Source organism: Microtus oregoni, unplaced genomic scaffold, assembly GCF_018167655.1.
Source record: "Microtus oregoni isolate MIOR12 unplaced genomic scaffold, Mior012 000018F_ref0000195, whole genome shotgun sequence".
Lineage (NCBI taxonomy): Eukaryota > Metazoa > Chordata > Mammalia > Rodentia > Cricetidae > Microtus > Microtus oregoni.
Window position 1 is genome coordinate 13789684 of NW_024543077.1, and position 237875 is coordinate 14027558.

Genomic DNA, 237875 nt, shown 5'->3' on the forward strand with positions numbered 1-237875 from the left:
ATGACACACACAAGCACACAAAGGATGTGAATCTACAAACAACAAGCTTGTTTTGAAAGTACCTTGAGCTGATCTATATGGTCTGAGTCTATATTTTTATTGAGCTCTACATTTTTCTCTGCTCCCCTCCCTGCATCTCCCCTCCACCCTTCAGCCCTTTCCCAAGGTCCCCAAGCTTCCAATTTACTCAGGAGATCTTGTCTTTTTCTACTACCCATGTAGATTACATCTATGTATGTCTCTCTTAGGTCCTCACTGTTGTCTAGATTCTCTGGTATTATGATTGGTAGGCTGGTTTTCTTGGCATTATGTTTAAAAACCACTTATGAGTGAATACATGTGATTATTGTCTTTCTGGGTCTGGGTTACCTCACTCAAATTAATGTTTTCTAGCTCCATCCATTTGCCTGCAAAATTCAAGATGTCATTATTTTTTCTGCTGTGTAGTACTCCATTGTGTAAATGTACCACATTTTCCTTATCCACACGTCAGTCAAGGGGCATTTAGGTTGTTTTTAGGTTCTGGCTATGACAAACAATGATGTTATGAGCATGTTTGATTGAGCATCCTTTGGATATATAACCAAAAATGGTATTACTGGGTCTTGAGGAAGACTGTTTCCTAATTTTCTGAGAAATTGCCACACTGACATCCAAGGGGCTGTTCCAGCTTGCATTCCCACCAGCAATGGAAGAGTATTCCCTTTACCCCACAACCTCTCCAGCATTAAGTTGTCATTAGTGTTTTTGATCTTGGCCATTATTACAGGTGTAAGTTGGAATCTCAGAGTTGTTTTGATTTTTATTTCGCTGATGACTAAGAATGTTGAACATTTTCTTAAGTGCCTTTCAGCCATTTTAGATTCCTCTGTTGAGAGTTCTCTGTCTAGGTCTGTACTCCATTTTTTATTGGATTATGTGTTCTTTTGATGACCAATTTCTTGAGTTCTTTGTATATTTTGGAGATCAGACCTCTGTCTGATGTGGAGTTAGTGAAGATCTTTTCCCATTCTGTAGGCTGTCATTTTGTCTTGTTGACCGTGTCCTTTGCTTCATAGAAGCTTTTCACTTTCAGGAGGTCCAATTTATTATTTTTTTCTCTCAGTGTCTGTGCTACTGCGGTTATATTTAGGAAGTGGTCTCTTATGCCAACGCGTTCAAGTGTACTTCCCACTTTCTCTTCTAAAAGGTTCAGTGTGGCTGGCTTTATGTTGAGGTCTTTGATCCATTTGGTTTGAGCCTTTTTAAGTTGGGAAGCAGTGTGGTTTGAATGAGAATGCCTCCCATAGACTCACAGATTTGAATGTTTGGTCACCAGGGAATGTTACTATTTGAAAGGATTCAGGCTGTGGCTTTGTTAGAAAAAGAGTGTCTCTAGGGGTGGGCTTTGTGTTTCAGAAGCTCAGTCCAGACCCAGCAGTTCTCTCCCTGCTGCCTATGGATCCAGACATAGAACTCTCAACTACCCCGCCAGTACCAAGTTTGCTTGCATTTGGCATGGTCCCTGCCATGATGAGATAATACTCTAAAACTCTAAGCCACCCTAATTAAATACTTTAATTTATAAGAGTCACCAAGGTCATGGTGTCTGTCCACAGCAATAGAACACTGTCTAAGAAAGAATAAGTATTTTTTTTCTTAAAACTATGGGTACTTCACAGTAACTCCTCTTTCTGTATATACTGATATAAATATGAAAGATAATAAGGAAGGATAATTAAATCACCAAGGATCTGAAAACTCTACTGGCTGTTTTTCATATGGAAGTCCAGTTTACAGAATTTGTATTTTCACATGCTTCTGAATAGCTTCCAAGTGATTGCTTTTGGATTTTCCTCTTGAGTTGTATCCTTCCTTAGCTCTACAACAAAGTCAGTTCCCTCCACTGAAGGGTTTTCATGTGACCCCTATTGCCATTACTGACCTCGCTCTACTTCACTAAAGGTCTCCGGTGCCATACTGGGAGTTGCACCCTTTCTGAGGCTCCACTCAACAGCAAATAGAAGAGTAGTCTTTCTTCAACAGATTCGCAATCTTTACCATCCTTTTCAACGGTACCTACCGTGAGTTGTTCTGGAATACACACTTCCTCCTGTGTCTTGAGTCAGCCTCACTTTCTTCCTCATAAAGAGTAGAGTTCATTTTTAACTTGACAAATATCTAAGAAACATAACATATATCCAGTACTGTGCTCCGATGACCCCATGTATTTTAAAGCAAACATTATTTTTGCAGCTGAAGAGATGGCTTAGAGGTAAAGAGAGTTTGCTCCTCTCAGGTAGAATCTGGGTTAGGTCCCCATAAACATCATGGTGACTCACAGCCATTGGTAACTCCAACTCAAGGGTATCATCAGACACTCCCTCCTGAATCCAAGAGTGTGGGGTTAGGTTCCCATAGCCCACGTGGTGGCTCATAGCCATTGGTAACTCCAGCTCAAGGGTATCAGACACTCTCATTTGAATCCATGGGCAGGATGTATGCACACAGTGCACATACACTCATACATAATATTTTTAAAGGATTTTTTTTTTACTTCTGCTTGTTCTTCTGTTTTGTCATTAGTTGAAAGTACAAACTGATCCCCTTATGAAGGGATCAATTCTACTTTCTCCAAGAAGCATGAGGTAATGACCTTACAATTCTCCACTTGGTGAGTCTGGCATTTCTACCTCTTCAAAATCTACACACATTTTCTAAACCTCATTTACTAATAACAAAAATTTCTGTCTTAAGAAGCATGTGCAGGATTTATTGACTCCTGTGTTCCTAACACTTGCCAGAAGCAGAGCGTTCTCTTATCATTTTAGACTAAAATAATACCTCAATTAAGTATTTAATTTATGAGTTAAGTGCTTATGCATTTACATTTGAGTGTAGAATCAAAAGTACTTAATAACAAACATATTTACTTATTCAATACGCATCTAATATTCACTACATGTCAATTACTGTTCTGTATACTTGCATATGGCAGTGTACAGTGAACTATCTGCTCTCCTGGGGCACATTTTCTGTGGGAAGTAAAAGCAGTCAACAAGAGAGGCAAATAAATTCTATGTGTATTGCACATCTAGAAACACCATGAGAACAAAATGTAGAAAAAAAGAGGTGGTATATACAACATGTACATTGTAGAGCGTATTTCCCGCAACATTATGGTAAAGATATGATTCCAGCCATACAAGAAACTTAAGAAAAACACCCAAGGTAAATGTAATAACCAATGTAAACCTGCTGAGACAGAGGCTGCCTGAGTGGCTGAGACAGATGAGGTGAATTGTGAGATGACAGAGGAGTAGCTACCAAGGGAAAAACAACTGCAGGCACCCAACAATCATGTTGGCCATAGTTAAGATTCTGGGCTTGACTACAACAAAAGAGGAAATATTCAAAGTTCTAAGCAGTAAAATGACATGATGTGATTGATCTAAGGGACAATTTGATTGACATAACCTTAATGTTTGTGGAAGCAGAAGCAGGGAAACCACTGGCGGTGATCAAAGCGGCTAACTTCTGATTTGACACTGGAAGGTAGAAGTGCCCAACTAAAGCATTTTTTGTAGATGAAAGTATTCAGCAAAGCAGGTGGGCGTGAATAAAAATGTCCCCATCTTTTCTTTCTTCTACATGGAAACATGACCAGCTTTCTGAAACTCCAATGGTACTGTTTAGAGTTTTTCCTAAACCTATATCTGGTTTATTCTTTTCTCACCCCCCCCCCAAAAAAAAGAAATGTGCTACAGAATCTACCTGTAACACAGTAATTACACGTGCAAAGAGCAGCTCGTTTATTTTTGGTCCTGGGAAAATGCCATTCATCAAATTTATGAATGCAATGAAATCACTTCTTCCATGTTTATTAAAGTCATTATGAAAATGTTATCTCTGGGTTCAGCTGACAGTTTTAAACTTAATGTGACTTTTAATCAATGGCAACAAAATCAATTATGTCACCACCAAGCACTCTAAGGAAGGTAAATTACTACCAGCCCAAAGAACTTTCATTTCAATCTGAGACTTCACATACATCAAAAAATTAGAAAGAAAACTCAAACTGTGGCTCACAAAATGAGAACCATCGTTTCTTATAGTTCTGTGTGGTTAAAGTTTCCCTACTTAAGAGAGAAAAGTTGTCGGTCACCCATAGTGTTCCACATACCTTGCAAATATCACCTGATTTTACTGAGCATTAGACTCTCACAAAGTAAATGTGAAAGGGAGTGATTAATCTTACATATTGTACTTACATATTTTTATAAATACACAGGATGACTGACATTTTATCACAGAGCTCATTTGTTTGCTTAATCATTCAAATACTTATTACTGGCACCCTGTCAATCGGAACCTGAAGTAAGGTTTTAATTTGTTTGAAAGGTGTAGGGCAGATGAGGGGTACATAGTTCAATGAATGGGCAAACAGATGTATCAATCACATGACGGCATGACTAAAGCTTCTATATTAAGCTTAAGTTACAATCCCAACATTGATTTTCACCATATATTGAAAAAGTCCACCAACTCTCACTATTATTTTTCTGTACAATAATGGAAAATAATACATTTTAGACTTCAAATGTATCTTGATAATATATTTCAGAAGAAAATACACTTTTCAAAATGATATCCAGTCACCATGTTCATTAGTCCTCATCAGAATGTCCATATTGTGATTAAATAACAAGACTATAACATAAACTAGAAATATAAATATGTTCTAATCCAAATATAATCCCTGTTGAAACTTCAAAGGAATAAATTATATTAAAAAATAGAAATGTTCTCATAACATATAAATAAGAGAAATAAAATTTGCTCTATTCCTTTATGTAGTTAAAATTTCATCCCCCTCAACATCTTGTTCAATTCAGTACCAAAAGGATAGATTCTCCATGCTAGGGAGAAACTGCCTTCAGCTGCTTGTCTTGGCAATTCTTCTGGTAACTCAATCTAAAAATACTTTATTAGAGAGACTCTCATAAGCTATCTTTTTTAGACTATGAAGAGTTAATGTGACATGAAGCTTTATCACATGCAAAATTATAATTCCAAACTGAGTGCTTAATAATACCACATATCACAGCAGAATCTGAAAAGTACCCAAGAGAAGGAAAATAGGTATAGATAATTCTGATGACATCCTTACAAAATGCAAGTTAATCTTCAAGAGATGCCCAGAATCTACAATATACATTAAGCTCAATTCTGCTACCGATATAATGAGATAATAACAAATAGCTTAATCAGGAAGAAAAGTCATACAATTAAAACATCCCATCCTTGGGTTCATTTTGTGACACACGTGTTTCTATAGTGTTTATAAAATTATAGGAGTGATAGGCTCAATCAACTTTGATGCCTTACTTCTCTATTCAACATATTGAAACCCTGTTGAATTTTGTTCCTTCATTGTATTGGGTGTTTGGTCGGTCTTGAACTCTCAGCACCTTTTGCCTACACAATACACATAATGCCTTGAAGTAACTATTTTCAGTCCCATGAAACAGTAACCATTTCTGTTGAATACATGTAGAATGCTTTAAAAATCTGTCCCTTAAGAAAGGGTTCGCTTTCTTCCTCAGTCACTTCAGATAAATAATCTTGGTTGATAGACTTTCATTACAGCAATGACCATCAATTTTTGGACCCTGTCTTTTATTGCCAATGGTGCCTTCTCTGAGGAGTCGCCCCTAACTTCCCTTTGACAAATCCTCTAAATCTTTTATTCCATGTGAACTTCAGACATAAACTTAAATTGTAAATTGAACACTCTTTTTCCATATGCACATACCGAATTTCTCTTGTTGTCTGCAACATACATCACTGATATAGTTTTCACAGCCAATTAACAAAAAATAATAAATGGTCTATAATTAACACTTGTGGTTTCCTCAGCTGTATGTAGCTTTTTGTTTGAGTTCTTTTTTTGTTTTTTTGTCTAATTGAAGATAGTACTTTCACTTGTAATAGCTATGAATCGTAACGCTACTCTTGGATATGAGAACTGCTCAGCTTTATCTTGGTTTGGGCAACCTTGATTGTTTTATGGAATGCTAGCAACCTTTTCATTTTTATTTTATTTACCTTGTCTTCTTTCTACCTGATGACAGGCTCATACTGTTTACTGAGCTTCAGTGATTTATGCTTGTTTTCTCTGTGTTTTTCTAACCGTGAAGCTTGTTATAGTAATACATTCCAGATTTTATCTTTCGGAGCCTTCCACTGTAAAAAAAGAGATGATCACTGAGTCCGGGTCTATCCAAAAATATCTATTTTCATCTTTATTTGTTGTATAATCCCAATCTGTAGGAGGCCTCTCCTCAAACTAATGTACACTCTGCTTTGTTTTATTGTGTCTTCATTAGGAATACAAATGCTATTAAATTCTCAAGCACATTCTTGTAGTATCATCTTTATTGTGTCTTCATTAGGAGTACAAATATTATTAATTTCTCAAGCACATTCTTGTAGTATCATCTTGCATGAGGACCACCCACAAATAATGACAGGGAGACTTATTAAAAGTTAGGAAAGGTTGGCCTTAGCATATTTTCCCACTAGTTCTTATGACTTAAAATAACCCATTTAAATTAATCTATGTTCTATCAAGTGGCATTACCTTTCTTCCATCTTGCACCTCCTGCTTCCTCTCCATTTCTAGCTGATGACTTCACCTTTCTTCTTCCCCAAATTTATTCTCTTCCCAGAAGTTCCCCCTAATTTCTTTTTAGCTATCAATATTCAGCTTTTTATTATATCAATCATAGCAATACATTTTCACACAAGAAATATCCCACAGCATTCCCCCCTTATGTCTAAATAAAAAGAAAAATTTTTAACTCTAACGTAGTAGTACTATATGCATTAAGAACAATTAGCATGTAAGAATTATATTTATAATATTAAATCCATATGTATTTGGAAAATTGAAAGTACTGTATGTACTATCCATTTTAGTGAGTCCAAAGTTTTATACTTAAGCCATTGCTTATCATAACTTTTATTTCCATTCTAAAACATCTTCTTAGATAAACAACTTAAGCTTTCATGTCTCTCAACATTACAAATTTTATGTTATTTGTGTAAGTTTATTTTCTGAATTTGGTAACAAGAAAAACTTTTACTATAACTATCTGATCCAACCCCATAAAATAGTCAAGAAGAGCCTGAATAAACAGAAAGTGTAGAACCAGAAACTTCCAAAACTATAGAAATGACAGAAACACCTGACTGCCTTGACAGTCACCCAAGGTTCTCCTGCAAAGTTGGGGCATCCATCTTCAACCTGCAGGCCTAAAATATTTGACAGACTTTTTTTCTGAAGCAGGAATTTTGAAGGACTGTCTTACCTTGTCTTAGCAAAGTTTGGCAGTTACTTTCTTTTATGTTCTGCTTGTCCAACATACTTTCACCAGTCAAGGTAAGGACAGCTTCTTGTCTAGTCACTAATTTTATCACAATAAAAGCAAACTCCATATAAAGTTCTTGTTGCCCATCATCTTTTTTTTTAAGTAAATTGGTGCTGCCAGGAGCAAACATGTCTTACAGTTATGAAAAATGCTAGGTTATTAAAACATCTTAAGTGCAATATTCTGTAGGTCTCTGAAGTTTCTGAAAACCTTGAAAACATACATAACATGGTCACAAATTTGATTATTAGATGACTATTAACCTATATTTCTTAATTTTTTAAAATAGTTTGTAATGACAACTTTCAAGGACTCAAAATATACATTACATTTTTAAATTAGCTGTGTAGGTACAATACTGTACAATAGAAATATATATGTATGTTTATATAAATATATATGTATTTATAAATATGTGTCTGTGTCTATATATATGTGTGTGTGTGTGTGTGTGTGTGTGTGTTATGTTTCACCTGACTTATTTATCTGTGCTTGGGGTGAAGAGTGTTGATTGAGGAAAAAATAGACAAAAGGCAACAGATAGAACCAGGAGGCCATCCGGTAAATCCTGAGATTCACCTCCAGTTTATTCCTCATAGCCTTTAAATACTCCAATCCAAAAAGGAGTGGGAAGGCAAAATTCTTCTTTAGTGTGATACAAGGTACAAACAAAGTAATTACCTTCTTAATACTCCAAACAAGTAACCACACTAGGTAAAAATCATCCTGTTAGTAGCCACACCGTAGTCCAAACCTCCTGTCATACAACTTTGAAGAAGTAAGAAGAGGTCTGAACTCTCTGACCTTTTGTCGCGGTGGAGCAGATCCTCTTCTGTGGGATCCCACAATACAGTATTAAAAAAAATAACCTTAAATTTGTAGCAATATACAAAAATCTATACCAACATAGGATATTTGAGATTAATAGATGCTTTAATAGTTTAAAGTAGATTGAATAATCTACCCTTTCATCCTATCATTCCTATATCTCCCTTTTTTCTTCTCAGAAAGAGATCTATAAATCTAAATTACCTTGCTTAGTTTCTTCTCTTACCATGACCAGTAGCAATTTACAGCCAATGCGCTAAATAAGACAAGCATCCATAGCTCACCAAATGACCCCCTAAATAATGACAAACATCCATAACCCACCAAATGACCAGAAACCACCTACCTTATCCCTTGGGAATGTGAAAATCATGTTGTTTAGACTGTTTTCTATTGTTTAAGGATAGTGGCATCTTTAAGGGACCCTGAAAAAAAAACTGGATAATGGTTAAGTCCTGGGGGCATTGGTTGTTTTTGTTTAGTCTCTGTGTGATGGGAAAGTATAGGACTTACATGAAATCCTCATGGGAGTAATCTGTGAGTCTGGACCATCGCAGCTAGCAGTTTTTAAATTGTTCTGGATGCAGAATTTTGAGAAAACTGCAACAGAGACATTTTTAGCTGCATAACCTGGGCTATTTTTTTCACTGGTGCTTGATTCTTTTTTCCTGAAAACATACAAACATCTAAAGATAACATATATATCTGTATTAATACAAGTATGGACTGCACAGTGTGCACAAGTCAGTTAAAGATGATTCTATGTTTTAAGTTTGAACAGGCAAAAGGTAACTCTTAACTTTTTAAGTTTGTTTGGGCTGTATAACCAAACTGTAATATAAATCTCTACCCTTGTCCTATGAAAGGATGGAATGTAAAATTAAGTCATGAGGAGTCTGTAGTCCAACACGATTTATCACGTCTCATCCAGTCTCAGAGCTGTTCCCATTTCGAGGGATTACCATATATGTCACCTGTCTTGTAGTCTTTTTTGGCTTTTTTTCTCTTGTCTACAGTCAACATGCTCATGAGGTCTCCCTCAATCAAGTATGATATTTATTAATTTTGAATAGAACTATAACATTTTGTTTTCTGTGGAAACAAAGGCATAACCTCTCCCACAATGCAACATATTTTCTGAATTCCACTTTGAAGCTCAGACATTTAATATTTATATTAAATAATATATAAATGTATATATATTTATATGTTGGCTTAATTTGACAGTTTCCACAATCCAATATCTCTCATCAGTTATTGCTTTTTTACATTAGCTTTGAAAATATTCAAAGTCAATAAAGCATCATACAGGACCCAGATGCCCTCTGTATTTTCCATCTTCACATGGCCTGTTTTTATGGCTCATTTTTTAAATTTACTTTAGCCTTTCTTTAAAGACTTTATTGTTTTTAAACTATTTTTTCTATGGCTGTCTATACGCATTTTCTTTCTCTTTATTTGGCATCCAAGTACATGTTTCAACATACAATAACCTGTTGAAAGGTTTGTCAGCCTGGACCTGTTGTGTGTGTGTGTGTGTGTGTGTGTGTGTGTGTGTGTGTGTGAATCTGTAGCCTCCTCTGACAATGTGAGCCGAATCTTAAACTGCTAAGCTACTGCCATGTGACTCCACTTAGCAAGGGGTGCATTGGTGGATGGCTCCACCCACCTCAGCTCTTATGTCAGCAGGTTCCAACACCAGGGCTGCATCGACCCACTCCAGCTCAGGGAAGCTGTTGTGTCTGCCTGAAGCCGGAGTTTGTACCCACTGTCAGCTGCTCAGGTGCTCATCTACAAGCAGGGCCTCTTCAAAGAGCTGCTTCTCTGTATACAAACCTACCCGAGAGACCACAGTGGCTGGGAAGAACTTTTTTAGCTCTGCCAGGCCTGATATGGATATATGTGGCCCCACATTGGGTCCATATGTAATATGTTTTCTTGTTGATAATGCTAACCTATAAATAACAGCACAGAGACTTATTATTATGAAAGAAGGGCCTTAGATTAGACTTATCCCATTATCTCATATAACTTAAATTAATCTATTTTTATTAATCTCTGTGTTACCATGTGGTGTTACCTCTCTTTCATCTTTCACCTCCTGTTTCCTCTTCACATCTGGCTTGCAGACCCACATTTCTTCTTCCCAGAGTCCTCTCTCTTCCCAGAAATTCTGTCTAACCTCTGGGAATTCCTCCCTAACTTCTTCCTAGCTATTGGCATTTAGCTTTTTATTACACCAATCACAACAATACATTTTCACACAGGGTTCAAAAATCCCACAAATTTCCCTTAGGACAAAGAAAATATTAGCATAAAACCCTTTAGTGATTGCCATTAGAACCTCACCTACTCCTAATTTATTTTTTTTTGCATTCTTCTTCCTAGTTTTCTCCTGTTAATTGTATTCACATTTTTTTTATAGTCAAATGGAACCCAATGACAAACAGCCTAGTCTTTCCTCTTGGAATGAGGTAGAGAGAAACAGATCGAAATTAAATTGTTGCAAACAACGTAGAAAGAAAATAGAACAGGGTTTACTTTTAAATTCTAGAAATCAAGTTAGCTCATGTAACTTGAAATACATTAGCATGATCAGTTAAAGCAAAAATAAAGATTGCTAAGTGAGACAAATAGAGTTGCTTATTTGGGAAAAATATTTTAAATAGCATCATCTCAGTCTTTCAGGTCTATTTAGTCAACTTTTCTTGCCAGGGATTGTCTTTCTGCAACATTGAAAAGATGTTCTCCATAGTTACATAGATCCTGGATCTTCTCTGCCGTTTCTCCATCTGGCTCATATTCCACTGTTGTGTCTGCTGGAATTTTGGGGTCGAAAACATCCATTCTGATATTCTAGCAGCTGAGCCAGCCCTTCTACTTTGCTGTTAGCAGCAATGTGACTGTGATCTGCATCTCTCTAGCTTGTTCAAAAATGATAACTCAGCCTGTTCATCTGAAGGGCGTCCCCCCATTCTCATTTCTCATCCAGAAAATCCTGTCATACAACTCAAGGACACTCATAATCTGGTTGCCTGGAATAAGAATTAGCAGGCAAAGTGCAGTCACAACAAATTTCAAACCAACTTGGACCCTCAGAGCACTTTGCTTTCATAAATCACTTCCTTGATCTTAAAGTCAGGTGCTAAAGCATAAAAACTAACAGAATGTGGGGCAGCTGGTCTAGCACTGCCCACGCAGGCCGGTATAGTGAGAATGAAGAGCCCTACCAGTGTTCTGTAGAACATGTGACATCCCATTGCCTTGCCACTTGAAAGCAGCAAATAGTGCTATTTGCTCTATTGCCAAAAGGATGGATCCAAGCAAATTCCCATGAAATAGCAGGCCAGCCTGTGCCAAAGAATTATCAAGGTCTGTCTCTCATTGTCTCATCCAATGGTGACTACAGGAATGAGGATAAGGGGACCTCAGCCGCTAGAGTCTGTCGAAGGCACAGGTGCTTTCAGCCTTGCCTGAATAGACTGTCACTTTCTCAGGACATTGTTAATATGCTCCAGTGCCCCATCAAAGTCAACGTCCCACCTGGCCAATTTACAAAAGCCTGAGGCCCACTGCCACCCACCTAGAATGTGTGAGCCAAAAACCAACATTAAAATTGAGGGAAAAAAAAGTACCCATATGGCATGCTATAAAAAGTTACCACCTACCAAAGGCACAAAAAGAAACACGACTCCCACCCCTGCTCTCGTGTGGGAAAACAAAATCCAAAGGCACCCAGTTGGATGATGTAGGGTCTTTCTTTAACAATAGGTCTTCAGATTCATAGACCCCTTTCTTCCAAATTTCGGCTCCATACTTGCTGTCAAAGAGGTGATCTTCAGATTTAGGAGATTGTCTTTGCCTGTTGCAGTTCCAAACTAACTGAGACTCAGCAATGAGTCAGACAAGGGATGCGGTCATTATTAATGAGGAATCTGGCTGACTTTATAGATTATACTCGTAGGCAGAACGCACCTCTGATCACATAGCCCAAAAGTCAGGCCAACAGTATGTTGTTGGTAGGTGCTTAACAACTCTGTATGTTACGCAAAGAACAGAGTACCATGCTTCAGCTAATAAAAAGGACACGTTTGAAAGGGGCACTGAGTTATTATTTCTTGTACCACTGGGAAACAAGTGAGGTTCACTCGTCATGTAAGTTAGGGCAATAAATATTTATTTACTCGGAGATATTAATATGCTTACTGTGGACAAATATGAAGAAAAGAGTAAAGGAAGCGGCACACAGCCTGTTCATTCTCCTATGTTAAGTTAGTTGTGTGAAGTTTGACTCCACATACTATGTGATAAACTAGGGAAGCCAGGCAGCAGCCTACTCAGTCTTGAGATTTTAGATGCAAAACAAGAAAAGAAATGATTCTCCCAGTCAATCAAAAATCATTGTTGGATTTCAGGGTTTTTTTTTTTTTTTACAAACACAATGTTATCTAAAATTATCTTTAAAATCTTTAATGTGGAAGAAAACACCTATACTTCATAGAAGAAAGTTTCCAATGGAAAAAAAATTAAAGTTTGAAGCAATGCTTAATTACAAATTTGAAGCTCTTTTACTAAATGTAAATTTCAATTTTAAGAGAATAAGTAAACCTGGTATCACTTTGAAATTACTAGCAATTTATTTTGAAACACTGGGAAAGTATTTTTATATAATCAGTAGAAACAGAATCTAGAACATGATCTTCTTATACAGACATATTTATGTAGTTTTATAAGTTTAATCAACTTTGACTATTTGCTGGAATGATCTAACAGCAATTTTGCTTTGGTTTGATCATTTTCATTGAGACTTTATAGCAAAACCAGTTTTTTTTTTCTCTTTCCACTTTGTATTTAAAGCCATACATTCTTAGCATCATAGAGCAAAGGGCATTCAGGGGTGAAGAGAAAACGACCTACAGAGGGAATGATGGATCCTGAAGGACACAGTGTTATGATGTAAATGCAATGTCACTCTTAAGGACATCACCTCCAGAGTCAGACAGACTGAAGCGCTGATCTTAGCCCCATCATTTACTATGTGGGCAAGCCACTTAACCTCACTTATTCAGTCCCATACAAAATTAACAATGCCTCACTCCCAGGGTCTTATCTTATGGGTTAATAAGACAATGTACATAAATCACTAACACAGTGGTCACAAACAGAAACCCTTTTTTTTTGTTTAATCACAGGAGAAAGCACAATACAGAAACATCTCCCACACAAGACGAGTAGTCGGCTGCCGCTGTGGTTGTCAATGGTGCTGTTGAAGTTATTTCTGGATCTCTCTGCCTTCTAGGCATAGGATGGAATTGCATCTCTAGCCCCCTTGTGGGTGCTGGGATTCATTCCACCAGCAAGCTGTTAATAGAGTCTATGCATGGCTCTTGCACACAGCAGTAAGTGGTGACATGAGGCTTCGTTGTTCCCTTTGCAAAATGAGAGACATTCCGGATAGTAGCTGCTCCATTAGCTGGGATCACAGAATAACACAGCTGTTTATGACTGATCTTCAGTCAACGTGTAATGTGGTTGTGATTTCTAGCAAGGGAATTTGGAAATTGTTTATCTACCCAGAAGAATTTGATCAACTCTGGCAGATGTATATAGTAAATCTCATCTCTGTCAAATACATAAATTGTCACATTGCTGAAACATAACACTTTGAATGTCATATGTCCTACTTCACCCTACTGTGATTATAATCAAGCAGCTGGTGGCCACTCTCTTTCCATTCACTCATTCAGTGGAAGTTTTCTAACATTGTTTTAGGACTCATTACTCCAATGTTGATTGAAGCATGGGACAAACAGAAAATGGTGAATATTAACCAAATATTTAATGCTTTGTAATAGAGAAATGCAATGTGATTATGCCTCCCAGTCACTATTTTCATGGATTAATAATTCTATTGCTTTGCAAAACTGCTGGAGGACATGCTAAACTTGGCCTTGGAAAAGCATCTCATGGATGGAATTATTTGTTAACTCATTTACAAGCCAAAGCTACTAAATATGAAGGTTTGTAGACAAGATAGACTCAACAGTGTGAGGGGAATGAGGGAATAACTAAGGAATTGAATATAAAGCATACGTTATAGCAGAGTAATCTGTAATGAGGTTGAACACACCCCAAAATCACCATCCAGTGACCACGCAACAATGAATGGCAGGCTAGGATACTGGGATGCATGCTGGGTAAAAATCAGGTCACATGAGTGAAGTTCTGATTTCACTATTCATTCCTATGTAATCTGTAAAAAGCCACTTTTATTTGTAATTTCAAATTTGGAATTTTTTAAAATTCAATGTATTGATGTAAAATCTAGAGGAGAAATCGTTTCTAAATCTAAAGAGTGCCAATCAGAGGAATATATTTCTAATGTACACAAAGGGGACACTGAGAAAGACTACATATTTGTGACAGCTATTTCTGCAGCTGAAGAAATGATGGAAGAAATAACCAGTTATCCCAGCTATCTAATAAGGTCATGAGAAAACGGTAAAGCTATTGAGTGTTTCCCCTTGTCTCATGTTTTACTGTCTGAGCAAGCCACAATGATAGCTGGGTGTTCCTAGAATGAAGTCCCTCTTAGCTTTATCCCAGGATCCACTTTTGGAGTGACAACCGATGGCAGGTTTGCCAAGGATCACCGCTGGAATACAGTGTGTTCCAGGATGTGAGAAGAAAATACTGTGAGGAGCACTGGGCTTGCAGGCTCCTCTGTGAGCCGCTGAGCGACCTTACTCAGCATTCTCAGATCTCCCTGTGGTCATTGAACATCAGTGGAGGGAATTCGGGGGCCAATTAAGTTGCTGCCTCTGCTCTTCTCGCTGCTCTGGCAAACAAAAGGAAGAAAGTCACTGGCGCATGGCCTTCTAGTGATTCTAACCAAACACAGCACATGCAGCGACAACTTTTACAGTAAGAACGATTATGATTTAGGACGACTAATGCATCAACAAAGGAGAGATCTGTGTCCACTACACAATTTTAATAAACATTTTCCCAGAGCTTTCGTGCAAGTCTGCTTTTACAGAGTGAGACGATTGGGTTTGAGCAGCAAGGATGTTAATTCTGGGGAGGTAACAGAGTTGTCACAGGGCGCCGCGAATTTGGCCGTGCGTCTAACTGTAGTGGCATTGCCCTGGGTCACCGACTCCACCACCAAGCTGAACCAGAGAAGAGAAGCAATTACCTAATTAATGTGATTTTTTCCCCAATTGCTAACATAATTCAAACCAAATATGTTTTGCCTGAGAAAAACTCTTCTCTGAAATGTTGAACTCATTTTATTAAATTCTGTCTCAGAAATGATAGCTTAATGCCCTTCATTTGCAATAATGTGCCACCTTCACCCACAGTCCTGACTCAAAAGCTCTTGCACTGGACCAGGAATAAATACTCTTTATTATTAAGGATTTTGGATTTTTTTTCCTGGTAGTAAAATAAAGATGAGTATGCAGCCTCACATGATAAAAAAGCATACATTAATTAACAAGAAGAAATAATCAAATAACTATTTTTTAAAATAGACAAGTTCAGCAAGGTTAGGAGGTGGGAAATGGAGAATTTTGTTTATTAATAAAAAGTATATCTCCAAGATGCCAAAAATAAAAAAATCATAATATTATGAATAATATAGTAAGATAACCTGGAATGCAATTAATACTTTTATCTGGAGCTGTCTCCCATAGCTTAAGGACTACGGTTAAATAATTCCTAAAAGTTAGGTCTTATATTGATAGAGCATTCTCTAACTGCACACTGCACAATGCCAAGGGCTATTGTAGCCTAATCAGTCCTGTTTACCCAGGATAGAGCACATTGACAGCCACAGACTCAGCGCTCAGTTCATATTGCTAAGTAAATCCCCAAGCACGAGACTTCTAGGGGTGGCTCATGCTTCAGATATCAAAACTTGAATTATAGCCCAGGAAACTCTGTCCAATATATTGAAGATATAAGAAGAAGGAAGTGTTGGGATTATTTCCCCAGTCAGGCATTACTGGCTAGCCAGCCCCAAACCAATCTCATTTACCTTCTATTTTAAGGCTTTCCACTAAGGAAGCTAGAAAGCTAATTATACTCTTTCCAACCTAATTTGCATTTGGAAACAATGGGCCAGTGAGACAAACATCCTTGCCACATTGTGTGGTTGTAAGAAAAATTACGTGTTCTTAATAGAAGGGCAAATATAACACATCCTATTAGTTGCTGCTTCCTGATGTGAAAGCTGGGGCCGGAGTAGCAGTATTGCAACGTGAAGGAAAAGACAGGGATGCTGACCATGACAACCCAAGCCACTGAAGCAACCCCAAATTCTGCCTATTTCTATAATCGTCACATTTGAAAACAAACTGGAAGAGGAGCAGTATTTGATTCAGTTGTCATCAGTGAGGTTATGTGTGACTAGCAACCAGAAAGCATGCCTAGCTGGCAGGATTCCCTTCTTGCACATGTGTTTTTAAGACATGGTCTTGATCTTGTGTGTCACGGAGCAGTAGTCTCTTCATTAAGGTCACTTGTGCCCATGTATTTCATCTTGAGCAAAGCATTGTGGCCACTACATAACAATGCCTCTTAGAAAACTTCATGCATTTTCCATCATGTTATAGTTTAACACATTGTTTACACTTCTGCTTATTCTTATCATAAGAAATCCCTTCAGAGTTTAAATCTCCCAGCCTATTTTATTGGGATTACAGATAGTGAACACTGTATCAATTGGTCCACCATCATTTCCAAGGAGTGGGGCTTGATTAATGGATGAGAACATACCTATAAAATGTTGTTTTGAAATGAAAAACCAATTAGGAATGACAAACAGGATACCATCACTTTCAGGTGTGAAAAACAGATCTGGATTATCAAGAAAGAAAAGATCAGTATACCTGATATAATATAACATCAACATTTTGGATCTAAAATACACAGTGAAAACCCATGCCAAAAGTCTGAGAATAAATTTTAGGTGGGTAAACAAACCTAGCTGGCATTATTTTCTACCATATATTTTTCTGAAGTGCTTGTAGTATTCTTTTATTTAGACTGAAGTCATAGGCTTTTATTAATACCAGTGATCCTATGTACACTATCTGTAGGGATATGGGGAAAAGCAAGGACTGACCCTCATAGTTGCTGTTGGACACACACACACACACACACACACACACACACACACACACCACATCCAAACTGCTGATCAGCTGTGCCTGACAAGGGAGTCTCATAAAGCACTACAAAACTGCCTTTTTTTCCCCGTCATTGATTTTCTATATCTTGCCAATGAAGCCTGTTCATACCTCCTTGAATATACAGTGAGCACAGCACTTTGACCTTCATGAGGTCCAGATAAAATTTCCTTCCTTCATTTTATTATGCGTGAGATGGACTGGGACTTAGATGGGATAACATCTAAGGCAAAGCAAGATCCATCACTAACACCTGTGGGAGCCAAAGGCTTTCTGCTCAATCAGTTCCAGAGGACAGCACAAGGAAGCCTGCAGCAGGGCCCACCAGGCCCTTCTTGATGTCCAGCCAGGTTTAGGATGCTCTCTCTTCCTCAGTCATTAGTTCACAGCTTTTGATGCCTATGAGATGAAGAAGTCAAAGGTACAAAGTGTGCAATGCCAAGTAAAGTCGGCTTTGTCCAGAACTGATCTAGCATTGCTGCTAGATTGGAGGTGGTCGGAGCTGAGTTTCCTGACGCCAATTGATCAGTCCTTTGAAGACTGTCCAGCTCTGGAAATCCCTCACTACTGGATTGGACCTGATTCTGGTGAACCATTCACTCTGGGCACTTATACCCTACCCACTTCACTGGCAGGCGTCTCCTGAAGTCCCTTAAACGAATGTTTAAAGGAGACCCCCCCCCTCCAGATTAGTAGAGAACAAACAGGAGGCCTCCCAACAGTCTGAAGTAGGCTAACAAAAGAAGGTGAGCCTTAGAAAACAACTTTCTCAGTCCTCAGTCTGGCACCTTTGTGCACAGCACAGCCTAGAAGGTTCTATACGACCTGGAAGGCTCTATACAGACTGAGATAATCTGTACAGCCTAGAACACTCTGTACAGTCCGGGACACACTGTACAGCCCGGGACAGTCTATACAGCCTGGGACACTCTGTACAGCCTGGGACACTCTGTACAGCTGGGATACTCTGTATAGCCTGGGACACTCTGTACAGCCTGGGGCACTCTGTACAGCTGGGATACTCTGTATAGCCTGGGACACTCTGTACACCCTGGGACACTCTGTACAGCCTGGGACACTCTGTATAGCCTGGGACACTCTGTATAGCCTGGGACACTCTGTACAGCCTGGGACACTCTGTACAGCTGGGACACTCTGTACACCCTGGGACACTCTGTACAGCTGGGATACTCTGTATAGCCTGGGACACTCTGTACAGCCTGGGACACTCTGTACACCCTGGGACACTCTGTACAGCCTGGAACACTCTGTATAGCCTGGGACACTCTGTACAGCCTGGGACACTCTGTACAGCCTGGGACACTCTGTACAGCCTGGGATACTCTGTATAGCCTGGGACACTCTGTACAGCTGGGATACTCTGTATAGCCTGGGACACTCTGTACAGCCTGGGACACTCTGTACAGCCTGGGACACTCTGTACAGCCTGGGATACTCTGTATAGCCTGGGACACTCTGTATAGCCTGGGACACTCTGTACAGCCTGGGATACTCTGTACAGCCTGGGACACTCTGTACAGCTGGGACACTCTGTATAGCCTGGGACACTCTGTACAGCTGGGACACTCTGTACAGCCTGGGACACTCTGTACAGCTGGGACACTCTGTACAGCCTGGGACACTCTGTACAGCTGGGACACTCTGTACAGCTGGGATACTCTGTATTGCCTGGGATACTCTGTACAGCCTGGGAGGCTCGACACCTACAGCCCTGTACCCTGCACAGACTATGGGATCCAGACTTCCCAACATGCTCTTCTGGAAGGAATAGGAGAATGCATCGCCAACATACAGAGCTCTGGAAATCCATCTCATAGCCTCCACATTTTCCTCCCTCAGCCTGCTGAGAGCATTTTACATTCCTCTGTAATGAAACACAAAGCAGTCTACTGAACCCCTAAATCTAGGAATATATACCCAATGATTTCCTATAGAGTAGAACCCTATTATTGGCATTTTCAAACTCTGTTTAGAATACCCCTAAATCTATCAACTACCATTCCCTACCTCTTTCCATTTCCTAGATTTTTATTCTTTCCCAGAGCATTCAGGTTGCTCCATTCTAATCCAGCACAGGACACCTGACAACTCTCACTTAGGAATACAGGAATCTTGGCATTCCTTTACCTCTTAATCATAGTCAAAACAAGGACTAGAGTATTTTCACCTTCATATTATGTAATAATAATCAGAATTAAAATTCAGGGATGAGGTAAGGAGTTGGAACATTTTGGAAAAGGGTGGGAAAAAAATGAGGAATGCCTATAAGTAAATCCAGAAGCCTATAAGTAAATTTATTATATATACGTGTGCACATATGTATATGTATGTGTGCATGTATATATATATATGTAGACATATATGTAAACATATATATACACACATAGGCATATGGTGTGTGAGAGAATTATTTTTTTCACTGAATTGATTAGCCAATATTATAATAGGTTTAAAAAGTTCTGCAGAGAAAGGTAATATTCACTGTGCAGATGGAGTAAATGAATGAGGGCTGAGATAATCAATATGGCAAGTGGTCATAAAGATCAGGCAGCCATTTGACAAACCCAAACCTGATCTTTTTGGGAAATGATGTGAGAAGGATAAATACAACCAGATGGCAGTCATAAGCTCGCATTGCGCTGTATGAGCTGAATAACTTCTCACCACACACGCTCAAACAAGCTACGCATTCCTGACTGACATAGAAATCACAACGAAATGGTTGAGTCCCTAGAGATTTGGCATGTCGGAATGCTAGTAATGGTAGATAAGAGATAAGAGGGCACAGGAAAGTTTTTCATTAAAAATGGTAAGCTGACCACTTGGGTATTACTTGAAAAGATGGTATACTTTATGTACCATATTTAAATCAACACTATACAAGAAAACAGCATGATAACTGTGAAGATATCAGGGAGAAATATCATGATTAAACATGGATAATCATCCAAACAAATGAGCATAAATTAGTAAAGTTTAAACAAATTAGTATATATATATATATATATATATATATATATATATATATATCCTGGAAAGAGCGAATGGAATGCTAAACTTATGTGTTTGACTTGGAAAAGACTTGATAAATATAAAAAATGTCAAACCAGAGATATTTAAGGATGGATGATAATTGATTAAAACTGGAGCCCAGTAGAACACATGAGAATGGGAGAAGATAAGGATTCTTTATTTTTTATCACTATGTCATCTAATCAGGAGTTGCTGGTTAGCTCTATCCTTTGAGGGTTTTAATTCTTAAAATTCATACATCAATACATAAACCTTGAAAGCTAAGTCATATTCAAGTAAATCATCTTTTGAAGTCATGAAGGAAGCATTAAAGTTCAAGACTAATTTGTTTTCAATTAAGTATTCTATATGCTCACCAATGCAAATGTCATCAGTTAACTATAAACCAAAGACTAATAGTCATAATTAATATTTATAGGCTACTTGAAAGGAATAAATTTTGACATAATTTAAGATATGAGCAATTTCTCCTACCTTAAAGATTGCAAAGCTGAGATATTCTTTGTTTAAGTCCAATGTTAGAAGCTTGTCAGTTAGGAAAGGTGAAAAATAAGAAATCAAATTCAAATAATGTGTATCAAATAATTTCAGCATCCTCTTCCTTCATCATTTCTTTGTAGGTTACCAGGATGGGGAAGGAAATGACTGTCCCATAAAACCAAATTGATACCAGATTGGTAGTGTGCTTCACTGTGTCAACCACAGCTCATAGTAGACCTTAGTGTGGTGTGCAGCCTCCACACAGGCTACAGAGATGCCATCAGTCCAGACACCAGCTCTTCCCTTTTGCAGGCACAACTTTTCCTTTTTAATGAGATAAAAACATTGGATCTCTGTTACTCTTAGTATCAACTGATTATGATAAGGGTCTTACAAATGTGCCATGATACATTCTGGAACGTTCCGAAAGGGACCAAAATCTGACATGATAGCTTCCTCACAGTGTGCAGATTTTACTTTCACCACTGTCCACGTGTTTGTTCCTTGATGTTTATGAGTCTGTTAAGCAGAAATCATTCAAAGTTGTCTCACCCAGTTCTGATAGGTTTGTGCTGAATGTCACATGTTAAGTAGCTGTAATGAAACGCAAAGGAAAAGCCATTTTCTTTTCTTTTGGCCTGCATTTCAGAGATAAAAGGCCACTTAGAACAGGCATTTCAAACATTTCACTGTATAATAGCATTTTATATATATTTTAATATCTCTAAGTTTTTAGACTTTGTGACATGCACAATGAATTATAATAAGCTTGTGTGTCTTTTAAATATCAGCATTCTTCTCAGAGAACCAGTGCTGAAGTATTTCTGTAGTTTAAATGTTCTTGCTGGATTTTAAAAGAAAGCAGTTGCTTAACAACTTCGCATTAAATATCAAAGGATAATGTAGCATTTAAAGCATTTTGTTTAATTGTGTCTGGCTTCATATAACTCAGTCCTTGGTTAATACAAAGTTAGTACATCGGGATGGAAAAAATTAATGAAATTGCAGTTTTGATATTAAAGGTAATACATTTCTAATCAAAGAATGGAAACCTGGGGTTTTTTCCTTTACGATACTATCTGTAGTTTGCAGCCTATTAAAGCTTTTTCCGTGTGCTTTTTTCTCCTTTGTGCCTACGTCACCGATTTAAGGTGCTTATTTATTCAATTTTAAAAGAAAAGAAAAGGTTATGTGAAGATCCTGCTAAGCACGAAGTAGGGTTAGAGAAATATTCATAGGGGAGTGACGAGGGGTGGCTCCAGAGAAGGCAGTGTGGTGGCACCGGAGGATCAGAAAGAAGAGATTATCTCAGCACTTCCCTAGAATCTTTTTCTGCCTAAGAAATTTGGGAGAATGCGAAAAAGCAGCAGCCCAGCATTCTTGAAGGGGCGTGGCTTCTCTCAAGGGGCTGTCCAATCGAATTCCTTCAGAGGGAGCCATCCCGAGAAGATTGATGAGCGTTGCTAGGAAACAGGAGCGTCTCCCTCCCTGCTGACCCAGAGACTGTGCTGCACAAGCCTCCCCAGGGGCTCGCAATGTGCTGTTGAACCGCGTGTGGGGCAGAGCTGCGTACCGGCCTCCCCGGTTGACTCGCTCACACTGCTCCCTCTTTCGCGGTCTCCTCCAAGTGTGGTCAGCGCCTCACACAGGGACCACAGGAGAGTTCTTACTAGGAATGACTGTGGGTCCCTGCCCACCCGCGTGCCATCAGCCTTAGCAGAGCTTCAAACTTGGAGCCACCTCCCTCTCTACCTCCCCACGCCCCTTCACGCCACTGCTCCGAAATTCGCCGACCTTTGCATGCATTGCCTAAGGGCTGCAAACCTTGAGGCAGGAGAAGCCAGAAACCCAGCCAGGCTTTCCGTATTGTAACCCTCAGGTCTAGGTACAGTAGCTCACGGAAGACTCTGCAGATACACCCCTATAAACGGAGGGAAGAAGGGGGGAGGAAAAGGAGAAAGAGAATGAGGAGAGGATGTCAGAAGGTCCGTGCCTCTCTGCCTGAGTCCCAGTTAGACTGTTTCAGCCTGGCCAAGGTGAAGGAAAGTTGCTTCTCAGCCTAGGAAGTGGGTTTGGCTGCAAAGGGGAGGAAGGCGACTGGGCTCTGAAGCTCCCCTCCCTTCTGCAGAAGACCACTGGGTACCCTTCTTGCCAACCTCCTCCCGCTCTTCTCCTCCAGCCCTCCCTTTTCCCACTCCTCCTTGACTCGGAGGCCTGGATGCTGGGCCACCGGGCAGTGGTCCAGCGCGCAGCCGGGCGGGGGCGGGGGCAGGGGGCACTGTGACAGGAAGCTTCGCGTACAAGTTGGCCATTTCAGGGGCAAAATAAGTTCTCCCATGGATTTAGAAAGGACAAAGGCAGCAAGCTCCCTCTTTTGTGTCGGATGAAGAGGACCAACCATGAGCCGGAGCTTGGGTGCAGGCTCACCGCCTCTACCACCGCGGTCAGCTCCAGTTCCTGCCAGGAGTTGACGGTGAGAGGTAAGAAGCCCAGAGGGGGATGTGTCCCTCTGGAGGGCGCCCAGCGAGGGCGCAGGAGCTCGGGTACGGCGTGGGGCAGGCAAAGCGGGGAAAGTTGAGGCAGAGCATGGACCGGTCTCTACATACCTGCCAGGGGTGGGAAAACGTGGGTCACCGGCGCAATGTGGGTGTGCGTGAGAGTTTGTGTGTGCGCGCGCGCTACTGTCCCTCCAGGAAGAGGCCAATTTCGGATCATAGATCTGCTACTAAGGAGCGAGAGGTACAGGGTATAGGTCTCATTCGCCAACCGCCTCCATCCAGCTCTGCGCTGGGCTCAAGATTCCTTCGCTTGGGGGTTTAAAAGGCTTTGTGCACAGGAACTGTGTGTTAAGCGGCTGACACCCTGCTAGCTCCATGTGGGTGTGGAGGTTGCCAGGCGAGGTGGGTAGCGGTCAGCAGGACCCCAATGCTGCCAGGATGAGCTCCGCAGACAGGGGCAGACAGGGGTTCACCCCCAGGCAAGAATGCTTGGAAATCACCCCTAACTCGCTACCCTTTGCTCCTTTTGACTTGAAGGGGGGGGGGGGGGGGACCAGACTCAAAGCCTATCTTCCCATTGATCCCGTTCTATTTTCTTATCTGACAGTGAGATAACTCGGAGAGGGCGGGAGATCCGCGGTCCAAAAATAGACTAGGTGATATATCCAATAAGCTGGTTTCTTAGGAATTTCCCTTAGATCTCCTTCTAGTTCCTCCAAGAGGTAACGAACACGCAAGTGTCTCTTTAAGATGAGATGGACTGAAGGGGTGAACACCTTCTTTCAAAATATCTTAGAGTACTGTAAATTTTGAAGATAAATAAAACCCCACCTTTTTCAAGATGTGTGGTCACCGATTCAACTAATGAACTTGTATACTATCTCTACTCTTGTTCAAACAGTAATAGATGTATGTTTATAGATACCCTGAATGTATACATACCCAATGTATTCATTCATTGGTACATTGCACGTTAAGATTTTTGTGAGTTGAGATTAGCTCGTTACTTAGAGTTTCTTTGCTTGAATTTCTTTGTGTTCCTGGTCTCCAGAAGTGCTCATTTGACTACTTTGTTTAGGAGTGGGTGTGGGTTATACCATTCTTTTGGACATATTCATTTACCTGTCTTAGTTTCTAGATTGACTTTGGTTTATCCTATCACAGTCTGAGGTTGTTGCTTGATGCTATTGTGTATATAAGTGTAGTAGATGTCAGCATTACCCGAAACACCCAGATTTCCAGTACACTAGATGCCTGTGGATAGCAATCCCTACCAAAGGGAGTGAGGAAACTGATGAGGGTTCTGTACTGTTATTTGCCTTGTCTTCTTCTAAAACCAGCTGAATATAATTTGACAATCTTGAAGGTAACGTACAGCAGACCTTAGTAAGGTGGCATTTTCCTCTTTGTTATAGCAATGTCTTACGTTTATGAAGGTTCCCCACACCTGTAGGTTTGAGGTGTCCACACCTTTAGATTCTGATTCCCCAAACAGGAGTACAAGGATATTTTGAATAGGCATGCCCTGGGCTCTCTTGATTTATTTATATGCTAAGTGATACGTGAAGTGCTCATGATGCCAAAGGACTCAAGAAGAAATTTTGAGACGTATTCCCGCACACATACAACAAAGAAAACTGTATCTACACTCATAGGGGCCTAAAACAATATGACAAGACAACTTTGTCTTAAGTCCAACCTACTCACACACACCCCAAAAAAAAAAAAATGGTGCGAACATCTACCTCTGTAAGTTGTATCCTTACCAATAAATTGTGAAACTTAATGCATAAAAAAATAACATTTGTCAGTCAGTGCACAAAGGAAAGACCTGCTCCTCTATTCAGTATTTTTCAGTTATATGCCATCAGTACATTAAGAAAATGTGTGAATAGGCTGCAGATTTTATAAATAATAAAAATATATACTATGGCATACTATGTGACTCACTCATTGTGTACAATGGCTACCTTTAAAAAGTTACAGTGTACATATGGGGGAAAGTATAAACCTTGTTACTTATTTCAACATTGCCTAACATCAACAACACACTTCTGATTTAATGTCATTGCCATTAAAATTGGTAAGCTAAACAAATGCAAAGATAACAAAAAAACAAGTAATTTTTTTTAATGTTAGAATTAATACCTATGTTGAAGGAAAGAGCCAGGGCATTAAAAGGTCACCTGTCTCTCATCTCTACTGCAAGGCAGGTGATCAATCAGAAACACACATTTAGTCGAGGATTCTCTAGTTCTGCAAGATTCACAGCAATAATAACTTACAGCTTCAGTGGAAATAGTCTCCTCTTCTTTCAGCTCTAACTTTATTTCAAGTTAAATGATCCCTTCTTTGTGTTCATTCTTGTAATCGTAGGTTCTGAAATGAGCCATGATCTTTTGAGGGCTCTAGCTAGTAGCTATCAAGATATATCCTAGTGGCTTATGCATGAAATGTTTCAGTTCGTTTTCTGCTCTCAATATCATCCCAAGAAGACATTCAAAAAAAGAAAAAAATCTCTAATTTCTGTGGCTAAAAGAGGAGGACAGGTTACATTTCCCTGGGGTGGAATAGGGCCAGAGCTATAGAGTCAAAACGTGTCTTCTCTGGAGTCAGTTCCTAAAAGGGGGTTCATGTTTACACACAGTTGTCTCCCTTTTCTGTTTCCCACTTCTTTTGAGAGTCTGCTGAATGTATCCAATTCTACATTAGATGAATTTGGTGAAATTGCTCTCAAGAAGCAGTGTAAAATGATAGAAGATTATTTACTGAGGAGCACACAAAATGAATACAGTCATAGTAACTGAGACCACACAAACCATCAGATCATCTTCCTCCTGCCACCTCTAATGTAGGCTAGGAGCCTACAGCATTGCTATATTTTGGAGGGCTTTAGTCCAGTGTGATTTTTAAATAGCTCATGTAATGATTTCTTCCAGATTTTTATGGAAACACCATTTCATATTGTAATGGTTCTCTCTGTTAAGAATTTTGTGGCATTCGGCCTAATTCTTCCATGAATTTGATTTACCTTATTACTAGGTCCTTATCATTTACTTCTCTGGGCTACTCGACCCTCTTGTGTAATTTAAGGCCATAATGCAACATTTATACAGGACTTGTAAAATGCATGCTTATAAAAGAGAGCACATGGTACCAATTCTATATCCAAATATTTGCTCAATTATATATATGTGTATGTATATATACATATATATGTGACCATTTACAGGTATTTGTGTGGCTATATGTCCTCACAATCTATCTGATTGCCCTAAGAGAGGAACTTGTCTTTGCTGACACTAGTGACCTATGTGACTATGCAGATGATCTTGTATAAGTAAGCTCTGAGTGGTTGCACGTTTGTGAGATATTTTCATTGCAGATTTGTTGTCAACAGAGCCCTGTCACCACCCACACTGCAAGAGCGTTTTGTGACATGCTGGTCAGATGCTCCAATGAGCCCAAGAAGCTGTTGTCATGCAAACTCAACTACTGAGATGAAAGTGATTTCCATAATTAATAGAATGTGCTAAGAATGTAATGGTGTATGGGAGTTAGTTGAGTGTGAACACAGCATAGTAATTCTGTTAGAATTTTCAGTGATCCCTTCATATTGATACAAACTAAAAAGGCCAGAATTAGGAATACATTATTCAGAGCTCTGTATCTTGAAAAGTAAGCTCACATCATGCATATACTAACATAAAATATATGTAGGCTTAAATGGAGGAACCATATGTGAAGGTTACTTTAAAAATAAAAAGCCTGAAATAACCACAAGGCGGGGGGGGGGGGGGCAAGATTTTACTTTGTTCACTTAAAATCTGGTTCCCAGACATCCTTGTGTAGGCTTCTTTAAGATTCTCCAGCAAATATCTCTGTAGCCTCGCCCTCCCACTCAATTGTTTCTCCCAGTCCCAGGCAGTGAAACACAAGCTTTGCTAGACAGCAGAGGAGCAAATGGCTAGGAAGTCCCTTCCAGGGTACACTTGGTGAATCCAGCAGTGGCTGACTCTAAATGAGGTGAATCAGCAGCCAAAAGCACAAAGTGCTGCTGTATTTCTACCTTGTGGGGCATCAGACTACACAGAGACATCCGTGCAGACAAAGGGAGCCATGGGGACAAGGACCTCTAGAAAGCTAACTATAATATTAAGGAAATTGAGTTGGATTACATGGAGCAAACTATTTTAAGTCAGTGTTGTCCCTTCTGAAGTTGTAAAATGTGTTTATAGTGCCATTTATCACATTGTGGCAAGTATCCTCAAAATGATTTTCCCTAGGCACAAAAGGAAAATCAATTTTCTTGGTATAGGAAATGTAGACTGGAACCAGAGAGGGACTCTAAGAGGTGATGTTCCACATAGACTTTGTTTTCTTATCAAATCAGTAGCCCTATTACAAAACCGGAAAATCCCCCACTGTACTTTACACAAACACACCTAGAAACTGTTCATATGTAATCCATACAAAGTCTACACCAAGACAGCATGTTTCCAAACAAAGCCACCTGTGAAGATGGTAACTCTTCAGAATGGATAAGCAGTTTTCATGCTTAGTTCCTTGTCAGAATATATTTTTATTATCATTGCTTTGTTTTAGCAGAGAAAGCCATTTGGACAAGCATAGATATTCACTGAATTTCGGAAATCTTGAAACACAGTTTTTAAGAACTTACAAGTTCTTACATCACAGGATTACTAAGATAACTATTTCTAGACCAGGGATGAGTTTTACAGTTTGTGGAATATTTTTGAAGAAATTCACTTAATACAAAGACTACAACCAGAAAAGTCAGCTATTAGGGAACAAAGAAAAAAGCAAAACCAAAAACTGATAAAAAGTATTTATTAGCATCTGTTAAGAACAAAATAAGATTTAGAGTATGTAGTGAGGGCACAAAAGTGTTCAAATAAATACAAAAACGTACAAGCATATATAAAGTTGAAACAACTCAAAAATTAAATGTTAAATCCTTGGTTAGAATACCATAAGGGGCAAAGAAGATGTTTGGTCTATAAAAGCACTTGCCACTCAAGGGGAGGTCCTGACTCCCCAGTACTCACATATCCCAGAGCAGGGAACGCAGAGATGGGGATCCTGTGCCCCTGCTGCCCAGTCAGTTCAGTCAAATGGGTAAGTTCTGTGTTGAACGATAGACCGTTGCAAAAAGTGAGGCTGAAAATTTTTAAGGAAGACATCAGACATAGATCTCTCACCCTCCACACATGTATGCATGCGTGTACACATATACACACATACAAATAAATTCATACCAGCACATACATGGGCACACATACTCACAAAGACACATGCACACAAACACACAGGAAAAAGTAAAATGGTCAAAATTTTTAATCAAATGAAAAATAGTTATATGCTAAAGCTAAACACATAATGCTCAAGTAAGTATTTAAATATGTGTAGAGCCACAACACCAATCTGTCCCTTTGTTAGTAGTTCATTCCCTCTCTCTCTCTCTCTCTCTCACACACACACACACACACACACACACACACACACACACCTGTGTTTTCTAGAAATAGTGTGCTAGATTCTGCAGGTAGACAAAACCAGTGACCTGTCCTAATAATAGATCATTATTGGCCAATGGTCCTGTGGTAAGGACCTTCTATAGCATAATAAGGACTGTCTGGTTTATTATTACAGCAGTTTGTTGATTCAAGAAAATATTGTGGGCGTCTTTTGCCGAAAGAAATCACGGTCCAATAGATACAGTCTCTTGCCCAAGTGCAGTTACTAAACAAGAACCCAAACTTATTTCTAACTCCAAGATAGACTTCGTGGACTATATTGTTAAATATACTGCCACCAAGTTTGCTTCCTTGCCAAGTTTTCTTTCATTCAACAAGTCGTTTTTGAGATTCAAATGAAGGGGCATGATTCCACAGGAAGGGAAACAATGAGCAGTGAATGGGACCCCGGAAATGTCCTACAGGCCAAAGACATCATCTACCCCTAAACAGAACACTTCCCCAAGACAAGGAAGTACAGTGGAAGAAATAAACTGAAACATTATTTATAATTAAATATGCCTAAGGAAAAATCAGAGAACTGCAACTATCGAGGAAGATGATAGATTTGTTAACAAGCTGAGAAATAAACACCAGCTCTGAAAACGTGAAAGAAATAAATTTCCCGGGGCCTGATTTCAATGAACATCACAGTCTGCAAAAATAAACACAGTGACGAGAATGCACTCCTTGAAAGAGCTAGGGGGTAAACAGTCTTTCTGCCCTCCAAGACGAAAATCTTCCTGTCTCTCTCCTCTTACAACCTAATCATTTCCCCCCAGAAAGAGCTGGAAAAGGTTCTGTAGATTAGTACAACTTGGATCAGGTTAATCTTTCCAGCTGGAATAATAACAGTTCATCTTTATGTAAGTCTCGGTATTTTTATGCACTGGGATGTTAATCTGTAATATATCCAGCAGCCTACATTTGGAAGGGCAAAGAGATTCTCACTTTATAATGCACCAGGAATAAGAGAAGTAAAGTGGCCTGCTCAATCGATAGGGCTGCCTTGTAAAAGATCCCATCTCAGATTCTTTGACCTGGGCATAGATTTACACATATTGCCGTAACACTGAAGACCTGAGACCTGAGTCTTCACTCAAAGATCCTTCTCAGATTGTGATTTACACTAAGATTTTTTTTTTCTGAAATTAGGGAAAGAAAGGAAGGAAGGAAGGAAGGAGGGAGGGAGGAGGAGGAGGAGGGGGAGGGAGGGAGGGAAGAAGGAAGGAGGGAGGGAGGGAGGGAGGGAGGGGGGGGAGGGAGGGAAGGAAGGAAGGAAGGAAGGAAGGAAGGAAGGAAGGAAGGAAGGAAGGAAGATACTCCAGCTATCTTGGATATCCCAGATCTGTCCCTCCATCTGGTGGAAGTTGCTTCCCCCGATTATTAATAATACATAGCAGATAGATCACTGGTAATATTTTGTATTTTACTTAGCAGTTCCAATACACCATATGTTAGTGAATACAGCATAATGGAAAATATCTTTCAAAAATATGTCAAAAGACATGCCAATTTGAGAGATGGCAATACAAGGTCAGAAACAGTTGGAATTTGTATCTGCCTCAAGGAGAAAACAAGATCTGAAGGAAATAATTAACTGTTTCTATTTTGAAACATCTCATTTTTTTCCTGAACAAGCAGAGACCCCCTATTTGCTGATTCCTTAATCCCAGTAATTTCTGTCAAGCTTGGGGATAGTGATGGCCAGCCCACTGATGATAAGCCACAGTGTGAGGCTTAGACCCAGTTGTCCAGTGACCAGTGCCTGCATTTTGAAAAAATATTTGAGTAATTTTTAATGCTCTGCTTTCTAAAACTAAGTCTTCTAACACCTGCCTTGGTTTATGCAACTCTCAAAATCTTAAACTGAAGTATCTCATTCAAGAAGCACAAAAAAACACACATCTCTACATCCTCCTGTGTGCACAGTCTCAGAAACAAAACTGAGGCATCAGGGTTAATTTTCAGAAAACTAACTTCACCCAGCCTGGTAGGGATGTTTAAAGAATATGGAGTTTTGTCTTCATCACTGTTCTGTAGAAGATAAGTCACCCTGTGGATCTGGCTTCATCAATGCTCAGAATTCAATAATTTGGAATGAGGTAGACCATCACTTGAACAAATGAAGATTTTTCCAAGAAAAAGATTAAGTGATATTCTGCACTCATCCTTCCCATGGTTCTTCTAAGATCTTAAGCTATGACCGCACTGTGTGTTATGGAACAGAAACTGGTGCCACCTCACATGGAAGAAGTTGGAATGTTTCAGGAAAAGGAGAGAGGATATCAGTTCCACTCTCTGTCCTGTTCCACAGGCAGCCACTTGCTACCTCTTCCATAAACAGGACTTAGCAAACAATCGCCCAGAAAAGCTGACCTCAGAATCACTTTAAAATGAAGACTATTGGGTAGACACAGCCCAGACTAGCAGAAACAACTAATACAGTTAAACCTTGGGTTAAAAATCTATAGACTGCCTGGGCTTCAGGTTATTTGTGAGAAAAGTTCAAGTTCAAGAAGCATTTCTCAGTTAGTATTGTCAGGACACTATAAGAAAATACCATAAGCGGCAAACATTTCTGGACACTAAGGACTCCAAGGTCAAGCAACAAGAAGATTTGGGGTGCAACTTCTCCCTAGTATGATGCTATTAGGGTGTCCACACATGAGAAGGAGGAAGAGAAAACTGTTGCCTGTGCTTACCAGTCCTGTCATGAGAACCCTGGCATAATACAGACATTCAAATCTGTCTCTTCAAGGATCTCACCTGCAGATACTATCTTATTGAAAGTTAAAGATTTAGCGTGGGAGTTTTGGAGTACTTGGATTTCAAATATTCAGTACATATTGATTTAGCATGGAATAATGGTCCTACATTCTGCAAGTTGCTTGTACCAAATGATTTGACACATCATTCTAGAATAATTAGATAAACCAGTTGTCTAAATTCCACAAGTCAATTATTTATTAATTAAGTTCAACTAATAGAGCAGCTTCTGTGAGTTATATGAGCAGGATGACTATCTAGAAATCTCCTATTTTCATCGCAAAGGCAATTCTGTTACCCGCAGCAAATTCTTATAAAATACATAAATACTGGCAAGCCATCATCTTTTCTGTAGGCTTCACATTAGAAAATCTCTTGCTTTCTTTCTTTATTCTTCATTTTTTGCTATGATACTGAGAAGCAAAACTACTGACATTTTAAATAATGCATTAGTGAAAACATTTCTTTTTCGAAGATCAGAAACCTGATTTGTCTCTGTCCTCTTCAAACTGATGTGATCTTTATGGCTATATTTTTGCAATCTAAAGGACATAGGAAAGCATTGCTTTGTCCTAATTCTCCACCCCCTCCAAATTTGCAGGGCAGCAGGGGTGAGGAGAACCTCATTTGGCAACTTACTTTCTCCACTCAGCTCCTACTGATTTCAAGTGAATGGTTGCTTAGTTGAGGTTGGCAGACCTCACAAAAATAGTTTCCCAAGCAGCGCTCAGAACCACATGGGAAAAATGCTGAAGAGAGAATGTTGGATGGGCAGCAGAGGGTGCAGGGGCCTCAGACTGGGGTACCAGGTTTTGCTCCCAGGGAGTCCTCACAACTTCACTCAATTTCATAAAGAAAGCAGCAGTAACACCTAGCCCTGCACGCTTTCAAACATTCTTAGAGCCTGAGAATCTCTGACATCACAGTGTTTGAAAGTCACATTGCCTGGCTTTCTTGACCTTTTGTTGATTACAGGGCCACCAGTTGAAGGTACTACTACAGGAGGTTCCCTACACATCAGGCTTATAAAGGCAAAAACCATCATCATCCAAACCATTTCTTTTTATCATAGTTACAGATTCCAGGTCTCAAGGATGTAGTTTACAATCTTGGAATTGCCAATATAGTTCACTTCTGGTTGCTCTCCGTTGGTTACTTTTTCATGACAATGTGTGTCTTCATTTGTACCACCGTCCAAACAAAGCACAACAAGCATCCTTCTTCTCTCAGTCTTCATCAGCATTTTTAGCATCTCCAAAGCTTTACTTACTTACTTGTCAGACTTTTAGTTACCACCCAGAGATAACTGTATACAGGAGATACTGAAATGCAGATACTAAACATGATGTGACATTAAAATAAAACAACAACCAAAAAAGATTTGTGCCCAGTGATACCAGCCTGTAATCCTGACTACTCAAGAAGCTGAGAAGGAAGAAATGAAAGTTCAGCATCAGTGGAACTATTAAGCAAGTTCAAGGCCAGCTAAACAACTAAGCAAAACTTTGTCTCAAAATATAAAGGGAAAAATGTGCTAGAGGAGGAACTTAGTCTCTTAGATTTCTATTGCTGTGAAGACACACCATGACCATGGCAACTCTTATAAAGAAAAAAAATTAATTGGGATTTACAGTTTCAGAGGTTTAGTCTATTGTCATGACACCACGAAGCATGGTGACATGCAGGCAGACGTGGTGCTGGAGAGGTAGCTGAGAGTTCTACCTCTGGATCTGCAGGCAATGGGAAGAGAAAGTGACACTAGGCCTGGCTTGAGCTTCTGAAACCTCAAAGCCAAGTGATGCACTTCCTCCAAAAAGGCCACACCTACACCAACAAGGCCACAGCTCCTAAAAGGGAGCCTATGGGGGACATTTTCATTCAACCCAGCACACATAATAATACAGAACTTTTCTTAGCATGTGTGAGCCCCCAGGATGGATCCACAGAGGCATCCTCTCAAAAGAGAATCCTAATAAATACCTGACTTATCTCTTCCATTCCTAGGTTTTCAGAGAATTAAATGAAAACTCATTTAAAAATAACTTCCTGCTGTCTTCCTCAATGCCAACATCTGCTTTCTGTTTTCTCCCAACATAGGCCTTGTACATCAGCACAGTCAGAACTTCACTTTGAATGCATTTTCTTCCTCCGTTCTACAAGCCTATATTTAAATCTAATTTCACAATCATCAAAGTCTGTGCTGTTTTAATCTGTCTTATCAAAGTTTTATCCAAAACATCTACACAGTCTTACACAGGCCTGAATGGTCACATTTTGACAGACATAGAATATAGGTAGAATAATAAACTAAGTTTATTTTCATTTCTTCTTATTTAAAATTCATTCAGTAATAAATGATCATGTCATAAAATAGTGAGAAACCTTAACTCCTAAACATTCTTCATTAAAAAATGTGTATGCCTAAATCTACATAATGACTGAAACTTTGAGCACTATAGGTAAATATTTGTCCATGATAGCACGCGCATATTTTGGGTTAACACCTGGAAAAGCAAGCAGCACCCTCCCAGGGGTTATCACCCTTGCTTCTTTGTTTCTCTTGCTGATGCTTGTTCTGACATCTGCAAAGTTAGGGGTAGAAGGCAGGGTGGGTAGGAGAGTGTGAGGACAAAGTTCATACCTGGCCATCATAAAACATTCTGTGAGCCTAGATTTTTAGGGTTAAGTCTCTGAGGTACCGGGGATGAGCACTCATGCTGGTGGGAATTCCTTTCCATTTCTGAGGCTTCAGCTCCTACGTTGCCCAGCACAGTTTTCTTTTGTCGAACCATACCTCCTCAGCCCTTGCTCCTTCATCCCACTTTACACGGTTCTCATTCTTGGTGTTCTAGTGTCCGTCCAGGCCTTAACTTGTGTGCTGAGTTCTTTTCACTTATGACTGATCCACAGGATCTGTCCAATCAATCCACAGGAAATACTCACATACTGTTTCAGGAAAACTCTTAAGCTTGGGGACCTAGGCGATATATCAGTATCTCTCCATTCCCAGTCTTCTGCTATAGCAGCTGTATGGCTGGTGCTTCTTGTCCCTCTGCATTTCCCAGATTGGAGCAACACTAACAACTCGGACAGCTCCTAAGTTCTTTGATTCCCATAAACATTGCGCAACGTTGCCTTCCTTAGGGCACAGTTAGATACATTACATTTACTTCCTTGGATATTTTATTTGAAATTTCCTACTTGGTCTGTGTGAACCAGGACAAGCACTAATTTTGCAACAAATGCTTGCTAACCATATATGCTTAGTACCACGTATTAGAGTGAAAAGATTGCAAGCTTTTTATAAAAATGTATCATTATAATTTTTATTATTATCATGTTTATTATACAAATTAGAGGGTTCCGTGTGATATTTTCACACAGCCATACTTTACACATTAATGGAATCCATCCATACTTCCTCCTTTCAAGGCTCACAACCCCCTACCCTACACTCAAAGTTCTTTTTAATTTCTATAAGAAAATAATAAATAGGGGCTAGATATAAGACTTGGTGGCTGAGCACTTACTCCTTTTATAGAGGACTAGAGTTTGATTTCTGATACACACATGGTGACTTACAACCATCCATAATGTCAGTTCCAGGGGATCTAATGCCCTCTTCTGAACTCTAAGGCAGTAGCCACACGTGTACATAAAACCAAGAAAAACACTTACCCACATAAAACAAATAAACATTAAATATGTTAACATAAAATTATAACTTTATAAATGTTAAAGAGGTTTTATATAGAGATTTCTCTATCAAAGCTTATACAATGTAGAGAGGAGAAACTTAAGATGGGTTTATCTTAATGATCAGAAGACATCTCGTAGCCTCTTTATAAGTAAATTTATAATAATAAATGGAACATATAGCAATATTTAATAACTATTTCATGAATGGATAAATTCTATTTTAATTTTTAAATTTAATCAGGAGGCACATTCCATGCTAAAATATTGATGCAATTTCTGCCCTCCATATGTTACACTTTAAAAATAAGAATTGTTACATTTTTAATTTCAATCCACAAATTATGCTATTTTCCTAAAGGCATTTTGCATCTCTAACAAAATAACCTCATATGAATATTTTAAAATGTCATGAAAAAGTGACATCAATCCAATGATGATCTTTAAGTGTCTGCTACTTTCAAGGCATTAGATGATATACTGAAGTCAGAGAGAATAGTACGTATGCATGTACAAGGACCATAAAATCTCACAGGAGACCAGCAACATATCCCAATGTAACGAGGTAATAGGAAAGTTTCGGGTCTAGGCTCTGAGGCCAAGAGAGTCATGATACTTCTTCTTAACGTGACTGTGGAAGTCGTCGTGCAAATTTTGCTTGCATATCCTGGACCCTGAAAACTTGTTCAGATCTCGAGAAGGGGAAATCACACTGTGAGCTTGTGTAAAGGTGTGGAAAGCCTGGGATTTCCTTGCATGAGCTGGCTTAGTTAAAGGATAGGACACGTGATGGGACCGTGTAGAAGGTAAAACTCTCACCGAAGATGGAGCAATGGGTAAGACTTCTTTTGTACGCAGAGAGGAACTTATAACGGCACTCATACAATGATATCTGAAAGCACACTATGAAGATAGATATGAGGAAATAAAGGTTTGGGAGGCAGGGAGATGAGCTGGCAGGTTCTGGCCACACTCCAAGTGAGAGGTAATGATGGCCCAAACTAGGGCAGTGGCAATGGGAATAGGAAACAAGAAATGAATCTAATAGACATAAAGATGAATCGTGCCTCATAGGTAGGAATTAGCTGTTGGGTAAGAAACAACAGCCAAAACAATTAAGCTAATCATTTCCCTTTGCAACCACAGAAAAGAGCATGCTAGATCAAGTCCCTTGTTTAATAAAAAGAAAGGGAGAAAAATTTCTAAAAGATCCTTTTCCAGGAACCGTGTCAAAGAAGACCAAAGGTAGCAGCACAGAGGTGCACGGCCGGCACTTGAACTCAGATGTGGGATTGTGAATGAGAAGCCAACCCGAGCTGCACAGGAGACCCTGTCTTACAAGGCAAAACGAACACGACAATTTAAAGCCTCCAAAGATGAGACTGGGGTATAAATCCAGCATGCCTGTAAAACCATGACTGGATAACACTTATGTTGAGAGAGTCGCCATTGTCTTTCCTGAGGGCTCTGAAAAGAGCCACTTACAGGTTTATGAGGCTCTTGTCATCAAGTGCCTGGCTGTAGCAAAACAACAAAGAGTAAATCAAATAAATCACAGCTTCTCTAAAAATACAAGTCTGGATGTCATTTCCTGCTTAGAAGCCTCCAAAGATTTTTTTTTTGCAAGGTTCTTGCATATTCACAACATTACTGACGTGTCTGTCTTGATGTCTAACGCTTTCGCCTCACCCATCTTGTTGGATCCCTGTCGTGCATCTCCCTTGGCAGCCCAGCAGCCTTGTAAACAGCCCCTGTACTGACTGACTCTCTCTCTCTCCTCTCCCTCCTTTAGGTTCTGTTAGACTTCTTACCACTCTGACCTCCTATAGCAGCTAGTTCACTTGCACACTTCAGCTTGCCTTCCCTTCACACTCATGTGTGATTGTTGATCTCACCACAGGAGTGGAACAGCTTTTTCACAGCTGCTTCTCTGTTACCCAGAAGGGCAAATACTACATAGCAGAAGATCAATACGTATTCATTGAATAAACAGAGTTATCGTTAATTAAATCATTCTGGGGCTCATTTTACTCATCTTTAAAATTGTGCTATTGAACTTTGATATTTCTTTTAGCCATGCAACTCCTATAAGTAAATTTTGTCAATAAAAAAGATAGAATTCAGCATCACAAATCTGAATCAGGAGTTGTTATACAGAAAAGTGATTGCTATATATAAATTTAAATTTTAATTGCTGTCCACTTATTCAGGTTACTAATAATAGTCAGAGATGTTTTATTAGTTTTCAGTTGCCACTCTGAAAACATCCTATCTGCTCAGTTCCCCTCAAACACTGAGATGTGACTAATGAGACACAGAGAAAAATGACCATAAAAACCGAGAAGTTGAGTAAATTTTCCAAAATTTGTCTGCTTCTTGTCGCATTGGTCTTCCTAAGTCCAATTAAGAAGTCCTATTAGACTTCTTAAGGACAAAAGTACGAGAGAATCTAAGCAATTTTTAAAAATTTATTTCCATATTAAGTAAGGGGGAAAGTTTCTGATTCCTTTTTGTAAAAGAAAAAAACAATCGATGTATGGCTAGGAAATGTATCTGCCCTGCTTCAGTCACTCATCTGTCCGTCTATCCCAACAGGTGCACTTACCTGTCACTAAGCCTTGAACCAATCTGTTAAACTGAGTTTACAAGTCAAAACGGAAGAGGTTCTGAAGAGGTCATTACAAGAATATAAATCAGGGGAGGCAACTTTGAAAGAATAGTAATTTCCCTTCTTGAAACTGACCTTAAGTCCCTAAGAAGAGAACAGAACAACTTAAAGAAAGCTTTGCGCTCTGTTCAGAAGTGATCATGCATTAATTGTACAGTTTAATTGAACTTTGCTTTTCTGTATATCCTAGGAGAAGATTTCTCACAGGCTGAGGAACTTTGCATGTGTGTAATACACAGTCAGTATCTAGAGATAGTGCTTGGCACCACATGTGCTCACAGAAAAGCCTCAGTTCCCAAAACTAACAGAGAGGGAACGTGAACTCAATCACGGTCCAGCAAAAGGAAGAGAGAGGAAAATAGAGAGAGAATGTTATAGAAACTTTGTGGCCATCATTTGGTTTTAAACAGTCTCAAAGATTCTTACTGGTGTGAGAATTCTGACAATAAGCTCAAACTTGCTCATCGATGAAAACATTCAAAACTGTGGCATGTATACTTCCATTGACATGACTATAAAAGCATTTAATATAAATTTTATCTATCTCTGAGCATTAACTATGCTCTATGCAGCTATAGTGAAGAGCAAATATGAGCACTTTCTGATATATTTCAACACTGCTATCTATTAATTTTTGTGTAAAAGTAAAAGCCTACAATTCTATTCAAATAGGGCATTGCCATGAGTGGCCATATCACGACAGTTAATATTGCATACATTTTAATTAATTTTGTTAATAATAGTCAGTGCTGGCCTTACCTTGCTAATTCCCTAATTTTGGGATTCCCTGAAATCATGAATGGAGGGAGGCCTAAGAGTTTCCCACTATGGACAGATGACGGACACAAAGGAACCCCAGAGAATGGTGTCATTAAGGGCTTATCACATACAAAGTCCTTCTGATTAATTTAGTATACTTTGCCACATCTACCTGTTCTTCTATAAAGTATAATAGCCATTAGAGATGAGCCAGTAAAGAACTATATCCAATATAATCAATAAATGTGGGTATAATTGCTAATTATCAATAACCTTTAACTGGCAATTTTAAATTTAATGGTAGACCATTCATTTTCTAGTAGCAGACCATTTTATGAACAAGGTAGTTTGGGGTATAAAAATATAAATAAGGAAATATAGAGGACCTGTGACCAAGGCTTCATATAATTTTTAAAAGACAGTATAGATAATTAAAGTTTTAATCTTAATAAACCATGCTTCACATGATCTGAGTATGTATATATATATATATATATTAATGTACTCATTAAACATTAATAAGTAGTAGTCAGTGAGGTAATTGACAAGCCTAAATAACATGGTATCATGAAAACCAAGAAAAGGACATTTCCAGCAAAAGATAATAAACTATACAGGGGTTGATGAAAGAACATTAGGTGAGAAATTTGATAGGGTCAAAGCAATGTCTTTAATATCTTCATGCCAAAATTTGATGGGATCAATGTGTTCATTATCATAAAAGTCAGCGGAAGCTACATAGAGTAGTGAACACGGATGCTAAAATGAAATACCACACAAGCTCAGAATTGAGTATAATAAGGGGTTGTTTATTTAGGGGTACACTCATAGATCACAGTCCTTTCACAAACAGGGAACAGAAAGCAAGTCCAGCAGCTAGAAGGAGAGCGAGCGTGTGCATTACATCGACATTTATAGTATAAGAGGCCATGCCCAACTGGGCAGGTAACTTAAAGGCTACTGGCTGAAGGATTTCCTACAGCAGAGCAGGGTGATCGAAAACTGAAAGACTGAGAAGAAAGTCAGATTTGAAGAAGTAGGCACAACTCTTTCTCCTTAAGTTGGTTTTCAACAGTTGCAAATAAATGGGACATCTACAGAAAAATATAAGTCAAAGGAAAGTCAATAAATACTTCTTAAATTTGACTGAATTATATGTGGTATGTTTTCCTGAAGATGAGATTGAACCACATGAAAAGTCAAGGTAAGAGCAAAAGAGTTTTCTAAGACGTTGTTTACAGTGTTTTGGCTTTAGAATAATGGTAAGTATATAACACTCAAAGCATGTAAAACTTTTTGCCTCGAGGAAAGGATAGTGAATCATCAAATATCTCAAAGAATATACAGTTATAACTGTAACACAAGTCAGGAAAAAAAGATATGCAATACTGGGAGAGTTTAATGGCAAAGAAATTGGGCTTCCATGAAAAAATAAGAACTGGAGACTTGGGAGGTGTCTTAGTCAGTAAACTGCTTGCTTGTCAACTATGAACACCTGTGTTCAAATTCATAGCACCTCCATAAAAAACTAGACACGGAAGCATACATTTGAAATCCCAAAACTGAAAAGGAAAATCAAAGGCTTTTCCCTGATGCTCTTGGGGGGTTCATCTAGTTGAATCCATGGGCTCCTGCTTCCGTGAGAGACCCTGCCTCACGACAAAGTGGAGAGCAAGTGAAAGAGGTATGAGATGTTGACTTCTAGCCTCTACATACACACATGAACATGCATGTGTATTACACAGATACACACCAGACACACCCATCTACTAATTACAACTCCATATGTAAGAGTTGACTCCATAAAAGGGGGAAGAAATCAAGTTGTATGCAAAAGAGCACATAGGCAGAATTATACATCTTGTGTAAGAAGAAAAATTTAAAAGCTGGAACACAGAATAGTGGGCAGCAATGCATGTGTTTTATTCTAAAAGCAATCAGAAATCATTTAAGTGCTTAGGAAAGGAAGATGACCATTTATTCATTTATTTAAAATAATATAACATTCATAGGTATGTGAAAAATAAAGTGAGTTTAAGAATCAGAATAAATACAAATGGATTAAGTGATAGCACAGAGTCTAGAAAATCTTATATTAGGAAAAGTTGGCCATGTTTGAAATGATGATGAGTGGATGATTTAAAGAAAAAAATTAGTAAACAAAAGTAGAAAGGATTTGATGTGTAGAATATAGGCAATACACATCACCTTGACTTTTGTACAGTTCCTTGTGACTTATACAATGAATCAGTCAAGCAATCTAACACGGATGCCTCTTTTAAAAAGAGAGCTCAGAATCACTTATGTGTTTGAAGTGCAGATCAGATTCTAAGCATTGCTTATCTCAATTGTTTTTGACACTCCAAAAAGAAACAAGTCATTGTTGATGAATCTCCATTGTGTCCTCGGGATTTGGGAACAAAGAGTGCATTCAAAAGCTCTGTTAGGCTCATCCAAAAGAAATGAGAAAATCGTCTCTGCCCAGTACAGTCTGCACAGCTCTGGTGCAAACAGAAGAAGGTTGCATTTGGCAGAGAAGCCCATGGGTGGTGATTCACCAATACAACTCCAAGATGCAAATGCACACTCACCTTCTCTTAACATGGCTGGTACAGCCTGCACAGCTCTGGTGCAAACAGAAGAAGGTTGCATTTGGCAGAGAAGCCCATGGGTGGTGATTCACCAATACAACTCCAAGATGCAAATGCACACTCACCTTCTCTTAACATGTTGTACCAGCCAAACCACAGCTGTGCAGAAGCATCAACTTCACTCTGACTTGAGTTTGTGAGAGTTGAGAGGGCAGTAACAGCATGGGCTTGGGAAAGACTAGGTATCTTCATTTATAAAACAGGCAGCAATTTCTCTACAAATGTGAGGAGCTCTCTTACTTCTTTTCTTCAGCTTTCTGGGAAGAATGGCTAAAGCTAATTTAAGTCTTAGAACATGGAAGTTCTATTTCAGGCAGCACTATTGATCGTGGTAACTGTGACACTCGGCTTAGAAATATTTATTTTTCATTAGTCAAACTTTAATATATGAGGAAATATATTGCACTAGGGTTCTGTTTTCTCCTACTCTTGCCAAACAATGCATTCGAGAAAGAAACTTGATGAAGTAGGGAGCACCACCCTTGGTGCCAGGAGAACAGGATAAGAATCCTCTGACTATCTCTTGTAAGGTATGTACATAGTCTAAGATGTATCAGATTTCTGCAGGCTCTCTCACAGTTGTGCTCACAACAAAGACAATAACAACTATGAAACTGTCCAGTAGGGCTGGGCACTTGGTAGTTCTTCACTAAATTTTAACTGAACCCGAATAAGGTTGAAGAGAATCTCCAACAGCATCAGTCTCTACCGCTATACATTACCTTTCCTCTGATCATAACAATATCTTCCAATCAGTCATATTAATTCAACCCTTTCTGTATAATCCATATGGATGTTAATTAAAATACCCCACTAGTCAATGCTTTCAACTTATCCTTATAGGATTTTAGATTTTACTGCGAATTACGTTCTTCTCTATCAATCATTTCATGTATTTCTTTTTGCTTCTGAAGCCTACATGTGTGATCTAAAAGTTATGGAAATGAAACTTTCATATTAATTATTTCTTGTTATAGGAAAGCCAAACAATGCCGAGATTTTCCTGGCTGTCTGCAGGCTGGAGCTTTAATAACTTCTGCACTGCGGGGATTACAAAACTGAGGCGAATTTTTAAATGTTAACTCAACGTGTCAGACGTTTGCTTATATTCGGGAAAATCTTGGGAACAAGTTGGAGGACTGCACAGCAACGGGGGCTGTGAGACACAGTCTTCTGTCATTCACACTTTATGAATACTCTTACCCTCTAATTGTTTTTATCTATATCATATTGTAATCTTAGCTTTCTCGGAGCCTTGAAGTTAGAAATAAGAACTTGATGTTAGTGTTAATTACAGGAACGAGTTGAAATGTGTTTTAACAAAAGCATGAGATATTGAAAGGCAAATAATCCCTGAGAGGTTCTTCAGCTTCACTTAAGATGTAGAAGAATCGCTGGGCGGTGGTGGTGCACGCCTTTAATCCCAGCACTCGGGAGGCAGAGGCAGTGGATCTCTGTGAGTTCGAGGCCAGCCTGGTCTACAAGAGCTAGTTCCAGGACAGGAACAAAAAAGCTACAGAGAAACCCTGTCTCGAAAAAAAAAAAAAAAAAGATGTAGAAGAATCTAGGATGAAATGTGGAACATTAGTAACCAACTTGATAGAGAAAGAATCTTGTGTCTCAAACCAAACCAAAAAAGACTGATTAGGTTCCCTTTTCTCTAGAAGATGCCTTGGTCCTTGAGGTCCAAGGAAAGCATTTTAAGAGATCATGTTGCCTTTTATAACCCAAAATATGACTCTGCAAAACATATCTCTGTCAGACTTACTTTGCTTCACCCTACAAATACTAAAAGTCTTTATAGAACTATTAGGTTCCACTATTAAAGTTCTGTGGATTATCTTCAACATCATCTAAAACCTTACGTAGGTTAAATGAGAGGTTTATATTTAGAAATGAACACTCCTGTCTAGAAGTCACTTTAACCAGACCTGGATCTTTTGCAGTTTCTTTTTTCTTTCTGATTCACATGCTGTGATTAGCTCTTCAAGCTTCTGAATCTTTTTTCTCTCCAAATCAATTGTAGTATTCAAACCAGCTGTTGGCCTTTTTGTGAATAAGAAAAAAATGACTTGTTTAGAAAGTCTGGCTTACTGAAAAGGTAGATTGAGAAACTGATGAGCTTAATATTGATTTTTGTCAGGTAAATTAGGGGATTCAGAGACACAGGTCCTGCTGGGCACCCTTACCTGCTCTCAACTCCTCCATTTATTCCACACGAGTACCTGCTCCTGGCAAGTTCTCCAGTTGGTGAATTTTTTGCCAAACTCCACATCAGATATTTTGTTGTATAACTAAACTACCCAGAATAAATCTTTGACGCTGAGGTTGTCATAGGAGACTACGAAATAATATGAGTGGGAACATTTATATAAAGCAGATTTCTTTCCGGAAGTTTGATCTTATTTTCAAGCTCAGTACCTCTGACAGGAGGAAGGCAGCAGGAAGCAAGTTATCAAATCAAAGACTTGTAGATCATCTCTATTGCAAATGTCAAAATCCCTCAAAATTATTTTGTAAAATGAGCGACGTTCCACCTATGCCGTGGGACTAACGAGCCATGCTTGCATGTCTGACCTAAATAGTGGAACAGCCTGACTGTGCCAGATTGTTATAGAATCAATAGCAAAAAAAAAATAAAAATAAAAAAATAGTGGATGATTCAACTAGATCCCTACAGCACAGTCAGGGGAAATACCTGTGGCTTTCCCAAGCAACATTTTGCATGTTGATTGTTTTACCTTTGTAGTACCAGTGTATGTTACAATAGCTCCCGTTTATCCTCTAGAATTTTCATTAGGCTGCTATCTGCCTTAGGTTTATTTTGTCAAATTCGAGACAGACTATTTCAATAAACACTAAGCAAACCTTCAGCTTTAAGTTATTTCTCTATGTGACCAAGCTCTGCTAGAGCATACAGCATTTCAGGAACTCTTGATGAGAGCCAACATTCCCTTCTTTCTGCTCTGCCTAGCTCTTTCATGAGGTAGAGATGCACACTGGAGGTAAGGGCAGCCGCTTGCTCAAGCCAGGGGCCACCAATGGCTCACGTACTCTGAACACAGCTTTCACGGTACTCACTCCTGTCAAACTTCCCAACAACATTTGAGGATTTTTACTGGTTTATCAAATGCTCTCCTCTTCAGAGTACCAGTTGGAGCACAAGACCTGCAGTCTGTAAATACCAAGCAGTGTTTCTTTCAGGTTGTGACCTCTTTACAAAGGCTCCACTCTCAAAACCCACCCTACTTGGCCCAACTCCTCTAGTTACTTTTATCCAATCAATGAACAACAGGCTCTTTAAGCAGACACTGGAGGGAACCACACTGTTGACTTGAAGGGAAATTTGGGTAGCTAATAGGTGTCCCCCCCTCCCCATCCTCTACTACTTTGTCCTTGTTTTTTTTAATCCTTATTTTTGTGATTATGTTTGATTCATATATCCTCTCCCACCCCAAACCAACCTCATATTCAACAGATTTGACCCTGTTTTATGGGAAACTTTTAAAAAGTTTATGAACATAATTTAAAAGCTAGAGATTTCTTTAGGCTCCCAGCTCAGATCTTCCCATCGCATTACTCATCTTGTGTGTTTGGGTTTTCAACTCTCAGCATCCAGCAGTAACCTGTTAAAATCGTTCTGCGTTAGCCATTCTCCTGAGTTTTTCTGCTTTCTCAGGATTCTGTTAATCACCACCAAGGAAAACAGGATAATTGAAATATCAAAATATTTTGTATTTTGCTTTTAGTATATAGGCGACCATGTCTGAGCAAATTTAGGCCATCAGGTTTGTATTGACATGAAAATGTGCACTCCACTCACAGGCAGGCTAAATAAGTGTTAGGGGGATAATTCTTTCATTCATGTTGGCTTTAAAGTGATTTAAATTAATTCTAAGCACCACCTCCATGGCCCATTGGATTGGTTTAACACCCTTTGATGGTGTTGTTCAGGCTTTTCTCTCACATGCTAATGAGGCATTCACTTTGGTTGCCACAACTTCATATAATCCTTGAGCGATTCTCACACTTTCTAATGGCCCTTTCTTTAAAAAGAACAGGAAAGCTTAGAGAAGAGGCGGAGGAAGAAGAAAAGAAGAAAGAGGAGAGTCTATGGGTAAGAGAAATACTACTAGATGAGTATAGATTTCCCCTAAAAGTATGGTCAGAAAACAGAAATGTGTGGTTGACTGCCCTTACCCTGGAAGAGCAATTGTTACTGAGAAAGAAACTCATTAATGCCCAGTCTGTCTGTCCACTCAACCAAGAGCAAACCACCTGGCTTCCTGCAGCATGGCTAATCATCAGGAAGAGATGTGAGAGGAAGTCTGTTTCTTGTCCTTAGATATCCCTTCAACATGCATTTTACAAATGACTAAAAATTAATGAAGTAGACTTTATCCCCTCAAATTCCTCATGCTTCCTCATAAGTACCTTCTTATGACTGACTTCCTTGCTTTTTAATGGGCTTCTCATTGTTGGATAAAACAGAACAGTAGCAGTTGATCCAGAAAGGAAGCCAACACAACTCCCTTCAATGAGGATTTTTTTTGAAAAGGAGGAACTCAAGGCTGTGACTGGGCCTCTAGATGATAGAGAGAGCACTAGAGATAATATACTAGATGGGGAGCCCTAATATGTCAGAAACTTAAAGAAAAGGAGAAGTTTCCCTTTTAAGCCTAGAAAGAAAATTCATAAGAAAGCAATATGATACAGATAAGAAAAGAGAGGGAGAGAGAGAGAGAGAGAGAGAGAGAGAATATTACTCTCCAAAAGAGAGATAAGAGTAGAGCAGAGAAAACTCTTCAGAAGACTCTGACTTCTAGTAGGTGCACAGAGCATTCTTCGGCATCTTGTACCAATTCCCAGAACAAAGAAAAGGTGTGATCTTTTTTTAAACCTTTCCGTGGTGTCCGGATGTTTCACATCATATGGTTTAGCTACACCTAGTATACATGCCAGGGTGTATGGAGGAACCATGTATTATAAATTGAGAGCTATCAAGTCATAAAACAAACTGGTTCTTTGCTCTCTGTCCCAAAGAGATCTAAATGATGTCATGTATTATTCCCAATGATTTGAGGAGAGAGACCACTGACCAAATTCATCATGACCCAATTAATTAATACAAGCAACTAATTAAGTGAGCTGCTTTATTCATGTACATGGACTGCCTCCTCCTTAAGCTGGGTTTCAAGAGCATTGAATTTGAGGAAGACAAGGTTGTTATAGCTCAAGGTTGTTTGCAAATGGGGGAAAATAGGCAGGGTTACAGAAACAAAACATAAGCTTAACTAGCTAATTACAATGAACTCTTGAAACAAAGACATGGTTGCAAGGTGGGCATAACAAGGTTGTCATAACAACAGGTGGTCATAACAATAGATGGTTGTAACAACCTTTTGAAATGCAGGTAGAATTGTTAGATGGTTATAAAACACTTTTAAAACAAAGACTGGTTACCATTTCCTGGAACAGGCAGTACAGGATCTTTTGTTGCTAAGGATTGTTGCATAGCCCAGAAGTATAATGATAAACAAGAATGAGCCTAGTTTGTCTTTATAAAAATGGCTTTTAAGCATAAGCTGGAAGCAGAGGGGTTCATTGCATGACCTGATTAAGGCTGTAGGATCAGGTCGAACTATGCAGGATCATGATCATTATCTCATATGTCTGGTAATATGTTCTATAAAGCCTGAGAAGAATCCTCCACCACAAATACTGCATTAATTCAATACATTGAGTTGATTCCATTTCCAAATGACACTTTGAATGAACTCCTCTGTTTCATTCATGCTTTTATCATTAAACTTATGGTGTGTTGTATCAGAGTCCCTGTTTGACAAATTCCCTCAGACTTTTCCATCTTACCATCCTGAATGCAACTACCAATTTACCCTTTCTAAACATTCACTCTATTTATTCCCTGCTTGAAAGACCCCTGGCCTCATATAGGCTGAGGATATTACTCAATGGTATTGTATTTGCCTAACATTCATGAGGCCCAAGATTTGTTTCCCAGAAAATAATAATAATATAATAATGATAATAATAAAGATTGACATCTCTTTTCTGGAATAGATATCTCAAAGAGATTTTAACTATGCCTAGGACTGAGTTCATTCTCTAAAAATATGTTCCTTCTCTGTGTCTCAGCACATATCCTGCTGGGAGCTCAAGCAAGAAATATGATTATAATCAACATTGACTCTTCTCCTCTTCTATATCTGAGCATTTTCTAAATCCAAAGATTTTTGACTCTTACTATGCATTCATATTTTTCTCCTACCTTACCTTTATCAGCCATAAATTATACTTTTATTTCTCACTGGAAAAGCTTCAAGTCTTCTAACTTCCCTACTTCTAGTAAATCATGTTCTCTCAAAAGTCAGTGTGTTCATTATCTAGTGTTTAAAAATTGGAATTATTTGATGCAATAAAGGTTTATTATTTGACACAGTATCTGGAGATCAGAAATTCAGAGGTTTAACTGGACAGTTTTGGCCCCAGTTCTCTCCAGAGATTGAATTCGAGTTGTAGGTTGGGTAATAAGGAATCAGAGAACCTGAGCAGCATAGATTAATTTACATGTAGTTGTGGGCAAAACAACTCTGTGTTCTCCAAAAAAAACCTTTACTACCTAAAGTTGTCCTTATCATGTCTATTTTATTCTCTTGGTTAGAAGTGCATCACTAAGTTTAGGCTGTATTCAAAGAAAGATAAAATAGATTCTACTTTATGAGAGAAGCAACATCATAAAGTTTGAAAATGCATTTCTTAAATTACCACATCCAATAGTCTTCCAAATTGAAGAAAATCCCAGTAAAGGCATAAATTAGTAATTGTCTTCCTTCTTATTGAAAACCTAAAATGCTTCCCATCATTCACAGTGTCAGTCAGCTCTTCTTTACTTGGCTTTTCAGTTTCTCAATTATCTGATTCCTAAGTCAGTCTCTAGCTCCAGTTTTGTTACTCTTCCATGTATTATCTCTGAGAACACTGACTTACATGTTATTCACTATACATGATGTCATAACCCCAGGACTTGCTCAGACTAGACTTATAACTGACTGAACTGTATTCATTTGTTAAGTGTCAGGCATGTACCCCTGGCTGAGAAATGTCCCCTACCACTTTGATCAGGACTCATCTCTTCTTTGCTTCTTAGCATGCCTTATCATTTGTATTACTCACTGTTTTATTGCTATGAAGAAGTTGCTATAACCAAGGCAACTCTTCTAAAGGAAAGCATTTATTGGGGGCTTCCTTAAGGTTTCAGAGAATTCATCCGTTATCATCGTGGTAGAGAGCATGGAGGCAGGAAACTTGACAGTAGCTAGATGTGCTGGAGAAGTATCTAAGAGCTACATCTTGATCCAAAGGCTAAGATAAAGACTTGGCCTTACATGGGCTTTTGAAATACTTGCTCCAACAAGGTCACACCTACTCCAACAAGAACACATCTCTTAATCCTTCTCAAATAGTTCCATCCCAAGGGGACTAAGCTTTCAAATATATGAGCCTATGGGGGACACTTTTATTCAAACCACCATATCATTATACTATTTTTAACATAATACTTTGTTCCTAATTTATACAAATAACTATAGGTTCATTGGGGGACATGTATTACTTGATTAATTATGTAACTAGGGTAACAGTAATTATTTTAGTACACTATGCCTAAAGTCTCAAAGTATAACTTTGAATCCATGGTATCCTTCATATTCAGGTCTTATTATGGAAGCAAGAGGGTCTGACTGTTGTTAGATAAAGGATCTATAGCCCTCTCTTGAAAGATACCATTGCATTCAAGTAGGATTTGGATCTAGAACACCCTTCATAGCATACCACGAAAAGACACTGATGCTCAATTATAAGTGGTTAAGGAATATACTATATTCCTGCATTCAGGGTGCTGTATCTGCCCACGCTGAAAACCTCAAGACAGCCCAGAGTTAACAACTTAAGCAACCACATACTGAGAAACAGTCCATCAAAACCATGTGCAAAGAAAGTTAATAGTCTACGAGTAGTTCTAGCAAAGTACCCCAACACAGTCCCCCCAGTTCTACAGCTGAAGTCACGCTTGACATTACTCAATGGCTGGTAGGCAAAGCTAGAAATCAAAACGAATATTATAAGCCATCATGCTAAGTTACTACACATAAATAGAATGCCATTTATATTGAATCCCAGTGTTGGTTTCTCCAATTTCTGGATATAGACAAATTGAAAGAAAATAAGCCAATATCTTTCTTGTTCAAAGAAGCATGATATATGTTTAATTTTTCCAAAGACCAACTTTTCTCATATTTTTCTCACTAAAATATGATTGAGAAATAAAAATACCAAAAAATTCATTTACTTTTTAATAAAATAAAAATTAATTTCTTTTAATTAAAAATATGCTTTTATCCCATTAATTCCTTCCAGATTGGGAAAGATATTAGAGACAAGAAAAAAAGACAAAATCAATAAATAATATCTGGAATATGAAAAGAAGACCATGACTGTATTCCATATTTATCATTCCATTAGTGGAAAGTATAAACAAAAACAAAAAAACAGCTCTTTAGTCTTGGGCACTTTTTCTCCAAGCTAAAGCGCTCAGTAGAAGCTACATGAATTTCATCAATATGTTTATATGATCCCACGCCAAGAAATTCTGTAAAGATTACCAAAGGATCTGATGCAGCTTCTGGCAAGAGATAAAGTGTATCTCAGAAGAACCTGGAAAAAATGTCTCTTAAAAGACTTGCTTATCTGATAAAAAAGATTTTAGATTAAAATTTGGAAAATAGAAAAGCATGCCCCAAATAAAACATAGAATTAAATACTTTGGAAAACAGAATATTGAACACTAACAGTAAGAAAAATTAGGGACAATAAAAGAAGCACATAATCCCATCAGCCTACAAAGGCAGAAAAAAAAGTAATAAATATATGTTAAAGCAAATTTAATCTCATAAGTATGTTCTAACTTTAATTGTGTAACTAATAATAAAACATGTAAGTTAAAAATATACCTTGTAAAAATTAAATGGATAAGATTATCTTCTCTTTAAAAATATGAAGAAAGTCATAGACATGATGATAGCAAGTTTATTTGGGTAAACATAAAAAGACAGACTTAGAAATGCCACTGGGAGGTAGATAATAATGTGGGCATATGTTTTTAGATGAAGCATATAAATAAAACTTTTCAACTAGATTCTTATATAGGAAACTCATTACATAATAACAAAGCTTCTCGTCTGTAGATATGAGTCTCTAAAACAGATGCCAATGGATGCTAATATTGGTGTTAAACACAATCATGACTTCTTTGGGGATATTCTTGCATTTAGCACTTTGTAGCAGTATTCACCAAGACTTTCGGAATGACTCTTAAACTTATATGATCTTTAAGCCAGTCTTGTACCAGACCATGTACAGCAACTGCAAAACCACCAGGATCCCAGAGCCCAGTGTGCTGGCTAGTTTTAGATCAACTTGATTCAAGCTACAGTCATTTGAGAGGATGGAGAATCAATTGAGCAAATGCTTCCATACGATCGGGCTGTACCAAGTCTATAGGACATTTTCTATTGATCGGGGTGTGCTCAGCCCATGGTGCTTGTTGCCATCCCTAGGCTATGGATTCTATAAGAAGACAGGCTGAGCAAGCCATGTGGATCAATCCAGTAAGCAGCAGCCCTCTATGATTTCTGCATCAGCCGCTGCCTCTAGGATCCTGCCCTGTTTGAGTTCCTGTCCTGACTCTTTTCAGTGATGAAAAATGATGTGGAAGTGTAAGCTGAATAAACCTGTTCCTTCCCAAGTTACTTTGTTAATGGTGTTTTATCACAGCAATAGTACATTCAGTGTAGATGTTACTAGTCAGAACTTCAAGCATCTTCCCACTTACTATCCCTGAGCTTTTACCATCCCACGCTATCATTCCCCACATAGAGGAATTCCACTCACTCTTCACTTACCATTAAAGGCCATAATTTAAAGAAGATTCCTGTCTTATGCACAATTACTTTAGCACCATGACAACTGTCTTTTTGAAGAAAGAAATGGAGCTGTCATCTAAAGCTGCTTAAACTGGTAAACCAACCAATGTGGTACTGTCTGTACCATCCTTGAGAGTCTATTCTCAACCCCTAAGCAAAACACTCTTTCTCATCACAGATAACTCTTTGCCTTGTTGGCTTTCTGGTAGTTTCGAGCACCTTCTCCTATCAGACCTGTGTAAGACATATCACCCTCCTATTAATTTGCTCTGTTAGAACACTTTGAAAATTAACATACTTAAATGACAGATGGATATGATAAGGGGCAATTGTTAATGTCTTTATGAATTCTGAATATTCTGCTTTCCAATATGTTTGAGAAGGAAGAACTGGCTGAAAGTTGATGAATGGACTCACAAAAAGTAAACATCTCATTTAGCCAGATAAATATACTCTAATTTGGGAACGATTTCTAAAATTTCTGAGAAGTAGAACAGTAACTTTTACAAGGAACAACAGCAGCAAAATGACTCCCAAAGGACAGGAAACTCTCAAAGTAAACTGTGATCACATATACTCTTCAATGATCCCACGAGAAAGAGCAAAATTATCCAAATAAACTAGAATACATTATATTACCATAGGAGATTTTCAAAGAATAAAACCCAAAAATGGTATATATACAAAATTTATTTAAATAAACTGTTGTATTGGGAAGGGAAACTCTTTATAAAGTGAGCTTTTAAGCCTAAGAATATTCAATATAATTATATTCATAAAAATATTATAAATGCCCAATCTGTCCCCAAAAGAGACTATTTTTCTAATATATATCAAAATGTATTTTCAGATGAAGAAAGGGCTTAGTGGTAAAGACTTGCCTAGTATGCTTGAAAGAAGCCTGAGGTTTATCTCCCAGCACTGAAAACACGTACATACACACACACGAACATGCACAAGCACACATGCATCCCCGTGCTTCCTCATACACACACACATACACATATTCTCAATATGTTGAAATTTTATTGCATGACATGTTTTCTAAGCAGACAAGATCCATGATATGGATATTATATGATATGAATATAAATTCCAGATTTAAAATACCTAGCCACAGCAATTGAAATATATTAAAATCTGAATATTTAGTACTTCAAATGGTGGGATTATAGCTGATTTTTGCTTTGGTGTTTAAGCTGTCCTCTAGCTTTTAAGTTTTCTTCACTAAATATTCTGTTTATAAGTGATAAGATGCATCTTAAATGCTATGTACAAAGGGTATGAAAAAGAATACATAATATGAATGAATACAAAACTGGCACAAACTTTTCTAGAAATGTAGGAACAATAAGTCCAGGCTTATAAATGATACTAAGTAGATAGATGAAAATAAGTGTTTATGCTTTGTTTAAAATAAGAATAAAAGGATGTGCTAAACCCATTTAAAAAAAAAACAGGGATAGTCATGCTGATACTGCTTAAGAAGGATGGCACATGACCAAGGGTAACTCCAAGGTGTCTAATAGTGTGACCAGAGAGTTTTTGTTTTAGTATTCCATCTCCAAGTGCAAGCAACTAGAGTCCAGTGTCCAGTGGGAGCTTTCTGGTTTACTCACAACATTTTAGACATCATCTCTGAGAAATCACAGCAATTAGGAACCAGACATGGTGATGCTGCAGCCCTGCAATATCAGCATGGGGCACGGGGCAGAGTTGGAAAGATCAGGAATGCAAAGCCAAGCTTGGCAATATAGCAAATTGGAGGTCTATACAAGAGCTTGTCTCAAAAACAGGAAAAAAAATCTGGACGCAAACAAGTACTTATCTATTTTTACAACAAGGGCATAAAATGTTTTCTGAAAAGTGTTATGCACTGATCTAAACTGTTTCTAGAATGATCCTCTAAGGAGATTGTGACCCTTAGAAGGTGATATGGCTCTTGTGTCAGCATCTCAGTGTAAGGCACTCCTACCTTCTTGATACGGTTATCAGATAGTAGATTAATATGAGGGAAGACATATGTGGCCCGTGGTTTCTGAGCTCTTTCCAATTCTAAACTTCTGTGGTGAGAAATAGTTTTCTTGATTTCATGAGGTTTTAAACATCTTATCACTGTGAACAAGCTGGAACTGTGCATAGAAGCTGTATTAATGGTTGCATGAACAGTTCGCATTATATTGATTATTGATTATATTAATCATGTCATGAGACTCTTGATTCATCTACTTCTTTGTAATTATTTGGCATGAGGCTTTGATCTCTTGTCTGCCCTCTTTATCAACACAGTGATGGATATGGAAGTGGCAGGCATGTCATATCTACAGATGTTATCAATTGGTGAAAGAAAAGATACTTCATGAATGAGCATAGGTGCTGAAACATTCCAGGTAGAATAATTATACTATAAAGCATATACAAGTGTCTTCATTATACCTAAATAACTGAACCACCTTAGAAATGTTTAACAAATATAACAGTACTATCTTCATAGTGTTTCCCATGATAGACTAGGGTTTTTGGTTATCTTTAAGTTGAACATAATCCAAGTTGGTTTTGGGTGATCACACCAAGTTGTCTAGAGGGTCTAAACATGAAGGAGAGATGCTCCAGTTTATCTAAATTTACCTCACTCATATGAATAAATAAAATTGAAATAGAAAACAACACACATTTTAAAAATGGTAAGCAATCTCCTCAATCTCACTAAGCTTGACAGCAATAGCTGAGATAACACGCCAGGTGTCCACTGACGTTCCTGCTCCTGCCCTCCTCAACCCACCACTTCCTCCTAACCTTACCCAGCAGAAACTGAGACAATTTCTCCTGGGTCCTTTCTCCCCTAATGTCTACTTTATTTTCCTGAAGCAAACCTGGAGAATCTCAGCTTTAATTAGTTAATTGACTTATTTCACAAAGGGAGACAAACATATCTAAAGAGAGGAAGCATTATTTTCATGGCTGGATCGAGCTAACCAACACGAAAAAATTTATCTCCAGTTCATTTACTCTAAGCACGTATTTAAAACAAAATGTGTTCAATGTGAAATTTCTTTTCTTTAATTTTCACTCAGATGAATAAATCACCCTGTTCCTTAGGAAATTATATTCCCACTGAAGAGAAAGAAAATCAAAATGTGGTCTTGAGATTCACTAATAGAAATCTAGTGTATAAAAGAAGGGAAGCAGTTTTATGAGCAATTTTCTATGCCACATTTTGAAATGCAGAGACAATTCAGGATATTGCCAACTATGATCATACAGAATATGGGAGCCACAAACCATGCAGACTACCATGCAGATAGCTCTATTAGTTACTCTTCTATGTTGTGAGAAAATATCCCCCAAAACACGGTAGGGAAGCAAAAGCATCTTTTATCTTACCTTTATAGAGTGAGAGAATCCATTGTAGGCAGGGAAACATGGCAATGGTCACGGAAAGCATGACTGAAGAGCCGGAAACTGGCTGATCACATTATAATCCACACAGAGCAAAGAGGGAGAGAACTGGACCAGACTATAACACCTCAGTGCTCACTCCCCACCACCACCAGTTATATACGTATACTTCCTCCTAAAGATTCTGTGATCTTCCCAAACAGTGCCGCCAATCGGGAACCTAGTGATCAAACATACCAGACTACAGGGGACTTTTCTTATTCAAAACATCACTTGGTCGTTTTGAAAGAAAATATTTCAAAGAGTTATCTTAACTGCAACAACATATTTTGTCTCATTGGCTACATTGGCTACTGATTTTATGCACAATACCTTTAAAAGGATGGAACAATTCTTGTGTCCAGGTGCCTGCATTGGTCCATTGGGCAGTCTCTTTTCAAGGAGGTGTATTCCACCATAAATAATATTTGAATGGAATAATTCTTATTCCCATGTCTCTGCCTTGGTCCATTGTATATTTGGCAATGTACTTTTTCCATAGAACTTTGTAATATAGATTGGATGGAAGAAGGACTTTAATGAATAAATAACTACAAAATAATTCTGGAAGAATGATCACAATGAGTACTAGGACTATATAAATGAAAAACCCAAGGTACTCAGTTCATATAACTGGCCTGAGTCCTGCCCTTGGCCTTTTCATGTTCATGTATTCTGAGGAACTAGCTAAACTTCATATATTATTACATTTTATTTACTTATTTTGTATGTGTGCATTTGCGTGCATGTATTAGGCTCACTCATTCCTTGGCCCACTTGTAGAGGTCAGAGGACAACGTTTGGTAATCAGTTCTCTCATTCCACCATGAAGGTATTGGAGATTAAACTGAGAGCATCAGAAATTGGCAGCAAATGCCTTCACATTCTGAGGCCTCTAGCTAGCCATGAGCTAAACTTAAAAAACAAAATGCAGACACCATTTATGGATCCTTTCCTTTGACCCTTCACAGTTCCCGTATGTAATGACTCATTCGTTCACCAAGTCAAGAGACAATGAGGATTCCCCATCCTCTGCTTAGGGTCTCTTTCAAACCAGTTTTCTTCCTCTTCTCCTCCTCCTTCTTTGATAAGATTTATGTAAGCATTGTGTTTACCACTTTCCCATCCCAACCTCGCCACTCAAACCTCTCCTGTGCCTCCCCACTCCCTCTCAACTTCACGACCTTTTCTTTAATAGCTATAGTTTCAAACATGCAAATCTAACCCACTAACGCCATTCAGTGCTGTCCTATGTATGAATGCTTAGAGCTAACCCATTGGAATCACATGACTTGTCAGAGGGCTCACTTTGAAAACCAACCTCTCTCTTGCACCTGTAGCCCTTCGTTAATGGATGTGGCCTGGTGAAATTTTTCTTACCCATGTTGGCATCCTTTGTGGTCATTATGCAGGTTTTGTTTAGGCAAGCATATTGTTGCCAACTCACAGTCTTAATAGACAATATGGCTCAATGATCAACTAAACCTTAAAGCATCAAGTTCACATAATCTTCTTGTAGGGTTCACTTTCGCAGGCACACACACACACACACACACACACACACACACACACACGGAGAGAGAGAAACAGAGAGAGAGAGAGAGAGAGAGAGAGAGAGAGATTTCTCCTCCTAGTATTTTCAAAAAAAGTGTATGTGTAAAGCTAACAGAGAAGCTCCAAGAGTATGTAAAGTTTTTCTGCAAAATTTAGGGAATGATGCCAGAATATCGGTGGTCTCTACACCCTGGTCAAGAAAACTGATCTAGCTACATTAATTTAATATCTCATCATTTCCTAAGATCAAAAGATATTAAACTTTGTTTACATTTTTTTCTCTAAACCTTTCCTATACTATGTCACACGAACAGAAATAAACAGAAAGAATTAGACATTAATGCATCCTGCCATGAATAAAGAATGAATATACTCTTTTTTTCTATGTATCTACATTATTTATCAATGGCTTCATTTTTAATTTAGCAGAGTTTTTGGTAGCCAGGAGTGATGTGGGTTAGGGAATAATGGCAACAGCAGGTGGTAAGCCAGAGCAAATGGAGTAATGGCCCCACGTCTAAGACATGCCCGAGGAAATGCAGTGTTCCTGGTGCATTCTTTATTCTAGAGTAACATTTTACCTGCACATTCTCTCTGGCTTAAGTCTGCCCTTTTGTCTCACCTTATATTTAGTCCGGCACAGAAACACTGAATCAGACGAAGTGAGAGTTAAAGTAGCCCTGCATTTCAAAGAAATAACAACCTACATAAAAGTAGAAATACAGGTTACTTCTCTGAGGAAAAACAGTCCTGTGATACGTAGGCGATGTGTAACCTAGAACCCTGCATCAGAAGTGAAGACTCACAGGCACTAAGACAGGAAATAATGTAGATCAGAGATGCTGTGTGAAGCTCTCATCCAGCTTGATGGAGTTCACGGTTTCAACTGTCAGCTTCTTAATGCTAGCTAGAGTCCCTTGTTTATTTTAAAAATGCAGAATTTCAGAATAATCAAGCATGATTAAACAACTCTAACTTCCAAGTCATGCATTTTCCAAACAGAATATCATGCTATCAGATAGACATATTGTATACAAATTATATACAATACAATCTAGTTATTTTTCATTTGTCTATCACAGATAATAATAAATAAAATTTAAAAAATGAAAATTTGGTATCTGATGTCACAAAACACTACAGAAATAAAGTATCGTGCCTGTCATAATCAGGTAAACGTATGAACACATCCTTTTTTGTGACTGTCATTACAGAACTCAATCTGCAATTTGTGGCTCTCCAAGTTGAGGTAGCCAATAAAAGAAAAGGGGCTATGAAGAAAGTAATGAGCACCAGACTCGGGTTAGTACATACTGCTTGTCGCCTGCAGTTTAGGTTATGTTTTGGTGTATACTAGTGGTGTTTTGTTATGGGAAAACTCTGGAGAAGTAGTACTTAGGATTAGGTAAGAAAAGTCATATTGCCATAGAAAAATCTAGGAAAGCATTATCTCCTAACTGTGCCAAATTCAAGTTTCTTGAAGTGAGTTCTTCATTCTGAGACTCTTTAGCTGCTTGTCAAGTGTTCTTCATCCATTCATTCAGTAGTCATTGAGCCCCTGCAAGCTGTCAGGGAATGAGCTAGCCATTGTAGCCGACTGAGAAAGCAAGAGTTTTGTCTTTCAAAATCCTCACAGAGAAGTGAGCATTAGAAATGAAAGATAAGCAAAAAAAAAAAAAAAACAACAACAATATTAGACTCAAGTGTTGTAAGAGCGGTGATAAGGAGGTAAATTCAGAGGGTTGTCACAGCATATGAGAAAGAACACATCTAGTCACAAGTGGGAGAAATGTCATGACAGTTTTTTGAAAAGGGATGATTTAAAAGCTTGCTATTGAAGGCTGCCTTGACCAAATAAAGGAAGAAAAACAACTGATATTCCAAGTGGGATGAGGAGCTGGGATGTCCAGAAATAGAGAACCACAACTCAATATGGCTACAGTATTGGTCTGAAACAAAGACAAACAGTAGCTTGTAGGAGAAAAGAACTTGTCTTTATTTTCCAAACAGGAAGGTTCAGTTCTTATCCTATAGCACTAAAGAGCCAAGATATTAACTGAGATGGGTTTTTTCAGATTTGTACTTAAAAAGAAAAATTACACTGGGCAAGAGACTGTAAGCAAATAAATCTCAAGCAATTGTCTTAGCTTGCTATCTTTAGCTATGATAAAAACCATGTCCAAAAACAAGGAGAAAATGGTCTATGTATTTGAGGAGGAAAGGGTTCGCAGTACATCACCAAGGAAAGTCAGGATAGGAACTAGAGACAAGAACCTGGAGTCTGAAACAGAAACAGAGACCATGAAGGAATGCTGTCCACTAACTTGCTCCCATAGCTTCTTCAGTTCACTTCGTTATATACGCCACAACCACCTGCCCAAGGGTGGGAATACCTACAGTGGGTTGGGACTTCCCACATCAATCATTAATCTAAAAAATACTTCTATAGCTTCCCACACGTCAGTGTGATGTAGGCTGAGGATGCCATTGTCTAACCTGAAGAGATTGATGAGAGTACAAAAAAAAAAAAAAAAAAACAGAAAAATAGTCGAAGAGATATCAAAGGAAAAGGGACCTTTAAACACAACTATTATGTTGTAGGCACCATGCCTACATAGGAATCCCCTGACAAGTATAAGTCTGTGTTTGCTAAGTGGCCACTGAGAAAGCATGGCATATATAATCATAGCATGAGATGGAAAGTGACAGACACCCTTCATAGGAGAGTACAGATAGATGCTCAGGAGCTTGGAGAGAATGACCATTTCCATCGCAAGCAGAAAAGTGAGACTGTAGCGGTTGTTGTGTGAAAACATGAGCATGGTTTATAGCTTCTATTGCATCTATTGGTTCTTTTCTGCTTCTCCCTCAGAACTTTAATTATCATGGCTAGACATAATCTCTCCCTTTGAAGATCTAAATACTTCATCTCAATTTCGATATGTTCTGCATCCTTTCTCACTATAGGATTTATACTTGTTTTCTTATCTCGCCTGCCAGATTGCAATGCTCAGTGTAGTCCCACACTTCAAGCTAAGCTTACAGAGACTGGCACCCTTCCTCCAGTTTCTGGACCAACACCCCATGACAATGTCATGCCCCGGGACCTACAAAGTCCTGGGCAAGAAAACCATCTTAGCCATTTGCACAGCCTTTATCTATCTGACAATACACAGATTATTAATGCCCACTAAATCACAGTTTCTTCAGCTAAATAGGAATAATAGCATACTGTTCAGAGGGCATTGTGAATATTAAACATGGTCATGCTTATAAATTGCTGAATACATTATTTGGGCAATTGCAAATAGTCAGTAATGGTGACTTTTCTTCCCAACAGCACTGTGTAACACTTATTCCCTGGGTAAAATGAACTAATGAATAAATAAATGGTCAGAAGACAATATGCTTTCATAATCGTTTTCAGATTACTTTGTGATTCTTAACTTTTTAGTTTTTATACAGCTAATATTATCCCACATTCATAGTGTCTCATTTTTCCTTCAAACTTTACCTCAAGTTCCTAGCTATAACCTCATTTTCATACTTCTTTTTGAGGAGTTTCTGAGGAATATTTTATGAAATGGATTGCTGGTTTAGAACAAAGGGGTAACTAGTAATAAAGTCGAAAATATGATGATGGTGATAGCTTAGTGAATGAATGAATGATGCCCAATCCTCAGGAATTCAGGTTAAACAAGTTTTCACAGATTATTTATTAGTATTCCTATAGCATGAAAGCCTACATGTTCTATTTATAAATCCTACCTCTGGTATTTTCTGGCCTCGTGACCTCTTTGTAATTTATTAAACTTCTCTGTGCCTCTGTTTTCTCATCCTTTAAATAATGCTACCAACTGCTCTGAGAAGTAATGTGAGGTTCAGAGTGGGGAAAGTGGTCTTCTTGTGGTGGAAAGCTTTCCTAGCTTGGGCTTCTCAATATTTAAATCATCTCAGATTGCTTACAGTTCTAGCCTAAATTGGGGAAATCCATAAAATAAAATAAAAATGCCTTAAGATATTGAGTGATCTGAAAATTTAAGTACCAGTTAGAGCAAATGAAAAAGTATGACATATATTATTTCCTCAAAACTGTTCCCATGTAAATCTAGGGAAAGTAATAAATGCACTTTGTTTTGTTACTGATGTTCTATGTCAGTAGAGAATAGGACTTACTAGGATCAATTTCTATTTGTAGAAAGAAGGAGAAATCCAAAAGAAGGCTTGATGTCCTGGTAAAACAAGACCAGGTCTCCCTTACTTTCCCCACCCACATTGCCTGTGTCATTTGTTTAGAATACAGCATTTTGTCATCTCAATGTCAAGCAGCCGAATAAACAGCATTATTAGCTTCTTGTTACCCCTTCTAGCCTCAGTTTTCACATCTACAAAAGAGACTGACTGCTTCAAAAACAGCTGTGGAATTAAATGCAGGAATGCAAATGAAACAACAGAGCAGCAACTAGGCAGGAAAGGGCACCACTGTCAGCTTCAAAAATAGGCAGGTCAGGCATACCAGGCAAGCCTTCAAACCCTGAACAAAATAGAGAAAACAACTATTTGAACTCTCTGAGAAAAAGTTAGTATTTGAAGAACAACCAAGGCAAGTAGCAAAGTGAGAGTTTTTGCTTCTTTCCAGACAGGGAATGTCTCTGTTTTGAAGTCTCCCCCAGTTTGCCTTGGGTAGGTATGGAATGCCGCTGGAACAGAACGAAGGGCCACTGTATCCCCAGACACACAAGACAGAATTCATGGCTTCTAGAGAAGTTACAAATTAAGAAGCAAAACTGAAGAAGGAAGGAAGCCAGGCCAAGAATCCTAAAAACGGGGTTCCAATTTGCCTGATAAGTGGTTCATGTGTTAAATTGAAAGCAGTTGGGGCAGGGACCGAGCTAAGATTTCCTAGAGAGGTTTAGTACTGGAAAATGAACACTTATGTTTGAGTCCCTCAAAATTGCAGCAGTTTGGTAAATGCCACCAGCTTTGGTGTAAAAACCCATAAAACTTCCCTTGAGGGTAGAGCAACTCAGATAAAGTGGAACTCAACTGTAGGCTAAGAACAACCAGCCAAAAGATCAAGAGAGTCAAGTGTCCCCATGCCTGAGCAGCAAAAGAAAATCTACACCTGAGTGTGTCCACTATTTTTCCTCTTTCCAAGCGCAAGTCTTGCTAAAATTGAACCAACTTACTGGAGGAAAAATTCAACAGAGAAAACATAAAATTTAGAAACTGGAAACAAAGTATCTCATACACCAAAAATTTAATGTAAGTATTTTAAATGGGCATGATTAATCTATTCAAGTAAGTAGAATAATGGACATTTCTGATAGAATCTATAAAAGCACCAAACTAAATTTCTTCAACTGAAGAAAATATATATTAACTTGATTGCTAATCTTATTACATAATAAGCCTGGAAATCATAACATTTTACAAACTCAGTAGGTCATATTTATAGTTTTGGTTGTGAGCCTAGCCTTTAATGGCTGAGCCATCTTTCCAGTCCGGTAGGTCAAATTTATAAACTTAGGAACAATTAAAGAAGAGGAGGCCATGAATTCAAGAGCAAAAGTGAAGGTGGCATGGGAAAGGTTAGAAGGACGAAAGGGAAGGGAAATAAAAGTATAGCATTTTAATTTCAAAAAATTTCAAGTAATTTAGTAAAATGGTTTAATCACATATTAGACATTAGAATAGAAGACCTGACGAGTTAAAATATGTCAATAAATGTACTTAGGTTGATGTCATAACTAAAAAGAAAGAAACATAAGGGAACACCTGTGATTTGATAAAAAGATTTAAATACATGTACCCAGAGTACTGAAAGTGAAGGAAATCAGCCCACTTGAAGAGTGGGAGGAGTGAGAATATGAGCATAGAGGTCAAGATCTTGATGGGTTCACCCACTGAAACAGTTTATCTGAGCTAATGGGAGCTCACCAACTCCAGCCGGACAGGGAAGGAACCATCATAGGACCAAACTAGACCCTCCAAATGTGGTTGACAGTTGCATGGCTGGAGCAGACTGAGGGGCCACTGGTAGTGGGACCAGGATTTATCCCTACTGTTTGTACTGGCTTTTTTTGGGAACCCATTCTCTTTAGATGGATACATTGCTCAGCCTAGATATAGTAGGGAGGGACTTGGACCTCCCCCAAAGCAATGTGCCTAACCCTCTCTGAGGAGTGATTGGGGGCAGGAAGGTGGAGGGAATAAAAGGAAGGGAGGGAGTTGTGGGGGGAAGTAAAGGAGAAAAAGTGATACAATATAAATATTTTTAAAGTACTAGCCAGGGCATCTCTAACAATGATAAGAAATATTTAATGATATGTATTTAAGATTTTAAACCGACTACAAATACCACACACACTATATATGGCCAACACCACACTTAGACACTGATACCACACACACTACATATGGCCAACACCACACTTAGACACTATACCACACACACCACATATGGCCAACACCACACTTAGACACTATACCACACATACCACATATGGCCAACACCACACTTAGACACTATACCAACAACACTACATGTGACCAACACCACACTTAGACACTATACCAACAACACTACATATGAACAATACCACACTTAGATACTATACTACACATACTACATATGGCCAACACCACACTTAGACACTATATCAACAACACTACATATTGCCAGCACCGCACTTAGACACTATACCAACAACACTAAAAACGAAGAAGACTATTTGAAAAGTCTCTGGCTCAATGGCAAGGTTCCCCATTCACAGAGCCCTTAGCTGGGTGTGAGCAAATGTACCCAGGGTTCTCATTATCTTCAGAGAAAGAGAAGCTAAGCTGACGACTCTTCCAACATAAATACGGGGACAAGAGAACAATGAACTGACATGCAGGTCCTCACAGAAGAAGAACAGCTTACCTGGGATTCTGTAGGAAGTAAAAATACTTCTCAGGCCAAAGAAAGCGAAATAGATATTTTCAGTAAAACAAGAACTGCGAATTATTTTTTGCAGCAGACCTCTGTATAAAAACTTTCAAATACTTTCAGATACTTTCAAAGCACTCCTGAAGGCTAAAGTAAAACAGCTTAGCAGGGACACCAACCTTGGGGGCTGGAAAGGTCAGGAGAAGTGTAACTTTTAGGATAAGTGGATGCAGACTGACTATTAAAACAAAACTAAATAATCTCTCGTGGGATTTACAAAATATTTGTGCAACTGAACCACAATGGTTTAAGGAGATCAATGAATGTTTAATGAGCAACGAATTTAATGATCATTGACCGCTTTGCATGTTCAGGAAGCAGCAAGAGTTATCACAGCCAATAATGGGAGCAAGAGGAAATGAAATCAAAATTTCAAGGGAACTTTAAAATGGAATAAAATTTGTTTCTCTAGAAGAGGGGGAATAAAATTTAAACAATAGAAACATTACTAATAATAGCAAGAAGATACACTTATATGAGATGAATCAGTAATATTTATTGTCAATGGATTCAACTTTTCACCTAAAATTTAATAGATTTCAATACAGGTAAATATATTTTAAAAATCACACCTATATCTTGAATATGAACAGCTTTTACCTGCTAATTATATCCCATTAGAACTGGAAAACTTCCATGGATAAAATAAACATATTTACTGAAAATATAGAATTTTAAGGTCAGATATAAAAAACAAATGCAGCCACATTCTATTTATAAAAGAAACCTTTGGAGTACATGCAGTCACAATTAGATTAAGGAGAGCCACAGATCTAGCTGTTAATACTAACAAAAGTAAAATGATATGGCTGTATGAATATTGAACAAACTATACTTTAAAGGAAAATTACAGCATTCAAAAATGTGTTTTAAAATAATAAAATGTTTAAATCTGTGTATATAAAATCATATATATAATAAAGTCATAATTTTAAACGTTTAATAGCATAAGTCTTAGTTATAAGACAAAATGTAATAGAATTGATGACATAACATATAAATCTAATCCATAACCATGAGAGAAGAAATCTACAACCGGTATCCCTCAGTAACTAGCAGAAAAGAGGGAGGATAACTCACTCACCATGAGCCAGGTTTGAGAAGGCCTGAGTGTGACGGAACTACAGCATTATAGAGTGGGAATCCAAGTCTCACATTTTGGACATATCACAATAAATTTTAGTAAGGAATGCTAAAGAATAAAATGTTTAGAGAAACTTCGAGGTACTAATACGCACACATCAGATAAGAGTGGGATTTCAGATCAGGTGGTTCCTTTTTTCCAGAAGTACATGATCAGCTTGGATGTAAAACATGGGAAGCTTTGGTTGAAATAGTGGAAGTGCGTTAGCCTGTCCTGAGAGGAGAGGCCACTCTACCACCTGCAGAGAGGATTAAACACTGAGAAAAAGCAATGGAGGCAAGCACTGATTTACATCAAGAAACAAACCCTCTTTATCACCTATCAGCATATTTCTAACTAGGGGTTTCTTAATTCCTTAAGAACAAAAGGGGAAATTATTTCCTATAAACTTCAGATGACCCTTAAATCGTTGGAGGTAGTTGCTGCCAATAATATATGCCTGTAAACTTAAACCTCGAGTGTACAATTTGCATATCTGTATACCTATAAAGACAGAGCAGCCAAAAATAACAATTTGTCCACTTAAGATTTTTCGAGTTGTTACAAAGTCATAGATAACATTATTATAAGAAAGCTTGCCAAAGAAGTATAGAACATGCCTAAAATTAACAGATCCAAAGGAAATCTCTCAATTTTCTCAAATTTCTAGTTTGCAACTAGTCGTTTCTCTCCCACCTACCAGTTTCTGAATAACCACTCAGAATCTTAATATTAATTATAAGTGTTTGGCTGATGTCTCAGCCTTATTACTAGCTAGCTGTTATATTTAAATCAACCCATTTATATTAATGTAAGTATTGCCACGCGGCTGTAGCATTACTGGTCTGCTGACATGTTGTTTCTTGGGTGGTTGTATGTCATCTCACAGACTTCACAGTTCTCCTCTATCTCTGCTTGGATTTCCCACCTGGCTCCATCCTGCCTTACCATGGGCCAAAGCAGCTTTATTTATCAACCAATGAGAGCAACTCATAGCCTACTGAAAGACAGCCCATAGCACCTGTTCTCCTGTGACTTCCCAGTTAGAGCTGATGGGCACAGAGGAAGATAGTAACGGCAGGGAACACTCCTGTATGGAGCGTTATGCTCACCATATTTCCTGTATCTTCTCATTTAATTATTCTCGAGATCCTTAGAAGTGAGTAATGAAAACAACCTATTTTCAAGGAAGGAGACCAAGACTGCAAAAGGAGGTGAATTTTGCGTACAACTGCTAAGTAGCAGAGCCTTCCTTGGGGCATGTAGCAGTTTGAAACCCTTGAACTTTGTACAGAGCCTCCGTGCTCCCCACCATCTCCTCTCATGTAGTAACAGAGAAAATAGGAAGATGGTAAAACTTAAAATAAAACAGTGCATTTTATTTTTTTTAAGTAAAAACAGGAGCATTTATTTTATGATAATATACACAACATCATTGTATTGGGTGTCAAAAAGTAACATTGCTCAGTATTACTTGAGTGAGTAAAACAGTGCATTTTAAAATTAGAGATATGCAGGTGTATTAATTGACTAAGGTTAAGTAGAACTTGGTGAAAGCAGGTGACTGGAAAAAGAAACACCGGGTGCTAGACATCAGTCAACAGTGCCATCAAACTGGCATCTCATAAAAGTGAGGCTAGACCTAAGGTATATGTGACACACGTGTGTTTTCAAGATGAACTCCGTCAGGTTCATTATCAGAAGTAGAATGTGATGTTAGAACAAAGAGTTCTTTCAGGATAATATCAATCACATTTGAATTCCCCCAAATACCTCATAACCACAGTTAGTAATAACCCAAAAAGAATTTTAGGGCAGATCCCATAGATAGTCAAGAATCATTAGGAAAAAAAAAAAGGGTCTGGAAGAAAGTTAAATACTGTAAGAGAAATACACTCTGACATCATTGCAACAAGTATTTAATTTTTAAATTAACATTTCTGTCTTTTTAGAGGAGTGTGTGTGTGTGTGTGTGTGTGTGAGAGAGAGAGAGAGAGAGAGAGAGAGAGAGAGAGAGAGAGAGAGAGAGAACTGGGAGACAATTTATAGGAGTTGATTCTCTTTTCAGCCTGTAGGTCCTAGGAGTTGATCTTAGACCAACAGGCAGAAGTGCCTGTACCTACTCACCATATCACTGGACCTCTAACAAGTACTTATTGAACTTTTAGACTATTATGCTGAACTCAAGAGCAACAAACAGTACAAGATGAACCATGAGTAGGGTTTGAATCTCCAGAACATGTTGCTCCCAGCTCTGCTGCTGTCTTCAAGTCATTATACAGAAATGAGAGATAATTGCCCTTTTACCACAGTTGCTCTGTTTCATTTAAGTGATTCTAGATGAAGTTCATAAATCACTTCTATAATATGGGATTTTTAGACAACTGAGCGATTGCAGCAGTGATTAAGCCAATATGGATTGTGCGAGAGCAATGTTAATTCAACTTGGATTCATACCAGAGATCTGTCCTTCACCTAGATGCTTAGAATAAGAATGGAAATTATCTCTAATATGAACTAACTAAATAACTCATTCAAAAGTAAAGTGCAAAGTCATCCTCAGAGGGTCACAAGGACAGTAGGATGGTGGTGCCATATGCCTTTAATCCCAGCAACTCATGAGGCTGAGGCAGGTGGATCTCTGTGAATTCGTGGTCAGTCTGCTCTACAGAGTAAGTTCCAGGGCAGCCAAGGCTACACAGAGAAACTGTGTTTCTCAAAAAGCCTGAAGGATAAATAAACTAAACCAACCAACCAAACAAACAAACAAAACTTTTAAGTTTTCTTGGCAGTATAAAAACTAAACCAACCAACCAAACAAACAAACAAAACTCCTTTTAAGTTTTCTTGGCAGTATAAAAAAGATAATAAAAGCAGAAGCAGGCGGATCTCTGTGAGTTCGAGACCAGCCTGGTCTACAGAGCTAGTTCCGGGACAGGCTCCAAAGCCACAGAGAAACCCTGTCTCGAAAATCAAAAAAAAAAAAAAAAAAAAGATAATAAAAAATTAAAAAGCCATAAAAAGGAATAAATACTGATCTATGGTATTTCTTTTAAACTTAATAAAAGGACATTTTTCAGATTCTGTTGCTTTCCTGGGGAAAATTGCTAATCCCAAGACCCTGCTTGCAGTTTGATGAGCTGCACGATGGTTGATCTTCCATGGATTGAAGGAGAAATAGCCGGACTTTTCCCTCTTGCCAATGCAAGGTTTGTTCCTGGGTTCTCTTTCATGACAACAAAGTTAATTACTGCAATCAGAGAGCATCTGTAATTGTGGTTTGTATCAGTGTTTATCAAGTCCTTAAAAGTATTCATTGGCTTGATTCCTGGACGAGTCACCTAAAATAAAGAAGACCATAATGTCCTTCAGTTACTGCCCTTACTTCCTTACTTACTACTTTTTCCTTGAACTGTTAAAAAAAAAAACAAAACACTGAACTTGTGGTGAATAAGAATAAAGAAGCAGCCATAGAAAATGATCTATTTCTATTTTTTATAAATAAGTGCAAGATTTCCAAACAGTGTTGATTATAAATGGGGTATCCGATATGATAGATACATATGAAGAGTCATTTCATTTCTGAAAATCAAACCTCCTTTAAAGACTAAATCAGAAATCTTTTCCCTCTGGTTTTGAATAGGTTTACAATGTGTACATGATACCATGTTAAACTGGACAGGATACAAAAGGGAAATCCAGACACTACTCATGTCTAGGTAAATTACTTTTACAATTAAGAGAATATAACAGAGTAGTATCAAACTGTAGAACTACTGCAAATAGGACAAGGTTTTTAATTTATAATGAACAGTATAATCCCTGAAACTTGTGAGTGATTTGAGGCCAAAGAAACCACAGCTGTAATTTCAACATTAACAAACCTTACAAAGGATTATGGAGATGGGCTCAATGCAACACCCATCTCTTAGAAAGGGACCACAAAAAGGTCAGAGGCAGGAGAAAAAAATGCCACAAGATACCAAAGCTGAGTGAGGGGGCCATCCACTACTGATTGCCAGAAGCTTCCTCCATCGGGAAAAGGCCTTTTCCCCAGAGTCTTCAGAACAAAAACAGCCCTGCTGAGCCTTTGACTGTAGCCCTGGCCCCGTTTCAGATGTCTGACCTCCAGAACTGCAGGAGAAAATACTGTCTGTTTGTACTGGTTTGTTCATTTCTTTGTCCATTTGTTTGTTTGTTCACCGAATTTGTGCCAAGTCCTTACAATGACAATGACAATAGAAAACTAATACCTTGTGGAGACATTGTTATGCCATTAATAGTCCACATGCTGTATAAAACTGAAGAGCATCTTTTGTGTGTGGCTTGCCTGCACTAATAATAACATGAACACAATTGGCATATACAGCCCTCTTGGAAGGCACCAAGCACTGAGTTTGCAGTGGCTCACTACACTGTCACCCACCTGAGTCTGTGAGGAGTCTAGCTGAGCTCATCTTCCAGGTGATACAACTATGAAGAGCCCAGTGTAGAATTATCTGAAACCAATGTCCATTATCTTCGCTGCTGGTCTTCTATCTCTAGCCACTTCTTCTCCCGTGGTGGCAGATACCAATGCTGTAATGAGTGTTCTATGCCTGGTCCTTACAGGCATCTTAAAGGAAAAGACTTTGACGGGACTGGATTGGGCAGAATATTTTGAATCTAATTTGAATCTGAAAATCCAAATTAATCTGTCCCTTCTTATAAAAAGAAAGAAGGGAGGATAGGAAGGAAAAAAGACAGAGGAAAATTAAGGACATCTTAAAAGTGGCACAATATTAGTATAAAATTAAGAATAAGCAAGAAATTGATAAAGAGAATTAAATGTTTAAGAAAGTAAAGCAAGATCAGTTTTCGAAAAGCCTTGAATGACAAGAGTTCAGTTCTGATTTGTGAGCTAGAAAATTCTAGGACAAAAAGAGTTATTCCAATGTAAAAGACTTTTCCCCCATATGACCATTCCTCCTAAAATCTTAAGATTAAAATTAAATTTAATTGTCAATAATAAATAATCTATTCCAGACTTTTATGTCTATAATTTAAAAGTCATAAGCATTGTTATATTTTAGATTTAGACTTTTCACATAAAATAAACATTAAAATACTTTTGCAAGCATATTCATCCTAAGAGGGGAAAAGTCCCTCGATGGGGCAGAATAGTACCCTGATGGGGGCAAACCACTTTCTGAGGTTCAGAGATTTGGGGACATGAAGCAAGAGAACCAAGTGTTAGGGCTCATTCTTTGCCTGTGTATATGTTCTCATCTGTCCTGACATCACTGAAGGTAAAGGTATTATCTCTACAGATGAAGATTCTGAGGTTAAAGAGGTTTTGTGAAGTCTGCTACTCTTACAGATATTGAAAGAAATGCTTAGTTTGAGCTAAATTTATATCCATTCAGTAGCTAAAAATAAAGTAGGTGATTTAGCCAAAATGCCATTTTCTATCCACTGTCAACAGTAGTAAACATTGCAATTCCATGGAATAATTCATGAAATGGGCTCCACCAGGGGTTCAGTGGCCACATCTTTTGGAGCCAAGCACTCTTTGATGTTCCTATGACAGGATAAAATCATTCCTGGACCACAATCTACTGCAAACAGTTGAGGACCCTTAAAGTCCCGAGTAGAGAAGCTTGTGAAGTGGGCTCCCACAAAGATAAGTTAGGAGAAATATCTTTGTACTTCTGAAGAAGAGAATCTTTGATCCTTGACTCTTCGAGTAACTGGAAGACATGGTTCAGAAACAAATACTTCACATGTATCAGGAAGCTAGCTTAACAAATCCCTTTTGGTTCAGGGAATGCAATACTTAATCTTACTAGGAAGTTCGATGAAAGATCCATTAGTACAAGACTTTCAATTACCTGTTATTTGGTACCTTGTAAATAAACCCAAACCAGACTCTTATCTGTCACTGAGCTGTTTGCTGTCATGGTTTTGTAACTATGTCTTTAACTTTTACTTCTCATTAATATGTAGGTGTATACAAGTGTGCATGTATGTACGTGCATGCGTGTGTGTTTGTGTGTGCTGGAGGCAGGGTGCATTCCATGGCGTGCATGTCAAAGGCAAAGGGCAACTATATGAACTCTCCTTCCACCTTTACATGGATTCCAGAAACCCAAAGCGAACCAGGCTTGTGCAGCAAATGTCATTAACTGTGGAGCTAACTCACCTGGCCGTTTAATGACTATTTCTGAAGCCCCAGCTCTCTCCATAATTTAAGTGTCTATAGTACAAAATAACAAAACATGCTGGCAAGAGATAATAGATACATCACTACTCACAAGAAATGAGAAGGTTTCACAGAGTACAACATACCTACATGTACAAAGAATTTATATTCTTTTAAAGTATTTCTTTGCTTTCCAAATTCCCAACATGCCTTCATTATTCAATAACAACAAGTTATTTCTGCATGACTATTAATTCTACATTTTATAACCAACATAGCTCAGTTCACATCCAGTTCATACAAGAATTAACAAACAGACTAGGCTCCCAAAAAGCCAGTACATGCAATGGACTCAAAAGGGCCTAAGACTTCCCACAGGGCAAGGTATCCTGACTTCTCTTAGGACTGGAGAGGGAGGGGGAGTAGGAGGAATGGGAGGAGGAAAAAAATTTTTAATTAATAAATAAAAAGAATTTAAGAAGATTGAAAAAAAACCAAACCAACAAAATGAGATCCTGACATTTTCCATCAGTTTCTTGAGGATGTTTAAGAGAAGCCCTGGTCAGATCTGCTTTCAGTGTGTTGGAAATCTCTCCAGGTAACATTCTCACACTAAATTCACTGTATTTGTGAACTGCATGCCTAGGAGCGTCGTGTGGTTCATCCTCTGGCCTACTCATTGAATGACCCATTATTGGAGACATTTTGTTGGTTTATAATGAAAGCAAAAATGTCTTTAGGTGGTAGTACCCAATCCTGTGTGCAAGACCTGAATGCATCTTTTTACATAGACCTAAACATAAAGCCAATTCATAATTAGAACATGATTTGAAAAGCATGGAATTAGGACTAAAAGAGTAAGTTAAGCTAAGAGAATTCATTCAAAGGTATATTTCTGACGGCTTTACTTGAGTCACTTAGTTCCTGGCAAAGTGCTACCTAGGGGAGATTTCTTCTCTGATCTTCAGTTGTGGAGTAAAACTTGAATCCACAATCTTACCTTTAAACTCTTGGAGGTATCCACCCACCCCCAACTACTGCCATGGCTTTGACTTCCCACTTTAATTGGTGCTGTAGTTTAATTAGCTGCCTTGACCCTGCCTGGGAAATAATATCAGCCTGAGTAAAAATTGTCATGTACTATGTAGTGAAGCCAGACACAGGATGTGACTACACTGGCTTGGTGTGCAATACCGGATCCTTTGCCTGATATTTTCCACAAAGTAATTGGCATTTCGACAGCAACATTACGTGATTGGGTAACCCAAAATACTTTGTTTCTCCTGTAATATATATATATATATATATATATATATATATATATATATATTTTTGGTGTATAGAAGACATAAACACTGATACATCAAGATCCACGGCCTCAAGATCATCCAGTGGATGGTGATTGCTTCAGTACTGTTAGTTTATTGTCTACTAATATAATTAAATTTCAACCTGAGATTAATTGAAATTGTTTGAATAAAAACTCATTTGAAATATAGACACTTTTGAATTTTCAAAACTCTAAAAGCAATCTAACTTTTCAAAATTCCACTACATCTAAACAGTTGAAATCTGTTACTCAGAATTAAGTAGGAAACACAGATTTCCACGAACTCTGTTTTTCGTAATAACCAGAAGTCTAGTAAAAAAAACCTGACAATTAAAAATGAAAGAACATGTGCCATTTTAAAACACTTTAATATTATTATTTTGTAATGTCATATATAATAGCTATTAAATATTATAATGGCCACAAAATTGCTAATCTGTTAGATTTTAAAAAATCACTGCAAATGAGAACTGATCCAAATGAACTTAGGGACCTCAAAAATCCAAAGTCCTGATGCACTGTTATAAAATAAGGCAAAATCCTTCTGGCAGAGATGGCAACAGTGAAATTCCTGGGAGGTTCCCATCCTTGTCCTGAGGGCTAAGTCAATTCAGGGCTAGTTGTATTATTTATTACTCCTAAAATTTCCTCTCTTTTATTTTTAATCGAATGTGTTTCCTTTGTTTTAATTCCCTTTGAGTCATTCACAATTTTCCCAACTTTTTTTTTTTTGGGGGGGGGGCATTTCGAGACAGGGTTTCTAGGTAGCTTTTGGTTCCTGTCCTGGAACTAGCTCTTGTAGACCAGGCTGGCCTTGTTCCCAACCTTTTTGAAAGCATGGACTTTTGATTAAATATAACTTTTGATTAAATATAACTTATTCCAAAAGGAAAAGGCACCGAACCATGACGACTCAAAGTTGGCGACATTACAATTTGGGGAGCCAAAAATTTGGGAAGAACAGAACAACGAAAAAAACTGTGTATCTGTACATGTTATTCGATTTGTAAGACTAGCTACTATTTTGAATATATATAGCATAAAATGCAGACTAACGTAGGCTTCCCAGATTGATAATGTTCTTGCCAAACTTAATTATCTATACATGTAATCCCAGCACCTGTGAACTGAAGCAATAGGGTCACCCAATATTAATTTGAAGCCAGCCTGAACTATAAAGTGAAGCCCAGTATCAACAAAAGGCATATGCTTTCTTTCCAGTTTCCCAATAAACATGGTTGTCATGTTGGACCTTTATATAAATCCTAAAACCAAACAAGTCCTTTCCCACTTAGTCACACTAAAAAGGGACAATGATAAACAAGGAGGGGTAATGCATTGTCTAAGACTACGCAACCAGAGGTACTTGCAGGGCCAGGACTGCACCTGTTGCCCTAGAAGCCTTTTTCACCAATCTTCTAACAATGCAGCGATCACGAAGCTGGTCTGGGCGCTGTTAACATTGATTATGTAGCTGTAAAAAAAAGAAGGAGAAAAATTGCTGTCTGGGTTATCTGGGGCAGTCTCTCGGTTCTTTGCATGGTTACTTGGCTGGTACATTATTGTCCTGTGGATTATCAGGTTGGTGAGATGGCAAGTTAGGCCCCCATCCCTCCGTCCCTTGCTGTATCTTCAGCCTTACCTTCTTGGAAGGACAAAATGAGCCAGGTTCCAGAATGAAGTGTTAAGTAGGGCTTTCAAAAGCATCTCTAAATCATTGCTAGACACCCCCAACACATAAGCTTTTGAGGACTATTTGCATTTATGTGAAAACAAAGTTAACACATTTTCAAGAATCTAACTTTCTAAAATTGCATTTAAGGGTATATGACTCATAGTCTAAAACTGAGCTTTGGATCCCCTAAAAGATTTAATTATCATCCTCTTTATGCATTTTCAACACAAAATTCAGCCTTCTTTACACTGAAAGAAGACCAGCAAACAAACAGGAGGCTTGATTTTCTTTTTGCTCCGTTTGCTTCCTTTTTTTTTTTTCTGAATTTTTGTTGTTGTTTTTAACCATAGTATTTAGCCCTAGAAAAGACATGGGTGTGAGATAGTTCTCTCACCAATGAGGTTTCTTGGTTTAAAAAAGATTAAAGACCAAATGCTAGGTTCAGTGCTATGCTTCTTTATGTCAAAGGCAGCAGAGAGTTGGACTGTTAGAGTTATTCCAGAGAAGTAAAGGGAGGCAAAACAGACAGAAAACAGACTGGCAGATGAATTCAAGTCCTGGAGCTCATTTCCCACAAGCTGTGTAAACTTCCTTTCACTAAACAAACCACTCTAGAGGAGAACGTTGTTTTCATGTTTTGGGGACAATCGTGTCACCTGTGATTTCTCTCACTGGAACTCTTGACAGTCAGAGAAACATGCTTTTCATTTTTTCCCAGATGAATGTCTTAAGAATTTATTTTTAGAAACTGAACCTTTTCTATGTTAATGGCTTTATAAAAAGTGATCTAAGTTTTGGAATAAAATCTAATTTTAGATCAAAGCACAAATCCTTGAGCCATTCCCCCCAACTTCTGTGAAGTTTGTGATAGTTAAGAACCTTTTCACAAATTCTTTTAATGCGGCAGTATGTTTGCAAATTGGGGAGAGAAACAACATGGTAAAAAGTGGCGATGAGAAAGATTTGTGAAATTTCAACATATTCTGAGAACTTCAGGAAATAGTCTTCTATTTATTTGTCTATTTATCTATAGAGAGAATTGGACACATTTGACAAGCTCTCCATTTAATAAGCTTTTTTATTTTGAGAGTCTCACCTACGGTATCAGGCTGGAATTGAACTTAGTCTGTAGCCCAGGCTGGCCTTAAACATTTGGTCTTTCTACCTCAGCTTCTAAGTATCAGAATATGAGATCAGTACGACCAGCCACAGCGTGAGAGAACATTCTAGAAATTCAATCTCAGGGAAAGAAGCAAAGATACAGGTCAGAAAGATTTGTACCCAAATACCTGCCCTAATTTGCTTTTCTGCTGCTCTGGTAAACACTATGATTAAAAAACAACAACAATTTTGGAAACAAAGGTTTCTTTCATCATATACTTCAAGGTCACAGTCATTTTTGTACAAAGTCAGGCATATTAATTCAAGGCAGGAACCTAAAGGCAAGAAACATGAAGGGATGCTGCAGACTGACTTTCTCCCTGGCTTATTCTTGCTTTCTTAGACAACTCAGATCCAATCTTCAGAGGAGCCTTCCAGTCTACTGTGAACTGTTCCTTCTTATATCAATTAGAAATCAAAATTGAATAAATGTCACACAAACCAATATGATAAAGGAAATTCTTCAACTAAGATTCCCTCTTCTAGGGTGACCCATTTTGTGCAACATTCACAATAAAACTACCCAGGACAGTGTCTTAGAAGTAGCTTACACTCAAAGATGATGAAACTTCTGGGAGTGTATTCATATTTAATACAACCATATCCCTAAGTTTATGAGCAAATAGAAATCTGTATGGTAGTGTAAACAGCTTCATGCACTTAGTTGGAGTTTGCTTGCTTAGCTCAGTAATTGCCCTACATTGCTACTGACATGATTGTGTCTTCCTTCTTTCTACTTTTTTTATTTTAATATACCTAGTCTTTTCCCAAATATCTTCCATTCTAAGCAATTTTCCTTAAACTTTAATTTGGAACCGCAAGCCACTGTCTCCTTGATGTTTAGATGATGGGTTTAGAAGCCTTGCTGGGAAGAGTGAGACCTTCTGCCCGCATCACACTTGTGCTGAACAGAGGGAAATGTTATTTGGAGATTACGTAATGCTCATCTTCTGTATTACAATTGCCAAAAGAAAATGGGAAGGCAAATTTTCACTTTGTTCTCTAGGAACGTGCATTCATCTCTTCATCCCTTCTGCCTTTGAATAAACCCAGGCTCAGCCAAGTGGAATGACTCATCAGGAAACACACTGCAAGTTGACAGCATGTCAGAAAATCACAGTTCCGTTGAATGTGCTCTACAGAAACACACAACTTCCTCAGTCCCTTTTAACCAAAGCAGACGAATTAAACAGAAGAAGGATTTTGTGCCTTTTAAAAAGTCCCTTTCTAGAGTCAACCTGGTATAAAAGACATCAGACATATATTCTCAGTTATATTTAAGATGAAAGAAAAAATGAATATATGAAAATACTTAAATATAAAAAATGATAGTCTCACTAAAGCCCTACTATGTCTCTATGTGCAAAATTATCTAATCTCATGATTGTGTCCCTCCCCATTGGTAGTAACTTATCATTTCTTTAGTTGGTGCAAATGTTGATTATGGAATTTTTGTGTTCTCTTACTGTCTGCCAAGAATTCACATAGTAGCTTCTTTAGGCAACACAGCCAAGTGTTTTCAGACTAAAGGTAAATAAAAGGTGCTAGAGGATTGTTTATTTCTTTATAAGAAGAAGAATATGTTTTTAAACATAGCATCATTTTAGAGATGCAAATTAATAAGAAAAGCAGAATAATTTCTATCATTTTGCAGTGAACTATCACTGTGATGTATTCACAGAAATACATTAATGATAAACAAGGACAATGGCAAGAGTATTGTCACATCATCCCCTGAATAGTTAGTTGCTTAAAGATTCAAAAAATAACTTTGGGTCTTAAAATAAATCCTCTTTTCTGATGCATTTTTACTAGGAACCAGCACATGTAACACTTCTCCCGTAAGGTCAGATGTCCGTGGGAACCTGGAATACTGTTCACAGTTCTCACAAAGGGCAACATCAGACCTCTGAAAATTTGCGGTATCTCCCCAAAAAAGGTTTCATTCGACTTTAATCAATTCAATATTAATTTCATGAATTTTACACCTAGGGGATTGCGGTTGCTCTAGCTCTTACCATGAATAATCTTTGCTTTTGCTAGCTGATAATTAATTCTTACACCTTGAAAACCTGAAAAGCTGAGACCTCTGAATACATTCACATGGAAATTAACATTCTTTTCGACTCTTCCTTTGAAATACCTCCAGAGATTGACTGTCCTCACATACTTCAGACTGTATCAAGCATCCATTAGTACAGTTTCCTTTTCTCTGGATTCCCAAAGGCTCAGGCTCAAAAGAAACCTCAAGTATGTAAAAATATATGAAATAAGTCAACCAGTGTTAACTATGAGACAATTTCTTCTGTCTTGAGAATAGTATTGAATGTTAGGCTAAACCCTCACTGCCATGTGTTTTCTAGGTGTAGAGTTAGTTCATCTTTCTACAGAGAAAGCAATTCTATGAAGTCAAAATAGAGATATTTAATAAAAGAACTACATATAAAACAATACAAGTCATTTATTTGACCGTAGAATCTGGTAAGCAAATGCCACGATATCAATGAATCACAAATTAAAGTAATTGGATATGCCCAACAACTGCTCTTTCCTTTCTTTCTTCCTTCTTTCTTTTAAATTGTCTTGCCTTTTTCTTTCAATGTCATTTATTTTTCAATCTTTGGGCCATTTATTTTCCCATTAAAGTGAAACACAAAGAATGACTTTCATAACATTTCTGAGAAGTGAAGGGCTGGTCGACTGACACCAGAATGTGGGTTCCCTCGTTGGAGAAGTGAGAGTCATCTCTATTTTCAATCTTTGAGACAGACTTTTAACAATGGATAAATGATTTAAAAATCAAACAGGCAATGCAGGCATTTTGTTGAAAGAGGAAGCTGGGACTAGAGTGGCAGGTGCCCTAAGTCATCTATACAGAGTTGAGAGCAAGGACATCAGTACTCTTGAAAATGAAAATGAATGGGTACTTATTAAATCTGGTGATGAAAATAAAACCCTCATCTTTCCCTTTATTTTGCATGCATCATTCTGAAATCATTTGATTATATCAAAGAAAACCAGAACATAAAATAAAGAGAAATATCTGGCGAGGTGTCTTGGGTTTTACAGCAATGTTGTGTCGATAGGCTTACAGAGCATGTGAACTCTTCACTGCCTCTTCCAGAGGCTCTTGATGCTAAATCCTGGGATTATATACTGTTTTTAGATATCACAAGGTAAGGTTTTGTTGATTGGGATTATTAAAATGTAAACCTGAAGATAACCCCATGAAAAGTGAGAGCAAACCCAGGAGTGTACTGTCAGTCCTTCCTCAGAGTCTAGGACGTCTGAAGGCTATCTACAAGAGCAACCAAAGTGAGCCTTTTTTTCCACAGACTACACAGCATTGCAGCCAGCATGTGATATATTTCTGTTTGTTATTGAATGATTGATTGATTTTTTTCGGGACAGGATTTCTCTGTGTAACAGTCCTAGTTGTGCTGAAACTAGCTTTGTGGACCAGGCTGCCCTCAAACTCCCAGAGATCCTTCTGCCTCTGCCTCTTGAATGCTGGGTTAAAGGTGTGCGCCACCACCAACCAGCTCAATGTATTTTTTTTTAACTCCAAATGAAAATTGCATGAAGAGAGTAGTTCACAATAAATTCATTGAAACATTAGCTTTTTTTTTTATTTCTTCTCTCTTTTTGTCCTCTTTATGATTCTACTATTAAAGTATTTTTGACAGGTAGAGGCATTCTCTGGGGTTTTATTGATAAGAGAGGCTGAGGACAATGGAGAACACTGCCTGGTGCTGGTCAAGAAAGGAAGGCTCTATAGTGATCACTATGCAGATGAGCAAGGAACAAAGAGGACCTACGAATCAAGCAGAAGAGGCACTTGTGTGGGCAAGTCCAGGAAGTGTGTGGCTCACCTGGACACAAAGTTGTTAGAAGTCACACAAGTTTACCAAGCCCATGATCTTGAGCTAGGGTCCTCGAGCAAAAACTAATTAGCAAAGTGGGCTGAATTTTTTGCTGGTCTTCTTTAGTTATCAGATATTAGCATTACTAAAAGGAAATAGTTTTGTAGTTCATGATGTCACCATGCTAACAAAGCAAGTAGTTTCATGCTTTGTATTCTCTTCTAGGGACTTGTCCATATGGCTGAATATTTTTACCTAGAAGTTGTTATACAATTTTGCACTCAGAGTTTTTTTTTTCCCACTGATTCTAACTTTGAACATAACTCTGTTGCTTTTTAAAGTCTCTTTGAGGAAATGTACTTCCCTAGAAGACAGAATTAGTGTGATAACAAGATGATCTAAAAGCAGAGAATATTTCTTGATAAGGTTTTATCAACACACTTTGGAAAACCCTTAAGTATCCCCACCTACTATTCCACAGCATCTCTCATAACAAATATGTCATCTGTCTGCTTGGCCCTTCTACCTCCACTGTACACAGATATCACATTGCCTCAATTTATCTTAATTTTATTCCACATTTTAAATATAATTGTGTGAATCAAACTTATCCGTTGCTTTTTTTTTGTTTCTTTTTGTTGTTATTATTGTTTGTTTGTATGTTTGTTTGATTTTTGCAGTGAAGCCTTAGGCAACCTTCTTAACTTCTCCGAACCTTAGTTCCACCCTCCATACAATGAACATGATATTAATTACCTTGCCATACTATCACTATGATGAACTAAGGATAGTATCCATGAGAGTCAATGTGTACTGTTAGTGAGAGCACAGATTCTGGAACCATTCTCCCGGAATTCGAACTCTGGTCCTACTCTTAGCTATGGGATTATTGTCAAATTATCTAGCATCACGTTGCTTCATGAGAACAACGCACATGATGGTAATCATGACACACATGTATGCTCTCAAGGTTGCTGTGGGGAACAAAAAAGCAAACAAGTAAGGAAGTTTGTAACTATGCCTAAAATGGAAATACTACGTATTTGTTTTCTGTATTTGGCCTAGTATTTGGATCACAGTGAACAGCCAATTAGAGGTAGGGAATCAGACAGAATACTCAAGTACCTCTAATAATCAGAGTTTTTGTTTTACTGATTCTAGATAATGTGATCCTCATTTACTTCTAAATAATCGTGTAGATGTAGTGATGAAGCTTAACAGTAGAGGTCTTGGATACCAAGACTGGGGTTACAGAAAAAGGAAGGAAGGAGGGAGGGAGAGAGCATAGGGAAGAAGAAAAGGGAAGAAAGGAATTATATATTTACCAAGTGCCAGACATGGTTTTGAGCATTTTTAATTTGCACAAGAATCCTATGAAAAAGTTACTGTCATTCTCACATTAAAAATAAGAAATATGAAATGCACAGAGAAAGTGGAATTAACCCACTGTCACCTAGAGACTTTCTCCATCACTCTGCCCCAGTATGGTGGTTGATAAGATTGAAACTCTGACTCAGGCTGTCTGGCTCTGGAGATTGTGTTCCCAAGCATGGCACTGGGTGATTTCCCAGAAGAAAAAAAAACGTTTGTCCCATAGGCCTTTTTCTAATGTAATCTTCCAGGAGACATGCCAAGCAACATAAACCCCTTCCTGACACTTGAAAATCTATGGAAACAAGGTCTATAAACATTCAGGATCCATGCCCAGTGGTCTCTCTGATCTGTGTAACCAATCATGCCACCCACACCCTACACTGGCCACACACAAAAGCCTCACAGTTGAGATGACGTCTGGGAAACTCCAAAAACAGAAGGCAGACGAGAAGCGGTGGGGACGAGAAGCCATGAATGTCTTCACACAAGAAGCGAAATACTGATTGAGGGCATGCTGCCCTCATTGCGAAGTGACCAGCTCCTGCTGGCAGGAAGCTCTGCCTTAACAGAGGGCATTGAAAAGGAGGTGGGTAGCTTTGTCAGCTGGGAAAAGACATCTGGCAGGGCATCAGAGAGGCCCCACGTCAACTAATCCAACCCGGAGCTGGACTTCAGCACATTTCCCCTAGATGATAGGCAAGAGCCCACTGAGTCCGCGCTGGTAGAGCAGCGTTGACGAAAATTCACTCAGAAGCAGTTCGTTTCAAAGTAATGAGGGCACAACTTCTCAATAGGCGTCATTATGGAGGTCCCCTGAGTGGAACTTAACCGAGGCTGGCTAGTGTGCACCCTGAGCATACCTTTAGACTTGAAAGACATAGATCAAGTGGGTTTAGTTTCGGGTTTAGTCTCCACAGATGCAAAATTCAGTGGAATACCTTGCCACATAGCTAACTGCCTGCAATTCTACACACCAGCCAAACATGTGCATACTCTCTCACACACAAAGACAATTCCTGCACTTTTTAACATGAAAAACTCCATGAGAGGCTACTTGACTTTGACATCTAAACCAAAACCTATAAGGCCTTCTCTTTCATTTATATTCAAAGTAACCCCAAGCTCAAATTTCCCAGTACTCTAGTTCAAGTAAAGTTAAGCTAGGTCGTGTGCTCACAATTCTTAAGTTCTTATTCCAACTGTATTGTGAGTTCTATAGCTTCTCAGTTACTCCAATTTTCTGTCTGTTACTTTGCCAGCTCTTCCCTGATGCAGCTAAGCAACCAGCTTCCCTCAGTCAAATATACCTCCATCTTCCATTTTTAAAGCATATTCTTATTGGTTTTTGTTGCTTGCTTTTTGCTATTTATTTGCTTAGAATTAAAATCTCATTATATAGCCAAGCTGCTGGGAACTTGATGCATAGCCCAAGGTGGATTCAATTTCATAATCCTCCAGCCTCAGCCCCTGAAAGCCATCCTTCTTAATCCATGGGTTCCTGTATCCACCTTGCAGACTATGTCATCATACCTGGCCACCAACACTGCTGCTGAGCTTCAGTATAATGCCTGGCATGCTTGTCTAATCCCACCGTCAGTTTGGTATGCCTCATTAATTTCAACATGTCCTCAGTCTCATGTAGAGAAAATACCCCATGTCACCAGCCAACTTCAAGGGGATGCTTCACTAGGATCAAACAGAGCCAGATCCCCTGTCAAGCTCTACGGGGCACCTCAGAGTCTCTCAAATGGACTCAACTGACAATCAATCTAGTTTCCAATTTTCCTTGAAAGGTCAAGGGGGATCTTGAAATGATGTCATATGAATGCCTGCAGAATTCTACACTTTCTGAAGATCCAGGGATCCAGATACGAGGTCAATGCCACATCTGAGTTTTGCCTCAAACGTCTGTAACTGAACAGCATCAGAAAATACATCCCAAAACCTGGCGGACATGACAGCATGAATTCTCTTTAACGTCCCTTGAGGAGGCAACCTTTTCCTTGTTTGTTTTAATGGCAAATACAAGAAATAGAGATAATGTTTCTGCAGAACCAGCACTACAGAATACCTTGATTTTAAGAAATGGGACCAGTACTTCACACTATCCTGCCTAAATTTCAAATGATTATTTTCTTCTACTAGAAGTCAATTTTGATTATGGTCATTTACTCAGAGTCATACAATAGCCCTGAGACCACTTTTGATCTAGCTTCTTTTATCTTTGAATGCGTAAAACTTTAGTATTGAGTGAACTTGTTAGCAGGCCTTGCAACGTCTTAACTTCCTGGTTTAAATTTAAACTCCAAATTCTCTGGCTGTCTGGACTCTTCTTCAAATTGTTTTTTTTTAATATTCAAGTATAAATGGATAATTGTATTTACACTTGGGTAAAATACATTTTATATCCATATTTATCAAGAAATTGGGTAGTTCAGGAAATTTATGTAAAATAAAAACAAAGTAAAAAGTGCATAAATTGACCACTGAATATGATATATTATTTAGAATTACTTATTTGAATTTTTATGTAGGCTAATACTCTAAATATATTTTCTTCCCAATAAGTATATTCTCTTAGAAAATGTAGAAATCACCATAGCCCAGAGCTAAAGCTTTAACACTAGAAATGAATAATACATCCATTTAAAGTAATGTTGTGTGCCAGGAAGATTTCACAGTCACTCATGTTATAGATACTATTAGCTACATTCTAAAGATGAGAACAAATGTGAAAAGAGGCAGTGGTATGTCCAAATCTCAGAGAGTGGTGCAGCCCGTATTCCTCCAGCACAATGTTTGACCCCATTGTTTATCCATTAAGCCACTCTTCTGTTTGGCGTCACTTAGCTTTCCACCTTGCTCTATCATTTAGAAGCTGTGGACCTTATACAACCACCCTGGAGAATACAACAGAATATAATTCACACAGTTGGTCTCAACAAATAAGTGTGTTCTTAAATCTTAAGTTGCCTGTTCAATTACATACAGTTCTTGTGGATGCTTAGCAATGAGCAAGTTGCAAAGCAAATTCCCAAACAATGCAAGATCAATGCATAGATAGATGGATGGATGGATAGATAGATAGATAGATAGATAGACAGACATAAGTAGGTCACAGTTTTGCTGTTATATCTAAGGAATAATTTAGCTATCAAATCATTTGTTAACATTTTTAATACTCTAAGAGCATTTACACCAATTTACACAATTTTGAAAAAAAACCCTTTGTGAAATTTTTTTCCACTCCTAATATTACTGTTTCGCACATGAAAATTAGAACTACTGGTCACCAGTACTATCTCCAGTCTTTTCTGGCTTAGGTTTACAGGAACTAGGAAGTAACCCATAAGATGCCCAGTAATTAGTCTCCATCAACTTTACATATTATATACAGACTGTCCTGAGCCTGGATCTCTTTAGATTCTGGACACTTCATCCACCATTTAAATATCACACTCCCAAAAGGTTATGTCCCAATCACTTTCTCGTCTCATTCAATATCCCAAGAGGATTATATCCACAAGGATATATATACCATGACTCTAACTGAATTCTGAGTCTAGATGCTTGATCTCTGGTGTCCCATATGAATGTTGGAGACATAACAGAAATTGAATATGTCAATACAGAATTGATCTTAGTTGTGTATGTTCTTTCGGTCAATATCTTCTTAGACATTCACACAGAAAGCTTGAGGTCTCTCCCTTCAAAGCCTAGTTTGAAAATCTTCTTTCACTTCGCCTTTCTCCCACACCTGTTTTACCTTAAAACCACATCTAATTAGTTTTCATCTAGAGTATTTTAGACGTGCTTATTAGCTCTTCTTCTGAGCCATCTATTAAAAATTAGTTTTTACTTTCAACTAGTACACGAAGTATGACTTGCATCATGGCACTTCAAATAGAATTCATTTTTGTTGTTTTCTCCCATCATCACCCCATCCCACCTGCACCCTTCAACTTCCAATAAATTCCGCCAAATCCATAGGACATGTGTTCTATTACCCAAGGTCCTTTCTCTGCACTTCTTTTTACTCTCCCATGGTTCCTTTATTACTCAGAGTTCATTCCCACATGTATGACTGCTGATCTCTCTCTCTCTCTCTCTCTCTCTCTCTCTCTCTCTCTCTCTCTATCTCTTTACACACATACACACACACACACACACACATACACACACACACACACATCACTGAAAATAGGATCTGAATTTACGGGAGCATACACTATTTGTCTTTTGGAGTCTCATTTACCTTGACTGACATATTTTCCAGAAAGGTCATTTTCCTGAAACATTTCTTCATTGCATTTATGTACCCCATTTTCAGCACCCATTCATCTCCTAATGCCACCTAAAATGACTCTACTCCCTTGCTTTTTGGAATAGGGTGGTGATGAAGATGAATGTGCAAATATCTCTGTGGTAGATATAGAGTCTTTGGAGTATATGCCCAGAGGTGGCATAGTCAGGTCATGTAATATCTCGATTTTTCAGTTGATTTAGAAAGTTCCATACTGATTTACCTTCATGACATCATCACCATTGTTTGTCATCCTTTGTTCTCTTGGTGATAGGCATCATGACTGGGGTGAGAGAGAATCCCAGAGCAATCCTAATTTGTGTTGAGACATAACTGACCCAGTATATTCTGCTTTCTACAAAGCGCTCTCTTTCTATAAACTCTGTGCTGCTGTTCCTTTTCTTGGAATATTATTGGCTGGTTCTATATAAAATAAAAGTTAGTTTCATAGTCAAAGTGCTCTGTAACTTAAGTTCAGATAGCTTGTCTAATCTGTGTGGCTCCCATCCATGCTCTTCTTCATCAAGACCTGTCTGAATTTCAAAGCCAAACCCAACTCAAAGCCCTTTTCCCAGTTCCCACAGACCCACTTCCTCCATGCCTTGGGTGACACAAGTTAAAGTTACGGCATAATGAATGAATTGTGCATAGATGCCACATAATTTGACTGTCTTTGTATTTCTCACAAAATAGTTTATAGAAAAAAATAAAGATGACTAATAACTGAACTAATTTCACGAAAGCAACTAACATTCGTCTTGCAGATTTCACAGTCTACAAGAGAACAGAACTAACAAAGAGCCTCTTTTAAATGGCTTTGAGCTCTGCTAACTTTATTCTGAGGCCACACTTCAGATTGCTCTTCCCAGTCTGGAACTAAATGTGACAGAAATAGGAAGGTAGGCGCCAATATCTGCCACCTGTGTGGTGACCTTTCTATTTCTAGAAAACTCTAAGTTTTTCTCATAAACACATTTCTCGACTAAAATTATTACACATTAGTACCGTTTGGATTCTGCCTCTCTCTCAGGTGACCAGGACTGACCCGGTTTCATAGCTGACATGCCCATACACTCTTCTGTACTTGATTTCCTGATGTTCTCTTCTTTTACCATGGAAGCATTGACTAGTTCCCTCTTACTGTGTATGAAGCTTCTCATTTGCTCAGAAGTAAAAATGTGACCATCCTGTCTGTAGGGTTAAGCCAGCCCCTTAGGGGGCGGGCTTGCCTCGGGTTAATGTTTACTTATAAATCGGGTGCATGGGAGCCTGCACGCTCCTTCTGCTTCCTGTGCTACACGGGAACCTTGGTTCTGTAAGTTTATTTCTTCTTTAAAGCTGTAGATATTCTTTACAATCTGCCTGCATTTATTTACGCCGATAGACGTGTTGATCTTAAAAAATAGAAATCAAGAAACTAAGAGAGCTTATATGCCTTGCTCACACTCAATTAAACAAAATGAGAGAAAGAGCCTGAATCTGCAAAGTTCAGGTCCAGAACACATCATTTTAAACTCTACATTTGGTTGCCTAGTATCTGCTCTAATAAATCAGAAAGAATTGAATTACACTTCAGATCTTTATATAAATTCAAAAATTAATAAATATTTACCTTAATTTCTACACAACTCTTCCCAAAGTGCCATAAAATTCCCAGAGTATAAGGTGAAAACCAAAATTACACAAAACTTTGAGTAAAGAAAACTCACTGAATAGTGTGGACACCTGTTTGTCTATGCAACAAGTACATTTTGAGTGACAGCCAAGTACACAGAAGTGGACTATGACTTTTTTTTTTAACTTTTTGAACTTACCGACATATACAATATGTCTTGATCATATGCAGCCCCAATTACCGCTCTTAAATTTCCCTGAGGCTATCTTGCACTACAGCTCCCTCCCCCAACACATAGTCCAATTAGTGCTATCAATATTATATATGCACAGGAATGGAGTCATTCACTGGGGTATAAGCAATCTAAGAGTGACCAAGGAAAAGTGATTTCCCTTTCCACAGAAGCTATAAACTGCCAATAGCTTCTAGGCTGCAGGTGTGTCCTCAGAAGCCCCTCCCTCATCCCTGCTAGAAGTTAATATAGCATTTATTAATTTTGAGTCTTTCATGCAGACATACAATGTATTTTGATTGTATTCACATCCCGCTCCTCTTGTAACTCTTCCCAGGTTCAATCCCACCTCCATAAAACTATGGATTCTTTTTAAAAAATGTTTAATAACCCATCAAGTCCAATGTGATGCTCATATAATCAAAGGTGTGGGGCCATACCCTGAAACATGGTGGACCTGCCAAGGGCTAGACCCCTAAAGAAAACTTAATCTTCCTCCCCAAGAAGCCATTGACTGCCAATAGCTCATCATTTAGGGGTGGGGGCTCCTGAGCCCCTCATCTTTCTGTTCTAGAATATCGACTAGCTTCACCTTATATAGGCAACTTCAGCTTCTGTGAGTTAAAGAGGCCACTGGTCTTGTAATGTCCAAAAGATATTTTTCCCTCAGGTGCCCCCACCCACTGGTTCTTACAATCTTTCTACTTCCTCTTCCACAGTGATCTCTGATCTTAGAAGGAAAGGTGGATATATGTGTCCCTGCATTCACTGTCACTTTTTCCCAGCACTTAGAGCAGGTGGAATCCTCTGTACTAATTACGACCCACAGCAAAAAGAAACTTTTCTGATCAGAGTTGAGGGTAGTGCAAATCCACGTTTGTTTTTCTGACTGTTGATTTGTTTGCTTGTGAGATCATTTTACTCTCAAGAAGTAAAGTTGTAACAGGTAAATAAATCCCCGTTCCCTATCACTGCTGTCTACTATCAGAGCTAAATGGGGCTTTATCTGTAAGGTGCCCGTGTTTTAAGTTGGGGATTAGTAAATGACTACAAGTCTATCTCCCTTGTCAGCCTTGTCTGGTTCATTTCAGACACATTTCCAGGTCACGTGTTCTGAGAAATAACACTGTATCGGTCCAAAATCAATGTCTTCCATGTGTTCACAAGCTGACTAGATGAGCAGCTGTCAAGTCAGGAGATGTTCCAGATGAAAATTCACATGGGTGACCTTCCAGACTGAATCTACCTGAGTCATGGTTTAAAAAAAAAAATTCTAATAAATCTAGAACTTAATTCCAAGGTTCTGGTTTGCTCTAAAAGGTCAGATCACATTAGGTTAGAATAGAAAGAGAAAATGTTCGTCTGTCACTTCGAATGGCATTTAAAGGTGAGGTCTGGACGAGGGAAACAGGCTAGAGAGGTTATAACGGAAAGAAGATAGATGGAAGTCGGGACAGTTGCGTTTTTATTTAAAGCCAGATTAATAAATCACAGTAGCAAGCAGTTCCTTGGCATTTTTCATCATCAAAACTCTGGATCAATTTTGAGTCAAATGTTATACTTCTTTGCATGTAAATTTGGGTGGCATTTGGTGACTCAGTGAGTGGAGATACCTACGATTAAGTTTCTCAGTGGGATGCAAGAAGCTCAAAGTCAAAGAGGAGGTCAGGGCGGGAATTCATGAACTTGAACTTCTTTAATGATAAACTTGTCTCGAAAAATCAAAAAAAAATATGTAAAAAAAAAAGATGAGTTCAGTGGTTAGTGTATGCCTGGATCGCTTAGCACTGGCCTGTGCTAACACCCTGAATCCACTTGCAGAACTCCATTTGGTTTTGAACCAAAAGAGATGTCATTGTCAAAGAAATGAAGTTGATTGCTTTTAAATGTCATGTCCCCACAGTGGAATATGCCAATCTGTTTCCTCTTACTTCCATTCAAGTATGTGTGAGCAATGACTTTTATTGAAATCCAGAATGGCATTTGTTACCTACAATCTGATAAATACAGACGAAATACAGAACAATAAGCAGCAAGTGACTGTCACTCAATTCTGTCATAATCTTCTGACAACTCTCCTCATCAACTTCTCCTTGCCAAGATGAATGCTACTTTATATTGCCGATATAAATTTATGAGGCTCTCTAAGCCATTTGAAGCTTTTATTGCCCAGTTGAAATAATCACAATAATTGAAAACTCAAATTATCTAAGACTGATGTGGAACCAGCCTCTGGTTAGCGCTTTTAAATGTTTGACTACTAGAAAGCAAACAAGAACAGTGGAGAATCTGGGGTGCAGCATAAAGTCCTGGATATAAAAGTCTGCCAAGGCATGCTTAGATCTAGTTATGAGAAGATAGTCATGGAGGGAAGGGCTTTTGAAATATTAAAGAACAGGTAAAATTCTGTACTACTATTGATTTCAAAAGCACAGAGGCAATATTTAGAACAGGAAGAACACATCGAAAAGTCATTGTAAAATGTTGCACATACTGTCTTCACTCTCGGTGATTTTAAGAAAAAAATATAAGCTCAGCTTTAAGAAAAAAGTCTTACTTAGGGCATCTTTACCAGTGTGCAATCATTTGCAAGAAGCTTCTGAATTCTCATGGGTTCCTAAACCTGTCAAAATCCTATAAGTATGAATAGTGTTATATAAGCAAAATTAATGCCTTTATTGTTGAGTATAATATTTTAGGCTTTCAATGTGCTTTATTAGCAAGCTTTTATTAAAATGGAAATCTGTTGCCACCTATATTTGTCAGCCCACCTGACCTTAAGCCTGGCATCAATCTTGGTGTTGTCAAGCAAGCAGCATCACGCATGCATGAATTCAGTGTGACAATTTATCTTAACTAAACACCGCCTAAGATTTGAATTAAAATACCTGATCAATTAAATAAACATTGAAAAACAAACACATTTATCATTAGTTGACCCTTTGAATGATGTGAGTATGTGTTAGAGACATCAGAGGAAAAATAATAACAACTGGACCTTGAAGAACATTTTTGGTTTTTTATGACATATCAGACTTTTCCTATTTTGAGACAAGATCTAATTTTGTAGTCCTGACTGGTCAATAACTCACAGTATTCAGGCTGGACTCAGACCAAGAGAATTCTTATGCCTCAACCTCCCAAGCGCTGAGGTTACATGCATTAAGGTATTGAATCTACTTTCCTTAAAGTGATAAAAATTATAGAAAAGACTAACTTCTTTTTTTAATTTTTATTTTATTTTATTTTAGTTTAGTTTTTATTGAGAAAAGGAAAAAAAAGAAGTTTCCGTCTCCTCCCAGCCTCCCATTTCCCTCCCCCTCCTCCCACCCTTCTCACCCTCTCCCCACTCCTCTCCCCCTCCCTCTCCAGTCCAAAGAAGACTAACTTCTTGAGGCTCTGTGAACAGCAAATGGGTTCTCTAGGTACTTGTCTAAAACATGGCTTCCAGGTTTCTTCAGTGCCCACAAAAATTACAAAGCTGAAAACTGACAAAAATCATAGTCACTAATTCTCTTGCTTCTCTTCGAAATGCCTTCAGATAATCACGGTGTGCACTGCTGATAGTGCTGACTTCATAATGACATACCAAGACAGTGACATGTGGCTCTGCTCTCAAACTGACAGCGGCAAAATTATCATGCAACTTGGTAAAGGCTGTGGTACACGCTGATACAAAATCCAGCACAGCATAGTAGATTCAGATAGATCTGGATCTCAAGTTCCGTAGAAGTATGTGTGCCAATACAGAAATCAATCCACCATGGCAGGAAGAAAGGGAATCCACTTAACTCTTTCAGCCTGACATAGTATTTACTGTGTGAGAAAAAAGAACATTTACTTTAGAGGAAGACAATTATTGAAGAAATTACCCTAAGAATGAGTGACACAAAACAACACCTGTGCAGTTCCTATAGAAACATCTAACAGGAAAATCAAGAGAAACTGCAGGAGGAAAGAGTTGTTCTGTGAAACTCCTCTAATATGAAGAGGAGAGGGAAACAGGAGGAGGGGGAGGGGGAGAAAAAGGAAGAAATCTTAACTGACCAAACATCTCAAAGACTGTGGCTCCAAGCATGGTACATAATGTAAGTTAATAGATGCCTTACTCTAACTCTAGAGCCCCCCCCCCCTTTTCTTTACAGCACAGATTGCAAGGATGAATGCCTTATAACTTGAGAAAAGTAGGAAAGAGACAGATCTGGAACGATCCCTCCAGGCTTCAGGAACATACCCCAGAAACAGATCAGGAGAGGATAGCGGTAAGAAAAGCAAGATCCGTTACCACAACAGCCCCAAGGAGAGATGATGGTGACATGAACTAAAATGGTGGCAATGAAGATAGAAGAAGAAAAACTCAAACTATTCTGGCAATAAATTGCATGACAGCAACTGAAACAAGATGACTAATGAAAAAGGAATACTAACACAACTACAGGATGTCTTTTAACAAACACCTGCCAGGACACTAAAACGAGGTGATGGGAGGATAATGCAGGGAGGAAGTAGCATTCCTAGTACACTTCGTACTTAGAGTGCACTAAACTGATACCAGAGGTAGCAGTGAGTCAAAGCCCTTGGGCAATAGATAAAAACAACTTTAGATATCAGAAGGCACATGGGAAATAGAACACAGAATGCACTCATATATGAATGAATAAAAGCATACTTGACACTGAATGGAAAAAGTACATCTAAATACACACAAGATACCAAGAAGTAAGAAAAAGCTACACAGGCAATTTATCCGAGTGTCTTGGCTATGCCATGAAGTACACACAATGGAGCTCAGCAGCCCCATATGAACTCTCCATGGATCCCACACTATTTCTACCTAGAACATCTCAACCAGGATTCTGCCAGAGAGATTCATCCCAATACAAACATTGTAATGTACTGAAGATGAGCTAGTGTGATTCAAACCTATACATGCATATTTATCAGAAATGTTCAAAACCCAGTCAATAGCACTTCGTAGATTTTACATGAAAGTGTTCACTCATATTAATTTATTCATTCAATATTTATTTCATTTATTATATTGCAAGACCACTTTCAAATACTAGGGATGAAGTAAATGTCTCTTACAGTTTACACAGTGGCAGGGGGAATCAGGAAATGAACAAATAAGCAAAATCTTCCAGTGCTGAGAGAAATAAAAAGCAAAGCAACGAAAAGAGGAAAGGAGCTGATTTAGGTAACTTGGCCAAGTGATTGCATAGCTCAGACCCCAAGGGAAGTTAATAGGCTACAAATCAGTCATTTAGGTCTTGAGACACACCCAGTTTGTGAACTTGCTTGATTGCTCACTGGCTGAATAGACATCCATCCTCTCAAGAATTTCCATTGTTTAGAACTCAATCAGTAGCAAATTATTCTACTAAGAAGCAGCACTCTAAAGGCTCGGGGCATGGTATTAAACAAATGACAACTTTTAGCATCCCAGCCTTCATGCTGATTTCTCGATGAGTTTTTAATTCTTCCTCGTGGCTTCTTAGATGAAATACGAAATAAAGGGGAAATATACAAGGCATGGATTTGACCTCTAAAAACCATAGAAACCTCTAACCCTTCTTGACACAATTCAAAAATAAATCTGTGAGGCTGGAGACATGGCTGAGTGAAGAAGAGCACTTGCTGTCCCTTCAGAGGACATTCCTGGTTACCCACATGACGGCCAACAATTGTCTGTAAGGCCTGTCCTGGGGATTCATATTCTCTTTGGCCTTCAGGGACACTCCGGCTTATATTTGGCACACAGACATACATGGAAACAAAGGGACCACACACCTAAGAATCAATAAAGCTGAGCATGCTGGTTCATACCTGAAAAAGAGTCTGATAAAATAATGCCTCAATACTTCTAGACAATATGCTCTCCTGTATAAGAGTAGCTTAGTGCATACTAGGTCATGTGTTATTTTTTTTCCTAGAACTCCAATTTTGTAATTTGGATCTTAAATTTAGGCTGCTGAATTAAATCTAAAATTAAGCATGAAAAATATGGAGTTACTTGGATATGGATACAACACTATGCTACACAGAAATATATGAGAGGAATTGCTGCCAGTGGGCTTAAAGGTGTTAAATCTTCACCACTAGCTTGGATGATCATCCCCATACAATCTCCATTAAGTGTGCTTGTCACCTCATCAAGAGGATGGTGTCAGGATTAGATGTAGTTTAAGCTTAAAGCAAAAGTTGAATGTACATGGAAGCACGCTTTCAGTTTGGCAGATCCAGATGGTGAAACCCAGAGGAAGCCCTACCAACCACACGGCAGTGTGAGGTCATTGAGCCCCATCAGGAAGGACCTTTAGATAAAATTATGGAGAGCACCAGGAGAAACTTGATTCCTAGAAGAGCAAAGTTGGTAGGACACTTAATGTTGAGTAAGTCAAGATCCCTCCTGTGGACAACTGGACTCCTGGGGGGAAATGGTATCTCAGAACATAGAAAATGAAAATGAAATTAAGAACAATCTTTACTTATTTTCAGTTCCTTTACATCCCTACCACTGGCAACTTTGATTCATTGTACCAGTTCTACTATTTTTTAAAGTTTTATTAGAATGCACTTCTATGGTGTCCTGTTAGGCCAGTTCTCTAACACTGAGCTACACACTTGTGATACAAGTGACAGACTCTATTTAAAACTCCAAGGTTTCTGTCACTGCTCTCCAGAGCTAGTTTCCAACCAGACCTCAGTTTGTATCCCACATCAGTACAAGGGCTCATGAACAAACTCACATGGATATGAGCTACCAAGGCACAGGCTACGTCACATCCATGGACAGTGGTTTTCTAAGGTAAGAGAGCTCACTAATTAGAGGGCTAGGACTTCTTATCTTTATTCAGTATATTTCTGCCACATCATTGTTCTTCCATTTCACAAAGAAAACCTTCTTGGCGTTGGTCATTGCTAGTGCAGACTTAAGAGCCCCAAGTGGTATAGCTATTAGTACTATTCATTCACTCTACAAAATTTGATTTTGCACCTGGTACAAGCAATTTCTTTAAATGACAAGAAAATGTCAGATGATAAAGAAATTGTATTTGTTGAATGATTCTCAAGGAAGTGATCATCCTATTTTTCTCCTTATGGGGAGAACTCTAGGAAATATAACATCTCCTACTGAGTTTTATATCTATGAAAAACGAAATAGCATGAAAAATATGGTTCCAATGATAACCATAATGGTGACTAAGAGAAAGAAAAATGGCACCCGTGAGAAATGATAGAAGAAATTGGAATCACCTAGGCTAGATCAAAGGAGGGATGGTATTCTAGTTCTTGAGAAATGTTATTCCTAGACTGGTAACTGGATGAGCTTCATTAAATCTGACAGGGTAGTGGGGCATGTATATTCATCACTTTTCTATAAAGTTTTCTAAAGAAAACAAGAAAGCAGCGCCCAGAGAGAATAGCTTGAGTGTAAGAATTGCCATTCACTAAAGAACACCTAAACTATATTTGAATATCATTATAAGAGTTTATCTTATGAGACTATACACTGGCTAAGACTACAAGGGCAGTTTTTTTTTTTGAAAGGACAATGTTTGGCTTGAGACGGTTGACAAAGGCGATTATACATCATTAAGCAGAAAACTCCAACATGCTAAGGATATCTTTCCCACAGTTGCAGCCAGAATCCTGACTACCAGCTCTACCCATGTAATTGCATGACTTACAAGAAACATTTACACTGAGCAGCATTTTGTTATTTACAGTATTTTGTTAGACCCATCTCTGATTGATATATAACATAAGACAGTATGCATAGATAACAAGTTGAATTCAAATATAATGTGCTCATAGAGACCATTGCTACAGGTTTGTTAGTTATATAGGTGGCAAATTATAAGAGGAAATGCATTTTTAATCATAGTAGAGTGTTTTGCTTCCCACATTTCACTCACTTGGACATACAAAGGGTCACTTCCAACTCACTTAAATTTTCTGTGCCTAACTCAATTGACAAGAAGACATTCTAGTAAATAGGTCTCATAGATCTCTTCTACCATCCTTGAAAATAATTTAGCAGGCTGGCTGCTGATTTCCTTTACAAACCACATATATAAAACCATCTAACTCTTGAGGGATTATTGTGTAGGAATGTCTGGAAAAGATTTAAGAGATAACTTTTCCAAGCAAGGCACTAATGGAATTTACCTTTCATTATCACAGTATGAAGCACCAAGTTTCAAAGCTCATATTGCCTGTAGATTCCACAAGAACCGACATAAAGACACAATTTCCATGCTGTAAAATCATTTTCCTTGGAGTACCGTGAGCATTGTAAAAACACATTGGAGAATTCAGTGACAAATCTACTACCGTGTTGTTGGGAACTTTTCCTAAATGGGCACCAAAATCAGTCACATTAGTGTTTCTCAAAATCTAACATGCCTTTGAAGCACCTGGGGATATTGTTTAAAGTGCAAAGTATGATTTAATGGCACGGATGGCGAATAACACATTCCTAACTGGCTTCTTTATGTAGAACACATTCTTCTAGTTGTTTATTTATTTATTATTTTTACTGAGCTCTACATTTTTCTATGCTCCCCTCCCTACCTCTTCCCTCCTCTTCAACCCTCTCTCAAGATCCCCATGCTCCCAATTTACTCAGGAGATCTTGTCTTTTTCTACTTCCCATGTAGATTAGATCTATGTATGTCTCTCTTAGGGTCCTCATTGTTGTCGAGGTTCTCTGGGATTGTGATTTGTGGGCTGGTTTTCTTTGCTTTATGTTTAAAAATCACTTATGAGTGAGTACATGTGATAATTGTCTTTCTGGGTTTGGGTTACCTCATTCAAACTGATGTTTTCTAGCTCCATCCATTTTCCTAAAAAATTTAAGATGTTGTTATTTTTTTCCTCTGTGTAGTACTCCATTGTGTAAATGTACCACATTTTCCTTATCTATTCTTCAGTTGAAGGGCATTTAGGTTTTTTCCAGTTTCTGGCTATGACAAACAATGCTGCTATGAACATAGTTGAGCACATGTCTTTGTGGCATGATTAAGCACCCTTTGGATATATACCTAAAAGTAGTATTACTGAGAAAGGTTGTTTCCTAATTTTTGGAGAAACAACCATACTGACATCCAAAGGGGCTGTACCAGCTTGCTTTCCAACCAGCAATGCAGAAGTGTTCCCTTTTCCCCACAACCTCTCCAGCATAAGTTGTTATCAGTGTTTTTGATCTTGATCATTCTTATAGGTGTAAGATGGAATCTGAAAGTTGTTTTGATTTGCATTTCTCTAATGGCTAAGGATGTTGAGCATTTCCTTAAGTGTCTTTCCGCCATTTTAGATTCCTCTGTTGAGAGTTCTCTGTTTAGGTCTGTGTTCAATTTTTTTTTATTGGATCATTTGTTCTTTTCATGACCAATTTCTTGAGTTCTTTGTATATTTTAGAGATCAGACCTCTGTCTGATGTGGGATTAGTGAAGACCTTTTCCATTTTATAGGCTGTAATTTCATCTTGTTGACTGTGTTCTTTGCTTTACAGAAGCTTTTCAGTTTCAAGAGGTCCCATTTATTAATTGTTTCTCTCAGTGTCTGTGCTCCTCGGGTTACATTTAGGAAGTGGTCTCCTGTGCCAATGCGTTCAAGTATACTTCCCAGGTTCTCTTCTATAAATTTCAGTGTGGCTGGCTTTATGTTGACGTCTTTGATCCATTTGGACCTGGTTTTGCTCGTGGTGATAGATATTTTTATTCTTCTACGTGTTGATATCCAGTTATGCCAGCATCACTTGTTAAATATGCTTTCTCCCCACTTGATATTTTTTGCTTCTTTGTCAAAAATCAAGTGTTCGAAGGTGTGTGGATTGTTATCCATGTCCTCGATTCGGTTCCATTGGTCCTCCTGTCTGTTTTTATGCCAATACCAGGCTGTTTTCAGTACTGTAGCTCTGTAGTAGAGTTTGAAGTCACGGATCATGATGCCTAAAGAAGTTCTTTTATTGTACAGGATTGTTTTGGCTGTCCTGGGCTTTTTCTTTTTCCATACAAAGTTGAGTGCCATTCTTTCAAGGTCTGTAAAGAATTTTTCTGGGATTTTGATTGGCTTTGCATTGAATCTGTAGACTGCTTTTGGTAAGATTGACATTTTTATTATGTTAATTCTACCTACCCAAGAGCACAGGAGATCTTTTCACTTTCTAGTGTCTTCTTCAATTAGAACACATTCTTAAGTGGAGAGGATTAGAACATATTCAAAAAACATCAATTAATTTAGTGCCCAACAGATAACACAATGCTATTCCCTCCAAAATTGTCTGACTAAACCACTAGAGTATTATTTAGGGAATGTAGTTCACTTTGTATATTGGTAGGCTATAACAAAAGGACCAAACTTCTCTAATTTTAGTTTAGTTTAGCGTGTTTCCCTGGAATTAGGGGCCCGATTGTTGCTAGCATCACCAGATGCTTCACATCAGTGGCCTGGAACTACTTCTCAGTGCCAAAGTCACAGGTGTTGGGCTTAGCCGAATCTTGATGGGATTCCTTGTACTTCCACTTAAAGTCTGAACCTTCAGGTTTCTTAACTTCTCTCTGTCTTGATTTCCTTATTTGGAACACTGGGGCAGAAATACTTATCTTTAAGGATTAATTGGATGATTCGGTGAAATGAGGTGTGAGAAAGTTTAAACAGCATGTAGTAATGTGTGCCATCACAAATAGTGCCATGTGCCTTAGCTGTACAACCTACCACCCCAATCTCAGTGGCATCAAACAGCTACTTTCTAGGATGCTACCAGGTCTGAGCCAGATGTTTGGGGAGGGCATGGCACCCACAAGACTGTTAATCTTCTGACACGGTACCTCTCACTTCAAGTATAACTGTGACAGAAAACCAGTAAGAGGCTCATCCTGTCTGGAACCACCCTCCAGGGACACACAGCATCACTTCAACCACATCTTGGTGAAGACAAGCTTTTCCAGAGACAAAGGGAGGAGAAAATGACTCTCTCTATCAATGGGGCAATGGGGGAATCTCACTGTAGGATAGTATACAATAGTCTTTTTTGGAAGATATAGTCTTTTAGAATAAACAAAGTCTAGTTAGCTCCCATCTTCTGGCAAACAGATATGGCGGTCTTCTTGGACTGCTATAAAAGAAGACAGTAGATTAGGTGGCTTTAAAAAAAAACTAGTTATTTCACACAGCCCTGGAGGCTAGGAAGTTACAGTCTTAATGCTGACTGATTCCATTGATGGTAAGAACCCTTTCTTTCTGATTTTCACAAGTGGGAGATGGAAAGAAAGAGCTACTGCTTTAGTTTCTTTCTCCCGAGGCTGTAGGTTTAGCTACCGTTTTCTTTAGCAATGGGTAGGTTCATGGTCTAATTATGTCTGGAGGCTGTAGGTTTAGCTACCATTTTCTTTAGCAATGGGTATGTTCATGATCTAATTATGTCTGGAGATTGTATTCCAAATCCCTTCACAGTGGAAATTATTCTTTAAAGTAAGAGTTTGGGGACAAATATGAGTCCATAGACCTATCAAATCTTTATCATTTTAAGCACAGCTACTGATCTTACTAGATAAAATTTCTAACAGATCTAAGTCTTCTAAATGCATTACTTTTTATTGATTTTGTTGAGCTCCACATTTTTCTATGCTCTCCTCCCTGCCTCTCCCCTCCCCTTTAACCTCTCCAAAGGTCCCCTGCTCCAAATTTACTCAGGAGATCTTGTCTTTTTCTACTACCCATGTAGATTAGATCTATGTACGTCTCTCTAAGGGTCCTCATTGTTGTCAATGGCATTATTTGATAATTTATAATTTTGTCTATGTCTGGTCTTTGGTCTATGAAGAATTTTAGAGGTTTCTAGCCCACGGGCAGGACAGAGTACATTCAAAGAGAGGCTAATGTTTATTTCCAATTGGGAACAGAAATCATTTCCTTCAGCAATGGACTTTTTGCCCATAATAATGTTTTTCCAAATCACAAGACCATTTTTGTTCCTGAGGCTAAAGACAAACTCACAGCAAAAAGGAGATTACTGTTCCCCAACTCCTTAATGGCAAAGATGTCACCATTGATTATCCTCGGGTTTTAGACTGGCATTGCATTGTGGTCTGTGTTTCAGAGTTGATCCTCGATGGCACTGAATGGATTCAGTTTCATTGTTCGTATCCTCACACTTCTTCCTTTCTCTCTAAATTCTTAGATGAACTTAAGTCACCATCACTAAGCTTTTACTCTTCATTCCCCGTTGATTATTTTATAGATCATCACCATTACCAAAGAATATATAAAACTCAACCCCATAGCTCCTACCTTCCAGTCTCCTTGACCATAACTTACCTTTTAATCATATGATTAGAATGAGAATGCTAAAATCCTCCTATGCAATTTTTGTATTTTGTTTATTTGGGGCATTGTAATATTATTACATAATTCCACCCCTTTCCCCTTCCTCTTTCCAAACTCCCCCATATACCCCTCCCTACTCTGCTTCAAATTCATGGCCTCTTTTTTCACTAATTGTAATTGTATGCAAATTCTTTCTCACACATTCTGTAGTTTTCATGAACCTAACCCAGGAATCTACTGTGAACTAATGTCATTTCTCTTCTATTGCTCTTTGTAAGAGAAATGATCAATATCCATGATATAAGCATTATAGTCATAGGGAAGAAAAGGTTTCAACACTTGAATTAAGGCTCAAAACTGAAACAGGCAATTTTGAAGTTGTAGCTAGAATTGAGGAAGCATAGACTTAGAGAAAATCCAACAGAATTAATAAAAAATTATATCAAGACCTAGTCAAACAGAGAACATATATGTAAGAAAATAGCACAAATTGGAGTCGGGGGAATTACTCTCTCTAGGGAAATTAAATAAAGTGTGCAAGAGGAAGATAAGCAAAAAGTATAACAGAAGGCGCAGGTGCATTTCAAGAATAGTTTGACGGGGGAAACTGTGGGAAGTTTTTATGGGCGAAATGCCATTCTAAGAAAGCTAGTTGATAAGTTCTTGGTGAAGACATACAAAATCTAATTGAGTATGGTCCTTAGCAAGAGCCTTAGCTCTGTTAGATGTCGTAAGCCTTTCTCAATTCACCTACGTCCCATTCCTTCTTTCTCTGGCTGACTCCTGACTCCTACAAGTCACTGAGATTTTCTTCAGTTTCAGCATCTCCATGTTTCCTTTCACCTACTATGTACAAAGGCATAATAGCATGTTACAAAACCTATGTTTCAATTAATACTTACCTCTTTTATTCACCCGTTAATGATGGGAGTTTTGCCCCTCCCCTATCCATGACAGATGGCTGACTGGCTTGCCCTTATGTAGGTCTTGTGTAGCTTCACTGAGTACACCCTGAGAAGACACTGTGTTGCTCTGGTCCTCTCGGTTCTCTGGTTCCGAGATTGTATAGTTGTTAAGAACTCCACAGCCACTTGTTCTCTGCATTTTGAGCAGTAGAGTCTCTATAGTAACTGCCATTCGTTGCACAAAGACTCTACTGATGAGGGTTAACAGTTAAGATAACCTGTTTGTATAGAGAAATGTATATAGAAGGCTAGCCATTCAACATACATGGAGCAAAATACTAGTAGTATTGTCTAGGACGCATGGGCTTCACAGATGTGGATTCCTGGCCAGATTTACAATACCAAAAGTAAATATTTTGCTATGGATCAGGCCTTAAATCCAATCAGAAAGCACTTGGTTACCCTCATAATATATATGCCACTAATAAACCCACGGGCATATCTTGTCAGGCTGGTGATTACTGTTTCCTGCAGGGTTCACATTTCCTTTTTTTTTCATAGAAGTTTGTCAACCATAACCTAAATCAAAATGGGTAATAACACATAACTTAAAATGGCACATAATCTATGCAGATAATTTGTAAGCTATAAATAAGGGCTCAAGAATTACAATTTTTTTCTGATGGGTATTCTTTCATGTACCTTCTTGACATTCTTTTTAAGAATAGCTTTCTTACCAATACCTTGGTCTAAGCATGTTTGAGCAGTCTCTTACAGTAGACAATGTAAAATGGCATATAAGGAACACAAACTCCTTTTGATATAAATTTATTTACTTATTTTACATCCTGCCCACAGTTTCCTCTCCCTCCGCTTCTTCCAGTCCCTTCTCTCAACCATCTCTGTTCCCACCCTACAATCCAGTCCTCTTCTGTTTTCTGTTTATAAAAGGGCAGGTCACCCATGAATATCAACAAAGCATGGCATATCAAGTTGAAGTAAGACTAAGCACCTCCCTTGCATTAAGACTAAACAAGTTGATGCATTATGAAGAGTAGGAGAAAACCAGGCTCTTAAAGGTATCTAGAATTATGAGCATAGAAGTTATAAGTGAGCGGAACCAGCACTGCTAGTCCCTTTACCCTGCAAATCAAGTTGACTTTTAAGGTGGAAGCATTACCAAAGGACTGTAGATAAAACATTCATCAAATTTTAAGATATTTTACTATTTCACAGTTTGGATCCCTTTCTTTTTCTATTCCTATTTCTGGAAAGTTTGGCTGGTTGAGAACTTGGGAAACTGCAAATAGCACCATGAGATTTGCTCCTCCTTTCACCAACAATGAAATTACTGAGTAAATCAAAGATGTAGGCTAGTCAGGTCAGTTACCTCAGATGAAGATCTCCAAAGCTCCGCTTCCAGCATGGTGCCCGCTACCGAACCAGCTGCCCTTCACATCGTCTCCTTCCTTACTCTCAACAGGCTTCTTCTCATCCTGTCTTTCTTGAGTGCTCAGGTGTGACTCTCTCCTTATGCCTACTGTCCTTCATCTGCTATAAAAGAAGCAGGGCATCCATGTTCGCATCTGTTCTACTGGCTGAGATATTATCATTTACCTAATGAGCAAGCAATGAAATTGATGAAGTAACAGCAATTAAATTCAAGCCTCCCAACGTGAAATGTAGGGGCAGAGCTGTACAATTGTTACCACAGGGTTTGTGGTGATGCTTGGAGTCCAGAAGAATTCAGTTCCTTCACTTTTAGGGGAATTTTGTTAAATATAAATATATATTGTTACATACATACATACATACATATATCATGCCTTCCAAGACAGGGACTTTACATTTGTTGCAGTTCATTTTTCTGCAAAGAAACCTGAATTTGTTTGTCTACTCTTGTTCCGCCTTTATGGAGTTAATGCAGATATAATCACTTAAAATTATTTCTGTTCAGCTTCTTGTTATGTCATCATTTCAGTTAAAGAATGTTGATAGAGCTAGGCATGGTGGCAGCAGCATTAAGTCCAGCAGCAGGTGGCTCTTTGAGTTTGAGGCTAGCTTGGTCTACCTAGAGACTTCCCAGAGTGCCAGTGCTACACAAAGAAACCATGTCTCAAAAACCAAAGGAAAGGAAAGAAGGAAGAAGGAAGAAGGAAGAAGGAAGGAAGGAATGAAGGAAGAAGGAAGGAGAGGCTCTCAGGAACAGTATAATATAACAGATAATGGCATGAGCTCTTAACTCTTACGTTGGGGTATCTGTTCAAATTCTAGCTCTGCTGTCCACGATTTTCTCATCTCTGCCACCTGCAGAGTGATGATAGATTTTACTGCATGGAGATATTGGAAGAATAAAGGGAGTTAACTGCATTTATTCCAACAGCCTTTGAACACTAGAACCTGCATACCAAAGGTGCACCTGGTCCTACTTATTTTTGATGACAGATCAGCCATATTTCTCTTCGTGTTATCTATTGGCCAGCACAGAAGTGACTGTATCTTGTTAATGCCAGAAACATGTCCTGAACAAAGTATTGTTTTTTACTTCTGATTCCAGACACTTTGCTGTGACAAGGAAAGAAGTTAGGGTTTCTGAAGGGTTAAAGACTCTTTTCACTTGTAGTAAGACAATGCATTTGTGATTTAGGTTTTAACTTAAAATAAAACAGTAATTTTATATAAATATGTATGATATTATATATATGTATATATACTATCCAAAAATAACTGAGTAAGAGTACTTGCAATTTTTATAGAAAAACTAAGTTATTTTAAAACTCACAATAAAAACGTTTAATGATATTATTTGTTTTGATTAAAATAGTCAACAACTTTCTTCACATAATCCAGCATCTTTTATCAAACAAACAAACAAAAAGCATGTAAACAGGAAACATGTTGCAAACATATTTCAAACTGTGGTGGGTTGCACTTGGAGAGATTGAGCCACAAGTCACTGCCAGATTATAAAATGCCATTGTTTTTTATCAACTTGTTAAATACTAATTTCAGTTCTTATTTCCATATGCTTGACCCACTGTGGTCCTACGTAGATCTACAGCTCATATTTTGTACTAATTATTGGACACATCATTAAATATTGATTTTGCAGATTCTAAAGCTGAGCTCAAACATGCACCTCCTTGTTGTCTTCTTTTTGTCTGTAATTCCACTTTTCCCACTTGGGTTTGAATTTTGGGAATTATCTTTGATCTTTTTTCCTTCCACTCTTGAATAGAAGTCACAAGTCAAATTAATTTGCTTTTTCTATGTGACAGTTACCAATTGCACACTTTCAAGTTCCTATGATTAGCAGCACAGTTCTCTCACTCCTAAACTCAGAACTTGATTCTCAAGAGTTCCCTGACTCTCGTGACTGACCAATCTGTCATATTTGCATAGATGTGCTCACACATGTATGCTCCAACAACAGCCTGCTTAGCTTTGTAGATTCCATATTCTTAAACTAACACTGAGAAATCTCTCCAGAAGCTACCAAACAAGGTGTAAGACTTGTCAGATTTTTTTCTCAAAGATCTCCCACAACTTGGACCTAATAATTTCACATTTTTTCTCAATAATCAAGACAAGTGTACCATCAAAAGTTTCCTCCCATAAATTTGGGAGTTTCTGCCAAAAGTTTTATTTCCTTTTTATTTATTTGAATGCCCTATTCTAAAAATAAACATTTCCTCTGTGCTTCTTACTCTGACTCTCTCAAACTATGTAGAATTTTTTATATTAGGTTGGACAACATATTTCTAATAATAATCAATCAGTTTTGAATAATAAAATCTATTAAATTAACTTTGATTGATAAAACTTATTAACTAACAAGGTCTATTAACTAAGAACTATTAGCACCTTCTCTAACAGAAAAGTGGTGAAGATTCAATTTAAGAAATTATATATTATATTCTAGACGGGCAATCCTTCAGGCATCCTAACTGTGGGTACTGATGGTGTGTGTGAAATATATTATGAAACACAAGTGTGCAAATGTTGATATCTCTGACTGTGAAGAACCTACAATGAGAAGAGGGGGGAAACATGAACAAATATTTCTGAAAGCAATCTGGAAAGTTCCCTAAGTGCAAAAATAACAAGTCCTCTAAGTGAAAGGATGAAGCACACGTGAGCATAGGCAAACTTATGCCATAGCAAGGGAGCATCTACAGCAGATTGCAGTGAGAGACAGAAAATTATCCTGGCTACAGAAATAGTCATTAATCTCTAAAGCATGTGGTCAGTTCAAGGATGATTCAAGCAGGAGATTTTAACTCAGAGATATGATGTAGGGATAATGAGGTTAGTAAGAACAGAAACCAAAAGAACACCTATATTTTTAACATTTAATATGTGGTAGGTAAGATCCCAAGGGCTAACTAATTTTGTATTTGCAAAAGGGAATATTAACACTATGCTAATTTCCACATGAGAAAAGTAAGGCTTAAAACAATTTAGCTTTCCAATGGCCACAAACAGTAGAGGATACGGTAGCGGAGAGAAAGAGAAAAAGTCCCTTCGGAGACAGATGGAGGACTATCCTGGGTAGTGACTGTTTCCCAGAAGACTGGGAGCTGAGTGACATTCAGCACCAAACTTGGCAAGAAGGATAGACTGGCAAGACCTACGCTAGTTCTATAGACTCCAAAAGTTTGGATTCGAAATCCAGACGGAAACCACAGTGTTACGGAGTAACACTAAGTCTGAACATACTAAATATAGAAAAAGTAACCTTGAGAGAAGTGACTGGGATATAGGCGGTGATGACAGAGACTGTGGAAGCTCACTTTATAGAGAACCAGCTAGCCAGTCTATAGAACAAGGGTTTAGCTGTCATGAGCCACTATTTGGGGTGACTCCTATCGCAATCCTAGCTGCTGAAGGAATATACGTTCTGGGGTAGGGGTGGGAGGATTGGAAACATTAGGTAGGAGGAAACACAGAGACACAGAATAGTATGAGGAAGGCAACTAAGCACCGATCCTGAATGCTGAATTTCTGAGTTCTGAGTTTGCCCATGTTTAGTTTTCCATATACTTTTATATGCCAATAAAAAATGGGGAAGAAGGAAAAAGCCTGCTTTAACATGACACAAAGGACAACCAGAACAGCCACTTGCTTCAATACTTGAGACATCAAGACATTATTTCTTTTTTTTAATTAATTAATTTATTTATTAAAGATTTCTGTCTCTTCCCCACCTCCCATTTCCCTCTCCCTCCCCCAATCAAGCCCCCTCCCTCATCAGCCCAAAGAGCAATCAGGGTTCTCTGCCCTGTGGGAAGTCCAAGGACCACCCACCTCCATCCAGGTCTAGTAAGGTGAGCATCCAAACTGCCTAGGCTCCCACAAAGCCAGTACGTGCAGTAGGATCAAAAACCCATTGCCATTGTCTCTGAGAACTCAAGACATTATTTCTTAAGAAAACTATTTGATGTTTGGGGCAGTGAACACACTCTAGACCAAGAAGTGTCCTGAAGACAGGCACTCCCTAAGTCAAACCTTCTATTTCAAAAGAAAGAGCAGAAGTATGTTTGAATTCTCTGACCTTTGGTCAGGGTGGAGAAGATCTACCTTTATTAGCCATCTTAATTCCCATAACACCCTAACAGACTATCTTGTTTTGTAGTGACACCTGTTGTCAAAAACTTTGAAAGAGCAAAAATAAGGTCAAACTTTCTGACCTTCAGAGAAGGTGGAATAGGCTCACATTTTTGAGTTCCTACACTTAGCTTAAACTCAGGAAATAGTGCACTTAAGGGCTCGTCCCATACTTTCCAAGAGTAACTGGCAAGAATGTACCAACACATGGGCAGCAGTTATAATGCCTCTGGGATTGAACCAACATTCACAATTTAAAAGCGGATAAATAAAAATAGAATCTTAAAGTACCTCCTGGAAAAGATAAAAGTTGAATTTTTTTTTTTGGTTTTTCGAGACAGCGTTTCTCTGTAGCTTTGGTTCCTGTCCCGGAACTAGTTTTTGTAAACCAGGCTGGCCTCGAACTCACAGAGATCCACCTGCCTCTGCCTCCCAAGTGCTGGGATTAAAGGCGTACGCCACCACGGCCCAGCAAGAGTTGATTTTTTTTTTATTTCAAAAAGTACCAGGCATGGTAGCATGTGCCTATATTACCAGTACTCAAGAGGCTGATGCAAAGGAAAGTGAGTTCAAGGCCAACCTAAATTGCATAGTGCTTTCCTGTGCAGCTTCTGCCTACCTCACAATCTCTCTCTCTCTCTCTCTCTCTCTCTCTCTCTCTCTCTACCTCCCAACCTCCACAAATTCCCTCTGTGCATGTGTGCATGCATGTGTTTGTGTCAGCATGTGTATGGTGATTTATAAAGACTGGTAAAAGTGATGGGATTTCTAAGGAAGCATAAATGGCATAAGAAAATAATAAACAATCCAGTTTTCTGAGACAATGTTAATTTAAGCAAGTAGTCATGAAAGAAGTAACTGGCTGAGAAATCAAGAGTATATAAAGAGTCATGAATAGTCCTAAGGCAAAAAAAAAAAGCAGTTTCCTACCTCTGGCTTCTAATTGTCAAAGAATGAGAAAAAGATTGCTTGAAAAATCAATTAAGCCTTTATTATATACTGTGCATATTTTCAAGCCCTTTGATCCTTCTTTCATTCCCATTGCTCTCTGGCTTGGGTCAATTCATTACTGAGTTAGTTCCTTTTCTGGGAGCAATGCCAGAAGGCAAGTAGGAGGCACCATTTAGTCATCACTTCTGCTGCTCATTAGCAATTCTGCCATTTTAAACTGCCTGTTAAACAGAGTTAGGAAACAACTCCTCAATTCCATTTCTCTTTCTTCTTTCTGCTTATCAATAACATGAAACTAGTTAAACACTATATATTTCTCACCAACTTCTTACAGTTTGGAAAACCAAACTGTGTCAGAAATGGACTGAATAGTACATGATATGATATAGTACTGAAGAATATTGAGATAGTGTTAATGTGTTAAGGAAGAAAGGCTGATAGATACATAATACTTGCAAGGGCAGGAGGATGGGGACATTCTTAAGTGAAGGAAGATAGCCAAGTGAGGAAGAATGATTATAGATGATGCCCAGGTGTCATGTGGAGACAGGTTCTTTCTGCTGCTGGTTAACCTTAAGCCATCAAAAGAAATAAACAAGTTAAGGAGTGCTTCCATTAGAAGTCAATATTATTAGCACAGCTACCAAAGTTCATGAAATATCTATATTATTTTAATTGGAACAGCTGTTCAGTACCAAATAAGCACACAGAAGTTTATATTAATTATAAACTGTTTGGCCTATAGCTCAGGTTTATTACTAACTAGCTCTTACAACTTAAATTATTCCATAACTCTTATCTATGCTTTGTCACATGGCTTGGTACCTTTTCTCAATAAGGCATTCTCATCTTGTTTCCTCTGCATCTGGCTTGTAACTGTGTCTCTGCCTTTTCTCTTCCTAAAATTCTCCTAGTCTGATCACTGCACCTAATACTTCTTGCCTGGCAACTGGCCAATCGGTGTTTTATTAAACCAATATGAGTACAGTGTACAAAAGCATATCTCACAGAAAATACTCAATATGAAAGTGATGTCTTCCTGAAGTAAACCCCACTTGAGTATTTTTGTTCACAGGTCACTGTTCTCCAGGAATAATTCACAGAGACCCAGGAGATTTTACCTATCATTTTTGCCTTTTATACTTGTAAGTTCAAAGATTCTCTGCATGTATTTGGTTCAGCCGAAGAGCAAAGAAAGAATGAGAGTCATTTCGCTGGAAGCTTACCTGAGCTGCAGCTTACCCTTTCTTCACCAGAAGAATGAAAGGGCACTGCTGTATCTAGTTATAAAGAATGCAGGAAATTCAGTCTTCTATGTGTACTTGGCAGATGGTGGGAAAGAATTTGGTGGCTAGCTAGAATGCTATTTCACAACTTTTCAAGATCCAAATTCTTGCTTTTGTAAACTGAAAATTTTTATTGTTTTTTTTAAATTCAATTCATTATTTAATGAACATCTCTAAATAGGCCATCAGAAAAACACAGGTATTTTTTTTACTATATCAGAAATCCTAAGTTACTATTAATATGCTACATTAATTTAAGCCATCCAACTACTTGTAAAAACTGATATTTTTGTGACTCTTTCATAGACAAATTCACCTGCTAGGGAAGATTATAATTCAGCATGAAAGCATGTTCTTGGGCTTGAGATGAAAGACATATGTAATTTTGAAGAGATGATCATGATGGTGCCTTTCATTGGTGATAAATTATGCTTTCCAAAGACAACCCAGTGCCTATATGTCATGTGCAAAAATTATAATACTTAACCATTGAAACACTTTGAGAGTACGTTTTATGGATGAAAAATATGACTCTGAAAAATTAAACTTATTCAAGTATAAATAGGCTAGACAACTAACTCTGAATGTTCTGAAAAACCTCATTTTGTGCAGGTGTTGATGCTTAGTTTTGAGTGCAGACCACTGCATTTATAGAACAGAAATAATAACACACACCTCTCACATCTCTTACAAATAGTAAATGACCCTGTGAATGAAACATATCAACATTGCCAAGCACAAAAACGACATGCTCTATGTGTAATCACTGCTACTGATCACATTAAATACCCACTTCCTCCATGTGAGCTTCAGCCTACCAGGCTGATTTGTTCATCATCAAAAAAGACACCTGAGAAGAGCCTAATGAAAATTCTCTCTGATACATTTGTCTTAGATACACAGACATCCAGAAATTTGCTAGTAGCTATTATGACTTCAAACAGCCTCTGCCGTGACAGGCCATAAGACAAAAATAAATATGTTTTATCGAGAAGCTCCAGGAAAAGAGAGAATGAAATATAATGGTAAATCTCTAATGAAACAACCCATCTATTAGTCTATAAACTGGCACACAGAAGGGTAAAGACTCACCTTAGGATTTCAGCATGCCCCAATTAGTTCTTTGTGAAATCTGTGGTGGACTTTCCCTTCTCCATATAGATGATCCTTTGTTAGATCTGTCAGGAAAGCAGTCCCTGGATTTAGAAGTTTTATTGTGCTGGGAATATTCTCTAGGCAGCGGAGAGGTGGTGCGGTTATTGCCAATGGTTGAACGAAAGGAAATGATGCGAGTGAAGGGAGCCATTTCTTTATTTGGATTGCCTGTGATCCCATAGGAAATTAAATATAAAGTGGGATGTTTTATACTTTATTACATTATTGTATTTAACCTTACTTAAACGCCATAACTTTCCTGTAGAAGAGAAGCTCTCTATTTATTTTATCAATGAATAAAATGAAAGGGAAGTTAAAAGTGTGCCAAGACCATATCCTTCATGAGTTAACTTTAGCATAGTAAAATTACATGTAACAAAACAGGTGTCAAGCAAGAATTACAGTTACAATATTTATATCTACTTTATCTTTTATCATAATTAAGGGAAACTATATTATTTCTACCTCCTCTTCAACTCCATCAAATACTCCAGAAGGATATATATTAGCTATGTAAACAAGAAGTGCATTGTAAGCAACTTTCAAAAACTCTAGAAACGATAGAGACATCTTGCTGCCTGGACAGTCACCTAAAATTCTTCTGTACTATTGGGCCATCCTTCTTCAGTCTATGGGTCCATAGTATCCAGCAGACTTTTCCATGAAGGAGGAAGTTTCAAAGACATTTCTGTCTATATTGGTAGTTTGCCAGTCACTTTCTTCTGTGTCCTGCAGAATGTCTAACAGAGCCTAGAGGGGGATCCTACATCAACCTTGTTCTGTTCAGGTGAAGCTAGTATGTAGGAATGTCTTGGTTTATTTAAAGGAAATAAGGCAAATGAGAAATCAGGTTCTCAAAGAATGGTGGCAGATCAGCAGCATCCACATAAGCTCAAAACCGCAGAACAAATGTCTGAATCTCACCAGGTTTTCTATCTTAGAATCTTGGTGATGGAGTCTAGCAATTTGGGTGACTTTGATCTTGAGAATAATTCACTTAAGACAAGCTGCATATATCTTTGGAAAATCGAAGTAAAAACAGCCATACATACACTAGAAGTCTGGCATAGTACATTCAATACCTAAGTACAAAGGAAAATGATTAGACCCTTCTACCACATTTAGTCCAGTTATCATTCCATCATTTCCTTTTTTAGTTTCCTTGTTTCTAACATAAGAATGATTAATATCATCCAGCTCACTAGTACACTATTTGTGTTAATAAGATATGCCTGACACAACTGTAAACATTCAAAAATATTAAGCTTGTTTACAGCAAAGGCAAAACATACAAACCTTAACAAAATGCCAAAGGGGTAATCAAATTTAATCAAACAAAATGTAAATTAGAAAATCTACAAATGAGAAAGAAGCAATAAATACAAAATTAGAAAAAGCAGTAAAGCAAATATTAATAAGAACACTTAGAAACTGCTTTTAAAATTCCAATTGAGAATGGCAATTATTATAATCTGTTCATCATTCCATGGTACATCTTCCAGTTTAAATGGCACAAATTCTGTAAACCGTGTTGAAAACAACTCATTCCAGGCACAACTCATGCTCTCTGGAAACTGGAAAACAAAGATAAGACAACAAAATATCCCCCAGCAATGCTCTGTTGGTTCAAAGGTGGCCACAAAGACAGAGCAGAAGGCAATGTATTTAACAAAAAAACACTTTCAAACAGCAAGCTTAAGTTACCAATACAAAATGTAAAAGAAGACCTAACCAGAATAAAAACACTAATCTTTTTACTAGTTCAAAATCAAATTTCAAGGGGATATATGTAACCCTTCCAATCACATGAATCTCAAAAGTTGACAAGCAATTTTCATGAAAGCATGAGATGTTTAAAGCTCAGATTAGGGCAGATGTGGGCTGAGGTGATTTCTATGGATCTTTGGGCTATTGGAAAAGTCAGCTTAATTAGTGGTTGACATCGAGGCAGAAACAAGTCCATCACAAGGCTTTCTAACACCGACTCCATCCCATCAGATTATAACACTGATATCTGTCACCTTCCTTCCAAAGTGATGAGAACAGTTTTCCAGTACATCATTATTCTTGTGTCATGTAACCAGCATGCCAGCAGAGATGGATTGATCAGCTTGTACACTTCCTGTCTTAATTGAACCTTCACATCAAGACAAAGAAAGAAACATATGGGTATGTGAGGGTGACTGTGTCATTCAGGGAAAGTGTTAACTATCATCACCATGTCACTGTGACTCCACCTCACAGACCATTCTCCCGGCCCCTTTTCACCCAGATTCTCTAAAAGCATGCCAACATCTCATTCACTTGACCAAATAATTTGTGGTAGAGGACAGAGGTCAGCATACTGCAGCATTGCCTTGAAGAACAGAGGGTCCATTGCTAAGTCACCCGAGCGAAAGGTGTTTCAGAAGAAGTGCTGGTGGAAGACAGGAGAGTGGCATTCTAGTTTCAGGCCTGCTAATTAGCTCCCGTGCCTAAAGCTAGGTGATTCCTGCCTCTGGGCTGCTGCTCCTCTCAGGACAGGGGAGCAGCCTGCACTAGAGCTTGAACTGGGCACAGGAGAAGGCTTTAAACAGATTTCAGAGCACCACCCCAGGCCCTTCTTTAGGGTCTGAAAGAGGTCCCAGGATACTTAATTAACAACAACAAACAAAAAAAATCAGCTATGAAATTATTTACAAATCCTGGGTTAGATGATCACTAAGTTGCACGCTAGATGTCTTGTATTAATATCCATATAATGTGTAGAGAAAGAAAAGAAACTTACACAAGGGATAGGAAGATGACTTGATAAAGCATCCGCCCAGTAAGTGTAAGGATTAAAATTCAGATGCCCAACGCCCACAGAAAAGCCAAAAGTAGTGGCACATATCTACAACTCCTGTGCTAGAGAGAGACAGGGCGCAAAATGGAAACATTCCTGAAGCCCATTGGCCAGATGTATAGCCAAATTAGTGAGTTCCAGGATGCTTGGGAAACTCAGCAACCAAGGAAAACATCTGAAGCAACTTCAGGCCTACACACACACACACACACACACACACACACACACACACGCACACATACATGCACACATACACACACACTCAAAAAATAACCCTAACCTTTCACGTGATAGGAAGTAGCATTCTTCAGTTGTGTTGGCTATCAAATCACCCCTTACCTTAGGGACTAAAATTATGAGCACAAAGACATTTATGTTTTTCTTGATCCTGTGATTCTGACAGGGATTGGGGCTAAATCACCTCTTCCCCTGCTTTTTAGTTAGGGTTTCTGTGGCTGTGAAGACACACTGTGACCATGGCAACTCCCATAAGGAAAACATTTAATTGGGGCTGACTTACAGCTTCAGGTTTAGCCCATTATTTTCATCATGATATGTAGGCAGACATGATGCTGGAGAAAGAGCTGAGAGTTCTACATCTTAATTGACAGGCAGCAGAATGAATCCATGTCACACACTGGGCATAGCTTAATATATAAGACCTCAAAGCCCGCCCCCTCCATGACACATTTCCTCTAACAAGGCCACATCTAACAATTTCCATCAAACAAGGCCACAATGGCCAGGCATTCAAACAGATGAGTCTATGAGGGCCATACCTATTCAAACAACCACATTCCAGTCCCTGGCCCCCATAGACTTATGCCTATAACACAATGCAAAATGCATTTAGTCCAACTTCAAAAGTGCCCTTAGATTATCACAGTCAGAACAACATTTAAAAGTCCAAAGTTCAAAGTCTTTTCTGAGATTCATACAATCTCTTCCCTGAAATCTCCTCAAAAATTAGATCACATACGTCCAACAAATCATGGTGCAACATGCACATTACCATTCCAAAATGGAAGGAAGATGGGCTAGTGAGGAAATTATGGGCAAAAGCAAGACTTTAAAACCAACTGGGCAGACTCCAAATTCTGCAGCTCCATGTCTGATATCAAAGCACTCCAACTCCAACGGAAAGGAGTTGTTTGTTGACTACAACACAATTCTTTCTCATGAGCTGCTTCCACTCCCTGCTAGTAGCTCTCCTTGGTGGGTATCCCCCTGCTCTGGCATCTCCAACATCTTGGGGTCTCAGAGGAAATTCAGATTTCACCTTCACAGCTTCAAATAGTGGCCTCTCTGGGCCTCCATGCAGGGACACTCCTGGCACGTGTCTGGTTAGAGGGGCTTCCCTTAGTCACAGTGGGAGGTTCCATAGTCCCTTTCTCCTATTCTTGACTCTGAAAGCAGAACCACATGACCAAAACTACCAAGTTCTGCTGTGTTATAGGAATGGAACATGGACCTCTTGTTCAATCACTTCACCAGTTTCCTGTTTTAGATGGTTTTCTTCACTGACTAAGCTTGGCTGTCCTGGAACTTACTCTGTAGACCAGGCTGGCCTTGAAATCAGAGATATGCCTGGCTCTGTCTCCTGAGTGCTAGGATTAAAGGTGTGTACCACCCTACCTGGACCTAGCTGTTCTTTAATTTCCTTTCAGTAGTTGGAAACTTAGCTGGGTGGGATCTTTCTGGGAAGTCTCCGCTCCCTTTATTCCATTTTATATCAGACTTTACATTAAACTGTTTATCTTCTTGAACATAGGACTTAACTCAATTCCACTTCCTGGAGCCCCCTTTTCCTTGAACTGTACATTTCACATTTTTCCTTGCTCAGTTACTCCTTTTTATTACAGATCCTCATAAGAGCAAACAGTAATAACCATATGACAGAGCCAATATTAGGCTATTTTGAGATTTCCTCTGCCAATGGAATTAATCCAAAACTCTTCACTTTAGCCTCAAGCAGATTTTTCAGACAAGGGCAAAAAGCAGCCACATTCTTCACCAAAATATCCTCAAACCAGTCTCTAGGCCACATACTAATAGTCTTCTTCTCTGAAACCTATTGAGTCAGGCCCCCACAGTTCAAATCACTCTCAGCACCACTGTCTTCCATGGACCTACTAAAATGGCCCATTAAGCCCCACATAAAGAATTCAACTGTTTTTCTAATCCCTAATCCTAAAGTCCATATATCTCCAAACAAAAACATGGTCCAGCCTATCACAACAACACCCCGCTACCAACTTATGTCTCAGTTAGAATTCCCATTCCTGTGAAGAGACACCAAGACCATGGCAGCTCTGATAAAGGAAAACATTTAATTGGTTCTGGCTTACAGTTTCAGAGCATTTGCCATTATCTTCATTGTGGTGTGTAGTCAGGCTTGGTACTGGAGAAGGAGCTGAGATTTCTACATAGTAAGCAGAAGGAGTCTGTGTCCCATACTGCACATAGCTTGAGCATGTAAGACCTCAAAGCCCACCTCCACTGTGACTCACTTCCTCCGACAAGGCTACACCTACCACAAGGACACACCTCCAAATAACACTCACTCTGAGCCAAGCATTTAAACATGTGAGTCTATGGGGTTCATAGCTAGTCAGTACAACACAGTCACTCACCTTCACCCGAGGTAGTTCAAGGCTATAGACCTGAATCACCTAGAGAAGTAGCTATCTCCATATAGGAATCTGACTGAGTCTGCCCGCTGAAATGCACCATTCCTGCATGCATTTCTCTGTGGCTGCTTGGCTTCATCCCAGACACTAGGTTTCTAAAAATGAACATTCCTAAAAAGAGACACAGCCAGGAACAGGACCTTGTCGTGTTTTACAACTGCGTGTCTCTAGGTCACTCTCAGCTGGTGTTTTTTCTTTCATTCACAAGGAAGTCAGGAGAGTCAGTCTAGGTTCAGGAGGATAGAAAAGATGAGTCTTTTTAAAAATGGCTTTATTGAGGATCAAGTGACAATTTAAGATTATAGACCACGTGCCCTTTTCTGTGAAGACAGAGCGGTGAGGTTCCAGGAGAGCAAGTGGGAACAAAAAGAGTTTTGAGAAACTGTGTTCTGTCCTGGCAACAAATGAGATGGGAAATAATTGAGACAGAATAGTTGGTGTCTTGAGAAGTGGGATAGATCTGGACAGGATACAAGGTAACAGACGGACTTGAAACTCAGGCAGGAGCGTTTCAATAGGTCCCAGGGGGAAGGGGAGTCACAGACAGACTTCAAGCAGTAATGACCTGGAGCCAAGAATTCTTCCTCAGTTCTGTCTCCAAAAGAACAGTGCCTAGTGTTGAAATGTGACCTTTGCGAAGCACTTTAATGAAAGCATTTAATAGGCCCGGAGAAATGAAGTCTAAGATTCCTCTGTGACCTCTTACAGCTTCCATTTCATAGCTGTAAATTTTAAAAGGAGAATAGGGTAAAGTTGGTGTAGTTACTGTATCCTTCAATGTAACTTTTTTTTTTTCATTATCTAGCAGATGGGGCAAAGTTGGTGTAGTTACTTTATTCTTCAATGTAACTTTTTTTTTCATTATCTAGCAGATGGGGCAAAGTTGGTGTAGTTACTTTATTCTTCAATGTAACTTTTTGTTTCAGGATCTAAAAGCAAGCAGATTGGTATCTTCATTACATTTTACAGATGTTGAGCCTTGAGTTCAGAAATGTTAAATAAATTGCCTAAATTTAAATATCCCACAGTTCACAGAACTATGATTGAGATGTGTGTATTCTCAGAAAGTGAGACTTCTTTTGGCCATGACATGTTATGTGGCCCATTTAAAGAGGATTATAAAATCTCATTTAGCATGCTTATTGCAAAACAGTAATATACAAGTTTATCTGACAGTTTTTAATTTCAGCAATATAAAATGAGTATGATAGAAAAATTCAAATAAAATTCTGTGCCTTAAGTTTTCACTAAAACTTTTGGGAAAAAATGGGAAAGCCCAGACCTTTCCTGTCCCAGGCCACACACAGAAACTTAATTCAGGAGTGCATACCCTCTTGAGAGCCAAAAGAAAGCCATAAGGAAATAAAATAAGAAAATATTCATGGAAATGCAATGGTTCTTCACTTTTCCCTTTGTATAGGAGAAAACTTACCATAAAGCTCCATCACAGTTCTCTCTTAAAGCTGTTGTTTCTTCATTTTCCGATATAACCTTCAACACTGGCCTGCAGTTTCCTGCACATGGGAAAGAACTGGAAGATTGACACACAATAGGCTAGTATGGTATCTAAAGTTTCCTCAATAAGAAAAGAGAGAGGAAGGAAAGAAGGGAGTAAGGAAGAAAGAGGAATGGAAACAGTACTAGAGGAAGGGAAAGAGGGAGCAAGGGAGGGAAGGAGGAAGTGAGGGAGGGATAAAGGGAGGGAGAGAGGGAGGGAAGGAAGGAGGGAGGAAAGAAAGAGGGGAGGAAGGTGAGAAGAGAGAAGGGAAAAGGGGAATGGAAGAAAGCAGGGAACACAGGCTGGAGGAAGGGAGGGAGGGGAGGAGGGAGGGAGGGAGGGAGTTATGACATTACACTTATTCTGGAAATCTATCGTGATAAAGGTTTCTCGCATGTAGGAAATGGCATGTTCCTGGCCCGTCAGAGTCTGGGAAAGAGGGTTGCTGGCTGGGGGAGGATGTTTGTGTTCTCCTCCAAATCTATCAAGTGTGATCCAAACTGCTACCATAGATAATTCCTCCAGAAGGGAGATTCATCAAGCAGTGATAATAAGGTCTTCCATCATTTACGAAGCACCTCCATGGGCATCATCTCATTTAGATTGATAAATCATACCCTGGGGTAGCTATTATCAGCCTTATCTTACAGATGAGAAAACTGAAACTCAGGCTTGTTCAAGACCTGAAAGCAACCTGCCAATATTACCTCTCCGGTCTAGCTCTTCCACTTGTTCAGCATGTAACCCTTTGCTCGGTTCTGGGCAATGTTAGCCATAGGCAAGGCTCACATCCTCTTCTTACTCCGGGGATTCGTGTAGGCGAGGCAGCTGTAAGCACAACACCAGTACCATCGAAGGGTCACAGTAACAACCAGAAGGTGCCAGAAACTCTTGTATGCTGCAGCAACTGGTTGTGAGATTGAAGTCTTTCCAGGGCTTAGAGTTTCTAAGGCTCTGAAGAAAAACTGTCAAGAGCTTCATAGACAACTTTATCCTCTGTGGTAAATGCAGAGAACTTCTAATTTCTGAACCCCATCAAGAGGCAATGGTGTTCACAATATAAGGCTCTGAGGTGAAACCTGCAGAAGTTTCTCCAGCCGGCCCATGCTGTGGGTTTCTACTAACGGCTTCAAGAAATTTGCTAACCTCCTGTTTCTGTTTCTGTGATGTTGAGTCTGCTGTGTGGGGAGTGGTAGCATCTCAGAGGCAAGAATCCAGTTCCTACCATTCAGGCTCTGTGTCAGTGCTCTGACACAAAGGCAGATGTACAAGGAACTGAACACTCAACTAAGGGAATTCCTAGGACTCTACATGCTCTAGAGATGCTCTCTCCACACACGGCATTAAGTCCTTCACAGAATGCACAAGCTGAAAGTGCCCTGAAGAGCGGCCGACAGAAGCAGCTTTACTCCCCATGCCCAGGCCCTGGGACTCCCAGCCAGCTGCCTGAACTCATTCTCTTTGCTACCACCAAATTTGGGGACCTCAGCTATCTCGGTATTTTATGGTCCAGTGTGATAAGTGGTTGATTTATAATCAGAAGTAAAGTCAGGCTTTCTCGTTTGCATATTTCTCCTTATGGAAATTTCCTTTCTGTCTCATAATTCCTGCAGTGCTGGCATGTGGGTCAATTCCTTCTCCAATTGGCTTTGTTAAACAGCAGCAAAATGCCTGGGCGTTTGGCCACAGTCGAGGGCCAGGCAAAGCTTGACTAAGATAAACTCTATTTGAGTTGGCGCATGTGCCCAGAGTCCCCAAGGGCAGTAGGAGGTATACTTTATCTAATTATCAGCCTGCTGCTGGGTGCAATGTGGCATTGACCGAAAGATGCAGAGAAACCTCTTTTATTTTAGCTCTGGCCCACATTGGAGAAGGACGCTTTAGAGCACCATGCTCCTTTTAAAACTTAGGTAACAATGACCAAAGAAATTAAGTAAGCAATAAGAGAGGCAAATCAAATATAAATGGAAATCTTCTCCAAGGTCCTTGGAACCAAGACTCGCTGGCAGACACCTAACTCCAGGACTAGATAAGACTCCCCTCCCAAGCTTCCCACTGCCCTATTGATGACAGCCTCCTGCAGAACCGTTCAGTTGAGCTCAGAAGCTGGGAAATGGGACCCATTTTTCTAAGCTATAAGGCTAGAAGACATTTTTAAACAAAGGCCCACACTTCAGGATTTCTAAAAGAAATCCTTGGTTTTTATAAAAAGTTGGAAACTGGGGATTTTTATTCCTTGTAAGTGTGAAGGTTTAGTGCCTAGCCAAACATAAGCTCCCTGGTGGCAAAAACTTAACTCACAGTCTCAGAGTTTTCATTATTTGGCATTTAAATGCACTAACGAGTATTTGTGACATTGCTAGTGTGTATGTGTGTGTGTGTGTGTGTGCGTGTGTGTGCACGTGTCTGTCGTGAGTTTACGAGTTTATGTTTGTGTGTGTTGTGTGTGTGTTTGTGTGTTTATGAATGTGTGTGTTGCGTGTGTGTGTGCACGTGTCTGTTGTGAGTTTACGTGTGTATGTTTGTGTGTGTTGTATGTGTTTGTGTGTTCATGTATGTGTGTGTTGCCTGTGTGTGTGCGTGTGTGCACGTGTATGTTATGAGTTTACGTGTGTATGTTTGTGTATGTTGTGTGTGTTTGTGTGTTTATGTATGTGTGTGTTGCCTCTATGTGTGTGTGTGTGTGTGTGTGTGTGTGTGCGTGTGGTCTACATGCTTGAGTTTGTGAGTGTATGTACACACACATGTGGAAACCAAAGCCAGACTTCATGTTTCTACCTCAGTCACTCGCCCTCTCTGCCCTGACACAGAATCTCTCACTAAACTGTAGCCCCAGAGCCCACATAAAAAGCTAGGTACCAAGAGGTAGAGACAGGGGTGTCTCTGAAGCTCCCTAGCTAGCCAAATTAGGCTTTTTAAATTGGTAAGTTCTGGTTTCAGGGAGAGACCCTGTCTCCATGAGTAAGGGAGGTGGCAGAACCAGAAGACACTGAATGCTAATCTCTGGATTCCACAGCATGCCTCACCCCCACATACATGTACCAAACACATACACGCATACAATACATACACCTTTAATCCCTGCAACTCGGGATGCAGAGGCAGATGAATATCTGTGAGTTTAAGACCCCTCTAGTCTACAGAGTGAGTTCCAGGACAGCCAGGTCTATACAGAGAAGCCCAGTAACACTGTCTCAAAATCTCCCCCATCCATCACAAAAAAAGAAACAAAAACTCATATATACAAAATAACACTGAATTCTTCCATGTATTTTTCTAACTTCTTAGTCTGACTTTCTAGTCCTTGTTTTGTGACTATCTACTTTTTGTTCTATCCAAGAGGAAATGCGTTCCACAATGAATAGATAAAATAAAACAAATGTATCTCCACCAATAAGAAAAAAATCAAACATATGACAGTATTAAAAAACATTTCAATATAAATCAGGTTAGATTTAAAAAGAGAAAATTAAACCAATGCAGTGCTAGAACTTCAAAAAAATCTGTCAATAATGACCTTGAAATTCATGTGCGTGTGTGTGTCAACTGTACAAGGAGAATGCGCTAGACACCATTGATCCCAATACACTTATTCTAACACTTGAAAACCACACAGCTCATCAGAGACCCGTCACAGCCTACAAGCCCATTGTCCTTCCTTCTAAGACAGGATGAATTCCTGGCTTGGTGCTCTTGATCGTGCCAAGATTTAGGAGAGCTGATTTCAAAGACAAGCAATACTTCACACAGTATTTGACAGGGATCCAGTGGTATTTTTAGAGATTCTTAAGTAAAGCAGATCATTTGGAAAAAAAGCCTCTTTGTATAATGTATTTGGCAAACATCATACTATTTTGGCTTGACACAAAGTGATAGGATCCATGTCCCGGATATTTCAGATTCTCGGAGCAACGCTGCACTTTTTATTTTAATGTTAACTATAGCAAAGACTATTGACACCTTTTAGTACAGAGAGTGTTCAAAGGGAATAAAGGATTGACAGGTAAAGCACTAATACCAAAGCTGACAAGCTGGGTTCGATCTCTGACCTACACAGTGGAGGGAGAGATTCAAAGAGGATTAAGAGGATTTTGGAGTCATCGACTTGGTCACAGTCCTAGTTGTGACATTAAAGTGACAGCAATATAATCAATATAATCAAGACCATCCAGAGTTCCAGGCCCTCAAAGAGGATAGAAAGAGCACTGTATAAGCTCCCTTCCCAAGTTCGTGTCCCCAACTCCACCACACACTGAATTAGTGTGAGAAAAATGCTAGCAGAAGGCTTTTGACTCACAAGGTGAAAAGGAAGCTTCCAGCCACATCATAACTTTTCATATACTAAACATAAAAAGTTTTATCTATAAAATAAACTCTCCTTTCAGCTTCTAAACCATCACTGATATCCATCAACACAAAAAGGATAGTAGTCCTCTCATGCCTCGGGTGTTTTTTTATTTTTAAGATTATTTTAGGAGAAATCTGATGGAGAATTTATTCTTTACATTTTGAGTCCTATTTTCATGCATTCATTTCATTCCATGAAAAGGAACAATAGTTCGTGAAACCTTGCAATATTTAATATCCTTAATGTCTCCACATAGCCACAGCCTGTTTTTTCTTGTAGACTGGGTATATTCTCTGCATTTGAATGCATCACTGGGTATAAAAGATTTTTAACATGACCTACATCCCAGAAATCAAGCACATACTTTATCATGATCACATATATATGTATGTATGCATGTATACGTTTATTTATATATGTAATACACGCACAAAGATATGCTGCTGAAAGACTCTCTATGTCTTTCTGATATGTCACTACCATCACTTCTGGCTGCCACTTCCCCCTCTCACACTGTCAGCTCTCACAAATAGTTAAGCTCTGAAATACCAACACAGCAAGTGTTAACTATAGTCAACTGGTCTTATTAATGATTTCTTCATGAGCAGATCACAGTCCAGTAAACACGGAGTTGTTCTGTGTTGTTCTAAAAGCAGCTAATAGCAGGATGTAATTGGAAGCAGCTTCGGCTCACTTACAAAAACCCTTGCTCTGTTAATTGTGATTTCACACCCCACTAACCAGCACAGTCTGGAGCTAATGCTCATGCCGGGAGCAGTTAGTGTTCTGAAGCTGTCCTCTCTACTGCTGGTTTTTTTGTTGTCTCCAAAAGCTCAGGAGACTGAAGTAGGTGACTTCCACTAGGAAGCATTCTTTATTATTTTTTGTCCCTCACCTGGCAGGAGACAGACTGTTGCTCTATTATTTGCTTCTTGCTTTTGTTTCAACCATTCCTTTTTTTTTTTTTGCCATTGTTCCCCCAAGCAAAGCATGTGGCCAATACAAGCTTTATCCTTCCTATCCTCAAACGCTGTGGTTAAATAATAGAATGCTTCATATCTGCCTAGGTTCGTCCACAAGTACCCCTGGCTCCTCCTTGAGATGACTGTGCCCTCAGGAAGGGGTAATGCTGTCTAATGGAAGGAAAATGTGGGGCAGGGATGCCAAATCATTTGGAGGAATGTAGCAGGTCCTAAAACCGGAGCAGATACCAGAAGATAGAACACAGAACGCTACATTCACATATGTTCTCAAATATGTGCACGTGCAGACAGAATTTTCATCCATGGCAAGGGACCATAAATAAGTTGAAAACAAGACCCCAAAATAGGAATCTTGAATAAGTCTCTTCCCTCAGGAACTTAGATTATTTATATGAAAATCTAGTGGACCAAAGATCAAACTAGGTATTATCTGGGGCTTCGGACCCAAGCACTACCTCACCTATGAATACACATATTTCAAAAAGAAGAGCACAGATTTAGTGTCATGAAAGGCAGAGCAGCTGCTGGAAGAAGTAGACAGTACCTCAGTAGGGGCCCTGTGACATAGCCCACGAAACTGGGGTGCTCTCCCACTGCTCACTGACTAGCTTGAAATCAACTGAAAACTCCCAAAAGAAAAAGGATCTTCTTTTGACTCACGTGTTTTCCAGACAGCGTCGTGGTCCTGACACTCTATATGTCAAGACTGCATTAGGAATAAATAACAATGCATTTCAGAAAAATAGCTGCTGTAAACATTTAAGAATCCATTTAGAGCACAAATACACTAGCATGGAGCTTTGTGCAAAGTCCAACCAGCATCCATAATATTTTAGTAAAAAAAAAAACTTATGCTGCCTTTTCATATTTGAAATAAAAACTGACACTTTGCATTTGAAAAAGAGGCACATTTTCAAATACTTACTGTCACAGGTTTTCTACATAATGAAGAAATAATGTTTTTAAATAAGGCCTATTTATATATATTTTTTTTACTTCATACTCCAGTTTCTTCTGGATAGCATGTAAAATATCATTTTGGAGGTGAAAATTTGTGCATCCCATCGTAGGGCCTATAAAACTAGAGCCCTCCCGTTGTGGAAATGGGTTCCTTGGAACCTACGACAAGAGATGCGTGGACAGTTCTCAGTATGTCTACCACTGGGAAAGTTTTGCCAACAGTTTCACAGGAATTACAGGCAAGGGCTTTGGAAATTGCTCAAGGTTATTACCCCATATGTATGTTAAACAGTAAATGTAAATGTCTTATGCTAAGCACAAGTTAAGGAAACATCTGGACAAGCTGATGAGATTGGATCTAAACGTAGCCTTGATGAGATGGCTAACAGAGGCCAGCTTCAGAAACAGATTCACGGTCAGAGGTCCCCTTTGTAATCAGGTTCATGCCCAAGTTAAGCTCTAGAAGAACTCTCTGGATCTAAACACATGTGCACTCTGATGATAAATCTGGGTGTAAGGAATGGAAGTGAAGCCAATCACAAATACGTCTAAAGACAGAAGGACTAGACAGACACCAGCCACTGGAGTTTCTACCATGTGGTATCTTTTTATCTACGTTTAGGTCTCCCTGGCAGGTGATGACACCATCCTCAAAGGTGAAAGTTCTAAAAGCAAAGTCAAAGAACTGGGAGGCAAATAGACCCATTCCACTGCTCAGGGACTGGGCTCATTGGCCAAGTAGTATGTATGTGCCCGTAACATAGTTACTTAACTATTTACAGTCAAAAGCTTGAGAAGAATCAGTAAGAAGCAAAATGATTTCATGTGAGTTTGAAAAGATGTAACATTTTCCATTCAAAAATGAAGACCAGAAAGCTGACATTTATTGTAAATGATAAAGCAAAAAGTTACAATCATCATGTATTTCTTCAGAAGTACCTGTTCCGTGAATAATGATGCATTCTCTATCACAAAGAAAGGATATTACCCTGGGTAAGTTTGCTGGAACTCAGAGAATCAGCTGTGATAACTGCCAGATAACTTATAAAACTTTTATAAGCAGAAATGTGTTCATTTTATAACCAGAAACATGTTTTTTGTAATAGAGACTGTGACCAAACACTCAACATAACTTTTCTTTAGAATCATACAACTTGGACAAATCAAATGATGTAGGTCTTACTAGTTCCTCAAGCAAACCAACTGAATTACCATATCCAGATTTGAAAATAAAGACATGCTGAGGAATGAAATATTGAGCTGGGAATGAAAAGGAAATATTGAGCTGGGCAGTAGTGGCACATGCCTTTAATTCCAGTACTCAGGAGGAAGAGGCAGGCAGATCTCTGTGAGTTTGAGGCCAGCCTGGTCTACAAAGAGAGTTCCAAGACAGCCAAGACTACACAGAGAAACCCTGTCTCAAAAAATAAAAATGAAAAATAAAAATAAAGAAAAGGAAATGTTGGGAGCTTCATCCACTTGTATGTGTGCCAACATAGAAGGGGTCAATTCTCTCTAAAAGGCGTTAGGAAGTGGATTAGAAGATAGAATGAAGCCTAAAGATATTTGGGGCTAATCATTGTGACACAGAGCCCAGGCCTTCTGCAGCTATCTTCTATAGGGCTTCTACTGATGTGATCGAACACCAGGACCAAAAGCAACATAGGAAGGAAGAAGTTTATTTCATGTTACTGCTCTCAGCAGTGAGCAGAGTCGGCAAAAACTCAAGGCAGAAACCTAGAGGCAGAAACTGAAGCAGAGAACAGTAGGAACACTAGTTACTGACTCGCTCAGCCTGCATTCTTACACAGTGTCCAGGATGATCACCCCTGTGCGCTGAGCCCAGACGCATCAACCATTGATGAAGAAAACGCACTACCGACTTGCCTATAGGTCAATCTGGGTGCCGGGGCATTTCCTCAGTTTAGGCTCTCTCTTTCCAAATGCAGAGTTGGCAAAGTCCTAACCAGGACAATGGCTGAGCCTCCGAATAACAAGACAATGGAAATTAAGCAATCTTTGGTAAGGGTCTATTCTTAGCATAGAAATTGATTGAAAACTTTATCCAGAATAATAAGGGGGCCGAGTTGATTCCCCCAAAACCCTTGCTGCAGCAGGAAAATCAGAAGAATAGCATATCCATCACTTTTGTGTTGCACTGATAAAATAACCAGACAAAACGACTTCAGGGAGAAGGATTTGTTCTGAGGGATGCAGCTCACGGTGGCAGGGACGGTATGACATCAGGAGCACACTGGACCATGGTGACCCGGAAGCTGGCTCTTAGGAGTTCATCTCCACCCAAGAAACAGAAAGGAAAAGGAAGCGAAACCAGGCTTATAAAGCCACAAAGCCCAGCCCCTGTGACACACTCTTTGCGGCAAGGACTCACGTCTTAAAAGCTCCTTAACCTCCCCAAATTGTGCCTCCAACTAGAGTCCAAACCAAGTGTCCAAAACGGTGAACCTACAGGAGACATTTGCCAATCAAACTCACAACACACAGGGAAGAGAACACTTTCTAAAGCTATGAATGAATCAACTTGCTGTGAGCATTTGCCTCTTTCAGTGGGGGATGACTCATCTCCAAATTCTTCTGGCATTTTGTGATATTTAACTCCCGTGAACATTGAAGAATCTAGAATTTATTGGATGCTCTGGCACCAGCGTCCTGCCTCACGTCACTCAGGAAAACAAGAGGTTCCCTAGGTCTCATCCTCCCACCAGGGTGCTACAGGATTATCATTAGGTGGATAAATGTTCATAAATGAAGAAATAGAGGCTAAAGTTATCTAGTACTAGACTCCAATGGCTTGGAATCATGCTACCTATGAGGAATGCCTTGACAAATTATGTTGCCTCTTGCCAACAACTGTAATAGAAGCTAACGGCTATTAAGGTGCTACGTATTACCTCACTTAATCCTAAATTAACAGTATAAGATAGGGTGATATCGTTATCTTCCTTTTGCCTGCCTGCTAAATTAAGGCAAAGAGAGGTGGCCGTATGATGATGTCACCAACTGGATAAAAATATATAATTACACAGCTCACATTATAGAAAGGTAGTTTTTCCTTAATTCAAAACAAAGGCTCATATACAAGGCTCTGGTTTCCTTTCTGCTTCTCTGTTCAAAGACCCTGACCAAAAGCATCATGGAGAGAATACAGTGCAAAAATTCACACAGGAGCTCTGAACAGAGACCACAGAGGAACCCAACTGGCTGGCTTGCTTTCTGGGTTGATTCTTAGATAGCTTTCTTATACAGCTCAAAACTGCCTGACCAGAAAATGGTGCCACTTACAGTGGGTTGGGCCATCGTACATCAATAATCAAGACATTCCCCCCCCCTTGTAGACATACCCATAAGCCAATCTTATCTTTTAATTTAAGCCAATCAACCCCTTCATTGAAACTCCCTTCTAAATAAACTTAGTCTGCATATTATTGCCAACTAAAACTAAGTGAAACATTCATGTGCATCAGAAATGTTTACAAATGGCATCTTTCCTACATAAATGTTTTATTGTTTTATTTCAGTGGTTTTTTTGAATCCTTTGTAGCAGTGGTTCACAGTCTGTGGGTCAAATGGCTTTTCACAAATGTCACATATCAGATATTCATATTACAATTCATAACAGTAGCAAAATTATGGTTGTGAAGTAGCAACAAAGATAATTTTATGGTTGGCAATCACCACAACATGAGGAACTGTATTCAAGGGTCACAGTCTTGGGAAACTAGAGAACCAATGCTCTATATTCTAAAGCCTTCTTTTCTCTTTGAAAATGCTCACTGAATACAGACCAAGATGCATGATAGACCGTGAAAATAAGTCTCACAATTAGAGTACCTCATCCAAGCTGCTGTGTCACAGTGTTTCCCCACCGTCTTCCTTTCGGAGTCTCCAGAAATTACTTTAAAGGGCACATTGTTAAATTTATCATGAGTTATGTGCTGGTAAATATTTAACAGCCAGATCGCGGGGAGTCTTAGGAGGACTGATCTTCGGTGTCTGTTGATTTCTATATTGTAAATATTCCCAGCTTGGCCAATTTTAAGTTGTCAATAAATGCCACCAAACACAGAGTTGAGGAGACACACAGGTAATTGGCATTTGAGAGTTTGTACCAGTAAACAACAACACAATAATGATTTTCCCAGAAGTTTTCAACAAAAAAAATAACTAAAAGTTTTATTTTAAGGTTATACTAAATGACTCATTGTGCCCTACTTTATAGGGATATTTGATTAATACATTTTGATGCATATTTGATGACATAACAATAATTTTAGGCCTAAAATCACATACTGTATGATATATTCAAGTTGGCTTATATATAAATATGAATGGTAACTTATAAGTAAAAGGACTTAGAAAACATCACTTAACTGCTTATGCCTAACCCACGATCACTGAGGTACTAAGAATTTCACGATTAAGCATCTTTTTCTTTCCTTAAAACCAATGCTTTTGCTGTATTTGGAAAATTGGTCATCCCTAAGTAGTTATTGTGTATTTACATGTTGGATGTCAATTTCTTAATATATCAGATGACTTGTTAACATGTTTCTTGTTGGATAGAAAAACATCTGGGGCTGGGTGCATTATAAGGAAAAGGAGTTATTTAAGCTCTTGATTCTAGATAACTGAAAGTCCACGAGCAACTGGCCATATCTAGCGAGGGGCGTGTCTTGCTTCATTCCATGATAGAACTCAGAAAGGCAAGTGGGCATGTCTAGGAAAAGTAAAAGGCACCTTACAACAATGAAAATCACTTTATAACACACTCACAGTAACTATATAGTCCTGCAAGGGCAAGCTTGCACAGGAAAAACAAAAGCCCTTACATGAAGACTTTCCTCCTGGGACCATACACTCTGCCGTGGAAGCCATCTTCTCGCACTGCGACATTGAGAACCAGGCATTCACAAAGCACGACAGACAACTTTATTTGTATTAGGAAGAATCAGGAAGTGAAAATTCAAGCTAAGAGCTATGGGAGAGATACCTTTGGAACGATAGCTTTTTTAGGGTAACTCAATGGGAGTGCCAGGAAACCCTTGCCGGGCCTGGTGACATCACCGGCACAGTTAGAGAGAAAGAAATGAGAAGAAAGCTGTGGAAATAAATAAATCATCTACAAAGAACAGTGATCTGTGTTTAAGCACACAGTAGGTGCCCAATAATTTTTACTCTCCTCTAGTGCAGTGGTTCTCAGCCTTCCTAATGCTGAGACCCTTCTACAGTTTTTCTTGTGGTAGTGAAGCCCAAACACAAAATTATTTTCATTGTTACTTCAGAGTTGTAGTTATGCTATTACTTTATGGATCAAAAAATAAATACCTGTGTGTTTTGATGCTCTTAGGTGACCACTCTGCAAACATTGTTGAACCCTCCAGGTTGTGAACCACTGCTCTAGGATTCACTTTTGGATTTTGAGGTCATTCATTTAGCCCAGGCTAACCTCAAACCTGTGATTCTCCTGCCTAGTCATCCAAATGCTGAGACTGTGGGTGTGCCCTACCATACCTGAACCAATCTTTCCATATTCAATGGAAGTAGAAGTCAAAGAGATTCTGTTTTAGTTATATTACTGTGAAGAAACTTCTTGAGTGAGACAACCTATAACAGGAAACAGTTAATTGGAAACTTGCGTACAGTTTCAGAAGGTTAGTCCATTTTCTGTGGCTGGGAGCACAGTGACAGGCAGACATGCAATCAGCAATGGTGCTGGAGGAATTGATGAGAGCTACATATATGCTTACCCAGAAACAACAGGCAGAGAGAGAGAGAGAGAGAGAGAGAGAGAGAGAGAGAGAGAGAGAGAGATGGTGTGGGCTTCTGAAATCTCCAGTGACACAGTTACTCCAACAAAAGCCATACCTTGTACCCTTCCCAAACAGTTCCACTAATAGGTAGACCAAGCATTCAAATATATGTGCCTATAAAGGTCATTCTCATTCAAACCCCAACTATGGTATTTAGGAATCTTTTAATGTAAAATGATATGAATTATGTCAAGCTGGGACACGAGAAAAGGAAGTATTGGCTAACTGAGAAATTCAGTCTAGATTAGCAGCATATAATGGTATTAGTCTCATCATTTTTCTTTATCTTGGCTCTGCGTTTCTCTGGGTTTATTCTCATATAGGCTCATGTCTCGGTGTGGATAATATGGCTGCCTTCTGCTCTGGCTTGTCACCGTCCCTCTCAGGTGCTCTAACAGAAAGACAAGCTTTCCTCCTATAGGTTCTTTGGTTCTGGTGAACTAGCCTAACTGGTAAAGATTTCCCCGTGAGCTCATCTCAATTGTTATGATCAGGACACTTGATGTTGGCCAATCATGTGATCGCAAGCTCCCTGGAGATCATGAATGGACTCGCCTCTCCTTGAGAACATGTGTGCTGATCTCTCAAAAAATTATGATGTAGTTTCCAGAAAAATGGGAAAGGAATTCTAGGTTGTCAAACTACAAAGGAAAAACCAACTGCTTCACCTAATAAATCTTTTATATAACAAGAAGCTGGCACTTAAACGACTAAGTAAACTATTTTAAACTATGAAAAAGTAACCCTCCCTCCCGTGTCATCAATGTCTTATTCGATGAGTAAATTCAAGAATGATATTCGAAAGGCTTTCCACAAGCAGCAGAATCAAGGGGGCTGAGCCGCTGTTTTCAGTGAGTCGTCATTCCCACTGCCAACCTGGGCATATGCTCTCGTTCACTTTGCTTCCAAAATTTTCCCTTTATCCTCTGCTTTATTAGTAGAAGTACAATTTCCTTATAACATAAAGCTTTGTTTATAATTATTCTTCATCCCATTTCATGAACTTCTTTGCTTTGAAATCTTATGTTTGCCTCTAAATTTGGAAAATCATCAGTCATTATTTCTATAGTCTTCCCCCCCTTATAGCTTTGTGTATTACACTCATGTGTGGCCAATATCTTCTAACTAAGATTTTTACTCAACTTATCCTCAGTCCTTTCTTATCGGTTAGAATGAATGTTCTCATCATCTTCAACTTAACTATTTTGCCACTGCTAAACTGTCACCTCTCCCTCGCCCATGAAATCTTTAATTAGATATCGTACTTCTGAGTTCTAGTATTTTAATACAGTATTTATTTTTAGTGTCAGCTTTCTGCTGCGATTTGGCATGTAGTCACTTGTTTAAGTCTTACATCGAGTTTGTGAGTGTGAACTTAAAGCACTTGTCTGTGAGATCCAGCACGTGGGTTGCTCTAGGAAGAACCCATTTCTATGCTTTTTCATTTACTTTGGGTTCCATCTCCTGATGCCTTTTTTTTCTCTTTCCTACACCGATGCCTACCTCCTACTCCTCTTTCTCCTCTTCCCTCTTCCCCCATTTCTTTCTAGAAGTTATTCGAGCGTTGGTTATATGACATTTCTGCGGTGATCTGTTGTGCTCATTGCATCTCTACCAAACATATACAGATTATTTTCTTTGCTCCTACTGCCCAAACACCACTCTTACAGCTGTTTGCAAGATTTTAGGATTAGAAGTAATTCAGAGATTGTGTAATGTGTGTGAGAAAGTGTGGATCGTGTATGCAAGTTCTATGTCACTGTTCAAGGGAGTCAAGAACGGAGGACTTTGTTATCTGCAGGGAATCCTGGGTGCAAACCCTTGAAGATATAGATGAATGAGTATACACGGCCTCTGATGTCAGCATGTCCCTCTCAAGTCCAAGGGGTTTCTTCTGTCCCTCACCAGACAAGCTCCTGCACGGCTCCATCTCCACACAGCTCTATTCCCTGAAAACTGCAACCACTTCAGCGTCACAGAACCCCAGGCTCTGCTCATTTCAGGAAAATTAACAAAATTAACAGTACTGCATGGCAGGAAAGTGAGACCCCTGTGCAGAGTCCAGAGAGAGGCCATAGGGCTCTCCTATTGTACTTCCTCCTCTTAAAGGCCATATTTGACTTAATTCACTTGTTAATTGTATAACTACTTTCAGCAGGAAGACAATCCCAATATTAGTCATTGTTGTATGATTGCAAGCAAGTCAGATGTAAATATTTATTGTAAATCGGGAGAGATGTGACTTAACACATATTTTAAGATCTGTTGTACTGAGAAATAGTTCAGGGAAGAATAATTTTTGTGGGCACATGCATGATTATGATCTCTCTCTCTCTCTCTCTCTCTCTCTCTCTCTCTCTGTGTGTGTGTGTGTGTGTGTGTGTGTGTGTGTGTTGTCTGTTCTCTTCTCACCACAATAGATCTTTCTCTTTCTTGCCCAGACTAGTAAGAGTTCGCAACTATGCAGCACTTTGAATGCTGATAAGGGAACATGTACACTATTAGCCCCAATCCCTTAGATCACAGTACCCATGGTAAAAAGTCCTCAAAGCTCTTTTCCTCCAGTCCAGCCCCTTTGCTATGCAGTGCAGGGATAGAGGGGCAGCTTCTAGGGAGCTGTGTTCTAGACCCGGTGTTCATACCAGCAAACTGCAGCTTCTTTTAGGTTTGACAGCTCTGAAGACGGCAAAAAGAAAGGTTAAGCAGAGCGAGACTAGGGTGACTCCAACACAGAGGCATTGAATCGCACACACACACACATACACACACACACATACACACACACACATACACACACACATACACACACACATACACACACACATACACACATACACACACACATACACACACATACACACACACATACACACACACATACACACACACACACACACACCACACACACGGAGGAGGAAGAGCAGACACAATGTAGTTTGGTATTTGGAAATGAAAATCTACTCCGAAGCAAAGCAATTGAATCTTTCATCTATTCTCAACCGAATGACCCAACTAAGATAATATTATTGATTGGAAGTAAATTACCAGTAACCACCCACAGGAGCAAACATTCAGTACAATTGCTAATCCCATGATTACCTCATAAGAAGACTCTCCTTAAATTCAAAAGATTAAAAAAAAAACATATGTCATTTTTAAAAGAAATTTTCTTTTTGTATAAGGTTAATAGAGAAATGGACTTTTCTCCTTTGAAAGTCACCAATGTCTCTATTATACCAATTTCAGTCTGGGTACTGAGGGTTCTCAGATCCTGTCATCTTCTGTAGAAATGAGTCAGTACCATTGGAGAAGTTCTCCTAAGTTAATTCACACTATTCAACCTACGTTTTGGTTATTTAAACCTTTGTATTCACTGTAAGATTTCAAACAGTCTTGACCTCAAGAATTTTGAATGAAGGGAGAGCTCTTGCCCCATCCGCAAATCCTAACTCCGAGCTTTGGGCTCTACTCTTCCACCTGGCCCATGTCAGGAGTGTTTCTCCTAATGTCTGCGACATGAGCGATAGCGGTTCTTTCCTGGTTTTTCAAATGTTCTCAACTTTTCCAGATCTAATGTCTACTTCATCTAAACATGAAACAATAGTTTAACACAAAAAGTAATGAGGTCAGAACTATTTGAGGCAAATTTCTCTAGTTGAATTCAACTTTTCATTCATCTTCTTTCACCCTCTGAATGGAATCCCAGAATTGTTCAAATCTCCTGACATGTTCTCAGACACATAGATGCTACTGGGAATTTATTTAACAAATATTTGGTAAAGATGTGTTAAGATATTATAAAGTGTATAAAAGTACCCAGCGCATCATCCTGGATTGAGAGATAGTTGTTCACAATCTAATGGGGAAAGAGAATAAGACAGTTTTTAACTTCAAATTATTTGGCCCTGGTGGGGTAGCTTGGTGGGTAAAGCACTTGCTACCTAAGCATGAGAACCAGAATTCAGATTCCCAGAACCCACAGAAAAACTGAGACCCATGGGACAGAGATCCCTGTGACACACTAAATAGCTAGACTATACAGACATTGTTCAGTGAGAGATTCTGCTTTAATAAATAAAGTATAGATGGCAGGAAGAAGACACTGACCTTCAACCTCAAGCCTTTACATAAACATCTCACACATATAAACATATATCTTTTGCATATATATATATATGCAAAAGAACCAAAATTAAAAAGTAAGCTATTCAAATAAAACAAAATAATATAAAATCCTCTAGATAAACCTAGCAGAGAATATATGGGAACCCACTGAATGAGGGAACCCTTACAACCGTCGTAAGACAACAAAGGGAGACAGTTCCCAATCTCGGGTTGCAACCATTTTGGCAAGCCCCTTCCTCCAAAACTATGTACGCTACGATTCACAACAGTAGCAAAAATACAGTAATGAAGTGGCAAAGAAAATAATTTTATGGTTGGGGGTCACCACAATATGAGGAACCATATTAAATCTTTGCAGCATTGGGAAGATTGAGAACCAGCAGTTTAGACCATCTCAAAATCAAGCTTCCAATAGTCAGGTGTCTGTAATAGCTTCCATGTTTACTTTCAGAGGGCTGTGACAGAGATGCCCAAGCAAAACAACTGAGGGAGGAAAAGGAATTTTTGTTCAGAGTCTCAGACGTTTCCATCCATGGTCACTACTGGTTCCTGGTGCTGCTGGCTCCATGTATGCTGAGGGACAAGCATCCTGTTGGACACCATGTAGTAGAATGCTTACCTACTGGTTTAGTCAATTGCCTAATGGCAAACAACATACTATAAGACAAACAGACAAGAAGGGCAAGACAATCTTCAAAAACATTCCCCAGTGGCCAACTTTTGCCCATCTGGCCCCACCATATACTTTTACCATCTCCCATTATGTCATTATATTATGAATTCCTCAAAGCATTTATCTATTGATTAGGTCAGACCCTCCAAGATTCAAACACTTCCCAGCAGCCCATCTGCCTTTTCTATAACAACTAAGCACTCATAATGAGTCTGTAGGGTCAGTTCATATCAAACCATGAAAGCTTCTCAAAGACCTCTGGGACATTAGTCTGTTGGTCCTCTTCCTTCCCTCAGCACCTTCCCTCAGTAAGAGAAAGGAATTTCCCGTCATGTTATTGTTCTGTACTCTGGTACTTGAATGCCAATATAGCTCCAGCATCACATTATTCTAGGGGGGGAAATGGAAGTCTAAGAACAAGAGTCCTGTCTTTTTTGTCTATAAATCCAGCATCTGAAAATTTACAGCAATGATCAAATTCAGTATGCTAGGTTAACAACTTTTTTGGGCAGACAGGATTTGAACACTCTTTGAAATCCAGCAGTAACTTAGGGCTTTTTTTTTTTTTCTGGGAAAAGTGAGAATCCTTTCAGACTTTAGACCTCCCTCTTCTTCTCCCCAGGAAAAACTACTTATTCATTGAATCAAGGTGGGTTTCAGTTTCCACACCAATTCTCCAGGCAAAGCCAGGGGAGAAAGGAAAATACATATTAGCATAGCCAGAGCACAGAAGTATTTTCTGCCCACGTATTCCAGGGGTGATATTCATAGCAAACCTCTGAGATTCCATTAATGCAGTGATTAATAAAACATTACTGAGCAGGTTGCCCACAGAGAGGCCTACACATGCTTGTTTATAGTTGACACGTCACTCAGCATCCCTGAATGGAGAATTTAGTAGAGCTGCAATCCTCCAGCTGCATTCAAATGTGACTAGCAGGGAACCTGTTTGTCTAGGGACCAAGCTGCTTCTGATTTACAATGAACAGAACCTTCAAAGCAGTTTCTACCTTCCTCACAATCTGATAAGCTGTTACACAGAGATAAACATTTACATTGGATTAAGCATGTTCATCTATTTTTCAATGTTATTTTTTTAATTTCCTCTCTCTTTCAGCTTTTAGGGCTTCATTTTAAGTAATGCTAAGTAATTTATAAATTATACATAACCTTAATCATTATAAATTCTACTTTAAGGAAAAGGTAAAAAAGAAAATACTAAGAAAGTGGGTTTAAACATTATTTTAATTTATTGTTAAATTGTAATTGTGTTAGACTACATTATATTGTACTTAAAGATGCCTACATTATGTTGCCTATATAAAATTATTTTGCACGAAATCACTAGTCAGATTGTATTGGAACTTTGAATATCTAAGTTTTCAATTTCTACAGTATACAGCATAAGTAGGCTGTCTTTGGGTCAAGTACTTATAATAACACCCACACTAAAGGAAATTCATGATATTCTTACCTCCAAGATTATTTTTAAATGATGGAAATACTTGGCGAAAACAGAAATACTTTTCTGTTACTCTTGACTTATGCAAACATACTTTTAAGAATCAAGAATGTTACTTGATAACCAAGACAACATTATTTACTTTGCAGCTAACTAGGTGCATCTGTATTCTAGGTGTCTAACTAGGGCCTAGTACATATACAGTAAGTATTCAATAAATATTTGACCTGAGTCGATTAAATCTTTGAAACTTTGAAATATGATAATACGTATGCTTCCGTTGACATAAAAACCTAGAAGTAAGTGCAGGTCCATTTATGGTTTTGTTTGAACCCAACTTCACTGCGAATTACAAATCCAAAGAAAACATCTCTTTTTGCTTGTATGTGGTTGGTATGTCTTATCCAAAATGCTCAAGGCCAGAATTATTTTAAATTTCATATTCTTGGGGAAATTTTAAAATATTTACAGATTCATAATGCAATATCTTGATGATAGAACCCAAATCCAAATATGAAGTCCATTCGTGCTTCATATATACATCAAACTCATTTCATGGGGCAATATTTTAATTAATATTCCTGTGTTTGAGCTGTGGCCTGTTACATGTACTTAGGAGTATAATTTATTGTACTGTATCCATCCTCAAGTTACAGATATTGTAGCACTTCATATTTTCAAACTAAAAATTCTCAGCCTATAAAAATTCTCAAACATTCCCTTATTTTGTGCCTGCTAGCTGCAGTCTTACTGTGGAAGCGGGCGAACGGGGACAGCATGTGGTAAGGAGACAGCTAATGAGATTAAAACCATGCATTTCCCTGTTTACGCCTTTTGCCATGCTGGGTGTTAAGAGTATAGCTTATTTGTAAATAAGGTCGTCATGGCCCTGTATAACCCTTCACAAAATAGTCGTGAAAAGAGCATATCAAGTCCTAGATACACAAAATAGCACACACACACACATATACACACTCTCTACCTGCTGAGCAATTATACCTGTATGAGCCATTACCTTTAAAAGTCACATGCTGATTCCCCTGAGATGCTCTTTTCTTCAGAGCCCTTTCTCAAAAGGCAATTAAGTTTCCAGCTGTCTATAACGTTTTCTTTGAGGAGTTGGTGTCACACTCCTTTACATTCAAAAAAAATGTCAGTAATTTTTAAAGATACATGGCAAACCTTCTTTGAATTAATTATTCTCTCTAATCAGGCAAATAAAAGTGTGTGTTTATAGAGCAATTCCTGTATCTTCATTATTCGTGATAACGATCAGTATCTTTTGCCTCCTAGTGATGGCACTTATACTTCAAAGAGAATTGTACACAACATCAAAGGAATCAGACATTGATATGTAACCACAATTTAAAAATAGCTCTCCGGTATCAACTCTGAAAAGAAATTATTGTCTTAAGAATTCCTGGGGCCCTGTGGCAGAGACTCGAGGCTAACCTGGAACATTCCAGTGACTGCTGTCATCATCACAGACATTGACACCTAAACAAATGAACTTAACAAAATTCAGAATAGTCTGTGTTTCAAGAAAATAATTTATTCTTTGCCCACGTGGTGAAAGTACCAGGAAGCTGGACTTTAAAGGGAACTGCTCTCACGACAAGAGAGAAATGTCAAAAATGTTGAATTAGTACCAAAGAGGGCTGTGGCTTCAAAGAGGTTGGCCAGAGAGATTCTTCTATTCTCATGGATAACTGGAAGAGTGTTGAAAAAAAGTGAAGTGGGCAGAACTCTCAATGGCAGATTTCTGTCTTGAGAACCTAGACACAAATATAAGGGGCCATTTTTTTAAGGATTTAATATTTATATAGAAATTGTGAATGAGGGGCCATTTATTCCATGCAGACTTTGTGGATGGTTGAGAGACACGTGACTAAACTTAACAAGTAATCAGTGTTGGAGTTATGTCTCACTGAAATGGTAGTTCAAGCCATGAACACAGGAAAGTTGGCACAGAAATGGGGAGGAGGAACTGGGGGGTGAGGGTGTTGTTAGATTTGAGGTGTACCCAGAAGCAAAATGAGAACATAAAGGTAGTTCCGTATTAACAGGAAGATAATTGTCAAGATGTCAATAAAGGTCAACTAAAAGAAGCTCCCAAGTTGGTTTGTCCAATTTAGGAACCCATCAAAGAACTTAGTGAGAAACATCTATATAATTATTACTGTTTTTAAAAATCATTTTTGTTCATACAACTTTTATCTCTTCAGGAATTCGGTGAAGGGCTCTTTTAGCCCACTCCTCCCTTATCTGAAGGACAGGCCAAAGATCCCACTTGAAAATGAGAGAAGACTAACAGGCAACATTGGCTTCCCCCAATGATATATCCAAGAGATACAGAAACCGGATTCATGAAGATGTTGACAAGACTCCAAATTCTTATGTTAACTTTGTTCTCAAAGGGATTTTTACCCTCTTTCGGGGATCACAACTTTATGAGGAGGGAAATTAAAATAGAAGGTGACCTCGTCTTGGGTGGTTTATTTCCTATTAATGAAAAAGGCACTGGAACTGAAGAGTGTGGGCGAATCAATGAAGACCGTGGTATCCAACGCCTGGAAGCCATGTTGTTTGCTATTGATGAAATCAACAAAGACGATTACTTGCTACCAGGAGTGAAGCTGGGTGTTCACATTTTGGATACGTGTTCAAGGGATACCTACGCATTAGAGCAATCGTTGGAGTTTGTCAGGGCATCTTTGACTAAAGTGGATGAAGCTGAATATATGTGTCCTGACGGATCATATGCTATTCAAGAAAACATGCCACTGCTCATTGCAGGGGTCATTGGTGGCTCATACAGCAGTGTTTCCATACAGGTAAGACCGACAAATGCTACTGCAAACAGATGTGTCTCTTTTCTTTTATGTGGCAGGAGAACAGCATTAGATGGTGCTAATAATTTCATCAATGGATGGTATTAATAATTTAACTTTTAGTTTCTATGGGTATTTAGTAATATGTTTTAATATAGAACATTCGACCACTGGAATATTGAAGTATATTAGATAGCTACAACAACTAAATAAAGTGCCCCCAATTTTAGTGGCTTAACACAACTATTTATTAATATACAGTCTGAAGATCAGCTAAAGTGGATGAGTAGAGACTCAGCTATGAGCAACTCTTCCCAAGTTGTCTCCTTTCTTCTTCCTGTAAACAGTGATCTAGTCTCAGAATGACTTTAGAGTGATGCTCAAGATGTAGCAGGATGTAAGTACCACTTCTTAAGCTCCTTCCAAACTTCTCTGCTGTATCATATCTGTTACTATCCCATCAACAGACACAACTCACAGGGCTCAAAGTCAGGGAATAAAAATGCCCTGCCCACAGTACAAATGATGCAAAGTTATAATATGGTCCTTATAAGCTGAATTATATTTGGACCTATTCATGCTATCAATCACAAGAAGGTATGGTATCTCTGCACTCTATTTTTCATACAATTTTTTGTTCTTGTGTCCAGAAATTGCAAATACAAAGAATTTCTCAGGGAAAGTATATTCAGAGAAGCCAAATAATGACCAGAAATTAGGGAGACAGAATTTAGCACACAACATAAATTAGATAAAAAGCTGATAACTGCTCTCATAACTTCATTAGAAAAAGAACACACGCCTCAGATGCCTGTGGTGCTCACTCACAAAGCCACAGAACCTTAGAGCTGAAAAGGCCGAGAAGTCATCCAGCTCAATTTCCTCATTTTCCCAATTCCCCAAAAGACAGGCGGCACAAAAACTCCCATCTGTAGGTGGAATGAGAGCTAGACCTTCGATTGATCTTTTGTGCCCTTTCAGCTACCCCATATGAGTTCTATATGCTACTTGAAATTCAATATTTTTTTTCTGGTGAGAACACTAATGGCACAGTAATCAAAGGCCATGATTCTAAGAGGAGCCATACTCTACCTCTTACTAAATGACTATAATAAAAGCCCAAGTATTAGAGGAAGGGATATGATATGTTCTTTATATGTCACACTTTTGCTTAAAAAGACTCTATTTGAATTGGCCTAGCCTTATTTTTATATTCCAGATTTCTGGCACTTAAAATTCCGTGCATAATTCTGTGCTGTTCTAAATGAGCTATTTCGAATTTCTTCCCTTCTTCAGAGCACATAGTCATATTATGAGTAATTTGGATAATTGGTTTTTCATAAACATCCTTTAACTTTATTAGAAGGGTAGAAAATATTGCACATCTCAGAGCAGATCATGTAAATTTTGCCATTACTTTTATACTTGAGTCCAAAAGAGGTGAAAATTTCTGTTTGGAGAGGATAAATTTTAAGGTCTACATCCAACACACTTCGATAACAATTTCACCAGCCAAGTGTCAAACGTTTTCTAAGTACATTCAATAAAGAATTACATATATGCTGTTTGTGACAATTGTTTTCCCTGCAGTAAATTTTAACTCTGCATGTGTCCATAATCATTTCTTATAACTATTTAACAAGCTACCTTACAAATGTTTATCTTATTTGGCCTTGTTCTTTTGATACTGTGCACTCTTCCGAAGAATTCAGCCTAGTTTAAAGGGAAGAAAAGATATATGTACATTCAAAAAAATCCCATATATGCTATCAAGAGAAGCCTTGTCTCCCTTATCAAAATGCCTGATTTGCTACTGTGTTCTCTGGCTGTGAGCTCAGGACCACTGTGGAATATTGAGAAAGTGTTCACGGTGTACACAAGGTAAGAAATGAAGATGGCTGACATGACAGAAATTGTACGGAAACAGGTAATCAGCCGCATATAAAACAATGTGAATGAACATCTTCACAGGCTAGTCAGAAAGGCATGCCAAGTGTCCGTGTGCAAGGAGACAAAGATCTCACTAAAGAACAAGGAATGAGCTAGAGAGGAAAGGACGGGACACGGGGTTCTGTTCTTTGTGAGAATTTAAAACACTTCTGGACATTGCTCAAAAACCTCTCTGGAGAAGTTCCCTGAGCATCTTTTATGACTATCAGCCTCTGCTTCCATGACTACTGTGGTCATACATCCTGGTGACTGGTGAGAGCAGGAAGCGGGTAGTACTGCACTAAATCTTTAAATACGTAGACTTTCTGAATAGGCACCAAAGCTTGAACTGAAAGAGAATAAAACTAAGTAGAAATAAATGACCACAAATCCATCACACGGTTTTAAATGCCTACCATCTAACTTTAGCATCCAGGCACAGACCAGAGCCCAGAGTTTCATGTTGAAAAACAAGCGATTGAGAAAGATCTAAGAGAGGGACATTCTGCATTTCCCTTCTGTGAGTCTCTCAGCTGTTTAAACTTTGTAATGTTCCTGTCTTGGTAACTTCTGCATTGGTGTGAAAGAGGGATCTGACAGAGACACCATGTAAGAGAACAGATGCATTTTATCTCACGGTTTCAGAGGGTGTGTCTTGGCAGGGAACTCATGGCAATTTTATAGCTCTGGGAACATGTGATACAGGCTTCCCATTATGGTAGAACAGGAAGCAGAGTAAGTTAAACCAGACCATAGGGCAGGCCTATCCCTAGGGGTGCCTTCTGCCAGCTAAGCCCCACCCCCTGAAGGTCTACAACTTCAGTAACACTACCAACTGAGGTATAAGCTCTTAAAACTCAACCCAGTGGTGGATAGTTCCAATTTAAACCTTAACTAGTCCTCCATTTAACCTGGATGGCTTTGTGGTCCAAATTGCTTCAAAGGGGGTTTCCTCTCCAGCTTCATCTTCTCATTAAAGGAGATCCTTCGGAAGGCAGTAAAGAAGGCACCTCCCGCAATGTTAGTGACTGTTGGGCAGTGTTAGTGAAAAGTATTTGGAATGCAGGATTCTTAATGCTTAATTCTTAATTGCTGGGTTAAGCTCTATCACCATCACCGATTATTATTCTCCCAATGTGCTCATTAAGGACACAGAGTGGTCCCTTTATAAACCAGCCACATTGATTCCTTAATTCAGTCATCAATGAATGCCGGCATCCAAATACTTCTACATGAGTAAATGTACTTGGGGGATCTATCCACATTCTCCAGTGAGCAGGTTTCTTTTCAAAGCATTGGGAAGACTGTCCTGGTGCCCTCCATAAGCCTCCAAGACTCTCACTTCAGGGAATAGAGTGATTCAAGAAAAGATTTAAATCTATTGCCTTCAGCTAGGCAATTGTCTTTATGGTACCTACTTAGAAACAGAGTTTATGTTTGTGACTTTTCGAATAAGCTACAATTAGCTTCTGAGATGCCCAATCAAAATGTTCTTCCCTGAGATGTTTCTAAACAGTTAGAAGACACACTGTGTCCCCGGCTAATCTTTACCACATGGAGGTCTTCTACTCGACACAGGGCAGGTACATGATGACCTGGTTACTGCTTTGCCCCTTAGTGTTAAAGTAACCGCAAAAAATTGAGATTTGGGTTTAAAAGCCTCTAAAAGTTGAGCTCTTAGAAAGTGTGCCTTGAAAGAATGTGTGTGTCTGCTATCAGTAGACAATACAATATGAAGAGGTCAAAAATAATGATGAGCAGAAAAAGAATGGAGTGGAACAAGAGAAAGATTTTAGTTCTATTTAAACAGATAAGCTGTTTTACCTCCCCTTGGTGAGATGCTTTCTTATATACTAGTGGGTAGTATCTACAGACGTCCAGAAACAAAACGCTGTTCTCATTTTATGCCTAAATGCTAATGTTGCTTGGCTATCTGCTTGTCTTACCAAAGCCTACTCCCTCATCCTCAGCTCAAATTCTGTCCTCATTAAGAAATCGTTACTAGGCTCTTTCTAATTCCTTCAGTTCTAGTTCATTAAATGATTTGTTCATTTACATTTCTATTAAGGAATCGCATGTCTTTCTCTGTATGTTGCCAGCACCTGAAATAGGCTCTCAGCAAGGCAGGGAGTAAATGTTTCCCACAAATTCCAAGAATTGACATATGATAAACTGTTACATTTCCAAAACATGGAAAGTCCCAAAATGAGTATTGGATTGGGATCACAACCATTACCCTCTATGCTAGACCATAGTAAGAACTGAGCTTTTTCCTGAAGTGGAAAACTGAGTGTCATATACAAGGCAGATGAGGAATGGGATGAGTACCCTCTTCTCCCCTGTCACCACAGCAGCCACAAGATGCCTTCATCTGAGAGCTTCCTGCAGGCTAACACACCATTGGTTCTCAGACAGACAAGTCTAAGACTACACCCGCCTGGATGACTGGAACCACGGCAGAGAAGTTGAGAATCCCATCCTGGCTTTCATTTGGCTCTATGTGGTCTCTCCACAGAAAGATTATATACAGAGCTGGGCCTGGTGGTACAAACCTGTAATTTTGGAGGCAGGGGAAGAATTGAAAGTTCAAGTGCAGACTGAATTAAAGAATGACAATCAAGGTTAGGCTGAGCAAATCAGGAAGGGTCTATCGGAAAACCGAAAATAAGTCAACAGGGTGCAGATAGAGTTCCACGGTAGAGGTGTTGCCTAGCATGCTTCAGGCCCAAGATACAATCAAGATATAGCTTCAGAAGACCTCTTAAGTGCCAGACATTCTGATACTGTTTATTTGACACACGGGGAAAGAGCACGATTCTGTTCTCGCGGGAGACAAAGGACAGCACTGAAATTTGCTTATTAACTTATTAGCTGAAAAAACTAAAACGAGAGCTGCATTTAGTGAGCTTAATGTTACAACTGTGTTTATGGAAGGAAACAGCTAAGAGTTCAGTGTGTCTCTCTAGAAAATATTCAACATAGTGATTGAAATTCTGCGTGTAACCTGTCTAAGAGCTTCTAACCTCTCACATCTAAGCTGGAGACATCAGGACTTGGTTAGCAGGTCTCATTTTTCAACCTATTCATTTTTGTTGTGTTTTGTTTCTTTCACCAACTCTAGCCCAGTCGAGAGGAATAGTTTTAAGAGGAACCTAGATGCCAAAAGATGGCACCAAGTGGAAATTCCTATAAGTTTATGATACTCCACCCCTTGTGTCCAGAGCATGTACTCATCATTTCTTCTCACAAGAAAGATCCAGAAACATTCTACTCGAAAGTTGTCTCAGTCACTGCGTTTCCTTCTCAGCATTCCCATTCTAGAGCAACCTAGCAACGCTGATAGTTTTAAGACAATCTATTGCTCTTGCTAGGCTTTACAAAATAAAGGGCAATCAATGGTATTCAAGGGCTTTATCACAGGGAGGGAGGCACCAGCAATAATAATTAATGGTGCTTTTGCTAATATTGCTTTATTGTAGAAATTTCTCTCCAAGGGTAATTACCTAAGATACACTATATTTCCTTTTTCTTGAGGTTAATTTGTTCCTTAATTAATTCCCCTTCTGATATATATATATATATATATATATATATATATATATATATATATATTAGGAAACTAGTGAGAGACAAGAGGCTGCCACCAAGACCACTATGCATAGGGTGTGAATTCATAGGAAAAGAATACCCTTTGGCTGTGAACCATCTTTATATTATAGATCTTAGTCCGTGATAGACATCACGGGATAAAAAGCAAAGAGCAGAGACATTCCTAAAATGTTAACAAATGCTTTGTGACAAGAGATTACTAAGTAAAATGGTTGAAATAATACTCCTGACACGGTTAGCTAAACCTAAGAAATTACTGTTTTAATGATACAAAGTTTTCTTTCCGAATTACCATTATCTATGCCCCCTTTCAATGAATCAATATATACAAGTTTCGGTATGCTAATACAGACAGTCAACCCTTAGCAGTTTAGCATGATGAAAGTCCACTGATTTAATGTAGTTGAAGTGCTTTTTTTCCTAATCCTTTGGAAAATGCAGGTGAGGACTAACAGTGTTTTTCCAATTAGTGACTTGGGGGATTTAAGCACAATGTTCCCCAAACACCTGCAGTTAAACTCTGAGCAAACCCTGATACTCCAGGCTGTGTATCAGTGGGACTTCAAACACGAAAATTATAATGTCGCTATTTTTGACAACACCACCTGGCATATTATGGAAATCCCTCTGTTACTGGTGACCAAGTTTTAATTCTTGCCAGCTCTTTGACTTCATATCCAAGGTTGGGAAATGTCGCACAGGAGAAAATACAATTGCAGGAAGACCTTCAAACATGATGTTCTAAATATAGATCAGGGTTTTTCTGCCAAGTGGTCAGAAGGGTAAAACATTTTGAGATATTTGCCACCAATTACTACCGTGGAACAGGCCAGGTGTGCATCCCAGGGTGACATTTGGATATTTCACCTAGTACCCAGTGATTTTCTCCGTGGAATACAAACTAGGCGACTAAACGCTCTCAAGGTAGAAAACATGCAATAGAACACATGATATACAGTTTGTGGAATTTGTCTATAAAAGGCAATGTTTGATTAGCATTTAATGGACAGATGAATTAATCACACGTTACCTGTGTTCACAAAGTAGATTTTCAATATATCATTTGTATCAACTTTGGAACAATGTAACAATTAAGGTCAGCAGCTGCTTCAACCTCCAGAGTGGACTATTTAACACTCGTCAACGATCTGCTCTGTAGTACAGAAAGTCTTGTTTTATCTATCTCTTATGAGCTGCTCTCAGGAAGTTATTTTAACTTTTAAAACTTTTCAGCCTTCTCACAGTTTCCAACAACTATCGTAGCTTACGACCTGCTTCCTTCCAGGATGGTGACCAACCAATGACGCAAACCAAAGAATAGGTTTCCGAATGATTACTATCAACCAATTGAAATAAGCTTTAGGATAGCTAATTTCTTTCTCCAAAACCTCAATCTTAATACATCCATTAAGCTGTTCAGAGTTCCATGGAATTACATGCTTTCAGGCCATCGAGAATTTAGTCTACGTCAGAACAACTGTTCTTGACCTAGTGACTTTCATGTTGGAATCTATTCACTGTCATATGTTTAAAACGTATATCATTCCTATACAACTTTTTAGTTTTTAGATCTGAAATAATATAGATCAAAATAACCACAATTGACTATAAAACCTTTGGCTGTCCAATTACTATCCCTGATCTTTTGAGGCACAGGCTCTCTGGGGACCAACCTGATAATAACAAAGCTTCAGGCACCCTCCGCACTGTTTGAGTTCTCTCAAATAGTTCTACCCAAAGGCCTGGCCCCTCCTATCACTTTCTGGAAAACCCCTACTTATGCTTCAAGTGGACCCTTAAACATTATGACCTGCCTTATCTCATCTGAGTTGCTCTTTGCATTTCAGAATGTGATTTTTCTATTTTCCTTTACCTACAAGTGAGGCAGTGAGAGGGTAGGTGTAATTTTTGTTTATTTTTGGAAGAATCTACGTTTAGAAATATGCCTTGAATAGACATCATCTTTGCCACCTATAAAGGTGTTTGTTTTTTTTTAACCTTAGGTGAGTTGGTAAATAAATATTTCCCATATATTGTTATTTAATCCATATGCAACTTCATAAATCTAGAATTACTTTTATTCCCTTCTTACAAGTGATGAAACTGATGCCTAAAGAATGAAATGATGTTGCCTAAATTCACCAGGATACTCGAGATAAAGTTGGGATTAAAATGCTGCTCTGGTCCTTGGTGCTGAACCACACTACACAGTTCACTTCTTTTTTGCCTAGTAGCTTTGCTCAAACAATACAATTAAAAAAGAAATCCCAAATGACATAGTTCTGTTCCTCTAAATGATACCCTGTGTATCCCTTTTCCGTGAGTTAGTGCAGGACCTCAAAAATGACCCGTAACCACATACACAACCATCAGGTTATCATCCTCAGTTCCCCAGAGTTTTCACTTCTGGTTAGCAACCAGAATCGCTAAGAATGTCTTCTTATTAACGATTATCTTTGTCATATCACTGCTATACAAGTAACTCCGCGGGCTTGAGAAAAACATAGCTCAAGTTAGCTTGCGACTCTGTTAAATTTTCAAGAGACAAAATCAATACCTAAGGCACAGAAGGAGTTTCTGACATGTCTTTCGGTGTTCGGCACCCTGAGAGTGCATTTGTAAGCCTAACTGCTCAACATAATTGTTGGATAAGATACCACAGACCCTCTTGCTGCTGTATGGAACCCAAACCAGCTCAGTTTCGTGGATTCTCCTGAAAATTAACTCATGGAGCAAAGGGGAGTCATCAAGGAAACAGATTCAATGCTTCTTTGGGTAAAAAGATTTTTTTATTATGTAACAACCTGCTAAGTCTTAGTGGGAAATATTCCTGAGATAGTTCTGTGACAATAAGGGAAGAAGACAGACCCTTCAGTGGGGAGTAGCATTGTCTCAGCAAAAACACCGACCTTTTTTCGATGTCTGTCTTCTGAAACAATAGGACCCAAGGAACCTTTCTTGCTCTAAATATCTTTTCAGTCTGATCAATAAGCCATGAGAATGGGAGAAGAGAGGATCTTCACGACTCATCAATCCCTTGCTTTTAAATGAGGAAAGCAAAAGCATACGATGATCCAGATTTCAGAGCACAGATGCTAAGTGTTAGGGACCATCTTTAAGGTCTTTTTCTTGAACCACCATTGGGACTATGCCAACATGAAAAATGGCAAGAAACATTTTTGACTCATATATTTTCAAAACCCTTGTAATGCAAACATGGGTGGCTTTTACATGTTACACTGAGCAAACAAGAATTCATTATACTTATCATATTATATAATTTTCTAAATTAAAATCAACCCTAGTCTTTTTATAATTTTTTATGAAAAAAAAAATGTTTCCAGATGTGCTACAGATAACGTGGCCAGAAGAAAAAAAATGACAAATCCATTTTTGCAATAACAGTATGATTGGCAGCCTTTATGGGTGGCTAACTCATGTGATGTGAACAGCTTGAATTCCTCAGGCAGTTTCTCAACTACCAACCACCTCCAGTCCCAGTTTAAAATACAAGCCAATCTGGTCTTCTGTACAGCTAATAGTTGAATTTGATGTGTCTGAAAAGAAGGGGCACTGGGGTTTCTTGACCTCCCAACTTCTAGAATGTTTTACCTGGCCACTGGGCTATGAACAAGCAGATGGTTCAAAGTGCTGCCCTCAGTGGTTCTCGCCCAGACTTATCTATAAGCATTTAATTAAAAGAACTAAATAAAACGTTCAGCTCTGCATGTGCTACAGAACCATTATTCTTAGAAAACAGCCCCAAAGAGATATGGACTATTAAGAGCATAGAACAAAAAGGCAAACCTACTGAGGTTATGATTGTTAGTACTCCAGATTCCTGAGAGCACAGCAATTCTTTCTTTTTCAAATGTATATAGTTCAGCCCTGGAAATAGCATCTTTCTTGGAAGTGCTTGGTGCCTCTTTCCATCTGGAATTTTGGTAGCTCAGCATCAGTCCACATAAAGCCAGTTGCTGCTTGCCTTTAATATATCAACACAGACTCAGAAGCCAGTGCTATGACTGTTCTGAAGAGAATTCCCATGGAAGAAAATCACATTAGCAAGTACTTATTTATATAAGACTCCGAAAGTGCATGCTCTTTGTTTTTCTTTGCTTTTCCAAAATGGCCGAGCAGAAGGCCTAAAGCTCATGTGTGGCGTTTCAGGGAGAATCTGAGCAAAAAAAAAAAAAAAAAAAAAAAATGACCACAAGACTTGACATGGGGGTCACAGGTGACTCAAAATATTTCCAATTGATTGTCTCTTTTTACATAGCATGAAAGGAATAGCAGACACCCTAGAGTATTTCCCAGAGTTCATGTTCTTTTATTCTTCATGATCAGAGTATCACCAAAATAAAGGCTGCCACCTAGAAAAGAGCCTCTGTCATTGACAATTGTCAAGAGATACAATTTCCAAATAACCAAAAATAAATGTCAATATATCTGTGACTTATTAGTCTACAATGAAAACGTACTTCACTTCCTAGTTTTGAATAAATTCAAGGCCCCCCAAAATGTATGTTCCCAAGTAACTTTGGGTCTAAAACTAATATGACTCAACTGGATGGGCCAGAGAACAAAAGCACTTGTCACCACTGGACCTAACAATCTACACGGTAAAAGGGGAAAACAAGGTCTTGCCAGTTGTCCGCTGACCTCCATGCTCACACTGTGGCTGTGCATGCACACCCACGTGCATACGTGAGTGCACACACACCCACGTGCATACATGAGTGTGCTCACACACACTATAAGTAAGTGTAAAACAGCAATGTGTGCTGCACATGGAAAGCTTTCTGATGTGAACCAGTGTTTGGCTAGTAGTATCATCCCACAATTAGAACTGGTTATGGGGAAAATAACATTTCATATATTCCCAAAGCAAGAATAAAAAGGGAACAATTGATGTGATTGCTCAGAAATCTGTACACAATGCATTTGTAACCAGAAAAAACTTACCTTGCCTAAAGACCTTAGGATCAACCCATCTGTTGACACTTGTCTAAGACAAATGTTTATTTGAGGGCAATTTAAGCATGTATGATCTGATTAATCCAACTTCATGATAAGGCCCTTAATTTGTCTTATAGTCTTTAGGGAACAGGTGGAGTGACAAACCCAGCTGATATAGAACTGACTTCCTTTTGCCTGTTCATTAACACATAATTTAGAGAAACTGGTTTTAATGGTATAAAAATTATTGTTGCAGATCCCTAAAGGTACAAATTAATTTCCTATGCATCACTTTATTTTGATAAAAAATAAAACTGAATACAATTAATGAAGAATTTACCCTGCACATCAGATTGCATATTGGGAGTAGTGATGTGATGGTAGCTTTACATTGTTCTCTAGATCTAGCCTTTGGCTCCTCCTATCGCAGAAAATTACCCCTTCAATCTCAGTTCATTCAGGTAACAAACATACTGGAGGCATCGAGGAGATACCATCATGGATTAAAATGCACATTTCCTGCCCTAAAGTTTTAGTAAATAGCACAGAATTTACCACATTTCATTTGTGATATTTATAGGCTGAAGATCTCATCCTCCAAGAACTAAGTTCCCAGTAGATTCTAGGAAAAATCATTTTTATCACTGTAGATGGTCAGTCCACAAACAATTGTTAAGAGGCCACGATGAAGTATAGCCAGATAAATTTCAAAGAATGCTTTTGCTTACAAGAAATGATTGTTCATGCTCCTCAACTAAAGGGGTTTAGTATCTGAGAAAGAAAATCAGACAAACACAGTATCTTACATTATTCCAGCACTGAATTGAGAACTATTGGCAACGAGCTTGGGGTACAGAACGAACTAAGTAGACTGGGATGATACAGTGAGAGGCCTCAGATTTCCAGGATCAAATACAGCCTCTAACATCTCTTTTAGCACATCGTGTCTCCATGTTTTCAATATATCCAATGGGGTAATGGCCTTTTCTACTTTATAAAATTATTACATACCATAAAGGCCAGCATGGTACAAAAACTCTAAAGGTGCAGTGGTGGCACACATAGCTTGGCAGCAGCCAACAGCTCTCTAATTGAACTTAAGACCCAATGAACAAAAGAGAAACCTAGCCAGAGTAAGTGAAGTCATGGATCGTGGAGGAGAACCTACAACCATTGATTTCCTAACCAGCCTAATCTCTAACTATATTTCAAACGTTAGTCCTTATACACACAGATGAGTGTGTTCTTCATGCATCATCAAAGAACTCTTTGCAACAGACCATTACAAAAAAAAACACACAATTCAAAATGCATATTCATTTTGTTCCAAAGGATGCATCTATATTCTACTCCCACAACTAAGGCTTGGGGTACTTTGTGGAAGAAGGGGCAGAAAGAATGTAAACGCCAGAGGACCAAGGAGTTTGCTATGAGATTACAGCTCCTAGTAATGTCAGAAACTACATCCATAAGGCCTCACACCCCAACATGACTACCCAAACATGAACTGAAGAAAGACCATAATAAATGATGCAGAGTGCATAGGACAAAGCCTACAATGCCTCAACCCTACACAAAGAACTATAGGCAACTGAGGAGTGCTGAGAATGAAGACATAAGGCTTCTCTGGGGACGAGCACACCTATTAGTTAAACAGACACTTAAGCAACATTAATCAGATTGAGCAGGTTATAATTAGGGATGCATATACATATATGCATGCAGTAAAAATAGATGAAAACAGAGGCCATGAATTTTAAAGAAAGCAAGGAAAGGAGTATGGAAGGGTTTCAAGAAAAGAAAGGGAAGGAAAAGATGCTGCAATTATAATCTCAAAAATAAAAAAGATAATACATCTCCAATAGGACAAAAACTGGGACAAAATTTCAGGAATATGAACCTTATTGCTGTTCTTAAGACTATTCCAAGAGTAAGTGTTTGAGAACAGAAACTTAGTGGCTAGAATAGTTCTCTGCCTACTTCTGGTGAACTCAGAACTGAATGCCAAGAAAACGAAGAACTCCTTAGTCCATCTTTGACACATTAGCCCACCTCGTTGAAGACTTGTGGACTTCAACCTCTGACTTTCATACAGAAAAAGTGTAACTTGTCTCATGTACGTTTAAACCCGGGAACTTAGATCTCAGACTGGGTCATACCACTTGTTTGCAGAAAAAGAACCTTATCCTCTGCAGAGAGCAGGTTCCGCCTTGGCTTTTCTCTCTGTTGACTGAGTACATTTTGAAAGTCACTTCCCCTTATGGATGTCAGTGTCTTAGACCAAAAAGATAGAAGTTTAGATGACCTGCATAATTCCTTCACGCTCAAAAAAATTCGATGATCTTGAAGATTATTTTTATTTTTCCAACAGCATTCATGAAAAGTTTAATCCTACTTAGCTACGATATGCACATTTTTTGCAAGTACCTCTCAAGCTAGACCTGGTGCTACATACTCAGAATCTCATCAGGCTGAGTCTGAAGAATAATTCATTCAAAGACAGCCCAGTGACATACCAAGTTGGAGGTCAATTTGATATGTACAGTGAGACCCTGCACAAAAAGAAAATATATGCTTTGAATATCTTTTAAATTTCTGCCTTGTAGATATATAATTTGTTATCCAACTTCTATCTCTTTTCCTTTTGCACAAGATGCCAGGTAATGTCATGAACGCTTTGTTGAAGTCATGACCATCCCCTATGGTTCTTCATGGTACTCCAGACTGTAATTCTTCTTCAAATGGCTCAGCCAATGCTGAAAGGGAAACATACTCATCCTAAGCCCATCTGACTCCTAATGATTGCTTCGTTCATTTCTAAGTATTGGTGCTATATCTATTTGAACACTGGGAGCTAGAAAATTACCAAAACTGTGCCTGAAATTTATGTCTATTCTTTTTTTATGTTTTCTGAATTTGTCTTCTTCCTCTTCTACCACACTTCACTCCTTCCACTATGGATTTATGAAAATAATTCTATAATTTAATCTTTTCCAGAATTTTCTGGAATGCATCAATAGCAGCAAACTGAATATGATTTTTATGAGCTTTTCTTACATTCTGGAGAGACTTGGTGTGAGATAAATACTTCATATTATCTTTATTTCCATCACCATTTCCATGTTAGATTGCATCTGATTGAGAAGTAAGTGGGGGGGGGATAATATTGGCATCCACTTCTAAAGACAGGATCTCTCTATGAAGCCCATGCAAGCCTCATGCTCCCCATTCTTGTGCCTTAGCCCAGCCAGGTTCTGTGCTTTTAGATATCCATCACCATAATCAGACATTGTTATACTTACAAAATCAACTTCTTCAGCCATTAGCTCCATTCCTACTTACTGGACAAGTCGGAGTAAAAACAATAACAAACCCCGCTTCCATTTCATATTCTGTTTGGTACTGTCTGCACTTCTCATGAGTTCACGCTCAGTTACACGCTGAGCACAGATACTCCCAACTCATCTATTCCCCTTATTCCTTAGCCTCAATCCTCTCATGCATCCCATCCACCAGTGGGACTTGGGGATTATCTTCTCTTTCTTATGGGGACTATATTGTATAAATTATTTTTAAATCCTTCTTTTTCTCTTAAACTATATTGCTCAAATAATTTCTACTTATACAAAGGACAAATCTTCTTTGAAAATGCTTTGGTCTAAAACATATAAATAGATCTTGGTTTTCCTCCTTCCTCTCCTACTAATAATAACATAATAGGATAGCTTTCTTCCAAACTTCACACTACTTCCCCATCTTTAGAAGGTGCTTCCTTTATCATTCAAAATGATGTCCAGTGTAGGAGTTTTCTTCACTTCCTCATGCTTTCTCCAAGAAACCATCTGGCCACTTAGCAAGTCAAGAATGTTCTTCTAAGGGCCCAGTTTTTCAACAAATGAGACAGAGAACTCAGCTGACAACACACTGGACATCTCTCGACCCCAAATTTTCAATTTGACATTAGAAAAAGAAAAGTTCAGAGGTCTGTGGAGAGAATCAGTGACTGAGTCACTAACTGCATAAACAGTAAACACAAAGCCTGAAAGAGAATCCCGAGAATCCACATGAAGTCAGATGTGGTAGCACACGTCTGTGACCCTACCTCTCCTAGGACAAGAGAAGAGCTAGAGACAAAAGAACCTCCAGAAGCCTGGGTTTATTTGGAAAGGTAAAAGGTAAGCACCATCCCCTGAGGTTTCCCTTCACATATGTACTGTGGCAGGCATGCATTTGCATTCACACATGACCATGCACAAACAAGCACGCCTACTGACATCAGGTATGTAGTGGATGATATTCACCAAGCTCTACTGCTATTCCTTTATCTTGTGGTCTCTGTGGCTGAATATTTCCACACTTCAAGTCTCAAAATGATACCCACACAGTAGAGGTATAGAGGGAGATAGAAGAGCACAGTCATGGTCCTGACAGCCAAACACCTAGTTTGGCATTTTGATTTTCTGCTATGCTGTAACTGTAAAACTATGGAAAGATCTCATGAGTTTGTAGAATTCATTTTTGTATGTTGAAATGAAAATAATATTTACATCAAAAGGCCTTCATAATTACCCAAAAAGAAAATACACGTGTGGATTCAGACATACACACCTACACACAAGCACACACACACAGTCATTATAAATGGTCATAGATTTTATAAGTGGATCCATAAAAATGCAAATACCAAATTTTGAATATTATTCTGTAGAAATAAGATTAGACTGAGGAGGGAGGAAAAGGAGAAGAGAATAATAATCTTTCTTCTATGGTATCTACTTACAAATTCAGAATTATTACTTTTATAACTAAGAAAACTAATTTTAAATGAACAGTTCAACATAATGAAGAATATTTTGATACTTTACCCTATTATTAATTTGTTGTAAATGTGTTTATAATGTAAGTCTGAATAGCATTTCTTCATATTATTGCTCCATGTTGTTCAATATAGATGACATAGTTAATATTGTACATACAAAAGTTCCATCCTTATATCTTACCTCAGCAAGTCTGCCTTGTTTTTCTAGAGTTAACTGTAGCTCCCTTAAGCACACATGCAGGGGAGCATATACAGCCACAGTAAAAGCAATGGCAATCGTCAGTCTCTTATACAAGCTCACCGCTTTCTCAAGCAGCTTCAGCTCACACCACACTTTCTCAGTACAGCTAAGGTTCATGCTGCCATTACGTTGGAGCTAACTTACTCTCTTGTGCAGCTTTTCTTAACCATAAGTTGTTCTCAGACATTCTGGAGAGGCAGACATAACGCCATAAGGATCTAGCAGTCAAAAGACAAGAACGTTTTTATCTTGAACACTTCCTTACCCCTTTGGGAGAAGAAAATTTCAACAACTTAGGAACTATGGTTCCTCACTTCCAGGAAATAATGCCTCTGGGTATATTTTTGTTTAGTTTCTCTTATTTTATGTCTCCCTAGAGGATTCAAGTTCTAGTGACTCCAACTTGAAGATAATAAAAGCATTGCCTGGAGAAGAAATGTCCTTTCTTCTGCTACCCAAAATATCCAGGTTCTGCAGAGAAAGGGATTGCATCAGCACAGTTGTCATAGTGGCACATAAGTCCAGTGGAAGTCAGGTACTAGGAGTAATAACAGTACCAATTCAGGGCCACCTGCACTTAGCCTGAATAAGAAAAAGCATCCCTGTGCTCTGACAGGTCAGTGTAGGCATGCCATCCCTGTGCTCTGATGGGTCAGCGTAGGCACGCCATCCCTGTGCTCTGATGTGTAATGTAGGCACGTCATCCCTGTGCTCTGATGTGTAATGTAGGCACATCATTCCTGTGCTCTGATGGGTCAGTGTAGGCATGTCATCCCTGTGTTCTGTGCTCTGATGGGTCAGCGTAGGCACAACATCCCTGTGTTCTGATGGGTAGTGTAGGCATGTCTTCCCTGTGCTCTGATGGGTCAGCGTAGGCACGCCATCCCTGTGTTCTGATGGGTAGTGTAAGCATGTCATCCCTGTGCTCTGTGCTCTGATGGGTCAGTGTAGGCACATCATCCCTGTGTTCTGATGGGTAGTGTAGGCATGTCATCCCTGTGTTCTGATGGGTAGTGTAGGCATGTCATCCCTGTGTTCTGATGGGTAGTGTAGGCATGTCATCCCTGTGTTCTGATGGGTAGTGTAGGCACATCATCTTTGTGTTCTGATGGGTAGTGTAGGCACATCATCCCTGTGCTCTGTGCTCTGATGGGAGTGTAGACATGTCACCCCTGTGCTCTGATGGGTAGTGTAGGCACATCATCCCTGTGCTCTGTGCTCTGTGCTCTGATGGGTAGTGTAGGGACGTCATCCCTGTGCTCTGATGGGTCAATGTAAACATGTCATCCTGTCCTTAGCAGAGTAGAGCTACATTCCTCCGATACAGCCAACCTTTCACCTCCACTTGAGATTCTAATTTCTCCATTATTTGGTGTGTCACATCTCAGAATTCCCAGCCGGAGTTACGTGAGAGTTACTGGAATTGGGAAATATTTTTGATAGCACTGACTATATCTGTGTTATTCTTAATAGCAGGCCAGCTCTCCAATTCCATGCTGTGTCGCTGTGTATAAACCTGGTTGATGGTTTCCTTTGCTACATGAAATGGGTATTAATCAGGACTCAGATGCCCATGGCGTCATGTTGCTTCTGTTGGGCTCAGAGCAGCCCATCTCAAGCTGATCTCCCTGCATGTCATATGTAAACGCAAAACTTCACTTGCCAGAAGAAAATTTTCAAAGGACCTAAACTCATCCCAGGATATAGTCTTCAGAAATACTCAACTTGTTGGCCTATTAAAGTTGACAGAGACAGTTATGTAACGTAAAGTCCACAAAGACAACCTTTCAGAAGTCAGAAAGAATAAAAAAATACTCTTGTTTAATTGTTTTGTTTTGTTTTCGAGACAGGGTTTCTCTGTGCAGCCCTGGTAGTTCTAGCTCTCACTCTGTAGAGAAGGCCTCAAACTCAGAGATCTGCCTACCTCTGTCGACCCCTTCCCCCGCCCACACACCAGTGTGCTGGGATTGAATGTGTGTGCCATCCTGCATATCTTATTGGAATATGTATATAATATACTTTGATCTGTACAATTATACTATTTTAAAATTATCTATGCAGCACTCCTTGATAAACTGGGATCACTTTCTTTTTTTTCTCGTACAATAAATAAAAATAGTGAAATGTTGATAGCTGACTTATAAAAACTTTAATTTTTTTACTCAGCATAGGCTTTAACTATTTCAAAGTACTCAATCATTCTTAACAGAGTCATCAATACTTCTTCAATTGATTTTTAACTGAAAGTACAATACATATCTGTATGCTTTCCTTTTACAAATTTTAAGAAAAAAACAAGGCAAAGAAAAAGTTACTGTAGTTTCAGAAGTTTATCAAATTATATACCTAAAATTTTGGACGATCGGAATAGAATTTAAATAGAATTGAATTTTTTTTCCTTTGTGTTAACCCAGATAATAAATATCTAATTTGGACTGTCCATGTGGCACTCCATTCCCAAATTAAACTCTTTCAGAGATTGCCATTTTTAGCAAAAGAGGGGGAAGTGAGAATTAAACACCGGGATCTTTCTATACAGCCACAGCCAAGTTGTCTGAAAACTGAATTTGGCCACTTCACTGTAGTTCATTGTCTGGCTGAGCTATAGCAGGACCTCAGGAGCTTAAAACAACCACGTTCAGAGCCTCTGATCGGGTTTCATTAGCCTAGAGTCTAGCGCCGCGCTGAAAAAGCTCCAGTCATGATGACCTTCCATTTTTCACGTGCTCTCCCTACAGCATACGCTACCTGCTTCCTACTGGCTCCCCAATATCTAAACACTGTACTCAGGAAAGCATCCGGTTAAGGTCTCAAGAAGTGACCTCCACATGAAAAAGAAGCTGCTAACAGACGTTTATTGTGTTAATATTTCTTATGCACAATCATTTGCTTGAGGTTTTTTTTAAAAGGTGCTTTCCTTGTCTCTCTGCTCAGGTGGCAAACCTGCTGAGGCTCTTCCAGATCCCTCAGATAAGCTACGCCTCCACCAGCGCCAAACTCAGCGACAAGTCGCGCTATGATTACTTTGCCAGGACCGTGCCCCCTGACTTCTACCAGGCCAAAGCCATGGCCGAGATCTTGCGCTTCTTCAACTGGACCTATGTGTCCACTGTCGCCTCTGAGGGTGACTACGGGGAGACGGGGATTGAGGCCTTCGAGCAGGAAGCCCGGCTGCGCAACATCTGCATCGCCACTGCGGAGAAGGTGGGCCGCTCCAACATTCGCAAGTCCTACGACAGCGTGATCCGCGAGCTGCTGCAGAAGCCCAACGCGCGGGTCGTGGTCCTATTCATGCGCAGTGATGACTCCCGAGAGCTGATCGCCGCAGCCAGCCGCGTGAATGCCTCCTTCACCTGGGTGGCCAGCGACGGCTGGGGCGCGCAGGAGAGCATCGTCAAGGGCAGTGAGCACGTAGCCTACGGAGCCATCACCCTGGAGCTGGCGTCCCATCCTGTTCGCCAGTTCGACCGCTACTTCCAGAGCCTCAACCCCTACAACAATCACCGCAACCCATGGTTCCGAGACTTCTGGGAGCAGAAGTTCCAGTGCAGCCTCCAGAACAAGAGAAACCACAGACGGGTTTGCGACAAGCACCTGGCCATTGACAGCAGCAACTATGAGCAAGAATCCAAGATCATGTTTGTGGTGAACGCAGTCTACGCCATGGCGCATGCGCTGCACAAAATGCAGCGTACCCTCTGTCCTAACACCACCAAGCTCTGTGATGCGATGAAGATCCTGGACGGAAAGAAATTGTACAAGGATTATTTGCTGAAAATCAACTTCACGGGTAAGCAGTGACCCTTAAATTGTCTTCCGTGATGTAAACAGGTGGACTTAACCACAACCCAAATGCCTCTGCTCCTAACCAGACATCCCTGCTTTAGAAGTTTAGAGCCACACAAAAGGGGGTTCATAATCTTAAACATCCCAAAATGCAACGATAGCCCTTTGATAGTCCTGTTCATTTTTGACGACTATCTTGGCTGCTATACCACATGGAAGTGGAAGGCCCTTAGGCCGGGTTGACGGTCCCACTGTGGTCACCACAGAGATGGGGCCATGCTACATTGACCCTCTTTCTTGTTAACTGCAGGGTATGGCATGTATGATAGGGGCATTTAATCTTCCATAGAAGAATTGGCAACTGTCTAAGGAACACGAATTCCAAGCTCTTCTTGTAGATGATTTGAGCACAAGAATCTCCTAACTGTCAACGTGGGTGAGAAAAAGTCACTTTTCCCAGAGCCTAATAAGGAGCAGAATAGGAAAGACAACCAGAAAGCCATGGTGGCTCCCAGGCACTGTGGTCTAGTTCTTCTGCAATACAAAAACATTCCCCTGGGGCTTTAGAAGTTGTGGGTTCTCTCAAATTCCATTATAAAATGCAGCTTTCTCTGCGATCCTGAATAGAAACAAATTGAAGACTGATTGAAGTCATTCTGATCAGTAACTGTGCAATGCCTCCAAAAATAATATTGCTGCCTTTAATCTACTTCTAAATGGGACATAAATATTTCTAAATACAGTTTCACATTATTAGCCTATTAAAAACACAGTCTTTAGCGTTGCATTCTCATTGAGGTTTGACGGCTCTGAGAAATTAAAGCCAAATTATAAAATAGTAAGAAGCATTTATTTATAGTGATCGAGGGTGTCCATAAGCCTACAAGTCTCCCATGCCATTAAGCAATGATTCTGGTCTGCATGATAAATTTCAATTCATTGAGTATTGGAAGTTTATATGCTTAAGCCATATGTTCCGGAGCAATTAAAATCCCCACATCTTCTTTGCAGGTAGTCACCTAGAACTCACTCTGTAACCTTGCCAACAGTAGTGGGGGAGGACCAAGGCCATTGGCGTCTATCCCATATTTCCTGTATACTTCACGGAAGCCTTGAAACTAAGCCCAAGTATGCCATGGTGCAGTTTTGCCTATTTTTTGTTCTTCAATCTCCCCCAAGGACAAAAGTTAAGGAAGTAAGGCCAGCATCCTTTTTATCCTTGTGATGGAGACACCTTTAGAATGTTATAGGAAGTACTAGAGATTAAGTATTTCTTGTCCTTCATCCACACACTGTATCAATTCATATAGAAACAAACAACAGAAAGAAAAAAACATGTTATTAACAAACTACCATTTTGGTGGTGGCGGTGCATGCCTTTAAGCCCATTGGGAACAAAGAAAGGTGGATCTCTGTGAGTTCAAGGCCAGCCTGGTCTACAAGAGTTAGTTCCAGGACAGCCAGGGTTGTTACACACAGAAAGCCTGTCTCGAAAAACAGAGAGAGAGAGAGAGAGAGAGAGAGAGAGAGAGAGAAATAATACATACCATTCACCTCAGAATCTCTTATCAGTTTCTACTGACATCTCCAAAGAAATAAGATCCTAAAGCCAGTATCAAACTGTATCTTTTCTTCAAATATATATATATTAATTCTCCATAAAGACATGATTCTTAAAGACAGTTATCTAGGTCCACACCCCACACCTGCAGACTACCTGTGAGATAAGCATTCCTCTTTATTCTCCACACATATTAATTACCTCTGTTAGCCTATTTGCCCCCCACTTTGAGACTATATACAATAGGTTCATTCATTAACAACCAAAACAAATGAAACTTTGCAAGGTAACCACACATTTTCCTTCTTCTGACCGCTTGGGTCATAAAAAGCTGAGGAAAGCAAAGAAAGAAGGCCACACGTAGACAAACAGAACAAATGCACCTTCGTTTTCTCTGTCTTACTCAATTACCGGCTTCGATTTTGCAATTCTCTTTGCCTGTGCAGACCTCCCCACAAAGTGCCATTCTGGCCTTCTCAAGTAGTTGTGCATTGCCCATCACTCTCCATTTCTAAGTAGGAGAGGGGAAGACAGATCTAATCTGCAGAAAACACAGTAATTTAGACTAGCCACAAAGTAAATATGCATGGAAATAAGGACTGCCTGCCACTAATGTATCATAAAGATACCAAGATTTAAAACTTGCCTAAAAGGATATTTCTAAAAATAAAAAATTGATTATATGACTCTAGTCCCTCTTTGAGAGGAATATATGTAGAACAGAATATAGATTATAGAATGTCATGTTGAGTTTATGGCGATCTGTGGTGTGTGTGTGTGTGTGTGTTGTGTTTATGTGTGTGAATTTCTGTGTATGGGTACACGGGTATGAGAGGTGTGCACTTGTGCTGGTAGGTGCAGATGCATGTGTCTTATTGATGTGTGTGTGTGTGTGCATGTTTCCTGATGTCATGTGTCTTCCACAATTGTTCTCCATCTTGTTTTTGAGACATTGAACCTGGAGCTCATCATATCAGCTCAGCTGGGTAACCAAAGAGCTTCATGGACCTACATGTCTCTGCCTTCTCAGCACTGGGGTTACAGATATACACCACCACCACACCTGGTTATTGTGTCTGTGTGTGTGTGTGCGCGCGTGCACGCACGCATTAGATCCAAACTCACAAACTCATGCTTGCATTGCAGGTATTTTTCTGACTAAACTATCTCTCTGGCCTCATATAAATATAAACATATTTATATTTATAAAGACAGTAGGAAAGGGGAAGACAGATCTAAACTGCAGAAAACACAGGTAATTTAGACTAGCCACAAAGTAAATATGCATGAAAATAAGAAACATATTTATATTTATATTTATATGGGGCAAGGGAGATAGTTTATGTATATATTCTAAAGCTTAGACTTAGCTGAAACATTATAAACATTTACACAATGGCACTGCCTTAATTGAAAATTGCCAAGGGAAATTCTTCTAATTTTGTTGACAGTTGCAAATCAGATGTATCTCAGGTTTCTTTTCTGAAATAATATCTTGTTGTAGTAATAAGGAGCGGCAGGGCTGCGTTCCCAGCACCCCAGCCACCTGCTCGACTAGCTTATGCCCGAAATAACAACACACAAACTGTATTCTTTTAGACACTGCTTGGCCCTTTAGCTCTAGCCCTTACTGGCTAATTCTGATATCCCAATCAACCCATCTCTAATAATCTGTGAGCACCGGTCTTACCGGGAAAGATTCAGCATGTCTAACCTGGCGGCTTGCTTCATCGCTTCATGGCGAGGGTCTGCCCGGGAGAGCGGAGGAGCATGGCATCTCTCTGAGGCGTCTGCTCCCGAGAGGAAAGCTGTGGAGTCTGAGCTCACTTCCTCTTCCTCCCAGCGTTCTGTTCTGTTTACTCCTCCCACCTATCTTCTAACCAATGAGGGCCAAGCAGTTTTATTTAACCAATGACCTTCCTCCATCAATATCTGGTTTTCTTACTCGCAAACTAACTCAGTGGAGTAGGCCTCGTAGTCAGCACTAAGCTCGGGCACTGCCACACCTATCCAAATAGGTCAAAAAGTCCTCTCCTGGCCGTGTGCTTCTACCAAGTACACCCAAGACCCTGTAAAGGGAAAAATACCGTCAATTCTACATTTCAACTTCTAGGTTTTTATAGGACTATAGTCACATAATCCCTGGTGTTTTGCCATGCTCCAACTAGGTAATTCCAGTATTGGAATTGACTCAGTTTGGACATTTATTTTGCTGTATTCTATCATGTGGTATTACCTTGTTTCCATCTTGCACATCCTGCCCCTTGATCCCTCCTTCTCTTTCTCTCCCTGAAAATTCCACCTATCCCTCCTATTGGTCATTCAGTTTTTTTATTAAACCAATCACAGCAATATATCGTCACACACTAAACAAATATCCCACAACATTTTCCCCCTTTTGTCTAAATAAAAAGAAAAGGTTTTAACTTTTACACAGTAAAACTATATACAGTAAGAATAATTATCAGGTAATAGTTAGATTTACAAAGTCCAGTCTATCTGTTTTTGGCAAATTCAGAGAAAATATTCCATTATCTATCCCATCTTGGTGAGTTGACCTAACTTGTATTACCAAACCAAAACTATCTTTTTAGACCTCAACACATTTTCTTTAATAAACAATTTAAACTTTTATGTCCCTCAGTCTTATATCATTTATAACTCTTTTTTGAGAGTTTCTTTTCTGAATTTGGTAACAAGGAAAACCGTAACCATAATATCTTGTCTCAACTCTATCAGAGACCCAGAAGAATATAAACAGGAGTAAACAGGAAGTACAGAACAAGAACCTTCTAATATTATAGAAATGACAGAGATATCTGGCTCCCTGGACTGTCAGGCAAGTTCTTTCTGCAACATTGCAGCTCCTATCTTCAGTCTACAAGCCTAGCATATCTGATAGACTTTTCTGTGAGGCAGGAATTAGATGGACTGTCTACCTTGTCTTGAGAGTTTTCAGCAATCACTATTTTGTGTGTCCTGATCATCTGTTGAATCAAGGGCAGTTTCTTGCCCAGTGGCTAACTTTTGCCACAAAAATGCAAACTTCATATGGAGGTTCTTCAGTTCCTATAATTCTTTTATGAAGTAGATTGGTGCTGACAGGAGAAGATATGTCTCACTGTCATTAAAAGCTTAGGTCACTGAAACACCCCGTACATGCCATATTCTGTAGGTCTCTGAAGTATTTGAAGACCACCTACTTATCTAAAATATATCCCCATTTAACCTTTAAAACATGTTTTACATGGCTACAAGTTTGATTATTATAGATGACTAACTGTGTTTCTTAATCATATATTACATTTTAAAGAGATCTGCATAGGTACAATATCTTTAAAAAAAGAGTAGGAACATATATGCAGTATAACAAAAATAACCTTAAATTTGGATTAATTTACAAATTCCATAATATATATAATATATGAGACTAGGGGCTATTCAAAAGTAGACTCAACAATTCACCCCTTTATTCAGTCATTTCTATACTGTCTCTCACCCTTTTCCATTCAGAAAGAGATCCCTGAACCTAATTTCCTTTGTTCAGTTTTTTTCTGGTCATGACCAACAACTTTCAGAATCCAGCTCCAGATGAGGGCAACGTCTGAAGGTAGGTAGAAGCAAGAGTGGCGATGGGAGGAATCAAACACAGGACACTTCTTAGTTTTGTTTTTGGAGAGATGGACAGAGAGGAGGCACATCTCTGGTGGAGACATAGGTTCCTGCAGGGGATGTAAGGAGTTGACGAGGGAAGGAAGTGAGCCAGGCCATGATGGTTGGGAGAATCTTGCAGGCTGACTGACTAGCAGCCAGAGTGCTTCTTTATTTATACAGAATTTAGTAAGTAGGGATACATTCATGTTGTTCTAAAACATATATCATATCATTTTTGGTTATGGACATGTGTTTCACTTCCATTGGCTCAACTCTTATTCATTATTAATAAACAGTGGCAGAACAGTGTTATCATTTCCAATATTTTCCCTCAATTTTTGACATCATTGATAAATAGAGTTATTATTGTTACTCATTAATCCCATAACCAAATTTTTAAGAATCTAGAGGCATGTGTTAGCCTGTTCTCATACTGGTAGTTCTGGTTGCTTCAAGGACACTAGACCAAAACAAAATCTCCAAGTTAGTCCAGGCAGATTGTCATATCTCAAACAGTGTATTAATAACTCTTAATGGTTAGAGTGCTCAGGAAATATCCTCAAGCAAAAATTGCTGTAGTTATTATTCAAATTCTGATATAATACAATGTTTACATTTTATATCTTTAAGAATTTGTCTATATGTCTAATCCTGACATTTTGTTGTTCTTGGTTATATGATACCATAATGGCTCTGCATTAGCTAACTTTTCTAAGAAAGGGAGGCCCTGACATCTCATTCTTTTATCATTATTCTACACCATTCTTTGCCCATCAGTATGGATCTGTTTATAGGAAAGAGATAACTTCAGCTAGCCTAATTTTGTTGCTGTATACACCATGTAATTGCCTGAGTGTATAGTAGAAAGAGGCTTGTAGTCCAATCTGTTGCCAACTCCTCTAGCCCAACAAATCTTGTTGACCTTTTTGAGTTTAATTTGTTTTGAATATCTTGTTTCTGAGCAAGTACATAGGCAGATGTTTTAATAGTCTCTCATAGACTCATAAAGAGACTTCTGGCTTCTTTATATATGTCACATCCTCCAACGTGTAAGGAAGACCTTCAATTATATAAGGATATCTTCCTTAAAGCAAGGGGACAAACATGCATGTTCAGGACTGTCCTGGGGAAACTTAGAAATAGCATTCCTGAGACAAGGCATAAATGATACATAAGAATTTTTTATGAATCTGGTATTCCCAAATTGTGCAAATATTAAAAGTCCCCCAAGTATGCAACAGGTGAAGATGAAAACCAAAGGTGGCATGGCAGCCATCATGTGGGTCTACTTAGCTGGGTCTTGCCAAACAGATATGTTGGCATTATGAATTCTGCCATACCCATAAGATATGGCTGTGTCAAACAACAACTTGTATCCAAACCCCTAAATGATGATAAACATCCAGGACACAGCAAATGACCTAAAACCACCACCCTACCTCTTGGGAACATGAGTGCTGTGTTCTCTAGACTGGTTCCTGCTATCTGGGGGTGATGACATTTTTAGGGAACCCTGAGAAAATTGGAGCAATGGTCAAGTCCTGATAGAGATAACTGTATCATTTGTTGTCCAGTTTCTGTGTGCTTGGAAAGTGCAGGGCTTCTTTGAAGTCCTGGCTAAAGTAGTCTAAGAGACTGGACCATCTCAGCTAGCAGCTTTGAAGTTGTTTTGGACGCAGAATTTTGAGGAAACTGCTTCAGAGGCATTCTGAAAGGCTGTATCACACGGGCTGCTTGTTTTCATCGATGACTGGTCCTTTATTTCTGAAAACACACAAATTTGTAAAGATAACACATATTTATCTGCATTAACACAAGTATGGAATGTGCAGTGTGTACAAGGCAGCTAAAGATGATGCTTTTGTTTTATGTTTGAGCAGGCAAAATACATCTGTCAACTTTATAAATCCATTTGGAATGTATAACCAAACCTCCATTCATGCCATATGAAAGGATGACATTGTAATGATAAGTCATGAGAACTCAGTAGACAAAAGGATTGATCAAGTCTCATCCAGTCTCAGAACTGTTCCCATGTCCACAGATTGGCATATAATATGTCACCCGTCTAGTAGTTTCTCTTGGTTATTTTCCCTCATGTTTGTAGCCAAGATCCTCAGGAGATCTCCCCTGAACAAATCTGATCTTTATTAATTTGAATAGATCCATAACTTTTTGCTTACTATGGACACCAAGGCATTATCTCTCCCCCATTGCATTATGACTTCCATTCTGAAGTTAAGACACTCTTGAAATATATAGACTGGTTTGGTTCAGCAGTTTCCATAAAGAATCCAGAGGCCCTGTGTATTTCTCATCTTTATGTGGATATATATATATATATATAATCTCTTTAAAGACTTTATTACTTTTAAACTATTTTTATGACTGTCTATACCCATTTTCTTTTCTTTCTTCAGCATCTAAACACATTTTTTAAGTATGTGGTACATTTTTATAAGTTTTCTGTGTCTGGACCTGGCTTTACTAAATGCCTGCAGTGCTCTGATCCTCTGAGACAAGGCTTAAAATGCCATGTCAGCCACTATGTGGCTCAGCTTAGAGTATAGTGCTGGCACATGGTGGTGGTGACTGGCTCTGGCCCATGGGCAGCTGCCAGGAGCTGTGTTTCTGTGCACCACCAAGCACTGACCCGCCAGAGAGATTGCAACACTAGGAATGCACATCTTACTCCTTGTCCAGAATTTTCCTTACCTTTCTCAGGCCCTAAATTTAGATATTCATGTTTGGCACCATATTAACAAGTCTTTTTCTGTCTCACCAACCAGCTCCCAAATAATGATGCAGAGACTTTATATTAATTATAAAGACTTGGCCTATAGTTTAGGTTTATTCCTAACTAGCTCTTATAGCTTGAATTATCCCATTTACATTAATCTATGTTCTATGATATTCCACCTTGAATATCCTGTTTCCTCTCCGTGTCTGCTGGGGTCTCCTGCCCCTCAATTCCTCCTCTTCCTGTCTCTTTCTGTCCCTGGAAATTGCACTTATACTTCCTGACTACCTATTTGCCATTCAGCTCTTTGGCAAACCAATCAAGCAATGTATCTGCACACAGTGCACAAATATCCCAAAACACCTCAGCAGTTCTCTACATGATCCAGACTGCCAGTGTCTAGCCTGAATTTCCACGATATCCTCAGGATGCTTGCTTGGCCCCCTCCTCACCAACCCCCACAACCTATGCTCTAACCAACAACAAAGCAGAACGAGCATCTCATCTGCCCCATGCTCTTTAAGCAGCCCTCCCACATCACTCACTGACACTCGGTACATAACCCTTCCCTGCCTTGTAAACCCAACCTGTGCTGCCCCGCCCCAGCCTCACTGCCTGGTTATCATCCATAGTCTACCTTTCCAGCTTCACTCCGGACACTCTTCATACCAGGCTATGTGGGGGTGCTGTCTCCTTGCCTGTTGTCTACATGGAATTCTTCCCAACACACCCCAAGGCTAATAAATCCCTTCACTTTCTTTGTGCCTTCACTTAAATGTCACTCTGGCCATTCTTAAAATTGCAATACATCCATCCCTATTCTGACTCCCATCACAGGTACCCATTTCCCTTAGTTTGTTTTATATTTTCACCCCATAGGTGGCTGCTTTTACCTTGTATCATATACATTGTCATTTATTGTGTTTATGTTTATTCCTTATTGTTTTATCCTCAGAAAAGTTTCATGAAAACAAAAGCTACTGCCTATTTCATTTGCTGATGCATCTCAAGTATGATAATATTTATTATGAAAAGCATTTCATACCCAAAGTCAAGTTTTCTTACCATCTCTTCTGATTGTACATTTTTCTTACATTCTTTAGATTATAATTACATCATTTCCCCTTCCATTTCCTTCCTCCAAACCCTCCTACATATCCCTTTCTTGTTCTTTTTCAAATTCATAAACTTGCTTTTTATTAATTGTTGTTGCATACACATATATGTATGCATATACATATTTATAGCTATATAAGTGCAACCTGCTCCATCTGTATAATTTGTGTGGTGGTGGTGGTGGTGGTGGTGGTGTGTGTGTGTGTGTGTGTGTGTGGCCATTTAGTGTTAGATAACTAATCAATGTGCTTTTTCCCAGGAAGACTGTTTCTCCTGCTCTTAGCATTTCTTAGTTGACAATAGTTCTTTATGTAGGGCTGAGGCCTCCTAGGTCCCACTCAAGAGTGTGTCTATTATTGTCTGATACTATTACAGAAAACTACAACCAATCAAAATGTGAAGTTATAGAGCCTAGTCCCGATGTTGTATCAACAATACAACTCCTGCACCTGAGGGTCAGGGAGCATTGTGGAAGAGGAGATGGAAAGAGTATAATAGTCAGAGGAGCAGGTGTTTGCTATAACAGTGGGTCTCCTACAAATTTCAGAGGTGTAACCATAAAGTCTTGTGAACATGACTACTTAGACTGAAAATTCCTTAAAGGAACAGAACCAGTCATCTCTCATTTTAGATGTCCAGCACAGTTTCCACCATATAACAGGTTCTATAGAAATGTTTACTAAAGGAAGAAGTGTTGGCTTGTACTGTGTATCACAGATTGGTTGAGGAAAGAAGGCAATCCAAGGTGAAATTTTAAGGACTATGTGGAAGCAGGAAGGTCCAGCCTCTTCTGATGACCTGAACCCCAAACAACCCTACAAAGTTCTATTTATTGAAAGTTACAGAAAGTATTCCTCATACCAAGGTCCTTAATCTAACTTACTTGTCTTACTAAAAGAGAACATCACATACCATCATGACTCTAGTTTTTTATTATGCATCATGTGCAATTCACAATAATACAGGAGCCTTGGGTGTGCCTGAGGCATCTTATGAGCAAAGTCATGGGATGGCTGCAATGCCCCTTCAAGAAACAATCACTGTTTTCCACAAGGATTCTTCAAGGTCAAAGTATAGCTGCTCATTCTAGCATCTACCCATACAGTGATTCTGCTAAATTCCTACCACAAACAAGAAATTAGAAAAATAATCATCAGGCTGATAATATGAGTCTATTGGGATATTTAGTATATACACTTTATTCATTAAAAGTAGATTTTAAGAAAAAGTATGTTGCATGATTTCTGAAATGGCTTACTTCAGTGTAAGCAATCTTCATCAGTTATTATTTTCCTTGATAAATCCAAAACTAAATATCAGCAGAGCTTGAGGTGATCCATTACTTTCCTACAGATAACACTCAAGTGCGAAGTGATTTACTCAAGGTCATTCACTGGATAAGTGGAAAATCCAGGATTAAATGTGCCACACGGAGCCACACGTTGCTATGACACATTTATAAAGACTCTCCGGTAGGCTAAGATCTTTGATCCCAGGTAACTATGATCTCTGGCACACAGTATGTATTAACAAAATGCCCACTGACGGAATGTAAGACTAGTCAATGGGTTAAGAGTATATTTTCTTCCTAAATTCCTTTTTCCCATCCTGCTGCTGCTGCTCCTTAGGTTGCTTTCTCATCTAACAATTCCCTGAACACCCACAGTTTTAGAGTGAGCATTAAGTTCCAAAACTTGAGATATTCTTAAAAACTGGAATTTAAAAGCATCTTTTAATTATTAAAAAATTCTGTGCAAGAGAGTTATTACAGCTATATTCTAAAGTTGTCAAACAGAAATTCTTTTGATGTCATGTGACATTCTAAACTAATTAGAGTAAAATTCTGGGTGCCTCTTAGGTACAAGAAAATGTTAAAAGTATTCAAGAAATGTTGTAACAGGGGAAACAGAGTCCTCCCAAATTTCTAAGGAGACTGCGTCCCTGAGAAAGCAGACAGGTATATAATCAGTGTTACAGAAGGCCTTCCTGAAGGGTGAGCTTGTATCTGCTCCTCACTTGACAAAGACAAAGATTCAGGATATCAGATTATCTTCTCCTACTAAAGCACACAGACATTGAATTCAGCTGTCACGGTGACATAGGAACTAGAATACACCTAATCGAAAACGAAATGAAAGAGCTGCCACTTACCTGCTGCACAGCCAGAGGGACCCTGAGACATTTCCAGGCTTGAGTGGGCATTGTTTCAGGAATCACTCAAAACAGTCACTCCATGGTGTAAGATCAGGAGGCCAAAATGGTCAGAGCTAAGAGATTAGAATTTAGCACAAGAGACGGGTGTCCAAGATCACATAGTGAATATTAACTGGACAGGCTCAAAGACGTATTGACTTGTTCATTCCACATGCGTTTGTATACTATGTTAAGGTCTGGGGACCCAGTAAATAAGACAGATGCTTCTCTGTTTCAGAGGACAAACCACTGTCTAGTCTTCAGAATCACTAGCACAAAGGAGCTAGATTATTAGGGACTACAGGTTAGAGGGCTGCCCTAGACTTCATTCCGTTTTGGTTTGAGTCTTGGTTTTAGATGGGAAAATTGCTGTATACCTTATTCTCAGAAAATGCCTAAACCCCATGAGCAAAATTTAGTGCTGGGGCTTAACTAACCAATGATGAGACAATCCCCAAGTCCTGTTGGACTGGTGGGTAGGACTGGATAGGATAAACAGCCAAAGTGGGTTTTTAATACTATAATTATTTATTTGGTTGTTTTCTGTCTTTTCCCTCCTAATACCTCTTTGAACTGTAAAAAGAAAACCTCATGAGGTCAGAGAATCAGGGCCAGCTTGCTGTGGTTCTTATGTTGACAATTCTTCACACTAGGAAGAAGAGCACACTAGGAAAATGGTAGTCCAGACTCACTGCCTTGTTCACCTCTCTATCTGACTCATCCAATAGGAACAAAGATCACAGTTGGGACTCTAATCACAGAGCACAGCCAGGAAGAGCATATTTTCTGGGACACTGCACTTCAAGGAATACATTTTAACGGGCCCCAACCCAGTAAGGCTTTCCTCTTGAAAAGTACAGAGCTATCCAAGGCCCAGTGAGGAAGCCAAAATGGTAATGGCCACATCTTCAAATGAATGGGCTTTGAAGTCCTGAAAGAGCAAACTGCTCTTGATCTTGCTTCCTCCACTGGCGCACGCCTAGTTCCCACAAAAGCACAGACACTGCCCCAGCTCTTCTGAGCAGAAGCATTTCCAAATGAAAAGACAAATATCCTGCGTACCTTCCCTCTCCTTTGTTCTTGGCCAGCTGCCTGGGGTCACGAGAATAAGATTTCAAGTTCTCAGCGGGCACCACAAATGCGTGCACTTGTTTGTTTGTGCACTGAGAACCTGTGCTCTGCTGTCTGTCCCAGAAACTGTAGGCAGGATTTCCATTCTCGGATTGTGTGGCAGGGAACAGAAGCATGCAGGAAATGTAGTTCCTGACTATGGCCTATGTTTTCGCACTATGACATTTTATTAATTATTAAATGTAGTTGTTATTATTACTACTGTTACAGAATCCTTAATTATTCTGATTTATGCACATAACCAGCTTATCCGTGAAACAAGAAAATGTGATGTAGTCCTCCCCTATGGAATATGTGAGAAATAGATTCTACTACTTTGTGATGTACCCTACGTCCACACCCAGGAATATTTCTTTCTACCTCCCACCTAACAAACACCATTGTTTATTCACAGAAACAATACAAAAGAACCTTACAGGTTGGAAAATATCTTGAGCATGTGTCAATGCAACTAACATATTGCCTGAAAATCAGTCCATCTTACATCTTTAGCACTTTGGACACCTTCGTAATTATGCCACAACAACCTGTCTTCTAAAAGACTGTCGTTTGGAAATACTGCCAAAGTAAAGTAAAATATTTATTGTGACCCCTTCCATGTACATTTCTCTAAGCTACACTTCTTCAAAATGGTATTGGAAAATCAACGCAGAGAATTAAAAATGTTCTTTCCAAGGCAGCAATCACATGTTAAATAAGAGGATTTTAACCTAAGAATTTAGAGGAATTTAGAGGATTGTCACATGATAGATCCAGACAATATGGGAAGTACTTCCCAAAATTAAACTTAGTAAGGCTTCTTAAGAACAAAGTAGGGTGCTAATGCCCACGTAGTGAACACAGCTTCTGAAGAAAAAGAAAGCTTATATGATACCTTGAAGAATGTGCCTGAGGACGACAATACCAGGATGACTCTTCACTCTTCTTCCATTGACTTTAGAGATAAAATAAACACCCATAGTGCTCTCAGTCACTTTGTAGAACATAGGCAGGAAAGGTTACATTGTCATTCTCCAGTTTCCTCCAAGTCCTGACACTGTGACCAAAGCAACCAAAGCACTCCATCAACGTAGACACTCCATCAACCTAGACACTCCATCAGCTTAGACATTCCATCAATCTAGGAACTCCATAAACCTAAGCACTCCATCAACCTAGGCACTCCATCAACCTAGAAACTCCATCAACCTAGAAACTCCATCAACCTAGGCACTCCATCAACCTGGGCACTCCATCAACCTAAACATTCCATCAACCTAGGCACTCCATCAACCTAGATACTTCCTCCATCAGCCTAGACACTCCATCAGCCTAGACACTCCATCAGCCTAGACACTCCATCAGCCTAGGCACTCCATCAACCTAGGCACTCCATCAACCTGGGCACTCCATCAACCTAAACATTCCATCAACCTAGGCACTCCATCAACCTAGATACTTCCTCCATCAGCCTAGGCACTCCATCAGCCTAGACACTCCATCAGCCTAGACACTCCATCAGCCTAGACACTCCATCAACCTAGGCACTCCATCAACCTAGACACTCCATCAACCTAGACACTCCATCAACCTAGACACTCCATCAACCTAGACACTCCATCAGCCTAGGCGCTCCATCAGCCTAGCAACCTAGACACTCCATCAGCCTAGACACTCCATCAGCCTAGGCAATCCATCAGCCTAGGCAATCCATCTATATATCATTTATCCAAACCTACGGGAATCAACATAAATAAAAATTTGGCAGAGTTCTTGGAAGTTAGTAATAACATTTTAGAATGCTCAAATATTGAATCTTATCAAAAAGCATAAACAGGTTGACTAGCACAATTAAGACATCTTAAAATTCTGAACAGAAATGGAGGAGGGATGGACTGGGGGGACTTGGGCGGGGACGACTGGAAGGAGAGGAGGGAGGGGAAACTGTATTCAGATGTAAATTAATTAATTAATTAAAAAATTTGCAAACTAAAGTCTCAGCTGAAATTATCACAATGCGCATGAGCCAACTACGCCAGATGTGATTAGGTGTTATAAGATTTGGCCCCTTAATGTTCATCTGCCATTTTTTTTGTTTTTTTGTTCATTGTCCTTTAAGCAGAAAATAGCATAGTTTTTCAAATGCTGTGCACAAACGGAAACTTAATTCAGTTCAGCGCACTTTAATTAGTTAGATAATTCAGAAAAGATAATTCTTTTTTAATTTAATTGTAAACTTCATCCCATAATGAATTCAAGTATAGAATGGCTTGAGAATCTTTGGTCTGGATTATTTTTATTTTTCTCTAGGCAGGATTATATACTCTTTACCTATAGTAAACCAGCTGGTTATTACAGAAAAGAAAAAGTCTTGGGCTGAGGAGAGAGCTCAATAGATAACATTCTCAATGCGAATACACGAGGACCTGAGTTCAGTTCTCCAGAATCTTTGTAAAAGCCAGGTACAGCAGCATGTACCCTATGCTGAAAAGGCAGTGAAAGGAATTCCTGGAGGCTTGTTGACCAGCTATTTTAGCTGAAATAGTGTTCTTCAGTTCAGTGAGCGGCTCTACCATAATGAGCCTTTCTCTGTCCTGCCAGCAAGCTCCCAAATAACGACACAGACACTCATTAATTATGAAAGTGTGGCCTTAGCTTAGGCTTGTCCTACTTGCTATTGTGAGTTAAATTAATCCATTTATATTCGTCTGTATTTTGCCTCATGACTCTTTTACCTTTCTTTTATTCTATATGTCTGACTCCTTTCACGTCTTATTGTCGTCCCATCTCCTTCTTCCTTCCTTTCTGCCTGGAAGTCCTGCCTGTACTTCCCGCCTAGCTATTGTCTGCTCAGCTCTTTACTAAACCAATCACAGCAATATATCTTCACACAGTGTAAATATCCCAGAGAATTTTCCCTTTTCTGTGTAAATAGAAAGGAAAGGTTTTAATCCTAGCATATCTAAACTATGTACAATAAAAACAATTATCAGATAAGAATTATATTTACAATATCCCGTCTACCTGTATTTGGAAAATTCAGAGAAAATATTCCATTATCTACCCAAACTTGGTTAGTCAAAAATTTGGTACCTAATTTATTTTCTATCCTAACTTGTATTACCAACCCAAAATTATCTTTTTAGATACTAAAACATTTTCTTAGATAAACAATTTAAGCTTTTGTGTCTCTCAGCCTTATAAACCTTATACCTCTTTTGTAAATTTCTCTTCTGAATTTGATAACAAGGAACACTGTAACTGTAGCTATCTCACTTCAACTCCATGAGAGACCTGGAAGAATATAATATTACCTAAATAGGATGAGTAAACAGGGCATGCAAAGCAAACAGTTTTCAAAACTATAGAAATGATAGAGACATCTGGCTACCTGGACTGTCACCTGAGTTTCCTATGCAACATTAGGCATCCATATTTGGCCTACAAGTCTAGAACATCTGACAAACTTTTCTGTGAAGCAGAAATTTTGAAGGACTGTCTTGCCTTGTCTTGACAAAGGTGGCAGTCAAAGTTTGTGTCTTATTCTTCCAATTTGGACAGCATACTGTCAACAGTTGAGGCAAAGGCAGTTTCTTGCCCAGTAACTAACTTTTGCCGCCAAGAAAGCAAACTCCATATGGAGGTTTTTGATGCCCATCATCCTTTTTTTTTTAAGTAAATAGATGCTGCCAGGAGATTATGTGTCTCACTGTCATGAAAACCTTCATTTATTGAAACATGCCATATCCTGTAGGTCTTTAAAGCCTTTAAAGACCACCTATATATCTAAAACATATTTCTGTGTGACCTTGAAAACATACCTAACCTGACTATAAGTTTGATTGTTATAGATGACTAACCTGTGTTGTCTTGAATTATCCTAAATGGTTTACAATAATAGCTTTTAAGAGCTAAAACTTTACATTTTTTAAATTAGTATCATAGATACAATACCTTAAAAAAGTGTAAGAACATATATACAGTATAACAAAAAATTACCTTAAATTTGTATCAATATGGAAAATTCCATACAAATATAAAATATTTGAGATTAGTAGCTGTTTAAAAGTAGACTCAGTAATCCAGCCTTTTATCTCATTATTTCTATACCATATCCCTATGCCTTTTTCCCTCCAGAAAGAGATACCTGGAATAATCTTCTTTGTTTGTTTGTTTGTTTGTTTGTTTTCCTGATCATGACCAATAACAATTTGTACCCAACCCCCCTACATTATGGCAAACATCCATAACCCACCAATTGACCAAACCACCCACCCCACCTCTAGGGAATGTGGTTACTGTGTTCTCTATGCTGCTTTCTGTTGTCTAGGGGTGATGACATTTTTAGGGAACCCTGAGGAAACTGAGATATTAGACAATTCCTTCTAGAGCTAACAGTATTGTGTTGTCCAGTCTCTGTGTAATGAGAAAGTGCATGATTTATCTGAAGTCCTGACAAAAGCAGTACAAGAGGCTACACCATCTCACCTAACAGCTTTGAAGTTATTCTCAATGCAGAATTTTGAGGAAATGCTACAGAGGCATTCTGACATGCTGGATCACCCGGGCTGTTTGTCTTTAATTGGTATCCGGTCCTCTTTTTTCTGAAAATACATAAACTTTTAAAGGTAAAACATACATCTATATTCACACAAGTGTAGAATGTGTGGTGTGTACAAGTAAAGATGATTTTTTTTTTTGTTTTATGCTTGAACAGATAGAAGGCAGCTGTCAACTTTAGAAGTCTATTTGTACTGCATAACCCAACCTCTATCCGTGCCACTTGAAAGGATGACATGGGATAACAAGTCATGAGGACTCTGTAGCCAACAGGATTCATCATATTTCATCAAGTCTCAGAGCTGCTCCCATAATTAAGGGATCAACTTGTATACCACCTGTCCTGTAGTCTTTCTTGGCTCTTCCCCTCATAGCTGTAGCCAAGATCCTCAAGAGGACTTTTCTAGTCAAATCTGATCTCAATTAAATTTGAAGTAACCCATAGATTTTCATCTCCTATGGAAATAAAAGCATAAACTATCCTTCAACGCAACATATTTTCCAACTTCCATTTTGAAGCCAATATATCCCTAAATTATATTAGGCTAGTTTAATTCAATATACCCCTTACACAATCCAATGTCTCTCAGCAACTGTCATTTCATATTCATTAGTATTCAAAAAATTCAAAATTAATAAAGCACCATAGAAGGTCCAAACTCCCTGTGTTATAATATTTTCCATCCTTTCATAGCTTATTTTTATATTACTTATTCTCTTTTTAAAGATTTTTATTTTTGATTATTTATTTTTCTATGACTATCTATATCCATTTTCTTACCTTTCTTTACTGTCTAAGCACTGTTTTAAGTATACTTTACCTGTTCAGAGGTTTACTTAATCTAGAGTATGCAGGATTCTCTGACAAACCTTTAAAATGGCCACACCATCTGCCTCACAACCCTGAGAGCTGGCTCCACCCAGTCAGTTCCATGAGAGGCTAGCCTCATGGTGGCACTTGCCATGTTTACTGCCCCAGTTCAGGAAATTCGCTGAGTCCAAGCAGCAGGTGTTTTTACCTAGTGGGCTAGCTGCTCAAGTTGGCCCAGCAGGGCCTCTTAAAGGAGCTCTGCTTCCATATGCCGAATCTGACCAAGAGACCCTGATTACCAGGAAATCATGTGAAAAAGCTGCATTCGATTTCATGTTCAGAGTCTTTTTTCTTCTTCTTTTATTTTTTTCTGCTTTCTCAGGCCTTACGTGGATATACACGGCCAAATGTTGGGCATCATGTATAACTAGTCTTTCTCTGTCCCACCAACCAGCTCCCAAATATCTATACAGAGACTTATTATTTATGAAAGCTTAGCCTGAGTTTAGGCTTGTCCCACTAGCCCTTATAACTTAAATTAACCCATTTATATTAATCTATGTTTTGCTCGTGGCTTTTTTAGTTTTCTTTCATTTTACATGTCCAAAGTTCTCTGTGATGGAGGAGGGTCATTTTTTATGTGTTACTTACATTAATTAATAAAGAAACTGCTTGGCCTTTGATAGGACAGAAAATTAGGTAGGCAGAGTAGACAGAACAGAATGCTGGGAAGAAGGAAAGTGAGGCAGAATCGCCATAGCTCTCCTCTCCAAGATGGATGCAGGTTAAGATCTTACCGGTAAGCCACCACCTCGTGGTGCTACACAGATTATTAGATATAGGTTAATCAAGATGTGAGAGTTAGCCAGTAAGAGGATAGGGCTAATGAGCCAAGCAGTGTTTAAAGAAATACAATTTCAGTGTAATTATTTCGGGTAAAGCTAGCCAGGTGGCAGGAAGTGGCCCGCCGCTCTTATTACTACATCTGTGTATCTTCTTGGCTTCTGAAACACATCTAGATTCATCTCTTTCTTCCTTTCTTATTGCCTGAAAGTCCCATCTACACCTCCTGTTTAGCTTTTGGCCATTCAGCTCTTTATTAAACTGTTCACACTAATATATCTTTACATAGTACAAATATCCCACAATACTCTGCCTCCCAAAATAAGATAAAATGTGATAGAGTTAAACAGCTAATGTCAGCATCTGGCTTCCACACGAGGGTGCACAGATACTTACACACATGAGTGCACAATATACATGTGAAATTGTGGATCTTTACACAGTAGTTTTGCAACTAGTATGTTTATTAAAAGAACGCTAACTTAACAAACTGTGGCAGTTCATCGTGGGCATCTTAGAAGAGGGTAAGTTGTGTAGTATGTAAATACAAAAAAAAGGCACAGTGAGTGGGGTGTCAGAGAAGACTTCTCAAAAGACAAAAGGCTGAACATGACTTTCATGAAAAGTGACAAGAAGGAAAAAGATTTCCCAGTGGAGAGACCATTCAACACAGATATATCTATAACTTTTCAAAACTCATGTGTTAGTGTGGCTTTCTGTACTAAATCTGAAATGTATGTTTCAGTCAACTTGAATAAAGCCATGCACTTGTCCCACAATCACGGTGATTACTGACTTTTTAAACCTCTAATCTGAAAGGGGAGAAAAGCCTAGCACTTACTGCTTGCTAGCAGCCTGACAAGAGCCATTATGTGTATATTATGTTATTTTTCACAATAGGCCTGATGGATAAGTGGACATTATTTTTTTCTGCTCCATGAGCTTAAGGTTCAAGGTAGTTAAAAGACTTTCTCAAACTTACGTAACTGAGTAACTGCCAAAGTCAACTCAATTCCTTTTTCCACTGCTGCTCCTAAAAAGGAAAAATTAAAAATGGGTTTGTACCTGGAAAGGAAATCTAGGTCCGGACCTGCTGTCATGGGTCCAGCTGACTGAGAGCAGCTGATGTACGAGCAAAGGATCGCTGCAATATTCATCATCCAAAAAGACATTTGTTAACTCTACCATTAACTGCCATAATGGTGTCTTCAATAAGGAATGACTCATTGCATTGACTTCCGTTTACATACTTTACTGCTTCCTCAAGAGCGTCAAAGTGCACGGGATCAATAGCTGCAATATCATGCCATTATTTCCAAGAATCAATAGTGAATTGCCAGAACAAATAATCGCCATGGGTTACACGCTATTTAAGACTATATTTGTCTTTCCAGCACCCCATTCTCTCACTCTATCACAAGATGCATCCATGCACAACTAAAGGGAAATTGATAGAACTACAATTTCCAGCCAAGACTGAAACTTTCCTGAGTTCATTTAATAAGTTTGCAGGCTTCTCTCATGTTTGTTGGTGGCAAATGGTGGTGATTTGTTCTTTAGGACACGATTCAAGTCTATTTTCAAAATTAATAGTTATCAACGGGTGGTGGTGGTGCACACCTTTAATCCCAGCACTTGGGAGACAGAGGCAGGCAGATCTCACTGAGTTCAAGGCCATCCTGGTCTACAAAGAGAGTTCCAGGACAGCCAGGACTATTACACAGAGAAATCTTATCTCGAATCACCCCCAAAAAAGAAGTTTGCAAGGAACTTCTACTTTGAAAGTTTTGGGGTGATTTTGCGACAGAACCTTACCATATAGCCTTGGTTGGACTGAAACTTACTATGTAGACCAGGCTGACCTCAAACTCATCGAGGTGCACCTGCTTCTACTTCCCAAGTGCTGGAATTAAAGGTATGCACTACCATGCCTGGTGGTACTTTTGTTTATAGCCTGCTCAGTCACCATCACGTTCATGGCAGCATTACTTTGTCAGCTCTATGAGGAATTTACAAAGACAGCTCTGGGCTCAAAAGAAATAAAAATAATAAACCCTTAAGTCTCGATAATTGCTATTTTAATAAAAGTAGAAAAATAATTTATATGTAGATATCTGTAACTTCGTTGATATTTACTAAGAATTCTATGATGCCTTCAATAATATTCTACATAGGAAGAATATAAGTAAAATAGTTCTGAAAATAGTATCTAGTTCCATATGTTCCTTTATTGACTTTGCCTAAACTGGGCTTCCCTAAAAACTTAACATGTAAGAGATGGCTCTTTAGCTTAATCTATTTTTTCTCAGTGGAGAAGTATATTACCTTCCTTTGTCTTGAAAGGGTCTTTTTGTTTGTTTCCTGGGTTTAATTTTTTGCACTCGCATGCATGTGCGTGTGTATGTGTGTGTGTGTGTGTGTGTATGTGTGTGTGTGTATGTGTGTGTGTATGTGTGTGTGTGTATGTGTGTGTGTATGTGTGTGTTGTTGTTGTTGTTGTTCTTGTTGTTTGGTTGTTTTCAGAGATGGGGGCAGAAAGAACCTAGGGTTTCCTAGATGTTGGACAACTGTATCTCACAAGTCTTTAATTCTGAATTAGTTACTAAACAGTATAGGAAAAACAGTCAGTTTGCTTTATGTTCTTGAGTTAGGGGAAATTATGTCATAATTTCATCTTAAATATTGTGGCAATGGTAAAAGTTTTGTTATGAATTTTTAAAAGTAAAGCAAGATTAATTAATGAAAATGATGAGAAAACAAAAGTTACATAGCTTTGTGTTTCTTTTTATTACTGTCTACTAGACCAGAGACATTTAATTACCTAATTATTCTAAGTCAAAGAGTTAGTTTAGTGCCACTCATATGAGACTCACCCAGTTGAGAAACGCTGATGCTGAAAGCTCTCAGATGGTGGCTTGGTTCTAACAATAAGAACTCACTTAGCACTTGAAGCCACTATGTGCCCAGGCTGACTTGGAAGCAATGATTTTCCTGCTCCAGTCCCCCAGGTGCTGAGATTATAGGCATATGTCACCACAGTTGCTTGATCACTGAACTATTTATAAAGCACATTGCAACACACTGCATTTCATCCTGATAAGCTCTGTGTGTTAGGTCAGGCCAGTCGTATTATTCATTCTATGCTTAAGGACATAGGGAAGGGAGGTAATAAATTCACTCACCTAAAGTCAAAAAGAAAGAACTCAGGGACTAGAAATTACTTCCTTTCATCACTATGTAGAAACACCCAAAGTAACTGGCAGTAGAGTGGTTCCTGTTTAAAATGCAGAAAAGCACAACTGGCAACCAGAAGTAACTGGGTGATGTTTGCCTTTGGAGAATCTTGAGAAAACATTGACAAGAGTAAAGAGATGAGACAAAGAACCATCAAAGTCATATCACTTTAGATCTCTACTGCCTGTGTCTGTGGACGGTAACAAATCCAATCCCAGATTCAACTGTTCATATTTCACAAATATCACACATATGCTGAGTGCCAAATGCCTATTTGTTGATAGTAATGCAATTACTATCTTATATAAGATGTTCAGGATCTGTCTCACCAACTGCCTGATGTATGAACAGAAATCTGAAGGATATGGGGGAGGAAGCCATATGAGACTATGGGAAGAACATTTCTGGCAAGTTAGACGAAGCCTGAGGTGCCAGCCTGCTCTAAAGCAATTGGAAGGATGACTGCAGCTAGAAAGGCTTAGGATTCAAAGGATGGAGGAAGTGAGGTCAGAGAAGCCGTGCAACCTAGAAATGGCAGAACCTTGAAGCAAATGTTCTTTTTTGCTTCAGACTCTAAGATGTAGCAGGAACACTATCAAAGACAGAATGTACACCTTTAAAAAAGCATCTCGATAAATCAAGAAAAACTGTTTGAGGAGTTGAATGTATAGCTTAATAGCAGAGCACAACACGCACACACACACTCACCTTTAAAACTACTAAACATGTTTGTAGAGGCCACATATAAGGTTGACACCCTACTCCATAGAACTAGAGTCACTTTGTGTACAGCAGTAATTAAGCATAGGTGAGCCCCTTGTAGCCATCTACCATCTTTGTCTTCAAGAAGCAACACTAGAGTCATGTGCTTATCAAAGTTATAGTGTAAGTATTAATCTGTACACTATCTATTCCTACCATACAACTGTTGGTCACATCTAAAGAAAGCAGAACAACTGAGTGATGCTTGCTTGCTTGGCCCTCAATGTTGAGAAAATAGAACATCTTTCTTTGCCAGTGTCTCTCCTCCTGTAGCAGAACATCTCCATTCTAATCGTATGACTTCAAGCCATATTCAGGGTGTCCTGACCTCTTACAAGTCTTCTTCATAGCAGGAATAACAAGTTAGCCTACTCACGTCACCACAAAAATGTATTTTTAAAGACAGGAACGCTGAAAGCACTGTGAGCTACATTGATCAACATGTTGTCATTCCTTCGACAGTTTTTGAAGTATTTTCTTATACCAGGCACCGGAAAAGAGACAGAAAATGTTGTTAAGGGACCCACTCTCAAACAGCAGCCTCTCCTGCAGGACCATACAACGAGCTGCAACATGAGGTGGCCACAGTTGGATTGGAACAATTAAGTCCCTTGTTTGATGCTGTAGAGTTGGAAATATTGCTCTATGTCTGGCCTCTCTTTTGATTTTTGGAATAATTTTGAACAAATTACACGTCTTAAACATAGTTAGAATAAATGCAAATCCTAACAGAGGGACTAGGAAGGAGAGCAGGAGTCAAGGCCCAATTAGAGGAACTGAGGGACAACCCATTTAAAACTCACATGTGTATTTGTGCAAGGATAACATATCATACAGGACACATTACCAAAGCCATCATCTTTGTCTTCTACATTACAATGAAATTGTCTTCTCTTTGATTTGTAACAGCCTTAGATTTTTTTGATTTATAAAGAAAACAATGATTTGTTACTAAGACAATTTATTCTATATCAAAGAGGCAAGAAATTACAAATTCCTCAGCATTGTTTAAAAATTTTGGAAACAGGGATTTAATTCAGCGTAGACAACTTCTCCAGCCTGATTAAAGCCTTGAATTCTATCTTCAGCACTACAGAAAGAGAAGAGGGCAAAAAAGGATTGAGGGCACAAAGAGAGAGAATAAGAAGAGAGGCAATGGCTCAGAATGCCCACATACATGCTAACACCTATACACACATGCCCATATGCTGATACTCACATACACGCCCATACATATACACGCATGCACATATACTGTGCGCACTTACATGTGGCAGAAAGAAGGGAAAACAAAGGTAGGACAAAGAGGTATAAGAAGGTACTGAACATCATTAGCAATAAAAGTGAGCAAGAATGTATAATTTTCCCTCAAAAGCAACATGAATAAAATCGGAAATGAAAAGTTGGTATAGGTAGAAATTCATTAATAGTTACTGCTTTCATTATGAAAGGAAACAGAGCTAACATATTGCATATTATCATGAATTTCCTACTTTGGTTCCACCTCATCAAAAACAACAAGATAATCTTCCTTGGCATTTCAAATTTGGAAGCCATTTCACATAATCCATTGACTAAAAACATCCTCTCCATGGGTTTGAAGCTGTCTCCTTCTTAAAGCTCGTTTTTGCCTATTGAGTTTGTCACACAAGGTAACTCTAATTCTAGATATTTTCATAGAACCAAGCATTACCTATAAATATAATACATTGCCCAGAGACTCAAGAGATATGAGTTTAACCACAGTCTTGAACACACCCTTTCACTTTCTTAGCCTTCGCCGATGGCATACATCAAATAATATTTGATAGGAGCCTTAATTTTTCTTGAGGTCTTTAATAAATATATTCAATGTAAAAGACATCTACACACACACACACATCATATCACATAAAAATACACTCATAGAAATAAATTATCACCTTTTTTTGTTTTGTTTACAAAATCACCATGGAGTAGTTTCTTCGTTGTCTTTTTGGTACCACTAAACCACTAGGTTCTTTTACCCTCTTCATGTCAGCTTCATCAGCTACTCGTGGGAGCATCTTTGATTGACAGAGGCCAGAATCCCACTTTTCCTATTTCTTTGGAGCTTATGATAAAACTTTTCAGAACATGTTTTGCTATGAATTTTACCACAAGAGAGACAGCAGGTAAAAAGGCTGGAAGGGAGAGCAGAAGCTGACACCAGCTCGTTTGCACCCTAAATGGTCGTTTACAGTGCACAGGTGGTACTATCCGTTTGCTTCATAGGCCGTCATCAGAGTAAAAGTCCATGATAAGCCACAACAACAAAGGGTTTCTGAACAGTTGTAAGACACATTCAGCTTTACGTCTTTTCAATTTTGTTTCAGACTGCTAATATGAAGGATCAACATTTGAACTTTACGTCATTGTTAGCCTGGCCCTAAAAAAAAAAAACAATAAAAGCAACTATATCGCCCCATGAACCGTTTGTGTTCCTGCCTCCTGTGTGTATGATTGCCTGCTTGCTGCAGGGTCTACACTCATCTCAAGTGTCAGTCAAGCACCATTCAAGGCAGAAGAACAGGGACTCAGCAGTCTGAGTGGTACTCTTACCTACAGGATACAGTCATGAGGAGTATCCCCCCAACCTTAAGCCAGGCCCTTGATGCCCCCTTCACATCCATCCAACCCCTGTATGTCAGGCCTCCAAAGAACACCCTACTGGCAAAATTGACAATTTGGTCACCATTTTCAGGCTTGGTTTTTTGTTTGTTTGATTGATTGGTTGGTTGGTTGGTTTCTGTTTTTTATAAACTGAGGTGTGGTTGAGGGGGAGGCTTTTATTGGAGATATGAGAGCAAGAACAGCCAGAAGCATCTGTAAGAGTCCAGAGCAGAGAGAAAAAGTAGCAGACTGGACAGAGTCAGCAGTCTGGGTCTGGCCATGAGAGAAGTAGGGGCAGAGCAGAGAGATAGGTGGAGAGAGAGAGATGGGAAGAGTGAGGGATGAAGACAGATACAGGCGAAAGAGAGGAGCAGGGCCCTTAGGAGCCTGAGGAACTTGGGAGGGAAGCCCACGAACTGAAGAAGTTTAGGGGAGGGGAGGGAGTAAGAAGAGCCAGGATGCCAGCAGGGACTCTGAAAAGTGTAACAGGTGGTTGTGATATGGGAGCCAGGAGGTATGCTAATAGGAACCACAGAGAACCATTGGCCCCTTTCGCAGTGGTGAGGGAAATGGCTCCTTTTGGTAGAGGGGAACCTGGTCCACAAGTTCCTGAGGAATGTTGACTTTTATCTACCTCCCCAGAATTTAGGGAAATGGAGTTTCCTTTAGACACGACAATTTCGATTGAATTCAAGGAGCATGCTAGTCGTCTTCATAGCCATTGAAGCTTTTTAGCTTGAAATACTCTTAAGAGAATTATTTGTCCCTATTTTTGAAAGGTAAAGGTAACGCTAGTGTTGTTAGGATGAGTAACAGGGTATATACTAGTTGAAAAGGCATGAGTTCTGAGCTAATTTTTTCGAGTGCCCCATAACTGGTTTTGTGGCGCTTATAGGAGATGACATTTGGAGAGTCAGTTGACTCTCGTTGCACAGGTGGCCTCACCCATCACAGACCAGGGGGAGGCAACTGTGAAAGCAGTTGTGCACCAAGAAACAAGAAAGGACAGCTGAGAACTGAGGAACTTTGATGTAAGTGACCGAAGCCATCTTTACCGATGGTACCCGTTAGCCATGCGCGCAAGTGCAGGAATGGAAACTCTGTGTTCAGTAAAAATGCTGCTGCTGAAACTTTGTTTTCAAGCCACAACTGGTTCAGTAGCACAGGAGCCCATTAGAATGCAACCAGAATCAAAGTGAGCATCAAGGTTGTGAAGACCCAGCCGCTGAGAAATGCCACACCACGGCGTTTGCAAGGAACATCGAGGGGGATTCTTACTTAGCAGATATTCGATGTGGAAGAAAGTCTTATGAAGACGAGAATACTATACTCATTTTAATATTTCATATGCTTCAAGGAAATGAGAAGATGCTCAGAACAAATTGTTCTCAACCATGTCAGACCAAATAGAAAAGGGATTTGTGTGTTAAGGGGCCTAGTTCATTCCCAGAAAGGGAGTCAGTCACTCTACGTAACAAACAATAGACTTCTGTGGACCCCACAGCCCCTTATCTTGAAGGAACTGATCCATTGAGGGTGGTGGGTGGGACATTATATTTAAATTTTCGTTATTGTGACTGAAAAATGCTATTTAATCACCTTGTCCTTCCCTGTTATCAGGGCATCTAGAGTTATTTCAGAGTTCAAAATCATTTTTCTCTTTTTCTCTCTAATTTAAAAGTACAACATAAAAATAAATTGTATTGTGCTTCAAGTAATAAAACCTGTACTCATCTGTTAAATGTGCAAATTTCTCTCTATAAAGCTAATTAACTAGATAAAAGGTCTGGATCAGGCTTTAAGCAGTTTCTGTCTCAAAGGGCCTAATTCGGGAATTAATTATGTTTCTCAGTCTCTAAAAACACTTTTCCAGATTCATGGGTCTTTAGAAATGAAACATCTCGGGCATCCTGCAAAACATCTTCATCTTTCAATCTACTTAGCAGTGAGTCAGTTCTTAAAAGGATGCAAGTTCTTAACACAAAATGTCTTTAAAATTAGGCCTGGATAGTCTTATCATTTAATCACCTATTAATCTCCGAGTTCAGATAACATTGATTGAATTTCTACTCAGCCTCGCCGCTCAAGCACTCTTAGCACTGAAGTGACCATTCGTTGGGGGCAACTTTGCATAAGTGAGGCATAAACTAAGTCCTGAACGTGTGTTGTTAACTTAGGTATGTGGCTCTTACTGGCTCGCAGGACAGAAAGTAGGGTATGTACCAACATGTGGCAACTGCCAGGAGTCTGTACAGTAGCATCCATCACGTGGTCATGTTCATGTCATTCTTCCATGAAAGAAACTACCAGGGCAGTTCAAACCCACCCAAGCTCTCTGATGATTTTCTGGTTAACCCTAAGGGCACTTGACTTGGTGAAGGCAAGATCCTTAAAGGGAAAGTTGAAGATAATCCTCAAGGCACCATTCTGTTTAATGCCCTGAGCTGGGTTTTACCCTCTCCCAATTCGCGAGCATAGATAACTTTTTAAAAATTCCTCAGAAAGCTTGACCGTAAACCTGCTGAGCATGCTCAAACCAGTACTGTTTATGAGGTCCATGCTTTGAGGTTTGTGCTCTAAATTTCATAGTTATGTTGCTATCACAGACTGAATTTACTCACTTTTGAGGGTTTGCAGTGGGTTTGCAAATCCTTCAAGCTATATTCCTGAACACTGGGAGTAATATAGACTTAAAAGAAAAACAACTAACACAAGATGGAACTGGCAGAAGAAGAAACAACCGACTTGAAGGCATAAAATACCTCCCCAAGACCACTGGCAATGAAGCTCTCTTCCTTCCTACCCCTTTAAGCCTTCAGAGTGTCTCTTAGCAAAGCTGAAGAGGGTCGAAAATTTTAATTATAGCTTTCCTTTAATTACAGGTTCCTTTGCTATGTTTACCAAACAGCTAGTAGCCCTGAGGGTGGAGTTAGGCTCTTTAAAGTCATGTTTTAATCTCCTTTGTAATTGCAATGTGATTGCTGGTGTAAATTCCCTAGTAGACTTGCCACCTTCAGCACTAACAATTTCACAGAGTGCATAATTTTGAATTGAAAGGCTGATAGCCATCCAAAAGTTTCCCAGAATGCTTCACAGACTCTTTGAATTATGCATTACACAGAATTCTTTAAAAAGAAAGCAAGAGGTTCCTTTGATGTCAGCTTAGGTTTTTCATCATACTATGGAGTCTTCGTCTCTAGACACTTATCGAGGTGGTTTCTTGAAACCGATGTTCAATTTAGGACCCATCACCGATCTTACCCTAACCTTTATATTTTATTTGAAGAGCATCCTGTGTCACCCTGAATGTGGCAGTTTCTGGCAGAACCCTGGTAGTTCATTTCCAAGGAGGGGGTGGGAATTGAGAAGGAACAATTTGTGACAAAGCACCACCTGCTGCTCAAAATGTGTATTCACAGTAGCGATTTCACCCTAGAAAATTCTTCAAAAGCTTCCTGGGAACAGGTGTGGCAGGGAGCTGTGTGCACATGTGGTTTCCTAGACCCTTACATCACATCCCAAGGACTGGGGGCCCTGATGGCTTTGATGATAACCCCTCATGAGGGACAATCTCTGCTTGGTATATTTGATTTTGAAATGTCACCTTATTATTAAGCAAATAAATAACCCCTCCCATTATGTAAAAGAAAATAAGGTTGGCCAAGTTTCTACTATGGTAAGAAAATATAAATTCTAAAACAAGAATGTTTACATAATAGACAATTTCATATTACAATTTTTTTTCTGTACACAAAGCATTTTAAAATCCATCAAAGGTTAAGTCATATGGATTGACGTTACACAATAGGTGAACTTTATCATCTGGCTCAGGTCCTTCTGAGCCCTGTGCATTATTATGCCAGGCCACACAAGAACTAGGGCTGGCCTAAACAAGCCTGGGTAAACAACATAGAGGAAATCAGATCCCCTCCGAACAGTAGCCATCTCTTGGCCGGCAGCTACTGCAAATGCATGTTTCAGAATGACAGATATAAAAGAATGAGATGATCCAGCGTGGTGAAAAGATGCCAAACTGGAGTAAACAAGAGAGAGACTGTTTTTCATTGCAAATTGAACTGTTTTATTCTATTACTCCATATTCTGTTTATCTGTATATATCTGTACATGTGTTGGGTCAAAGAAGACCTTGAAAAAAACCAGAGAAAGCTTTGCGGTTCTCTAGAAGAGACAAAACTTTCATCTGGAAGAATACATTGGTTCATGGAGAAAGTTACGTTTGAAAGAATGTAGGATTTCAGAATTGGGCACACCACAGCAAAGGGAAAAACACTGATTAAACGAGCCCAAAACCAAGAAAAATGTCGTACCGTCCACCTACATCATTATCACCTTTCAGCAAACATTTCTTGTAACTTGCTAGGTATCAGGTAACTCTGTTGGTACAGTCATGGATAAAGCAAACATGAAGTCAGACCCTGGAGAACTCACAGCCTGGTGATGCTCAAGAGATGGCTTGGTGAATAAAGCATACAGTACAAGTTTGAGTTCTGGAGTTCAGATCCCTAGAAACCGTGTCAAATGGCAGGAGGACTGGTAGCTCCCCTCTGTTCCCAGGCTCCAAATGCACAGATAGGATTCCCAGAGCGAGAAGGCCAGAAAGGCTAGCCATATTTGTGATACATGAATTTCACCAAGAGACCCTGTCTCAGTGAATACGTTGAAGGACTGGTGGAGGATATTCCCAGCATCCGCTGGGGCCTCAACATGTACCTACAATGCTTGTGTATATGAGTGTGCACGTGTGTATGTATATTATATATGCGTGTGTATATATGTATATACATGTATACATATATGTATATATGTACACTCACACACACAAACACCTGCATACCACACACATGAAAACAGAAGAAGAAAATAAAAATAGTTTATTTATAATTAGTATTTGAGTTTCTGCCACAGAGGTCGTTGCTGGATTAGATATATGTGTGGAAATCATTGGCTGACGGGGGAAAATAGTCACTTCAGTAAAAATCAATTCAGGAAAGAGGAAACAGTTCAGGAGAATGGAAACAATTCCACACACCTGTAATCCCAATGTGGGCTACATAGTTAGACCTTTAAAAACAAATACGGCACATGAATTTGCAACATTCTTACATGTGAAATAAGAGTAAGAATTTATGAGTTAAACACATTGAAAACACTGTAGTAGGAGAGTAAAATAAAAATAAAAATCTTGCTTTTTGAATTTGGAAATATGAGCAGATTTAGAAGCTTCTCAATGTATAGATCCGATGTGACTTTAAGCATCTTCATTATTCAGTAATTATCACTATAATTTTAAAATTATGAATAGTTTTCTCCTAGGAACCCTAAATGCTTTATGTGTCTCTTCTAATGTATCTCCCTAGAATTTATATTAAATCATAAAGTGATACATTATTGAAAGTTAAGCACAAACACCATGAGTAGCTATGATATATTCAGTTTTAGATTTCCCTTGGGGAAACACTCAGTTCTCCATTTCACTTTCAGTGAGGTGAATCAAAGCGGAGCCACCATTCCCAGCTTATTGGTGAATATATAATTAACTTAAAAGATAGCCCAGCCATTCTTCCCAGTTCCCTTCTGTATGGAGCCCTCTGCCTTGCTGTCCATCATTCTTTAATGAATGTCATCCAATGAGCTGTCTGGGCTTGCTTTTTATAGCTTCCCACGTTAACATTGGGGAAATTTAAAGCACAGCTTGGCTGGAGGTCAGTAAAGGACCAAGAAACATTTCTTAGCTTTTCTCCTATCTGTCAGAAATCAGTTGTGTCTCCTGAAGCCCCAGAATTCATGTGTTCATTAATCAATTCAGTTAATAATTAGTAAGACCTTACTATAGAATAGGCTTTGCACCTACACATTGAAGAAAGGAAATTGATACTCTCCACTATCAGGGAAGTTAGACTCTACTAAGAATATGCAAATATATTTGTGAGAATAATAGTGTGATACAGCTAACTGCAATGGGTTGAACCTTGAACTCTGATTGTTTTTCTTTGGACTTCCATGATGCTATTCTCGGCAATCTTCCCAGACCTATGATTCCATGCTCTGCATTTCTTGTTGGCTCTTTTTCTCTTACACAGTCAATAATAATAATAATAACAGAAATTAAAAATAACTAAAATCCTAGTTTTCCTTCTACCCAATATTCTTATTTCATTATCATCAGTATTTTTAAATGAAAATCCATAATCATCTTTGATTCTTCTCCCTTAGTGCTACTTCAAAAGTTAAATCCTAGCTCAGCATTGTAGTGGACAACTCGAATCCTAGAGCTTGGGGAAGGGCAGAGCAGAGGGCGGTCAGTTTAAGGGCAGCCTGGGATGTTTGGTGAGATCCTGTATTAAGAAAAGACTAAAAACAAACAACCCAAATGTGCCCACTTTCTAACACCTTCATCCCTCACCCTAGGTATTCAATAATCTCCATTTCCTTTCTTATCTTCCTAGAGTTCATTCTTCACTTAGAACTAAGAGAAAGCTAGTAAAAACTAAAATCTCATCATAAACTCTGAGTGTTATCCTTTATAAAACAGGGAGCGCCAAGGCCTCGGTGGGTCCACTTGCCCATGGGAGACAGCAGCAGGAGAGAGACAGATACACCATGCAGAGAGAGCTGGGATAAAGAGTTTATTTAATGGGTTATGGGAAGGGAAGAGAAGGGGAGAAGCAGGGAATAGAAGAGAGAGACAGGCCTCTCCAGAAGAAGGGCAGACAAAGAGAGCTTGCAGACTGGAAAGGAGGCTGGAGATCCACTTGCTTCAGCTGAAGGGGAGATTGGGAGTGGGCAGAGCTTGTCTCTTAAAGGGACAGGGTACACAGGTGACAAGTCAAGCCTGCAGATTACAACACTGAGTACTTCTCAGTGCTAAGAGAACAACATATAACCATATTACCGGGATCCATAAAGCTATGAATCTACGGTTCGGTGTCCTTGAAACGCCATCCGTTTCTTTCCCTTCCTTCTCTATGCATCAACTACACTGGCCTTCTTTCATTCATCAACCATAGCAAGTGTGAACCTACTTTAAAATTCATGCTTCTTGTTCTCTCCAACTACAATATTTCTCCTCAAGAACGTTGAAAGAGATGACTCCTTCTCATCTTGAGCAAAATATATTCCTAAAGAAGCATTGTTTGCTCACACCATTGAAGAATCCTCCCCACTACTTCTGCTTGTCAGTCTCAGAATCATTACATCATATATCGTTTTAATTTTTGTCTCAGTATATAATCTATAGAGCTGTTGCTTTGTTTAAAACTCACCAGAATATTTGGTACTGGGCAAGGATCACAAATACATTGTTCATTCTTCCAGTGCTAACATCTAGCCGGCATTTGATAAATAAATCATTGATCTGAGATAAGATCAAGAATGATGGGCATACAAAGGGATGCCATGTGTCACAAAATTGAAGGGTCAGCAAAAACAAGATACACCTTGAGACATAAATCAGAATTACACAAGGGGCAGAGACCCAGGCAGAGAAAAGTACATGAGCAAGCAGAGGCAAAACAACATGAAAAGCTCTCCAGGAAGAAATATTTGCCATTACTCCTGGAGCCAGCTTGAGAAGAATGGCCTCAGAGTGGAGTGGCCAGTACTCATGTGGGGAAGCAAGGAATGGGAATGATAATTAACCCTTTGCTAGAGGAACATAATTATTATCAAAGCACCAGTTTATTGTGCAGTAGTTTTCGTGATAACAAAAATGCACGTAAGGATTTTGTTCGTCTTTTGGTACAGGGATCCTAACCTGGGTTTACCTGCAAGCAAGTGCTGTCCCCTGAGATACACCTCGATCCTCACCGAGGAGTTTGGATAACTAGAGTGCCATAGCTAGTAGAGTTCTGGAGAAATAGTTCTGGCTGCAGCATGGAAGATAGTGATAGATAGGGAAGCCAGGGATCTTAGTCAAAGGGGGTGGGGTGGGGGAACCAGTGATCAGGCTCAAAAGAATGTCTTTCTCTGGAAGTACATAAATCTAGGTTTTCTAGTGTGTTTTGGTAAATGGAAGAACAGTGACATTAACGTTATGAAACTTCTACTAAAACTTGAATTAAAGAAAAGATCTTCTAGCTTTTCCATACACCTCCTTTAACCTGATTTTTAAAATATATTTCTACTGTTTCTATTTGAAATTTTCACATATGAAGAATCTGACTGTTTCATTCCCCATTGTCCTCATTCTCCTCCACTCTCACCGAAGCTTTTCTTCCAACAAGCCCCACTCCTTCTTTCTGATCTTGTGTGTGTGTGTGTGTGTGTGTGTGAGAGAGAGAGAGAGAGAGAGAGAGAGAGAGAGACAGAGAGACAGAGAGACAGAGAGACAGAGAGAAAGAGGGAGACCCTCTGAGCAAAATTGTAGGTGATTTCATGAGCATGTGTTGAGATTATGTGTTTAACAGTTCCTGGAAATCTAACAGTGTCTAGATCACCAAAGAAAATCACACACACACGCACGCACAAGCACACACACCATTAATCACCCATAGTCACTCAGTAAGGAAAAAGCTTCATCTGTGACAAAATATTGAGGGCTCCTATTTTGGGCAGCTGTTGTGTATGTGATCACAGTCGCTGTAGTTCCTAAGTGCAAAGGCCATGTCGAGCCCCAAAGGCACTTTGACAGTACTCCTTTCCCTCTCTGTCTGTTACATTCTTCCCTTTCCCTCTTCGGAGATGTTCTCTGAGCCTCGGAGGGCACGATGCAAATGCTCCATTTAGAGATGAGGGCTCAGTTGTCTCTTCTTCTCAGCTCTTTGGACATTTATGAGTCTCAGCATTAACTATTCCCCACTACCTACACACAAAAATGGTTTTATGAATATGAACGAGTAGTAGATTTTCCATTGATAGCCTAAGTCTTCCCCAGGCATGGGTTCTTAATCAGATTTACCGTAGCAGGTATGAGTTGCCTCTTGGGAAATGGGGCTCAAATCCAATAAGAATACATTGTATATATGCACAATAATTTTTCAGCTGTTGTACCACGGGACACATCCTGATTGACAGTGTGTTATTTTACCTCTTGATGCTCAGAGATTTGTGAAATTCTTGATGAAAAGACAATTATTTTTAATTTCAGAATTAAAATGCTAAATATGACTTCAAAAATAATCCATTGATATGCTCTCAAAGCATATCAATTTATCCCGAAGCTAATTAACAGCATAAAAGCAACTATCACGTGTAGTCTAGAACCAGAAACAGGATATGACATGCTTGATGCTGTTTCATGTCACAGACCTCATAGTGATCTTTAATGTGAATAGCACTTTCCATGAAAACAACAGAAAAAAAAATGAATTCCTCTTCAACAAACTCCATATAGAAACCTTCAAATTACAACCTGGGGATGACTTGGCCCAAGAGAAAAGCACTGTTTGCCATTCTTTTTTTTTTTTATAAAGATGTAGCTGTTTTATTGTATATATAAGAATGCTTATCTGTGTGTGTGTATGCTTCGTTCGTGAGGAGGCCAGAAGGCAATAGTATCAGATCCCCCTAGAACTGGAGTTATAGACAGCTGGTTATCATCATGTGGGTGTTGGAACCAAACCCACATCCTCTGCAAAAGTAGCAAGTGCTCCTGACCACCACACCATCTCTCCAACTCCAATAAGTCTTTACTGTTCATTCACTACACACTTAATACAATACTTATTCTATATCACTGAGACCACCAAATCATCGTGGGATAATAAATCTCGGAGATGAACTCAGAAATCACCAAAGAAAGTTGAATGATCTAAAACAGGACTAGGAGAGGACAGAGCATGTTGTCGTTGAAAAGACAAGTGCTAGAATCATGGAGACCTCAGTCTGGGTACTGAAAGTTTTCACTTTCTAGTGCTCACATAACTCAAATTCATTCCTACTAAATCCCCTCATTTCTAAATTGTTAAAAAAAGGATCCACATTATTAAGTTAAATTCTGCAGCATGGTGTAAAACACAAGAATAAATACTGGAAGGGGTGGGTACTCAGAGAAACACATAAGGGTCAAACGGCGTGCCTATGACTTCTGGTTCCTTCCATGTATGACGGACAGAAAGAACTGTGGGGAAAATATGCAGAGTAGATTGAGTGAGGGCATGATGTGGCAAAAGGAAGGCTTATGAGAAAGGTGTCGGTATCTAGCAGATACCCAAATCTCAGTCAATTCCCAGTAGCACTGAAATCCCAGAAACACAGCACAAGCAATTAGCAACAGAAGATGAAAGTCTGACTTCACAAAGAGGTGAGTTAGCTCTCTGGGTCCTCAGGTATATCCTGTTGATCACAGCTTCTCTTCTGGATCCCACGCTCCTAAATCACAGTTCAGATCTCTGATCAAAACTGGGCAAAAAGTTTTGATCTCACCCAGTCTGCATGCGGATGACCCTTCAGCATCTGTCGCGGTTGCCGTTCCTGGAAGATGCATCTGCTTATGAAATGTATCCCCATGAGCTGCCTCAAGCAGCTCCAGTTTCTCCACTTGAAAGAGCACTTCACTTTACCCTGCAATTATCACAGCTGGAGAGGCTCGATGCCATTTGCTGAATTCGTGGGGTGAAAACAGAAAGGAGCAAAATAGCTGTCATTATTTCTATGTCTCTACGCACATGTGGGAAGCAGTTGATCTAAGGAAACTTAATTTTTCACCTTTCCCCTTTCTTCTGCAGCGATTTTTGTAAATTTCTTCCTTCTAAAACCACACGTTATTAGGCAAAGCGTTGAAAGGGGCTTTCCATTCATCCCAATTGCTACCTTAGAAATGGTATTACTTGGGCTTTCAATGAGTTGCTGTACAGGGCATTCAAGAAAGACAATCATACATCCCAAAGCTGACAAAAGAAGTGATAATCCAGGCATAATTTTGAAACAGTTGCAGGAACAGTATTGAAAACTGACCAATCCAGCAGCTACAGTTAGAGACGGAGAGACCTAGCCTAATGCTGTTCAGCTCTGCAGGATCAGGGGCAAAATCACCTCCAGAGGTCTGTGATCAGCAGCCACAAAATAGACTAGCCTAAAAACTGAGGTTTTTGCAGTGCAATCACTCAGGGATGCTTGATCAAAGATGCATAATGTTTAAACCCTCAAATGCCAATTCACAGACCATCTTCATCTCTTCCAAAGATGCCCATTATTAGCTCTAAAGAGGAGGAGTAAAGACATGATTCAGTGCTTAAGAGTACTAGCTGCTGTTACCAAGGACCCAGGTTCCATTGCCAGCATCCATGCTGAACAGCTCACAACCACCTGAACTCCAGTTTCAGAAGATCTGACAGCCGCTTCTGGCTTCTGAGGCTACCTACGTGCACATGATGTTCATACAGACACCAGGCACAAACGAGTACACATAAGTCAATTTATTTTTAATGTGTAAAAGTTTTTTAAAGTTTAGGTCTAAAGTGAAAAAGGCTTGTTATATTAAAAATAGTTTTTCTAAAAAATTCCCCTCAACTGAAACATGGATAAGGAAAATGTGGTACATTTACACAATGGATGGAGTACTACTCAGTAAAATAATAATGATAATGATAATAATAATAATAATAAAATGACATCTTGAAATTTGTGGGCAAATGAACGGATCTAGAAAACATCATATTGAGTAAGGTAACCCAGACCCAGAAAGACAAATATCATATGTACTCACTCATAAGTGGCTTTTAGACATAAAGCAAAGAAAAACTAGCCTATAGTTCACAGTCCCAGAGAACCTAGACAACAATGAAGATCCTAAGAGGGATATACATAAATCTAATATACATGGGAAGTAGAAAAAGACAAGCTTTCCTGAGTAAATTGAGAACCTGGGGACCAGGGGAAAGAATAGAAGGGGAGGGGAGAGGAAGGGAGTGGAGAAAAATATATAGCTCAAAAAACCCTTCCTGCTCTATAGACAACAGATTATAAAATAAAGTAAGAACAGAAGGTAGTTGTATAAGGATGACACATGACAGATTCTGGATGAACATGTGGGAAATTCCCTAAATTCCTTAGAGATCTTTCTTCCACCATTCCAAAACTTACCTTTTCCAAGATTACCATAGGAACGGTAATGACAAGAGAAAGGTTTGGGTTTTGCAACATAAATTCAGACTTTCATAAGATGAACCTATGTCCAGGTTCTTACAATGTTTTTTAAATGCCAACTCTAAACAGCAACCACTCCTTTGGGGGGCCAGTTTTGCTTTCTGTTTGCTTGTTTAATGTAGAGACGGTATCTAGCTCATAACATATAGAAAGTGTACGGATGTTGTAATAAGAGTGGCAGGGCTGCGTCCCCGGCACCTGGCCGCCCACATGGCTAGCTCTAGCTTATGCCCCGAAATAATTACACGGAAACTGTATTCTTTTAAACACCGCTTGACCCATTATATCTAGCCTTTTCTCAGCTAACTCTCGCACCTGGACTAGCCCATTTCTAATAATCTGTGTAGCCCACGAGCTGGCTTACCAGGAATGATCTTAACCTGCATCTGCCTGGAGTAGGAGAATCATGGCAACTCACTGACTCAGCTTCTTTCTCCCAGCCTTCTGTTCTGTTTACTCCACCCACCTATGTTTTAACCTATGGGGCCAAGCAGTTTCTTTATTACTTAACCAATGACCTTCCTCCATCATTTCCCCTTTTTCTGTTTAAACAAAAAGGAAGGAAGGCTTTAACTTTAACATAGCAAAATTACATATAACAAAACAGTTATCAAGTAAAAGTTACAATATTTACATATATTTTATCTTTATCATAACTGAGGAAAACAACTATAACTATCTATCTATTCTTCAACACCATCAGAGACTCCAGAAGAATATAATATTACCTAAGTAAATAAGAAGTAAGCAACTTACAAACTCTAGAAATGACAGAAACATCTCGCTGCCTGGACAGTCACCCAAAGTTTCTCTGTACCATTGGGGCATCCATCTTTGGCCTCCAGGCTCATAGTATCCAGAGACATTTCCATGAAGCAGGAAAATTCAAAGTCAGTTCTGTCACTATCTGTTGTGTCCTGCTGAATGTCTCGCAGACTCTTTCAAAATGAATCAGGAACCCTGAAAGATCATCTCACCTATAGGCAAGTTCAGTAGTCCTCTCTCTGCGGGTTCTATGTTTCCAGTTTATGCAATAGTCCAGGCAAGAGCAGTTTCTTGCCCAAATGGCTATCAAACTCCATAACGAGCCTCTTCGATGCCCATCTTCCTCTTGAAGTAGATTGGTGCTGCCAGGAGCAGACATGTCTCATTGTCATGAAAAACCCTAAGTTATTAAAACATTAAATAGCACATTCCGTAGTCTTTGAAAGATATGAAAAATGCCGATCTAACTGAAATATATATCTATATATCTAGAAAATCTAACTAACATGACTACAAACTTGACTATTACTGATGATTATCCATTAACCTATATTTCTTAATTATATATTACATTTTTAATGAACTCCACAATCACAATCTTAATCAATAGCAGAAATATGCATATACATATAACAAAATTGACCTTAAATCTCTATCAATAAAGCAAATTCTATACTAATACAAATTATTCATATCTATATCATATCCCCCTTTAAATGTAAAAGAACATTTATAAACCATATTTGGGAATATGGGTGCAGTTTTTTTCTCTCCAAACTGCTTCCTGCTGAATGGGGGCATCGTTAATTAGGTCTTTCATGGTATAACCTGTGTGCTAGTTTCATCTCAGTTGGCAGTTGAGCGAAGCAATTTTCTGAAGGTGTTAACAACAACCCTTCAGGAGGGCGTGGTCCATCATACCATATCGGAATAGAAGAAATGAACAGGGTCTCATCCTCTGTCAAAGCTCAAGCATGTCAACTTTTGGGTTGAAAATGCCTGCGGTGACTGAGGTAGTGCAAACACGGTACGGCATCAGGAGCTCAGCTCTGATGCTTGGGTGGGGAAGAGTGGTGAGGGGGAATCAGTGTTCTCTCTGGACCACTGTTTTAAACTGACTATAGCAATGAGTGCCTTAAATTCAGGTTTTCATACAAATTAAGAAGGTAGCATGTTTTTAGTACCTTATGCAAGACTCCCAAATGTTTTTCAATAATAACATAAAAGACTTAAATATTAGCCTCAAATATACCAGGTTACTTCAGAGGGTTATTGCGATATAATAACAGAATACAGTGTGTGTGTGTGCACGCACACGCACGCGCACACAAGTTGTATCAACTTTAAGTATTAGTTGATATTTAAGGAGGTCTCTTGCTTTATGTCTCATATTGGTCATTATTTCTTCTTTATTTTTCTTGTTCACTTTTATCCCTTTTGTTTATTCATTTTTAAAAAGAAAATGAACTATCTTTTCATTATACATATTAATCCAAGTTCCCACCCTCCCCTCCTCCCATTCTCTCCATATACCCTTCCACTCCACCCTATCCAATTCTCAGAGAGGGTAAGGCACATTGCTTTGGGGAAGGTCCAAGGCCCTTCCTACTATATCTAGGCTGAGCAAGGTATCATCCAAAGTGAATAGGTTCTCAAAAATCCAGTACATGCAGTAGGGCCAGTGGCCCCCAGTCTGCCCCAGTCATGCAACTGTCAACCACATTCAGAGGGACTAGTTTGGTCCTATGCTTGTTCCTTCTTAGTTTGGCTGGAGTTGGTGAGCTCCCATTAGCTCAGGTAGACAATTTCAGTGGATGAACCCATCATGGTCTTGACCTCTTTGCTCATAGTCTCATTCCTCCCACTCTTCACCTGGACTTTGGGAGCTCAGTCCAGTGCTCCAATGCAGGTCTCTGCCTCTGTTTTCATCAGTTGCTAGATGAAGGTTCTATGGTGATATTAAGATATCCATCAGTATGACTACAGGATAAGTCAAGATCAGGCCCCCTCTCCTCTATTGCTTAGGGTCTTGGCTGGGGTCATCCTTGTGGATTTCTGGAAATTTCTCTAGAGCCAGGTTTCTTGCTAACCCTATAATGGCTCCCTCAATCAAGATACTCTTTCCTTGACCTCATCTCTGTCCTTCCTCCTTATGACTATCTCATTCCCTCAAGTACTCCTCATACCTCCTTTTCATCTCTCCTCTTCCCCTTCCACTCCCATACTCCCAATTTTGTCATATAATCTTGTCTGTTTCCATTTTCCAGGTGCATCTATATATGTTTTTCTTAGGGTTCTCATTATTACTTTTTTTGTTCATTTTTGAGGACACATTAATTTTATGCCAGTCACATGGTTTGCAAGAATAAGAAAAATCTCACTCCAAATCCCTACTGCACACACACACACACACACACACAGACATGCACAGAGTCACACACATACACACAGACACACACACACACACAGAGATACAGACATGTACCTAGTCACACACGTACACACACAGCCACACAGACATGCACACAGTCACACACAGACACACACACAACAAAGAATATAAGACAGTGTATCTTAGGCCAACCAGAGCACTCCAATTTAAGCATTTTCGGTCTTTAGAGTTCTTTCCCTTTGAGTATACCATGTGTCTATTTTTCAGCCAGGATGTCCCTGAAAGTGCAAAGACACAAAGTCATGCATTCTTTCCTCTTCGTATCTATAGCTGAGATTATGCCCTGAAAACAAAGTGTAGTCGCTTCCTCTAGCTTTTAAATGTGCGTGTGTGTGTGCATGCGTGCGCGTTACCCAGGTGTGGAAGAGGTAACCAGGCAAGATCTTTACTTAAAGCTTTGTTCTATTACAAATGATTTCCACAAACTGTGGGAGAGTACAATGCTGCAAATTTTATGCCCCGTGATCAGAGGCCAAGCAAATGTTTCTATTCACTGGAAAGAAATAAGTTCAGTCAGAAAAAAAATGTCAATGGTTTAGTGTAATTAAGGTAAATGAAGTCTACACTCTAAAGAACTGTTATGATTCAGATAGCAGTCATATGTACAGACTTACGCCATTTAGCTGGAGCGCAGACATCCAGCTGACGGTAGCACAGTGGTTGCTCACCCACAGACACAGTCCCCTCCCTCACTTACTCATTCACTCATTCTTTCCACAAGTGTTTACTACGTGGTGGTGACAGTCACTCTCTCAGTCTACTCAACAGTTACCAAACAATCTCTGTATGTTAGACACTGACGTAAGAACTCTAAAGTTCACAATATGTGCACATAAAACACACACCAAAAATGTGAAGTGACCACTTAGCAGTGAGGCTGAGATCTCAGCGAAGGGACCAGGCTATGGGGAAAGTAGCGGCCACATCGCCAGACTTGAGTGAACTGGAAACCCAGAGCAAATAAATATCGTATTGAGGTAAATCACAGTGGAGATCTACATTCAGGTCCCCAAATGCGCAGTAGAGGCTGTGATGGTCACATGTGGCATGTTTAGGTGTGTTCTCCATCATCAAGCTTCCTTGACAAATTTTCTCTCTCAGTTATACAAGAAAATCAAATTTAAAAATTTCTCTCTACATTTTTTTTTTCTAACTAGAAGCATTTTCTTTCTGTCTTGACATTTTTTGGGGGGAAATGACATCTCAGTTTTAGAATGTGTTCTTCCTAAGACAACATTTAAAGAGGTAGAAATTCAAATATGTTACCACAAAAACTGTTCTCCAGGTGGGGAGCAGGCAAGAGCATCACTTTCCAGCTCTGGCTGTGTCCAATTGTTCCAGGGGAGAAGGGAGGAAGCATTTTCTCTAAATGAAAGGACACCAGTGCAGGCATTTGAAGCTGTAGCATGTTACAAGTCAAACATTTCTCATATTTAATTGACCCCGTTGCCTTTGTATTATATTTATTCCTTCATATTTGTATGTGTATGTACACGGTATGCATGCATGCATTTGTGTTCTGCGTTGGGGCATGTGTGTGCAGACGCATGTGCACGTATGTGTATGCATAAGACAGAATTGACATCAGTTGTCTTCCTTGACCCTCACTCTCTAGTTTGTATATTGAGGCAAGGTCACTCATAGAACCAGAACACTCTGGTCTGACCAGTCCAGCAAGCCAGATTTCTCTGGGAATCCCGGCCTCTGCTTCCCACGTGCTCAGACTGTAAATAAGGAAGCAGAGTGAACTCTAGTCCTCATGCCGGCTCGACATGTGCTTTACCCACTGAGCCTTCTCCACAGCCTCATGGCTCACAGTTCCATCTGAAACATAAGGGAGGATAGCTTGCGCTCTTAAAAAGCTTATGATGTAGTTGATTATGGAAGAGTAATTATAAAATTCTTGCAGGAAAAAGTGCAAGTGGGAAAGATAATCAGTGTCAAGGAAAAGAAGTAGCATAGAAGTGTGACAAGCTTTACTTGGGCCACCAACCAGCTCCCTAATAAGGACAGGGAGACCTAATATTAATTATGAACGCTCAGCCTTAGTTTAGGTTTGCCCCATTAGCTGTTATTACTTATTTTAACCTCTTTCTCTTCATCTATATTTTGCCTCAATTTTATTTTCCTTTCTTTCATTCTGTATGTCCTGTTTTCCTGCTTTCTCTGTGTCTGGCTGCCTGGCGGCTGCCTGGCTGACTAACCCTGGGCATCCCCCTCTCTTTCTTCCTTGTTCTCTCTCTCCCAAGCCTAGATTCTTCCTCCTACTTATTCTCTGTGCCCAACAGCTCTACCCATCCTTCTACTGCCTAGCTATTGGTCCTTCAGCTTTTTATTAGGCCAATCAGGTGCCTTAGGCAGGCATGGTGAAACAAATGTAACACATCTTTACATAGTTTAGCAAATGCAGCGTAAACAAATACACACAGCTTTATATAGTTATAGTAATATTTCACAACATGTATGAAATCGAAGAGAAGGATTGGTACTTTCAGTTGAGGACCAGGAATGGTGCAAGGAACGTGTGTGCTGGTCTTGAAGGATGTTTTTTTATATTGAAGCACGGAGAGTATTGAATAAATTTGTACAATGAAAAGTACAAATTTTCCTGCTTCATGTGTTGGGAGAGGGGGGCATTTAGATACCATCAGGGATTATGAAGTTGTTAAAATGATAAGAGCGACATGAACCATATTACATAGGTCTGTGAAACTCAAGATGATATGCAATTATGTACAGCATAGCTCAGGGACATATCAGCTCACTAGACGGAAAGCAACCTTAAATAAAGTAAATAAATTGAAATAAAATGAGATTATCCAAAAATGGATAATTATTATATGCACACATGTATGCATGTCATGATAACTTTTAAATCTTTTTCAAAACAGATTCCCAAATTAGGTGCTAAAAACTAATCCCTATACCCAGTAATGAAATCTATGTGCCGCTGTCAATCTAGGTTGATAGATCACAGATCTTTTTCTTTCATATGTGCCTTTTTATCTAAGAATACAAAGGACCGCTATCACTTAGTGCAACAAGAAAGTCATTTCGGCCGTGCAAAATGGCACAATGAGATGCTAGCGTTGTGCTAACTTACAAATATTATGAGCAGCAGAAGAATTAGCTCAGCGGTTCGGAGTACCTGCAGATCTTACAGGTACCAGAGTTTGGTTTTCAATATTCATTGTAGGCTCAAAACAGAAATTCTGGCACACAGAAAGGAGGAAGTTTTATAAAGGATAATTTCTTGTTTTTTTTTTTCACCTGATTATTTCCAGGGACATGGAAACCCTTTCAGGGTGGTATAGGCTTAGAATTTCTTAGCAGTGGATATATATGCTTGGTGACCTGACAAAGCTCCTTGCAGTCTCACAGTTTAACAATGCTGCCCCTCTGTGTAGACACTAAGCTATGTGGCAGTGGCTTAGAAGCACATGGCAACCTGATGATGAACCAGCGTTCTGGCAGAAGTTATTAATTCCCCTTGTATTCTCCTTCCATGGTGCTACAGAGAGTCAAACGCGTGCGTCCGACAGAATAGAAATTAATTTGTTTTACCCGTGAAAATGTACGTTCCTGCACAGTAAGCTGCTGTACTTATCCTTGACACATTCATTCTCAAAGACTGAATAAAATTTCTGCTGCTCTGCTTTTCATATAAAGAAATTTTGTGTGCTTTTAAAAGAAGGAAAGCTCATTTTATTAAGTACATTCTTGGTACTGTCACTGCATTCTTCAGAACACGGGCTCTGCTACCAATTTTCATAGGCTTTGCAGTGCAGACTTACCGGGGCATCTCTGAGTGGGATTTTCCTGGCAGCTTACTCTCTTTGTCCATTGCCAGTTTCATTCATTCCTGTACTTAGGTCAGTCTTCTGGAACACGAGGAAGTGATCTATGACAGAACAATGGAAGCTTAAGCCTTTGCTTGGAAAAGTCTCAGATATGTATTTATATATGTTTGCTTTAAAGAAAGTTGTTTCCCTTTTCTCTGTTTCCTATACCTGTTCTCATGATGACCTAGCCACGCTAAAAATCCTAAGTACCAATTACATTTGCCTTCAAATTTGAATTTCTCTTTGAAAACTGAGCATGATTGACGAGTGTTGCAACATCAGATATGATCCTGGACATTTAGCGTTGTTCTGGAGCTAGAAGTCACACAGAGGGAAGTCCTGGCAGAGATGACACTAGGGTTTCCTTAGCATCAGACATGATGCATGCCAGCTCTGGAAGGTTCGATGCCTCCCACGCCTGTCTCACGCAAGAGTGTGCGTCTTCCCCTGGATCTGACTGGAGATGTTCTTCTGGGTTGACTTTCCAATGCGTGGGAAAAGGGGGCCATGAGTCATCTGTGGGGGGTGGCAGGAAGAAGGTGTCATGAACTCACTCATCTGAGGTTGTTGGTGAGTGGGGAAAAAAGACTAGGGAAACGAGCAAGCTGGAGTTGGCTCAGTAAGAAGTGGTGCAGAAATGTAACAGTCAGGCTGAGATGCTGAGACCATAATATCCTTGGCAAGGCCATTTTCTGTCTATAATTTAGGAATTAAAATTTCCAAAGTCTATCTAGAAATCCAGACCTATCTTGCCCTGAGTAAAGATCTCTGCTATTGTGGTTCTGATATGTGTTTTTAATGAGGGTGTGTATTGGATTTTGTGAGACACTCAGAAGCATCCACAGCCTCTGACTAGACGGCAGTAGCAAGAACACTCCTGTACCCTTACATGGACTGCAGAATAGAATGTCAAAATGAAGGTGTCAAGGGGCTCATCTCATATAGCTGCTTTCCACCAATCCTGGATCCCCAGCACCCACATTTGAAAGGAGAGAGCCTACTCCACAAGTTATTATTTGATCTCCACACATGTATGTGCGTGCAAACCCACACCCACACACACACACACACACACACACACAGAGAGAGAGAGAGAGAGAGAAATAAATAAATATGCAAATAGATAAATAAAAAGACTTGAAATATAAAAAGGTGTCAAGAATTCTTCTCAGACTCATAATTAATTGGCTTGTGTTATTATTCAAAATTAGTATGATTTTAAAGACCCTGAAGTTATTTTAATGAGTTAATGATCAGTTTGGGAAACAATTAATGAAAATCTATTAAGTGCTCAGCATTGCCAGATGAATGAATTGTTTTCTTTGTTCTATCGACGTTCAGGATCCTGTGTAGACATGAGCACACAGTGACAATCTGATAATGCACTAAGAGAGGTTTCTTTAAAGCGCAATTCAGAGCACATTGTCAGCACAAAAGACAGTTTGGCAGCCTAATGGCATCCTTTCTCCTGAAATGCGTTTGCACCTGAAGGTTTCACATTTTAGAACTAGATCATCGTAATCATAAGAGACATTAGATAGAAGGATGAAATCACTAGCCATCCGGAATTGAAAATTCGACATTGAGACATATTTTTTTTAATTTAGTTGTGATTAAAACTAAGAATTTATGCTTATTAGATAACTGTTAGGTACAAAGGTGGGTCATAGAGTGGCCAAAGGTATTTACCAAAACTTCATTTGAAAATTACTCATGTCCAAAATAACATGGGCATATAGATAGGTAGGGAGGTAGGTAGATGATATATATGTGATATGTAGATATATAGAGATAGAAGATAGATTACTGCAAATTAAATTTAAAAAAAAGAAAATCTAACATAGGTGAGATTATAAAAGGAACTTCCTAACATAATATTCCCAAGAGTTTGCCCTGGAACTGTAAGTAAAGGTGTTGTTCTCTGCCACATGGATGCTGAGAATCAAACCTGGTCCTCTGGAAGAACACTTAGTGCTATCAGCTGCTGAGCCATCTCAGTAACCCTTAGGAGTTTGTTAATAAAAGCTTCTCTGGTTGTCTTCCTGCAGATATTTTCTATAGGAACTTTGTAGGTTCACAATAGCATCCTCTGTTTATAAATATATCATGCTAAAAATGCCCGGGAACTACCACTTCTGTAGCAACCATCAATTGAGGACAAATGAAGTTGTACTATCCAAGCTGACGCATGAGCTGTGGGATCGTGCCCCAGTTCCCCATTCTCCACTGTGTCCTAAAGGACCCACTGAGACGGTGACCTAGTTGTCATCAGTAATAACTTCCTCATCAGTGCATCCTGATTGGAATTCTCCCTTTTTTCCCTTAGTTTTCTACTCCTTTCTTGTCTCGCAGATCAGCTGCTCATCTACTCAAACCTAAGAATTTCAGACAAGCAAACAATGTACTTTGATTGTATTCATAGCTCATCATATCGTAAAATACTTGATAATGTCTAAAGTGAACAAGCAGCCAGGCATGCACCATGGTGAATATCCAAAAGCCCGGCACCCAGACAGCTAAGCCAGCAGAATTGTGAGTTGAAGGCCAATTTGGGCTGTGTAATCAGACCCAGTCTCAGACGAATAAAATAGCAAGAACTAACTATATCTTCTCATCAATGTGTGAAAAAAAACTCCCAAAATTTTAACCAAAAGATAGACAGTATCAACTAATACTTGACGATATCATCATTTAAATGAGCTTCAATATCAGGCAAAAATAGCACGTAGTTGAAGATGAATTACATTTCCCCTCCCAAAAGCTATGTTAAATTCATAGCCCTACTTCCTCAGAATATAACCTTATTTGGGAACAGAGTCTTAAGGTTATAACAAAGTAAAAATGAGTTCATTAGTGTTGGTGCCAATAGAAAGGAAGGCTCGATCACAAATACAAGATACAGGAAGAGTACACTGCATTTGTTCAAAACTGAGTGACGGATCTGCAGGCAAAGAGACGTGAGATTTCAGGGAAGCTACACTGTGTAGAAGGAAGGACTGAAACAGACTCCCCTGCACAGTCCTCAGGAGGAAGCCAGCCTGCTAACCCTTGACTTCAGGCAACTGGGAAACAATAAACCGGTTGTATCAAGCCACCCTTTGTACCGGTTTGGCTACAGCAACTCTAGCATACTGGTGTGCTCACATCAGAGATTAGGATGGGGGCTGCCTTTGAGGAAAAGAAGAGTCAAGTGATTAACAGGAACAAAGGAAGAGGAAATAAATACCTTAATAGTCGTGATGGAATATTTGTGTGTTCACTTGTAGTGAACTTCTTTATACTTTATATAATGTTATTACATCATTACATTTCAGTGAAAGGGTTTTAGAGCTAAGCACCCATTAAATTACACACAGAAGAGTCACTATCTACAAAATGAAAAGGGCCAGAGTCTGGTGAAAAGGGCAGGAAAAGGGTGCTGGTAGATTCAGCTCACCTGTAAGAGGGTTCTAACCAGCCAGTGAGCACTCTGATAGCTAAAATGAGCAAAACCTGCGGGGGCGGAGGTCCCACCTCTTTGCACCTGTTCCTGCTTTTCCTACACCTTGTCTCTTCATTCCCAGCCTTAGTCTAGAACTAGATTACTTCCTCCTGCATTGAAGCAGTCTTGGCAGTGCTGTGAAATCCTGAGAGGCAGGCTCTGAAACCCGTCCTCGAAGCCTTGACATGCTGACTCCTCGGGAGTCCTGCTCAGAAGCCCCTGCTCCTCAGTGTCTTCTCTCAGACACTTTCACTGTCCATGTTAGGGTCTAGTTGAACATTCCCCATAGGGTAGACTGAGTCCAGGGACTAAGTGGCACTGGACCCCAGCTGCTCTTCTCAGTTGATAACCCCAAGAATTGCCTGAAGCATCCGAAGGTGAATTCCTGACAGCCAGAGCTTCATTCATTGTTTCTAGTCTACTTGCTGCATGATATTTATAAAAAAGTTGGTCTGCTCTAGCCCAAGGAGCTTGGGTTATTCACCTTTGACCTCTGACACAGTCTGTGGAGGGAGATGGTGTTTTCTTCCTAACCTTGACTTTACTGCAATTCGTCAGATAGGTTCACAGCCACATAGTGAGGCTCCAGGTTTACAATGAGAGGCATGTTGCTATCAGTAGCTTTGCGATCTTAATTAGTATTTAGCAATGTGAACCTGGGCAGTGGAGGTGATGTCACTTTCCTGAAGGCCTCCTAGGAGCTGTATTATTGTTTTACCTTAATTGGAGTATTGAGAGAGAGAAAAAAAATGAACCAATTTAATTTTCTCTTACCATTGCCCTGTGGTGTTTCTAAGAAATAGTCTTGACTTATCTCTATCAAATGGGTCCTAAGGGGGCTGGTTGCCTTGGTACTAAAACTTACAAATAAGTCCACTTGGAACGGGGGTCAGTGCTAGTTGGCTAATGAGCTACTCCAAAAACCACTGTCTTGACCTGAGGCCATTCAGTGTCTGAAAATGAAGAACTGACTTTGCAGTCTTAGAGGAAGATGGGGCTAGAAATTGGGTTAGGAAAAGGTAGTAGGTTTTTTTGTTTTGTTTTGTTTTAAAAAAAAGGATTCCACCTTCCTGTTTGTTATTCTTTCCCTGCTTTTAGTCTGAACTCTTTCAGGCTGTTACAATACAACGAAGGGTGAAGTGATTTATTTTCCATATCGAATGTGCTCGCTCCCGCGGTGAGATCCCACTTGAGAAACAGCAAGTCCCCCAGGTTTCCCACACTAAAGAGCTAGGCAATTGATTGCTTGAGAATCGTGGTTCTGGTTCACTGGGTCTTAACTATCTCCCTAGAGAGTCATTTGACCTGGAGGCAACGCTAACGGTATCCGGAAGGTGACAGAAAGAATTCACAGGGGCTTCAGCTGTCCTGCCACTCCAAGTCGCATCAGGACAGGAAAGTTTGCTTTGTCTCACTATCAAGACCATTGTTGTCTTGGAAACCATTGTTCCCAGACAGGACTACCCTCATGTGTGGAGTATATCTCAGATGTGGTTCACCTTTCTCTTCTTGAATCTCCTTTGTTCCTCTTTAGGCTGCTACAAACGCAGCACTCTGTATTTCAAACTAAAGAGCCAGCACAATTCTGACAATGAATTGCGGTAGGATTTTTAAAGTATTTATTTGAGAAACTGTAAGGTGATTTTTTGAGTTTCAGGATTCAAACAGTATACTGTATTTTGTTATATGTTTTATAGTTTAACAAATTTAGTAATAGGTGAGTTTTCATTAAGGAACAATTTCTACTAGGGAGATAGTTTGATCAGTAAAGTATTAACAGTGAAAGCAAAATAACCTGAATTCAACCCCCTAGAATTCAACACACCTGTAATCCCAAAGCTATAATCCCAGTGTTGGGGAGGCAGAACCAGAAGCGTTCCCAGGACGACCTAGCTCCAGGGTCAGCGAGAGATCCTATCTCAAGATATATGATGGAGAGGAATTAAGGAAGATCACTGCTCTCTACTTCTGACCTCCATACATGCACAACTGAGTACACACAAACATGCATTTACATACACACTATTCCATTTTAATTGTATAACTTCTTATCAAAATTAAATACGTACATATGTATGTGAATATAGCGCACTTAAGAGAAGAACAAAAATCTCTACCCTTGCTTTCCCCACGCGCGGTCCACCACCTACACATGTGCACTTCTCCAGTTCTCCTCTTCGCTGGAAAGCAAAGTGATCCACTTTTTATGCTATCCCCTTCTTCCTCCTGACATTTTGAACAAACCCTGAGAGATTTTTTTTATATTCATACTTACCTGAAATTCTGCTTTTGCTATATCATTTCACAAAGCAGATTCTTTGTGTGTTTGTATGTATTCAGGCACACGTTTATGGGGGTGCACATGTGTAAAGTCCAGAGAATAACCTCAGCTGTCATCCCTTAGGAGCTATCCACCGTGTGGTTTTGAGGCAGGGTCTCTCACTAGCAGAGTTTGATTCTTGTTCTCTGAACATCCCTTTGGAAGACTTTCTCATCTGTCTCATAGATGACGTATTTGTGATTGCATAGCATATATGAGTAGTAATAATGCATCTACATTATTCAAAATTTAAACTAAAATAAAACTATAGTAGCCCCCTTTGCCACCAGTCTGTTTACTTTCCAGCTCCTAGCCAGTGTGGCCATTCTCTGTAGTTATCATTCTTGAGCTCCTCTTCATAGAAAAGGAAAAGGAGCAGGGCCCGTTATGTTCCCCACCCCCATTAAAATATAGCTGATCAAACATTTTGTTCTTCATACAAAGCCTTGTAACTTTGGGTTTCTTTTTCTAATATGTCCTCATTCTTCTCACAGCTGTGTAACATTTCATTTGTTATTAATGAACCCAACTATGAATGACTGGTCGTTTTCAAGTCTTTCTGTTGTAAAGATCCGTCAGTAAACCCCTCCAATGGAAACTGCTAAGCCAAAACGCGGGTGCAACTGTACTTTTGAGAACATTCGGACCAGTTGCCCTCCTTTGGAGGTATACTGTTGGTTCTGTTTGCTGTCCTCCACAGTGTCTGAGGTTTCTCCGCTGTTGCCTATTGTGCTCAAGATTTTTCCTGTGTTTTAATTCTTTAACTGGTAGAGAATGAATCAAGACCTGATCAAGACCCCATACTGTATCAATTTAAAGCTACCTAATTTTATTTCTAATGTTTCTGGAGGCTAGATGTCTAAATGGATTTCACTGACGTAAAAGCAATGTGTTGGCCAGGCTGTATTACCTCTTGAAGGCCCCACAGGACCTGTTTTATTTCCTTTCCAGTTTTTATTGTCCACCCAGGTTGGCAGCTCTTTTAGAGCCAGTAATGGTGAGCTCCATCTTCTGTATCTATCACCCAGTCGCCTCCTTTAGAGCCAGTAGCAGTGAGCTCAATCTTCTGTATCTGTCACCCAAAACCCAGAAGTGAGCACCCCTGATCCTTCTGCAGAATTCTGAGCTGGGTCAGGTTTTACTGGGCTCACCCATATAAAGCAAGATGTCTTTATGTCAGTTAAAAGCAATCTGAATCCCAACTTGAATTCATCTATGTTGTCTTCGAAGAACTACTATTTGACCTTTGGAAGTTTGCATTTTTCTGCAGTTTGACTAATGTTGAACCTATTTTTATGTTTAAGAACATTAGATTTTTCGTATGATAAAATAGCTACTCAAATCCTTTGGCCATTTTCTAAGGGTTATTAAGTTCCTTTTTATATTGGAAATTTGTACATTATCTCAATACCATTTGAAGCTTGCATTATCGTTTCTCACTTATGCTTCAATGTTCATATTTATTGGTTTGGGAAGTTTGCATGTGTGCACATGTGTGGGGTACATGTGTATATGAGGGTTCACATGCATGTGTGTGGAAGCGAAGATCAACCAGTGTTCATGAAGAACAATCCATCTCGATATTTAAGGCAGATATTCTCCCTGGGACCTGGCAATCACCCATTAATCTGGGCTGGTTAATCAGTGAACCCCAGGAATCATCCTGTCTCCTGCTCCCCAATGCTGAGATTATGAATTCCACCAGGATGCCAGTTTTTTGCATTATTGTGGTTTTGGTTTCTGTGTGTTTGTTTGTTCTTCATTTTCAATAGCCTTTGAAAAGGACTTTTTCCACTCTGATATTAATATGCTCTTTTTATTTCTAGAACTTCTATGCCTTTGTTTTTTCCACATAAAACTTTGATCTTTTCAAAATTTATCAAGGCATAAGTAATGAGGTACAGAAAATTTCATTTTTCCCAGCTGATTAAACATTTACTTAACAATGTGTATGTAAGACCTTCACTTGTCTCAGATACCACCATTAGCATTTATTAGGATGTAGTAGGCCTATTTATGGGTATCTTATTCTACTCTCTTGGTTTCTCTCCATAAGTATGAATAGTGTATATCTATGAATCACCCAGACAGACACAATCTTCTTCTAAGGAAAAAGTAGTGACTAATAGTATGAAATGGAAAATACACAACAGACCAGCCAGTGTGGAACAAAAATAAAGAGCACATAGTCACTTACTGAGCCTGGTCCTGAATGAAAATTCAATCTTCAGCTGCATCTTGAAGACAATTGCAAAGTAATTACTACAAGACAGCACACATATGTAGGAGAGGTAAGCAGGCTAGATGAGAAGCTGTAAGCTGAGTAAAAACTCCCTCTTCAGCATAGTGTCTGCACACCTATGGCTCAGGGACTATTACAGAAGAGTGAGCAGAAAGCCTATAAGAGCCAGAATATCAGAGGTCATGCATGTCTCCTACAGATGACATGGAAACTATATCCATGATACCGCACCAATGTGGTTACCAAAACAAGACCTAACAATAACAGCAGCAATGAGACAAGCTCATGTGAAACGAGGAGATTTTACTGGGCCTTACCCGCAGACAAAGAGCTACAGGGAACTAGTGACTGACTGCTGAGAATGATAGAATTACTCTTTTCAGGGATGAGTCCCCGAATCAGGTATTCAATGCCAAGTGGTCAGCCCTGAATTCTTTACATACAAGCAATGCAGGTTGTAGATATATATATATATATATATATATATATATATATATATATTTGTGTATTTGTGTATGTGTGTGCGTGTGTGTGTGTATGTGTATGTGTGTGTGTTTGTGTGTGTGTGTGAGAGAGAGACAGAGAGACAGAGACAGAGAGAGTATATAATAATAGCCAGAGAAGTGGGGCCATGATTTTATAGTAAGTAAAAGAGGAACATGGGAAAGGCTGGAGGGAGAAGACATGGGAGGGGTTAGAGAGAGGAAAGGAAAAGAGGAAATAATGTAACTATATTTTAATTAAAATTAAAAACTCTTAAGGAGAAAAAGCTTCCCCTCTCAGTTCATAGTCTCCATGGAGCTCTTCAGTATAATATTTCTGAGACGTTTAATAAATGCAAAACAGGATGTAATAATAATAAATTGTATCAAACTTATTTTAGGAGTTTAGACACATGGTCAGTGACAGTTGAGAAAAAAGAAGCTTGGGTGTTCAGACCAGCTGCTCTCCAGGTCTTCCCAAAGGTGTAGCAAAGGGACAGGATCGAGAACATCTCATTGTTTGAGATCGTCCCACCCTCTACACTGGCAGTAAAGCTCACTTGCAAATGTCCTGCATACTGTTGTGTGCACAAGATAGCTAACAAAGTGGACAGCACATCTTTGTAACCCCAGCATTCAAGATGCTGAGGTAAGAGAACTGCTGTGAATTTAAAGCTAGCCTGGGCTACACAGCAAGACTATATGCCAAGAACTTCAGAATGACTACAAATACATTTCAATTTTTTCCTATACTAATCATCAGAAATATTTAAATGCATGTGTTATATATTTATATTGCGATCTCATTTCAAGGAGAGAATTTTTGCTATTAATTTTATGTTGTCATGAATATAAATAAGATGGTAAAAAATTTAGTGGTTGTATAAACAAGTATGAAACGAGACATGAAGTTCTGCCAGATTCCCGTTACAAAGATTTCAAGCAAATAGCACTTCCCATCACAGAGTACAACGTCGCATGCTCCTGTGAAGTGGCGCTGTGTGATGTTCATTATTATCACTGGCACTTGGCACCCGTTAGACACGCGGCAATCCTAAGTGAGTAACCTTATGAATGCATAAGCACTCTGGAAGCTTTAAGCTTTTGATGTGTGGCTTTCGATGGTAAGTAACAAAGTGTGTCAGCCTGGGTAACGCTAGTCCCTGCTCCTTCAGTTCTGCTGAGTGTATGGCAAAAGGAATTGACTAATGACATAGGAGACACCTAAACAAGTGTTCTTTTCTTGTCTTCATTCTATGTATCAAAGCTCCGTTCAACCCGAATAAAGGAGCAGACAGCATTGTGAAGTTTGACACTTTCGGAGACGGGATGGGAAGATACAACGTGTTCAACTTCCAGAACGTGAATGGAAAGTATTCCTACTTGAAGGTTGGCCACTGGGCAGAAACTTTATTTCTAGACGTAGACTCTATCCACTGGTCCCGAAACTCAATCCCCACTTCCCAGTGCAGCGACCCCTGTGCCCCCAACGAAATGAAGAATATGCAGCCAGGGGACGTCTGCTGCTGGATCTGCATCCCTTGCGAGCCCTACGAATACCTAATCGATGAGTTCACCTGTATGGATTGTGGGCCTGGCCAGTGGCCAACAGCTGACCTCTCTGGATGCTACAATCTTCCAGAGGATTACATCAAGTGGGAGGACGCCTGGGCAATAGGCCCAGTCACCATTGCCTGCCTGGGTTTCATGTGCACTTGCATAGTTATAACTGTGTTTATCAAGCACAACAACACACCCTTGGTCAAAGCATCAGGCCGAGAACTCTGCTACATCCTGTTGTTTGGAGTGAGCCTGTCCTATGGTATGACATTCTTCTTCATTGCTAAACCATCACCTGTTATCTGCGCATTGCGCCGGCTTGGGCTTGGGACCTCCTTCGCCATCTGTTATTCGGCTCTGCTGACCAAAACAAACTGCATTGCTCGCATCTTCGATGGTGTCAAGAACGGCGCCCAGAGGCCAAAATTCATCAGTCCCAGTTCTCAGGTTTTTATCTGCCTGGGTTTGATCCTGGTGCAGATTGTGATGGTGTCTGTGTGGCTTATCTTGGAGACTCCAGGCACCAGAAGATACACCCTTCCAGAGAAGCGGGAGACAGTCATCCTAAAATGCAATGTCAAAGATTCCAGCATGTTGATCTCTCTGACCTACGATGTGGTCCTGGTGATCCTATGCACTGTCTATGCTTTCAAAACAAGGAAATGTCCTGAAAACTTCAATGAAGCCAAGTTCATAGGCTTCACCATGTACACCACCTGCATCATCTGGTTGGCCTTCCTCCCAATATTTTATGTGACATCGAGCGACTACAGAGTAAGTCTTTGACTGCTTCTATCTTTTCCTTAATTTGACTTTCTTCTTTCCTTTGTTCTTTTTTTTTTATTTTTCTTAAAAATTTCCACCTCCTTGTCCGCTATGTTCAACGAGTCCGGTTTTATCCCATGCTTTTTCAGACCCAGGCCAGCTGGCCTTGGTGAGTTCCCGATAGAACATCCCCATTGTCTCAGTGTGTGGGTGCACCCCTCGCGGTCCTGAGTTCCTTGCTGGTGCTCTCTCTTCTTCTGCTCCTGATTTGGACCTTGAGATTTCTGTCCGGTACTCCAATGTGTGTCTCTGTCTCAGTCTCCTTTCATCGCCTGATGAAGGTTAATATTCAGGAGGATGCCTATATGTTTTTCTTTGGGTTCACCTTCTTATTTAGCTTCTCTAGGATCACGAATTATAGGCTCAATGTCCTTTATTTATGGCTAGAAACCAAATATGAGTGAGAACATCCCATGTTCCTCTTTTTGGGTCTGGCTTACCTCACTCAGGATAGTGTTTTCTATTTCCGTCCATTTGTACGCAAAATTCAAGAAGTCCTTGTTTTTTACTGCTGAGTAATACTCTAATATGTATATATTCCATACTTTCTTCATCCATTCTTCCATTGAAGGGCACCTAGGTTGTTTCCAGGTCTGGCTACTGAGAACTCAAGAACAATGGCAATGGGTTTTTGATCCTACTGCACGTACTGGCTTTGTGGGAGCCTAGGCAGTTTGGATGCCCACCTAACTAGACCTGGATGGAGGTGGGTGGTCCTTGGACTTCCCACAGGGCAGGGAACCCTGATTGCTCTTTGGGCTGAAGAGAGAGGGGGACTTGACCGGGGGAGGGAGAGGGAAATGGGAGGCGGTGGCGGGGAGGAGGCAGAAATCTTTAATAAATAATTAATAAAAAAGAAAAAGAAAAACAAAAAAATTTCTACCTCCTCCCTTTTCCGTCCCCCTCCCCCCACTCTCCCTCCTCCTTCCTCTCCAGTCTAAAGAGCAGTCAGGGTTCCCTGCCCTGTGGGAAGTCCAAGGTCCTCCCGCCTCCATCCTGTCTAGGAAAATGAACATCCAAACAGACTAGGTTCCCACAAAGCCAGTACATGCAGTAGAATCAAAACCTAGTGCCATTGTCCTTGGCTTCTCAGTCAGCACTCATTGTCAGCCACATTCAGAGAGTCTGGTTTGATCACATGCTCCATCAGTCCCAGTCCAGCTGGCCTTGGTGAGCTCCCATTAGATCAGTCCCACTGTCTCAGTGGGTAGGCACACCCCTCGCGATCCTGACTTCCTTGCTCATGTTCTCCCTCCTTCTGCTCCTCATTTGGACCTTGGGAGCTCATTGAGCCTATAATTTTTGATCCTAGAGAAGCTAAATAAGAAAGTGAACCCAAAGAAAAACATATAGTTATCCTCCTGGATATTGGAAGTAGACAAGATTGCCAGGCAAAAATTGGGAGCTTGGGGGTGGGGGTGGGGTGGGGGTAAGGGGAGATGGGGAGAGAGTAGGGAGAAGGGGAGGATGGGGAGAGTTTGGGGGAATGGGACAGTTGGGATGGAGGAAGGATGGATATGGGAGCAGGGAAGTAGATATCTTAATTAAGTGAGCCATTTTAAGGTTGGCAAGAGACTTGACTCTAGAGAGGTTACCAGGTGTCTAAGGAGATGTCCCTAGCTTGTTCCTTGGGCAGCTGAGGAGAGGGAGCCTGATATGGCCCTACCCTATAGCCAAACTGATGAATATCTTGAATATCACCATAGAACCTTCATCTGGCGTTGGATGGAGATAGAGACAGAGACCCACATTGGATCACCGGACTGAGCTTTCCTTTGTTCTTTTAACTTAGCAATGCTTTGCTGGGTAGGGGTGAGGGTAGATTCCTTTTATTTCATCTCAAGAAAGAATCAAATAATTACAAATGCCATGATTAACTTCAATATGATATGAGAAAATTAATTCTCTATGCTTTAAGACATTTAATTAGTGCTTAGTTTGCTCAGAGCACTCTGCCAGGCACAGAGGGAAAGACAGATATAACTGGAGGGCCATTCAAGTAGTTTATAATCTAGTGAGGAATAAAACATAATACATACACATAAAAGTGTCTTAATTAAATTTAAAAGGCAATTGACAAGAGAATGATACTTAATCACTAAAACCCTAATGAGAATACTTGAAATTAGACACAAGAGGCTGTATATAATAGATGCATGTATAAACTAAAGTATCACTGTAACATTAAGTCAAGATCAGAACAGAGATCTAAAACTTTTATTCATGCTTTAGAACTTCCCTGCGATTGATTAAAATACAGTCTGTTGTGCACTTTCTAAGCCTTTAGTTATGTATACAAATATACCATGTATAATTATGAGTGTCTATGTACTGTTGAACTGCTAAAACCTTTATTACACGTGTATGCATAACCTAATTAAGTCGTTATTTATAGAGTTCAAATTTATGGACTGCCATATAATTACCATCTCTTGTGGGGCTGATGTCATCATCCCATCATAATTTCACAAGTTGTTGAGCCATTGATAAGTTAATTTTGCTGTAGTAATTCTAACTCTAGTGTCTTCCGTGAGTCATAAGATTTACTCCCTCGGGGCTGGAGAGATGGCTCAGAGGTTAAGAGCATTGCCTGCTCTTCCAAAGGTCCTGAGTTCAATTCCCAGCCACCACATGGTGGCTCACAGCCATCTGGAATGGGGTCTGGTACCCTCTTCTGGCCTGCAGGCATATACACAGACAGAATATTGTATACAAAATAAATAAATAAATAAATAAATAAATGATTTACTCCCTCTTCCCACCATTGGTTTTTATTCTATTTTCTAAGTCATCATAAATTAGTTTTTCACAGGCCTGTTTCCTTGTTGTACCATGATTTTACAAAAGGAAGTAGTAAAAGAGCATTTCCAAATCTTCTGTTTACCAGTAATTACAACATTGCCCCAAATCTAGGAAACCACATCTCAGAAGGAAGACACAGCAAATCCCAAACCTCAGGCATGGAAAAACCAAATAAGCAAGCAAGCAAGCAAACACCTTAAAGGTGTTTTATGGCACATCATGGTATGTATTATTAATAGAAATAGATTACATTCTTGAGGGTATAAAAAGGTATTTTTTATTTGTTCTCCACACAAGCAGGTAAGCGGCAACATGTGCTTATTAATTTATCATTCTATAATGCTTTCATATTTCAACACATGTTATGGACATATACATACCATTATTAATCTTAATATGCTATGTGAAAATTAATTCAAGTTTTAAAATACATATATCATTTGCTTTAAGATATATATATGTATATGTAATTTCTACCAAATAAAATGATTTTTTAAAGGAAGAAAAAAAACCAAGATTCTGACAAAGGCTACCGTCTCGAGTTCAAATTATTCTCAACTATATGCATGAAACTTATGGACTGCATACAATAATAATCAGTACAAAAAGGAACTTAAGTTCAATGTTAGAGTAATTGTCAGGTTTTTTTAATGCTAAGATATTTAAGCATTTATTTATTCATTTTAAAATTTTAAAAATCTTTAAGAGAAGTAGTATCACAATTTAATAAGCAAAATTAAAGAAAAATATATGAAAAAAAAGAGTTTGAACATTCAGAATTTCAGAATAAAACAGAGAAGTATTACAAATATTTTAAAAGCCCCTATCCCTAGCTGTTGTCCTTATATATACACTCACCCCATAGATCAGCATGGACAACTGATTTTTTTTTTTTGACTTTTTAAGACAGGGTTTCCTTGTATCTTTGGAGTCTGTCCTAGAACTAACTCTTGTAGACCAGGCTGGCCTCGAACTCACAGAGTTCTGCCCACCTCTGCCTCCCAAGTGCTGGGATTAAAGGTGTGCACCACCAATTAGTGAACCTGGTTTAGCCTATCAGGAATCAGGGGGATGATAACCATGTAGAGTTTCAACTTCTCATCCTCAAAAAAAAAAAAAAAAAAAAAAAAAGCCGCTTTAAAGTAAAAAAGAAAATGTTACCCAAAGCAAACCTTTATTAAAGAAGTTAGCACTTGTTTCTGATGCACCAAAACTTGAGTTTGCCCTTGTATGATAGCAATACAGTAGAGTACTAACTAGACAGAATCGCTGGAGATACCAGAAATTTCACCGCATTGCAGAAGTCAACAGTAAATATGAACAGGCTAACTGTGAAAAGACAAGGTAGGGACTGCAGATGTGACCCTGGAATTCCGATAAAGTTCAAATACAATAAAATCCAAATATGCCCAGGTTGATAATCTTGAAATTTAAGTAAATATAGCAAATCATCAATTATTTTTAAAGAATTGTCAGCCAATTTTGTTGGTGCCCATTGCACAATGTCTACTGTTGAAGGCGTAAGTCACAAACAATCCCACACCAGTTTGGAACTATGATTAATAGAATGGTATTTATTTACGGGGGAAAAACTTACAGATCACCGTCCCAGACAACAACCCTCTGCGCAATCAGGAAGGGCACCTAATCGCTGGAAGGGGAGCCGGAAGCCAGAGAGAGAGTGCAGAGAAAAGTGGCCACTTTTTTTTTTAAAGAGAGAGAGACCACGCCCCAATGGGCTGGTATCTCAGCGGCTATTGACCGAAAAAGCTGAAGGAGCTCCCGCAACATCCTGTAGAATGAGAAGCAGCCAAGCCCCCAAATTCTACAAGCCAGCCAGAAGAAACCGCCAACACCAGCGCTGTCATGCAGAAATGTGTTAGGTAGAAAGGCCTGGACAGCTACAGTTTAATACATAAATGCAAGAGTTATTTGATCTAAGAGGTTGACTGGGAGCTAAACCATGTAGGACTTTGTAGAATGTAGAAGAGAATATAAATTTTATTATCTATAGAAAAGGAAACCATTGGAAGATTTTTTTTTTTTTTTTTTTTTGGTGACTGAAATTATGGAGTGGTTAGCTTGCTTGGTAGGACAGAGGCTGTGAGAGCTGCATCCAAGTGTTAATATTTGAGAGGGTTAGAAGTAGACACAGTAACCTGCCACAGTGCCAGGGACAAGGCAGAGCCCATGTAACTACTGGTTCAGACGCAAAGGACTTTTTCACAATCACGGCAGCAAGTAGGGTCAACATCTCTGTAGGACCCCCAGGTTCCACTTTCTAGAACTCAATGCAAACTGGACTCAGGGTCACCTGAATTTGCCATGATTGAGACGGGCCCACCTTTCCTGACTTGATTGTATATACCAAAGCACAGCACTGTTAATGAACCCATTCCAGTTTAATTCTTGTGCTCATCACAAATGTTAGCATTATTTCTGATTTTAAAAATAAAGCAATAAGGACCAGAGAGATGGCTCCGTGGTTAAGAGCACTGACTGCTCTTCCAGAGGTCCTGAGTTCAATTCTCAGCAACCCCGTGGTAGCTCACAACCATCTGTAATGGGATCTGATGCCCTCTTTGGGCATGGAGGCATACGTGTAGACAGAACACTCATACCATATATATGTGTAAAATTTAAAAAATATAGCATTATAATGTAATTTCTCTTAATTACTGAGTTATCAGCGTCCCCATCCAATTTTCATCTAAAATATGTGTCTTACCTTTGTCCCAGCCCTACCTCCCCAGTGAAAACACTAGGTAAGAGGATGATTTGGGTCAGCATGACGTACAAATTAGAATGTCCCCCTCTCTTGAATTCTCCAGTGTCTGGTGCAGGTAGACTTCGACCACCCTGAAGGATGGAAAGAACTTGTCCCTCACCTTCAGTGTGTTTCTCCTAAAGCGGCTAAAATCATAACAGAGAGCGTACAGAAAGCAGGCACTGTGGAGGGGAGGTGCAGCCCTGTGCCAATAAGAAGCCACTTGCAGCTCAACTTAAGGTCTGATTTGGGGGGGGGGCACCTGTATGTTCAATTTGGTCAGACATGGTGGTACATGGCTGTAGTCCTAACACCAGGGAGGCTGAGACAGGATGAGAGTGGGGTCTAGGGAATCTAACCTTCATGGTGATGCCCCGCATTAAAGAAAGAAAAAGAGAGTATTGTAGCTTTCCGGCTTCACAGCTGAGTAAGACTGTTGGTAACGTCTCCCTCCCTGCAGCCTGCAGAGCAGCGTCAGGAGTAGTGAAAGCTAGCCAGCAGGAATGTAGCGTCTAGGGCACTTCTGGCTTGCTTACTCTATGCCCTGTCTTTAGCAATAGGGTCTTAGCAAGTTCTGGTGAACAGCCAAGAGCAATATCAATAACGTGTATTGTCATTTCTGAGACGTCCCCGACTGGCAGCTCAGAGGGAGATAGTCATCCCACAACTGTCATTTGGATTTTGGTTTAATAACCTATAGGTTCCAGGAGCATTGCCTTCCATATAGGATACCTCTATTCAGAGGCCCACCCCACAAGAGGGAACTCACAACCGGTACTGAAAACCTGGCTAAGAATGCACGGCTGAGGAGATCACAGGTCTCCAGGTGATTTACCACTATTCTTTGGTAAATGGATGTAGTGTCAACCTACCTCTGAACACTTCTCCGTATACCTGTGGATTAGTGTAGCTCTCAGACGGCATCAGAGATTCTGCTTTTGTTTCAGTGGGTGGCAGTGGATACAGAGACTCACAACTGAGCAGAGTGGAGAGAATAAGTAACCGTGTGGAGCGCTGGGGTCTAAATAGGACATCTGTACCACACACACACACACACACACACACACACACACACACACACACCAAGGCTCAGCCAACACTATGGGAGGGAAGAAGAATATATTTAAGAGTCAGACTTTGAGGAATACAGCTATAAAGCACCCAACAAGTGCCCCCACAAACTCACTGCAGCTGGGGTTGTCTGCACAGCTGACCTGCACAGGACCAGCCCATCACCCTTTCTTCTTGTATGGGAGAGAACCTCATGAGGCTCCACCCCCTGAGGGACTACTGACAGCTAATGGCTGTTGGAAGATGACTTGTTGCTTTCTTCACTGGTGCAACCACTGCTAAGTTGTTCCTATTCTAGTAAATAGTCTAAGCGGGCTACTCCATCTAAACGAAGTGGCTCACACACCAAAAGGACGTGAAACTAGGAAGACATGTGTGTAAAGGTTCAGTAGAAGAACAAGGGCAAACAGGACAAGGAACACACCAGAGGAAAACCAAATACTTATTGTGTACATGGATTAAACTGGCAAAGAATAATAAATAGATAATTTTTTAAAATAAAAAATAAACGAAAGACAAAAGAAGAAAGAATAAGTCTAACCCAGGTAAGAGTACAAATGCCGATAAGTGCCTTGTCTGTGGATATCCTAGAGTTTTTCCATCCTGGGGAAATGTAGTCAAGTAGACAAAAGCTTCTTTACACATCCAAATTCCACTGCAAAACTGAAACTTTTATCCATTTGAAAAGTTACCTCTAAAGTGATAAGCCTTGAGAGAGCCCATTGTGGCTTTCCTTCTGTAACAAGTACCAAGGGCCCTGGACCCACAAGGACCATGTGCTTTGTACATATGGAACTATATGTCCTGTATGCTCTGCTTCTCGAGGACATAGGACAAGTTCAGATGACCCATCCACCTTTGCCTTTTCTGAAGGTCTCTCTTCTCCTGATTAGTGAGGTTCAAACCTTCACAACTTCTGTGTTCAAAGAAATAGAACTTTCTGCCCAATCAGAATAAATTCAATATTAAGTTGTTAGTTTCACATGGACTTGACTCCTGCTGTGAAGAAATGCACCCTCCCCCATCCCAGAAAGATTCAGAAATAATTAGAGTGCCATGCTAGCTTCTCTTTGAACCCTTCTCTATAACCCAACATTCAGTCTCCCTACAGATCCTCCACTTAACAGGCAATGAGTAGAGTCCCGTTTGAGTATGTCAGACTGACCACACAATTGTGCCAACATATGTGTTATTGATTTTTATAGAGTTTCTTTGGCCCTTGAGACCCTTAGACTTCCTTCCTTATAAAGCCTATCTGAGTTAGAACTGCGTCCTTGCTGCCCAAACTGTCAAAGACCAGAGTGTCTGAGATTTTATTGTACATATTACATACCCAGTTACCACAGCAGTGTCATTGCAAAACTTCCAGAAAAGACTGTGATTGACGCCAACAGCAATAACAGCCATAGCCAGACTGAACATTCAACAGAGTTTCCGAGTCTCACTTCTCACACAGAGGAACAATGGTCGCTGCACTAGGAGTAGACTCCTTCGTCTAAAGCTCAGAACAGAGGTAGTTAGAGCCTTTGCTTACAAGCTAAGTAGAAACATGAGATCTACACAGGATTATCTTGGACAGAACGTGTTCATGGATTGGAAGAGTGAGTTTAAGGACAGTGGAAAAAGCAAAGATAACTCCCAAGGTTTTTAAGCATCCGCTGTTACTCAGACTGAAACAATTAGGAAAGGAGGTCAAGCTTGGTGATATGAACTTCCTTCTTTTCTACTAAATATTCAGCATAATGTGTGATTGTGGCAGTTGAGTATGTAAATACAAAAGCATTCAGGATAGGTCTACACTAGTAAATATCTGGATATAAACAATATAGCACGTATCTAAGTCATGTAAACTTAACGATGAAGGGGAGATATCAAAAACCTGAGGTCTGAGACACTCCAGATCTTAAAGTTCAGATAGAAGAGGTCATTAAAACCAGGAGCAAACACCCCTTCTAGGGAGGGATATGTCTTGGAAGTCAAAATTAGGAAATGATTACTGATGTCAAATGCTGCTGTAAGTCTGAAGATAAAGTCAGGGCCATAGGAACTGGTGGTGTAAAAGAAAACAGAGAGCTGTATATTAAACACCAACTTTTAATCATGTGACTTATTGAAGGAACTGGACAAGTGAACTTTGAATGAGCCATGTTCATTGGTGATAACCGCCTGCGATCTAGTACTCTCATCACTGAATATCTGTGTTTTGCTATTTACGATTCTGACTTCACCAGCTCCGCATAAATATCATCATACAAATGTAAAGAAAATCAGGAAATCCATGTGAAGTCTTGGCAAGCAGTCAGAATCAACCCACACAAATGATGCTTGCTTTGAAATCCTAAACAATGTTTTCATGAATATTCCAAACACAGAAGATCCTATATAATTAGCACATAAACTTAGCTATGAGAAGAACAGAGTTAATGAACGATTCTCGTTTTCTAACTTGGCCTTGTCTCAGTGTTCTCTTTAGTTGACTTCATGATGGGATTTATAGTTGGACATTCATTGAGCCAACCTTTCTTACAGGTGCAGACGACAACTATGTGCATCTCCGTTAGCCTGAGCGGTTTCGTGGTCTTGGGCTGTTTGTTTGCCCCCAAGGTACACATTGTCCTGTTCCAACCCCAGAAGAATGTGGTCACGCACAGGCTTCACCTCAACAGGTTCAGTGTTAGCGGAACTGCCACCACGTATTCTCAGTGTAAGTATGGAAGCACACACTAATTCATTCGCAAACAGCCTCACATGGGGAGCCAGGACAGCAGGGCCCAACAAAGCGTGCCTGTCCCTATAGTGAATCTCAGATCAGTGTTATTAAGTTCTAACATGAATATTAAGTTAGGATGTGTATCAGACTGAACTATGTGCTAAGGATACAGTAAGAAGCAGAAGACTCAGCATTCTGTTTGGTTGCTAGATAGTGTCTGTTATGGAAGAAAGACATGCAACCTATTCAATTAACTGTAATTGATCAGATTGTGTAACCATAGGACCAGCCTTCTAGTCTTTTTGCAATAGTCCCCTGGGTTGCCATGGGAGAATCAGTGAGTTGCTCTGGCCTCACTTTACTCATTGACTAGAGAGCAGTGTTCTATACAGAATATTCAGAGTCACAGACATATTGAAAATGCTTCATGAAAAGTGCAAGGAGGGATGCTCATCAGGGGTGGATGCTCACCAAGGGGAGATGCTCATCAGGGGGAGATCCTCACCAGGGGGAGATCCTCACCAGGAGGAGATGTTCACCAGGGGGAGATCCTCACTAGGGGGAGATGTTACCAGGGGGGATGCTCACCAGGGGGAGATGTTACCAGGGGGAGATGCTCACCAAGGGGAGATGCTCACCAGGGGTAGATGCTAACCAGGGGGGATATGCTCACCAAGGGGAGATGCTCACCGGGGGAGATGCTACCTGGGGCGAGATGCTACCTGGGGTGGGATGCTACCAGGGGGAAATGCTCACCAAGGGGAGATGCTCACCAGGGGGAGATATTACCAGGGGGGATGCTCACCAAGGGGAGATGCTCACCAGGAGGAGATGCTACCAGGGGGGAGATGCTCACCAAGGGGAGATGGTTACCAGGGGGAGATGCTACCTGGGGCGGGATGCTACCTGGGGTGGGATGCTACCAGTGGAGATGCTACCAGGGGGAGATGCTACCAGGGGGAAAGACTACCAGCGGATACCACCCTTTCCAAAAGTTCAACCACTTATTTAACATGGGAAGGTAAGAATTGGAGAGACATTGGAACTAAATTTTGGAGAATCTTCTCAATAAGGACACTTGTTTGTTCCGTTTGTGTGTAAGCACAGTAAAGTACAACTAATGTCCCATGACCAGACTTTGGAAAGTGCTAGAAAAGATCTTCCTGACTCCATGGCACAGTGATTTCTCCCTGAAAGCAACTGTGTGAACAGGGTTCTAGGATGGCTCCCCGGATCACCATTCTTTGCTCTACTGGGAATTTTGTACCTAAGATGGTGGCTGAAACAGTCACTCCAAAGCACATAAGTCAAGGTTCCTAAAGCACAAGTGTATCCGAAACAGACAGCTTTTTAAATTATTTCCAATTAATCTGTCGTTCAAAATAAGGGAAATTCACTGGGTAAGAGAAAAGAGGATGGAGCCACAGGGAGAGGGAAGTCCAGGAATGACAGAGACAAATGACTCCTCAAAAATTTGCCTCCAGCCCATTAGAAAGGAGATTTCAAAATAGCTCAGCGTCATAGGGTGAGCTATTACATTAGTGCCTCAGTTTCTCCAACAAGAATAGAATGTAACAGGGTCACCTTTTCTCCACCAGAGGGAGAGTTACAGAGAGGGGGCACACGTGTTCTGGGGTGCACCTCTACCCTTATCTCCTTAGACCTGAGCTGCTGTGCCTCAGGGACCCACACACTTCCTACCAAAAACTGAGGTTCCCATTGGTGAAGTAAAGCCCATAAAAGAAAGAAACATGCTTATTTCCAAACCAAACAAATCTGTTCATTTCTTGACTAAACAAAATTGTTATAGCTAGCTAGTTCAGACAATAAAAAACTGGTGATAAAAAAATAATGTGATGCACAGAAACTATCACTTTCCTATATTTTCTACATGATGGGCATTGTGCTAAATACTTCGTGTGTCTGTGCAATTTACATCTTATTTAATGTTCACAGCTTTTGAGATAAAAAACCTGAACAGGGCTGTAAAGGGAGACTGCTCCTCGTTTCCCAACTGCTCAGACAACAAGCACACAGACACTATATTAGTTACAACACTGCTTGGCCTATTAGCTCAGGCTTCTTATTAACTAACTCTTACATCTTAAATTAGCCCATTGCTATTAATCTGTGTATTAGCATGAGACTGTGGCTAACTGGTAAGGATCTGGCGTCTGCCTCCCTCAGCATGGCATCTCTCTGACTCCACCTACTCTCTCTGTATACCTCTTCTAGCCTGGCTATATTCTGCCCTGCCATAGGCTGAAGCAGCTTCTTTATTAACCAGTGGTAATAAAACATATTCACAGCATACAGAGGGGAATCTGACATCACAGGTTCATAATTACCCCAGTCAATGAAGCAGTATTTTTAAAATATCTGAATCAGAACTTAGCATCAGTACCTCTGAATGTCAAGCTGGTATACATAATTAGAATACTGTGCTGCCATCCCAGAAAGCATGTTGGGGCTGGTAAGCACCTAGTGCATGATGCCAGGTGGTTAATAACTGCCATAAGGAAGAAGTGGCATCACTACACTAAATAGGACAGGTTTCCCTTGAGTCCATAGCTCAAAGCTGGTGGGCATGACTGTAACATGTAACTGTTATACCCAAATCCATGAAGTTTCCCAAAAGTCAACAAGGAGACCGAGTCCCATATGTAAAAGCAAAAAGCCTTTATTTTATGCAAGTTGGCAAAGTCAGTCTCTCCGCGCGTCCAATGGATTGGCATAAACGGAGAGCCCCCAACTCAGTCAGAGCTGGGTTTTTATAGTAGTAAAGGTGGGGTGAGGTTTTAGGGCCCCTGATTGACTGACATTTGTCTAGAAGTGTCCCGGTGAGTGTGCTGGCAGGTGATTCTATCTACAGCAGTTGGAATGTTAGGCATTTCCTTTGGATGGTCTGTTCCTGGGTGGTGCTCAGGTAATCTCAGTTTGTGGTTCTTCCTGCAGCCAGGTATTGCTTCAGGGTAAACTACTGAGACTCAGACCTCTATTAAATTTATTGGTGGCTGAGTCCTACTCTGGCAGCTGATAATGGTTGGAAGTAAGGAAGTTCCTTTGGGTGATCTGTCCATATTTAGCTTATCGTGGCTGGTCTTAAAGACAATAACATAGTCTTTAAGTTGTAACAGACATTTTAAAAACCAGACCTCAGTAACTCAGAACATAGTAGCATGTTCTAATACACATGGTGGGCATTATTAAATATCTGGAAAAAATACTGGACTCTATCTGACCAAATTCTGAGAAGAGGTTCTCAGAAATGGTAAAATATCTGTTCGCACAAAGTATTCTGCTTGGGCTATACCAGAGCCACTGTGACTCTGTAAGCTAATCTGAAAATGGCCAAATTCGTGCTTTAAAGTAGATGTCTACCCAATGTAACATTGTTGGAGTATTCCCAGACCTCAACAGTATTGCTCTAATTAATTTATCCCATCAATGAAGCAATATGTTCTAACAAAATACCTGTCTATCTGTCTTCTTCTCACATGTACCCACTTCGACATGGCCTTTCTCTCTTTTACCCTCCTCCCCAATAAACCTCTTGCACTCTGTTGTTTTAGAGTGCAAGCAGTCACTGAATTTAAATCTCCAAATTCAACTGACTGTAGATCAAAATACTAAACACTAAGGAGAAAAATGCAGAAAAGGCCTAAGTATGTGCAAACTAATTTTCAAGTCGCTATCCTCTAAACACCAGCTAAGCACAGTGTATTAAGGATGAGTCATCTGGGGATGATATAGACTGTATGGGAGGTGAGTATGCAGCAGACAAACACCGTCTTACGGGTAGAGAAGCAGAACGGGGAGGATCCTGTGACCAATACTTTACAGATATCAAGGGACAAGTGTAACTTTCGTCATCTCAGAAAGCACTGTGCTGGTGATGTATTCCATTGACTGGTTACTACTACTGATTCTGAACTTTCTCCACGAGAGAAAAAAACACACCACACGTGAATGAGAGTGAGATTTGGAAGAAGCAGAGCTACCTCTCTCTTTAGCGTTTAGTTATTTATTTCTGCATGAGGAGCTTCACAGCCCCAGTGATTTAAAGCAACTCTCTTATCACCTCCTATGGTTTTGTGAATCGGGAATTCAGCCAGACCTTGGGTGGGCAGTTCATCTGCTTCATTTTGCTTTACTTAGCATCCTCCAGCTGAGGCCAAGCTGATCTGGAGGAAGCATGCTAGTCTCACACCTATGCTTAGCACCCTGGTGGGAAGCCTCCCCATGTGGGCTTCCAGAGAGCATGCTGGGTAAAAGTTCCAGCAAAACCTGCCAGCTAGGAAACCCACACAGGATGTCCTTCCTGAACTAAATCTACTCAAGGACAGGACCCAGCCTGCCCATCTTCAAGGGGAGGGCCTAAACCAGCTCTCAGGGACTCTCGCGTGGTCTCTTTAATCATGCTGGACTCTCCAAATCCTAGATGAACTCAGGGCTGCACACTTTCCAGGGATTCGCGTGACTTCATGGTGCAGCGGCATTATTTCCTACTTTGTTCCTTGGCGAGACAGGGGCAAATGCAGCATGTCCCTTGGGAGCTTTGGTCAGCCTCTTTGCAGAAGCTAAGGCCATTAATAACAGGAAACTGGGTTTACATGAAGTTGCTATAAACAGGTGGAAAAGGATGACTAAACCCAGAAGTCAGAATGAAGAAGGGGCATGGTGAAAGAGATTTGGGGAACCTGATCGCCATGAAATACTTTGGATACTGTTTTGTTTTATTTTGTTTTTTTGAGGCAGGGTTTCTCTGTGACTTTGGAGCCTGTCCTGGAACTAGCTCTTGTAGAGCAGGCTAGCCTTGAACTTACAGAGATCCGCCTACCTCGGCCTACCGAGTGCTGGGATTAACTGCTCAGCATATTCTGGATATTGTTATGTGTGAAAGAACACTTCACTTTGTATCTGCTTAATTATATACAGTGGAAATCAGAATAAAAATAAGTTTAACTCTTCTCCATTAATTATACCCACTGGCTAATGGCTCTCAATTGTTTGTATATAAATAACCAATTTGAAGTAGAGATTTCCTGGCTCCACCCACAAATATTCTGATTCCTATGAACTGGGGCAAAGGCAAAATCTGGTTTGCGACAGAAAACGTAGTTTTTCAGTGGAGGTAATCCACGGGAAGCTTCTGAGGATGCAACAGTAAGCAAACTTGTTGGCTTCGTTTCATATTAGGCGGTGCAGGGCACACTCACTTCATGACCTTCAGAGTGGAGGCAGACCCTGGGTTCAGAGAGTGGCAATCCCCCATGCTTTGCTTCGTGATACCATTGGCCACATCCCTGTGCAGCTAGGATACCACTGGCCACAAGCTTACACAGCTGATTCCCTGACTCCCTCTGGAACTCTCCAAGGAAGTCATTTTGCGAACAGAATCAGCTGGCCACTCATATAGACTGCCCCTCCCAAGGGAAGTATAACTTAGAGATCTCGACATCCTAAACTCATCCTTGCAATGCGGCTCCCACACCCCGTCACATAAACAAACATCCTACATGGGAGATCAAAAAGGAAAGACGCCCTTCTTTATTTTGCTCTGCTTAGCAGCAAAGGGGATTCTTAGAGCTAGTTCCCAAAGACAGAAAATGGAGACAATATGCTGGCGATGTAAGAGGCGCTGCATAGGGTTAAAGGAGACATGCTAGATGCATTTGGGAGTTGATATAGCTCAAAGCCCTCAGGAGCTATAGAGGCCGGACTGCAAGCATTAAAATGGTTTAGGATCAGCAGGCATAGGCATAGATGTGAGAAATGAAGTGTGCCCTCTGGTCTTACACAGCTATTAAATACTCAGACTTGGTCCCATGGGGGTGTATATTTGTCTTTCTCAAAGTGATCATTTACATGTATGAATGTCATTATTGTTACACTCTGTCACGAGACGTCTACTAAATAATGATGCCCAGATCTGAGTCTTAGAGGAACTCTACCCAGATGTAGATTAATTTTCTCTGAGTCCAGATTTTACTCAGAAAGTCGCCTCTCTTTGTGATAATGTGTGAACTGCTCCCTTAATGGAAACTAGTCTTTAATGCAAAGTATTTTTACGTTACAAAGCAAAATAAATAATACAAAAAGATCAAGTGAACGGTCTTCTAGAGGCATTGCCTAAATTTCTACAGAGCTGCAGCAAGAGAAAGCAAGCATATGAGAACAAAATTTTGTGTTTACTAATAGTTAAACCTTTGACAATACCCTAGTAAACAGAGTACAATCCATTGTTGAGATACGAATGCAATGCTATAAGTTTAAATACACCATTTAATGCCCACATCTCTTGTCTACATTGCAACTCTAGAAAAATAATGGTAGCGTGGGCCTACACTGCAGATTCAAAAAGTCTCGTTGACGCAATGCAACAGCCTGGCCAGACAAATCAGCAAGTTATTGGTAACAAACCCTGAACTGATAGCATCCTCACCCCAGGCAGAAGCATCTTGTAAATATGAATCAGTGGAGAATGCATGAAGAGCCTAGAGCAATCAGAAAGTGAAGCCATCTGCTTGCAGGCAAAATGTACAAAATTCATCCAATTCAAATCAATTCCAGTGGATGCCAATCTGTCTTCCCCCTTGAAAAGTCCACGGCAGTCTGAGACGTTCATTCCAGCTTGGCACACCCTCCTTCAGTGAGGACGGAAGGACGGTCTGCAGTGGTTTAGGCAAACCTATACATGCTAGAGACTTGCAGCGCTTCCTCCTCCTGTTTAATGGCATCACCGTATTAGCCTTGTAACTGTTCTTTTCTAACCCCTGATCTCTTTACACCAACCTAGAAGAAAAAATTAACATGGGGAGCCAGGCCTGCTTGTTGGGGTTTTTGTCCCGCCCGGTACCCCACAACTGTTTAGCCCCAAAGAAAATCACACATAAGTCTCCATAAATTATAAGCTGATTGGCCCATTAGCTCTAGCCTCTCACTGGCTAACTCTCACATCTTGATTAACCCATTTGATCTGTGTTAGCCATGTGGCTCAGTACCTTTTTTTCAGTGGGGCAAATCACATCCTGCTGCTTCGGTGGTCTGGGCAAGAGTGGGAGGAATCAACTTCCTCCTTCCCAGAATTCTCCTGTTCTCATTACATCATTTCTACTTCCTGTCTGGTTTTCCCGCCTTTACTTCCTGCCTGGCCAATCAGCGTTTATTTATAACATGATTGACAGAATACAGACAATTCTCCCATACCAAAAAATGACCACAGAGACTGGAACTGAAAAGGTTGCTAAGGATCATTCATTCTAAAAACATTTCCAGGTGAGAAAGCCAAGGCCCTCCCCATCTCATAGGTGCTTTAAACCAACTGGGCAAATAACATCAGGAATCAAACTCTCTAAAGATGCCTGGCCTCTCTGGGTTTTCTACCATGGCTCAGTTAAAGGGGGACAACCTATTTAATAATGAGAATCTTAGCACCTGAAAAATGAATGACTTAAAAGCTTTCCTTTCAGCTCCACACTCAGCAGCATCTTACTCTGACGCCCTGGTCACAGATCCCCTCTCCAAAGTCCATGTACAGAGGTCCAACACCTTATGTCACGTTTGTTATAGACTAGGTGTCCACAGCACCACAGTGCACACAGCCAAGGCATGATATCCCAGAAAATATAATTTGATGGGGACAAATAAAGGAATATTATTAGAGTGCCTAGATGTTTATGTCAATGGCATGCTTTCTCTCAGTAAGTGGTCCTTTAATATTAAGCAGGTATTTTGAATTAAATTACCCTGCATTCCCCTCCTTTCTCTGTTGTACCTTTGGACAGGAAGCAGCACAGAAAGAGTCCCTGAACCAAAGTGTTCAGTATTTTATTAGAGATGACTCCAGGCAAACAAGTTCATGTGACCCCAGAGGTATCAGACATCTTTAGGAACACTGACATGTTCAGAATTATGTGAATATGCTAATTTTAAAACTGTGTTTGCCATCGACCATTATCTATAATTTGTTTTAGATGCTCAGTAAAAAACCAATTTTTTTACTAGCTTATCTTCTAATTCACCTTAAATAAAACTATCAGGAGTGTTCTGAAGTAGGGATACTGTGTTTCCATATAGCATGAAATGAGACCACTGTGTTGTCCAGACGCGGGTGGCTCAGACCAGACTGACAGACATGGAAACAAATGAAACGTGGAGAGGCTGTATACAATTTGAATGTGACGTTAACAAGACTAGCTCCACCTGAGAATAGAGCGTGAGTCTGGCATAGTGTTTTAGAGTCTGATAGTTGCGGCTTCGGATTCTAATCCCTCGGCACAGGAGCACACACCCCATGCTCATAGACTCCCATGGTGAGTGAACCTCTGATCCTTGAATGAGTTTTAATGCACGTTTTGATAGGAAAGAAAGAAAACAGTGCTGGGCAGCTCGGGGGTGAATAAGAAGAGTGCAGAATTAATGAGGGGGGAAAGTGGGTAAAGTTAAGGAGCCCTTTGTTTGCCTGATGTTTACTAAACATCTGCTTTGGTAATTCTGAAGGGGAAACAGTAGAGGAATATGACTGAAAACATGATGCGGTAACAATGGAGTAAGGTAGACAAAAGTGAGATCTCTGCTCAGCGGGAATTTAAATTGGATCACAAGCAACAAAAGTCACATCTGATCTATCTTCTCTTCATGACTCATCTCTCAGAATGAAGAAGTCTTAGTGTCTGTTGGATTATAAATCTCACCTGGAAAATAATATCTTTAATTTTTACCTTGTTCTGTATTAACAGATTTTATATCACTATTTGAATTAGTAAAAGTAAATACTTGCTGAGAATTCGGTCTAGAATTACCTCCAATGTCTTAGCAATGAATATTCTGCCTTCCACTTGAAACTTGACTGATAGCAAGACTGCAACACCAGTGTCCAGCAGCACAGCTTGGTCACCAAAGGAACTTCTTCTGAAAGAGGGTGAGCAAAATTGAGAGAATAAGCGAAAATACAGATTTAATGACAAAAGAATACAAAGAGACAGACAGCCAGTAGAAACTTGATCCCATGACTATTTTTAAAAACACATAAATAAGCAGATATCCTGGGAAAAATTAGTTGAGGTCACCACCACCAAGACAACTGAATGGATGGGAGCAAACAGAAATGTTTGCTCTGCTGAGATGTTTATTTTTCGCCAAGTCTGATGTGCTACAGAGCTTGGTGAGGCATTAATTCTCAGTTGACTAACAGGCTTGGCATGCAGAAAAATCTATTCAATAAGTATGTTTAATTGATCAAGCGCCCAGTTACATTAGGTGAAAAAAAAGTCATAATTTCCTCCCAAGCCTGGCCAGCCCGTGTGTGAGCAGTAGGAAGAACTGAATTCCACAAAGGGAGCCATGGCAGCCGCGTGGATGCACTGATCCATGTTTAATCGTGTCTGTGAAGTCAAATGTGTCTTTTCTTGGGTGCAAATTGTCCTTTTGTGATCAATAATGAAACCTACAAGGTCTCTTCCAACTATTTTCAGTTTTCACTTTGAGTTGCAAAAAGTACCATTTTAGCCTAGAGCAGACAACAGCTGCTGTTTGTCCCACGTCCCCAGAAAACCTAAAAGAAGCCTGCATGATTATTGTTTCTTGCAGACAGAATGATTACAGAAGTCTGCTTAGGCTCGCTGAAGAAAATGGGCCAATCTTACAGCATTAAAAACCTTACGAGAAGTTCATCAGAGTAACGGCAAAGACTCATCACAAGAATACAAGTGTGTGCACACACACATATATGCATGTGCACACACACACATATACAAGCACACACATACACACAACGACAGCATTTTGATTATCTGCATATTTTACTATCTTGGGGAATAACAGATGGGTTAATATGGGAAGTACATGTAAAATATTTATGAAATGCAAAGTAATTGAAATGATAAACTCATCAAACAATAATTTCTCCTACTATATTCAGCAGCATATGCAAACAAGGGAGAATTTTTTTTTTACATAATCAAATACAATGGCCAAAGCCGCAGGGAAACAGTAAAAGGAAAGCAGTGGAGATCCCTTCAACACACTACAAAGAGTGTGGAGGACGTTCCTGCAGGAGGAGTCTCAGGGGCTGCCGAGTTGCTGTTACTGTGTAAGGAGATCTAGAGTCCTGTATTTTGGCAAAGGGTGCCTCTTTTGATATCCTTATGGAGCAGAGGCATGACTCAGAGTTCTCTGTGAACTTCCATAACGATGGCCATGGGATCGAGAGCTAGTGAAACCATGCAGCCAGCTCTCCGTGCAGCCATTGTATCTCCTACTTAGTCAAATGCTCCCAATTGATAAGAAGTTGGAAAGCAGAGAGACATGAGAGAGTACTTCAAGGAACAGAGGTCCGTGCCATTCCACAGCAGACTGGGAACATCAGAACAGCTGTAAGAAATGGCCTCCAGGAGAGTCTAGAGAGGGCCTGAGACTAGTCCACGGTAGACAGAGGTATCTGCCTGTCAGACTTTGTTATCCCTGAGTTCTTCCCACTCTATATCATCATCCCTCTTCAGTCTCTGAAAAGGAAAAGCCTGCAAAGAAATAATAAAAACCTGATCCTAGGAATGATAAAGGAATTAGCCGAAATGTCAAAGGCAGTATGCCTGTTGTTAGGAGCTCTCACCTTGAACCAGTTCTCTGTGCAAGGGTAGTCGTTGCCCTGGTGTGACTGGGGCACAGAAGAGTGCACCTGTCCTAGTGAGGTTATTACACACCTCGTAGGTGTAAGGTCTTCCTCCTGAAGACTTCCACTGATCTCACGCTGAGAAACGTGAACGTTTATGGACTCCCCCGGGAAACATTTATGGGAAGTCTATTCATGAAATACACTGGAGATTCATAAGGAAACAAGTAAGCAGGGCTGCTTAATTTCTGATCAATAGTGAAGAAGAGGGAGAGGAGGAGGAGTCTGCAAGCATCAACTGTGGAGGCCAGAATTTTCAAACTGGGTGATATGGCAGAGAGTTGCTGAGACTGGGCTGACTGAGGACCATCTTAAGGGGTCACATTCCAGCTGTGGGTGACATGACAGAGAGTTACTGAGACTGGGTTGATTGAGGACCATCTTTTTAAGGGGTCACATTCCAGCTGTGGGTGACATGAATGAGGCCTGTGATGAGCAGAGAGATGCTCCTGGTAGAAGCCACAGCTATGGTAAAGGCACAAAGTTGAGAAACATCATTACTATTTGGAGAACAAAGCAAGGTGGGGGGCAGGAATATGCAGGATGTGTAAAAAACAGATCGGAAGGCATAGTCCAATTAACTGAGATTTCTAAACCCAAGTTAAAACACAAAGGGGATACCACTGGAAGTGTCTAAGTAGGTGGCTCATATTTCAAAATGCAGCTGCCCCTCAGGATCCAGGGACCGGCTTGAGAACATCCTCCTCCATGAGTGGTCAAACTTTCAAATAACCTATGCATATCTCCAATAAGCTTCCGATCATGTCTAGATTTCTTACCATGGCTAACACAAAGGGACTGTTATAAATAGTCATTATATTGCATTATTTGTGGGCTAGCAGAAAACTTCTGAATATGATCAGTACATATTTTTTCCTGAATGTTTTCAATCTTTGGTTGGTTGAGTCTGTGAATGCGGAAGCACAGATGTGGACAGTTGACTGTAGTCTTGCTGCTGTGTAGGAAACATATGACCAGAAGAGATGTAAGTAGTATCTACCTCTCCTGAGAATCTCCATATGAAGATGATTAATAGCAGCTTGCCCAGGGTCAGACACGCCCAAGGGGTCATAGCTGGATACACAGCTAAAGCTAACTGCAGCTGATGGGAAGGTTGCCATGGAGAAAACAGGGGAAAAAAATATCAAGCATGAATTTTAGACTTCTAGTTTAGGTCAGAAGACAAAACCGTTTACTGAGGAAAGGAAGACTAAGTGGGGAAAGGCTATACAAAATCAAGAGTTCTTTGGACACCAGTTTGAAATGGCGACTACATATTCCCATGACAACGTCATGCAAACAGCGAGATACAGGGCTCCGAGAGAGCTCAGACTGAGTGGTGCAGAGTGGTCCCTCTGCTCCCAGTGTTCTGTGTTTATGGCTTCATTGACCTTGTTCGTTTACTTGACCAACTTTTACCGATTCGAGGATTTCACAAAGCATATGAAAATAGAGAATAATTAAACTACTAAAGGGCTCACATTCGGAATCATCATCATAACTACTTTCCATCAAATTTTGCCAGGTATATACTATGTTATTACTATCTCCACAGCAGAAATTTTAGGAAATTTATCACATGTCATCCCTTCCCTCAAAAATTATAGTCATTTGGGAAAGAAAATTCGATAATGTGACATATGCCAGTAGACAAATTCTGAAGAGATAGAGGCAGGGGGTCATGAGTTTGAAGTTAGTTGAGGCTACAAAGAAAAATATTTAATGTGGTCCATTTATGTTAAAAGGTAAAAAAAAAAATCTATCAAAGACTTTGCTTTTCATGTGACTCCAGTCATTTCAATCTACAGCCTACTCAAATTACTGAATGGAAAAGCTTCAGGTTGGCTAGTGGTGGACCTGCTACAAGATGCCAGTGCCCTAAATATGGTGGTCGCTCCCTTAGAATGCTGCATAAGCTACAGTCTCACTATTCGTTAACTCCTTTGTGTGCAGAGAAGTTCCTATACAAAAAGTAATTTATGGGTCAATAGTATCTGTTATCAGACACGAACACTTTGGAATGAAATTAGTTCATGTCTTTAAGGAAATAGAAGACAGTTTGTCACTTGTAACCAGGCTGTGTTCTGGTGATCCAGTTCCTGTGGCAAGACTATATGTTAGAATAGATGGAGAGACCTAAAAGGTGGTTTAAGTTCATTTTCATCATCTTGAGCATATGGTTTCATCCCAATGAAGAATGAGTTTCCTGCTTATGTCCTCATTCCATGAAAAGATATCAGGTGTAAAATAAATATAAATCCTCTGTGGACAAACTTCACATAAAAACAAGATAGTAATAGGTAGAAATTGTGTCTGAGAAAACCGTTATAAAGAGTGACTGTGCCGGGCGGTGGTGGCGCACGCCTTTAATCCCAGCACTCGGGAGGCAGAGGCAGGCGGATCTCTGGGAGTTCGAGGCCAGCCTGATCTACAAGAGCTAGTTCCAGGGACGGGCACCAAAGCTACAGAGAAACTCTGTCTCGAAAAAAAAACAAAAAAAAAAGAGTGACTGTACACTGCTATGTTACACAGGCACCATGGCACTGAGACCACCGTTGTCACTAGTGAAGTCACTGTCACTTTCTTTGGAATGCCTTCATTTGAGGACTTGTGAAGGAGCCAAAGCTCTCAGCACTCACTGGTGCCCGTGTCCTCAGAGTCTGTGCCACACCAGCAGGGAAATCACACCAGCTTTCTAAGTCAGTAGAGTTCACACAGGACCCCTGGGACCAAAGGATAGTCGTTCCTGATCAAAGGTCAAAGTGAATTATAGTTATTGAACAGAAGAATTTAATCACCTGTAAGAAAATTATGGGGCCCTTCGGTTCATTCAGAATATTTGAATCATTTTAGAGATTATGCAATTAAATTTTCAATCCATGAGAGATTTCTTTCAGCAAAGATGATGCTTAAAGATCCCCTTTCCGAGACGTGTGACATGGGGAGGCACATTTTAGGATATAAACTAATGAGCAGAAGATATTTAGAAAGTTTGTCTACCCTGCCGTAAGTCAGTACGCATTTTCCAAAGCCTTGTTAAAATGGGTTTCGATTCAATCTTAACTCAGTGTCTGGGAGTATTGATGCCCTTAACTGAGTGTCCTGCTCAACTCAGCCTCTGTGCCACTTTGTCTTGCAGCCTCCGCCAGCACGTACATGCCGACGGTGTGCAACGGAAGGGAAGTTCTCGACTCCACCACCTCATCTCTGTGAATGTGATATGCGCTTCAGTTCGTACGTTCTTAGGCCATTAGCCCAAGCGCTCACGGGCTGCCGCAGAACACGGGGACAGAGCAAAAGAACAACCCTGGCACCTTTTTTTTTTAGAAACAGTACAATAAATTATTTTTGAGGACTGTTCAGTATCTAGTGATGTCCTACGACTTTCTAGGCTGATTTTAGTGCCCCTAATAACACCCCCTCCCCGAACATGGAAATAACCATTGTTTACAGAGCTGAGCATTGGTGAAGGGTCCAACAGGGTCAGTCTACTAAAACAAAACAAACAAAAAACCCTACACAGTGGCAATATTAGGTAACCTTTTTCCTATGACGTCTTTTGTAGGTTCTTGTTGTAACTAATTTAGGGTGAGTTTCTACGTTGTATATTAAAGTTACATTATGTGTAACAGATTGTTTTTCTCAGTACAAAATAAAAAGCATCTGTATTAATGTAAAGATAACCAGAATAAAAACCTTCCAGGTTTTCAAGTATGGTGGATAAAGGTTTGTCCTTTTGGCTCACTCAAGGTAATTTGAATATGTAGATTTCAAGTCACCTTCTCTTGTTAATGCTGGAAGTAATCGTCTCACTGTGCTTTCTCCACAGTCACATTGGAATCGAGCTGTGGCCCTGCTAGAGGGCCGTGAGTGGAATTCTACTTTCCTACAGATGACAGTGATCAGAAATTGGCAAAGGGTGACACCGTGAATATAAGAATATAAGACTATGGAGATATATACATAACATCTTTTTAAAGTTATGACTATATAATAGGCAAAATCTGCTGAATGAGGCAAAGTCTCTCATACATCCTGAGTAGAGGGCTGTGACCTATCAGGAAAAGTCTGGTGGATCTGACGTTCAAAACCAACCATTATGACTAGAAAAGAAACCAGAAAACCTCTAGTAACTCCATTGGGAAATCACTCTTGCCCTTTATAGATGAATGGAGAAGTAGAACCCTGGAGATCTTACTTCCCATTGCTCTCCCAAGTCCTATGAATGATGTTCCAGCACATGGACTTGCCATTAAATTTAAATATTTTACTAACCTAAAATAAGGCATGAACAGTATAGGTAAAACTTTAGTAAATACTGCCCTGTTTCTATCAAACTTTTATTTGCAAATAACGAATGGAAAAAATATTGAGAACACATCTATCTGTAGAACCTGTATCATGTAACGAGGCAGAAAGTACATTGGTTTCCTGTGATAATGGGGAACAAAATGCTATAAACTATGTGGCTTAAAACAAAAGGGAGGGGGAGGGAAATGGGAAGCGGTTGTGCGGACGAGGCAGAAATCCTTAATAAATAAATAAATTTAAAAAAAAAAAAAGAAGTAATAGGAACAGGCTGCCTTATAGACTTAAAGAAAGAATTCACTCCATTCTCTTTCTAGCACCTGGTAGTTGCCCACTTCCTTGGCTTATGGACATGTCGTTCCAAACCCTTTTCAGTCTTCGTACCATCTTCACCACTGTGTCTGTCTTGTCCATTGTCTTCAAATGTCATGTGTCATTAGGTAATTGAGCCAACTAGATAACCCAGGATACTGTATCTGCAGAGGCCATTCGTTTGGTTTTGGTGTTACTGATGGTGTTGCTGCTGGTAGTCATTTTGGTTTTTCTGGTTTTAAAATAAAATCGCATTCTCAGGGATCAGGGGCTAGGGTGTGAACATATTTCTGAATGCACTATTTAGCTCACAGCAGAAAGATCAATGAGATCCAGTCTATCTAGTCCCTGTCATTGTAAAGCACACACCAGAGCTGGGGATATAACTCGGCTGCTAAAGTATTTGCTTTGAGTGCATGCGAAAACATTTTAAAAGCAGGACTTGTGGTCAGAATGACTGAGAAAGAGAAGAATTAAATATATGAGAAGCAGTATTTGAAATAGTAACACATAATACTATTTTTAATCTATCTACAAATAGTGAACAGTGGCATGAAGGCCCAAAGGATCGGCCTTCAAGGAAATAAGATGCTAGACAATCTTCTCTCCTGCACGCCTTTGAATGGACAGCCTAAGGAATCCAGCTACAACCCACCAGATGCTTAAAATAATGGTACCCACCACTCCCTGAATTCTCACTACCATGGGTACCTGAAATCTGGGAGTGACCTAGGGTAGGTGAGTAACAGATTTAAAGACACTAAAAAACAAAATTAAGTTCCAATCTGAGTGCAGTTGGCAGGAGACCCCGAAGAGCACGCTCAAAACCCCCATCTGCTGGAGATGACGGCTGAGCAAGGCTGATGACAGCGAACAAGCTCTGTCCACTGGTAGACGCTGACAGTCAGAGAAAGGCAAGATCAGCTGGGCTGTTCAGAGGCCCAGCTGATGCCTCTAACAATCAGGCCGACGGTGGATCTTAAGGCGAGACCATCAGGGTGGTGTCTGAATCGTGAGGAAAGTGGTTTTGAGCCACACCCACTTTATTGTATGCCCTGTCAGAACACAGAAAATGCATTAACAGGAAGCTCTTGTCATTTTCTCCATGCTTCCTACAAGTCTTGTTTCTAATTAGAAAGTGCACCATCTAACATATGATCCCTAGAAATAATTTTTATAAGCATCCAACACATGTATGAAAAACAGATGCTATCTTTTCTATGCAAGCCATCTTATAAAAAAATAGGTTTGGAAGCTTTTAATTTTCTATATCAGTAACAACATTTTATCCTTCTGGAATGTAAAGCTGATTGATCCATCTCTGCAAAACTTTTCAAAATTTAAGAATTCCAAGCTAAAAAATAGGTCCTATTCATAAGAAAAAAATTAGAAGCTAGCTATCTGCTAGCTTGTCTTGTGTTTCTGAAGTTACTGCACTCTGCATCCTCCCTAGCTTAAATATTAATAGATTGTCCTGCCCACCCGAGTTCAGCACAGTGGAGGAAAGTCGTTCCTGTCTTAAAACTGCTAGGCAAGCTGGTTCCTGGACAACTCGGAGGGCAGATGTGAAGAATGGCTGAGACAGGTAATCTCTGTCTTTACAAGCCTCGAGTTCATGTGTTCTCTCAGCTAGTCCTTGCTCTATCCACAGGCCCATCCTGATCGTTTTAAATTCCATAGCTTGTCCAAAAAAGAAGAAGGAGGAGGAGGAGGAGGAAGAGGAGGAGGAGGAGGCGGCTGTGGGGCCAGGGC

The 237875-nt window shown here is 39.4% G+C and overlaps 1 protein-coding gene across 1 annotated transcript; it reads left to right on the forward strand.

The window, feature by feature from the left end:
- The first annotated feature begins 22686 nt into the window (after window positions 1-22686).
- LOC121458618 (metabotropic glutamate receptor 3) lies at window positions 22687-235772 on the forward strand. Its single transcript, XM_041667932.1, has 6 exons — window positions 22687-23448; window positions 136244-136852; window positions 155341-156196; window positions 210364-211430; window positions 220651-220825; window positions 234643-235772. Exons 2-6 carry the CDS (start codon window positions 136352-136354, stop codon window positions 234714-234716), a joined length of 2673 nt encoding a protein of 890 aa, XP_041523866.1. The 5' UTR covers window positions 22687-23448; window positions 136244-136351; the 3' UTR covers window positions 234717-235772.
- Window positions 235773-237875: the final 2103 nt, after the last annotated feature.

What these genes read in the sequence shown, in the direction of transcription:
- LOC121458618 (XM_041667932.1), top strand. Translation starts at nt 136,352, where the DNA reads ATGATATATCCAAGAGATACAGAAACCGGATTCATGAAGATGTTGACA. An exon ending in ACAGCAGTGTTTCCATACAG is followed by an intron (nt 136,853 to 155,340) that starts GTAAGACCGACA and finishes CTCTCTGCTCAG; the next exon opens with GTGGCAAACCTGCTGAGGCT. An exon ending in GCTGAAAATCAACTTCACGG is followed by an intron (nt 156,197 to 210,363) that starts GTAAGCAGTGAC and finishes TATGTATCAAAG; the next exon opens with CTCCGTTCAACCCGAATAAA.